This window comes from Scatophagus argus, chromosome 11 (assembly GCF_020382885.2).
Source record: "Scatophagus argus isolate fScaArg1 chromosome 11, fScaArg1.pri, whole genome shotgun sequence".
Classification (NCBI taxonomy): domain Eukaryota; kingdom Metazoa; phylum Chordata; class Actinopteri; family Scatophagidae; genus Scatophagus; species Scatophagus argus.
The window spans coordinates 17,581,154-17,869,511 of record NC_058503.1 but is presented as its reverse complement, the minus strand read 5'-3'; the positions used below and the strand labels follow the sequence as shown (position 1 = coordinate 17,869,511).

The 288,358-nt window shown below is 39.0% G+C and overlaps 1 protein-coding gene and 1 long non-coding RNA gene across 2 annotated transcripts; both read left to right on the top strand.

The window, feature by feature from the left end:
- Positions 1-40,565: 40,565 nt before the first annotated feature.
- Positions 40,566-106,333, top strand: LOC124067262. The gene is made up of 3 exons (XR_006844732.1): positions 40,566-41,027; positions 103,465-103,584; positions 106,087-106,333. It is a non-coding gene; the product is annotated as an uncharacterized LOC124067262 (long non-coding RNA).
- Positions 106,334-117,346: 11,013 nt separating this feature from the next.
- Positions 117,347-255,592, top strand: lrp1bb (low density lipoprotein receptor-related protein 1Bb). Its single transcript, XM_046404484.1, has 90 exons — positions 117,347-117,478; positions 132,726-132,845; positions 133,499-133,627; positions 135,768-136,025; positions 136,837-136,999; positions 140,955-141,177; positions 142,660-142,852; positions 142,991-143,134; positions 144,324-144,560; positions 144,895-145,075; positions 147,769-147,988; positions 148,762-148,951; positions 150,221-150,343; positions 150,673-150,816; positions 151,916-152,041; positions 153,231-153,344; positions 156,123-156,203; positions 156,366-156,536; positions 157,758-157,940; positions 160,563-160,763; positions 162,527-162,772; positions 164,777-164,974; positions 165,661-165,865; positions 170,185-170,349; positions 170,709-170,953; positions 174,823-174,954; positions 175,185-175,412; positions 175,617-175,791; positions 176,113-176,207; positions 179,375-179,524; positions 183,994-184,134; positions 184,257-184,382; positions 184,742-184,873; positions 187,504-187,638; positions 187,847-187,976; positions 188,124-188,250; positions 188,411-188,562; positions 189,085-189,209; positions 189,526-189,897; positions 192,445-192,634; positions 194,888-195,092; positions 198,151-198,343; positions 200,316-200,441; positions 201,447-201,575; positions 201,750-201,869; positions 202,698-202,811; positions 202,995-203,144; positions 203,359-203,481; positions 206,719-206,838; positions 207,716-207,844; positions 208,291-208,413; positions 209,012-209,152; positions 209,388-209,575; positions 210,827-211,010; positions 211,101-211,186; positions 213,901-214,023; positions 217,784-217,965; positions 218,182-218,381; positions 219,056-219,244; positions 219,363-219,511; positions 219,745-219,838; positions 220,074-220,190; positions 220,795-220,914; positions 221,773-221,892; positions 225,061-225,177; positions 226,336-226,446; positions 227,649-227,777; positions 228,267-228,373; positions 228,526-228,658; positions 229,827-229,949; positions 230,157-230,279; positions 231,405-231,545; positions 231,834-231,968; positions 233,097-233,216; positions 233,423-233,664; positions 233,854-234,077; positions 234,680-234,786; positions 236,087-236,203; positions 236,497-236,670; positions 238,301-238,426; positions 238,712-238,876; positions 243,993-244,154; positions 244,735-244,909; positions 245,199-245,303; positions 248,111-248,224; positions 250,590-250,666; positions 251,297-251,387; positions 251,713-251,863; positions 253,358-253,432; positions 254,409-255,592. The coding sequence occupies exons 1-90, from the start codon at positions 117,352-117,354 to the stop codon at positions 254,547-254,549; spliced, it is 13,707 nt and encodes a 4,568-aa protein (XP_046260440.1). The 5' UTR covers positions 117,347-117,351; the 3' UTR covers positions 254,550-255,592.
- The last annotated feature ends 32,766 nt before the right edge of the window (positions 255,593-288,358 follow it).

The window sequence follows — 288,358 nt, the reverse complement described above, 5'->3', positions numbered from 1 at the left end:
ATCTAGGATCAGTAAATCAAATGTACAGTATATTTTAACCCAGAGGTTAAAGCATATAGTTCAGAGTCAAGATATTAAGATACGGAGCAGTCATTGCACAAAGTCAGTATTTTAAAGGTCCTGCAGATGATTTGAATTTCATGCTGTATAATTAGATGTTCATGAATAGCACCAGCGGGCCACGCACTGCAGATCGGGAAGTATTAACTGTATCTGTACACAGGTAAGTAATAGTAAACGAGGTGCCCTGATTCTCTAAATAACAAAAAAGAAACTGTGTCACAATGTCCACATATTTTTATCCATAAGTATAAGTGTATGTTTTAGATTAAGCTACCCTTGAGTGAACTTTTTTTTTGTAATATTAGCAACCAATTGCTGTCTCATTACAAGTTATTACAATGCAACTGGTATGCAGAAAGCCTCATCCATGCTGTTGTGCTTTGAAACTGATGAATAGTTTTGGAACAAACTCATCAAAAAATGCCTTGCATTTTTATTCTACTGACAGCAGCATGTGCCACGTGCAGTTTTAAAGTAGATGCACATTATTCAGTTTTGCTTTGTTTTGTCTGAGCTACCCTACACCCATTAGCATTTCTAGCATTTGTAGTGATTCAAATGCCAATTACATTTTAATAAAACATGGGATATCCAGGATGTATAAAATTAATTTATGCAACGTTGCACCTTTGCGGAATTAGTCAACAGTAAAAGAGCAAAAGGCTTCTGTGCTGTGCAAAAGTGCAAAAGATCTGGAAAAAACACACTAAATTTTCATTTTCACTTACTGCTTAGAAAGTATGTGCCTTGTGGCATTTCCCCAAACAATTCCAGATGGCATAACAAGCAAGTAAGAGGCATACTGCATTCAGAATTATATGCATACCAGCCTTTGACAATCCCTCTGTTTCCATTTTACTTTGTAAGTCATCTGGATCACTTGCTCATTTAATTCAAAATAGGTGGCATATGCTAGCACAAAAGCTGCTATAATTTATGCAAAATACCACTGCAACATATTCATACATTGACACATTCATGTATTCTACTGTATCATAGGCTCTGGCTCTATACACTGGTCAAAGTTATTGTTGAAGGTCTGAGAAATGGAAAGTAAAACAATTGCAGTTTTATGGAGGAAGGGGAAAGAAGATGTTGGCAAGTATTCGCTGAAAGCTTTGGCGGTGGCCTGTCTGAAAAATGAGGATAAAATCGTTGAGTTGTCAGATTGCCACCTGGTATAACATATGAGGGAGGAGATGAGCATGAAATCCTCATAAACCAAAATGCAGCAGTCTATCATCAAAGCGAAATGAGAAGGAAATGTTTCATGCAAGGTCACAGCGAAGCAAATGTGACATTAAAAACAGCTCAAGACGTTAATTCACTCTAAATGTGCCATTTATATGCCATGGAAAGCTTACCTGACAACGTATGCCTTGTAAAGCTTTGTGCAAAGGTCATTTGGAAGTTTCTCTGACACCATTAGAAACTTTTAGGTGTATTACTTTGTTAAAGTGTTGACAGAACACAACAGACAAAAAAAAAGCAGTCCTCAGCACGGTGCAGTGCCATTTTTGGCAAAAATCGTTTTAATATTTGATCAGCTACTTTCAAAGACATGATGGAGTCTGATTGTGATACACTGCCAGCTAATGGCTTCATTTTGTGAGGCTACTTATTTTATGTTGCCAGAACAATAAAGAGGCTGGATTTATGGCTATTTATGTCAGCATGCTCAATCTGTTTTTCAGACATCCGATTCTGTAATTCGCTGGTGTTTCTCAGAGTCTTAGCCGCAAGCAGACTGTGGAAAGTTAGAATGAAATTTATGTTTTTATTCAACCCCTGCACAGGGACTCAACTTGCTTTTCTCTTGCACTGATAAGGTTTCTAAGACCCACCTGTGACTTGTTGATCTGTCATGGCCAAAGCACCGGCTGTGTTCAAAGACATTTAGTCGTAGGGGCAGTCAGGTGTGAGGGTTTGGACCTGGGAAGTCTGATGTTTATGAGCAAGACAATACCTGACCTTGGTCTCGCTGTGTGAGCTGCTTGGCAAGGAATGTGTTGCTCTGTGAATGCAAATGCAGGGGATGAGTGTAGAACAGATACCTGGAACAAAGACACACTGTACTCTGTAGTCAATTTTTTAGCATGCAGCTCATTCCTGAGCTCTGCTATAATACCGCCCTTGTTTTCTAATAAAAGGATATGAGTCAATAAAAGGAAGTGGACACTGAAAAGAATGAGGCAGTAGGTTGCCTGAATGAGTGATATGAACTGGATATCTGTCCTGTGTGGAGACCATTGGGGCCCCACCACTCAGTTAACTTTACACTTCACTTTTACTGTTTTACTGAGTTTATTCATCTATAATGTTGCAATGCGCAATTTAAAAGTATATTTTCCATCATAATATAATCCCACATGAAAGGCCCCCACATGAAAACATACATAAAGATGCAAAACTTGTTTGCAGGGTATCAGACTTGCAGGGTGCACACACTTGTATTGTAGTAGTTGTATGTAATCTATGTAACATGTAGATGATTTTGCTGATTTTGCTCGAGTATATACCTTGTTGAAAATCCTGCATGATATATTTTTAATCCAGTTTTGGTGGGCCAATTCTATGTGCTGCCTACATTTTGACCAGATACCTTTATATTACCAGAAGATCAGTGACTGACCCTGCCGATCATTTATATTTGGTGCACTGAATATTCTGCTTTTGTTACTTATATCTGCTTCAGTGTTCAGGATTGCCAACTTTTAAATTTAGTTTTGAATAAGATTTGCTATTGGTAAAATCAGTGCATTTTGTGAGTAGGTTTGTATAAGACTTCAGGTCATCACTCTTCAGCTCCCTGAAATTTAGTTTGAAAAGTTTTGCAAGGCAAATACACAATTTCAAAGCATTTATGGATGAAAAGTCAAGTTAATTATCAATATCAGTTTTGAATAAATACAATTGATTAGAATAGATGCCGACCTCTAGACAATATAGACTAAAATTGTTCATTTCAGAGACTGTTTTCCTGTGTTCTAGCAAATTCAATTTTGTTGTTGAAATGGGGAGTTGTGGAGGACAATAGAGGGAGGCATAAAAAATGGGACTCTCAGGGGAATTTGGGATAGTTGACAAATAGCAACACCTACAAACATTGCATTAAAGGTAAATGAAGAAGAAAAACAGATTGTTTAAAGACAGTGGATTCCGTAGAATATTTTTTTTTCAAGAAAACAAAGATGTTATTTAGCAATTAAGTCAGCCTATGGATTTCTTCACTGAAAATTTTGGATTTGTCGTATTTTCCTTCTTCATTATGTCAAACGTGCCTTCTTGCATGTTTTCTGACTAAAAAGGCATTTAATCTCTTGACATCTGGGCAACTAAACCAAGCTTTAAACCAGTGTTACCCTCTGACAGATAAGAGCTGGGATAAATACTAATGCATGATAATGCATGACTATGATTTTATTTTCAAATTTGTGGTACGGGTCACATTACACAGGTGATCCTACTTCATCTGAGCTAACCTGTTTTAATTGCATTAAAAGCATTTCAGTTTGTCATTGACATGAAAATGAAAAGCAAAGTGAGGCACAACTCTGCATACGTGATTAATGATTTGAATTTTGGAGAGATATGTAGGTGTGCCTCTGTCAACTAGAGCCACCCAAACTGTGTGCTTTGGGTTCTGGAAAAAAGCCTGATGTACAGACTTTGTAACATGTACAGACTTTCTAATTAACATATAAAATACTGTATATATAGATAAAATATATTTTTTTCTTCAAGGAGAGGCTCTTAGACTTTCTCCAATTTGCTGTGAGATTTGAGAGAGATGAGAGCGTGCTGGCACCCCTGCATAATGTTAACCACAAATGTAAATTTATAGTTATATCACTAGATTCCAGTTTTCTATTTCAGTTCTATTCATGAATTTGCATGGACATGTTAAAGCCTGTCATTGGAAATGACAAGGAGTCTCAAAGTGAGAGAGACATTGAGCGTTCCAGTAACCATAGTAACTCCTGTCTGTGTGCACAGTGGGAGAGAGAGGAGAGGGAGAAAAGATGACTGGCACATGGGTATAAATGACTATATAATACATTTTGGATATTTCTCACCTTCCCCATTATGGTCCATGTCCCTCTGCTGATCGGGGCTGCTTTGTCTTGTTTGTCTGTGCTCTGGCAATGTCCTTTTTGCTCCATGACATTAGCAGTTAAAAGTTTTTCACTTTGTGAGGAAGTAAATGTGTGGTGTGACAGTTGGGAGCCTTGATTGTTGCTGTTTAGCTAGCCATGTATTAAGTGTATAAAGAACATGGTAGCACAGAGTAGTAACAACTGAAGCTAAATAACAAGTCAAATCTGTTGAACGAGTTCATAAAAGAAGGAAATATTTCACATGTTTTCTGCTGTATACTGGGGAGAACAGTTCGCTATTTTCTCAGTATCAGAGGGGGACACAGCCCCCATCCAAAGAATGTGTGGTTACACCCTTGCATCACATATTTTCTTGGTTTCCATTACACAGTTGAGGGACTTTGCTGTTTGGACTCCATACTGTCATGCTGACTATTGGGCCAGCCACACAGTTGTGTCCTGAGAGAACTATGGGCTCAGTATCAGACTTTTCACCTAACTGTGCTCTGAATTTATGTCGCCATCTTTCAAGTGTATTCCTTACATAGAAAGAAAGATTTAAATTAATAACTTCAATAAGATTTAAGTTAATATTATCAGAGCAGATTAAGGCATCCTGTTCACAGGATGTGATTAGAATAAACTTCAGACTATTCCCTGTTCTTTAAATGGTTATCACAATTCAGGCTACAAGCACTAATGTGCAAATTTAAAAGTTGAGGACTTACTTTGTCAACATGGGAGCAAAGGAAAGAGACACACTGGTGAGATGCTAAAAACGTATTAAAAGATTATGATACATGGGAGAGAATTTGCATAGAAACAACTGGCTGCAAAGTATTGATTATAATTTGGAATTAAGTTGGATTAGCAGTAAGCTTTAGAGTTAAATATACTTCCACACTGACAGCACGTCCCTAGTCTTATATACTATAAAACCTAAGTGTCCGGAATCCAAAGTATAACAACCGCCACAGGATGACATTTCAGCAACTGTAAAGACATCTTTTGACATTTATATGTAAAGCAGACACGGAGATCCGAACGTGGAGATGATCACCAAAGGAAAACGGGCCTTTTTCATGTTAGCACAGATTTGACACCATAGACTTTAAGTTGTTTGAAGGCAGTGATGCCATGATGTTATCACTTTAAAGGCTGAGGTTTCTGCATCACTGTGCACACAAACTGAAAGTCACCAATGGTCAGTCTGTAGTCCATTTCTTATTACTTTGTTCCACAGAGAGGTGTCTCTGAGGGCAGCGGAGCAATTTTTAACTAATATAGGTCTGACAAACCACTGACTACAGGGATGTTTTAATGCATTACTTTTAATATCAGTTTACAAGACATGTGATGATCACTTCTGGTCAATGTTCGTGTGTGTGTTTATAGGTCATGCAATTGTTACAGTGAGGAATGTAAGTTAAAAGAAAAGGAAGCACTGAGTTCACATATAGCTTGCTGATAATGTAATAACAAGATATATTTTGCTGTACTGAGGCTGCAAAATTAAAAAGTATAGATCATTCAAAGGATTTTCATTTCATAGGTCATGTGCAAGCCTTTAATAAAACATCAAGGCACAGTTGAAGGCACGTGAAGGCAGTATGGGCAGTAGTAGTGATTTAGGTTTACACAGAATAGAAGACACCGAATAAGTGTTAAATGATTAACTATCCTTTTATTAGCAGCAATATTGGCTCACTAACATGAACAAAGATTCAGATTTCATGAAACAATCTGAAAACAAACCATTGATGGCAACTAACAGAGTAATGAACTGTTTTATGGTGCTTATATGGCCTTGTTTAATTGGTCTAAATATGCTGGTAGCAGGTGTTGTTTAAAACAAATGCCCCAGTGTAACTACTGTATGTGCAGTTTAAATAAAATGAAGTGTTCTGCACAGTTCTTCAAGGACCTTGGCAAACTGTGTTGACAGTTTTTGAACTCAGCCATGGTAAAAGTTTTTAAAGCATTGGAAAGTTCGCCTGTTGACAGACTTGCTTTGTTTTGATCAGAGCAGACACATATTATGCTATCATTGTGTGTTCATACACAGAGACAAAGCTCTTAATGAAGCCCAGGCAGAGTAGACAGATCAAACGTCAACACTTAAATAACTTTTCAAAGTAATTATTCTGCGTTAATTAGGTGGCAACCTGGTTCAACGCAGCAGAACAATTATAGGTGAGAATGAATAATTTCATGTTATTCATCATTCTTCTAAAAGAATTCAGTTTTTCCAGATAAACATCCAGTAATATAATTAGCAAAGGGAATAGTTTGAAATCCCCTTTTCACAGAGAAGTGATGTTGGCAGCTGATACAGGCATACAGGGCAGCACTTAAGATAAGCAAGAGAAGAACCGCACAGACGATAAAGTCGGTTCTCACCTCTGTGTGCCACCAAACTTTCTTACTTTTACCAGCTAAACTTCTTTTTGATGTAGTGAATACCTCCTGACTGTATGTATAAGAATACAAAAATCTGGTCATTGTTATGCTGTGACATTTCAGCATTAAGGGGTCCTGGAAAACAGTGAAAATGTGAAACTGATATTACACCAGGTTTTCTTTTACGTTATGTGGTAATTTCATTATCAACATACATATGCAGTTAATCTCAAATGAGCTCAGAAAATTGTCAGTGTTAATGTTAGCCTGTTTTACTATAAATGTTATTAGCAAATTATAAAACTGGTCAACAACAGGTCTGTGTAGGCATGTAGCCTATTAACTTATGTTTTAGTCTTTTAGTAAAATATTAATCCATATTAAAAATTCAGTTTACTCCAGGTGAATATTAGCAACATGTTGTGGCCACCTCTATACATCTCACCGACATCCATGGGCCACCCTTAGGAAAAAAAACCTCCTAGAACAGTCCCTGATTAAATACTGGATATCATTATTTTTTTCCCATTCATGACACAAGGTCAGAATGGAAAATGATGCAATTTCAGCATGTCAGATATAATTAATAATTGCTGAGGCAGTAAGAAGTAGCAGCTTCATGCTTCAGCAGAACTTGAATAATATCTGTAACCTCTCTTACACACCTGGATGGCTTCTGTACATCTGATGTTGCCCGGTGACACTGCGTTCAGTGCTCACACAAACACCTTCCAACATCATTTTAGGAAGGTTTGGACTGTAACAGCATATCAATGGTTTAACTGCTTGCATACAAAACTTTCCTTCCAGAACAGCCATGTGAACACAGTGTTAGGCTTTCAAAATATTCAAGGCAAGTCACAATAATAATTTATCAAAGAAATCATGGGATACGTTGTATTAATATCATTTTAAAACTATTTTATGCCACTGATAAAATGATAATATAAAAGCATAATTTTAATTTTTAGGAATATTCAGACACTGGACAATGGCATGATGGTGCAGTGGTTAGTGCTGTTGCCTCATAGCAAGAGGGTTCCAGCTTTGAATCCAGTGAGATAGTCATTTTTGTCAGTCTTGCTCAAGGAAAATCTCATCTAGAATTTTGAAAACTGCTAAATATTCACCCATCACCCATTAGAAATAATTTCCTGCTGCAGTTCCTCTTCATGTGTTCACGGTCATTAACCTCTTGCAATATTTGAGAGTGGAGATTTGCTTCTGATTAGTGTAAGTTTGAGGGTCTCTCTTTTCATAAATATATTGAATTTTCATTAAACACCCTCCTGGAGAACACAAGGGTTTCGGGTAAAAAGTGCAAACATACCAGCATGCTAGCATGTTCACTAACGTGTTTGATTGCTACATAACTCCTGTAATTCTGTCTTCTACATTTTTGCTAATATAAGTGAAGTCCAACAAATGGCAATCATGTAATTGCATATCACATACAACAAAAATTGTCAAACAAGATAGTCAGTTTTACACCTGGAATTAACAAGAATATTTGGTAGGGTCAGGAGCCCCCCTGGTCAAACCCATAATCCAAGCAGAATTTTTTGACTGGGAGCAGCTGGTAGCAAGTAATGAGAAACAATATTATAATATCCTAAATCAGTAAAATATGTATAAAATAAAACCATATAAACAATACAATAAATAAAATGCAGGAAAAAATGCTTTGGTGGTGCAAAACTAACTAACGTGCAGGAGTTTGGTCAGTAAAGTTCTGAGAATAGTCGGCACTAGACTCCATTTGATTATAAACAGTCAAGATTCAGGTTAGAACAACTGGGAGAGCATAAGGTAACTGTATTATGTGGAAGGGTGCACACAAATTGATCTGGGCTCTGATACAGTGAAAATAACTCACTAATCATCAGAAGACTCACCAGGAGAAACAGCTTTTCTGGAGGGGAAGTAGCTAGGAAATAGTTTAGGCTCGCAGCATGTACATTTATGCTCTGTAGCTTGTTATCGTCTGTTCAACAAAGTGACTTCCGGCAGTATCAATCAAATCAACTCCCTTTACTTATGCCACAGCCTAAGTGCTCCAAGTCGAAATGACAAGAAAGTACATAAGTGAGAAAGAAGCTAACTGAATTATGAGGGGAGCCCCCGCCGGACACAGACTGGTTGGATTTTTTCTGCCATGCTGCTTTGGATTGCACATGCAACACTGCCTTCACCATTAAAGGCACTTTGGTGGCTTTGTGGTTACAGTAATTTCCCATTTTACAACAATTTTCAACATTTTACAAAAAAAGAACACTGTGGGAGAGTACTGTTCCTTTGTGTTTTGTTAACTCTGAATAACTCTAAATTTAAATGAGAATTATAAGCCAACACTGCCCACTGATCACATTTCAGCTTGGTTGTTTAGCTTATTGATGTTATCTTCATTTTTATATTCTTTTGCTATAATTTCACCATTAGGAATCATTAGAGTTTCAAAAATGTGAAGTTATTAAAATGTTCCCTCGTAACAGAGTCTGTGCCACAGCTTTTCTTATGTTCTTAATCAAAATGTACCTTTTGTGTCTCAATCAGTTGATAACAACTAATCCATATGAGTCTACTGTACGTGAGGACTGTTGACAGACAGAATTGATAAAAACTTAATGTACTTGTTTAGAAATACTGGAACAATTTAGTTCTAAAAACTGCATGATGTTTTCATTCAGTAATTAAGAACAAGGAATAATAATGTTTTCCTTTATATTCTGACAAAAAGGACCATGAGCTATCAGAGGAATGATTGTTTCTCAAGCAGGATCTAATGGTGTAATCCAAGTTTCACCATCATTCAAACTCCAGGATTCAATAGATTCTGATCCTCAATTGTGAGCCTTTGTGCATTTTGGCCAGTGGCTTGCATAAGTGCCCACTACTACACATGAGTTTCAAACATCCATCCATCCATACATACATTTTCTATACTGCTTATCCGTCAGGGTCGCGGGGGAGCTGGAGCCTATCCCAGCTGACTACGGGTGAGAGGCGGGGTACACCCTGGACTGGTCGCCAGTCAATCACAGGGCCAACACACAAAGACAAACAACCACACACTCTCACACTCACACCTAAGGGCAATGCAGAGTAGCCAATTAACCTAATATGCATGTTTTTGGTATTGTGGGAGGAAGCCGGAGTACCCGGAGAAAACCCACGTAGGCACAGGGAGAACATGCAAACTCCACATAGAAGGGCCCAGACCGGGATTCGGACCTGGAACCCTCCTGCTATGAGGCAACAGTGCTAAGCACTGCCCCACCGTGCCACCTGAGTTTTAAACAAAGAAAGAGAAATATAAAAACAAAAAGCGGTATCTTTACACAGCTGTCATGAAAAGTGAAAAAAAAAAAACAAACTGTTCCCAGAAGTGACTGCAGAGCCTGAAATACAACCTTGTTGTGGTGAATTTTGTTTTTGTTGCTTTTCATTTGGCTTGATTACATCCTCACAGCAGCACAGCAGCCCACAAGGTGAATGGAAAACAAGCAGCATTCTAGGGAAAACAGAAAACATTAATGTGATATGCCATGTTGCCAAGGCTGAATAATGGTCCTTATTTTATGCTCTGGGATGTTTGTGTAATTCGTTTGATCAGTGTATGCTTGCGCTTTTCTTCAGGCCATTACAGAGGATTACAGATTACCTTTGCCAGCTGTAAGGTGTGGTGTCATTCAGCATTCAATGCATTTAAATTAAGCTATTCTACTATGACCAGTCTGTTCAAAGGAGTAACTGTTTATAATGGGGAAGATATTCTCTATTCGTGACGCTGCTCTTTATTGATTGTTGCAGCCTGCAGTGTTCCAGCATAGGATCTGGACCGATATCAGGCTAAGAGAGGACCTGATGAGGCTCTATTGCGTCCCCAAAGTCATGCTCAGTGTTCGGGAGGGGAGAGTTCAGTTTAATTAGGGAGGCTTAATGCTGCTTTTTATGAGGCCTGGAGGGGCTGCTCTCCTCCTCTTACTGCATATTCAGGATTCCTGTTTTGTTTGAATGACCAAAAAAAGAACAGCGTTTGGTTGTAAAAATCAGTAGCCTGCATAGAGATATGTTGCTGATTAGTCTCTGACCAAAATGTTAATGGTACAATACAAAAACACCTAAACCGTGTCTGTTGTATTGCATAGTGCAATAAAATTTAATACAGGTAATTTGCTAATTGCTGACACCAGTATTAATATTACAAGGACCGTTCATGTAAAAATTTTTCCAAAACGTTTGGCACATTAGGAGGAAGTAACCGACAATATTTAATCAGGTCCTTTACAGTTTTGAGGTCCTTGTGCTACCTGAGTATTTCCTTTTAATGCCACTCTTCATAGCTCTAGGGGCCATTTTTCTGTAGAACTTCTTGTACTAAGCCTGCAGTAAGAGACATAAATGAATGTTATATTCAAGCCCTTGCCAAAGAAGATCACACAATGCTGACTACGAATATCACTGTCAGACATACAATATATAGATAAAGTATTGGGATGGGGTTTTTCTGGGGTTGAGCTTGTTCCCTTAATTCCACTGAAGGGGAATCTTAATGCTTCAGTATTCCAAGACATTTTGGACAATGCTATGCTTCCAACTATTTGGGCAAGGCCCTTTTCTATTCCAGCATGACTGTGCCCCAGTGCTCAAAGCAAGAGGTCCATAAAGACATGGTTGGATGAGTTTAGTGTGGAAGAATTTGACTGACCCACTCAGAGCCTTGACCTCAGCCCTCAGATCTCAGCTCAACCTTTGGGATTAACTGGGACAGAGACTGTGAGCCAGGACTTTTTGTTCAACATCAGTGCCTGACCTGCATGAATGGGCAGAAATTTCCATAGAAACACACCAGAATCTTAAGGAAACTCTTTCCAGAGTGGAAGCTGTTATCACTGCAAAGTTGTCTTTAGCTATATTTAGAATGCAATGTCATTAAAGTCCCTGTTGGAGCAATTGTCAGATGTCCCAATACTTTTGTCTATTTAGTGTAATGTGTATATGTGTGTATATATATACACATTATACATATATATTCCCATGCTAACACACCAGTAGTGATGCATCTTTTAACACCCAGGAAAGATTTTTATGACAGAACTGAAGTGGACATCAACGTAGTAACGTAGTAAGTTGTCTACAGCAAACAGGAGTATGGTGGAGCTTAAGCATTGCCAGCATATCCACGGTGTTTGTGTGACTGCTTTCAGTGCTGGAAGGAGGAGACAAAAGTTCTGCACTGAAGGTATGATATTACATGTTTTTAAAAGTTTACTTCTAATGGAGTATTTTTTTACTCCTTTAATTGCTACTTTTACTGAACTAAACAATCTGAGTTTGTTTTCCACCCCCATTTAGGCATCGTTTGTGTCAAATAGGAACAGAATCTCAACTATTCCACTAAGTCCTATGTTCCAACATTGACCTGAAATATGTCAAATACAAACACAAATAAGCACATCCACGGGGGAAGCTATCACGAGCAATACAACCATGGTTGTTTTCCAGACCAATTAATGCCAAACTAGCAGAGTGATGGCAGAGAGGAGCTACTGTCACCACTTTATCCCAAAATAGACAGTTTCATTACCATAAGAGAGACCAGTCGATCTACAGCTACAGCCAGAGGGGACTGCCACATGTCAAGCAGATGACAGCCTGGATGTGATTCTAATTGTTTTCAATGATTCTGTTGGATTTTAATCACCACAGAAGTGCAGCAAGGGGAAGAAACAAATAAGAAACAAATGTGTTTTCTTAGTAACTAGAGTTACTGCTTTTGGAAAGTCAATGTGCTGCTGTGGGACAAAGACAGACTTGGGGAAATATTTGCACATCCAAAGTGGTTATCTAAGTGCACCAGAGTCAAGGTACATATCATAAATTGAGGGAAGTTCAACACACTACTCTTGGGTAAATTCAGCAGCCATGCAGTGTTTTAATGTTCCCCACAGAACGTAAGGCTTGCAGGACTGAAACATTAGTTTGGACAAAATAGTGTCATGGTGAAGAACTTTGTTTTTAAGCACATGTTTAAAAGGATACACATAGTGAGCTTTAAATCATTTATAATGTCTTTATATCATGTAGCGTGTTGCCTATATTCACAAAACATGTAGAAACTGATAATGATATTGACTGACTGAATGAGACATAGGGCGGCACGGTGGTGCAGTGGTTAGCACTGTCGCCTCATAGCAAGAGGGTTCCAGGTTCGAATCCCGGTCTGGGCCCTTCTATGTGGAGTTTGCATGTTCTCCCTGTGCCTGCGTGGGTTTTCTCCAGGTTCCTCCCACAATACCAAAAACATGCACATTAGGTTAATTGGCTACTCTAAATTGCCCCTAGGTGTGAGTGTGAGGGTGTATGGTTGTTTATCTTTGTGTGTTGGCCCTGTGATTGACTGGCGACCAGTCCAGGGTGAACCCCGCCTCTCGCCCGTAGTCAGCTGGGATAGGCTCCAGCTCCCCCGCGACCCTGACGGATAGAAAATGGATGGAAAATGGATGGATGAATGAGACATTACTGAAAACATTCACCTTCTCTCTGTTCATCCAAAGAATGATCCTGCATGTACCTATCAACACTCAGAAAGAGATTGCTTTTCCGTCCAATGGAAATACAATTAGTGATAAAGCCATGAACTAGATTCAGAACATATCCTCGTTGACGCTTTGACAGAAACGACAGCATGTATGTTGGCATAGTCCTTTTCCCGAAAGCTTGCTTCATATTTCTGTTGAGACAAAATACATTTCACAGGCTCACATGAGTGGCTGTCAAAGAGAGTTGCTATCAAAGAGACTTTTTGTTCCCCATCCCACCCCATTATCGCACCAAGAGAAAGGGCTTCACCCTGAAAGTTACTGTCCTTTTCATCCCGGTGTGAAGGTTTTGTGTGCACTCTGCTATCAGAGCTTTTAACAAGAGGACAGTCTGCAACACGCTCTGTCACTGCTCTTTATTGTTTCACATGAAGTGGCAAAGTCCTTCACCAAGCAGCCGGGGCACTGTAGACAGCGCCTCCAGGTCCCTGAGGAGGTCATTACGATAGGGATGAGCAGCTCAAAGCGCTATAAGACGGACGGCAGAGTGACAGAAGGGGAGGACAGGACACATTGTGGTTGGGAAAAATATAAATTGGAATGCGCTGAGTTGAAATAGATCAGCTTTCTGTTGAAGAAAGTTTTGACAGTTTGGGATCTTGCTTGTATCAGCAGGCCTCCAGTTGAGCAAATATGAACAGAAAATATTCTTTCAGGAAGATGTGAATTAGTACATTTCTATCTGTTTAAATTAAAACTATGCACTGTTTTTATGTGATTGTTTATTGATTTATAAACTATTGCTAATAGTGAAATGAAATGTTTAACATTTGCTGTGATAAATGTCAAGCACAGAATATACAGTTTAACACTGTAGTCTTGTGCCCGATATGCTCTCTGGCAGTATATATATTTATATATTGGTTCTTATGCATAGTCAGTGCATGATCTACAATAGCAGTGGTCAGCACATACCACGTTTGGACAAGCAGGAAGGATCAATTGTGCTGTAGACAGGGCAACAGCAAAAAATATTTTGGGACCACCTAGAAAAGTGAACTGACTACAGATAAGCAGCTCATACAAGCCCATTTCAAAAAACCAAACTAACCCTTTAAGGTTGTACACTATCACCAGTGCTGCGTCATTGTGCACATTTCACCAAAATTCAACCCGACACATTTTCTATATTTGGAAACTTGGGGATCTTCACAAGAATTTGAAATAAAGTTCTGTGGGTTTGAACAATATTTAGCTGCATATCATGAGTCTGTACTGACTGACCCACTGCTGGGCTGCTGCTTGTTAAGGGGTGTTGAACAGTACTGGTATGTAGTTCTGGGCTCTTCGGACTAGAATTCCTGAAGTTCCACAGTAAGACATACTCCTCAGTTTTGTTGTAACACCTCCAGATTCTGAAATTTTTGTGAACAACATGGTGTTGAATAATCAGTTTTCTTCATTATGTAGTCCCGCAGTATCAGCACAAGGCAACTCAGTTCTGCTGAAGTATTGATTTGGTGAAGTAACTTTAGCAAACTATTGTAAAAAGCAACATCATGTGTACAGTTTCAGTATTTGCAACTCAAGTCCCTCAACGATTCGCTCACCATTAAACTGTAACTGTCCCCACAAGAAAAACAGCTGACGTATCTGATATCTGATGACATATCTCAGCATTTTGATCCTTGGTTTTGCATAAAATTTGGTGCACACATTTATTGTTCCCAGATTATGTATCCTAACAACTTTGTTGATCCTTTGTTTTTTGACATTAACATTTTTGAGTGCTAACTGGCATGTGTTACCATGCTAACAGAAGCATGTGAGCATGCTCAGCTCATCATCTGAGCGTTTAGCTCAAAGCACTGCTGTGTTTCAGCAATGTATCATGGCTGTAGATTCAGCTTTGATTGAAGCATGATCCCGATACTTTCCTCCATTACTATGGCCTTCTCCTAATCTTAGTAATTAGTAAATCATTTTAGTTGATGCCAAACCTTAACCATATCGGTGGCAGATCAGAAAACCATCATCACTTTTTTGGACAGGCACATGAATGTTTAGGTGTGGGGACTTGCTAATTGATGCAGTGAGGTCACCAGTGGACAAGTTAAATTTGTTCTTAGAAAACTTAGAACATATTTGGTCAGGTTTTTGGTCGTGTGAATAGAAACTAAATCATTGAGGTAGTCTGGCTTAATTAACAGTACAAATAGTGCTGAAGGGTCCAAAATAAAATTTAAAAGAGGAACAGAGTAGACAGAGAAATAATTCAGGACTTCCCTTGCATTAACTTGCTGTCACACTGACATCGTGGCATCATCTAAAATGTGAGGTCAGAAAGAAATTTCAAATTTGAAGGCACTTTAGATGTTAAATATTCATAATTTAATCTGAGACTTGCTCCTTCTCTTATTAGACTTTTGGCAGCATTCTCAGGGGGAGCCTCTGGTATGCAAGAGTACCAGAGATACATTAATGCTTGATATATTCCTGATTTTTTTCAAAATCAACTCCTGAAGTCACCTTAAAACACCACACATATGAGTCACTGCAGACAGCAGATACAGCTATATGCTTGAAGGCTGTAAAGAAATGAGTTTTCTTTAGGGGCATCGCATTTTTAATAAATCCATTTATTAAGGGATTGTAATTATTTAGAAACCCCCAACTGACTCAAATAGGGGTTTCATGAATATGTACTGTTGATATTTATTCACTAATTAGTCTTGTTTTTTTGTCTGTTTTTTTTTTTTTTGTTATTATTTTGCATTGTGAGTATAATCAGTGTTGATTCATTCTCTGAGATCAGGGATTAAGTGGAGGCTAATACTCATAACACAATCTAACCTCTATTTGAATCTTATTAAAATAAATTCAGAATTATAATTCTCAAAAGCTGGGCATACGAGATAGGCACGGCATACAAGACGATTTTTACTTATCAGTGGCTGCTTGTTTTTACATGTTAATTTAAGTTCACCTTTAAAAAAGCAGCCAAGTTCGGCTTTAATGGAGCAGATTAGATGTTATTCTGCAAAGTTACACCTGAAATATACATACAGATCACAAATTCCAGTCATGGGTTTTGTCTTATTATTTCAGCAACTAAATGTTCAGACCTTTTGTCACTTTTCAAGTGAACTTATATCAGTGCTCTCATTATATCAGCCGAGAACAGAAAAAGGCCTGGAGTTTCCTTCAAACATGATACAGCTCATAATTTCGTTGTTGCTACTTCCAGTATTCAGATATCACTGCCTTCACCTCCTCTTGTTAAGGAGGAGGTGAAGGCAGTGGTTTCAAAGCTCTCTTTCACTGTTGCAGAAATGCACCTATCCAACTTTAGTTTGAGACTGAGCTTGATTGAGGTGGAGCAACAGCATAACGTGTTGTGTGATGTGAATTTGAGACATCACATGTAATTTCTGCAGTTGTTGGCCCACTTAAAGCACCAGAATGATCAAGCTTCTGCATGTTTAACAAAATATTTAGGACCATATTATCAAAGTCCACCTCCCTGGCACTGGATGTCTGCAGATTTTACATTTGATTTTAAGCAAAGGTTTTAAAGCAATGAATGTTGGCTCCCAGTGACGTCACACACACTGACATCCTCAGGGTGGCCCCTGGCTAGTCCAGTCCAAACTGTTCCAGTCGGACCATCAGAGAAAGCCCCACCTGAGAAGGTCTGACTACCAACAGCTGTGTTGTCTCACTTCTCATAAGGATCACTTTCACGCAAGTTTGTCTTGTCTTGCTATGTTTCATTTGCATTCATCTCTTTTCTTCAGTTTGTGACATTGTTAATTCTAAGCTAATCGATATTACATTTTATTTATGTTACTTGATATACAGTAAACTGTTGTTATTATCAATACTATTATTACAGAGTACTGGTCTACATGCAAAGGGTGGTCTTCATTTCATGGACTTGACAAGGTATCCTCATGCCGCCCACCCTGTCAACTTTTCATGGCTGTCAGATTATGTCCTGGGTGCCCTGGCCCACAGCGATATGGAATTGAATTGTGCTGCAGGGATTTGGCAAAGGGAGATTGCTATGAGTCTGGAGCCACAGTCAAGCTGCTTGATACTGTCATGCCTCCATTTTACCGTTTCAAAACTGCTCAGAGATGTTGACCGTCTTCTGTGTGTGAGCAGTATATTCTGTTAGACGGGAGGGGTGACAGACACAGCTATGCAGCCTTGTTTTCTACAGGAAATTACACAGTAGGTGGGCCATTGCTGATGGCTATTTTCACACACACATAAAAACAGAAACCCCCATATAGAGACAGGGAAAGTCAATAATAGAATAATTGAAGGTGCTTGTGGTGGGGTTGTGTGTAAAGTGAGGGTAACTTTGTGTGTATTACAGACAAGTGTTTCAATTTATGGGCACATGTTTAGAGTCAGTCAGCACAAGTTAGAAATGATTGTAAAAATGATTTTTATCTTATCCAAGCCAAAGTAAAGATTACATTTTGCGACTGTTTCACAAACTGAAAATATAATTCCCTAATCTCCACCAAAGTGATTTTGTTGCCTCAACTTAACCACAGAGGGAATCTGTTCCCTGGATTCTGGTGCACCTGCCATCAACTCCAACCAGCTCCACTCGAAGCCAGTTTTTACGTGTGGTGTTTCAAAGAAAACTGCGTAAAAGATTCACAAAGAGTCACAGTTTTGTTTCTTGGAAAATCATGTCCATGTACACGGGGCGGCACGGTGGTGCAGTGGTTAGCACTGTCGCCTCATAGCAAGAGGGTTCCAGGTCCGAATCCCGGTCTGGGCCCTTCTATGTGGAGTTTGCATGTTCTCCCTGTGCCTGCGTGGGTTTTCTCCGGGTACTCCGGTTTCCTCCCACAATACCAAAAACATGCACATTAGGTTAATTGGCTACTCTAAATTGCCCCTAGGTGTGAGTGTGAGAGTGTGTGGTTGTCTGTCTTTGTGTGTTGGCCCTGCGATTGACTGGCGACCAGTCCAGGGTGTACCCTGCCTCTCGCCCGTAGTCAGCTGGGATAGGCTCCAGCTCCCCTGCGACCCTGACGGATAAGCGTTATAGAAGATGGATGTATGGATGTCCATGTACACAAACCCTATTATATTTCACTGACTGCAGCGATACTTTGTTGTATTAACATGCAGTATGTTCTTTGTCTTTTTCATTTCATTGTCTTTTTTCATTTTTTCATTTCATTTCACACAGTAACAACAAGATTACTGAAAGTGCAAGAAATGTAAATTTATTGATATAATAAATCTAAAGTTTTCAGAACCAGAGTTTTTTTTTCCTCAATAATTGTGTTCTTATTGAATAAAGTAATTCTGCACCTTGCAGAATGTGGAGACCTTTAGGTTATCCAGATAACCTGCAGAGTTGGCCTGAGAAAGGGTGACGATAAAAATTAAGCTCCACAGTATTCTTGGAACTTGATAGTGAGAATACAGGAAGGTTCTTAAAAAGTTCTATCCCCAGTTGATTCTGTTGCCCAACTAGTGTCTGTGCTCATCATCATATTCTGTATTTTGTCACTCCAAACTGATTCACTGAAATGATTTTTGTTTTTTTTCCTCACTCGCACTTGTGTTGATGTTGTACCAGAATTAGATCAGATTGAGGACTTCAGTCGTCAGTAAACACATATTAATCACACTGCATAACTGATAAATCCCCTGTGTCTTACTGTGCTTTTGTTTTGGTGTTTTCTGTTTCATTTTTGTCAGTTCCCTGTTGTGTTGATTTCTCTAGGTCCTGTCTCTCTTCTTTTCCAGCCAGTTTTGATTGTTTGCCATGCCCCTGATAAGTTTCACCTGTGTCTTGTTACCTCCTCTACATAAGCTCTACCCTTATGTCAACTTGCGCTATTGTGTAGTGACAGTTCTTCCAGCAATTCACCATGTTTGTCTTTCTTTTTGTGGCCTTCTGCTTTGGACCTTGCTTCTGGTTTACAGCCTGGAGTTGTTTGCCTCCACTGACTGCTTGCCTGTCTACTGAACCTTTTTGCTTTTTGCCTACTCTCTGTGGTTAACCAGTTGTGTCAGTAATAGCACTCACATCAGATGGACTTATGTCAGATCTTTCATAAAAAGATAATATCAGCCATTTGATACTTCACACTTCATGTGCACCTTTGTTCTCTGCTGTATACCTGAAATAGACTGAGCCCCAGTCCTGAAGCATGTACCACACTGTGACTTTGAGAATATTTCCTCTATGAGGTACACACAAAATAGAATTAGCCACCTATTGTAATCTATATGCTGAAATATGATTTTCCTTTCTTTAGCTCCTTGTGTCACTTCCATATGAAATGTTCTTATCATTTGTCCACACAAATTAAATATTTTAGTAACTACAAACAATATGTGAATTACTAGTGAGTTCATAATTCACCCAAAGCACCCAGCAATTTTTCTTTTCATGTAGAAGCTATTTTTTCCTGTAGAAACAGAAAATCAAGCCTGTTTGATTTCTATGGCTTTTTATCACAAAGACAACTCAAACTATATCACAAAGTCAAGTCCAACAGTGAGAGCCAATCATAATGCAATGACGGCATGTTGGGCCTTCTAGCTTACAGTGTCTATCCCGGCTGATCTGGCTTTACCAACCACAGACCCTCAACGCAGGAAGAAGCCCTGAGATAGAGCCATTAATAGATGAATACTTATTCAAGAAAAACAAGCATCTAGGCTCATGAACAGAAAGATAAAATGGGCTGTACAAAATTTATGAATCACCTTAGCAAACAATTAACCTGGGCAACAAAATCTTGCTGTATTTGTGTCTGTGCATTATTATTATGGAACTCTTGCTTCTACTATTTCCATACTTATCACACTTATCAAATCATAATGGATCTGTTACTATGATGTTCAAGGTTTTACCTTCACCCAGAACCACACATCCACAATGCATTTTCAACACTACAGAGGCAGGTCAGAGTACAGTTCCAGCTTCAGAACATTAGTGACTTAAAACACTTTATAAACTTGTCATTAGCAAATGCTTTTAATGCAGAAAATGGTTGAACATAAATCAGGCACTGGTAAGTATAAAGCTGGATTTAGGGTGAAATCCATGCGCAAAATGATGCTGTATGTTCATAAATGCCAGCAAATTGCAGCTTATCTTACATTTTGAAGGTAGTTAGGTGTCACTCTGTCAATAACCCTATAATTATATTTAAAGGCATTTCTGTCTGCCATGGGCAGCACTGATGACAACTTGAATCATTTAGATTAACACATTTGGTTCCCATGAGACTGTGGCTATGCCAGGCACAGACTGACATGCCATAAAACCCCATTAGGACAGAATTTCACTTCCAGAAGTGTTGCAGTAAATGGACAAGAATAAGTCAATATTGCGGGTGTAAATGTGTTAGCATATTAGTTCAGCAGCATGCTGGACTCCCCTAGTTGGGCATTTAAGTCCTCAGTGTGATGTCATCTGTTACAGAAATGGGCTTGAACTGTCAGAGCCAATGATGTTGGGGATGGAAAAAGTGAAACCTTCTGAATGTCAACGAGAGATGATTGCTGCAGTATTGCATCAATCTGATGTGCACTGAATAAGACTTTGAATAAATTTCATTTCATAGATATACAAGGCTGTTTAGGAATAAAGCATGACTTGATTAAGACCTGAGTTACCAAAGTTTTGGTTCTAAGACAGTTTTGATTCCTTATTTGAGCCTTCTACATGCCATACAGACGGACTAAACTGCTTTTATTGTCACAAAATTCTACTACCTGAATGCACTTTTGAAGATATTGCACAAGTTGTTTGTTGTCTGTTTCAGATGGATGACTTCTTGGAATTAATGGAACGTATGAGAGTGTTTTAGAAGTCTAAGGTGTCACTGAAGGTCTGATGTAATTTTGTGCAAATATGCCAGAGTTATTAGAAGGCTCCTTGAAAATTATTTTGTCTTTAACTTTTTCTGTTTTTGAATGAGCAAGATTCTTTAAATATTTCCATGAAAATGCCTTGAGGTGGCTCAAGGTTTTACATTTTTCTATTGTTTCCTAAACAGTTAAATCAGATTTTATTATGGGGGCTGTCTGGTTTTATTTTCTTTTTCAATAGTTATTTGTACCTTCTAGGAGGATTCAGTCCTCGGTTCAAATTTTATCCTTAACTTCCTGAAAAAACCCCAAAATATTTTGATCCCCTTAGCTCAGTTTATCCTTTAGTTTTTCTTGCTTCTCTACAAAATAAACTACATTCTATGTCATTTATGTCAATTACTTGTCTTCTGACAATATTTCCCACAATCTATATTCATTTTCAAGTACACCACAGGAGCTTTTACTGCCTCAGCTTATTCAGACATTGAGATGCTGCTGCTGTATTGACTGACACGATAATGCCAGTGGTTCAGTGTTGATGAACCTGCATCATGGCTGCTTTTAGTTATAATCAGTGCAACAAAGTGATTGATTCAACAAGTATGTTTTGTTGACATTGGCCTTATTGTGTGGGGTCCCAACAAAACCCTTCTGTAGGTGTATAAAAAAAAGAATATGTATAAAAGACACATCAAAATCCACTGTATTTAGCTCCGACATATCATGAACTATGATATGATGGATCCACACTATTACACTGTATGAAGGAGATAAAGGTTCTACAAATCTAAAGCACATTAGAATTATGTACCTTTAGATGTAATAAAATTAAAATCCTTGCTCTAACAGATGTCACAAAAACATGGTAATGCACACAGTTACAGTCAATAAAAAGAAAACTCCAGGCAGTTCTTGCTGGCAAGCCAGAGAAACGCTGACATCACATTCAAACAGAATAATTTAGTTTGATACGAAGAATTATGACTTGTCTTTTCTCAGAAAGGTTAATGTTGACTGAATGCCATTAATTAGAAAGGCCCCATGAAGGGCCCAAATAGAAGCTGTCAGAATATCTCACTTTCACCCTTTTATGTTCAAAAGGCTCTCAGCATAAACGTCAGAAATTTAATGGAAAAAAAAAATCCCTCAGCCCTTTGTTTGAGGCAGTACCTACTCACAGGCCACAGAGGAAATGAAAAAAATAAATAAATAAAATAAAACAAGGCAACGCCAGGGAGGCCACGGTGTGAGCAGGTAGCAGAGTCTGCTAGTTGCAGTGTGCTTGTATCAAACATTGTTTCTGCACTGTGGATTCCTATTCTCCATTTTGTGTCTTGTCTATGGTGCTGTAGCCTTGGGGTAACTCTCCCCCTGCGGTTCAGATTGGATCTCTGTCTGGGACGAGATGCTCCCTCACAGCCCGGCATGACAACAGCACGGCGCAGACACGACCCCTCCCCCCTCGGAGCTGCACAGACAGGCTGCCCGCTGGCTCAGCTCTGACGAAACTGAGGAGACATCTATATTTCCTTTCATTATACATATCACTGGTTTTGGTTGGAGACGTGTCCCTGAGACACAGCCACAGTCATGGTCAGGTCAGGATTTTATTTTTAAATGGAGGAGGCCTGATCAGCCAACATCGTACTACAAAGCTTAGTCCAAAAAAGTTCAGGTGCTGTGTAAAATGTAAAACTTTGACATACACGTAAATGTATACTCTATTAAGTAGAAATATTTCACTAACTATGTTATGTCACACTTAGCATTGAGTTTCAATTTTCCCACGTTTCCCACGTTTAAACATGCAACGGCAGTGATACTAATGCACACAGCGGGGAGAGATACTGCAGGTTTCTTCAAAATCCAAAAAGTGGTGTCCAAGGCATCATTCATGAAAAGGAAAACAAACAAAGCAATACAAAATACATTAAGGACTACGGTAAATCTGTGAATAACGTGTTATTTCTGACTGCATTATAGTAAAGCAAGATGTTCAAGTTATGGTGTTAAAGTGTGTGTTTCAGTAAACTAAAGAGAACCAACTAAATAAATGTGGAATTTAAAAACAATAAAACTTGCCAGTAGACTTTTACATCTGCATCTGAACAAAAGTGAAAAGTAGTTCACTCTGAGCCAACCATTTATATATCCTGCAATCTGTAAACCCTTCAAAGCAAAGGAAAGAAAGAAATCTTTGTGCAAGTGCCATTGTTTAGGGATAATTGTGCCTAGAAACAAAGAGCTTACACCACAGTGATGAATGTGGATTCTCTTTTCGACTGAGTATGAGAAGCATTGGCTGACCCACTTTAGACCCATATATGAATGTGATGTATGGGGGAATGTTGGGTTAGAAAGGAAAGAATGAGGCGCTGGGGTGAAGGTGTGAAAGAGAAGAAAGCTGTCAGGGTTTCTCCTACATTTAATTAAAAAAAGTTTATTACCGGCGGATGATTATGACTTTGGGCATATCATCTCTTTCTCAGTCAACAGCAACTCAATAATCGAATGGTTGCCCTTCTTGAGATTAGAAGCACATCAAGAAAGAGTGAGAAATGTGATTTAATGATAGTAATAAAATATTAAAAATGCAATGACTAAGAGCAATGAATTATTGACCAAATACTGAGCCCTGTGGGTCTAAATAACAAAGACTTGGTATTAAACTTTTTAAAAATCTCAGACAATCATTGGTATGCTCCTGAATACACTCTCTCTCCAGTCTGGCATGTTCTTCATTTGCCAAATAAAAAAAAAACTCAATTTTTGAGGTCAGACTCTAATGTGCTGGCTATGTTTGGCCTGTATGGATCAGCTGGGATTTGTGAGGTCCACAGATAGTTTCTGAGAGTCAATGATACATGATGCCTATAAGGATGCAGGGTAATTGCCAGTTGCATTGCGACCATGACAAATTGCCTCCACCACAGCGAGGTCCCTCAAGTGAAACAAGCCGCTACGGGGTCACTCTCAGGTTAAGAGTGTTATCAGCTGTTGACCTTGACTGTTCACTCTCACTTGTGCATGGCAACTGGTAGCAGGGGACCGATGCAAGAAACATGAATGACCATTAAGTCTGATCGAGATATGAGATAAGTGCTGGGGAACAGCAGGGGCACTGATGCACTTAAACCAAGCTCAATGGGCTAGTTTTCGGCACAGGTTTAGAATTTAACTGCAGATTTTGGCATTATTCAGCAAAATATTGGAAATAGGCTGTCTTCAAGAGCTAAATAAGATACCACTTATGAGATAATATGTAGCCACCACCAGTAGCTGATTACTTAAAGGTTTGGTCTCACACATAAAATTATAAAGTGCTGTTTTTACTCTTCAGTTCGTACAAATTCAACAAATGATAAATAATAAAACTTGTTTATTTGTGGCAGGCAGATTTTTATTACCATTTTACAGAACCAGACTGTTTTTTGTGCTAAGCTAAGCTAACCTGCTACTGGCAGTAACTTAATATTTGCCATTCAAATATGATGCCTAACTCAAGAAGATGAATGAATAAAGATATTTCTTTTAAGGCCTGGTTCAAGAGCCTGCCTGTGTCGGACGGCAAAGCTCTTTTCTTAGATATGAGTGCTTCAAAAGACGCAAAAGCTGAATCACTAGCACTTGGGGTTTTTTCACCCTTTCACATTCATGAAGCCCCCTCATAGAAAAAAAATACATTATTTATTGCTTTTTGTGTCCCATCATTCATACAAAAATCACACCCTGAGACATAAAACTTAAAAATATGAAAGCACAGCTTTTTCAATTACCCATCAATATTTAATTTGTCCACATCAAATTTGCCGCTGGAGCTCATATTTTTAGATTGAATTTGTTATGCTGTATTTCAGTGAGAGATGCCCCATGTGTATCCAAATGGAGAATGCAGTGCAAGGATGATAACTTGCTAACTCCCTTGATCTTTGCTTGGCTTGGCTCTATGGCTGAGTCCTACGTGGTAATGGTTGCTGCTATTTTAAACAAACCATGGGGGATGCATCTATTTTGCATTAAACCATTTCATTCTGACAACTCTCCCTGGGCTGCTGATGAATACAAGTTTCATAGGCTGAATAGTGGCGCACATGAACATTTTGGACAAGACAGCTCCTGCGATATGGTCCTTATTTTCACAATACAGTATAATGTTTAGAATAGTGTATGATGCATGATAAGGACATCCATTACTTTCATTTTAATGATATTTCAGCCACTACTTAAAGAGACACAATTCCACCTGCCTACCTATGTTTTTCTCAAGGTGGTTAAATTCAGCTGAGTCTTTGAAATCAAATCCCGGTCTAAATATAACTCACTCAGTCTTACCTTTCTGTGTGTAAACAGGCAAACACAGGACTACCGGTCCCCCCGTGGGTGCTGGAGGCAATTATTTGGAGAGAGTTGCAATGTTACAGGTTGAGGGAGGCATGTTAATTACCTTAGTGGATTCACAAGATGCTGCCTCTTCCTTTTCTTTTGTTCATCCTCTTTGTGGGCTTATTAATTATGAAACAATGCACAGGTGATTCATCTGAGAGCAGGAAATGTTTAAACCTTTCTTCTTCCTTCAATATGTACACAGCAACGAGGGGAAAGCTCTTTATCACATGTCAGAGACTTGCCCATGACTCAATGCATAACGTAACGGAAGCTTTTAATGGAGCATTGAAAAGACAGAGGGTTTCGCTCACAGACTGATATGAGGCGCAGATGTTAAAGCAGCTATGGATTTCCAACACATTATCAAATTAGGACTTGGGGTTCTGGTTTGATAATATAATTTCATTATAACTGAATAATACAGGTGCTACACTAAAGCACCTGTATCCAGGGAGATAATGGTGGCGAGAGCAAAGATTGTGTAAAAATATGAACATAACGTGTGTGACATCTCCTGTAGGCATGTGGAGGAAGGTTTTGAAGCACTTTTCACACATGCAACCAGCAGCAATTCTGGGTTTAAATATTCACGGTGTTGGATGTTTCTTGAATTCACCACCAGGTCTCCCACGTGGAAAAACTCCATGCAGTTCACTCATGACATGACCAGTCTAAAATTACTCCTTTTCTACTCATCATAGTGGGAGCACCGTGAGAGGACGATGAGTTGGAAAATCATGACACAACGGGAGAAGAGTGTTCTCCAATCTCAGACACACACACTGCCTAAGTGATGGAATTTAAAACCTATTTTGCAGCCGAATGGCTGTGTTATCCCCACAGCAGATCTGTCAATTTGACTGTAATGAAACAAGGAGAGGGGTGATGAAAAATGTATAGAAATCAGTGTAACCCTCGACATCCCTCGAGGCCCCGTGTTGTACCTGAAGCATCACGATGCAGCACTTTCTTCAGACCTGCTAACCTTGGGAAAATATTTTGAGTACCACAATAGCACTCAGCTCACGCACTTTCTCACGCACTTTCGCACACACATAAGTTGAAGGCAAAATTGTATAACTAATTGCGATTTGCACAGTGTTGGGCTTTATTCTTATATTACAATGAAAGTTTTAGTACAGCTAATTAAAGCCTTTTTTCATGTAGGCCTTTGCTGCTAGGGGTTTAGCTACATTATTACCTGAAGCTCCTTGGTGGAGCTTTTTTCTCATCCTAGTTTAGACTAGTTTCCCAAGGTTTGGAGATCTGTGTTAACAGTTTCCCTTCATCTTTGTAACAAAGTTTTAAACAAAGTCCTCATTTGAGGAGCAAAGCATATGGAATGAGAGGGATAAAATCAATCTGCTGAAAATCAGTCTGTTGAAATGACATTACAAATTTGTCAGTCATGATCATCCTCGCTTGATAGTTGGATGAAGGCAGGGGGATGAATTTGGCCCTAGGACTGGTTGAACTCCTCTTCTTCTTCAGTCTTTTGTCAGGCTGGAAGCTGTTGCCTCTTGCTGTTAGACTTGCTGTTCTGCACGAGCACAGCTTGTTGCATAGTTTAGAGTGAAAAACTGCATCAGCATACTTGTCAATGTCAAAATTGCATACCTGCTATGTAAAAAGCATACAGGTTACCAGGTCTCCTTTCTTTTGCCATTCTCGTGACATAAAAATACTCTGGTACTTGCTGGACTGATGTAATGGCTACTGAGAGCACAGTGAGGAGCTGATCAACTGAAGCTAAGAAGGGTGCTCAGGGGCGCATCAGCATTTTATGATGGATTTACAATGCAGACTTTTAATTTGCATTATGAAGCCTTACACAGGTAATTCATCTGAGAGCAAGATATGTTTAGTGTTACTGGGAAAATCAGTTTGTACGTGACCTTTGTGCTTTCTGCATCCATGATGCTGAGCTTTTCAAACCCGAGGTATAAACTCTATAAAACTGACACAACAACTTTGAAGAAAAAAGAAAACAATTTGTACTTTCCTCATGTGCTACACGTATAAAATGCAAGAGCTCTTATGACTCAAAGTGCAATTGTATGGATTAATATTAAAGGTCTGTTTCCCTGCTGACAACTGTGTTTGTGTTGGCAGATTTTGCTCCAGTGCTTAGTTGAGTTTAGAGGCTATTGTGGTAGAATGTTGTCTCCTCTTCACTTGCCCAGGTTAAGGACAGGTGAAGGACAAGCCAAAGTCCTCCTCTTCTGTGTTGCAGGGTCTGATAACCTGGTTGGAGTTGATTATACTGGCAAATCGCAAATTTTGGAAATGTTTCACTGTGCCGGCAGGGGCAGTGATCAGTTCTCACAAAAGAAAATTTTCAGATTTTTCAGATCAGGATGTCACTGTCCAACTGAGCAAGCCTCTCTTCACTCACTTCTTTGCTGACACTTTGCAATAGTCCACTTTCCCTGTCCAGTTTCTCCATCTCTCTGGTGGTCTGGGCTCAGGAAAACAGTTGGGCAAAAGCTCTCTCCTTTTGAGGTGATGTGCAAGTTGTACACATTTAACAAAACCTGAAGGGTGAAATCCAACATTTCTGAGGTGTCTTCATAGTTATGACGCTAATTGCTGGTGTTGCTGTTGTTCTTTGACGTGTAGGACATTGATGATCACATGTACTTGCCTGATCCAGTATTTCTGCAGTTGTTTTGTTTATGCACTTCGTTATATCTTACAAGCTTTCTGGCCTTTCATTGTGGAGCCCAGAGTTAGGCTGAAGGAGAGGTTAATTTCCACTATATTTCACACTGCACGATTCGTAAGCAGTATACATCACAGAGTAAATCATACAGTGTTATTGTTATTGTCTCAACCGGTTTATTCCAACACCCGTAAATAAATTATCAAATACAGAAAATGTGACATCTGCGTATGAAGATGTTTAAAAGCACTTTTGATGGATGTGAGCTCATTTCCAATAACTAAAACAACCTGACCCAAGGGAACTGTGCAAATGGCACACCTCCAAACAGTAATGGTGAGTTTGGCAGGAATACGATGAAAAGTCCCTGGCACATATCTGAAAAAGTACACACGTACTCATGCAACTCTCATATTACGGTGCATTAATAACAATAATAATAATAATAATAATAATAATGATGTATATTTAAATACTATGGTCAACGATTGTGCAAACAAATAAGGTGAAGGACTGATTGAAATGCATATGTTAATATAAATCAACTCTCCATCCAAAACTTTGGTCCATGTTTTTTTAACTCTGCTGTCTTGCCAGAGACATTCATCATAGGCAAAGACACCTGTCTAGGATATTGCATGATGTTCTCCAAGAACTGGACTGTCCTGGACTGTTGAGTTTTTCTGTCAAAAAGAGAGATCTCAGTGTAGGACTTGGATTCTTCCACAGTTGCAACAGGAACCGAAGGATTTGGGATCACCATGATCCTTTGACGTGTCCCAGATTACATCCATCTTAAGTGTATGAAATTAAACTTCATTTTTGACTTCTTGTGGAGGTGTCTAGCTCTGTAATACTTTCTGGTCCTGTCTGGTCTTTTCCACTGCTTACTCGCTGTACGACATTGAACTAAAATAGAATGTTGTCTGAAATTAGGTGTAGATCACCAGGGGTCACATGATGCATGTGGGCAGTTAGTGTTAATTAGCTGAAAGCTTAATGTTTTAATGTAGGCATTATGTTTTTATGTTTTCCATCCATCCTACCATACTTATGTCCATCCATCACTCCCGCTCATTCATTCTTGCAAAAGACCTTCAGGGAATTTCTTATTACTTTTGAGTAATTACAATAATGTACTCTACACTAATGTACTATTTTTATTGCACAATATATGAGTAATTGGTTATGTATCTTGCTGCAGAGATCTGAGCCTAGATGGGTGAGGAAGGCTGTGTTATTTTTTAATTAATGGCTAGAAATGTCAGCAACTTTGTCCAGTTAATTGACATCAGTGAGAAAGGAGAAAAGCATTGATCTTTTCCAAGACTAACAATATGACAGTACTTTAGCTTCATTAAACCTCACTCAACTTCTTATCTGTGATTTGTCTTCAGAAACATCAACCAGGATTCTGGGCTGCCAGACAATATGGTATCAATGACATGCAAAAGTGTAAATACCTCAAAGTCTAACCATATAAAAGTATTATATTTACATTTCTATAACAGTAGAAAGTTAAAATATGACTAGATATAATGAAACCATATGAACACAGTAAATAAAATATGAGAAACCAGTGATGAAGTCAGTATGTAAGATACATAAAATACATGCAGCTGTCTGCATGACAAAGCCACACAAAGCAAGAGGGGCGCCTCTCTGTCATCTGTGGCAGGGCCAAAGCTCAGCCTGGAAACTATCAGGAAGATGATGTGTCTCTAGAGACAGCGACGCCTTGGGAGAGGGGCAGCTCTTAATCATCAGGGACCCACTTCTTTGGCATTTCTCTCATTGTTGCTCGCTCATCCTGTACTGAGACAGTGTGCAGGGATCACCTGTTTTTGGCACAGCTGAATAGCTATAACTCACAAACACTTAAGGCCAGTTCAAGTAACAAATGTTGTTACTGATCACATGACAGCATTTGTTGCCCAGTTCTGCAATGAATACAATATGCCTTCAGGAGGTACTTGGTGAATGCTTTCAGGAGAATCTGAGAATCTTCAGTTAAATTCTTAACTTTAATTGTTTGGCTCCTAATTTTGGGGAAATCTGACACTAACAATAGCACTTAAATGAGACAGGAGTCTTGCTATAAGCCAGGGCATCAGAATGTAAGACCGCTTGCAAGTACTAGAAACAGCATGTTTAAATTAGAAATATTAATAGCAGATTTTTAATATCTGTGGATAAAAGAGATGGATGATACAATTATTTGAAGTATTCGTATGAGGAATTAATTCAAATGAATTTTCTTTGTGGCTTGAATGGTAGATGAACAAGACTGGAAAAACATCCCAACATAGCCAGATGAAGACAGCAGGCATCTGTCCCACTGAGAGTTTTTTTTTCATGCAACATTTTAATTAAACACGTGTATTAATGCATGCAAAAAATATGTGTGTCTGACATGTTTTTTCACAGAAAAAAGGGATAATTAAAATCTTTAATCTTCTCCCTTGTTAAAAATTTCCCAAGTTCTCTGCCAGACACATGATGACCCCTGCTTCACTGTAAAGTCCATTCTCAGTGCATGTGCACTGGAGGCTTCAAGCTTCCACATCACTTTTGTGACCACACCTGGGATCCAAACTATTTTTGTGTTATGTACAGCTCCAGAGGATTTCTGACTAACCAATTATTGCGGTTACAAATTAAATTCTTAAAAGTCTGCTTCACAGCAGGGCAATTGGACAAAACATGCTAAAGTAGAAAATCACAGAGGGAGTTTTGTTTGTTCCGAGGTAATTTTACAGAAATGTACCCTGTAGTTATTTGGAATTATGCAGTTTGTCTGTCCTAATTTTGATCAGTCTGTATATGGTAGTATATGACAGTACTATATAACTTACTACCCCATCTTACTGTTGACTTCTAGCTTCGTTTCTTGGTAATGATTATAGTCATGATAACCAAATACGTATGTTTTTGTTACAAAGAACCTATGATATGAATTTCATATAAAGTTCCCAGATTGTTACCCACAACTTTACATCTTTTCTCCTTGTATCTATCTATCTCTGACATGAAGAATCACCAAACTCTGGAGCAGACACCCAACACTATATTCTGCATATAGACACTGAAACTGCAGGGAAATGTTGGTAAGATGTCAATATGACTACCAACTGAACATTTTGAGGTCTGTTTTTGCCGAAAACAATGTGTTTTTACAGAGATGCTGGATATTATGAGCCCTTTTCCTGTCAGAAGAAAACTGTGCTGCTGAAGATGCACATATTATTGTATTATGAAATGCAAATCTTGTAAACTTGATGGCTGCGCTTTGACAAAAAAGAAAAAAAAGACATGGAATAACCATGAGGTCTCTGTTTAAAAAAAAAACAAGACCTTGATATTCTCAAAGGTAGTACTAATTGGAGTTGCTGTTGCTCTTGACCTTTCTGGTTGAACTTTTCTCTGCTCTGTCAGATACATCAGAATTCATATTTTCATCCGGCTATTTTGCAACACAGACTCTTGCTCATTTTGTGTTGTCCACAGCATTGAAAACCAAGTCTTACGTAGTTGTATAGCAATACAACATATCACATGAAAAAACAACTGTGTTTATGTGTGAAACATAGTGCTGAAACATGAGGTCAGCAAACTATCTGAAATTATCTAGCACCTCAAGGATTTTCTCTTCTTCCTCTGTTTATCTCTCATAAAGACTTTTCACTTCACTCCATCAATTCAACAGGAGAAGCTGCACCACCCAGTGGACCTGTTCATGCAGCTGCTGGTGATTTCTAATCAGATACGAATTAACACCTGAGTTCAAATACAAAGTAAATATTTGTTCTGTTCTTTTTTTATGTGTGTGAGAATTTGGAAGTGTGTGAGTCTCAGGAACTGTTGCTAACTCTGTTCCTTCTCAGACTCAGTGTTGGTGCAGTTGTCAGCAGTTAATTATGCTCTGGAAGGAAAGAAGGTAAGATAATCACACTGCAGTCAGACTGTCACCTTCTGTAGTTCTCTCTCAGGTTCTCTGACACATCATAGATACATAAGTGTCCAGATATTCTGTTATAATTTCTGGAAATATGTCTAATATGTGTTGTTTTCTTGGGTAAAAGGTTTTTTTAAAAGTTAGGAAGTTAGGCCCAGGAACATCTGTCCCCTGACTGAATGTTTCTGTTAATACTGTATGTGACCCAAAGCACAAAGGAGATGTCTACTGCACTGATGTAGTGCTCTGCATACACTTAGCTTAAGAAAGAAAAATCTGTTTACATAGTCACATTGTGAGGACCTGCCTTACTAATGTACCACAATGTAAGTCATTAAATATTAGGGCAAAGAGTTGCTTTAAGGTTAGGTTGAGGTTAGGGTTAGGAATAGGCAAGTAATGTTCATTGTTATGGTGAGGTGGTGGTTAAGCCTCCACGAAATGAATGTAAGTCTATGTAATGTCCCAAAAAACAATGGAAACAATGTGTGTGTGTGTGTGTGTGTGTGTTTTGGTGCTGGTGGAGGCGTTGTAGTTTCCTCCCAGTTGTCATGAGATTTTACGATATTATATTAAGATTACTGTTTGGGGAGGGGTTGTATCATTATGATAGTATTGAACTGCACTGTCCAGATATAAATAATAATAGAATAGTGAATAATATAGAATAACAAAAACTTGCGGTCTTGTATCTTTCACTTTCTCTCTCCCTTATTGTTTTGCGTGCACAGCTTCACCACAGCATGACAAGCATTTTCTCAGGAGAAAGTGTTTAGTCTCAACAGCACTTCTCGAGACAGATTTGCCTGACCTCAGTCTGAGAGAGAAAAGGGAAATAAAGAGGAAAAGACATGTGAAGGGGGCTTTCTGTGCACAAGCAAACTATTTTCATCCTCAGGTCATATTGCCAACTTGCTCCAAATACAATGAGGACTCATCTGATATGTTCATAACGACAACGAGCTGTGCTGTGAAAACACCTCCTGGAGCGTCGATGCCTGCAATATTCCAAACGTGCAGTTTGGAAGAAGAATAGAATATTCATTAAATACTGTTTTTGATCCATAAGCCTTCTTCAGGGTTGAGTTAATGCTGCATAAAGGTTGAACATGAACAAAGAGACAGGGTAGGCAGGAGAAACTTCAGTTGTGGTCAACTTTTTCTCTGATTATCCCTTAGTCATGCAGTAGTAGATCATTAGACAAGGCAGCAAGCCACAAGTACAAACTGTCGGCTTCGATTAACACTATCAACACAACTCATGCAAGATGAACAAAAGAAAGAGCTGAGGGGGAGACAACAGAGCGAAGACAGCCGGGGAGGGTCTTGACCGCCTAGCTGGAAGTGGCAGTGCAATTGGTCATAAAACATAAAAGTGTCTAAAATGTCTAAGTGTGTATGCCACTGCTGATGCAACACTGAGAACCTGTTCTTTATCTTGCGAGTTCTTTTCGACTGTATTTCAGGATTTCCACGACTGGATTTCAAGAAGCAGATGGTGTCTGTCTGTAGATGAATCCTGACTGATGACTACCATGCAATCTAACTGCAGATTGTTGTTTTACTTACACAAACATTTCCAGCAGGCAGAACTGCTGTGAAGGTAGAAACAATCTCATTGTCTGAACTTAACTCATTGAGCCAAAGAACCACAGATCGGTGTATGGCTATTTAACTAAGCTAACTAATTTGCCAATGTATGTGTAGTAGCAAAAGATTTATAAAAGTTATGCTGGGCTCCTACTATATTTCCTAAGCTCTTATTTTACTTTTAGTGTGTGGACACACCAGTGTTTTATCAATTAATCAGCAAAAGTTCAGTTTATTCAAAAGTAATTCCAGAATTTGCTTGTCAGGATAATGTAAATCTGTCTCTGTTTTTGTCCAAATGAATTACATTCAAAAATAGCCAACCTCAAACCAAGTATGAAGCTATAAAAGACCTCAGGCAACCTGCAACCTGATATAATGTTGGGGCCTGAGAGACTTCGACTGTGTGAGGGAAAAACCTCTCTGCCTATGCATTCTTTCTGTCAATACAGCAAGTTTAGTGTTTGTATAACAATGACAACTCCAAAGTACACAGGAGTGCAATGAGATAATATACACAATGAAAAAAAAAAGCAGTACTCGTTGCTTTTTGCTCTCTTCTTTTCACATCCTGCATTGTCCCTGTCTATCGTAGCGTAGCTTTTTCTCTCTTTCTTCAGCTTGTGTGTGTGTGTGACAAGACTGCACACACGTGACACCATCGAGTTTTGATAGCAAATTACAGAATTGATCTGGAGCTCAGCAGGCAATTATCAGTGAAGAACCACAGTGCATATCAATGAGTCCAGACAAAAAAACAGAGTACAAATATGTTCCTGCAGCACATTGCTAATATTTTATGCTGTGAGGGTGTTTTGATGTCAGAGCTCTGTGGGCAGACATTTCTGGACTACTGTTGTGTTTCATTTCCCCCACTGATCAGAGAAAACAATTTCTGACCCTTCACACAGGCATGATAAAAACATGCAGTATAATGGATTATTTCCTTTCCTACTCACTTCACCTCTGAAATCCCACAACTCCCCTTTTTTTTCCTTACCCCCTCTCCCCCTTTCCTTGGCTCTTTTTCTCTCTCTCTCTCTCCCAATCAGAGCTGAACAAATACCTCATGTCTTTACAGGTACAACAGACACAAAACCAATATTGAAGCAGAAATAACCGCCGACATTATTGGCGTGCTGTTACCTCCAACAAGGAGACAACAACGAGCTATTCAGCAACCTTACTGGAAAACTGGTGGCCTCTGCTTGTTGATAGGCAACTCTCTCTCTCTCTCTCTCTCTTTCTTACAGCCTGTCGACTTGGAGATGGCAATTAATATTCCTTTGCTGAGTAGAGACTTTAGTTTTAGGCTGATCACGAGGAACATACTGGCTGCCACCTCCCCTCTCTTACAAGTCAGATAATTACCTATTTAGATGTTACTGAAGAGAAAGAGAGAGAGAGAGAGAGAGAGAGAGAGAGAGTGCATGTGTTAGTGTGTATCCCTGGGCATGTGTTGGCATGCTGCCACAGCTTGTGAAAAGAAGCACCATGAAGTGGATCTGTCACTATGAGTTTAGAGACACAGGATGGCTGCCCACCAAAAGGAAAAAAGGAAAAAGAAAGCACAGGACACTAAACTGAACTATCAAAGGCACAGAAACAGACTGCATATATTCGTGCTCCGATTCACCGATTCACACTCTGACATGCGTTTTTTTTATATGTTGTGGCTGCTGTTTTTGAGTTTCAACCCACAGCAGCCCACAAATTTCATTACTGTCTTGAGGAATTACAGTAGATCTAATTGAAAGCTGTCATATTTCTGCAGTTAATGGGCACTGCGTGGAGGCTGGCGAGGTGAAGGGCTTTCTGAAAGGTCAGCTGACTCATCACTGCTGCTTACCCCCTTCAGCTCTGCACACCCACACCTCTTAAATCTCAATCATGGATGGGATACGTGGCCATTCATTAGCTTGGTATCCAGCGGCTGCCTCTTTCATCTCACACCTCACGTGCCCACCAACATGCAACTGCCGCCCCTTCCTTTCCGATCCTCCTTCACCTTCCTCAGTTGAAACACTTTCCATGGACCCCCAAAGGTACAGGGGGGGTCGAATTGCTGCGAAACAGCTACTGAACTCCTCCAGCACAACCAGCCTCCATGCCTCTCACCCTTACATATCTCCCTCCTCCACACTGAAACCATCACAATCCTTCGATGTCTCCCGGCTCTGTTGCTCTCCATTTTTTTCCCTCTACTGCCAATCAGCTGAACATTTCTCACAGAACTACTTGTGGCTGGAAATAATGATAGTGAGTGGGAATGTGTGAGTGCGTGCTTGTGTGCACAAGCACCCGCATGTGGGCAACAAAGCCTTGCACTAAGCTGAGGGCGGCTCCAAGGTCCCCCCCCCGAGGCAGAGCCGAGATTGAGTTCATTATTCAGTAGGAGTGTGTTCCAGCTGTGAGAGGAAAGAAATGGCGAGCTGCTCTGTCTGTGTTGTGGCCTCTCCAACCCTGCTGTCTGTGGGGAATGAGCACAAAATATTGCAAAGGACAAAGACCTTAAATGTCACACACATATAGACAGACAGTATGGACTTTGTTTCTGACTCTTTTGACTAACAGTGGCTCTGTTCTTACATGAGGAAGATATTACTTTTGAACATGAGATCACACTGGATTTACTTCTTCTTCTTCTCCTTTTTGCATTGTAGTTTTAAAGTTTTATTGCAAAGCGTGTAGTATGTAGTGTCCTTAATATGACTATAATACATGGAGCAGCGCTTCACCAGATTTTTTTTTATCCCTAGATGGCAGTAGTAAGTCAGTGCACTGCCCACCACACAGGGTGTCTTTGAATATGTGAGAGCATGTGTCTGCTTGTTTGCTTTCCCTTGTGGTTGCTAAAGTGTTTCAGTATAACAATAATATAAAAAAAATAAATTTAAACAATGAGTAATAAAAAAAAGAAAAAAGATACAGTGCTTTCAAAATAGTCTTGGTGCCATGCTGTTCCTCGCTTACAGGACCGGGTATCTCCTTCACTCATGAATAAATACAGATCATAGAAGCTTTTTTTTTTTTCTTTTGTTTTTTGTTTTCACACAAAGGCAATTAACTTGAAATTGCTTTGTTGAAATTGCTCCTCAAACAGCTCAGTACAAGCACAGGAAATGGCACCACAGCTATTTTGTATTTGTGAGAATTAAATGTATGATGATCTTCTCCTCTGAGATATGCATGAAATTGCACTGAGGAAAAATCAACTCTGGCTACAATAACATACTTTGTGTTTGTTTACACTGATACCTGGCTGTTGATGCCCTCTGTGAGAGACAAATGAGGAATATTTCGCCAAAAACAACCATATTTGGCAGCATCGCTTCAGTGATGGCCGACTGATGTGAGAGAAGACGCTTAAATCAATCTGATGGCAACTCACAGTGACAGTTTGTCCCACTGGTAGACATACACAAGAAACAGATCCATCCTCACTTCACCCCGACAGAATGCAAACAAAGGTGCAGTTTACACTTGTCTTTTCACAAAATGCAAGTCATTTTCAGCATGATGAGAGTGTAGTGATTCATGCAGCAAATGGCTTGTCATCCCACTGCTTGATTATCAAGCATTGAGACCCAGGGGAACACCCGTGGATCCTGGTCAGAGGACTGTGCTTGCCCTCAACAGAAAGACGGAACCAACGTCCATTGAGTGCATTTCCTGCTTCTCCGACTAATAACTGTCAAAAGAAACAAAACACACATCAAACCAGATTTGCTGGGCCGATCTTTGCTCATTCCTCATTTCCTAAAATTGCTTTTGACTGCTGAAGGGGAATCTTGTGGCAACCAAACCGGGAAGAATGCTGAGGCTATAAGCTGAGGCAAAAACCTCAGCAGCAGAGTTATTAGCCTGATAATGAGCCCACAACCATGACAGGGGTCAAGCAGGGCCAATAGCTGCTGCTAATTTTGGATGAAGGCATTGCCATCCGAATCAAGAGTAGCTAAGTGCAGCCAAATGCAGTGCGAGAGCTGGCATGGCGAGCTGCGGTGCCATCACTCATGTCAGTCAGTGAGAGGAGCTCCCAAGGGCACGGCGCGAGAAAACGACCAACAGAGTGTCACCTCGAACAGATGTAGGACCCCGAGGTCATGTGGGCTGTGCGCTGTGTGACTGTGTAGCTGCATGTCAGTGTGTCCTCGTGACAGGCAGACATGCCCAATCCAGTCCTGTATGTCAGGACCTGGACCACAAGTGAGTGACACACAATGCACGAGTGGCTATTAGGCTGCCCTGGACTATGCCATTCAATGGTATGAATGCCACTGGCTCTTGATTCTCTCTGACACATATGCACTGAAGCCAAGCCTGCTGGACCACACTGAGCATCACTCCTATTGACGGGCGCATGACCTCTGTGTGCATGGCTATAGTCAAATTTACCCAAAGAGCGTTAAATTTAAGCTGGTGCGATTGTGTGTAGGTGGATACATTTCACTAATTAAGGGTAGAGGTGAAAAGAAGAGGCAGATAAGCGCACAATTTATTAACACTGACACAGCTTTAGTGCCAGTGCATATGAATCATTCTGAACATAGGAAGAGCAGTTTTTAAGCAGGCGGTTCAATCAAATTGAAGCCACTATGATTGGAGAAAAGCAGCCTGCTTTCAGGATCCAAGGGGGGGAAAAGTGAGAGCCTCATGAAATTATTCATCTGTTTTTGGACATTTTTTTTCTTTTTCCTTTTTTTTTTTGCAGGAGCACAAAACAGCAGCGAGAAATAGCAGACTCAATGTCCTTGAAGACTTGGACTTCCTCATTCTTTGTGACAACTCAATAATAAAACATGACAGACCGTTCCGCATGAAAGTTCGGCATGTTGCCATCTCATCTAAGATACATTTCTCTGTCACCTTAAACAATGTTTTGCTTAATGAATTTGTAACGGGACATGGCTGCTCATATCTGAAGAAACCCTAACAGCTTGGTTCATCGGTGGATAATGACTGCGTGCTCTATTATCATCAAGCAGACACATTTAAATAGTTAAATGTGAAAATAGCTAACTTTACAGCGATGTAGCTCTCGGTTTCTGCCTTCCATTAGGTTAAGAGATAGTCATTAACTGTGACTGTGACTTTATTAGCACCAGTCTTCACCTATTTGTACTAGATCTATTACTTGCAAAAGGTCTGTTCTCATCACTGAATGCACTACAGAAGATGGAGTAAATTAATGAAGCTAACTAAACTTTAAACCTCTAAAGGTTAAGAGAATGGAGTAGGGGAGTTTTCAAATAAAACATCTGAAAAGCAAATGACTTATCTCAAAGTCTAATTAGTAGCTGTTATGGAGATTTCTACAACACCACGTAGTCTTCATGAGAAGATTCGGTTTTGTTTGGTTTTCACAGAATTGCACGTTTAAAATGATTTTCTTTTTCATGATGCCTTAAACATTGAGATTCATTCTTGACAGATTCAGTTGACAAAACAATCTCACTACAAGGTCTCCTGGTGAACAAGTTCTTCCAGAGCTCCTAAAGAGAACTAATTCAATTTGAGCCTCTGAAGATCTTGTGATATGATCGAGAACTGATACAAATGGACCTGGAGGTGACACTATTTGATCCACTGCTATTTCCAAGGCCGCAAATGAAACAATGAAACACTGAAACAATTTGAAAAGCATTTTTGTGATTTACAGGTTTACTCCTCCGGTAAAGACATGCCACCTCTTCATTTGACTTAGTCCAGGTAAGATCCTCCCCAATCACACTTCTCTCAGTGTTCGCACGTCTTTCTCCCACTGTGACGTCCTCCTCTTCTCAATTCCTCCCACACTCAGCTCTCATGTGGCATCCACACCAAACAAAACAAACAACAACAACAACAGCGAAACCCCACACATCCCGCAACCATTTCCTTTTAAAGCTGGCTGGTGTAACCACTGACACTGATACTACCAGCAGCATGGCGACTATGGCCATAAACAGCAATCCGCGATACTGTGGTGTTTTTTTCTTGAACTCTGTTGGAGGACATTGGACATTGACATTGTAACAGTGCAAACAGATTTTCATTCCATGGCTGTGAAATCTCACAAAAGACAATAAAACATGAATCACACAGGTAAAATAAGAGCGCACCAAAATTAATGCTCATGCTGGTATAATAGACAGTATGGTTCCCACAACACCACTAATGGTAACAGACTCAGTATTGAGCCTTTTAATGAAATGAGGTAATACAAGGAAACCGCATGTAGGCAGGTACACGTCCAGGCTGTTGGGGTAGAAAAAGTAAGTTATGTTGTTATGATAGCAAAGATGTAATTGTGGAATATATTAGTCAGAAATGGCTAAATTCTTTGTTATTTCACAATGAAAACAGCAAGAGAACAAAGGAAAGCGCCACAAAAGGGCTGGGCTTAGAGATTTGTCTCAGCAGTACCTACTCATCCACTGAGCAATTCATTTTTCTTTTCTGTGCTTCTGTCATTTTCCCCCTGTCAAAAATAATCACACTGGCAAAGGTAGCAAAATGAGTGACATTAAACTCAGTGGCCTACCACTTATTCCTCAGACATGCTAGCTATACTTAAGTTCTGTCAGTCACCTCCGTTGCTGACTTTTCACAGCACACAAACTGCTGGTTGCAATAAACTCACACAATCTCAAGTCAAGCGAATTATGCTTCACAGGATTTAGGAGGGCTGTTTAGAATCGTTCCCATGTAGGCAGGTGTTGTTACTTATTCAGATCTAAGCTAAATATGACCAGACTGCAGTTTTCTCTGTGTGGTCCACAGGGTGACAGTTCACTGTGTCCTTGGTTTGACTTGTTAACAAGTCCCTCAGCTCATCAGTCTCTAATGTCACATTTGCACACTTTGCTATTTTTTTTTTTAAGGTTTATAGCCTTGAAATAGAACCTACAGACTATTGAACTCTGGACGGGAGAATGTAGTGAGAGCTTAAATCACTCATCCCTCATCCTACACCCTCTGACTTTTTCTTCTTACAAGGACCCCCCTCTGACACCCACTCCGCTGATGGTACAGCCAACCAGTATGATGAATTTCAGTCGAGCTGCGCCACCTTGACGGCATTTAATCATTGAGAAAAGCCAGGAAACGTACTCATTCTTTATCCTCCTACATTCCCACCCCGCCTTCCCTCCGTCCCTCTGACTCTCATCTCTTCTGCGGTCTCCGGTGCGTCTGTGTGCTGTAGGCTACAGAGCGACGGTGTGCATGTGTCGCGGAGCGGTGGGAGCGCTGCACTGTTCTGCGCACTGGTTCACCGAATAACGGCGCTCGACAACCGGGTGGTGGTGGTGGTGGAGGGGAAGAGTGGAGTCGAACCAGGAGCAGGACCAGGAGAAGGACCGTGGCTCTTTACAGCCCGCTCTCCGAAAACATGTCCGAGTTTTTTCTACTCGTATTCCTAGCTCTATTCTCGGGATTATTTCCGTGCGCCGAGCCCTCGACAGTGTCGGACGAGGATAAAGGTAAGGAAGAACCCGCGCCGTCGGGGATGCGCAGTCCGATGAAACTTGGCACCACAGGCCGGCATAGTGCAGTGTGTTGTTAACGGGCGCCAAATGTTGTGCAGGTTCTGGATCTGAACCTCTGTTCGCCGTCAGAGGCACATTTCATGAATGGTAAAGAGTTGATCATCTAAAATTGCTCGTCATTCTTCTTCGTTGGAAGTCTGCATCCTCTCTGTTGTTGCCGTTCTTTTTCTTAAAATGTTGCATTGTTATGCATCCCAGGTGATGCCACAAATAGCGACACCACCTCTGTAATAAGTGAACTTGCCCTGCGCATTTAGCAGAGCTTTTGCAGTCACGTAGCGGGGCTGTCATACAGTGCAGCAGGTGAAAATATCCCCGTGCCAAAGTGTGTTTTTGTCTGTCCCCGGGCTGCAGCCTAGCCTGTGTTTCTGCCGTAGGATCATCACATCATCGGATGGAAACGCAGCTGACTAAAACTCGACAGCAGTCCTACCTTACAGTGATGTCGGGGAACTCAATTCTGACTGTTGCATGTCTGAATTTTGACATTCATTTGAAGTCTCACAAAAAAAACGTATCTGTATGCGTGCTGAGTCCTGTTTCTTCACAAATTAGCGCTCCTCCTTTTGCTGTCATGTGGGACACCTATCAGATATTAGGCTATTTCACTGCAGGAAACAATTCAGACACGTTTTTGATTTAAGTTGACATGGAAGGCTACTTACAGAATCTATGGGGAATGCTTGTTTTATAACCATGTGGATCCTCAAAGGGTGGGGAAAATCACCAGGTTACTTGATTACAAATAGAAATCGGAATGTTTGCTTAAATAGCTTATTGCTTAACTTTATTTGTCACATTTTTTCATTTTTCCCATTTCAGCAGAGAGATGCTGAATTATGGACACTGGAGATACGTTTAGTGTTAGAATGAAGTTACATTAAGCAATTAAAAAAAACCACAAAAAGCCCATAATTCTGTTATTAAACTTATATATGGTTAATTGCTGTCCTCAGGGTGAGACTTCCTGGGCGTTATCATTCTCCAGTATAGCAATGAGTGTCAAGACTTGGCTTGTTGTGAGACCATCCCAAATTTCACCAAATACCCCCGAACCCAGCATGGAGAACAGTGAATTAGAGTTTGCTTGGCAGTCACAGAACACTGGAAAAGTACTGTTTACCTCTCTGTGTGCGTGAAATGAAAAGATGAATTCGGCTCTTGCGTTCCCTGAAGCTGTCCCTGCTCTGAGAGAGCTGAAAGGAAAGAGCACAACCACCTGAAATTTGAAAAAAAAAAAAAAAAATCTCTTAATCAAATCAAAGTGACAAAATTATGTGCCAGAGGATTGCCTTGTTTGGGCTTGTGCAACAATATTTAAATTGAGAAGATATAATCCGACACACACACACACACAAACACACAACTTAAAGTATAGCTGAAACCTGCATCTTTGTCTGCAGACCGATTCCTTCTTGCTCCACTGCATTACATTCAGAATAAATGAATGCTCTCGTTGCTCTGTCTAAATGGACGGTAATGATAATGGCATTTCTTATTTCTTCCAACACCAAAGCTGGTTGTTAGCCTAATTAGTCAGAAATTAATTTGCTTTGTGGTAGCAGCGCTAAGTTGAATGCCAAGTAGTGAGCCCGTGGTATTCTCTACATTAATTTGAAGCATTTCCAGAGCTCATTCATAGGATCACATTGTGTCTTTGAAGCGCGTTCACGGTGTTCCACTCAATCACTTGTGTCCATCTAACATTAAGCGGGCCGACCTGGCTGGGCTGGCATGGCAGCTCAGTGCTGATATGACAGAACGATGGGCTTGAAAAGTTTAGACGCACCAGACTCATGCCTGTTTGTTCTCATTTTTTGAAAAAAATTCAAATAACTTTTATCTCAGTCAGTGACCCCAGCAGCAGATAAGCATCATCTAGCAAAAACAGCTCAAGGTTGTTTGAAATGTATATCCCATTTAAAAGATGATAGTATAGTGGAAGGTCCAGATAGGTCCACGCACTAATGGAGTGAAGGCTGCCTTTAGGAGCTAATTAAGTGAGATGGTATCGCAGAAGTGTATGTAATTGCTTGCATGCCATTTTGTGTATGTGTGTTGGGGAAAGCACCGAATCTAGATGATGAAGAAATCATTCATTGTCTGGGTGCGATTGTTGTCCAGTAGAGATTAACATAAAAGGACTCTATAGTTTTTTTGTTTTGCTTTTGTAAATTTAAACCTCTTAAATTAGGCTTCCTTCACTTAGAGTTGCCACCTGTTAATGATTGAGTGAAGGTGTCAAAGAACTGCAAAGTGTTTGCTAAAGAAAAAAAATAACATTGATTTTTTTTTTTTTAAACATGGATAATGACTGTGAATACAATTGTATCATGTCTTCAGTCCCTGGAATGTGATGTGAAGGCTGAAAATGACCTTGATTTTGTTTTTAAGATTAAGCCTACGACTGCATAATGGCAATTATAAGAGCCAGTATTTGTAGACCCTGATCCATAGTAAGGACTAGAAGTCAAGATATCTCAGTCTGTGCTGTTTCGATTTTGACCGTTCTTTTTTTAAACCTATCTCTTGTGAGTACTCTGAACTTTATGAAAGTGCAGCACTACTGGAGTAGCACTTATAGTCAGCCGGGGAGAGGAAGAAAAAAGCCTCGGGATAAACTTTAGGCTGTAGCATTTATTGTCTTTCTCCTGCTGTGCGATGTACAGTTTTGAGAAATTTTGCAAACAGATAAATGCTATTTAGGAGTCTGCAGAAGTACACATGATGACACAGACTAACTGATGTTTTAATTTTTGCTTTTATACATTTGCTACTGAAATATGCCTTATAAATGTTTGAATTCTTGATATAGGAACATCTACACTAAATGTTTGGCGTGACATGGAAATAAAGATTATTACTCTAACTACAAATACTGCCACGTCTTATGGTAGTAATGTGATAGATAGTAAGTAATGTAAAGGTTTTGATAAATATTTCTTAGGCACAAAAGGATCTGTTCTAAAGCTCTTTTGTCATGAATCATGACTGTCCTGTGTTTAGTCCTCAACTTTTAGAGGTAAAATCGTCCTGGAATTGAATCTGTGTAATCAAACTCACCGTTGACAAGGGGCTCCATGCAACAGTTCAGAGATTTGGGCATTAATAATGTCTGACGTGTGCACAATGACCATCTATAACTGCTTCCTTAATGCTGCTGAGTTAAATAAACGTTCAATTTACTTAATGTCACTCTTGTATCTTTACTCATTTAGTAGATGGCTTGCAAGCAGGAAATTGGTTACTAAATTGCAGTTGGACATGATAAATTGCAACCAAATGGAGATTATGTAAATCACTTTCCTTTGGCAACACAAAACTAAAAATTCACTCCAGTTTTGGTGGTCCTGAGGCCTTTCTGGGACATTCAGTTGGTGTTATGAAGATCGGGATGTTGTTTTTACAGGAGAACTGCTGGGTGGTGGCTAACAGTTGACCTTCAAAGGTTGGACTGAATTCTGTTTTCATAGCTGTTTTACGTCGTTTTCTGGAAAGCATTAACAAAAAATGAGCCTGCCAGCTGCGAGGCCACTTGTGTACACACATCCTGTTTTGACATGGCAGCAAAAACGTCTACCTCAGCAATAAGTGATTCTCTGGATGAAAAACGGCCAGCTACTCTGTCTTCACCCAGTGACTGGAGAAACCACATATAATTTACAGGTGAGGCTGCTTTGGAAATAAGAAGGGGAAGGAAGGGAGGAATAGGAGGTGATGGGCTAGTCAGCACTTTGTTTCTTCATGTCCAAATAGAAGGCAGCAAAGTGTGGAGTGAGGTTCTGACCACAGGCTGGAGTTGTTGTTGGCATTCATGTCTCATGTTCTGTACTTCAGGTGCTTTTTATTGACTGTTACTTCACAAGCTTGTCTTGGCTGGAAAACCAGACCAGTCGTCAGCTGGTAACACGTTGAGGAGGTCAGTGTCAGTTTGTTCGTGAGCTGGTGTATCCCTTCTATGAAACCTCAGTTTTCTTTTCCCCCCAAAGTACTTCAAACATTATACTAGTCATCAGAGGTTTTCTGAGGTTTGTCTGAGTTAAGTGCTTAGACAGCGTTCTAGCAAGATTGCACTCAGTCTTTTACAAGCTATGAAAAGACAAAAAACGGCTGACACATCTATTCGGTGATAGCTAAGCGTTGCTGTCATCAACCTCTTACATCTGTCTCAGGGCAGAGGTGAAGCGTGGCCTCAAGCTACAGGAGGCAACAGTGAACCAGCCCCCAACATGTCTCATTATGTGTGTCCAGTATGATGGTGGAGCTAGGCTGACTCCTGCAGAGCAAAGTTATTGAACATAGCCACTGGATTTTGATAGTGTCACCTTTAATATAACCTCTCCCAGTCTTAATGGGTTACAATTGAATCAGTAATGGATTGGCTCAGGTTGTGAGAACCATTGGCTGCTAAATTGACTTGTGGCATTGATTACCAGTGGAAGGAGGAGCTACATTTTTAACCCTCGTGATCTGTTTGTGTTGATCTTCTGGACTTAATTTTGTGGGTGGAATAAGGTTTCATATTAGATTTTTCCCCAGAAATTAACATCTTACAATGTGAATAACAAGTCAATAAGAGAGAAGCTCCATCTCAGGGGAGTAAAATCCAAGAGCTGGGCTCAGCTGTATACTGAAATGGCTGTTTGACGAAGAAGTGCAAATAAATTATTAACGGAGGAAAGCATACTGTTTTATTGCCAAAAATGCTAATGAAAATGGGGCTCATAAGGCCAGTGGTGGGATAAACCGCTGCTCTCACTAGTTGAGTTGAGCATGAGATCATTAGTGGGTGATGGATAAGTTAGATGGCATCATAAAATGAAATGTAAGGGTGATGTAATGTGTCTGATGAGAGGGAAAACCTATGCACATGCACAAGCGAGCCCGTTGGCAGAAACACTAATGCAACTGACCAAACTATGAAGTAGTCTTGGACAGTATATCTTCTATGACACAGGAATGCAGTGAGGTGGTAAAGGTTGAAGTTAGTATGCAGCTGGGTTGTGAAAAGTGAGGCCAGAGTTGGGCAAACGCCTTTCTGGAAATGTCTCGAAGGGGTGAAAATGTCTCCTTCACGAGGTAAAAGTCTGTCTGGCAGTTTGAAAGGGTGACCTGCTGGCTGGATGGAGGCAGCACCCTGAGGAGATAACGTGTGCTTGGCATGTATTGACGTTCAGTGCAGCAGTGGATCCTTGTTGGCTGTAGTTTTGCCGTCACCTACTTCCTCCTTTCTCTTTAGACTGGCCTAGAGGTAATGCAACTATAGCTTTGTGTTTGTTTGTTTAGCTTTTGACCAGCTGGCTAACATATTCACTGCAGTACACACCTCAGACATTCACTTAAATACCTCTGTAACAGATGATAACAGATGGTGTATAGCCCTGTTCAAATATATACAGAGAGAGGGGGGCTGGAGCATAACTTCACTATTGTAACCTTCCTGGTAAGGCATTTTTTTGTTTTGTTTTTTTATCACTGATGTGTGTTGTCTATCCTTGTAAAAAGGACAGAGCTCCTTTGACTGATTAGTTGACGTGTTGGCACGCAGTTGGCTGACCTAAATCATTTTGGTGGAGGTTTTTCTATTGTTCTGTACAGCACTGGATTGACAAAATGCCGCTGAAAACGTTTTATTAATGTCACGAGCTGTCAGTGTTAACAAGATGAAGATTTAAAAAGAGTTATGGGGTGTGTGAGGTGGTGAAGAGGCAGCATTCTTTGGTGGGAGAAATTCACACAGCATCGAGAGTTAGCTCGTTGTTGTTTAAAGAGGCAGTTATAGTTCTTGAAATTTTGAGATCGCCTGGTTAATGTATGAGCTCGTGTGCACCAAGCCTATTGCCCAGCTCCAGCAACAAGCATGTCCATACCAGACACAGCAGAATTTAATTTAGGTGAATAGATTAAAGATACTCTGCTTTTGCAACACTATTTTGTGGTTTTAAATATAAGAGTGATTTTTGACAGTGACATGACCACAGAGGAGCGGTACTTCCTTTCAACTCAGAAATGTATCAAAAATCAATCATTCTAATGTCTTGTTGGTTTACAAAAGGTAATCCATGCTTGTATTTCATCTCGTCTAGACCAGTGATTCCCTACCAGGCACGCTTGTACCCCAGGGGGTACTTCTGCTGTTTCCAGGAGGTTCGTGGGGAGACTGGGGAACAGCTTGACAAATCTAAGGCATAATTGAATTGGATAAGAAACTGAAATTTCCTAAAAGTAGTGGGTTGTAATGTCCAGTTTTTGCCACTCCATGTGGTTGTAGTACAAATGCAAACTTGACCAAACCAAACTAAAAACTGATAGTTTGTTTATATGACGATATTGTAACATAATTAATATCCTGTCTGAAATGAGTTTGAATAAACACATTTGGGACATAGCTGGAGGTGTTGATGAAAGGGTACTTAAGTTCATCAGATTGGATTCTTGAGGTGTGGTTAACAAAAAAAAAAAAAGGTGAGGAAACACTGATGTAGACCACTACAGCTCTCTCTACACATTTCTCAGTCAAAAATCAGTTACATCTCCAGCTTGTTCAGTCCAGGATCAAGACTAAAGCTGACTATGCTTTCTCTATTGGGGCGCTTGTACTTCAAAATGCACTGAATGGTGCAACACATCTGAAATTATTGGCTGACCAAATTATGGACAAAAGACAAACTGGCTACTGCAGGCGGACCATGACCAATCTGCAGGTCAGAAGTGCTGGTGTCGAGCCCCGAGTGACAACGTTGGTGGCCAGAGGACCAGAGTGAGGGCTGCTGAAGCCTGGCTGGGGACTCTCTCTCCCAGCTGCCACCTGGCACAGACCGAGGGCTCAGGGCCCCATCATGCAGACTTGGCCCAGAAAACCAGAACAGGGGAAGGATTCATCCATCCCCCCCAACAAGCTTCATTCAGCAGACAAACCTAAGGCCAGTTGGTGATGCTGCGCTGTGTCCTTTTTAAAAGAGAAAATGGTGCACTTAAGCAATTAAGAAATACTGAACAATGGAGGTGTTTCATTTTAATGTACAACGATGTAATAATCCATAATTTTCATTTATGGATTTAAACATAAAATGGTTATGAAGTAACAGCTAACTACAGAACTGAAGATAATTTTCCTTTCTGGCTGATTTGTTTTTCAGTCATTCTCACAACCCATTGCCCCTAAAGAGCTGCAGTATATTTCAGCCATTAAGCAGAACATGAACATACAGAATGAAATGAGCAGTGCATGGTCTACAGTATTTACATAAGTCACACAACATTAAGGCATTCTTACTTACCAAAAGACTTTCTCTCACACAAGCAGTGTATGTTTTACAGACAAACACACATGTATACAGAAATTAAGCGTTTCAAAAAGGAATGTCTGGGGCCTGTTTGTGTTGTGGCTGTCTTCCCTGGCAGAGCTCACTGTAGTCCAGTCCAGTAAGAAAACGCACAGAAAGGGAAATTACTGGCATCGTTTTCATGCCCACGTGCAAAGCAACGAGTGGCTACATCAAAAGTGCAGTCGGTTAATTGTCAACTGCTATGAATTTCTGGACTGCACTAAGAATATCTGCCAGTCTGTGTCTCTCAGTATCAATCTGGATGAGTCAGTCTAAGTCTATGTACAAGTCTGACAGTGCATGAAAAGAGGTTTTTGGGTCTAAAATATTTGTGAGATGGCCACTAAAGATGAATAATTTAATGCACTTTCATAGCATAGTACATGAATTGAAAATCCAAAATCTAACCGCTCACCACTGCCCCTACTTACACCTGCAGCAGGCACACAATTCACTATCTACAGCTGCGATACTGTTGGCCCATGACGATTGAGTTCAGTCCTGTGGCAGCACTATCACTGAGTTTCTTTGTGTTAAAATTAGATTGCCAAATACATCACCAGCATCTGTCATCAATCTGATTCAGTATGATTCCCTAACATGCTTCCGAGCTGCTATTGATCTTTGGTCCCCGCCACCCTCCCTTCTCACACAGTGTTGGATTGGGAGGCCTATTAACTGCGCTCCCATCAATCACAGTTCACCCATGTTTGTTTGTAGAAGTCTTTGATACGATTAGAGCAGTGCTCTTGCGCTCATGCTACGTGGTTTTCTCCCGTTCCATTCCTCGTGTTGGCTGATTTGAAATGCGTGCAGTCACTCCCCTCTTGCTTTAGTGATGTGCTTCACTGCTCCATAGCAGAGACCAGAGATTAAGCACTTGGGCCTCAAACATGTCAGCTGTCACAGGTATCTCTCACTGCACAATGCCCGATAAGGGCCAATTGTTCCTGAAACAGCCCTTGCCAAGAAGAGAAATAATAATAATAATAAAAAAAAAACCCTCTGGACCTAAAGAGGTTCAATATGTTTGTCTTATAGGTACATTTCTGTGATTGCTTTTGTGGCTACAGACACTTCAACAATTGAAGAGTAGTGCCCACATTTTTTGTTGAATGAAAGGATTTCTATTTCTTTTCTGTTTAATGTTGATTCTCCCTACTTTTATGCGCATATGTCATGATTACCCCAATCAATTGTGCCATACTTCATCTATTCAGTGGAAAACTATTTTATGTTGACTTCAAGCAAAAGAGGTAGAAGAATGAGAAACCAACCATAAATAGGAGATAGTTTCTTTAAATGGCTGAAGAAAATGACAAAATGGGAGTACAATATAAATATGGTATATGGTATGGTATAAATATGATATTCAAATATGGTGCAAACCACGTTAGAGATGCTGGATATGCTAAACTGCTGTCCACTTTCCAAACTGTTGATAAAGTTTTCCACAGTAACTCATATATATGTATATGTGGAAGGAAGATTAGGTTCAGGAGAACCTAATTAACCTTAAAGAACTTAAATTGAAACATAATTAAAGGTTAGATATATGAGATTTTGAACATTAATACAGTGGAAAGTTAACAGCTATGTGAAAAAAAGCGTGGAGTAACAGCAATCACACTCACCAGGCTCCATGCTCCTAAGCTCCATGGGAATAAGACACAACTATCTTTCTCCAGAATCCCTTACAGCACCTTAAAATTGAGCACTGTTGCGAAATATTTAAAAAGTATGTGAAATATTTATTATCCTATTTGCATATTGCAAGTCACGACTCAGTTCATTTTAAAAATGTCATTTCTGACTCCAGCATTTAACAGGGAATTTTACAGTTCTTATCACTTGGTCTAAAGGCAGGATGAGAGTCATGCTCTCTGATGTGGAAACTGACTCTGTAACTCCGTATGTGAGCTCACAGGGCGAGCTATTCAGCCACTCAGTTTCACATCTTGAAACTCAGCAAACTGAATTTCAAATATGGAAAACTGAATCCAGTAGGTGTAAAAAAGCTGTCCCTGTGTATGAATGGCTACAAACACCTCTGTGTTTGTGTGTCTAATGAAGGCATGCACTTGCATACTGACGTGTGTGAAAAGCTGTTGTTTGAGGTAAAGTATGTGGTAGTAATTGTGTGTAAATTGAACTTCATGCGGTAGGAGCTTGACAATCAATGGCACACAATTATCAAGTAAAGGTCACACCAGTATGGTGTTCAGCTATTGGAAACACATTAGCTCACGCTCACAGTGATCATGAGATGAGGGCTGAAAATTTGCAGTTAATACATGAGGTCACGATGAGGTTAACCAAACCTCTGATTTGTTAAGATTGTTGTTTGGTTGAAGACAAGACTCCTGGTGTTTTGTTTATGTATCAGCTGACCTGTGAGATTTGGTATTTTCTCGTTTCAGTTGGCGCCACTGATACATCATAAGTGTGTTGCGTGAAGTTTTCTCATTTGAAAGTTTCCCCATACTGACAGAACTCCATAAGCAGAGAAATCAGAAAGTTATTTCTTTTCTCCCCTGACGGAGGAATTAATAGCCTTCTGTGAATAAAATCAGAGGCATAATTCCAGGAAAGAAAATTTTACAGTTTGATAGGGCCAGCCGAGCAGAAGGAGCATAGAAGGTAAAGTTATCTTACAGAGAGAAGAAAGCGATCAAAGGTGCAACATCCTTTTGGAATGTTTAATCACTGTGAATTGTTAGAAGTCTGCATGATTCATTTCGCCTTGCTGGGCAGACATTCATGTTTATGTGCAACATGTGTACTTGTTGAAAGCAACAGATTGCATGAGGGTTTCTTGGTGACTTAGGTGTAATTGTTGTAATGGCTGTTGTTCCATGTAAGTTAGCTTGCTTTTGAAGTAACAGTTTGAAATGACCCATACTGATATTCAAACAGCAGTTACTGCTGAGTTTACTGTTAGAAGAATAAAATAGATGTTTGATGAATCATTGTCAACTCTGATTGTTCAACCCCTTGAAGCCCTTGTGATGCATAAGTCCCAGCAGAGGCATTACATTTGTTCTAATCATTAGAGAATGGCTTTACCTTCATTAACCAGCAAAAATAGCTAGTACTTACTAGAAAGAAAGTTATAACCTCCGCAGTTAGACCCCCACCCTTGGCAAAACTGCCTCAGTTTCCCTTTGTGGCTTTTGTGATTTTATAATAGTTAATTTTTTTTTAGGTAATCGTCACATTAAAAAAACTGTCTTTCGCATCATTTGACTGAAAAGGCTCAGAAAGAAGCAAAATGCTGATATATGCTAATAGATTAGCCTAGAAAAAAAATCACTCATTCATTCATTCATTATTTAATCACATAAAATCGTTACAGTTCATAGCGTGGTGGTTTACAAACTGTGGATTAGTGTGGTCATAGCAACCAGGCTTGTTAACAAGAAGCAGGCCTATCGCTGGTTAACGAGACAAAGCGAGAAAGCAGACAGATTAAAAACAGAAGAAAGGACAGAATAAAATGATCTAACTAATGAATTACACCAAAGTGAAACAGCAACAACTACATATAACCAAATCAGGGTGTTGTTGCCTTGAACTTCCAGGAGACGGGAGAGACCTTTAGTATCTATATTTCAGTCAGAGCCACTGGAAGCGAACATGTAATGTGTGCAGAGCCGTGGCAGGAAGGGTGTGCGAACCTTCACTGACATGCACAATCATGAATCACAGAGCACAACACAGGCTAGTTCAAGTTGAAGGGCACAATCTTTATACAGTTTGAAGCCCCACACCTACATTAATATCATCAATAATTAAAACAGGAGGAATGAAAGACATAAATAACATGTTGACCACAGAGTTTTTCCAGCTGGTAAACACATGTTTTGTGTACTAAGTGCTTCAGAAGGCATTAAACATAGCCATACATTAAGCAAGCGCTTACATGCAGCCAGTTCAGCAAAAGACTAGTTCAGTTCAGGCTGTTCAGTGACTATGTTTTCTGATATTCGATGTAATTTAATGTAGTTTTTTGATTAATCTAGTGTTTTTCTTTATTAATCAATACAAAGCTTGATAGAGAAGAATGCACGTGGGAATTTGATATGGTACAAATGTTTTAATCGCAGAGGATTTATTTGTCCAACCACAAGTCCAGAAGCCAAAGATGTTCTGATTCTGATCACATATGATAAAGGAAAACAACGAACCTGGAAGCTGAGACCATGTTGTTTGAAAAATGACTTTTCGCTAATCACGATTAGTTGCAGATTAATTTCCTGTTCATCAACTTATTGATTTTTGACAAACTGTTTCAGCTCACATTTCATGCTGACATTTTTATGTGACTTATTTTCCATCAATAAGGCAACTACACATACATTATACTAAAAAAGCATATTCTACCCAGTGTAAATCACAAACACTCCAAAATCAATAAACGTCTTTCACCATTTACATTTTGACTTTTATTCAGAGTAATAAGCTGTGCCTAATGACGAAGCTGACTAATACGACAGTGTGTTGATTGTTCTTACAGCGCTTCATCTCATGGCTCATAAGTTTGGCTCAGTCAAATGTACAACAATTACATTTTGCCACCTGTTATTAACCTCTGAGATCGTACAACAATCAAGATGGATCTTTCTTCTGTGCATTAATGTTGTGAGACATGGTAATGACAGTAATTGGCTGTGTGACTCTTACCCTAATCTCTAACGCAGAGGAAGAAATTACCTGACAAGTGACTTCTGTAACAGAGCGACCTCTCCTGAGTTACAGCTCACCAAAGCAGCCTATTAAATATGTTGACAAGCATGTCTTCTTGTCAGGTGTATCAAGACTTTTCTTTGGAGCTCCTTAAAAGTGAGAAGGACTTCAGTGCATGAAAAAAAAAAAAAAGCTCTAAAAATAAACACTCTTGCAAAAAGAGTCTGCAAAGCCTGTCATCATCAGTTGTGGCAAGCATGACATGACAGTTCTCATTTTTAGATACTCTCTTCTTGACCTTCGTCTTGTTCAGCTAACCAGCATTTTCATGTCTGACTCAAATTCACCTCAATGCTCTGATTCATCATTCATAACGGTCGGTCAATACAAGGCACATCAACTCCCTGAAGTGCTTTGAAGCACTAGCTTCAATCCAGAAATTAAGTCTACAGAGATATTTCCAGACAGCCTGTGTTTTCTTCAATGCACCAGTTTTTCGATTTCTCTGCCATCACGCCAAGCTCCCTGACACAGTTATCGGAGGTCAGGCTCCAGCATCTGTCTACCCGAGACGTTCCTCACACAGGACATGCCGGTTATCACTGTGGTTACAGTATCCGTAAGGAGGACTCAGGGTGATGTTTTTGCCAGAGCTGAACTTCTGCTTTCCAGTAGCTAACAGACATCTGAAATAGTTACATGTGGTGACAAATGGGGACTGCACTTATTTAACGAATGAATCAATATGGACAGCAATATTACCTGTACTATTGAGCAGGTGTCAATCAGATATGAGCGATCCACATTAAAGAAATTGTTTCACATTTTGGCTATTAGGCTTATTAGCTCTCTTGCCAAGAGTTAGATGAGATGATCAATACCACTCTCATATCTGTCCAGTCAATACAAAGCTACAGCTATAAGATGGGTATGTCAGCCTAGTGCAAACACTGAAATCAGGGGTAAAAAAAATATCTTAGCTTAGTTCAAAGTAAAAAAGAAACAAACACCTGCCAGAACGTCTAAAAAGTCATAATGAATACTCTAAGAGTAGTTTCTTAACAATGACAGAAACAAAAAAGTAAAGACAACACACTGGTTTCACAAGAGGCTGTGTGTCAGATATTTCTTGTCCGAATGCAGTAACTTCCTGGACTTCTGACATCACTCAGAAAGAGATTAAACAAGCCACCAGTTATTACACTAAGCTAAGATAAGCTGCAGGCTGTGGCTTCATATTTATTGGACACACACAAGAGGGGTGTCAATCTTCTCATCTAACTCTCAGCAAGAATAAACATATTTCCCAAAGGTGCTTTTCTTTTAAGTAATGTTTGTTCAGTTTATTATTTTTTTTTTTATAGGTGTACAGTTATTCAGAAGTGATGTGCGGTTACGTGGAAAAACAATCCCGATCAGTTCCACACAGGCAGGTATGCAGATTTAACAGAAAAAAGATAAACTGAGAGTATGTAGCGGGACAGGAGAAGTGGGATCGGCTCATCCTGGGTGACAAAAACATGAATGCTGAACAGGAGCCCTTGCAGGAATATCTGAATAACTTTGATAGGTCGCTGGTTTTATTGTTAAAGATATGTAGAATGATGTTGCTTTCTTACCGCCTAGAAAAAGAAGCATATTGTGTGGGTCAGCGATAGGGTAAGAAAGGAGTTTTTGAACGTGACATCTGACAGTCAAGCCCTGTTGCTCACACTGTGACGCGAATGGATTCCTGCTGTCTGAGAATGCAGAATGTGCCACATGTGCTACAGCCAGTGCCAGTCCACTCCACTATATTGCCACCAAGGCCTAATTTTGGATGCTCATTCAAAGCCTGGGAGACCCATGAGGGGATTTGCATCTGCCCTTAATGTTCTTGTGCCCAATACCTTTCTGTTGTGTTTTTTCAGCAAAAACTTCTCTGCGACATATTGAGCTTTTGCCGTGCGAGTTTTTTTTATTTATTTATTTTTCCGATAGCTCTCACAACTCGTATGTCCTGAGCATAAAAGTTAAAATTTTTATCCATCTCCTGGACATTATGTTTGATTTTCAGCCAGTGAGAAATAAGAAATAGGATTGAGGGTGCGATTCTGTCAGAGATTAAAACGCTGTCAACCAAATCAAACAACTATCATTTTAAGGAGTGTTAGCCAGCACGTTTCTGTTAGATGTGTGGTGGGACCTTTCTGCACCTCAAAATCTTTCATTTCCATAGCCGCCTCAGTGTGAATGTCTGCTTCAGGCGGTTTTTCCCTGTGGATCACAAGCTCTTCATTATTAAAGGCCCCTTGCCGACCATCCTCCACACTTCTCTGACCTAATGACTTTCTGGAGAGCCGAGCCACAGCTTAAAGCTCATCCCTGTTTTGCTCCTTCTCTGTCTTCTTTTTGAACAGAAGCCAAAACCTGCATTCTTGTTTTTATACCAATTGGTAGGATGAGAAAATGGGATTGCCCTTTTGTGGCATCAAATATTGATGTGTGCTCGCACACATGAATTAGAGAACTAAAGCTGAAGCAGACAAAAGAAAGACTACGTCCTTTTTAGTGACCGCAAAATTAAAATTGAAGAGGTAACACTTATTTTAGACAAAAGTTTCTTTCTTTGTTTTGTTCTATTTCATTGTTGGCTGTAAGTCTTATTTTTAGTGAAACCTGACAGGTTACCCACTGAATTGTATTGTTATGGTTATTCTAAAAGTGTTTTTAGGACATCGATCTCTCTTTATTAAAGTACTCAACACGACTGCCATAAAGAACCCTAACCCTAACCCTAAAAGTAATGAAACACCACAAAACTCATCTTGTGTTCATCTCTTTATCAGTCTTTGAATGTAATCTCTGCTGTGGCATCATTTTGCCACTTTCAACTGAAACTTTTCATAAGCCTTAATTTTATCATATCTATAAGAGTAACTTGAAACAGTATAAATGATTTAAAATCTGTTCTTTTTTTAGTAGCATGTTCTAACAAACATAGCGTCGGACTGTATGTTGAAATGTTCAAATACAGGCTAAGAAACTGATTTGATAATAAAGTTTTACATTTTGTGGTGTGTTTGTGCCATTCATTAGCAGGCTGTGTACGTAGGTACAGCGTTTTGGCATGACAATATAGATTATATTTGTAAAATCTGTGTCTGATTAAATGTTGTCAGCATTTCACAAACTATATATGTCAGAAAGCGTCGCTGACACAGAGAGCTGAGCCCCGGTGCAGAGTCACAAGATGCAGGGAGGCTGAGGTCCAAAATAGTAATCTTTAATATAAACAAAATTCTCTCAAACAGGCACACGCTTACTGTGGCTAAGGATCAACATAAACTGTTGCAAAATCTTGGCAAGGTGAAACAAGATAAACTTGGCTTGACGACATGAAACAGAAAACAATCCAACAAAGAGAGACTGGGAAGACGAGGACTAATTAGACAGGACAATAAGACACAGGTGCAACACATTAAGGGGAGGAGAAAGCAATCATGATAAACCAAAGCAAAACCACATGAAAAAGAGACACAGGGGAAGTGAAGCTTTCAAAATAAAACATGACATGACAAAAACTTAGAACCTAATACACGGAAACACATGACAAGACGAACATGAAACATGACATGAGACCAAAAAACCAAAAGACAAAGCATAACTTAAACACAAGACGTGACAATATATTGTGCTGCACAGTTTCAACCCAGTCTTAAGAATGAATGTTGGCAGTGTACATTTGTGTAAATATGCTGAAACTTTACATTTTTTTTTAAGTCGGGACTTTATGTTTCTTACTATGTTTAATTTTCATTTTTATGTTGGGACAATGCTGTGTGACCTGTGTCTCAAAAGTGTTACTAACCTAAGACATGCAGCACAGAAGCCTCTAAAGCTTATTGAAATAAAGCACCCAGTTATTATGTTAAATAATCTTTATTAATGTAGCAGCTGTATGTAGTTCTGTCTTATTATTTTTTAAATATTATTTCATCCTTCTGTTTTGCACATGCTTAAACACCTTTTGTATATTTCCCTCCCCAAAATGGCACCAACTTCTGTTTTTTGTCACCCATTATAAAATTTCTGCCTAATATTTGCACAATACATTACTGTATAAGTGATATTTCTTAACACACACAGTCTGACAGTAAAATAGAAGAGGATGAAGTCTGCAGCTCACCCTTGAACCCACTCCTACACTCATGCACAAAGAACGGCACTGACATGAATGTCGAACTAAAATGTTGTGCATTGTGGTAGTATTGGATGGTTACCACTGGAGAAAATAAGAATCACTGATAAATGTTCTTGGACAATTTTGCCAGTTCTGAAAGGTTTTTTTTGTGTGTGTGTGTGTGTGTGTGTGTGTGATTTATGGGTACATCATATTGATTTTGTATGAATTCAAAAGGGTGGATAAAGCAGTACTAAAGTTTTCTGTTTTAATATTTAATGTCAGCTACCACATTGTTGGAGCATATGAGCCTTCGGCCTTGTACATGTATTTTATGCCTGTACCATACCTGACATGTTTTACAATCTGGAAAATGAGATTCCACCCTTTTTTTAAAAAAACTTAAACCCATCAACAACATGTCATCAGAATGTCAGTCAGTTGTAGCCCTGCACGATTAGTATAGGTGCTGCCTTAGGTTAAAATTAAGCTTTCACCTTTGCTACAGTGAAAACACATGTGAATATTAATACTACTACCACTACCTCTTGGAGTAAATACCACAAATCCACAAAGTAACAATTTACAGTAATAAATAAAAATTGGTTTAGCAGCGTTTAAATGTCATCTGCTAAGAAAACATTATTTGACAACATAAATCTAGTAAGGATGAACTATAAAACAACAACAGTATGTTACTTTTTGTTATTATCATTGCACACATGTTTACACTTAATTGGCTAATTAGACCTCCTCTCAGGACTGTTTGTACATGCTGTGCTTGATTGACATTTTCCTCACTCTCCTGGCAGCATGTGCCTTTCTCATTCTTACCTGCATAGCTCCGCCCACCTACAGCTCAGCAGAAATCTAATCAGGAAGTGTTAAAGTCAAAACACCTGTGTGGATGTGAGTCTTTAAGACAAGCCAGGGTGACCATAGCACACTATATGAACTGTGTCACTGCTTGCATTCTTTCTTTTTTAGTTTCCACTACTTTCATTTTTTAGCACACCAATATTAGTAAGATAAGTTTTATTATGGATCTCAGAAAGCACCAAGTAATCCATCAGACGTGAAGCAACATTAGCAGACATTTGGAACAATGTGACTGGCCTCCTTTTTTGTAGCTACACTTAGTTACTGTTTACGCCATGCAGTACAAGCTGTTGCTCAGGGTTTACCAGTTGGCCATAGCTAGCTGCCTTCCTCTGACAATTTAAAAACAGCCCAGAGAAATGTAACCAGCTGTTCATTAACATGATGCTTTTATTTAATTTATTGAAATGTACTGCACCACGTGTTGCTGCAGTGACGGCAGTCTGTGTGTATTTTGTGTGGTGGCTGTGTGATTGTACTTGTAAAGCAGGCATGTCAAACACAATTGAATCCCAGTTCTTAAAGCAGAAGTCCAGCAAAAATAAGCAGACATTCAATTGTACAACCGTTCACATGCCTTGAGAGTTCGCAGCTTCAAAAATGCACCTTCCAAAAGCACTGGATGATCTCTTCAGTCACAATAAACTTGGATTTCATAGCTGTATCATTTTTTTTGTTTGTTTTTGTGCACATGATCTGTTAAGAAAGTAGACTGCCTTGTAGTTCTTTGACTTTTTGTTGGTCCTCTTGGTGTCTAAGGTTAGCATACTTGGTTCTCTGTTTTAGTGTCAAAGTGCTGCCTTAAATCATATTTCTTCAGCTCTGGCGCCTTACAAAGAACACATACCATCTTATCTCCACTAAGCACAAACATCGCTTTGCCATCTCATTCAGTTGCCTTCCTTCCGCTTCTGCTTTTCTTATCCTTGACATATTAACATTGCTGGATGTTATATTCTTTGCAAGCTTTTGCAGGCCACTTAAAATGTGGTACCAGGCCATATTTGGCACCCGAGCCTTGAATCTGACACACATGCTTGCATCGTATGAACTCGGTAGAGTCTTCCTGCCTCGATGGAATAATTTCTATAGGATGTGCAGTCAACTGTTAATCTCACCAAATACTCCGAGGACTCAGCAAGAGGCATTAGAACAGCTTGAATCAAGCTGTAAAATGGAAAACTAGAGGGCGAAAAATCTCTCCGAAGAGAACACGTTGAAACACTGTGAACCATTTCAATCAGCATGAGCAGCAGGAGACTGCAACTTCCACATTCAACATGGTCATAGATCGGTGCAGTATGTGCAGCTGTGATAACAACAAAGAACATTGTGGAAAACCCTGCTGCTGGCATGAACAGTCTGAACTTTTCACATTTCTTTGAATGAGCATAGTATTTTGTGCTTTCAACATGAGCAATATTTATGTCCACTTCTGTAAAACGCTAGCCCATGCCAAGGAGAAGATCAGCAACCCAGTCTCTGAAATAGCAAACATCTTTAGTGTACAAATACATTGTTGGCTATTCTATTGCTTTCATCTTCAAGGTGTCTTCCACATTGAACTTGTCCAGGTCGTTTATTGAAGAAGAAGGTCATTTGAGAGAATCAGAGAACTTCATATATGGAGTAGTACAACAAGAAAAGAAAAAAAAAAAAACACCTGAATGATCTCAGGCTTTAGTATTGACAGATGAGTCAAGCAGTCATCTTCCTGGCTGACACAAGCCTCATTATTTCGAGTGAAAACTGACAGTGAGAATGTCAAAGAAGGTGGTTTGATGCTTCAGGCTATTTGCTTGCTCAGGAAAGTGAAATCAGAACAGTGTTTTTCTTGAACGTCTCACATATGAAGCCGGTACTATAAAGTAACCTCAGGAGAAATGTTGAGTATTTAATTTTAAAAACCCATAACTGAAACACTCAATTATACATTTAGTGCCATTACTACATTGGATGTTGGAATGATAAAATTAAATGATAGTGATGTACTTTCTTATTTGAACTTTTAATATCATATTTTATATTTTAATATCATCATTGTTTTTTTGTTTGTTTGTTTGTTTTAAAAAAGAAAACAAGAATTAAAATTATATTCAACTTTTGGAATCACATGGCAATATTATTGGTATACCTGATCTTGATATATTCCCCCAACCCTATATTGTACAATAAATCAAAAAAAGGTGTCAACTATCAGTTGAGAGGTATCAGCTGCTAGTGGTCTCAATGCTCTTATACAATGAGAACAATGATATAGGTTCCAATATACAAATTTGACCCCAGGTTTGATTTAAGATTATTTAATCAGAATTATGTAAAGAGGAATATCATTCAAAAACAAGAGATGTATTAGAAAAATCAGATCCTCAGCCTCCACATTCAACTATTCCGCCTTTGTGAATGACTTACCAATATTTACGTTGTGCAGCAATGCCACAAATTTTTTACATTCAGAAAAGTGACATGGAATAATTTTAGTTGCTATGCCTGACAGCAAGGCACTGTATTTTAAGACTGTGTAGGTGTTATACTATATAGCATTGTCATCCTGACTGACTGGAAGACAACATATCGTCCTCTGTAGTTGCCGTGACACAGCCTTTGTAATTTCATCACACCATTTTTGGCTCCAGAATATACCAGCACAGAGACTAGCTGGGGCTCTGCCACAGCATTTGGTTTACTGCTCTGTTAGTATGATAGGATTTACTGATAATGTTAATGTAGTCCAAACATCAGTCTGTAAAGCAGTGTCCTGTCTCCCACTCCCCACCAGTGCCCACCAATGAAAAAGTGGCCCTGGACCAGCAAACGGAAACCTGATACACTGAGCCAACACATTCAGTGTGAAACATTGTGTTTACATTTAAATGGTGCCAATTTACTGCTTAAGAGCAACCATTATCAGTTCCATTGAGGCCAAGATAATTGACTGAGAATTTGATTTTCTCAGTCCAAACATGATTATGGTGTTGCTTAGTGGGTGTCTGCAAATGCTGATTTGTTGCAGGTTGTTGAAGCTGGAATTCAATCAAAGAGGAACTATTGATAAAGCTATTGCTCTTGCTCTGAGAAAATTGCACTTAACAGCTATTTGCAACGTTTCACCAAATAGATAGTGATGAAATACAAAATAAACAAAATTAGTACAAATGAAATAACTTTGAGTATGTATTTTTCTTTGGGAACACAAGGAATCTTTCCTCTCAGTCAGCCCACCTCAATCTGATCATCGTATTACCTTATAGGCAGTCTGTGATTTTGTTTTCAAGAGAGTTCTCTAACCCTACAACACTACGATATAAAATCACATCATCACGCTGTTTGCACTACATGTACATATATATTTATATCTTGTTTTTTCTTCTTCTTGTAAATACTTTATTCTTCATTTTTTATTATTATTATTTGTTATTTTGTATTTTGTATGGTGCACAGGAGAGAGAAAAATCCGGAGTCAAATTCCTTGTGGTCACACGTACTTGGCAAATAAAGCTGATTCTGATACAGTATAGAGTCAACCAAGACAAAGCTGACTTAAGGGCAGTATTAAGATAAAAAGGCATAATTACAAATCGGTCTGCTACTGCAGCACCATGGACAGCAACATGGATTTATCAATACAGTTAGGATACTGATATTTCAGACATGGTTAGATTCTGACTTACACAAACCTCAGCCAGCTAAAGGATCAACGAGTCAGACAGATTCGACTAACGTGTTCAGTTCAGTTTCATGTTCAGCTGCTCTGCTACTAGAGGATGGAGGAGGGGTGATGGCAAGTTAACACGAGGAGTACATTTTGCTAACGAGGCATGGCAACCCCCTCCCCCCAAATTGCCTCATGATTATAGGATAACCCTTTATTTTCAAGCGCTTGGCTGCACTGTAGCAAAACACATCAATAGAAACAATACTTGTTTGACTTTATATGTAAACGAAAGTGATTTTAAAAGTGATGTGCCAAGAGTGAAGGTCTGTGACACTGGGCTCAGGTAGTCAAAAAATTGCTGACACTGGCTCAACACTCTCCTGCTCTAAATTATCCTTGTCCCTGTCCATCATTAATGTATGTTTTGCTTCTCTGAAGGAAACCAGTAGCAGCTGACGCTGAAGCCTATCCGCACGATGTCCCAGGTGACATGCCATAAGGGCAGAAGCAGGTGGTGTGGAAGTCTTCGACATTGACTCACAGGAAAGTGCATAATAATTAGTGTCGGAGACTTTAGTCTGACTTTGACACTTTTACGCTAGACTGAAATTGCTCCCCTCTTTTTCAAACCTCACCTTGACATCTTGGCAACTGTTTTTGCCAAATAAAACACAGAATATTGGAGCTCTCATTCCACTGTAAACACACTTCCTTATTAGCTTGGCAGATTGTACTGCTTTAAATTTGCAATAAGGATATCATGGAAATGCACGCACATACACACAGATACTGTCTGTCGGGATCAAGGAACTTTTCTCAAGTATTTGGGTGTTCTGCTGCTTTATGGCAGTGCAACAATAATGTGACAGGATGTCAGAAGTGCCACATTCAATGTTTGAGACATTTCAAAGAGCTACTCATAGGCTTAATTACAGGCAGAAAAACAATGGTAATTTCTTTTACTGATAAAATTATGATGTTCACCCACTACACTGGCTTACACATTTATGAGAAGCTAATATGATCATAACTCACCAAATGCAAGAATTTAACTCTGAAGCAAGTCCTAAGTCATAACAATATGGCATGTACATTAGGAGCTACAGCTGCAGTGGAGACCAGTCTTTGACTGGACCAAAGTGTTGATAAGCTGAGTGATGATCACCATCCACTATCTTTGGTGCTACCGGAATGAAGTTCTGTGGAAAACTGTTGAAATGTCGTGATTTCTCTGATGCAACTTTTCATGCACATCCTCACCGTTATTTTCTGAGTTTGACATTGGCCCATGGCGTCATCAGCAAAGTTTTTCCATTGTGTTATGTGACGTGTTGCTGTGACTCGGCCGTAATGCTACGCCATCGAAGTGACAGAAGCATTTCGGTGAATGGTTTCTAATCATGTCTAATGTTCCATGTAGAAGTCTACCCTGTCTGTGTCCTTCCTCATCACAGAGGCCACACTGTGCTGGTGTTAAGTGTGTGCGCGTGTGTGTTTGCAAGTCGGGGCTTGACAGTAGCACATTTGGCTTCTCAGTGGACCATGGAACTGAAACTCAGACTTGGAAGTGCTCAGATGTCTCTTCATAGCCAGGTCTCTCGGTGCGTGACCTTATTCCCTGTGACATTTTCAGCCATTAATCTGCAGACGTATAGTGATGGAGTACCTCTCTGGGGTTACGTGGTGTTCATGTCACACCATTTTCTAGATGGCCCAGAGGTCATGCAGCCCACGTGGTAGTGATGCTACTTTAGGATGAAATTTGGCTTTGATTCAATCAGCTGTGAAACAAGGTTGCAACTGAGTTACTGATATTTTTCATGGATTGATTAGGAAAATTGAATGGTGCTAAATATTGTTGAACCATTGTTAATTTTGGATAGTGTCGATCACATTCTGGTAATTTTAGTAAGGTTATATTAAGTTTAGTTTTTAGTCAATTAAATTAAGAATTAACAATGTGTTAAATATTTTTGTAGTATTTTCAGTATTAACTATATGGAAGAGACAGAATGTAGTTTCAACACATTAAATAAGCAATAATGTTGTTAATGTTAAATGTTAAAGTTAATTTAAAACTTTATTTTAACACCAGCTTGTAGCCTACACATGTAGTTGCTCAAACTGTCTGCAGAAAGCAGGTGTTAGGGAACATGCAACTAAAATTGCACTGAGTCACATCCAAATGCGAACTGTCTGCAATAAACTCCACCAGATATATGATGGAGAAACTTTCAAACTTTACACTTTACACAAGAACAAACAGTAATTCTTTCTGTGACGTTAGTGCTTGCAGATTTGCCTATCAGAGTGGACCAGAGGCTTTATAAGTGCCCTTCTAGTTTGTTATGAAATCTTTCTGTGAAATTCTACCTTTGTACCTCATAGCTGAGTCATTTTCAAAAGAGATTAGCTGTTTATTGAATATTTATGAGATGTGTTTTGACAAACGCATCACTTTAGAGTTGTCAAAAATGTCATCCTCGTACAAGGAGTGTAATCTTCCCATCAGTGACGACTTCTGAATGCCTCCGCAGCAGCACATCTTAACGGAGCACTGAATAATTATCCTGACAGTTGTACCACTTCTCTTACTACTGACCACACTACAGCTGCATTACTGACTCAGAACTCTTAAGCCACTCACCCTTATAATCCAAATCCTATTTAGCATTTGTGAGCAGTACGTAAATATTGAATAAATAGTTTATAACACATTACAACGTGGTTATATAAGCAGATATAAGTGTTTATCAATTTACAATACAATTTGACCTATATAGACATGTATTATTACAGCTGTGTTTTGCTATATTGTTATTGATTTTATATTTGCACACCAGTCTCCACTCATGGGTGCTCACAGGAAGATACATTAATACATTAATAAACAACTACATTATAGTGTGTTATACCGCAAGCCATTTATTCAATGTATATGCACTGCTCATAAATGCCAAATAGGGGGACTTGAAGTGAAGTGTTACCAGAATGGTTTAGTGGTGTCCTAAGATTGTCCCGCGGGCTGAACTTGTTACTGATTTACTGTCTCTTGCAGGAGAAAAGCAACATCAGGACAACTGGGGAAAGTAGGCAGATTTAGGCTGTCAGGTGTGCTACAGTGAAAGGTTAAACCTGTCACAAAAACAGGGGTGTGGAACAAAGCTGACACGTACTTACAGCAGCACATCTGTCCCCTTCCATCGACAGTGCTTTATCTCGAGCTGTAATAACATTTTATGGATCTGTTGACGGACTGTCAAAGGCAGTCATTACACTGCTCTTCTCCTATCACGGCCACCTGAATCTGAATTAATGTTTGCTTCTTGTTCGGCAGGCATCATGGCCACAGGTTGCAGTGAGACAGTGTCTTGAAAATACTGGTGACATGTTTTCCCTGATAATTTGTGGAATCAGTGCTGCCAGCGAAAGACTTCATTTGCGAACGTCTGTGGCTTAACACAGAATGCTTATAATATTTTGTTGGTGGCATCTGTTGCTCCAGTCTTTATTAAGGCTGTGCCACCAAACATTCTGGCAGTTGATAAAAATCCTTCCTCCCCAAAAACTATAAAGATCTAATTGCACAATCGTAATGGCTTTCTCTGTCATTGACTTTGACTGCCAGTCTTTTCTGTTGGCTGTCAAATGGTAATAAGACATAAAGGACTCAGATATCTTACAGAGATAGAATGTGTACTTAGTGATGAAGTTTCATTCCCTCCTGAGCTCTCTTTTCATGAGGGACAACTTTCAACTTTCAAAAACTACATTTTGTAGCTTATTTTCATGGACAGAGAATTGGATTCCAGCAGCACTCTGTGTTGACCCTACATGTGGGCTGCAACCTCCATATTTTTTGTGTGGGTATTGACAGGTGGGCCAGAGAGAAAAGCCACAGTATTACACCTCCAGCTGTTCCAATTTCTCATCTCTGCTTCTGAAATGATGCTGCCGCTGCTGTAAGCTTGAAACTGAATTAATAATGAACAAAGTCAATAGGTCTCTGGATCCTATTCTCCAAGGTATCACCTTGAAGTGACTTTGTTCAAGTATTGAGGTACGGCGTATAAAGGGAAATCCTATATATTTACTACTAGAGTTGTGGCTTTCTGTATCTCATTGCTATATGAAAATGTGTCTCCCACTGTTGGCGTTTTATTGTGACAGACCTCAGATTTGAGCTCCTAATGAGGGAGAGGAGCGGGTTCCAGGACAATTAAAATCATGTCCAACAGCAAGTGACCCCTTTTGAATTTGTCCCCTTTCAAAGCAAAGCCTTTAAGGGGAAACAACTTCTCACTGCAAAGCTTTTCTGTCACGTTTCCTTCGCAGTCCTTGTGCTGAGAGGCATTTCAATTTCAGTGTGTGTAAGTACTCGGAAATGAGATTGTTCTGTGTCTGTTTTGTTTTGTGCACACTGATAAAATATGCATCAGCTGGATGCTATTTGGAGCACTGCTAATCAATACATGTGCCTGTTTTTATGAGAATTCTCAGAACAGAAGCCTTGTCAATCTGTCAGAGATCATTAGGAAGCCTGGTGGTGTGATAGATTTTGGCTCTGATGGGAAAGAAAATCAGGTGGGCCTGACATTAACATCCAATTGCCAATTTTCCATCTGTCTCGTTGTGACCAATTCATGCTGCTGAGAAACAGTTTTAGTAAACACACAGCGAACATTTTCCATTTTTCACCGCACTAGACCAGCAACTCTCTCTTTGAAAAGTACAAGAATATCCTAGAACAGAATATAAGCCTCAATGTATATTCTCCTACATGACAGCTGTTTGATACCTTTTTCCATTTATTGCAGGACAACACAAGAAAACAAAACAATGAATGCAAGATAACTAAAAATTAAATAACAATGTGACTTGCATCTGTGTGTACAAGTTTGTGTGCGACGGTCAGACTGGAATGAATAAGAAGGGAGAGGAAAAAGAGAGGGAGCTATCGAGCTAAAGGAAAGCACTGGAAAAAATAAAATATGCTTTCATGCAAATCCCACTTTTGCCACACCAATAATAATGGTTCTACTACTACTAGTGTACTACAGAAGGAGCAATAATAGTAGCAGCGATGCTGTCAATAACATTCACTACTATCTACCACTATAATATTATATACTACAAAAACAAAACCGACACGATTCTCCATTCATCTTTTTAAAGCCTTTTTGTAAACCAGCCAAAAAGCCATTCTGTGGTTTGAGGAGAGTATCCCCATGAAATGGTTATCTCAACAAATACATGTTAAAGGTTATGATAATTTTCCACCAGAATGTGATTCACTAGAAAGAATAACTTGACACTGAACTAACATAGTGAAATCTTTACATGTGAAGGTCACGTTTGTTTACCTTCAATGTAGACGACTTTGATGCGTTTTTTTTTTCATTTCCTCCAAAAGCTGCTCTTAACCCTATAAATGTTTTTTTTTTATTATTGTTGACATTTTCAAGTAACCCGCAAGTTTAAATGTCACATCCAATGTGTCACTCTGTTGTACACTATGTTTTTTTTTGGGTTTTTTTTGTGGTGTTAAATAATCTGTGTCTGTAACATTTACACACTCTGAGTGATTGTTTTTAAGCCTACAAAAGATTACAGAAGAAAGCAGAATCAATGAATGGTGATCTTTTGTGATCCTCTTACCGACATCCATGACGTTCACAAAGCAGCTCATCACGGTGAGAATGCATTTCAATCGCACATTGAGCAAAAACGATCATTTTTCCAGCCACCTGATAAGAGATATACAAGTACTTCTGCAGCCTTCAAGGGCGTTAATTTTATATGTGGTACAATTGATTTGTACATTTTTGTACATTTTAAATTAAATTTTTGAGTATCTTCAATTTGATGTCTTCAGCCAAACTTGTGCACTTTGAATGGCCATCAACGAGAACTTGCATTCTAATTGCATCACTAATTTGAATATAAACAAAAACTACTCAGTCAAGGACAAAAGCTGTTGGGTCTCAATCACAAAATGCTAAAACTTTCTTGTGTTACCTGAAGTAAAAATCAAGCTATGGTGGTAAAATTGTTCTGGAGGGATGTTTGGGGAACCAGCAGAGACCTCCATCAGGTCTTCAGGATGCACAGCGTGGTGACTGGAGCCCAGTTCTCTTTTGTTGCACCTTTCCACTTCAAGGCAGTGTTGATTTTGTATGGAGTACAGTATTATTGCTGGTTTCAGACATGCACCACACATGGTCTCTGCTGCAGACATTGTGCTCATGTTGTACTTTTGTGTTGTAGCAGGTTTGGATTGGATTAAAACCATGGACATGCCATGGTGATTTAGCGCCTTTCTTCTTCCTGTTAAACTTAATCCATCGGACACCTTCACACACTGTCCAATAAAACCACACTCGTACGTTGTGCTGCCGCGCAGCTCCACTGGAGCAGTTGTAGATTAACTAAGTGTCTTGCTTTAGGGCACCACAGTGCTACTTTAGAATTTCTAAGAAAGGGGGGACCTGCTATGTCTGGATTGTATGTGGCACAAAGAGAACACATTTCTTAACAACAAAACTGCTTTAGACTCTACCTTTACACTGGGGAACAGTGGGCGGGAAGAATTTCATTGTGGGACATGGCAATGTGAAGATTTTAAACTAGACTGCTTTGCGTCTGGCATACAAATTGTTTGTGTGCAGCAACAAATTCATATATAGCAGAGAACATGTGGATTATTTGTTCTTCTTCAGTTCCAGGCAAATTGAAATGTTGTTCACTTATTTATTTATTTATTTTTTGTGATTGTCTTTTCAGACAGAGTTCCAAAAATAAAAAGGGAAAGTTCATTCAAATATTGTTTCAAAAGAGTTACTTGTATGAGGGTGGAAGTGTTTATCAGAAGTGCCTTGCAAACCCAGAGCACACTCATTTGTTGTGAACATAAATGGAATGAAACTTTTAGCCTTGCTTTTTGCATTCATTGTTAATGGTTCTCTCTTCCAATTTATTTATTTATTTTTTTTTTACTTGAACACCTTGATTAAACTAAGGCGCCTCTCTTGATTCTTGTTCTCTAAAACATTTCTGAAGGATATATAAAGTCAGGATATGCTAATTGTTATCTTTAATTTTTCTCTCTCTCTGGCTGGAGGCAGTCAATTGCGAGTTTGTCTGCTGTCTGAATGAAAACCTTGGTCAATTGGCCAGCTCAATTACTGTCTGGCTAGGTGTCTCTCTCAATGTACCGCAGCAGCAAAGGGGGAAAACACACACTCATTATCCCTCCTACAAAACTCTGCTTCTCTCTGATTTACTCAAGGTTTCCACAGGTCTTTAAAATCCTTGAAAGTCTGTGAATTTATTTGACAAATAAAATTGACAAATAGGCATGGCTCATTGAAAGTGTTTGAATTTCTTGCAAGAAAGTAAACAGGTAATAGCAAGGTAATTGTAAATAGCTAACATTATGCTGTTTGCATGTGTGTCTCTCACAATTGAGTCATTTTCTAAGACACCAACTGCCTTAAGAAAGTGCAGGGGTCACGAGCATGCATGAGTGATTGAAGCTGATTGATGCAGGTTGCAGTAAGCAAGCGAGAAAACTAATGTTAAGACTTTAATGATGAATGGCGTGTTTGTAACTGAGAACCATTCGGCACTCTCTCTATGTGTCTCTCTCTTTAATATTTGTTTGTGAGCTTCTGTAAAACCTGCTAACTCTCATCATACAACATCTCATTGTAATAGTAATTTAACTTAAATTATGCCATGTTGAGTCCTTGAATTTGAGGAAATATGGCCTGGAGAGTCTTTCAAAAGTTCTTAAATTAAATGTTTAGCAAAAACATGAGACTGCAAATGTCATTTTTATTTATCATGGCACACAATTATTTTTTCATCAGTGATTCCAGTTTGATAAGCTGACGTGATGAGATACAAGACTGCTGCCAATCTCTAAGGACCCTGAGGGGCCTCATTCGTGGAGGAAGTACGTCGGGGGAGATCAAATTAAATTACTCCCTTACTCATGAAACAATTACAGCATGAATACAGCGTAACACAGTATGACAATGGAACAAGTGCCTGATTGAATTTCGGACTTGGATGTAATTTCATTTTGGTTGTAATTTTTTCATCCGAGGTTCATAATTGATAATGAAGAAAGAAAAAAGGCAGATTGTGTGTCCTTTTAAGGGCCAAACGTTTATAGTAGCTCAACTGGGAATTGCTACAAAGTATAGAGAAAAGACATTGCTCCATCAAAGTAGAGGAAAGTGCTTTAAATGTGGCACAGCTGGTGTGGGGTGTTTAATATACTGGCCAGAAACACAGAGAGAAGCAACTCAGTCATTTTCTTCTCTCCATATTGAATGACAGTGGAGACCATAGCGAGTGTGTCATGACCTCAAAAGCCATTGACTCCCACTGTGCTGCAAAACTTGAATAGCTGAAATAAACCTTCAAAGATTCAGAAGCAGGGCTTTTCTTAGTGGTGTCAAACTTAACGTGTTTACTAAATAGCACAAAACGGCAGCAGAATATCATCCACTGTTTACTGCAGCGGCTGTTTTATTAGCCAAGGAATCTCTAACTGATTTCCTCAGAGATTAGGTGATAATTAAGCAGTGGGTGGCTCCTGGCATTCAGTTCAGCAGCCTACAAAACGCTGCTTTTACCTGACCAAGCTGGACTTGCTCAAATTGACTTTTGACTGAGTGAAACTGCTGCTGTGTTAGCTGATATGATTTACCGTCTGCCCTTGCAGAGAATAAAAGAAGGATGCAGTGCTTAGCTGTTAACAGTCTCCCATATCCACGGATTTGTTTTTATGTTATGTATGTTGTTGTTTTTTTCATTAATCAAAAGAAAGTTGACGAACAAAAATGATATTCAACATTTTATATTTGTGTTTATTGGTGTGACATATTTGCTGCTTCTTCAGTCTGTTTTGCATTTTCGTGCGTGTTTCTCTGCAGGAAAAATAAGCAGTATGTACCCATAGGTGCATTGAATTGCCTGACTTTCATCCCATGGATTTATGTCGACAGCAAGGACGAGAGGGGGAAACGAGAATATGTGCGCTGAATGATTGGCAGAGCTAGTGACAATTAAACTGTAGCTGTTAAGCAAAAGAGAGGATTTGGATCATGAGATGTCCACTAATGTCCCTGTGCATGTCAGCCCTGCCTCTGTCTGCTGTGCCCCTCCAGGCTTAAACGGACAAGCTTTGCTCGCACTGGTGTCGACTGTAGCGGCCAATTACGCTATCGCAGCTCTGCGTGTGCTGTATTTTACTGCTATCTTTTAATTGAGGGAACGGGGGAGTCATTCTATACCAAGGATGAAGGAGATGTGTTTTACCTGTCTTCAGCTTGCTAAGAATAGAGTGGAATAGAAAAAGAATCTCTAGCCGCCTCTGTAATGTGATTTCACCCTTAGGCTACAATTTTAATAGTCAGGGATAGCTCTCCCATTGAGGTTACTTTCATTTGAAGACATGATGCTTCTTTTGTGCGGGCCTTGCACAATGGGGATGTGAGATATCTCAGCTTTGTCATTAACGTTCCTGTGTTTAAAAGTTGCCATCACATTTCTGGCGGAGTTGCATTTATCATATCAGCGAAAGTAGTTGATTATAGCCATATGTAGTTCTTTTTAATGAACGTAGGATAAAATTTAGTGATGCATGATAGAATCAGGTCATAGACGTACTTTTTCACCCTTGTCCTTGCTTGCAGAAGAAAAATTCCCAAGAATTAACTTCAAATTATATTCAATTTGATTGTGCAGCCGAATGACATGGTAAATTATGCATAACTTTTTAATTGGCTGGTGGGTGGTGGTTAAGGGATTTCTTCTGAGAGGGTGTGACGTGAAAGGTGAGGTCATGTTGTGTCTTGTGGAGACGGTGCTGGATGGTTTCCAGAGGTTGCATAGCTGAACAGTGGGGAGTTGGCCTCCTGCTGTGCTGCCTCTTTCCTCCACACCTTTTCCACTGCCCTGCCTCACCCTGCACTGCCTCCTGATAGCAGCCAGATTACCCTCAGGCCAATAAGCGGGACATTTACCACACGTCCATTAAGCTCTGATTCTCTTTCTGTATAAATAGTCTTAATATAGTCGCCCTCCATACAATGAAGGTGTAAGAGAAAGGACATGCTTTTGACCTTAACTGGTTATCCTCCAAGTACTTTAACATAAAAGGCCAGCCTACCTCTGACTAAATGCTGGCATGATTACACCTGAGATTTAAGCACTTTTTATACAAAAAACAAGAAGTAGTTACTTCCTTTTACCTTAAAATATTTTAAAGTGTTGTTTTTTCATAAACTCAGTATCAAGAGGGAGTTGATTTGAGTTCAACAATAAGCAGAACAAAGCTACAAGCATCCATCATGTCCTGGAAGATGTGGAGGAGGCAGACTGACCCGAATGTGCACCTGTGATCCACTAACTGAAAGGAGTATAACAGCTTTAAATGAGAAAACTATCTGTATCATCCCAAGATAATGTACATGCCCTGTATTGGCATTTGTGCTTTTTTTGCACTCCAGTAAAAGTTTTGGTAAATCACCATAATGGGCCGTTACAAACTACTGCAAAAGCTTCAATGTGTAAAAACAAGTGCTATTATCAGCTGCAATAAATTGCAATTAACAGACCTTTTAAAACTGCATATACCACAAATGATCCATTTGCTTTTTTATTGCACAGAGTGCCTGTGGTCCAGTAATAGCCATCTTCTTGCAGTCATATTTATGGCAAGAGGAAACAGACCCCAGAAGTCTGGAAATGTATTTTGAAAATTGATAGATAAATTGTCATCAGTAAAGTGAATCTGTTTTGTTGTTTTTATCAAAAGATGTTTCTAATTAAACGATAATTGAATAAAGCAGCGAGGCATGTATCCTCGAAAATCATTTGACCATACTATCGCCCAGATCAGCGCCAACTGAACTGTTATGAAACAAGGGAGGTTCATTTGGATAAGGCTAAAGTAAATACGTAAAGTGTCAATTGAAAAGTGTGTAATTAAAGCTGGTAATATGATTTATCGATGAGGCGATTTGAATAAGAACTTACTGATCACTGAAAACTGAGACGTGATTAGTTGCTGATTGCCAGTGCTTGACATCTACAGATTTGATGTGCATGGACAACTTGGAAAGTTGTTTTGATGAGTTGCTGGATAGATAATTAAGTTGTTTAAATAAGATGAAGGCTCTTTTCAGTCTCTTTTAAAGAAAAAAGACCATCTCAGGACTAACTATAAGGCTGTCGGTATTCTTGCAATATTGTTAGCCGTGATTAAAGTGCATAGAGACACTAAAACATATTTGGAATATTAATAATAAGGTGTGTGTGTTAGCAAAAATGACCAAAAAGTTGTTTAAATCTTGTAAAACTGTATTTTGCAGAGTTCCTATTTGTGTGTATCAGAGCCTCAAACATCCATAGACTCGGCTGAGCTGTGGATGTTATGACATTGTTAAAGGTCAAGTGGTTTCAGTAATGCTTAATCCTAAGGCTTCAACTTGTTTTTGTAAAATAGTCTCACTGCCCACATTTGCATCAATGCGACCAAAAGAGAAGAAAGACAAGACTGAGCTTTGTTTCATTATTATTGCAGCCCCCATACTGCAGAACATAGTCAGAAAAATGGACGAAAATAACATGCCTCCTCTGCAATACATCATAACATCCCTCTGATACTTAACCTCAAATTCATTCTGAAAATGTCCTTCATGAATGTGACTATAATGGGAGTACACATACCTTAAAACTCAATCCAACCAGGATATCATTAAATTAACATAATCAGAGTCTGATGTTTGCATGCACTTAGTCACGTTACGGTTGGATTTTCCATGTGAATGCAGATCAATGTCAGGTTTAACAGTGAGTCTCCGACACAACTCTTTGTTTCCTGTATGGTCACTTTTGTTTCTGTCATGGCTTTTTGTAACATTATGAAGATCTAAGATAATTTTAAATGACATTTCAGTCTAAAACGGTGTATTGCTTTTATTGCTGAAGTTGAAAACTGTATTGGTGCAGAAGAAAGGAAGGGATAGAGCTCAACTTTTTTATAGATGTTGGTGGTTTGATAAAAGTGCTGTCCATGGTGCTGAATCATAGAACCTTGGATGCTTTGTGCAAGGATAGGAGGGTCAGCACCTTTTCTATAGGATTTATTTTCTCAGTAATAAGAAATAACAGAATATCATCTTCAATTTGAACTGTCTGGGTGAGTCACAAAATTTTCAGTTCATGTCCTTCCAAATTTTCAAAATTTAACATCTTCACAGCCATGTTGAATAGAATTTCAAATGATCGTGCATCATTTTTTTAAATTAGCATGGCTAAATCATTGGTCTTGCTTGCAATTATAAAATTGCATCTGCTTTAAATATGTTTGTACCATCTGACTCTGCAGCTAAGTTGTCATCTCTACATACACTACAACTAACACCAGTGTCATTTCACTGCACTGTGATTTAGCCGAGTTTGACTGAAAGTTGTTTTGAAGTAATGGCTTTGAACCTTATTTCTATTGATGCTCACTGTACTAATGAGTCTCTTAAAAGGCAACACATGGCCTGCCTACCTTGCCAACTGCTGCGTAAACGGTGGACATGATGAAGGATGTTGTGCCAAGCTGCAACTGTTGCTACCTTCCCACCTGCTAATGACAGACCTTTGAATGACAGAGGGGGAGAATCTGTTAATAGTGTTCTCTTCCTACAATGACACCATCTACTGCTGTTCCCAGTTATATGGTAAAACAATAGTTTAATGCTGCGAGTTCAAGTGGCCCTTCAAGAGTCACTTTTTCCATCACTCTATAAAACATGGTAATATAACTTCCATAGCTTTTAGAGATTTCTGGCTGCCTGTTGTTGGACTGCAAGCATTTGGAATATATATATAGTTCACTTGTTATGCACCATTTACTGAGATGGCTGACTATATCAGACAATTGATAATTTTGTATTTAGATACATCACAGGATACTGGTATTTGCTGATTTTTTGGCTAAGCTAATACATAATTTTGCTTCTATCATCTCAGATAAAAAAATATGATTTTCTTAATGCAGCAAACATCAGGATTCCACCATAGCATTTCCAGAGCTAAAGTGATATCGTGTGCTTATGCATAGAAGGAGGCCAGGATAAAGCATTTATGCCCAAAGCAGCCTCTGAGACCTAACTAGCCTGCAGCCACACCCGCGAGGTATCAGAGCACTCCTTCCAATATACCCAGGAGGGCTCGCTAAGAGGTGTGACAACGTTATTCTTCTCAGATGCTGCTACAGTGTACAACAACTGGTTGGTCCAATAAAAGGAAATGATCCAATCCGGTAATGGAAAGATATATTTTTCAATGACCTCTGTCTGCACATTAATCACACCATATGCCAAAATATAGTGCAATAAAACTGTGCATTAGGAAATACATTATGACATAACTACCCAATCCCTTGCATTGCAGTATTGATACTGGAGTCGCTGAGATCATGAACCTGGCATTATTTTCAGGGATTTTTTGGGTTTTTTTTGGCTTGACTAGACTTTTTGAAAATTGTGAATAGCTGTTAACCCCTGTGACCCTCTTCCTTAGTTATAATAATTTTGCAGTTCCAGGTTCTTAGTATTTCATCCAACATTTTTCTGCTTGTCATTTGTGTGGTAGAGCCCAGTGCTCAAGTACCCTGGTGGTACAACTGCAGGTCTAAAAGCACATTTATTGTCCTGGTCCGAACCATCACAGGGTAATTCTTTTTGTCATCTCCACAACAGAACCCTGTGGCAGGGATTGATTGCTGCACTGCTTATTCCTATGGACCTGCTGGGCTGTGCAAATGCCTTTTGACGTGGGGTGCATTTTAATGTGTCAACTGAGACCTAAAGCAGAATTACCACAAACTGAATTACAGGCACATTACTCTAATAGCAGGAAAAAAAAGTGCATTTTTTTAGGCTTTTGGGTGCAGTTCTTGTTGCCTGACTCCAAAAATGGCAAATGTTGCTTGATGGATGCAGATAGCACGCACACTATTGTGGCACTGTTTAAATATCTTTTTGGCTTTATGCTTTAGCATGACAGCAATGAAACATTCTTTGAAGACCAGTGGAGACAAACAAAAGTCCTAGTCTTGATTCACACTTAAGATTCTAAATAATAACTAAAGACAAAAGAAGAGATCTTGATTGCAAGCACAAAAGGCTCATTTATCTGGTGAAGGCTGTTTTAGTGTCTTATAACCAATTACCGTCTGAGATAGCGAAATAAAAGTGACAAAGGGGTTTTAAGAACTTATTTTAATGAGCTGCTATTGCATCAGCTCAAAAAGGTGACATTGGGTTTCATTAAAGGCTTCGGCAAACAGTCTGCGCCGGATTTCGGGTGCAAGGTCCAGCAGCACATCAGAAAACAAGTTGCCTCGCTCTCCACACCAGGGGGTGAGATTGTAAAGAGCCGCTGTTTGAGCTAGCACACTGAGACCTGACCTGCATTTTTCCTGCATCTAATGGGTTTATCCTTCATGTAGGTTGATCTCGTGTTAGGGAACTGGCTGTTGCACTGGCCCATCACTTTATTTTGCAGTGGCTTGGTGAGCATTGTCATGCACCTCAGCTGGGTGTCCCTGGGTCTGTGAATGGCCAGGACAAAAGAGAAACACCTGAATATCAGCAAAGGCCTCTTGTTACTGTCACGAACAAACACTCCATTATACAACTGCATTTTGAAGTGGATCATTTGCGATGGCATAGTCTATGTAGCACTGAAGTACTACTTATTAAGACAAACTCACACAATTAAGATGATCTGCAACGTGTCAAATATACATCAGAAACAAAACTTAACCCTAAGTTGATTTTTTCACCCAGAATCCTCACATACTATTTTAACTATTTGCATAAAAAATTCTGTCTGCTGCATGGTTGAAATAACAAAAACATTGTTTTAACCCATTTCCCAATTACCTCAACCAAACAAAGAGGCTGATTTCAATCTTCCTGGAGAGAAAACAGTGTTAGGTGTGTGGTTTGGAGGTACTCATGCAACTGGGTCATTGCGATTGAGTTTCACATTCATGTGATGAGATTTTGAGAGGTTTGGAAGTACATTGTGTAGTTGTAATTGCCATTTCATTTTTACCCTGCCTATATCATTTTCACTGTGGTGTTGCTACAAACATTTGATATTTCTGAATCAATATACAGATTTTCTGTGGTTTGACTGACAAATACCTGTGCAGTTTCACTGATCTCATCCACGTGAGTCAACATTATTTGTACACATTTTTCACGGATGTAGCTATATACGTAACAAGATGATTTTCCCATTCTAAATCCTGTCAGCGACACACTAACTGGTTAACACTTTGTCCATCCAGGGGAAATAGCCATCAGTGGGCACAGCACCAGATTTATTTGAAACCAGGAATTCATACAAAACAAATGAACAAATCTAGAACCGGGCTCCTCTTGTCTCTCCATCCTGCTAATGTTGTTGTCCACCTCATTGATTTTATGGTTTAGCCCAAACGCACAAACTTGTTTTCTGCTTCTAAATATCCTGTAATACTTGTGTTCTGGTGGCTGGAACGCTTTCATTTTCAGTAATCTGGTAGTTGTGACAGGGCAAGGTATAACACAAAAAATATGTCGGTGAAGCTTACATCCTGTAAACTGCAGTCATCATCATTAAACTCAGTCTCATCCATTTTTGAACGCTCTGTCCTTAAACTCTGATGTTTTAGAGCTGTTGAATAGAAGCAGGCAGTGGGGAAAACAGATACCAAGACGATTTTCTCCCATAAACTTTTGTGACTGAGAACATACAAAGAAAAGACTCCAACACTGAACCTTGTCTTCGATGGAAGAAATAAGTTTGCTTCATGGAGTCAGCTGACCCGTTACATGCTTGAAATTTAAAGATCCTTTTCCAAGAAACAAGCATTTCAAGGTTAGAGCAACTGAAAGCAGATGACACTCTTCATCTTTAATGTTTATTATAACGTTAGCTTAGAGTAAAACTCCACCAACAGATTGGACAAGAGGACAAGCACACCTTTTGCCAAGTAGGGAAGAGGTCCAGCTGTGAAGGTATTACCAGATGGTGGATAGCAGTGGAGAGGAACGAACAGGGTACATGGCACAGAGGGGAGGGAGTCTTTCAGCATTTGTAGCTATTCTTCTAGCGCAGGTTGTGCAAAACAGCTGCAGAGTCTTTACTGAGTGCTGTGACTTTTGTGTTTTTAATATTTTTGCCAGATTTTTGATGTAGTTGTTGTTTGGGTAAACCCCCACCCCCCACCCTTAAACCATTAACTTCAAGGACCCTGGATAAGTCAGGGAATAGCAGTGAATGAGCTTCTGCAGATGCTCCAGATGTTTTGTGACAGATGGGCTGACTTGTTCCTCATGTGGGAGGTGATATGCATTCCTACGATAAAAAAGAGATGACATGCTCACAAAAAGTGGCACTGAAATACTCTCTTCCACTACATTGTCTGGGAGACATACTGCCATAAACTGTTGTCTCATACAGTTCCCTGCCACATAGTAATAGATCAACGGATTCAAGCTAGTTGATATTAGTCCTTTCTTTGCATATTTGAACATGTCTGGGTTTTAAATTTTAGTAGTAAAGTAAGTAAAGTAACACGCACTGGTTCACATGCATATTTTAGACCCATGCAATGGCTGTCCAAACAAGTTAGATCAGAGAGGAATGTTTGAGTGTATAAATATTCCACTTGGAGTTGTTTGCTGTCAGTGTTATTAGGTGGGGCCTGTGTGGAGTCATTTCAGTCGGGGACGTCACTTGATTAGAGACATTCATCAAGTCTGTGTGGAGTGGATGGGGATGATTACCAAACCGGGCAGCGTGTGTTGTCTCAACACTTCATTTCATCTTCATATTTGACAGACCTGCTCTACCAACCCCATCACTCATGCTGTGCAAAACTGTCCAAATTAGTGAATTTGAGTCCACTCAGCCTCTGAAAAACATTCAAACTAAGTTCTTGTTACACACCAAAACAATTATTCTCCCATTGTCACTTCAGTTTCAGCACTTTGAGTTTTCTCGCGGGACTAGCGCAGTTAGAGATTAACTAAAACATGCAGAATGTATTAATTCCAGACCTCTATCATTCCATTTACATCCATCCCCGTGAGGATGCTCATAGCTAATTTGTCCTTGAAGCTACATTTTGCTTGTTAAGACTGGAGGGCTTTTCTTTCATCTCAGCCGTGCCTGTACTGCACATTTCGAATATGTCTGTATGTGCAGCAAAAAGCAAATGGAACTTTGTATAAAGAAAAAAAAAACAGATACAGTATGTTCCCATCTCCTTTTGAAAGACAGCATTATTTTGACTGCCATGTTTAGCTGCAATCTACTGTAAGGTATAGAGAACATTCAAAATACTGTGCTTGAATTTCACAGCAAATTACTCTACAAAGGTTACTCTAAGGAGTGTGTTTCACCAATTACATGCTTACCTTTTCACTCCTCGCTTGTTAGAGGGGTTATTCAGAAGTAAGCAAAGCTGACAGAGGAAACACACTGGTGGTCTTGTGAACTACGGCAGAACGTAGAAAATCAACCCTGTGGGAAATAACTAAGCTAAAAGCCTTAGGCCATATTAAAACATCCAGGGCACTATTAATTGAGGAAAAATGGTAAAGCTTTGAAACAAACAAACAAAGAAGCTTTATTGCCAGAGTTGATGTCTTTTTTTTAATCAAAATATCTCTTAGGAAAAGAAGGTTTAATGATTTATTAAAGTGTTTTTTTAATTTGTTTTCGGATACAGTGGGTCTGCTAATGTCATCACATATCATTTTTCAGTTAAATTTATGTTTTGTTACTTTCCATTAGGGCGAAGGTTTCATTTTAAAAGTGATAATGATAACTGAATAAAAAATACTTTTGAAATACTGCACTGTCCTTTCAATGCTTTTGAAAATTACACATAAGCTAACTGTTAATAAATATAAAGAAATATATAAATATAAATAACTAAATAAATATCTTCCAGCATTGGGCATTTGAGATTGAGGAAAGCAGATTAGCAAAAAAGGACTGAAGCACAATGATTTGCAGTCTTGAAATATAAAACAAATTAACATCTGAACAGTTCTAACCCTGAGGAAGTAAAACACGCAGAGGATGTCACGGTAGTCTTTTAGTCTGTCGCAGGAGGGACAAAACATAAGGCCAATAAAGTCCATAATGCGCTCTCTGCTGCTTGCAGAGCTTACTGCTGTGAACGCATGGTAATGGCTGGAGACAAACTACATGAGCACACCAATCTTTAATCAGCTCAGAGCTTCCTCCATCTGGAGATGGCTAGACTGTAAGAGTGGACTGTTTGTAGTGGTTCTAGGGTGTGAATCTGATGTAAAATGTGAAAAGTGAAGGGGCCATATGTCTCTCTCCACCCTCAGTGTAAATTAAATCCTTCTGCCAGTTAACACCATACAGCACTGATTTGACAGCATGTGAGTAAACAATCCAATCTAGCAACAAACAAAGAGAAACATCACTAATTATTTGCAGTCTTTTTTTTTTTCTTTGAGGGTCGTGTAGTTGTTTACCAGGGGAAGCAGCAAAACAGAAGATGGTTTTTAAACATCATAGAATGTTGGGGAAATTAAGAGTTAACAAGAATGAGTTTGTTGATATGTAAGTTAAACTACACTCCAGGGTTTATCAGGGTTTTTGCCACTGCATCTCTCACTTTTTTAAGACAAACTCAAAGTATCAACTACGCCCACCAAAAAATTTAGCAGACAAGAATATTAATTGATGATAAAGTCATTGCTGCTTTCTTGGTAGATGCCAACTTCTCTGACCTGCGTTCACAGAATTCATCAATACTGGCTGTGTTAGAAAGATTAAACACTGGCATTACTGTGTGGAGTGCTCCCTAAGAAACTGTGACGAGTAGCATTTTTGGCATCAGCTCCTCAGGGTGTGGCGCGGGGCTGATGAGGGTTTCAAGATGCCAGGTGGGAAAACAATTTAGGCAGGAAGAGAGTCACCTTGCCTGGGGGCGCAAACTTATGCAGTTTCTGGAGTAACTCTGTGTTGGTGCTGAGGACATGGAGTCAATGACTCATGCTGGCCCAAGGCCACTGGAGTCTATCACCTTCAGATGGCCATTTGCCCATTGGTGGAAAGACACTTTGACTGCTGGTGCTCACAGCCTCGGCCTCATGCACAGAGCAGGTGGCTCGAACATGCTGCCAACAGGGACGTGTTTTTGTCGGCAACAGACTTTAATGAACATGGAAATCTTATCAGAAAATTTCTGCTCTGCATTGAGGACGTACACTGAACTGATTTTTAATTAATGACAGATTATTCCTTACAGTAGAGTGGCAGTGGTACTTCTCTCCTGATTATTAACTCTTGACATATAACACAAACAGATGTTATACAGACTAACAAAAATCAACAGAAGAGTCATGGTTCAGAACATCAGCTGCAATGTGTGGGAACAGCGTTGTGTTGACTGTATACATACAAATGATTTGCCTTGTCTTTAGGTTGCTTATATGAATAATCACCAATAATTAGAAGCTGTTCTTCATGATTAGTGTTTGAGGGAGAACCCACACAATGTCTGATAGCTGTTTGTTGGCGTGCTGCACCGAGCTGAATGGTGGAAGTGTGAATCCCCGGTGGTGTGTGGGGCTATTAATTCAATAACAACAGGCCCTGTTTCTCTCTCTCTTGAGGAGAGCATTCATCATGTGAGGTCAGTGCAACTAGGCAAGAGAAAATAGGGCAGATTTGGTCATAGTAAACAGGGTCTTGCTGAACTGGAAATCTCCCCTACGCTCACCAAAATGACAAAATGCCATAACATCAGCCGTGCTTTGGTGTGAAATTACTACAGCATGTTTCTGCCTGTGGTCATGTGCATGGGTGACAAATCCAATCAGGTATTAGACATGTCTGTTTTTCTCACCCTTTGTCCTTTTTGTCTTTGCACATATAAAAACTGTAACAGGAATTAGAACATGCAGAGAATGGAATTCAATGGGAATTAAAGTTTACAAATTCAGCTGAAAGTCTCTCACTCTTGAAAATTAATGCAAAGTAATGATGAAATGAATTTACACATACACATTAGGACAGGCCCAGAAATGTTTGTAAGGTCAAATCAATGTTTCTCCCGAACTAAAAGCTTTTTAGCATGAAAACATTTACCCAAAAATTACTGAAATTGATTGAATTGATTGAAGTGGTAGCTGGTAGTTTGTTATAGTTAATCACATGTTTATTTTTTAATTTATGTTTATTTATTTCTCTGTGTTGCCATGATGACCAAGTAAAATTTTATTACTGGCATAGCATTATTTATTCAAGGCTCCCTATGTAATGGAATTAAATCACTAGAATTCCCAGAAGAACTATTTCTTCTGGGAATTCTAGTGATTTAATGTAAACCAACAACCTAATCTTATGCTGATTGTCACTGGATATTTTCTGTCTTACAGCATGTAAACGTTTTAACCCACTCAGAATTTTCTTGTTAATTTAATGATTTCTGCTGACTATTACTGATATATATATTATATTTAGAAACATCTAAAATAAACATTCAATGTTCAATTTTCTGAAATATCAAAATGAATATGAAAACAATGAACATCAAAAATGCCTGTGTTGTGCGTGTGCGTTTGCAGTATGACGTACACCTGCACTCAACACAACCAAAACAGCACTATGAGATGTGTGAAAGGCGTATTTCTTTGCTTTATCATACTCACCAATGTGATTGGTGTCAGTGGAACTGAACTACGCTGCTTAAAAAAGACCTGATTACTCAGTAAGAAAGGTTCACAAGACCCTGTGCAGCTGCATCATTTGTAAACTTTTGGTGACAGCTCTGACCGGCTATTCGTTCCATTTGCATTCATACTAACAAGACTATTCTGCTGTTTAGACACTTGAAGTCAGGCTGAAGTGCTATATTTTTTTAAGTAACCACGTGGCCTTGGATGATTAACTTGGCATTTTAACTAATAAGAAACTGTGCTTGGTCATCTGGTCAATCATCAAAATGTAAACTGCCGTGCACAATTACCCAATAGCAGGTCAAGAATAAATTTACAAAACAGCTATCAGTATCCGTCTGTTCATATAACTATAATTCTGTGTTAATATCAGCTGCAGGACTACAGGACTCTGTTATTTTCCTTTTGTGGCACATTTGGGAATAGATGAATGGGCCAGCACAAATTGTAAAATATACCACAATTTCAGTTTTCTCTGGTAATAAAAGTGACAACTTAATTAACTCTTTAATCATGCTGCTCCAGATATCAATCATGTCATATCGATCATTTATCATTTTAATATATTAAACAGGAAGCCCACAGCAAGCCAAGAACCATCCTGAAGGGTGTGAATGATGTCTCTGCAGATCAGTATTCTGGCCTCATACAAATTGTCATTTTCAATACACTGATTCTTCATTAAAGAACAGTGACTGTATTGTTTAAAGAACCTTAGGTTACTTAGAAATGACCAAACTTTAATGAGTAGACCACAGTCAGACAAAATTGACAAAATTGAATGAAAATAACATTTTAGTTCTCTGATTTTCTGCTTTGTGTACACTAACTGCTTGCTCTCTCGCTCTCTTTGCAATGTCTGTCTCACTTGACCATATTCTGCATTTTATGCCTTTAACTTTAAACGTAGACAAGGACGCCCTTGAGCCACTGAGAAGTGTTTTGTCCGGGGTGCACTGCAGTCGCTGCCTCAACCTCCTGGACACCAGCAGGTCAACTGGGCTGTAAAATTTCATGTGGTCTGGACACATTGCGAAGGCATTTTGTGACGTTTCCTGTGTTCACTATATCACAGTGTGAAACACATGCTAATTATAGGTTACGTTTCACTATATCAAGTGCAGACCACATCATGAATGTAATATTGAAGGTAAATCAAAATGATGATTGGTACACAAAGATTATTTCCTGCTGCTCCTTTACATTTTTTAGGCGGCACCATTGAGCCATTTGGCCACACAGTCTTCAGGTGGTGTGCTGTAACAAACTCTCATTTGCAGACAGATGGACAGAGCAGGATCTGGTTGTGAAGTCAGTAGGACATTACACAACTGTGCCACAAAACTACTCATCAATTTTTGTTGTAATGTAAATACTAAAGCTAATGGCGTGTGGGCACTGAGGGGTGTGCATTTAAATAGTCATGCTCTTTGGTGTAGCATGATGAAGAGAAAAGAGGCATACTAGGTTACTTTCATTTCATTTGGACTTAGAATATTTTAAACACAGATGGCATAACTTTGAAATTATAGCCAGTCCTGATGTCTTGGCTGAGTATCATAAGGCCCTCATTTATACTAGGAAAAAAAGAAGAAAGAAAAAAAGAAGAAAGAATCATTGCATTTCAATAGGATCCTCATACCAGTCGGTGCTCAGGCCCTAATGACTGCATGGCCACTAGCTGAACAACATTAAGTTTGCAGTATAATTCATCGATAAAAAAGAAAAAAAAATCAGTAATAAGTATTCACCTGCACATCACCAGGAGCTCACTCCCCCTCTCACTGTAGCACATATATCAAACAAGGCCTCTGTTCATGATGGTGGCGTGCACATATGAATCTGATGAATGTGACCTGATGTCACAGGTGCAGTGGTGGACTCAGGATGTCTTAGGGCCAAGGGTGATAAAAAGGGCACCACCTGCATGCAGTTGTGCACCGGCACACAGAAATTCATTATGCATTTATGGTGAAACAGTTCCAGGTCCTGGTTAATATTTAAATAGCTTTATTATGTGACGCTGATTATACTGTATAACTACTACACCTCTGTAATAAAAATACACACGGGACTACTAACTATTTAAACTGTAGGAAATCCTGTATATTCTCTCCACTGGAAGGACACACTAGAAGACACTTATCAACTTTTGTTTTCTTGCACACTGGGCCACCATAGACAGCACTTTGTCTTTTTTTTTTTGTATACCACAGGGCCATCAAACTGAGCAGTTTGCTGTGGTTTTTCGAACATGGGGGCATGCAGGGCCCTCGCACCTGCTTGTGTGCATGGGGTGGGGGGTGGAGGGGTTACACAGGCTTCTCCTGCTTGGTGAATGCTTTCGTGATGTCTTGGAAACAAAAAACAACCTTTTGTACTAGTGCAAGATTAGAGAATAACTTGGAATTACCTGTACTTTTCAAAATAAGACAATACGACACAATAAAATTCAAGCTATGCTCTGCCTGCCCTTGCAACTTTAGAAACAACCACAATCTGACTGACCAAAACCCCTGATATTAGTGCTGAGTTTAATTAAAATCTGCCAGTTAATATCTGATCTATTTTTCACACTTAAACGGTTGTGGAGTATGACATGCATTTACATGCACTCGATTTCAGTCCAAGCAAATCAGATTGCTGCCCTCTAGGTTTGCTCTTACTTTGTTGTACTTGAGCTTCTAAACATGATGAATTCCTGGCTGACAGAATCTATCTTCCTTAACCCACAAACCCCTGCATCTTAGGGTTGCTTCTTTTGTTCAGTAAAATTTAGTTTTATGGCTCAGTAGTTGTCTTGAAGACTGAGATGCCTGTTTACTGTTTCATTCTTTGTACTTGGCTATTGACAATGTCAGGGATGCAGACAACTTTGAAAGAAACACACTATCTAATGCTTAACTGATACAATGCAGCCTTCTGCATATCAGACTGTTCAGTAATCATTTCCATTTGTCTAATGTTCTCATTTAGTCTGGCAGAGGATAGAGGGTTTCTGTGGGATTCCAACAGCACAGAGTAAAAGCAGTCTTTTCACAGCCGCATTGCTGATGGGTTGGAAAGTCTGTAATAAACAGCTATTCACTAAATGAAGTCATATGTTGAGTCTGGTGACTCACCTGTTTCCTGTGCAGACAAAAAATAAATAAATAAATAATAATTCAGATGTTTGGTAAAAGTGAGCCATGGCTGTACTGCACACTGGACCTCCTGACTATATATTACCTGTAGGGCTGTCCCAAAATCATTTAGTCAAGGGTGCAGCACAAAGTTATGGACCCTGTGCACAGACATTCTCTATGGGCCCTTCTCCAAGCCCACAGCTACGCACATTCTGCATTCTTTGTGGGCCCTCATTACAGGAGGGCTCTGTTTACTCCATAACCCCCCCTCCAATCAGTCACCGCTGCTGTCAGTGTATGAGCTGTAACACATCTTGTTTTTACATCTTGTAGCTAATGAGGTCTTTATCAACGCGACATTCCCAGAGCCTTTTATTAAATATGTATAAGCTTAAATTCAGGTGTTGACATAATGGAGTTCAGTGGAAAAATATGTTTTGTGCCTGAACCATTCAATGCTGAACTATACTTCTTTAAAACTCCTCATATCCCATTTGTTGTCCAGGCAATATCACCCATGAGGAGAATGCATTTGTACTCACGCTGGAATTCCCTTACTTTTTATGTTGATTCACCGTGAACAACTTTAACTTTCAATTCTGAATGACCGTTTCATGTCTCCTTCCAACACCCCACTGTGCTTGCAGTTGCTTTGGCGTCGCAGCAATGTCTTAGAGGAATAGCAAAATGTCAACCCTTATTCAAGCCTCACAAAACAGCTACTAGCTATCTTGTACCTCTGAAAAGCAATTGTGAAAACAACACGTGGCTTACATTTTGACATCTCTGACAGCCAAGCCTTAAACAGCCCCAACAAGGGAGGTGATGAGAGAGGAACACACAGTGCATTTAAATTCACATTTTATTGTTTCACAGCTAATGTCATTCAAGACAAAGATTTTGTCTTCTTTCTGTCTCTCTCTCATTTTATTCCATATTTTATGGCTTCGTATTTCATATTTTATACTGATGCACTGTCCCCTGTCCTGATTCTTATTTTTGGTATGTGATTGATTGTATGTGTTTTTTGGGGAGTTGAATATGATTGTATTTTTTTTTTTTTTTAACACAGGTGGGAGAGGCACTTGCAATGTCATTGTATTCTGAAAACAGCGACATTATTTCTTATCTTACCTTAGTGCCCTAAACCTGGAGTGGAGTTTCGTTGCCATCATGCTCCAAAATTAACTTTTTTTATGTGTTGTAGAGTTTGTTGTACACCTTGTTTCAGCAATCCACCAATAGCGACTGGCCTCATTTATTTTATTCATTAGTGTAGAGTTTTGCCAACACTGGCTTGTGGTTCGTGCTAATTTTCGACTCTGCTTGCCAGTCAAGGTTTGTTGTCCCGGCTTTCTGCTTAAAAGAGGAAATAATGACAGAACCTTCAAAAAGAACATTTCCATAGTGCTGTCCTTCACACCTTGCATCAAATTACCATAGCAGAATTGCTGCAAAATTCTTCTGATTGTCTCCAGGGTGTGAAGTGGGCGAACACCAGGGCTTTTAATTTAACTCTTAACTAAAATATTTTCACCCCAGATCCATCCTGAAATAAATGTGGACCATCTCAAATTTCAAGTTTGCCTTTGCATTCTGCAATCATTAATCAAAATCATTCAAAGTGACGTTTAAGAAGATAAATGAAACATTGTGAAACTGCTTAGATAATCAGTCATCTGCCTTTTCATCTGAAAAGATTAGAGACGAGAAGTAAATCAATATACAGCACACTCACATGGATTTACAGGGGGAAAAAAAACATGCTACATGCCTTTTAGTTAATTGGCAGAAAAGTGGTTAAGTGGCACTTGCTGAGGTCAGAGGCTGTCTATTTCGGGTCTGACTTTGCTGTTTGTCTTCTTGATATATGGGACCACATTACCTTTCTGCTTCATTCTGACCATCAGCACTGGAGGTGACATGTCTACGTGGGTGTTGTCACAGGTTTAATAAGTACCATGTGTGCTACAAGGAGCATGCAGTAGGTTTCATTTTCATTACTATTTATTATAATGTTAGGAGGGGTTCTTTTTTTCCAACTCTTCTCCAAAATTTGTCCTGAAATTAATTTACATCCTCCTGATCCTATTTTCAGGACACAGTACTCAGTATGCAGTACTTATTCTTCAGCATACCTTGAGTTTTTCTTGTACAGCAGCAATTCTCACAAGCTGCCGCTGCTCTTTTCCGCTCTCTTTATGTGAGGCTCTCAGGGTGATTCGTAATGGCCCTAAATAAACTGCATTACCGAGGGAGCTTCTACATGACTCTCACCTATTCCTGTCCTCGACTGCCTGTTTTTGTCTAGACCAGCCAAAGTTAAGTTTAATTAACCTTACAGTAATGTTGGCCTTGAGACAAAAAAGCACAAAGAGAACACAAACAGACACCACAACTTGACTTGATGGCTTCGCTGCACTGCGTACTAAAACTAGTTTATATAGTCAATTATTTTTCAATCTAATAATTGACATGGTTGTTCCCTTGCTCAAGTCATTTTATGTTATGAAGTGTTACCAGTTATGTTATGTTACCAGTATCCTTTTGGGTCTTTAATTTAGTATAAAACATCATAATGATTTGCTGGCTCATATTCACACCAACATGTAAGGGGAGCACTGGCTTTTATTTTACTTTATTTTATTTTCTACTTCAAACACTGGTTGTCACTCAGTAAGTAAGTCATGCACCTATACACAGTCCAAAACCCTCTCTATAGCTGTCATGTTTGAAAGCTTGAAAGCCTTTTTTCATCTTTTCAAGAGCAGGAATTGCTATCATTTGTCTTGCAAAGCTTAAAAGCTTTCAGCTTCTTTTTCCAAGCAGAAATTGCTATAATTCACTGAATAGCAAGTAAGACAAAGCTGGAAACTCTTTGACAGTATGGCAAAAAAAATGTCAGTGAAGAGCAGAGGGAAGAAAAATGATGCCTACAGTGGATGTAACGACAGATCAGCCTGGTGAGTTTAAGACAGACAAACCGTAATAATTGACTTAACATTCACTTCAGTGGCGAGCCCCCTTTGACTGAACAGACTGAAGAATAAGATTAAGCTACTGTTTCATCATGAATTTAATTCTGCTAAAATGCAGGGGGTAAACAGGACTTTGACAAGGCCCACAGAAAATCAACACTTTTGGAAACGCCTTGTCTGCAAAAAATGAAAACATTTATTCCTGGCACTCAGTGAGAAAACAGGTGAACAAAAGCTGAGAAGCCTGTACTGCATCTACACCTTTCAGTCTCTACTGTGTTCAAATCAGTGTATTCACACAGTGGGAGCCTTTTTAAAACCTTTTTTCTAAGCATGTGGTTTCCAACATTATTTTTCATCTCTAGTTGAACTGTAAAATAGTGCAGCATAGTGACTAACTATTGTTTTGTTCCTGAAATGCTAGGCAGCAGTTTTCATTCCATCAATAACAAATTCTTCTGTTTGCACTGTTTGGTAGTGCTGCAGCATCATGCAATCCCAAATATTCTGCTGACAGTGTGACTAACGCATCACAAAAGCCAACAGGCAGTGACTCTATCTACTATCTATCTACTACTATTAAAAATCTACTGAATTGAAAATTATTAAATAAACATTAAATATGAATATACACAAGTGCTGTGTGAGTAGACTCATGTCACTACCAGCCATTTAGCTGATCTAATAAATAATAAATAAGGTTTAGTGACAAGATAATTTATACTGTCGGTAATCTATGCATTATTATTCATCCTTTGTATTTTTATAATGTTTTCAGAAATACTGGGAAACATTCATTCCTAATTTCGTTATGTTCATATCAGATATCTTGGAGCCCCTAGTGTGTAGCACAAGAAACTACATTCATTAAACTACATTACATTTAGTGAAAGATAATGTAGTTTTAATGAATAGAGCTTTGTATCAGGGGTGACACTGCCCTTGATAGACAGACGCAGGGATAAAAAGAGCTGACGGAGGGACAGTCTCACATTGCATTTTGAAGCAGCGGCCGGTCAAAACGCCGATTATGAATCTGCATTTTTTGGTCAAATCTGAAAGTTCACATGTTTTATAAACTATGAAACATGCAGTCTATTTTGTAAAAATAATGACATCATAAGTGTCACCACTAATCTCTGTGGTGATCTTACATTTGGGTACTGGAACTTTATCCTCGGATCAATCTGCATAATTAGACGACAGGAGTGTGTATGTGCACAACAGCATGCGTGAGAAATTAGTGTGTATGTGGGTTTTTTTTTTCTTTTTTCTTTTTTTTTTTTTTTTTAATTGATCCACTGCCCCTTCAGAGTTTCTGGTCACGTCCCTGCTCGGTAATTCTCAGTTATATCTTAAGTCCTGCCGCTGATAGATTATCCCTCTCTTTTGGTCATAGCACATCAGATTTTACAGACTGCTGCTCCCACAAATCTGCGCTACGTTGCCATGACAACTTATTACTGCTATGTGAAAAAGCCCATGGCTCCTCCTAAGGTACTGTTAGAGGGGATATGGTGAAAATGAAATAATTGCCCTCTGGGGGAATACTTATATGTAATTGCTAAGTCTGATAAAAGAGACGTGAATGTGATTGGTGTGACTTATTATTGTTTGCTTTGCTATATTTCTAAGATAGCAAGACAAACATCACGGCTGTCTTTAAATCTGCTCAGTGTGCCATAAGACAGGGCATACGCACGCTTATTTTTTTCACTCTGGTAAGTGCTAACAAGTTAGAGCTCCCTCAGTACTTGTTCTTTCTCTTGTCTAGATTTCTGGAACAAAATGAGATTAGTGCATCACATGTTGCTGCACGGTGCTTTGCTACATTACAGCTTTGTTTTTGCTGGTGGTAATGATTAACAAGGCTCCTAAAAGGTCACATAGGTTGTTATACTACCTCTTCTGCTAATCACATTTCCCCGTGCTTTTTTTTTAAAGAGAGCATGTGCGCATATTGCACATGAATCCACAAGTTGTCGATAACCTTGTTAATTAGCTGTATAAAGGTCATATACCAAGTAATAAAGGGAATTCCACCACAACATTGTTCTTGTTAATTTGAGGCAGGAATGCTAGACTACTACTTTCACACTTAATTAGACTGGAGAGTGCATGAAAAATCACACCTTTGACTTGGCATTATTTTGCAATTATGCTTATTGGTATTACCATATTTCTCTGTCTGAAAATCAAATTTGGCATGTATTGTTTTCTATTTTATCGTTTATTATATAGAATGTAATCAGCTTGGAAACCCCATTGCACACAACAGTATTACAGTGCAGTTGAAAATTGAGTGAAAACATTAAATTGGATTAAGGGAATTTGATCTTGCATGCAGCGTACATCATGAAGAGTTATTCGTTTTCATATGGGAGTGATCATTACCATGCCATGTCAAAACAGTCGTCTCATAATCTTTTAATCATATCTGTCTGTTTTGCATGACAGGGCACATCTAATGACCTTTCTTTTCTTTCTTTCTTTTTTTTTCAGTGCCATATGTCATGAATCATAGAGTCACAGAGCTGTCACAGCCGGCTTTCACCCTCGCACTGTACTCACTCAGTAGTGAGAAAGGAGGGGATGCTTAACAGTCTCCCATTGCTCATTCCAGGCCTCCACCTTCAGCATCGGACACACCAAATTGATTTTAATCAGGCAATAAAGTAGATCCGATCCTCCCTCTGTTGACTCACTGTCATGCCCCGGAGAGTCCGACCTGATCGACTTTTCTGATGGATTTTACTCATAACTGCCTATAGCCCCGTTCGATACGGACAATCTCTTTCATTTTAGTTGCATTCAGTGAAGACTGATGCTGTGTTGGTGTTTGCGGTGAGGTTTTAACAGTTTTATTTATTAAATACTTTGATCCTTTAATTCCTGTCTCCCTGAGCTGTGCAAGGAGAAAAAGATGTCTGATTATGTGAGAGTGAGTTCTTTCTAATGTCTCATTCTGAAATGAATTTGGTAAGAAACACCCAACCACATCAAAATCATACTGAACATAGCTGTCCTTGTTTGCTTGCAGATGATGAATAAAGATTCATCATCACTTTAATTTTAACTGTACGTCTGCACCAATACTAAAAATACTGTTAGCACTAGTCTTCACAGACATTTTTAAGGACTTCTGCTAATTAAACTCAGGGACACAACTAAATATCCAGTTTCCCAAGAGAGAAGAGCTGTAACTTTCATGTAACATATTACTCAAAACTGGAAATTGTAAATAGTTTTCATTTTTCTTCTGTGCTTAATGGATCTGTGTAGTGTAGCATCCGGAGATTAAGATGATTGACATCTTCCTGGTATTTGTAGATTAGTGTAGTGATGCTTTCCTTAGTAAACATGACTTCAGTCTCCCACAGTTTTTGGTGATTGGGAAGGTCATGGGACAATTTCCAGATGTATCCTCCCTTTTTCTTTAAGTAAACATTTAATCTATATAAGCATATGACTAGAGATGCTTCGGGAGTGAGTCCTCATTTGGCCTGGATCCACTCACATGCATGTACTTGATGCTGTGCTTCTTGTAGTAAACTTTTTATACAAGCAAGACGGACAGCGGAGATCTCCTTCAACATCTTCACATCATCGCTGTCCTATATACAACAGTAGCTTAACTAAAAAGTCAAAATACCTGAAACTCAGTTACTGTGTTACAGTTTGCCAGATCCTTGAACATGTTTTTGAGCAATCAGCGAAAAAGGTTAAAATAGTGCTACCACTTACCTTCCATCTCTTTGTAATTTGGCAAAGACCATGTGTCCAGTATGCCTGTGGCTGACGCTATCTGGTGCTCATGCAGCCATGGGTTGTTTTGGGAAATGACATCTTGTATTTCTTAGTTATGAGGACGTGTTGTTAAAGGCACACAGTAGGCTTACACCAAAGCCCCAGTGCTGCTGTATTCTGCTGAGTTCTTCACTGAAAAATAATTTCCATTTTAATATTATATACTTTCAGGTCCATCATTTTGCTCTATGTTTGCTGCAGAACTGCTGCAGTTGACCACTGCGAATCTTGACAGAAATAGAATAACATTAATTCTTAGTTATGTTTAAAAAAAAGAAAAAAGTAATGATGGTCATATGTGATCCTAACCACAATGCTTGGGTTTGCATTTACATTCTGGCTTCATTCTGGATTCTACAAGGGTTTGCATATAAGCTTATAATACAAATCACATTACATCTGCAGGGCAAAAAGGCTGCTCTTCCTGTTCTACAGTTTTGGAGAGGAATTCAGATATTTTCTCTTTTAGGAAGTATTAATGGATCCAGATTAGTCTTTTAGCTTCAGGCCAAGATGTGGGAAGCACTCTGTTCTCAGCTTTGTTTAACAAGAAATATGTGTTGCTTATCATTTCTCGGCTTTCATTAGCTTTGGGACCTGCACTGGATGCTCAAAACACAGTGCAATCACATAACGTATATACACAGTGGCATGTTAACACATAATTTAAAATGTAAACTAACACCGCCGCTAAGCACCACTGCTTTTTCAGTTGCTATTGTGCTGGGCATAACAGCAGGCATGAACAGTAATCATCAGCAATTATGTCTCTTTAGTGGTTTGGCTCTTAAAATCTTGATTTCTAAATAATGACTCAAATTTTTTAATGTATCATCCGATGGTACACATTTTCTTGTCACTGTGAAAGGACAACTGTAAGTTATGGAAGCTTTTTTGTGTTCCTGGCCATCCCTGGATGACACAGAACTTGCCAAAGTATTTGATTCTTCTTAGTTCAATGTCAAAGTGTCTTGCAGCTTTCTCTCCTGAATTTTACCTTAGAACTCAAAGCTTCTTTTGAAAGTGAAATCAAATCTCTGTCTCAGTGCCATACTGCTCAAATTCACTGCCCACTGTGCTGCGATAAATTCAGTCCCCTGCGCTGAATGAGACCCCCATGATTAATTCATATGTAGGTACCTCCTTATATTGGCACTTGCATGTTACGGCAGACTACAGCTGGCAGAAATTAACATCCATACCTACACCGGGAGTGACTGATATAGGACAATAATACTGTAGATCATTAATCCAGGACAACAAAGTGTTGAAAATAGCATGACTATATGTGGTAGAAATGTAGTGTTTAGTGTTAGCTGGCATGCATATCTTTCTGCCTTAATTTTCTCTAACCCTTGAGTTTTACTTACAGCTCGAATGTCCGATAGCTCAGGTTTCTTGGGCCTGTACTGCACCTTTTTTTTTTTTTTCTTTCTTTTTTTTTAAAGAAATCTCACAATGTACACACATTTGTGGAAGTATTAAAAACTTTACTAAACCAGAACATGGACTGCAATGGAATATTTCCCTTCTTGGCTCTACAGTTTCAACAGAGAAAAAAGCTGCTGTACTGCTGTAAAATGCTGTAATACACTGGGCTGGATTTGTTGAGAAGAATATTTTGCTCTTCTTCTTTCCTTTGGGTTACATTAGAAGACGATACTTAAAAAAAAAAAAACCCTGTGTGAAACCTGTTCCTCTCTGCAATGCAGTCTCTGTACTTTCTTCGTGGACGATATACAGTCAGACTAAATTAACATACTGTGATCCACAACACATTTTCTCAGGCACATTATCACAGAAGCTTTTGTCATCGGACCTCAAAGGAGAGCTGGATGTAATTTTTTAAATCGATTCCTTGTGCTGATGATGCAGAAGTATAGCTGCAGTATAACGTATACACCTGCAGTAAAAACCGGTTCTTGGTCATTTCTGAATTAGCCACTTTAGAGCTTCTTTATCAGAATGATGATCATGATCACAGAATTATGAGGCCTCTACTGAGACCAATGGAATATATAGTCGCACATTCATCCAGTTGAAAGGGCAAATAGAATGGCAGTGTACAGAATAATCTGTACACTGAAAGTGTTTATTCCACACTGCAAAGCCAGTATTAGGCAATACAACGCAAGTTACTAGACTAGCTGACACATTATAGAAAACTTCTTTTTGCTAAGTTTGATTAGCTCATGAAAAGATCAAGGCAATGTTTGTGTAGATGACAGTTCTCTGTCCATATGAACGTTTAAACAGATACTGCTATCATATCTAATATCTCTGGGTTGCGTTGGGAGGCACATTGGAACAGACATGTTTTCCCATTTCTAATGGAACGAAGCTAATCAGATCTGAGTAAGCCGACTCCCAGCTGTGCAACTCTGTAGAATTTGCAGAGGAGTAAAGTGGAAAAACTTAAATAAAGGGCAAGTCCATCTTGATCACATGCTTCTATGGTCCGGTGGCAGGCAATGAGACAGAAATGTCACATTAGCAATGCCAAGTGGTTTTGTTACACCATATAGACAGCTAAGCAATGTGCCGTGCACTGATTTGGGCTTTTTATTAAACATGGTATTTTAGCTAGTTAAACACCATTCCATGTATCTAGATAGATAGATAGATGGATAGATAGATATCATCAAAGAATATTGTATGATTTATTTTGCTTTTAAAAAATAAAAGATGAAAGTTTTTTTTCCTGTGGACTCCATTAGCAAAGAAGCAAATGCAATGGATGGCAAATCAGAAAGCGCTTCTGTTGGTCTCATTTATCTACTTCTCTTTTGTGATTTAGCTTCTTGATTACTTCTTGTGCAGAGCTTCAGACAACTAGGCCTGCAACATGATTCAGTATTTTTACTTGCTTAAAATGAACTCCAGTGGGTCATTAACATAAACCTAACAAAATTCTTTTTTTTCTGTTGTGCTTTTTTTTAGTTATTTATTTATTCTCTTTTTAACAGTAGTCTGATATACTCCAAATGTACTTATGTGGTGGATCTCCTTCTGATTTAATGTTCAGCTGGTTTGATTTAACAAGTCAACACAGTCTTTATGTACAACCTTCTGTTGTTGTGAGTGGATTTAGTTTTAATGAGGTAATCCATTATGAGGTTTAAAGGTGCATATGGAGTTGTTACATAATGGACAGCTGACTCGGTGTGTGCTGTGGTACAGTGGGGGCTGAGGAGGATGCGATACCTCACTATAACAACTCTCAGTCCACTCCGATAATGCCATTTAATGTGGAGGCTGCGCCCAAGGCACTGACATGCCCCACAGAGTATCAGCCCGCATTGGACGAACTCAGTGGAAACCTTGACTGGCACTTCACCCCTCAGTGATGACAAAAACCCTGTCTGCTTAAGCAGCTATTACTCCACCTGATTGGTAATCATGACATGGAGTGGGGCATAAATCCCTCCGACTGCTGCTGGTTAAGATAGAGGTCTTTGAAGGAACACAGTGATTAGGTGACCTTGGATGGAGGATGGAAAGGGGGCCAAGCGAGGGGAAGCCGGGGGGGATGTACTTTTCTATTATTGGCAGTATAATGACACATTCTTATGCAAATGACATTCACATATAGGCTACACTCAAACTCGTTACAACCACAGAGCCTGAAAAAAAATGTGTTGAACGATTTTTCACAGGAGTGTGGTTTACAATTGACTTCAAAGGTCCAATCAGCCACATAATATAATGCATTTTATTTGCACAAATTGAGATGCCAGAGGTTCATCCTATTTGCCCAAATTCATTTGTGGTGTTGTGTGAACGCTGTGGCCCTAACAAGCAGTTTCCCTGCGTTTTCTGGGACACCAGAACATTGAGTTAAAGCTCCCAGATGTTTAAATTGGCACACCTTCACAGGGTTTAGTGTGAAGGTTAGGTGAGGTTTTAATAGGCTTTTTTTCTCTTTCTGCATGGCTAAAATGTACATTTTTTTTCATCTGTCATTTAGTTGACAACTGCTTTCAGTTGCAGTCAAGTCTCTTCAAACTACATACAAATAACCAGGCTTCAGACTGAATTGCAAGTCCAGTTTTGCGTGCAGATGATATGTTGGTCCTTAGGCTTCCGTTCCTGTGGAGAGCAATTGAATCCAAATACAATTTATTAAAAATGTCAGGTGACACAATATAAAGAGTGAAAAAATCCATATAGAGTGGATATCGGGGATAATGGATTGACAAACGCAGGACTTTCACCCAGGAGATTGGTGAAACAAAAAGTCGGCGTTGGCTTGTCTTAACTTTCATCCATAAGCTAATGGACTTAATGCATTTAACTTAGTTTTACTAAACTGAGGAAGGTCTTGTTAGAATTATATATATATAGTATGGCATGTCGTTCAGGAAATTAATATTTGAATAAACGGCATGCCATAATATAGCAATTCATTTATTTATAAATAGCAATTTTCCTGGTTCCATATGAAGTGTGCCTGTTGCAGATGTAACGTCAAACTTGGTTTCTGTGCCAAATAAAGAAACTTCTAAGAAATAAATGTTCATGTCAGTCAACTTGTTTACAGACAGATATGTGGACTTTTTAGGTTCTGATATCTCAACTGGCATCACAAATTGCAGAAGTGTGTCAACACAAGCGGTAAACATAACACAAAATCTTCTGATCTTGGGAGGCAGAGATACTAAAAATCAGTCCTATTTATAGGCTCCTGCTAGTACAGTGAACTGTACACATAAAAATTGGAGACATACATGCATACGTGTTATCTAGTGAGAGATGTGGTTGATTTTTTTTTTAGTTCTATGAGTTTTGATGCTGGAATACCAATGAGCAAAGTAAAATGCTGTCACTCAGAGGTAGTTACATGCTGTTCTTCAGAAGAACAGTGTGAACAGCAGCCAGCAGGGTAAACAAGGTGGTTTTTAGCAATGTAGAAAGTATCAAAAGGACAATCTTAACAGAAAAGTTGCTATTTAAACACTTGTAACTGCAGTGTGAATGTGTCTGTGTTGACAAGGTGTGCTTTGATCACACTTTGGAATTGCATATGTATGTGTTTTTTCAGCAAAAGAACTGTGCCAGCAAAGAATTAAAAATCTGGATCATCATAATAACAAATAATCGGGTGAAAATAACTAAAATGATCCTTTGAGTTACTACAAGATTAGTTCATGTTGCTAATCCACCTGGTAATTATTTCTCAAATATGGTCAAAGCTGTCATGCCTGGGTTTTAGTTATGCTTTGTCTTTTGATTTCTGTCCATGTGTCATGTTCCATGTGTGTCTTGTGCTTCCATGTATTATGTTAAAGGTTTTTGTCATGTCCTGTTTTATTTTGAAAGCGTCACTTCCCCTGTGTGCCCTGTTTTCATGTAGCTTTGCTTTTAGTTTTCCTGATTGCTTTCTCCCTCCTGATGTGTGTCACCTGTGTCTCGTTATCATGTCTATTTAGTCCTTGTCTTCCCAGTCACCTTTGTCTGAGCGTTGAATGTATTTTGTGTCATGCCAGGAGCTTTTTTGCCTTGTCTTCCCAGCCCATGCCATGCCAGGAGTTTTTTCCCACAGTTAGTCATAGTTTCCGAGTCACAGTAAGTGTGAGCTTGTTAAGTTAGGTTTTGTGTTCTTTAATTTAAAGACCTTAGACTCTGCATCGGGGTTCAGTATATTTCTGCGTCAGCGACGCTGACCCATGTTGTCAAAGGCCACTTTTTAATTGCCCAGTCCTCAAGATCAACCTGTCTTGCATATTTCTCCTCCTTGTTCTTACACATCAGATCCAATTAAGAGCTACACATTAACCTGATTAATCAGACTAGGTGTGAACGAGCTTGGTTCAAGAGCACGCACAAATACATTTAAAACCACTGCTTGTGGAGTTAAAGGGCAGTAAAAAAAGCATACAGCTTAAGACCATAACTTATTAATTATTCATTGTTTACCGGTGCAGGGAATTAAACAAAGCAGGAGGCAAAGCTACCAGTGTATGCTGGAACTTTTCATATGGTGCTCCTTTTTAATAACTTGTTGACATGCACCTTCTGTTGTAGAGAAAATAAAAGTGACCTCACTCTGTGGTGAAGGTCAGACACCATCTGATGAAGGCCCCAGAGTCTTACAGCATTGATTTCTTACCAATTTCATGGTAAGAAAGCAGACTCGTTCAGTTTTGCCATGGGGGGGACGGCCCAGGATACGAGCTGCCATTTCCCCAAGCTACCTCTATCACAAATTCTGTACACACAATTACTTCTCCCTATCAGTACATCATTACTCTTTTTTCAGCTTGCTAGCTTGCTACTTTGAGTTGACTTAGTGATTTCTAAGAGTCTTGTTTAATAGAAAAAAAAAATCTAGGAGGAAGAGATGTAGCGTGCTGCAGAACTGATGTGCACATATAACCGGGCGCATGTGTCCTGAAGTGCTGTGACATTCTGAAATCGTTCATCAGTGAGCAGTCACGGCTCTCTCTCTAGTCTCCATATTCTGATCAGACTTGACGTGGATGGCATTTAAGTCTAAATACCACATGGCATATGTCACTTGTAGAGATACGCTTGTAATAAAGATTCATTATGCAGGTGTGAGGCATCATTGGGATGCATCACACTACACTGGATCTTTTGGCAGATTAAAGATATGAAGATTAAGGGAGAGACTGCATTATACTGTTGTTATACTTAATAACCTGCTTAGTTTGGCTCATAGCCCCATACTCATCCATAATGCATATGACCTGCAGCTGGCCAGGACGCCAAGTCTGCTCTGACAGTGTGAGGGGGGTTTAAAATCACTAATCTATGTGCATGTATGTGGATGGTGTGTGTGTGTGTGTGTGTGTGTGCGTGCGTGTGTACATGCAGGCAGAAACTCTCCAAGTTCATTAGAATTTTTGTGCCTCAGTACATTTGTCCACAATAGCTTGTGAAACATTTACATGTGATGTATTTTTAACTTGTACGATTTATGTTACACAATCTATGTATCTTCCTGCAGAATATTCCACCCTCATATACCAGGACTGCTTTATATCACCAGTCTGACATCAGTGCTTTCGCAAAGTTATTTTGTTATGTTAGGTGTTTTGATTTACTTTTTTGCAGCACCCACTTTCTCTTCACCCATTCTGTCAGATAGTTATTTCACACATTTCCCAAAATGCTTTTAAAAAAGATCAAAGAGGATGAGGGTGCGACTTTTGGTTTTACACGGAGGCCCTCATGTAGGTGGAGAGCATGAAAGCAACAGCAGCAGTGATGTTACATTATAGCAGGATTAAATATAGAAAATCAAGAGCTGCTTACTCAAGACAAAAGTGCCTTGTTGTGTCGTGGTCTGCTGAGGCTGTAGTCAATGAAAAAGAATGTGATATTTCTGTCTTTAAAAGAATAGCTGAGCTTTTAGGGGAATGTACTTATTTGTTGTCTTGCCGAGAGTTAAAAGAAACTGTGAATATCGGTTTCATATATGAATGTATGGTAAATATGAAGCTACAGCCAACATCTGGTTAAAACAACTAGCTTTCCTGTTTGAAGTTAACAAAATTTACCCACTAGAAGCTTAAAAATATAATATATATTTATATAAAATATATCTAATTTGTTTTAATCCAAAACAAAAAAGCAAAGGCAAAACATGAAATTGTGGTTTTACTCAAGAATGGCAACAAAAATGTAACAGAAGTCTGTTGCAAATAAATCCTGACGTGCATAAAGCATGTAATAAACTCAAACTCAAACTCAACTCAAAATAAGTCTAAAATAAGGCTAACATTTGTTTGCTGTCTGTTGCTAAGAAATAAAATTTAAAAAATTAACAAAAGTAGCTGGTATACATCAGCAACTGCTGTTTTTTGGAAATTGGCTTTTGGTTAATTTTCCCACTTTCAGGAGTTAGATTTTCTGTGTATATGTTTGCAGATGCATTCAACTGCTCTTTCCTCTCTTTTCTCATACTGGTTGTTGGGTGACCTTGAACACCCTGAATGCAACATAGGTCTAATGGACTATCACTGCCCTGACAAGTGCACACACAGCTTTCTATGTAGAGCGGAGCAAGTTGGATGAGCTGCAAATAGCTTGTTGAAGAACCAGCTCGTTCTCAACCTGCAGCTGTAAGATAGGCCAGACTGAGGAATATCCTCAACTCTGCTTTTTTTTCAGCTGTACAACACAGATGAAGTTTAATTCACCACTCTGAGCTGTTTACTGCACTGCTGCTTTTACAGCACAGGTTTTGTTTGAATAGGCCTGTGGCTTACGATTTATCCACTGAACCACACTGTGAACTGTGTGTCTGATGCAATTCAGGGGATTGTAATGCCTTAGTGGTTGGTAGCTTACCTCATTGGAATATAATATTGTTTAGAAAGGTAAATGAAGACCTAAGCTCTCATGTAATTCAGAGTTTAATAGAAGTGAGCAAACAGAGTGGATGCTATATTGCAAAATGCAAAATGGAGAGATTTGTTGTGCTGTCCAAGTGCCCATGTTGCAGTATAGCAAATGTCTTTAGTAATTGGGTCAACGTGGTAGAATTCATACCTCATCTCAAGAAAAAAAAATTGATCAAAATGCATGTTGTATGCTGTGTTATCTGGTCTTCCTTCAGTAGGCTCGCAAACTATCTTCCCCCTGCCTCCAAATAACTCTTTGTTCCTCTGAAAATCTGGCACATTTCAAAGACTCAATGGCTTTAATGAGCCACAATGTTGTGGCTGTTGGGTGTCAGGCATGAACCTCATGATAATGCGCCCGGCTGAGTGCCACTAGTGTTTCCCACTGTTATGGTAATGGCGCATTTTTTTCAGATTTTTTTGTTTTTTCCTCCACTAACTGAAGGTGGCTATTGCCTTTCTTTGTACTTGCTATTCCTGCCATAGTGCTCATTTGATGTTTGTATAGAGTTATCTGCAGAATACATAGTGCTGGGTAATATTACACCTTTATGTATCTCATGCAAATAGAGCAGTATATGGAAGAGGAACAAACGAAAACAGGGCTGTTGCTTTCTCTCAGTTGTGTGTTTGTCCCACTATTGTCCCCCATTGCAGCAGCAACAGTGCAGTGATGTCAAGGAGAGACTGTTTGGAGAAGCAGAAGGGAACGATGAATTAACATAAGAGGTCATTTGGTCGCCTCATATTTGGCCTCTTAGCTTTCAAGGTGATGTGGCATGAAAGGAGGTAAAACATCAATAGGTACCCGCTCTGCTCCGAGGTGCATGGGCAGTTTCTTTCATGGTTTCCATCGCCAGCTGAGGACATAGCCCTTCTGTCACCGACCCCCTGCTTTTCAATGGTAATCAATTCAGCTTTAAAGGCGATTTCCCTTTACAGACTTCAGCAAACTGAACACTGCCACTGCCAACCTCAAGCCCAGAGTGTGTTTATTGATGCCTTGCTATTTTTTTTTTTTCAAGGGAAACATAAGTGTAGTGGGTATATTCAGGGCTTAGTTTTCATTTGTTATGTGCTACAAATGTTATGTTCTTAAAAAATGTCTTTTAACTTGATTGTGACATAACATTAAATAATTAGTAATAATAATTAGTTCTGAGTAGACACAATACAATCAAATCATGTACAGTCTGTCATTTTATTTAAGGTGAGTGCTATAATACTATTCATTGCAGTATACAATGAGGTCGACAGCATGTTTTGCTGAAGATCACAATCTTCTGTTGCTTGATGATGGTTAAAAGAAGAGTATTTTTAGCTTTAGCCAAGTAACCGGGCTTTGCACAAAAGCAATCTGTGTTGATGATGAAGTTCACAGTGCTTTGGTACACATTTGGCAAGATACTTTTTTAATGTTGGCGCACATGAACCTGTTTTTCATGCAGTAGGCTGCTTTGAGTTTCCCCTTCCCTCACTCAACATGACGTGCATTTTAATTTTTATTTCTTTAAAGTTTTGATGACTTTGGTGTGCAATTTTAAGAATGTCCCCCCTTTAAAACCTGAAAAAAGAAAACAGGCTCTGAATATTTCAAAAGAGACCTTGATTTAAATTGTAAGATTTCAGATATATTGCATCAGTGGGAATAGGAGAGGCAGAATGGATGAGATGTTTGACCTTTTCAGATTTGTCCCTGGGTAGTGAATTTGCTGGAGGGTGGCAGGGCAGGGAGCAGCGGTGCGTTGAATTATCACTCTCACTGTTCAAATGCTGCAGACCTGATCTCCCACTTGCTCCACTCCCACCACTAATGGGTTAGGAACACAGTGGGGAAAAAGGTGAAGATAGCGAGAGAGAGTGGGAGGGAGAGTCAGAGCCTGTCTGATTGTCTGTGGGTTAAGCTTAGAAACAAATTACCGTTTTTGCTCGTCGCTGAGGAGAAGCAGAGGCAGGTCACATTGTAGTGTCAAATCCTTAGCAAAAGCCTGTGTCATTCTGCAGAATGATCGAGCTGAGTCTCTGACAGCTACCCATAAGAAACATGTCAACACTCTGACGGATGCTTGCTATATTGAAAAGCTATGATGACTTTTTAGTTGACTGGGCATTCATTGAACTCCCCCAGTCCCACCATCAAATGAAAGCAAAACACCAAGGAGGCAAGAAGATAAGAACAAACTTGCCAAATTGCTTTGTAATAGTTTGCCAGGGAGCGAAGGACATCATGTCTTTGTTAGAGGAAAGGAGTTGTCAAAATCACAAAGCCTGGGCAGCATCTGTGTCGTCTGGCTTTTTGCCAGCTTTTTCAAGTTGTGAGAGAAAAAAATGCCTCCAGTTCTGACAAAGAGTTGTGCTTTGCAAAAGATGTGCCACCGATAACTTTGCTTATGCCAAAGCCTCTTCATCAGATCCATGTACAGAATATGGTCCTGAAGAAGGTCAAAGTCAAGCCATCTTCTCTCCACTCACTCTCACTTCCAGCAAACATAAACCAGCTAAACACATGATCCACTTTCATCACCTCATGCTGCATCTTTCTGTCTCTTTCTCTTTCCACCCTTTCTTCATGCCATCCGAGAAGCCAGCTTTTGTGACGAAGGGGAGTTTCACTGTCTTGACAAGGAAACCTGCATCCCCGAGGCCTGGCTCTGTGATGGCGAGCCGGACTGCCCCGATGACTCGGACGAAACCGACCAAATTTGTAAGTCACTCATTCCATCCGTTCCTCACTAATGCAAAACTTCCACGTGAAATTCTGTCACAGCTCCTCATTTGTCAGTGTCACTTTTACAGTGTAAGGGTTAACATGCATTAAGTGATTCTCCACCAAAAAGGTAGCCTTTTTTTTTTTATCAAAAATCTTGAAAGTTGTCAGAAACCTGTGGTTTGCTCTATCACAGAGACCAGCAGCTGTGTTCATTCTGAAAACATGAAGCTCACTCACATCTTGTTAGTAGCTGCCTTGGGGCCAGGCTACAAATGATACAACGTGTTTTACCAAACTTAGGTGAAACATGAGTGTTTGAAACTTACTTTGAACCCAGCTGGAAATCAGGATTGTGAGGATCTTCCTGCAAGAATGGTTTGAAAGGTTTCTATGGACATTTAACTAGCTGTATTTTGCTATTTGAAAAATGGTCTGCATGGTGTCACACTGTAACTGACAAAAAATTAGGTTGACCGGAGCTGCTCTTCTCCACAGACTGAACAGGGAATGTGAAGATTCTAAGGTTTCCTGTCCTAGTCCAAAGACATGCAAGCCATAGGTGAACTGGAAACTTCAGGAAGAACATTGATGTTTTTATTGGTATAACACTGTCACCTGACACTGTGTTTGCGTTGCCCTTTAAGATGAGCATTTTAGTATTTCCATTTCTGCTTTCTATAGCTTGTTGTAGAAAACCATTTAACTCATGAACATTGAAACTGTTTCTCGTATATCATGCATTATGTTCCCTAGTGTATCTAGTGACACTCTTATTTTAAACATAGTCTTGTCCTGAGGGGAATCCAATGAGGTTTTCTGGTACCATATCTAAATATGGCAATCAGCAAGTCAGTGAAGATGTGTTTTTACCCAAACTTTACCCTAGTAGTACCTTATAGGACTCGCACTTTGTTTTAAAGAACATAGCAGCCTGATTTGCAGAACAACACTATTTTATCTATTAATGTGCTGTGATGATTGAAATGCTTGTTCTGTGATGTTGTTTCAGTGCAGCAAAATGAAGTTTGCCTCCTCTCCTGTACATTGAATTGATCGAATGTGTATAACATCAAACTGTGATGAAAATTCCAGGCTGACTGCTAGGCTCATACCCGTTTAATCCCCACATTGACCCACCAACTGTAAACACATTTTATAGGTTAGCTGCTGAAACTGTGACAGGCCATCACATACAGCCTATAGATGAGTGTGTTTCTTAATCCGTGCTTGTTCAAAATCTTTATATGATATGTACTATCGTGAAAAAAAAAATGACTTTCTTGCAGTAACATAAATGAAATGTAGTTCTAGTAAACTAGTAGCAACATTCCAGATATCAAAAACTGACAGTTTCTGATTGACATTGAAATTTTATTCAAGAATTTTATTCAAGAATATGAAAATCTTATTATTATTATTATTATTTTGTTGATTTCCAAGAGTTTGGTTTTTATACAAAAACATTTTTGGACTGCCACTTCCAAGGACAAGGCAGCACAAAAACAGCTAATCATTTTAGACTAAAACAGAATTATAAGGAGTGCTGTATTATTCAGTGAACAAGCAGAAGTGCTGTATTGTGCTGTGAAGGATCTGCTAGGCATATCCAACTGCAGTCATGTGAACCTTCATCCGTCCTTCAAATTGAAATAGGTTGTGGCATGCATGCTTGTGGGTATTATTTACACACTTCAGATGCATGGATTTCCATTAATGGATCAACAGTGGAGCAGTTTCACATTATTATGAGCTGAATTAGTCTATGTAAATCACGATGAGACTATCACTGCTACACAATCACAGCCAAAAACGGCAGGAAACCAAATTATTAGCATTCACTTCAGGTTCATCATCATTGGGATTTATCGGGTATAATTAGGGCTTTATAGTTTTGGCAGTAGCAGACAAACATAAATCGGCCACAGTGCACATTAATTGTTAATTCTGTCATTTGCAATAGATCATTTATCAAGTAGGATACTTGTGGTAGGCAATGATTGTTGGAAAAAAAGATGGAGGTCTCTCTGATTATTTCACAACTATTTTACAGTCAACAGCTGTTAACATCTGCACGCCTTCTTGAATACTGACCAGCGTATGAATGCAACAGCGTGTTGGTTTCTTGAGTGGGTTGGTGCATACTGTGATAATGCAGCACAACATTGTGACCCTAGAGAGAAAAGAGATGGAAGGATGGTTCATCTTTTCTCAAGACTGTTGAAAAATGAGCTGCTCCAGATTTTCCTCATGGCTACATGCATCAGTCCACCTCTAATGCCTTTCATATTATAGAATAAACATTTAAGTTAATTATGTTAACATGCTATTAATGCCCCTCTGTCATTTGACTTTCACTTTGTGAAACATGTTTTAAATATAATAGATATATATTATAGCCTTTACATGGTTGCTGTAGGCCAAGTCGTATAATCTCCACAAGGCTATTAATTATCACTTCGATTAATGTTGGCTCCATTTTATTTACTGTGCCTGCAGGATGAAGCCCTTGCATATTCATCTGAGGAATTTGGCACAGCTCATTATCATGGATTATGTATTGATAGAAAGAGGAATTAGATCAGCTTTGCCCTGCAAACAGAAGATGGGACTGGAATTTATTCTGCCTTTTTAAGTGATAGCAAAGGCTGCTGTGAAAACCAGTAAAAAAGATCCTTCATACAGGATGATGTGCTGAGAGAAGCCATAAAGGATTGAAATAAATGTGCAAAAAATCATGATGTAAATCCATCAATACTTTGATTTCACTGTGAATATTTGGGGCATTTAAAAGAGGAATTTATGATCTTACTTGCTTACAAAAAGCAAGGCAGTACATTACAGTCTTTGGTGCCATTGTTGGCCTCCCTTCTCACTGCTCTGCCTTGTTCAGTGAGATGTAATCACTGCATCTTCAGGACCTGTGAGGTGGAGGGAAGAGAAGGTGGCCTTGGATTGCCATACCTAGAGAGTAGAAGCAGGCACCGGTTTATCCGCTCTGCTGCAGGCCTCACGGGACTGGACAGCTGACGACAGGGAAACAGCCTACCTTCAGCGAATAGCTAGAGAACCCCTCGCAAAATGGCACTTCTCCAACTGTGTGCAGTGCAAGCAAACATTTTATGTGCAATAGAGTCAAACATCTATTATAATCACATGCTTAGTTTTTGCAATATACTTACAAGGGCGTCTAAATGTCAAGCCTGTCTGGGGACATGCAGCTCGGCTGTTCACTGTGCATTTGAGATAAAGTGGGACAGCCATAATTCACTTTCTGTAAATATCTTTCCCAGTATAATTTTATGAAAACTGTGGGTGCTAATGGCTGTCAGCATGCAGTGCTCTCCCTGTACTGATGCTCCATGCTTGCAAACACAGTCTTAGAACTTAAATCCTTCATGAATCCTTCAGGAAAGGATTTCATGGACTTTTGGCTCGTCTCAGTAGTGCTGCCATGAGGAGCTTTGTGAATCTGGTGGACGTGGAGACCAGTGAATCCTTTGATTGAATTGTCGCTCCCATAGGAAGAGACAATAAAAGGGGTCAGCAGCTGACTTCAAAAACATGGTCACAGAAGCTGTGTTTCATGACTGCAGCTTGGCTTGACCCAATCAACACTACCGCTGATCTCAGTGTCCTCAAGGCACAGGGGAGGAGAACTGTTCAAAGACAGCTTTCTCTGGGGCTCTTCCATTTATTTCTCTTCAACGACAGGGGAGGGCATGTCTCCACAAGCCTCCCTCTAAAGTCCCCAGATCCTCTATACTGAACTCATCAGTATCCTACAGAGAGCTTGAAAAACAAGCAGCATGATCATCCAACACGGGGGCTCAGGATCTTTATCTCATGGTAATGCTACTGAGTTTACTTTAGTTACTGATTTTTTTGTACCTATGGAGAATCTAATGCCATCCTTTGTAAAAGTGGTGAAGGCATTTACCTGAACATGTCGCCAAAACCTACTGACACTTGTTCTGTGTTCTGTGTGTTTAAGGCAAAGGGAGCTCCAGATGTTTATGACTTTATTTGCTAGCTAGTTCATTTTAACAACTTTGTAAAGTAACAATATGTCAATGTTGTGTTTACGCTTGTTTTGCTGTCCTCAAATGACCCATAATAACAAAGATTATCCCTTGGTGTCTAAAAACAATTTATCATCAGTGAAGTGCGTCATTATAAGATAAGCCTTTATTGATCCCCAGAGGGGAAATTCAGGACTTCCTTTACTGAAACATGAACTTCAAAAAATTGATCTTAGATGTTGAAGAACAGCAGATATCGAAGCGCTTGTCAGGGGCTACGGTTTGTGTGTAACAGCTTCACAAAAGCTTTGTGACTGTTGTTTTAGCTCTGTATGAACATTCAGTGAGATCATTTGAAAATCACAGCTAAATTCTTCTAACTAATAACGTAATTCTGATTGTGAATTACATTCCTGAAATGTTAAACTCACATTGCCATTTAAACATTTGAAAGTAGCTGACAGAGCCCCTCAGGAAACACGGCTTAGAAGTGCACAGAATATTTGATCTGTCTGCCTGTGATGAAGCTGCAGTAACTATAGTCAGTGTATTTCAGGCTGCCTATCAACATCCTGCAGGGCATTTTATCTCACAAGTCCCATATTGAAATAAATGTATCACAAATGTGTCTGGTTCCCATGAGAATCGGCGCCAGCAGGATGGAGGTTTAGGGGGTAATGTAGCGTAGCACCTTGTTATTGAGCTGAAGGACAGGGCCTTTTGCATTATGTAACATTTATTTTCCCTCCTCTCCATCTCTTCTTGCTGACGTGTAAGCCTTCTGTTGACTCATCGAAATGTTGACTCAAAAAAAAAAAAAATTAAAGTTAAAAAAATTCATGTAACACGGCATTATTACAAATGCAGCAAGTTTACGTTAAATCATCACTTCTGAGCATCACTTGAGAAGAATTAGAATTAGTCACCGAGACCGCCAGGCTCTGCAAGAGCCTGAGAACATTACATCTGCATGATTCTGCTCTCACATTGCTGTCTTCTCTTCAGATGATCTTCAGTTATTATCTATTATCAGTCATTATCTCTACAACATTTAATGTGACTGTGAGTGCAAGTGCAACTAAAGTGAATTATGTTTGGTCTCTCTGCCCTGCATCTGACACCTGGATTTGATCTGGCATCAAACGCAGCACGCTGTCCTTTGCTATCCACATATTTAACCTGCCACACATGTATCTTGTTTGGAAACACTGTGATTGGCTGTTTTTGTTTTTTTTTTTTGTTTTTTTTTGTTGCTTTTTGCAGCAGGAGGCATCGGGCTTTGAAATAAGACTTTAATGATCTGTTTCTTTCCTGCTCCTTCCTTTACATTTGGAACAGAACTTATGTACACTTCCTCAGGCATGTGCCATCTGTTTTAGCAGTAGCTTCAGTAGGCGGGGAACAGACACAACAAATATTGCGTGTACTTGTGTGTCTGTGTGCTTGGAAACATTCATTCCTGTGAAGGCAGCGTATACTCTAAAGCCACTGTGATTAAGACCGTATCTTCTGTCAAAATGTCATAGCTGTTTCAAAGAAAGGCCATCTTCTTTGCCCTTAACAAATGATTTGCTCCCATTCAGTCCTCTCTCTCTTGGTGCATTACCCCTGTTTCTGCTGTTTGACGCATTTTTGTATGTTTTAGCATTTGTCTTGGGCGAAACCATAACTGTGAGACTGAATTTTGTTGCCTGGTGACAATCTTGCACTCGCGCCATGTCTCATCTATGTCTGCATTGATGCACTGGGAGGAGTACATTACTGCCTTGTCTCTGTCTCTCGCAGCCCCATCTCGACACTTAAGCTGCACTGACACATTTTTGTATTCCCTCCTAGTATGAGTATTGTAAAGGACGGCATCCCAGATTGTCTCCTGAAGAACTGGAAAAAAAAAGAAATGTTTTAAAACTTCACATGCTTGCTGTCATGGACCCAGCGTGACGATTAAGTGCTAAAGTCTACGTTACGTCCCTGGTGCTGCAGCAGAGCACAATACATCACAGCAACGTGAAGTTTATCTCAGAGCAAACACGGCGACACATACTTACTGCGGCACCCAATGAGAATACTAGTCTCTGACATCACTATGAAGAGCACATCTCACAGTTACACAGTAGCCAGGATATGACTCTTAATGGGTATGCAGTGACGCTGGCTTTTATTTATTTATTAATCATAAATAATGGGTAGTGTAATAGATCATGAAAGGAATGAGCCAATGCTTTCTCTTATAGCCACTCTATAAACATGGTCATAGTCCAGTGATTATTTCAAGGGAGTTGGGTTATTGCCAGAGGATATTTAGAGAAAAATGCATGTCCTCCCACTCGCTAGGAATATTATACTCTAACCATGGTCCTCATTAAAGATGCCCTTAAGACAAAAAAAAATAATAAGACTTATTTACTCACTTATGATCAATTGATTTACAGTATAGGCCAGCACACCAATTTAGGTCCTGAAACTCATTACACAGTGTGAAATATAAATACAGAAAAAGGTCAGGGGTTTTCACCAAAACTATTATAATTTAATTGAATGAACCATGGCCAAGAGATGCAAGAGCTCCTCCATTTCATTCGAAAGACATATGCTTTGCTCGCAGTGTCATCCACAAAATTCAAACCGCATTATGAAGCGCTCTTTCTCCTGCCTTGATCACAGACCAAATCCTCACTGTAGTAACAACAGCAGAACATGCATGCAGATTTCCACTCTAATTTATTGAGATTATCACAGTAGAAATATTGTTTGAAAACAAACAAACAAAAAAAAAAAACTGTGCTGTTCCCCTCAGCATTATGCAGAGTTTTAAAGAGACAAAGTTAATGACTAGTCTAGTTTGTGAATATTGTGGGGCATTTGGCCGCTAAAGATCCAGACATTTTCCTCAGGAATTCGAGGCGACAAAAACAGAGCTAAGCAAGGATGGTGATGGCAACACAAATCATTAAAATCACCACAGCAAATCTTCCTGCATGAAATTCCTAAAGAAATGAAATATGTAACTACTGTATGTGCCTGTTTGAATATTTAGTATACAGAATATGTTAGAGTAAGAGCCATAAACTTACAACACCAAATATGGTGTGCAGGTTGCAGCCACATGAAGATATGGTGACGCCATAAACAAAACAGCATCTATCATCTCTCTCGCAATTGTGCATTTATTCCTTTGATGACAGAATGCCAGCATTAAATACTACACTGTACATTACACTCCTAATGAGATCATTCCTCTCTGTGAATATTGGTTTTAGCCTCTCTAACTACAATATACTGCATGTATTATTCATTTGAAACTGGCCCCAGAACAATTATACTGGAACATTTGCATAATGGTTGGTCACAAAAGTATCTCTATTGACTAATTATGTCGCTGTTTTCCAAATAATGATAAATCGGCCTTTTTGCTGTTTTTTGTTTTTTTTTTTTTGTGTGTGTGGTGTTTGGAGGCTGCTCATTCCTCTCTGTGGACTGATGTATTGATTCTTTATTATACAGTATAGCCTGGTTGTCACAGATGCCAACACCCGGCTCTATTCCACTGCACAGTGGTGACATTTTTCGTCTCTTTCTAATAGGTTTGACTGAAGACTCAGCATCATTTACAGCAAATAATAAACCAGGAAATGAGGTGTCGGAGGAGCTCCGTGCATATTACTTCTATGATTTCTCTTTCATTCACTGCACCCAGGGCATATAATATGTAGCAAATAATATTGATTTGCATTTCTGAGGTGGTCGTTATCCGTATTATTCAGACCCTAATCAGTAATTTTTAAATGTTAATGCAACTGAGTATGGCAACAATTTAAAGTCTGACACCAGGGAAAAAAAGGTTGACATGCCATTTCTTGGTATTAGGAGAATGACCTAGTACATATCGGTATGACTGTAGCCTTTTAAATGGAATACACACATAACTGTAAACATATTGGTATATTCACTCAATATTTTGCTTTAATATAAATGTCTTGTCAGAATATATCACTGAGGATCGACAGAAAACGTACATAAAGGAAATCATAAATCCTTTGGCCTTTGCTAGATTTAATTCTATTGATCCAACATATTTCAATTCAATTCAATTCAGTTTATTTATATAGTGCCAATTCACAACAAAAGTTATCTCATGACACTTTACATTTAGAGCAGGTCTAGACCAAACTCTTTAATTAAATTATAATACAGAGAGCCCAACATTCATATAAGAACTGAAAATGGGTGTAGCACAGGCCTGGCAGAGCATCACCAAATGCAGGCCATGCATAACCACAAACATGCAAAGCATACACATTTCCCCATTACAAAATTGTTCAGTTCGTACTGTGCCACTGGCTGCTTCTCAGCAGCTCCATGTGATTAGTTAATAGTCAATGATTGCTCATTGTTCTGCATCCATGTCTGTCTCTAGGCGTACTAAAAATCACAACATTTAATCTCATGGTCACACAGGTTTTCTTTCCCACTTTCTCTGAAGAATCTCAGTCTTTGGAGTTCTGACTTGCAGAAAATATTATCTATGTCTGGGGTCAGCCAAATACAGCGAAAGAAGCTCTTTTGGCTGAGTACATCATTTCAAATGCCAAGGATGTAAAGGTCACGCAAGAAAATAATTCTTTTAAAGAGCCCTTCCTATTCAGACCACTGCTTCCTTTGAACATGTTAGGGTGAATTGTTAGTTTACAATTCCACTCCACTCTTGTTTAACCTATTGCACATTATCTGTGTCCATTTTATGCATATTATGGGTATGCATGTGCATACATCTCTAATATAACTACACAGACTGTAGCAATCACTGCTCATGCTCTGACAAAAATATCAAATTTTGTAAAAGCACAATTTTCTTTCTAAGTTGTTGGAGGATATTTGCTCACATAGGTGGATTTGTGGTGGCTTATAAGGCATGTGGTCAATTATTACTTGCCTACAGGCAAAATAGCTGCAATGAAATACAGTGCAATGTGTGAAAGCAATTGCTGTCTGTGTTCCTTCTGATATTTTGGCTTAGGTTCAGATCAACCTAACTGATTTTGAAAAATCATGATTCTTATGAATAGATTAGTTATTTATGCAATGATAATGATAATGAGTTAAAAATTGAAAAGGGGAGTGCATTAGAGGGGTTTATGGGTCCAGAATTCATGCCTGAACCTAAAAAGACCTGTAAATGTACTACCTGGAGCTGAACCAGACCCATCTATTATTTTAAAGCTGGGAGCCGAACCCATGCAGAACCAAGAAATGCCAGACCTGGACCCAAATCAGACCCATCTATTATCAGAAAGTTGGCTCACAGGCTTGTGCAGATCCTGACTGGGTCATCTGGGTATTGCCTTCTGTTCACAGATCCACAGATGCAGTTTATTTAAGCTGCACAGCACTTTATCACGATCACTACTGTCTGGCTGTCTGCCAGGCATTGAGAAGCTATTTTCACCCTTAACTTTAACTATAAATTAAGAAAATGAAATGATCTGTTATTTTAATAAAATGAATTTGTGTACAAAGTTCAAGTACAGTTCAAGGAGTTGCTTCTGCTGAGGGGTCCTCTGTTACTTTCCTTTAGGAATCATTATTCTGCATAAACTGGCAGTGGCTCAGATTAACATGATTATCATAATGAACATAGCTACAGAGATTTTTTCCCCAAAGCCTCTCATTTTATATTAGATAGAAGGCATTGGTTTGGCCCTGCTGATTTCTCCTCAGTTTCTCTTCAAAGTGGGCAACAGCAGTGGAATTTTTTAATTTAATATTTAATCTGTGATCTTACTAGCACCCAATACACTCAGCAATGATCATTAGGTGCATTATGTAATATGTGTGTCAGAATTTTGGTTGAAAACATCTACTGAGCCACTGAGGGGTCATTTTTACCCCTCAGCACCCACTCAATAATGTTGTGCTCAACATTCACACCCCACATCTGTTAGCTTAGAAACATCTTGTGTTTAATAGGTCAAACCTAGGCCTACAAGATTTGGATAACATGAACTGGTACAAAAGATGGATAAATGCCCAAGAAGTTCTTGCAATTTTCTAGGAAATGAGCGAGGAGAATTGAATAAGGTGACTGTGGGGAGGGATAACAGCAGATCTGTAATTTTCACCCAATGTGGAATCTTCCTCTGAGGAAGAAGAGCAGACATAATCAAAACTTCAAATGTAAACTTTCAGAATCTCTGATTTGTAGAAATGTACAGTGCCATCATATATTCTGGCAACCTGCTTTGAGGCTGCTAAGCCATGGGAGCTATCTGCCAGTATCATGTTGTCGCACAATCTCCCAAATTTAGCTCTCTTACAAGGTAATATGATTTTAGTCATATTGCCCACCCTTAAATATTACACCTTGAAACCCACAATGCTGATGATAAGTGAAATATGATATAGGATTCAAGATTCACCCTTGAAGCTTACCAGCTGTCATTTATTTGCATTCTGCAAAATATGTTTTAGGTTTGAAGCTCGTATTCAGTATAATTGCAGTTTGGCTGCAGCACTTTCAATAATATATGTCCTGCATTTAGACTAGATAGGAATGTTTCATGTAATTTATAGCTGTGTTGTAGTAAAATAAGACATTAATAAATATTGATGCGGAACTTAAATGTTTTCTGCTTACCTGAATAAGCACATCACAGTATCGTTATTTTTTTTTTTTTTTTCATCTTACCAGGGGAGCATCTGCCTTCCACTCAAGGTGTTATGATTAAAATGGTATTTAAGTGTGTTTACCCATTTCGTCTCAGGACATTATTCATTTATCAAACCATTACTGGGACTGTGCAGTTTTCATCTTAAATAATAGGAGGTTTATACATAAGGAATTGCCTCATACAACTGGGACCTATACTACGGTTTACTACGATTTTCTCTTTCTGTCTGTCTGTATGTCTGATTCCGCTTTTTCATGATGTGTCAGCTCACTTTAAGCCTGTGTTGGCTTTAAGCCATGTGTTTCCATCAACTTTGTGTGCTTTTGCAAAACCTCTATATTTCAACAATAGCCGTTTGTCACAGTACATTATCGTGAAGTCTCTGTGCATCTATAGTGGAACTGAATAGGTGTTTCCATCCTCAAAGTTTCACGTGTCTTTTCATTGAAGATATTTTGACATGACACAGTAGGAAAAGCATAGGGGGAAAAAAATTAAATAATAAAAAAAAGATATTAACAAATAATGACGATTGAATTTTGTTTCCGCTCTTTGAGTTTCCACTGACACACTGTTATAGCTTCTATCACATTGAAATTGACTGTATGTTTACTGTATGTTTAAAGGCACAATGAAAGCCACTATTGGTGTGGTCTTTGGTAATATAAAAAAACATACATCCCTCTGAGCTGACCACTGAAATGACAACTGACAACATGCAAACTGTGCTAGTTTGCACAGAGATTATCTGATTTATCTACAAACAAAACATATGTTCTCAGAAAAATATGACGATATCTGATTATATGAATATGTAAGAATTCCCTAAATATCCATAAACATATATGAAACAGGTCTTTTTTTGCAAGAATCAGTTTTTGTTCGAGGTTGTCACTGCATTCGTTTAAACACTGAGCCTAAAAATGCAACTATGAAATATCTGACCAGGCAACAGACACTAATATTATTTGCTTCTGAAGATGCTCATCTCTCAGCTTACTATCACTGGTGGCCTCTGGGGAGTAGTAATTACTTGTGCATTTTTTATTTATTTGCCTATTTTGTCTGATCTGAAACTGACTGTGTTCCTTATACAAGAGATTCCAGCTTTGGCCAAACTGAAACTCAGTGCAGTGGGGATTGCTCAAGGGAATCTCATGTGAAGTGAACACACGGTGTGCAGGATGTTGGAGTGAAGGATCATTCAGCACCTTGGAATGGGAAGTTAAGGAGGGAGCATCTCCAGTATAGCTGTCAGAGGAAGCATTATGTGACATAGTGTACTATCCTGCATATACGACTTTGAGCAATCATCAGTACAGTACAGTAGTTTGGGATTTGACAGGAATTCTAAGCACCTCAGCCGTTGAGAGACCATCTGTGTATCCCTGCATGACAGATCAGAGCTGCTGAATATTCATGCGCCATCCCTTCCCTTATCACATTATATTAGAGCCCATGTGGAGCGAAAACACGGGGAGAAGCTGACAACACTGTTACCTTGTCAGAGACCTTTACAGCTGTGTGTTAAATAGTAAATTTGCCAAATGGACATGTGCTTTGGTGTGACACTGGCTTGAATGTTCTGTGGCAGTGTCTCCTTTTTCTGTCATGAGTGAAAATGTCTTGTATGTTTTGAAACATAAAACAGGATCTACAACTTATTTAGCTTGATTCCCAATGTGAGATTTAAGAAATGTGAGCATTTTTCCCTTTTTTTTAAACGATTGCTGTCATAAAAGTCAAGTGTGTAAATTCAGCATTTAGCCTTGGTGGTATTTTAAAGACTGAATCTCTGTGTATAGTAATGATCATTTAGAAAGCAAGTTAAACCTTTTATAATATATTTTTTTTAAAATGCACTGTATGCATGATGATTTGGCAAATAGATTTTTGTGCATGAGCTTTGAAAGGAGCTCAGACATCAAAAAGTGCATTCCGAAAGGAGCTGCCAGTGAAATGAAAAGAGTGATGCTTTAAACACATTTTGAAACCCAGCAGATGAGGCCGCCAGTTTGCTCATGTATGAAATATGAACTCCCAGCGACAAGGTCACTTATATTTGACTCACCTAAATATGGCATAGAAATGGTGTGAGTCACTGGGGCTTGAAGAGATGGCCAAGAAATATTCATTAAAGAAGGAGCTCTCCTGCTACCCTTTAAAAGCAATAAAAATGCTTTGGAGGAGAAACTAATATGAGTCATTATTAATTCAATCAAACGCACATCTTCTTGTCTACATATTCCTTCTTTAAATTAGCAGGGAATGGCAGCTCTCATTGTAATAGCCACATAAATTGCGGCATCTCTTACCTTACAAAGTAGAAATGGACGTCGAGAATAAGTAACCGCCCAGTCAAGATGGTCCAAGTGTGCTTGGATGTGAGTTCCTAGGGGTGAGAGAACTGCGGGGATTGTTACAGATCCCTTCACATAGGTGATAAATCTTCCCATTAAATGGCTGCAAAAGCACACTGGTAATTGATATCAGTGTAGTTAAGGTGGAGATGTGACACATTTACAGTGCTGGTGCACCGGTCAGCTGTGTTTTATGCGCTCTTGTGTCTGCCACATGAATGAGGGTCACCTATGTGCCTCATGAATCCTTAAACAGCTGCTCTCTGCTGTTTGCCTGGCTGGCAGGGAGAGTCGGGCAGTTTGTTATAGGATTTCAACAGTGCAGCTGCAAAGCGGTGTGGCGAACATCTGTTGTGTGTAAGGAACAATGCTGTGATGTATAAATATATTTGCATATGCACAGGTTATCTCGCCTCCTATATGAAAGGTATCAGCACTTTACTCAAAAATACTGGGGAAAAAAAAAATGTTTAACTGCAAAAAACACAAATGATAACAACAATGAAGTATGCAAATTTATGTCACACATGGTTTTTAGTCTCCCACTGGAAGTAATACACCATATGCTGAAAAAAAAAAACAAAAAAAAAAACAACAAAACACTGAAGCTCATTTAGCCTTGCACTAAACTGACACGTGAATCGTTAATGATGAAATAAATGGAAATAAAGTTTTTTGACACTTTGTTCTTTCTGTTCTTCAGGTGCACAGGAGATGGTGATCAGATGTCCCCTCAATCATATACAGTGTATCGGGACAAAAAAATGTATTCATTTCAATAAACTCTGCAATGGGGCTAGAGACTGTGAAGATAGCTATGATGAAGGAGTTCACTGTCGAGGTAAGAGTTAATGATGCTCTCATATTCTGACTCTTTTCGCCTTGGGTTTAGAATACTTAAATAAATGGGTATTCTCATTATTATGTTAATTAATCTTATCAGGCTCATTTTATTTGGATTATTAAGATAGTTAAATTCATTTGAAAAATATATATCTGTGGAAAATGCCTTCCTTTTATTCCCTGTTCATGTGCTTTGCATAATTTATTTATCACCAAACTTCAGACAAGTAAATGTAAAGCTGAAGTGTGCTTTTTATTAATTATAGTCATTTTCACATTAACTTAGTTAAGCAATATTTAATTTTTGTATATCCTTAATACAATTACAAATGCAATGCAATGACTCATAATACAAATGCTAAATTCATGAAAGGGTGGCTTGGGCTGACACTTTCCTACTTCAGTGGTTAAGCTGGTTGCCAAGGTTACCTCTCATCATCCTTCCTGTCAGAGCAGACATGAGACACAGTGGGACGGTAACACCAGGTGTTGTGTTGTACACAAGTTTTTGTTGTTGCCCACATTCTTTGCAACTATACCAAGCTGCTATGGACACCTGGCTTCTGTGATAAGGCAACATGCCTCATGATTTCTTCAGTCTTGGCACAACAGTGGACCTTGTTTGGCAGAAACTACAACCTTTTCTTGACCTGTAAGAAAGTTAAAGTCATGCTGGGCTTAGTCTCTGTGTGAGTGCTAGGTGCAAAGATATGGTAGAATCTGATTCACAGCTATAAAGCATCCCAGTGTTTGTTGGCATGAAGCAGAAAACTCTCCAACTCCCGAGTTTCACTCCTAACACTAGTGCTTGCATTGATGGATTTACTCAGTAGACTGTCTGAGACCAGATTATGGAATTAAATCAGTAACATCGTGCAGCATGTCCTGTTTTGTTTAAAAACTCCCAATTAAGTTTATAGATCACCTAGGATAAATGAAGTATTTATACAGTAAAACCTTGCTTTGGGCAGTAAGGCCTGTAATGTAACTGCAATATCATACATCTGATACTTCTTTCCAAATCTGCTGAATTCTGCTAAAAACTGGTCTTATTACCTCGAGGTCTGTTCATCTCACTAATCAGCAAAGCAGGATAAGAGGTCTGCAAGTGTGGCTAAAATACTGTGTTCATGTCATGTCAGGTTTAATGAAAATGCAGAATGCAACCTGAGAGAATTGCTCAGTCAGTCCAGGTAGAAGCTGCAGGTATTTATACATTTATACTGCAGAAGTGTGTCAGTATAGACAGAGAAATGGCAGTGAATCCACTGACACTGGAAGGACAAGGCAATAAAGATCTAAATGATCACTTGCTGGATCGGCTACCTCATTCAACTTTATGTTCATGGGAAGAAAAATCCTTCACACATACAGCAGCTCTCATGACAAAGCATTAATTCTATTTGCAGCTATATAAAATACTATCTCCATTACAGATTCCCCCAGAAGGAAACCAATTAGAAAACCTTCTAATATACTGCGAGCATACAATTAAAATATAATAGCAGTAAGCCTCACCTTGCTGTATTTTACCCGGAGCAGTAATGAGTCATTGGCCACAGTCTCCCAGAGAAAGTAAAATGAGTTTGGGAAGAACAAAGGACAGACAATGATTTTTTTTTTAATGGAATTCTCTTCTCTTGAATATTTCTTTATTTTGGAGTAAAAATAAAAGGACAAAGACTTCCTGTAACCACCTCTAAATTGGAATTGGTGAACTCAAAAGAAAAGACTGACTAAAAATATATTACATAATAAGAAAAAGTAATATAAAAGCAAAAAATGAAAGAGAAAAAAAATTCTTTCTTACTTTACATGCCAACCTCATATTGGACACCTCAAAGACACAAAAGTAAAAAGAACTATAAAAGTCAGAGATATTAAAGGTAGGAAAAAGATTTATTTAGTTTACTCTAATCAATCTGATTATATTATGACTAAATTCAAAATCTCATTTATGTATCTTATTATTAGGTAAACTGTGATTTCAAGACCTCTAATCTCTTTAAAAAATGTTATTTTTTTCTTTAACTTAAAATTCAATGAGCTAAATGAAGGACAGACACACTTGAACTCATAATAAATCTAGAAGCGTGCATGGGCATATGCACCAATTTAATTTGGATGTGCTGCATTGCATTTCACATTTTTTGTTCAAGGCATCAAGGTTAGAATGTCAGCTATTTCAAATCCCAAACTACCAAACAGTAGATCTAGTGCATATTTCATCATTACTTTCAAGTCACCACAGCTTTCTGTTTGACTAAATGTGTAAAATTTGGGGTCTCTGTGGCTTTATACCTTCCATAACCCTAACAACATGTGCTTTTTCACTTTCCCTTCTTGTCTCCTCTTACATAACCCTGCTGTATGGCCTGCATAGAGCCTAAGAGCTGTTACGTTATTTTTTGAATGGGTAACGTGGCACTTCTGTGCTCTAAAGTCCTTTAAAACACACGTTCTGATTCATCTGAATGTGTGATCTGAATGCCAACAATCCACACCTTAATGCAACACTGCAGTCAGCTGTTTAGACCTTTTTTTGCTTTTGCCTACAGCAGTAGACAGCTTGATTCTTTTGCAAGGAAAATTTTTGTCTTGTAGAAGCAGTACCTTGCTTTCTTTGCTTGCTTTATTTATTTATTTTGATTTCATGTTAAAGATAACACTGTTGTGTGGCACCATCCTTCTGCTTAAGTTCACTCAGGGAGACATACAGTACAGTGTGCTCAGTCCCACACGGACAGACCAAGCTCATTGGGAAGCAGGAGAAATTGAGGTCACCAAAGAGAAGTTTTAGACAACCAGCTGGGTCCCTTACAAAACTTTCTTTCCCTCCCTTTCCTGCTCACCTCTTATGAATATACATGCTGAGTGTCCCGAGAGGCCTTGATATGAAGGTGCCTAGATGGAAAACCAGCAAACTCTTTTCGTTCACCTTCAGGAAACTTGCTCGTTCTTAATCAGATGCTCATGGCTGTGGAATCTGTGAAATCTTTACTGCTTGCATTGAGGAAGACTTAAATAAACACCATTCAGCCTCATACTCCATATTCAGACTTTTGCTCTTTAGGCCAGGCCCAGAAAATGAGCACACTGTATAAAAAAGGAATTTCTTAGTAGGAATCTTGGAAACGGAAGTTGGAGAAGTTGTTTAGATTTACACATGAAAGTTTAATTTTGATGCCAATCCTTAATCCACGTCTGTTTGCTCATTGTTTTGACTTTTTCACCAAAATTACTTTTGACTCAACAAAGTATCATCTTTTTATTGTTGCAAATTAATTAAATACAAACATTTATCAGTACTCTTGGGTTTGCATTCTGCTTTTTCTTTTAACTAGTGAAGGAATCTGACTAGAGACTTGATCATTATAGCATATTTACAGCAGTGTCATCAGAGATGACTGATAGATTGATGCCAGCTCATTGCTGTCACATTGCAGTCTCAAAGTAAATGTCAGTCAGTGCAGTCTTGACTATATATAGTGCAGGAAATTGTATAACTGAATGATAAAGCACAGTGGTGATTTGCTTAACATTTCATTTACCGTTCTTTTCCACTCTGTGGCTTCCCGTCTCTCCTGTTTCTTCTCATTCCCTGAGTCATAGTCCTCATCATCTGTCACCAATGTGGCCTAAGCTGCTTCCAGAGGTCCCAGTCTGGTGTCCAGTTATGTTCACTGGGAGGTAGCTGAGCCTCGTTGCCCACAGTGACTCCTGTGGTTACATGGTTCTGGCTATATTACCTAAAGCTGCCTCATTAAAAATTGGATGAAATTTCTTGCATAGTGATATTATTATATACTAAATGGCACTTCTCTGTATGAAGAGTTCACACAGCCTTTTGCGTATGAGTTCCCAGACAGATAATCAACATTAAAGTCAGATGAGAGTCAGATGCACCACAGCCTGGGCTCAGTTTTCATGGCAGTTTGAATATTGATGTAAGTAGTGCTAAGAGATTATCTTCAAGACTTTGCAATGCAATATTTTGTCTGTTCATTTTGTATTTTGCAAAGGTAGCAGAACATGCACTTAAACATGAGTAACATGTTAAAATGTGACACAACGCTGCAATCAGTAATTACATGTATATGCACATTAAAAATATATGCTACTTGTGATAATAGCAAGAAACATAAGAAATACACTGCAAATTTTATTGCATTTTCTGTGTGCAGTTTGTAGAGCGAAAGCACTACATCATGGAAATACACAAGCCAATGCCATCTTATAAGGAGAGAGTTCTTATGCTATATACGAACCAAATAAAAACAGTATCAATAGCTCTAGTTTGTCTATTGAGTTCAGGAAAAAGGCAGTTTAGATGTGATGGGTTTTTTCATCATATTTTTATCAGTGCTAGACTAAGTTAAAGATCATTTCAGATACTGTTACTGCAAAAAGTATTTAGCTACTTTAGTTTTCATTGGCAAAATAGCGCACAGCCTTAACTGACAAGCATTTTAGTCATTGATTTTATCTCGCATTTAATACTGCATGAAACACAGTTGTGTTCTTACTGTAGATCTGACTAATTCTGAGTGAATATTTAATTCACATGACACAGAATTGGTTGAGCAGTTATACATGTAAAAATGCCTGCTAGTATGAGAATGACATGAAGCTCACATGTTTCACTTCTACCGACATTTAGATAACACATGGCATGGCATTTTTTCCCCTAACTAAACTCGACCCAAGCCATAACATTCATCATTAATAACCTCATTTAGTGGTAGCTCGTGATTGCTTGACATTTACTGCAGTCAGGCATCATCATTTGTTGATGAGGTGTTCAGCAGAAAAAAATAAAAAACCTGCCCATACAGAAAAAGGGTCAATTTGAACTTTAAACAGCTCACAAAAGATGTAATTTTCACTTTGTTAACCTTCCAGCTTTAAAGACTGAAGCCTGTGAAGCCACTTCAGACAGTCTGAGTTGCTTGCCTCACAGTGAACATGTCGAATGGCCTTCGGACTGTAACAGCATCAGACATAGCAGACCTTCGTTGTCATGTCATTAATGTTGTGAAATGTTCACAGTTTTGTTCAGGCACTTTATCTACTTGAGTAGGTATAAGTAACAAAACTATTGTTGTGTTTGTTGCATAAACATTACATCACATAAAAGACACATGTTAAGTATGCTAGTAAGGGGGAAGTTACTTTATGTACTGTATGAGTCGCATTATAACAATCCATGTAAAGATGTGTTGGAGTAAGCTGCTTGCACAGACGACCTATATGGATGTTTTTCCAATGAGAATGGGTTCTGTATAGACATTTCCAAAATGCTATTACAATGTAGTGTTCTATTTAAGCTGTCACACCTGTGCTCACTCTCTCATTGCCAAATAAGGAGCCGCTTCACTGCTCTCAGTGCGACTATACTGTCTCTGCCACAGTGAATGTTGGCACTCACTATTCCATTTCATCCCCATGCAGGCTCTGATTCTAAGGTTTTCCCCCAGTGAGGAGGTTTGATGCTCCCTGATCTCTCTCCTCTCTTTTTGTGTAAAGAATTCAAGAGTACTGTCTAAGACAAATAATGGATCAGTGTTGTGCATCTGCTACCTAATATCTTCTAATATCTAAAATTAGTTCAGATAAATGACCTGTTTTTCTCTCCATGTACTGCTACAATTGTTCAGTTATGTGGATTTTAACCTCCATCAGTCCCTCTGTCAGGCTAACGCACGAACCAATTGCTGAATCAATGCGTCAGCAGATCTGGACCATAAAGTGGAGAATTAAATGTTCCTTCATGGGTTAAAAATTGTCCTACTTCTTAAATAAACTATTTAAAAACCTTCTTTGATTGGCTCCGAAATGCATTGTTCCTGAAGCTGAAATCAGGGCTGTTTTTCTTGGCACAAATTGAATATTTAAATGACGGTTCTCACTGGACGGCGATGCTATAATATAAGATGATATTATGGAACATGATGAAATGCTGTAGAATAAACTTAACAACAGTATAGAAAATAGTTATGAGCACAACCTTCAGCAGCTAACAGCTGTAAAATACAACATTAATATTAATTCAGAAACAAAATACGTAATAGAATGACACTAACAAGGTACATTTCACTGCACCGTGAAGACGTTTTTTATATAATACTTACAATACTTACTTATGGTTTGGAATGCAGATGCTTATGGTGTGGCATTAGTACTTAAGTAAAGGATTTGAAGACTGCAGTTTCCCAAATAGCCACTTGAGACTGGCTCTAAAAGCAAGTCAAAGCCCATAAAACCCCATGTTAAAATGCTCAACTTTACCCCCTGAGAAATTTAGCAAACTAAAGATACAGTAAAATGGCAAAAGTAGTTCACAGTTAGACTTTGAAGCTTTGTTTTTATTTATTGTTTTTTTTTTATCATTATTACTATTGTTATATGGAACCAAGCTCATTCCAAGTCAATGCTCTATGAGACTTATTGTTGATGTAGTAAAAATTTGGTGATGGCTGGTATGTAATCCATCGTTAATCTGGACTGCAACTATTCTTCATTTTCAAATAGCCTTGGCTATCAAGAAAATGTGCAGTACATCCATATATGAACTTAAAGGCAACAAAAGGAGCTTGTACAAAAAGACACCTTTTCCTTTGAAATGACAGAACTGAAGAGATTCCACCATTTACTTGTGCAACACAGAGGGGATTGCAGTCATCTGCAATTTAAATTTCAAGATTCTTTGTTTAAATACTGCATTGGTTGTCTTACCCAAAATCTGGGTCCGAGCTGTTCTTTTAAAGTTTGTGTGCATCCTTACACTCAAAGCATGCAAAGTTAAGCTGATATATCAGTGCTTACTCATTCTTATTGAGTATTAGATATTATATGCGGGAAACACAATCGCTGTGATCTGCAAAAAAAAAAAAAAAAAAGACCTGTAAAATTAATAACAAGTTTTATGACACAGAGGAAAGATAAACGAACAAATAAACATTGTCGTCAGCTGCTTCCACAAGCACACAGCGGTTGAATATGATTAAATATATGAGTGGACCGTGTCAGCTTGCGCCGGTCTCACTCACTCCAACAAAAGAATTCGTATAGTAACTCCTCTGAATGCTGCTGAATTGAACAATGATGAGGTGCAGCTGCTTCTCCCCACACTCTGCCTTGACAAGCTCTCTAATGTATTTGATTCCAAAATATGTGTCTCTATTTCTGCCACGTAAGGGTAATCTGGACTTTATTGCTGCAATGACTTCCATGTCATAGCACAGCTTGTCAAAGGCAATGTGTTTGCCCTCTGCAGAGAACACACTGATTTAAGCTATTTGGGGATTTTAATTTTTTCATAGTTGCTTTCTAGAGTACATTGGTTGATAACTTACAATAGTTTCTGACTCTGGTATTCTAACACTAAAAACACTGTAGAAAACATCCAGATTCCTTTTTCTTTATTTTCTTATGATAAAGCCTCTGAAAAATAAACAATGTCAAGCATGCACCTTCCCTCCCAACTCCGCCCTGCCGTCTCTGAACAACATTCAATTATCTCACATGATTAACTTTTCGTTACGACAACTCAAACAAACACTTTTCTCCAGGGTGAAGGAGCCTCTGATAAGTGACGCTCTTGTTCCAAAATGACTAGCCATGAATACAGCTCAATAATTTTTTCAATGTTTCTCAGTAGGTTGAAAATGTGCTGCCAACCAGCCTTGTAGACGGTAACATATTAGCATATTTATTAAATTTTTGCCCCTCTAATGGATGGAACATTTACAGTAAGTAGTCAAAGTGATTGCTCTCCTCCACTCCGGTGGTACTCCGCAATGTGCAGTGTGTTTGACTGTGTTATTCTACCTCAGTGCAGTCACTTTATCAGAGAAGATGAGGCTGCGATTTTCAATAGTGTTTTATTTCATTTAGCATTTTTAGATTTAACAGTAATTTCCAAGGAATCTGTCAAACTGTCACGTGACATAAAGGTAATCTAATTTTAAAACCCATGTCAGATTTTGTTTTGCTGTTTGAGGAGTTGAAGTTGCAGGTCCTGTTATCCTGGTAACGCTGGTTAGGGCTGACTGGCAGGCCCCACTGCACTCTATATAAATACCAGACACTTGCAATCAATATTTCATGCATCTTACTTTGCTGTTCCACAATCTGGCAAGATATTGTCACTCATATCATTGCTCTCCCTAATATGAGGAAACAATCTGGTGTCATCAAATCCTATTACAGCGGATTTTCTTCCTAAGGAGTGGTTAGAATTAAAATTTCATTGTTTGCTGGAAGACTTCAACACCCACACCCATAATGTTTCTTCCAATATTTAAGGGCATGTCAGAAGCCTGGCAGTATACCAGTTCTCAAATCCCTCTGCGAATTGTGCTTTGAGGGATTAACAACATTTACTGTCACATTTGAGCCCTGGTTTGAGCTACAGGATTACATTTTTTTTTTTCAAAACGACATGCATATGTGCTTGTATCTCTCAATTTCTTGGGAAAATTTATACCTTCTAGACCATCCGGACAGCTCCATGTCACATCAAAGCCGACACACTTAAGCTTCTCAGATAACTTTCTAAAGCCTTGTCAATAAATGGTGTCACTCCAATCATTGCACATCTTATACAAATATTATTTCCCTGCACACTTCTGGAAACACTTGAATGTTTGAACCGCAGGGAATTCATGACCCAATTTCATCATTGTGAAGTCAATCTTGTCATCCTGCCACCCAGAGGATACCAACCACAGCTACAGACCAACAGAATGGGTTAAGTTTCTAATTTATGGGTGAGAAATCCACTCAACCATAAATTAGAAGATCCTTGAGCCAGTCATGGGTATACTATCTGTGCTGGGTTTGCATCCTAATTTGATCCCACATTAATTATAGACCTTGACGAACAGAGTTTTTGGTAAAGACCGGCTATTCCCAGACAAAAGCCATGGCCCTCTCTAAAGGGAGGCTATAATTAGGCCAGATGTGGCAATCTGGCTTTTAGTCTTGGGTGAGTCTTTTCTTGTACATGGTGGGCCTTCTAGTATTTATTGGCAGAGGAACAGTGTCACACTCACCATTCACGCTCTGCCATCTGCATGCCTGAATATGGACTGTCTGAGAAACTTTTGCTGAAGTGTTTGCTAGTTAGATTTTTTGACTTTTTTATTTGAGTGAAACCGGAGAGAATTTTATGTCCCAAAGAATTCAGTGCCATGCTAGTTTTCCAGTAGTAAAGCTGAATTAAAATTTGAATCCTCACCTTTGAATAAGATAAAATAAATTAGGATGATGCTCCCTGTATATTTTTCATTTTTCTAAAAGGGATAAAACCATTTTTGTAATTGTGAAAATAGTCAGGTGGACCATGGCAAGGCACATATTTGATATTAGATAGTGTTGTGTGTTTCTTCAACAAGGGTCCAAAGAATTGACTGTGAACTGTGAACGAATCCCTTTACAACTGTCTGCATGTAGGAGGACCTGTTTTATTATTAAGGTGGTTTTCCCCTCTGAAACTGGAAGCGTACAGCTTGCTGACATTAACCTCGATTCTTAAAAAGTCTGCACTTTTTAGGTCATACGTCTAAGTCGTCGGCAGCTACTTCAATGCTCAGTGGTGTGTTAGCTGTGTTTCTTTCATGGATCCAGTTGTGATCAGGGCAAAAGATCACACTGTCAAAACTCACAGCAGTCAGAAGTCTTGTAAGCTCAGCACTTCATATGTTACCCTTGTGATTCAAGTCACGCAGAAATGTTGAAATGTATGGAGCCACAGAGAAGCGTACAACATGCTGAAATGAAAGATGGTTGACAATAAATAAACTTAAATGTCTTCTTTTTGTAATTAGGATTTTCAAACAAGTCAAAACAAAAACTGTTCTGTTTGATTTTAATGACTAAGATTTTTATGATCTTGCAATACAAATTTACCATGACCACATGACCTCAGTGATTATTTTCTAACCTGTTATTGTATTATTGTCTGTGGTAAATTCATCATTTTCTAAGTGCTGTGCTCTAAACTGACTCATCCCCCCTCCCCACTGTGAAAACTGGCCCTCACAGTTTGCATTAACTGAAGCACACTGTTGGTCAGCCAGAAACATTACAAATTTCCAGATCACTGATAGAATTTAAGCAAATCATAATTTTCTTGAAAGGCCTTTAACAAAGCAGCAGAGCCTTGTCTGAGCTTCGCATATCTCAACCCACCATTCTTTTTATTTTTTTTTTTTTTTTTAATCCGGCATAATGTGAAAACAGATGGAATTAATTTTGTGCAATCGCTAGAATCATTCTGTTGATACATCTGATTAGAGCAAATTAGACGGCAGTAGACTACAAATTAGACTGGCTTGCTGTTGTGAATGCAGACTGAGTAACATTTATTGCATATTTCAGTTATTCCAACATATTATAAATCTGAGTTTCCTACATTGTGAAAAGGGTTTTGGATGACTAAGCTCACCCTGTTTACTGTTTTATATCTGTTTGTTCAGCATCTCATGAATATTTTTTCATATGCGCTGAACTTTCTGCAGTCGAGTGAGTCTTTTAAGGTGCGAGCATTATACTTTTGGGTGGAGATAATAGAATAAATTAAGTATGCCGTTTCTCACATCATCTTTGTGCTTATAATTCATAATTTGAGTGTACTCTGTCTTTGCCAAGACATCTTTAATCACAGTTGTGTTATCCCTATTTGCGGGGTATGGCATGTAAGAAATATGTTTTTTTTTTATTAATGCCACTATTTAATAATATTAAGTTAGCAAGGGTATTGTTCACAGAAAATGTTTCTGATAACTATCTAATCCTTATCTCTTTCACGTACAGTATATATGCAGACCATAGTGTCAAGGCCACCATATGTACTTTACTATCGACTCATGTTCTCAGAGGTAGCAATGCATAACTTTAGATACGTTTAAAGCATCAGGCAGCCTCAGCGGCAGATATACAATCCCTGCAGCACTCTGTATTTGCCAAGAGGGAAAGCTGATCATCTGGCGCCTTTCAGCAGATATAAGGATTAGCTTTGAATATCTCCAGCCCGGCATGTAGTCATTTTGCATACTGCTTCACAACAGGGATGCATGCTAGTTTCGGCAACACTCTATGAATAATAATGCATAGGTCACGTGGGATCCACACACAAGCTAGATGATGAGTAAACAGACATGGCTGGAAGCAGCAGCACTTTTTGACCCACCTGTCAAGGGCTGACAGTTGTTGTTTTTTTTGTTTGTTTTAATTTGTTAAATGTACCTACCACCTCAAAATATTTTTACCAGACAGCACATTTTCTTTATTCATATACGGTGGAGTGTTACATTACTTAGATTTGAACTGGAGCAGTAATACACTCTATAAACTTGTACATCACTACTACACTTCCTCTACATATTTTTACCCACTTCAAGTTTCCTGCTTTATGGCTGCATGAGAATTCAAACACAAATAGCCAACAGATTTTTAAAAAATGTCAAAGAGGCTGCAGTTTCATAATGAATCTTTTTTATTATTATTTATTTTATTTTTTTACAAGAATCCCTTTCATGCAAACCCATTGTTTTTCTTTGATTTGATTGACACACACCAACTCAAAGGGTATGACAGTCAGAAGAGCCAGAGAAATTGTTTGCACTGAGTCATTCAGATGCTAATGTCTCAGAAGGATAGCTGCCAGTGTGAATGTATCTATCCAAGCAGACAAATTCTATCAGCGCATGTCTCTTTGTAGGTAGGTGTAATTCAGGTTATTTTCAGCCTGGGCCGTTTACCCTGGCCATTTCTATCATGGTGGATGATTGTATTCAGTGTTGTATTATTTCATTGTAGAGCACTGCAAGGTTCCACTTTGTTAGAAGTGCTTGACTCCAGTCCACCTCCATATGCTCAGCATCTCTCACTCCATAAAACCCTCAGAAAAAACAAACATATCCTCATCCTTTGAATTAGTTTGACATTAGCTTTTGCTAGTGGTTTGAAGGCAGCATCAGTGGCAGTGACCCATGTGACATTTAGCACACAGGTAAAATAGCTTAGCGTTTTTCTGTTAACTAAATTGATGTGAAAGGATGTGTTTTTGTCAGTTTGGCCTTCATGACATGTGTGACAAGCAACTCTCTTAATTGTGGCTGCAAATACAGAGTACTTCAAGTGAATTAAGGTTTAAAGGTTGTAAGCCTGACTGCATAAGCATTGCCAAGAATCAAATTTGGTTGTGTAGGAAGAACAAACTCAGGCTGAAAGGCAGTGTGCATTCTGATCTGGAAGAAATCCAAAAATGCCTTTTCACATTGCATGGTTCTAATTTAGTGTTCACACCTGTGTGATAATTACTAGCTAAACCTAAGTAATATAGACCTGAGCAAAGCAAGATAGCTACAATGGTTTAATATTATGTAATAATCAGCACCAGTTCAAGACACATTAAGAAATGCTTTAACAGTGCTAACTAACAGACTGTTGCATTCATTTTCACAGGGTAAAACCTTAATGGCATCTTGTTAAATTGAACTGAAAATGCATTTTGGAACTGCAGCAGCCACACATTGATAGTCATATGTTTTTCTGAGTGCTCGTGTATTTTTGTATGCATGCATGTACCGTACAGCATTTGTGCGAGTTGTTTAACTCTGCACATCTGATGTATTTATTAAATCACATAGAAATATGAAATTCATTTATTCTCACATCTTTTAAAATTAAACTAAACTCTTCTTAAAAAACAGAGAGAAGGAATGAGATGTTGCAATGTGGAATGTTTTCCAGGCAAACATATTGCAAGCTCTGAGGCAGTACAGATGTAGGCACTTAGTTATACTTAGTAAAGCTATTAACAAGTTACATAATTATATATTACTCTAGTTATCACCTTTGAGCTTTTCATAAAGTTGGATCGGAGAAACTGACTTTGCATTTTGACTCGACAGATGTTGTACACTGAGATAAGCCCTCACATCCACATAAATGCTTTGTCATAATTTTAATAAAGACGTAATCTGGCAGCATAACATTTACTTATTACAAAATCCATTACAAAACCTCTTAGCAAATGCAAATTAGTTGCATATGAACGCAATGTTTAGGAGACAGGGTTATATCTCCAAGGGTTATATGAGTGCACTAAGCTCTCCAGCAGGAAGTGGAACTTTCATACTTAAACACCTAAGAAGAGTTTCTTGCAGGCTTCAGTGTAGATGTTATTTCTTTTTTTTCTGGCTTGTTTGGTGATTTGAAATCTCATTCTCTAGTAGTTGGTATAAAATGAGTTGTGTTGTGTAATCGTACATTTTCCATGCAGTTTGAAGCAGGAGTTGTTTCAGTTGTGAGGACAATTTGCCCCCACGATACTTCATCACTAAGTTCTTTTCTTCACACCAACTCAAGAGCAGCATACATGTTTATAGGTTTGTCTGGCTTGAATCCTCAAATGTCTTGTATAATGAAGAGTAATTTTTTTGTGACTAAATTTCTCTCTGCAACTTTGAATGAATGCTTGCACGTTTTTAGCGTGGTTAAACCTCTAGGTGTCCCTGACAGTCAAGTCTTCCTGTGGGTGGATAAATGGAGTATGGAAAGGCCAGAAAATGATTAATGTCAACAGCATATCCTTTAAACAGAGAAAAGCATGCATCTCTGAAATAGTTTGTTCCTGGGTTCTCTTTAAAGTTTATTGAGCCTGGGCTCCTGGCTCTTTCAGAATCATTTCTCCATTATAAGTCAGTGAGGATTATTAATAAATACCCAGACTCTCTTTGGTCATGGAAGGCCAAAGGTTACAGGCTATGTACCATTTCAATACTTCAGTGTTTGCTTGTTCTCTATTACCTCAAAAAGAAAAATGAAAATTCAGTCATTTTCCCACTCTGAGGACTATATGAAAACCAAATACACAGAAAGTTCACCCCTTTAGTTTCATCTCAGCCCTTTATGAAGCTTTGAAATTTACCTGCATATTTTTCATACTATTAAAAATATTTTGTACACACTGAGAGTGTGGAGTCCAGGCTTATATAGTTAGAGGTATTTTATGACTCACGCTTAGAGATCCTAAGAAGTACAATGTATTAAATTGTTTTTGTGATTATCTGACATATTGGTCTCTGAAAAGTGCTCACTTTTTTTTATTTATTCCTCTCCAAACAATCCAACCTCACCATTCATCTCAATGTGTCAGTGAGCTTGCGATAAAGTTAGATACTGTAATGAAAAATGGACTTCTGACAGCTCAGTGTTAAAGTGTCTGATCCTCTGACAACACATAACTCCAGTTCTTAAAAATCAAAACCAAACTGTGTTTTCATTCAAAAAGTAGTGATAACTGAAGCTTTGATTGGCGTTCAGTTCTCACTACACTGTTGAATGTAAATATACCCTGTCAAGACATCATTTGGTCCGCAGCTGAAGTGTTTCATAGTTTCATGAAATGGTTAGCACAGAAACATGAACAAAAATCAGTGTAAGCCTTTATCTTCTGGGCAGTGAGTTGACATTAATTAATGTTCAGCAGTGGCATATCAGTCTCTGCGCAATTAAAGCTTTGTTTTGAGGGTTATATTTTCAATTGTGACATTTATTCTGCTGGTACATTCATCGTACCATAATTAGCCGTTCTTTGTTCGTTTCTTTATAAAGATTAGTGCTATACAGAGCATCATCACAAATCATAAATTTCGGAAATTACAACGTTGGCACTTCCTGGAGGCTTCTCCCAGTCAATCAATGTGTCAAGTCAAGTAATGACTTTTATAATGTCAGGCTAGCAATAAGTTTCAATCTTCTACTTCTGAGAAGTCTTAGATTGGTGGCTTGCACTTTATATGGAGTTTATGAAACTTATTGTTTAGTGTCATTTAATTTATTAGACACTAAAACTTAACTCATTGTGAAATAATGAGTCCCCCCTCCAAACACACACACACACACACAAACACACACTTTCCTTGATATGTAATAATTAACTCAATGACATTTCTCTCAATTATTTTTTGAGGCCCTCCTGCAGTTATCCTGTAAAATGCACAAAAACTTTCTTCTTCAAATAGATTCTGCTTTCATTTCCATGAGGTGATTGATAGAGCCCCTTGTCTAAAACTTAATGGTCAGTTGACAAGGGAGTAGTTTTGGCTGATAGGGCAAAGACAAGAGTAAATTCAGAAAAAGCAATTTGACAAATCCGAAAAGTAATTTTCCATTCCACCCAGACGTTTTTGCCAATTCTCACCGTTTTCTCTCTTTCTCCTCGCCCCCTGCAGAGCTCCTGTCAGCCTGCCACGAGCTCCGGTGCCGCTACGGCTGCGTCATGACGAGAAATGGCACCTTCTGTTTCTGCGCCGACGGCTTTGAGGTTGGCGAGGACGGGACGAGCTGCAGAGGTAGGATTCAGCTGCTCTGGTGGGGTCCTCCTGCCATGGACCCCCTCACCACCACCACCATCACCCCACTCCCCAAGTCTCCCATTGCCCTCGGCCAGACTTCCTTCATATGAATAAGCAAGCGGTGCTGGGTTTATGAGAACCATCTGTCTGTCTGAATGCCTCATGTACAGTGAATTACACCCTCAACATACAGGGATACGCACATGTACTGTATATACAGAACACAATTTCTCTTTCTCTATCCCTACTTCTTTTTTTCTCCTTTACGGTCTTCTTGTGTGCCAATGGCCTGGTTTCTGACAGCCAGGAGGAAGACAGGTTTTTGCTGTCATAGGTGACTCTAGAATTGTAGTGTCTAACTCAGATTCTGCACATAACTTATACCGACAACATGGCATAAAATTGCATAATTATACCAGAGGAGGGAGTTTAACAAAGTAGCACTGCCTCCTGAATTTGATCCTGTTTAGGGAAAACATGAAAAGGAGTGGTTTATAGGGTACTGCGGCTCCAAAAAAAGCTCATTGGTTATAAAAGTAATTATGCCTGAGGTGCCAGAGTGAGGCCACATTAAGTATACTTTATGTATTTGGGTCATGTTTGAGCACACCTAATTTGTTACAAATGACTCTCTTCCTTTTTTTCGTAAGATCATGATGAATGTGCCATGTATGGCGCATGCAGCCAAACCTGCACGAACACCTATGGGTCATACAGATGCAGCTGCACAGAAGGATACATCCTGCAGCCTGACAGGATATCGTGCAAAGCCAAACAAGGTGAGCGGCACACTCGCACTGGTAAACAGCATAATCTGCATAGTATGTGTGTTTCATTTCTAATAATAAACAGGATGGTTTTGTTCAACAAGAGTGAAATTCTAGCTTCTCATTGCCTTGGTGCTCGCTAGCTTTGGTAGGGCAAGATTAATATGGTTGAGCAGTGACCACATCTATCACCCACATGGGAATGGGGAGATGTGGTCAGGCTAGGATAATGATAAAATTAATGAGCATGAGATTTTAAGTGGGAGCAGTCTGGAGTATTTTCTGCAAAGACAATGCACAGCGTCACCCTGATTTATGTTAATGCCTGATGCTGGTAACAAATCTGTCTTGATGAGTAAAACAGCCTGTTTAGAAATAAAACAGCTAAAAGAGGTATTGTGTTTTGGTGGTCCGCCATCCACGAATAAACAAGCTTAACCTCGTGTAGTTTATTTTTGTGTCGCGCATCGAACCACAAAGTGAAGCAGATTTTTTTTCAGGGTGTTGTCACTAAGGCATATATGGGTTGAAAATTGCTGGAGGCCCAACGCACCTAGCTGGGGAGAACACCACTGTTGCAGTTTTTAATCAGTGTGACTGGTGTCCTACCAGGAATAAACTGAATATGATTACCCATAAACTTAACTGAACCCAATGCTCACATGCATTAATATTAATCTAGCAGAGAGCAATAGTGATACTGGGATAACGATGGGGTTACCATTAGTTGTAAAAGCTCATGAATATAAATTTCAGACAGAGCTCTCTGAGACCAGAAGATGACGAGCAGCAGGGAATGAAAAACATATTGGGGTTGAGCATAAGAGAAAAGTTAAAACTCTGCTGCACCATTGTTGTACCATTGAGATGTAATTTTGAATTTAATCTCTTCTCATTTGGTTCAGACTACAGTGAAAGGTATAATATTTTTTATTTGTAACATAAATCTGATAGTTGTTAGGTCTGTTTGATAGTGCACCTCACTGACTCATGCCAAAAGATTAAATGGCTTTTCGCGGGCTATAGTACACACGTCTGCTTTGTATGTACATTTCTTTCTGGTGTCATGACGATGTCCTTTGCCTCTGGATTAATTCACTGGGATACTACAGTTGTGTAGTGAACTTTGACAAATAAATTAACCTTGAACCTTGAAAGCGAGCCACTAATTTCAGTTAACAGCCACACATAAAAAAGCCATTTGAGCTTAGCTGGTTCACTTACTGTAGACGTTGGTGTGGCCCTTACTTTTCAATACCGTAGCTTAAAAGACACTGTTTGCTCTTTTAAACTACACAGCAACCCTCGCCTCCGTCTGTCGTTGCCCCACCACGGTTCAGCTCAGTCGCTGTCAAAACAGACAGGTCTCTCAAGGGAGTGGGAAAAAAATAAAGTATTTCTGACATTGTTTTAAGTGCAAAAATGGACGACTTAATGTCGTTTCAGTGGGACTTTATGGAGTCTGTTTTTTGGTTCATGTATTCAAAGTACTTTTAGTAATTATTTGTTGAGATGTGCAGATCTGTTGTAGAAATTCCCATTATTGCTACAAGTTAAAAGTTTGATTGATTGATTTGATTGATTAAGAGTCAGTACAGACATCTTTCAGAGAGCCTTATCAAAACCCTGGCTATGAGAAAAATGTCTGACTGGTACAAGTTGATTCAGAGGGATAAGAGGAAGCAGTCATGTGATCAAATAGTCAGATTTATTGCCAATACTAGGAGAGTAGCTTTTGACTTGAACTTGTGTGGCCTTTTTGGGGGGTGAAGCTGATGTTGGAGACGATCAATTCAGCCCGTAAAGCAGCTTATCTGAGTTTTATCACCATGGGTTCTCCTGCATTGACTCTTTGCAGGACAAATGGGCCAAGAAAAAGTCAAATCAAAGCTTTGGAAATGATTTTTTGTTTAATTTTTTTTTTGTTGTTGTTTGTTTTTGTTTTTTTTTTGTTTTTTTTTTGGTTCATCTGGTGTTAGATTGTACTGTTTGTTCACTCTTTCTTTCTTTCTTTCTTTCTTTCTTTCTTTCTTTCTTAATGCCTTTTCTTTTATTTGAGGTCACCGGTCCCTTGATGTTTCAGCTGTACAAACTGTGCTTCTTCAATAAAGAAACAATATAATACCATCCATATTTTCCCTTTCCTCTCAAGATCCTGGTGACAGCCGTCCAGTGCTTCTCATCAGTGGTTCAGATCGCATTGTCATCACCCATCTAAATGGAACAGGCCTCCAGCCCCTGAGATCTCTGAGTGTAAATGGAACACTGGCACTGGATTTCCAGCACAACCAGGAAAATGTATGCTGGGCTCTGTCTGCGGAGTCCTCTGGGCAACTTCGCTGTGCCGAAATGAGGAATCTGCGTGGGTTCACACGGGAGCGGGAAATAAGAACACAACAAAGTTTGCAGCGTATGTTTTCAGCTGTTCATAGTTTCCTTCTCTTACATTACATACTCCTTTCTGTTCCCTACTTTTCCGATAAATTTGGGTCATTATTTGCTCTAAAATCGTCAATCTGCAATACTGGTGATGCGTCACCTGTCGCCTTGTCACACACTCATGCTCACCCTTCTTTCTTTTACTCATTTCTTACTCTCACACTCTTACGTGTGAGCTCTCTCTCTATCCTATCATTATCTGTGTGGTTGAAGGCAGGTTAGCCTCAGGTGAGCCTGGCTGCTCACCTTTCACCTAGAGCTGTCCTTCAAACCTGAACGCTACACTACCTTCACTACTTCAGTCGTGCTCTTTCCCTCCTTATTGCTTGATCTGAGATTCTCAAAAATATCATTCAAGCTTTCATTTTTGAAGGGTCAGTCACAATTTCAATTTGTCTTATCTTGATGAGCTTTTTCATGATGTCTGCTGTGCCTGTTGTTGGTGCTTTTGGAAAAAACTACTAATAAATGTCCTTGAGGTTATCTCAGCTTGAGCTGGAGTTGAGATGTTTTTAATTGAAACCTCAACAAACTGGAACATCAAGTTGACGTGAACATTCACCAGGCATGGAAGATCTAACAAAACATGCTTTTGAGTTGCATAGTGACAAATGTAAGAATCGGTATCCCTGGAGCTGAATTTGAGACTAAAAGTTGGGATATTACAGGATCTGCTGCTCCAGTAGTGACATTTTTAGATTTTTTTTCCCCCACTTTGCTAGTCAAGGAAAGTGATGAACAATGTGTATTTGTAAGGAGCTAACCCCTGTTTGTTATTGCAGATGTGGAGCATATGGCAATTGACTGGCTGACAGGCAACTTCTATTTTGTTGACCGCGTCACGGACAAGATATTCGTGTGTGACCATCACGGGGACACGTGTGTTACTATCCTACAACTGGACCTGCTGAATCCCAAAGGAATAGCTCTGGATCCTCTTATGGGGTGAGTGTTCTCCAGCATATATAATACTCCATCTCTGAAAGCACTGCAAGGCTCATTTATCATCATGCATCCTTTATTAAAGAAAAAAAATTCTCTGTGCATAACAATTGACTTGTCTTGTAGAATGTGAACGAGTTACAAGGAAGGGATTTAAGATTCCCTGTCCTTCAACTCTTTTCTCTTTGAGCTGTGTAATTTGGTGGATAGCGATGCTTCAGACAGCTTCTACTTTTGAGACATTCATTTGTATTCACTAGTTTCACCCCACATCCCTCAGTAGAAAATGCCTCTGCAGGAATTTTCATTACAGATTTTTAGTCTCTGTAGAGATCACAAAGATGCTGAGTGACTGTGGAGTAAAAAATATATCCACGGTGAAAACTAAAACGTTTACAGCATGTGGTTGACAGTCACATGGATCACGTTGTTGGAGAACTTATTATGTAGTTTCCTTTGTCAAGAAAAGAAGAAGAAATTTCAGCATCTGTACTAAAATGTTCAACATTGATCAGTAACTCAAAGCAGCAACTCATTTTGCCCTCCTATATCCAATAAGCAAGTTAAGAGATGAAGAGCAGGGTCATTATATCACAAGGACACAAAGACAGGCACCAAACTTTGAGACAAAGCATTCTAATGGTACACCTTTTCTAACAGAGATTTCAGAAACTTTGATACACTATAATAATGATACACCTTTTCTTTCTACTACCGTAGCTTGAGGCACAGTAAGGACTGCCTCTAAACCTCAGTAATAATGGACGCATCTTTCTGCTGTGCACTGGTTTTGTTCTACCGTGTCATGGTCAACCCCCATGTGCCCAAAACAATGTAAACATTGAATCTCAACATATAATTAGTTTGATCAGTGAAGCTGAACTACATTGCCTCTTTCTGGATTTTCAGTTTATAAATTGTTTTTTCAGCTTAGGTTACCACCATAAGCCATGGGGTCTGATCAGTGTAATTAGCTGCTGGTTTTTTAATGACGTGGAGAGTTTTGGTTTGGTTGGCAGCATGTGTGTGTTCTCATTAAATGCTGGTTGGCTATTGGAAAGCTGTAAGGCTTATGGTAAACAACAGTATACTTATACCTTAGAGATTCTATTGAAGGTGGCTTACTATGAGCCACCTCAGATAAGTGAGGCTGTTTTTTTCTTTGTGATTTTGTTGTAATCGCACATAACTCACAAAGATAAGTGCTCATTGTGCTCTGGGTTTAGAGGCATGGGAGTGCAGATATAGAGTGTGCTGGCCCACAAGGGAGGTGGACACGAAGTCTGCTGGCTAGATTCACTGCAGAAGTCAGATGTTTTCTAAGGTTTCTTCCTGCCTCTAATTGGTGAGACATGGATGCAGCCTTTTCTGATGAAGTGAGCCTGAGAGAGGTCTTTCAGCCTCTGGAGCAATGGAGGGAACACAAACAAAATCAGGGAGGTGTTAGATAGCAGCACAGTGTGAGGAACACTGTTCATAGAATATGCTCTGGTTTTCCACTCTATTTTATTGTTATTTCATTGTCTCTGTCTCTGTGTCTGCCTGCACGTCTTACTATCAGATAAGGCATTTTAATGGACAGTTAGGCTTGCTCTTTTGCTAAAATTTTTGACCATCAAAATTGAAACTCCTATTTTTAGTTTAGTATGCTGTTTATACATGACTACAAAGGATGTACTTTGTTTTGAAAATCCAATATGCTTGGTAAGATATGTGCGGCCGACAGTAGATGTTGTAAAATGTATATTAGGTTGACTGGTGTGTATTGATCAGTGTAAGAATCAAACTTCTGTGATAGCACTATGTCACTGAGGGAAACCTGACAAATTTGTTGTTTCTGAAGGTGAATTAGGGAAAATGTAATTGTTTATGTTTTCATGTTCTGTGTTGGATTGCAGTGCTGTTGAGAACAGTTTCATGTCAGCCCTTCCTAAGTCTGGTCTAAGAATTGCTGGCAATAGCAAAACCTTTATAATACAGAGTAATGTGTTATTATTGATATGAAACCTTTTCTCATACATCTTAAACTGTAAAAAATTAGAAACTAAAGGCAAACACATTGCAGTACTCTAACCACTACCACTGTCAAAATATGAGAAATAATCATTCATGATTTTTACAAAATTGTATTAGAAAACACTAAAAAAGGAGCAGCTGAGTCTGAAAATAGCAAATCTGGGGAAAACAGCTGAAGGAAATTAACTGTTTCCTGTCACTGCTGTATAAAATGGATAGAAAGCTACTGCCTATTGTAGCACCATAATGTGGGCAGTATATGCAAATGAACAGTGTTTAACTTTGGTCCATGTTGTCTACACTCAGAGCTCCGTGTCATCCGGCGGACTTTTGCCGGCTCCAGTCCTGTTGCTTGAACTATAGATTGTACTTTTGTGTTTTTTGTATTTTCTCCTCTATTGATACAACGAATATAGAAGTCTGCCATTTTGTGTCAGTCAAGAACAGCTGAACCCAAACCAAACACCACCGAACTCGTTTCACAGCGTGTCACCCACCAATCAGAGCGCTGTCTGATCTGGTGCAGTGCGATGCATACTGGTTGTTGTGGGTTTTCACACAGAAAAGACAGTCTTTGGTTTCGCTGTAAGATGCATACTGTTTCTCACTGCTTTCATACAGTTTATTTTATCAGGGCTGCTCATTTCCAGAATCCAACATGGATCTCATTGTAGCTGCAGAATGCACAAGTACAGCATCAGCACCATCCTAATCCCAGAAAGCTATCATCTGTATGCCACGTGGAGGTGCACCTGTTTGGGGAGCTGGGCTCCTTGCTGACACTGGCAGTTTTTCAGCACAGCCTGGTGTCGGGTTCAAAGGGCAACCCATCTCTCCCCTGACTTGACTTGTGCAGATTAAGTCGGCTTCCCGCGGATCTCTGGCTGTAGCTCGTTATCAATGGAGGTTGTTGGGGCTCTGTCCTCACGGAGCCACAGTAAGACAGCATAGCAAGCCCTCCATGTTAATTACTGTATGTGCCGAACTGAGCTGTTTGGATACTTAAAGTGACAGTCCATGAGATTTTTGGTTTTAGGTAATAGACATTTTGGAATAGACATGGATGTTATTCGGTCCCTCTTCCAGGAAACAAATTAGACTACATGTAACACCTGTTTTCTCAGTATCAGTCCGCTATTGCAATGGCTTCCCATGTCTTTAGAATTGATTTCCAAGCCCTCCTCATGGTTTTTGAGGTACTAAATGGTTTGGCTCCTCTGTGCATCACACATTGTCATCATTTTATGTCTACTCACATACCCTGGGGTCCTCTGCAGCATGCCTTCTAAATGTCCCCAAAATTACCACAAAGGAAATGGAAAGTGCTGCTTTTATTGTGTTTGCCTCCAGGCTATAGAGCTTCAACATATCAGAGAGGCAGCCTCACTGGGAGGAATCTGGAAACACTGTGATCTTGCTTTAATTTAACACAATTTCTACATTTCTTATGGACTATTTTAACTTGTTTGTAGTGGTTGCCATTTTTATTTTGTTAGGTGCTCCTGAGTTGCAGCTTTATTTGAAACTTTAACTATAAATACATGATTTTCATGACATTTTTTACTGTCAGTCCAGTGCTGTGCCACATTTCTTCTGGAATAGTTAACTTTTAGTGAAGAAGAAGTCATCTGGTCTAAATGACTAAACAGTTTGTGTTCACTGCTTTCACTGCTTCCTTCTGCCCCGTCTGTCAGAACAACATTCTTAGCCACTGTTTAAACAAAACAAAACAAAACAAACAAACAAAAAAACAGGATATATGGCCTTCACAAAATGTAAAATTTATTTTTTCTTATTTACCTGCCAAACAGTAAATTTAAGACAAAAAATATTGTGTCTGTGTGTCTGTACAAAGAGCTGAACAAAAATGAGATGTTGCTCTCCCAACAAAATAGATAACATCCTATGCAGAATGTAATCATTTAAGCACCCCACCCTGCAGAATGCTCTTCTTCACTGACTATGGGAGCGTGGCCAAGGTGGAGCGCTGCAACATGGACGGCACCAACCGGACCCGGCTGGTGGATTATAAAATTGAGCAGCCCACTGCTGTAGCATTGGACTTGGTCAAGAAGCTGGTGTACTGGGCAGACGCCTACATGGATTACATCGAAGTGGTGGATTACCATGGCAGGAACAGGCACAGCATTATCCACGGAAGCCAAGTGAGTGTCACATTTCATTGCTTGTTTCCCTTGCATGGGCTCCACAGCATAAGTTCTTTCCACCCTATTCATTTGGGAGAGTTGAAGTACATTAGGGGGTTTCTTGGTAAATTTTCTCATTTAGGGTAGGGTGCTTTATCACTGTAAGACAGGTGGTACATTCACACCTTGTTGTTATAATTCACCCTTGATTTTATTATGAAAGGTCTTTTGGATGGGCAATGGATGTTTTTTTTTAAAAAATTAAGGGAATTGATGCACATATGGAGCTGTCTCCAGAAGGAACATATCAATAGCCTCTCTCCTGTAGTACTTTTTTGAGGCCTTTCTTCACAGATTATTTGACCCCATTAAAAGATCCTCTCAAGCATCTTGGACTGGATATTCACCTTTCATGAGGAAAGAAAAACATACATTTCAAGCACCTTACTGTGCATGCAGGTGCTCTTTGCATAATATTGCCTCCTCTTTTAGTTTGTGGCCTTCATTGCATCTACATGGCAAATGTCGCCCATCTCCTTTGCACATGTTTTCTATGAACAGACTAGTCTGTTTGGTCAAATCTGACAATCTTACTCCCACTTTTACTTAACACATTACCATGCAACTTGACCATGCCCTTTTTATTTGCCATTTCATGTGCCATTATAGTTACTTGAGAAATGTGAGCTGCATGTTTTAGTCAGTTCCTGCAAATGTTCCATCATATTAAAAATGCAATGTTTATTGACTGACTGAAGGGCTGTTGATTGAACTTAGCCTTAACTTGGCCTTCACTTTTCACTGATGACTGCACAGTGCTGAGCACAGTGCTGTGGAAAAGCAAGAATTAATTAATTTAAGTTTAATTAAATTGTTCATCTGTTAATCACCACAAACCAGCTTTTCTTTTTTCCCTCGTATGAAGTTGATCCTGTTTGGTTGATTCTGCCATCATATTCTTTCCAGCATTTACATATGCTGTAGGTAATGTTGTAAGAACTGCACATCCTTTTAATGTGTGAGAGTGCTTTGAAAGTTCCCATATTAAAGTAGGGAACCAGGTCCAAATTCCAGAGAGAGAGATGGTTGAGTGGTTTATTTGTTATTTTTTTATTTATTCCAAAGCATGTTATTTGCTGCTGAAGTTTTAACCAGCGAATTTAGGTTTGCTTTCTGTGAATACAGCTCATCTAGCCATGTCGCTGTCTGTAGGTGTCAGCCTCCTAAATGTAGTATGGGGACTGCCAGTGGTCTCCCTATGGAGTCCAGCTTTTGACCCTGTGCAGTCTGCCAAATGTACAGACAGCTCTACCAACCTCTCCCATTCCCCCCTTGCTTGCTGCATGATTAATGATAAAAGTCTTCTAATTAACTTGTTTTTGTTATTGTTTTCTTTGCTCCCTCATGTGGGTTTTCTTATTTTCGGCTTCAAGGATAATGTAAAAAAAACAAAACAAAGGAAGATGAAAAAAACCCTCCTTGCATTTTCTTGTTTTTCAGGTGTCGTACATTTATGCACTAGCTGTTTTTGAGGACTACCTCTATGCTACCAACTCTGACCCTTCCAAAGGGAGTTCCCCTGTGGAGCTGCTGCAAATCCACAGGTTCAACCTAACAGTGGAGAGCAAAACACTAGCCAGTCTGGGGAACGCTAGAAGACTCCGTGTTTACCATAAACTCACTCAGCCTAAAGGTACATTTTTTAGATTCATGTACAAATATGTGTCAGAATCATCCCCATCTAGTGACTCATGAGTTGCGTTAGTGCAGAAAGAGGATAGTTTGTTAATGTATGACTTGTCTGTCCTTTCTGATTTTTTTTTGTCCACAGTGAGGAGTCACGCATGTGAAAAAGATTCCTATGGAAAGCTGGGTGGATGTTCCCATATTTGCCTTCTGAGTGGCAGCTACAAGTCGAGAACCTGCCGCTGTCGTACTGGCTACAGCCTGGGCTCTGATGGAAAGTCCTGTAAAAGTCAGTACATATTTGTCTTTACTGTAAATACATACATTGTTGTGTATTTTAGTCTGTATTGACACACTTAGAGTGTTTTTCCTGATTGATCCCTGGAAAGGACATTTTGCATCAGCGCATTTTTTGGCATGAGCCTGTAAAGGTCATGTGTCACATTAGAGCCGAGGGTGTGCCACAAATGCCTTAGCTGTAGAGTGACAGTGATAAAGATTAGCGCTGGTGGACACAGACCCATTTGAAAGTGATCGCTATCGACTTGTCGCAAGTCTGATTGATTATTGCCATAATGAGGTTTTAAGTTTGTCTGCATTCGTTGGCTGGTCTGATCAATTGCTGGACATTGTGTAGTTGACAATAAAAGCAGAAGATCAAATTGATGACACAATTTGAGGGCCCACCACTTTTCGATCGGGGTAACGAAGCATTGGGAGGCTTGGCATGACACATTTGATTTATTTCCCCCTCATAGATGTTCTGATGACACCAGCTATCTCTCTCTTGCTCGTGCTTTCCCTCTCCCTAAGCATAATGAGATTTGGAGCTAAATGGTAGTGCTTCTTCATACAGTAGTCACTGTGGGGTTTGATATCTGGGTCTCTTGCAATGCTTAATTGTCTCCTGGGTAGTTGGTCTCTCCCTCACAAAATGATAAATTGAAGTGAGGTATGTGTGGTCCTCACCCCCAGCATCCCAGTCTCTTGGGTAGGGGCTGAGAGTGAGGAGAGGTCTGCTTCTTTCACTGGAAGCTCTCCTTCATTTTTCCGCTTGCATCTTGAGAGGATCCCAAAGGGTTCGAGAACATACATCCCCCTGAGCTGCTGGCGGGCCGCCGAGGAGTTGCCTCAGCTTCCTAGGCCCCCTGTTTGCCTTTCTATCCAGACACCATGTTATTTTAGATCAGAGGCAGTGTTCACAGCCAAGGTAAGTATTGCCATTGTCTGTTTGCCCAAGCATTTTCCTTCTCCTACTGTCGAGGCAGCTTTGTAGCAGGAGCATGATTGAAGGGGGAAGTATAGTCATTGGCACTGATTACTGCTTCCATTAAGGTGAATGGATGTCCCTGGCTCTGGCTCACATATAAGAACAATGTGGCCGGTAAGAGGGTTTAATGCTTGGATCAGCATTGAAGAATTAGACCAATTAATTGACAATAATAGTGAAAAAGGATCCATCGTTTCTTGCCTTGCAGAGCCCAAGAACGATCTCTTCCTGTTCTATGGTAAGGGGCGTCCTGGGGTCATCCGAGGCTTAGATATGAATATCAAGTCCAGTGATGAGCACATGGAGCCAATTGAGGATCTGGTCAACCCTCGAGCCATTGACTACTATGCAGAACTGGGGCACATCTACTTTGCTGACACCACCAGTTTCCTTATAGGGCGGCAAAAAATAGATGGGAGCGGCCGAGAGACAATACTCAAAGACGGTGGGTTTAAGTGCTTTTTATTTCTACTTTCAATTCTAATTCTACTTCTCACTCCCCAGTTTAGCTTTGCATTAAGCTAAAATGTTTGGAAACTGATTTTGTTAATATTTTTTTCTTAAAAGATTGCATTAATAATAATTTCCTTAGTGTGTCCAACGTCATCATAATGTTATATTGATAGTATTCTTATTTTCGATATTTTAAATACAGACATTCTTGTTTATAGAACCAATCAAAGTAATGGCACTGCATGAAAGTTTTTTTCAATACAGCCCTTAGAAACATAAAATCAGATCATGCGTTTATAATTTCTGTGCTGCTGATTCTGTTGTAGAACTTGACAATGTTGAAGGAATCTCGGTGGACTGGATTGGAAATAACTTGTATTGGACCAACGATGGCTACAGGAAGACAATCAGTGTTGCCAGACTGGAGAGAGCATCCCAGACCAGGAAGACTCTGTTGGAAGGGAATATGTCACATCCCCGGGCCATTGTGGTTGATCCTCTTAACAGGTCTGGAAAATAAAGAAAATGCACAGTGAATTATATTGTATGAAATAGATACACAAAAAGTCATACAGTCAATGCTTGTATCAGGTACAAAAAAACCAGGAAAAGGTATATAAAATAAAATTACTATATGGCAGTGGGTAAATATAGGGATTTAACTTTTTTTTTCAACTTTTTTTACAGCCAGATTTTAAGCTCAATTCATGTTTTCTGTGAAGCATGATGGAGGAGAAAAGTTATTTAAAGGGAGAATGCTGTCATAGTCAGGGGTGCACATAACTGGTATACAGGTACTCATGCGTGACAAAAATCAGGAATGCTTAATGTTACTTGTGTGCCATGGGTCGATTCCTGTCATCCAGATTTCTGAAAGCATCAGACAGGTGCCAAAAGTTGCATACGTAATTGTACTTCTTGTCTTTTTGTTGTAAACACATGGACAATGTGGTATATGACTCTACTTAACGACCACTGTGCCGTTTTGTAGCTAATCACTTTGCTTTAAGTGTTAATCCTGAAGATCATCTGTTTCAGCAGTCACCTGCTTTGACTGATGATCACACCATATGCCTTTCAAAAGAAAATGTAAATGTAATTGTGGAGGCCACCTCCAAGTAAAGCAGTATGGTTAAAGTGAGAGAGCGTCTGATGTTTCATTGCGTACAGGGTTGTTGGTTTCTTTTTTTTTTTTTCCGAGAATTGAAATGGTGGGTCTTGTTGTCTAAACCTAAGCCATAGGTACTGCTTGCTTTTGTGTAGTTGTCCATCATTTCCTTTGCAGACATATACAGTATATGTTTGCACACTATCTATCTATCTGTGGATATATAGATATGTTATACATATATGTTGCAAAACTCAAAATTCACTGAGAGTCTTAAGGATCTTAAGGATTAACACTTTAAGACTTAAATCGTATTAACACACACGCACCAAATCCATAGCAGTTAGAGATTAGTTTTCAAGCCTCAGGAGCGTTTTGCCAATATTTTGCCATACGCAGCTGTTTTGTTGTTTATCCAGTCCAAAACTTATTCAGCTTGTCTCTAACATTTGTCAGTACTTTTACTGTGCAGGTGCTCAAATCTGTTTGTCTTTCGTTCTTTTATTGTGTCTTCTTCTCTGTTAACAATGACATTGATTCAGAAATTTAAATACGAGCCTTGTAAACACGTCATGTTGGATGTCGAGAGATCAATTGTTTTTAAGCATCAGGTTTTTGAATGTGCCTCTCTGTAAACAAAAAAGAAAGAAAGAAAGAAATGGAACATGCAGCCTTAAACTCTTGAAATTAATGAGGAAATGCATGTTGGTATTTTTCTGAATTTCAGCCGTGTGAGATTTACTGATGTAGCAGTGTTGTGGGCAATATCGTGTCACGTTTTTGTATAAGGATTAATAACTCCAACCCTCCCACTGATAGCACAAATGATTAGAAAAGCTAGTTTTGGGCTTTCAGGGAGAGCAGTCAGCGTGAACCCGACAGTCCTTTGATCTCTATCTTCTCCACTGGAAGGACCTCTTCAGGTGAAGAGTATGCACCTGTCCAGCTGATTTCTTGACTACTTTCTCACTACCTTATTTTCTGCTCTGTTTGCCACCTCAAGTGTGTGTTGACATGATAAGGACCACTGGAGTCAACTTCACAGTGTCCATCTTTGCTGCATTAGGAATCTCATACATGTATTCACATAAAGAAATCCACATACAAATAACATTTTGCTTGAGTAGTGCTTTACTCGGCTTTGGTCAGCTCTGGATGGCTGGCTGATTGTGTGTGCATATGTGTATATAACTTGACTGTCACAACGCTGTTGTCACAACTTTTATGCATGTGACTTTAAGTGCCCCTGCAATTTATTGCTCCTCATTGTGTTTTTTTTCTCCACTATTCTGATTTTTTAACCTTTACTCAATTTAACAACAATTTTTTTCTTATTATGTCAGTACAACTGCATGGTATCCATCAGTCCATTTGAGTTGCTGAATAATTCATGAGGTCCTAAACATGACTTCGAGACGTAGGGAGTCTTCATTCACCCCTATATCCCATTCTGTTTCATCTTCCCTTAGCCAGCCTTCTATCATTGATGAGAAACAGGGGGCCACATGGCTCAGTCAGCAACACTCAAACAGAGCAGATCCCCTGAGCATGGTTACTAGAGAACAGATCACATCAAATTGTTGACCCAATCACATTTCAAATAACACAAGCCCTCTGAGAGTCGGCACTAGTGGCATACATGGGATATACTGAAACCTTTATTTTTTTGCTGCATTTTTGTTTAGGTTTTTTTTTGTATTAATGTTCCCTGTATGAATCAAAGCAGCATGTAAAGGTTCAGTGGGGAGCACAATCATGCCTTCCCACGGGTGTGCAGAAGGGAACACACAAAACACATATTACTGTGATATGAAATTAATCATTCTGAGAGAGGCCTGCTGTCACATGTATTGACTGATAAGAAATCAAAACAAGGAGGAGGCTGATGAAGACAGTAACAACCATAACAATCCAGGGCACAGATGACTGAGCAGCAGACAGCTGAAATAAACTGCTTTAGTTTGATTGTGGAAGGTGATCAGTGTTCAAATCATGTGGTGAACTATTGGTATGAGATACTGCCAGAACTAAAGCAGTACCTTTTCTTGTAGTTTACTGGTGCAAAAACTGTGTGTATCTGTGTGTATGATAGCTGGATGTACTGGACAGACTGGGAAGAGGATGAGGTCAATGACAGCATCGGGCGGATAGAGAAAGCCTGGATGGACGGATCCAACCGCAGTATTTTTGTCACTTCCAACATGCTGTGGCCCAACGGTCTAACACTGGACCACAGCACCAGCACCATGTACTGGTGTGACGCCTACTACGATCACATCGAGAAGATTCACCTCAATGGGAGTGGAAGAATGGTGAGTTTCAATTTGTAGAGATCACACAGAGTGGTTTAATCATGCAGAAACTAATTAGCGTGCTGGATAAAGTGCCAAATGGTAGAATTCAAGATCCCATCTGTTTAAACTTGTTTTTATTTTAATTAATGTAATTGTGTTCATTTTTTTGTGTTTACCAAACAAAGAAAAAGTCAAATCATTGAAAAACTCATTTTTATTTTTTTCTATATCTTGTATTCCACAAATGCTTTGTTTGTGAATCAAGCCATGATTGATTTATGGAAAGTCATCAAACACTACTGTTATATATTTATTTCATATTGTTATCCTGATTGATATTATTTCACTGTGTCAATTTCCAGTTTCAGCTCAAAATTACATGTTAATTTCACAATATCATGTGAATCCACAAGGCAGTGAAATGATGGAAAACCATTCCCCTCCCCACAACAACTGCCAACAAGACAGCTCTTCATCCCCAACTACTCCTGTGGACTGTAGTTGTACAGACATATTAAGCTAATGAATTATTTGCAAATGGTATTTAATCAATGCCAAGATTCTAGCAAACATTATTATAAGCAGACAGCGGCGTGTGAATAAATTTGAGCAAAGAAATTGAATCACATTCATCATATACTGTAATCAAATAATTTCTAAGCCCATATTCAAATAGCCAGAAACCCTGTTTGAGATGACTGATTTTTTTTTTGTTGTTGTTGTTGCTGATGGTGTCTCGTGTTAACCCTCCTAATCTTTTGATTACACTGCATGTGTGCTCCATGTTGCAGGTGGTGTACAGTGGAAAAGAGCTGAACCATCCATTCGGAATCTCTCATTATCGTAATTTCATATTTTGGACCGAGTACATGAATGCTTCGGTCTTCCAGCTGGACTTGTCCACCGGCGATGTCACTCTGCTGCGGAGCGAAAGACCACCCCTGTTTGGCCTGCGTGTCTACGATGCACAGAGTCAGCAAGGTTGGCTGCTTTTCCTTAATGTGCTCCTCATCAAGTGTCACTGAACCATAGCTTACCCGACATACAAAGTGGCTGTTTTACGCTGAAAATAGAACCTCTCTGAGCTGTGTGTCCGGGTATTCCTGTCCACTAAACACATTACTTTAATGGAGAGCACTCAATATAATATATACACAAGAGATTTCGTATGTACACCTACTTGTCTCAAATTTCATGTTGTAAACCAGTGCACTGATCAACACTGACAGTGACTTTAAAATCACGTGGGGCTCCACTCTATGAAGTTAAATAAGGTGACCAAGGTTTGGAGTGGTTTGCTCAATTCTGTAACAAATGATGATGGATTCATGCTGTTAGAAAGCTGAAAAGAACAGATAGGAGAGGAGTTGGATAAGGCCAACAGTGGAGAGCTGCATTGGCCAAACAAGCAGGTGTTTTGTTTTTGTTATGAAAGACAGTGTTCAGACACCCATGGCACAATCAGGGAGAGGGGGAGGGCTTGTTGATGCTTGATGCTATTGCTCTAAATGTAGAGAAATATAATTGTACACAGTACAGTGACTTGGTTTTAGACTCGTGACGTGAGCTTCTGTCATTCTCAAGACAATGGTTTTCATGAAACAACTTTTAAACCACTTTGGATTTTGAATAGGAACATGTCATGCCAAGTAAATGATGCAGATGAATGGTTGGCTACTGCAGGCACAGCCTAGTTCACACCATACAGAGAATTTTTTCTGGACATTTCCCATTGTTCATGTCACTGAATAGATTAATTGGCTGTCCGGTCCTCTGAGTATTACTGATTGGCTCTTTCAAAACCAAAAGCTTTATCTCATTGGTTCAGGCACTGCCTTTGGGCTCCGTGTTAAATGAAAGTGACAAAGGTGTCTTATGCCTTAACTTTGTATGTGACAGTATTTTTCTTTTTCCTTTGCAGCATGTCGGCATTGTCCAGAAAGACAAATTATTCCTGCAAGAAGGATAAAAATGTCAAATGTCTCTCACCCACACTGTTCCCAATAATTCACTTGACACGTGGTTATAGATCACATGGCATACGCTGGGCATGTCTTTCCAAGACAGGAGATGAGTTTTGTATCATTGAGAAGACTTGTTTTTGCAGGGTTTATGGTGACTCCTGAACCTCTGCTGCACAAAGAAAAAAACAGACAAAATAACAACAGAAAACCCCTGTCACTTATGGATGGATTTAGAAAATGTATTTTTAAATGAGCAAGACACCTTATTTGGGATATGTTTCTCCAGGTGACAATGCATGCAGTGTGAATTATGGGGGCTGCAGTACCCTCTGCCTTGCCATCCCAGGAGGGAGAGTGTGTGCCTGCGCTGACAACCAAGTTCTGGAGAAGAACAATGTCACCTGTGCAGGTAGGACATAATGAATCAGATAGAGCCAGAGGCCTAAGATCATCCTCTCCCACTGTACCGTAATCCTGGCTCCCTCCTATGGGACACAGATCAAATAATCACCTTATCTATTCACTACGCAAATCTGCAAACAAACAAATAAATACAGATGGGAAATTGTCCCAGTGGGTTTCCAGAAATATAAGCCAAATCCCAGTAGTTACACATTGGGTCATGAGACACTATTAACATGTTTTTTGTGCTATTATAGCGATGACAATAATTTCACCATAACAAATACTTCATAGGGAAGTCTCTTGTTGATTTTGTCTCACCACTGCTTCTCCCAGAAGCCTCCAGCAGTGGTTTAGAGCCACAGCGATGCAAAAGCGATGAGTTCCAGTGCCATAATCATCGCTGCATACGGGCCTTGTGGAAGTGTGATGGAGATGATGACTGTCTTGATGGAAGTGATGAGGAGAGCCACAGCTGCTGTGAGGATCTTTTTTAAAAAACAATTCTGCACTGCATGCAAACACACAACTACATTGTGTGTACAGACATCGTAATTGTTATTACACTTATTACATGCACAACCATGCACCAAGCAAGAAAACACAAGCTTTTAAAGGCTGATTCTCTCTTTCTGTCAACTTCTATATTCCCAAATGTCACAGTGGGAGTAACCGGGGGTGAAATGTGTTCCTTCTCCACACTGCTGTCTCCCCTTTTGCTCCTGTTGAAGTGTTTTTGCTCTTTAACAAATCAGGCGAATAAACACCATGTTAGCTTATGCTTGGCGTATGTTTGGTTGCAGTATTTTTCTTTCTGAGGGCAAAACAACATAATCTAATCCTCTGTTAGAAAAATTAGAAATCAAAAATCAATTATCTGCTTTCCTGGGATATCTTATACTTTAATAATGTACTATCTTAGTGTCCTTGAGGTTGGGACAAAGTCTTACTAAGAAATAGATTCTTCTCTGGCCAAAATTTGCATGGAAAACAGCATGGAGTTCAGCTGTTCAGAATGGATTTTAGAGTTTTCTTTGTTTTTTAAAGAAACTATTAAGCTTTTTTTCTATTATCTTATTTCTTATTAGCGATTATGTGAAAGTGAGTTTACATAAAGCAGGAATCAAAGCACTTAAAACACATGACACTTATACTTAAGGCCACTGTAAACATGTTGTGAATACTCCATTACACTCTATTCAAGGACAAACCACCAAGGAGAAACATGAATGAGATTCTCCTCTTAAACATTATTCCCTTTTTATAGTTCCTGACATGGCTTGATGGATTATCATTGTAAGATGTTGAGGATAGTTCAACTGTGGACTCAAAGAAATCCCACTAAGAAGTTGTGAATATACTCTGTTCGAACATGGAGCTCTTTTTCCCATAGAACTGAAAATCTGTGAACATTTCAGCTGCTTTGGTTGTAGCTACAGAAACTAATAATGCAATATTTTGTCCTTTAATAAAGCCTTTGTGAAATATTTGGCATTTTTATTCTCTATTTTCTTAATTTTTAAATATTTATTTTTAGGGTCATCAGCTGACTGTCTTTTGTTGTTCAAACCCTTTACAGACAATCACACCTGTCCCAATGATCAATTCAAATGCAACAACAATCGCTGCATTCCCAAACGGTGGCTTTGTGATGGAACAAATGACTGTGGCAACGATGAGGATGAGGCCAACACTACTTGCTCAGGTATGTTCTGTACCACAGTCATGTTTTTCCTTTGGTTCAGTGTAGCACTGAACTTTCAGCGCTTTACGATCATATCACCCGCATGTAGAAGACAAGTCTTTGCACACCGATTATTTACAATCTGTTTACACATCTATGAATAAATAGCTAGGTGTAATTTTGTGAAATAGTGGTAACAGAACAACATATTGTCATTTCAGAATTAATTGCTTTTAGGTTGACTATCTGCTTTTGTATTTGATTTATTTAGTAATAAATGTCAATCAGCCTTATGTAGACCAGCGATTCCTAACCACTGTGCCGCGGCACATAGATGTGCCACGGCAGTTGCTGGTTGTGCCGGGGGGGGGCATCCGGCTTCACCTGATCGGTGCTCTGGGTGGGCAGTGATCCAAACATTTTTGCCCGACGGCATGCCGCTCGATCTTTCTAATGTTAGAGGTGTGCCGCGGCTCAAAAAAGGTTGGGAAACACTGATATAGACTATTAAGATATTAGATCTTAGAATTAAGATCAATGTATGTCTTTGGGCTGCATGTTTTTCTGTATACATGAGAGAGCTGCTCTCATGTATACAGAAGAACACACAGCATTTTTCTCTAAAGTATTTTGATATAGCTGTCTCACTGATGCTCTTCAACAAAGTCTTGAGCACAGGCGCCTGGTGTTGTCATAGTGGCAGCCATTGCCATTATACCTTTCAGTTCTCCAGTAGCTCAATCAATCTCATTGTGTGAGAACAGTATCAAAGAGCTGTAGTGGCTACGAGAGGCAACTGTGTGTCGGGAACACTTGCAGTACATTACATTGCCTCCCGTGTTCTCAGTGGTGCTTCTCAGGAGCTTTTTATCTTCAGAGGATCAATCCGTGAGCATTAGTCAGGGACTGATAAATGTTGCCCCATCATCAGTTTGACATGCGCATCCCACACAAGCAAGACATCACTTGCGTGCTGTCCACACCGTTCACCACGGCCTTGTAACATGTAACTGTCGACTCATCAAGCACCAGCACATCTCCCATGGCCTTCAGACCCTCAGTGCTATACTGTGTGATTGAGTGGTAAAAAGTTTGCACTGGGCGGACATTGACATTATGGTGATGTAGTGATCATTAGGGTTGTTTTGCACGTCCTGCAGTGATGTTCTCATGTGCGATTGAATTAAGTGGCCTCTCTCTTCTTTCTCAGCCCAGGCTTGTCAGGCCGACCAGTTCTCCTGCCAGAACGGACGATGTATACCTCAAGCCTGGAGCTGTGACAGGGAGGATGACTGTGGGGATATGTCCGATGAAATACCATGCAGTGAGTCATACATTGCTATTTACCACATTTTCATTCATTCACTCTATGTGAATTTGACTCCTATTTGCATTGCTCTGTTTGGTCAGAATGTAAAAAATAGGCCATCTCAATGAATGAATGGAATACTAATAAGGGCGAGTTGTTGAATTCTCACAGTTTATAATGTTATGCTTAAATTTGTTATATTTAATACTTTGATGAACACTGTCTTACAAAATATCTCTGAGGGTTGATAGGGTTGAGGTAGGGCCTCAATGATGTCATCAAGCTGTGAAATTTCAAAACACACTTTCTTTTTTGTCACAAATTTAGTGATCAATTTTTCAAAGAAAATATTTCAATATTAAACTCATTTGAAAACTACATTTCTTCAAAAATTGAACTACTATCAAGCAATATATCTAACAAACTTCAAAATATCCTTGTAGGGTGTTGCACCTCTGGCCACTCAAGTAGCTGAATGCTGCCTGCAACTGTTTAGCATTTTGACTTCTTGAATATATTTGCTAATGTCTCTCACTTGCATTACTTTATTCAATTGAGAGAGTTTTAGGAGCTGAATTATTGATGGTGTATTCTCTGGACTAAGAACTAGACATGCCCTCACTGATGGAATCGGCTTAAAGTGGTGGTGCTGAGTAAACTGCATACTTTTGTACAGCAGTTCAGCACTCTTAAGTCGTGTCTCAGTGGTATTATACCATCTGTCAGTTTTAGTTAGTAAAACTTGCAGTCTGTGTTCCGGACTAATCTTGGAAAACATTAAAAATAAAAAAAAAATACATGGCATGGCATGATGGTCTGAGCTGAGTACTTTGAAGATGTAGTTAACCTTTTTTTTGTGCAAGGGAGACAAGTGTTTTTGGCTGTGAAATGGAATGTGAACTGGATGATGTGCCAGCATATATTTAAGAGGTTGGAGTAAAGGGTTTTCAGATTCCCCTTTAATCACTATTTGTATTAAATCAGCCTTTTACAATGACTGATGTTTGCCAAACGCTACACTATGCCGTATCACCTCAGCCACGCTTTGTGTGTCCTGAGCTGCTTCAATACACAGTCACAAACAACCAGGGTGTAAGCAGTAATTAAAGTTCATGCTCGACTTCATTCAATCATAATCAAGCTGTGCAGGAAAACATATTCTGTCCCATACTGTTGTTTGAGCTTCCTCAGGCATTACTTCTCTGTAGGCACTCTACTGTGCGGCTCTGGCAGCTCACTTAGCTTCAGTGGAGCTACTTTGGGTTTTGGAACACCTGAAGCTCAGTGGTGGCCGCCTTAAAGATTGATGCTAATTTGGATTTTGTTTGTCAGTAGTTTAGTAGTTGTCACACACTGTCTCATATTTGGCTCTCTGTTCACTTGAAGCCATCATTATTTATGGATGCCAGTGTTCCATTTTTGCCAGGCTCACTGTTTACTTGAAACCCTCATTATTTATGGATGTTCATGCTTCATTTTTAATGAATGTTAAACTCCAACCAGTCATGTGCTGTCAGTGAGACCTAACACATTCGAGGGAAATACAGAAGACACTTGTCTGATAAAGATACAGTATGTCTCCTTGATCGTGCCTCAGGTATTTCAGGCAGTAGCAGCAGATGCCGACGGATCAATTCAAACGTAGAGTTGCATTCCATACTGAGGTCAATAAAATTCCCAGCATCCAGGAAGGATATTTGAAAAGTACTGTACATATAGTATCTCAAAACTGGAAACAAGAAAGGTATCAGATGTATGTCGATACCAACAATGTCATCAATCCAAAAAATAGAATCTGTATCGTCGTACTTACTACAGCACTGGAAGAGTGCTGTGATGTGGACCAGTTCAGTTCATAAAGTCTTCTTGATTGCTCTGGGGGTTCAGCTATTTGCCGATTTATTTGCGTTTATCAACTTTTATTATCAAAATAAGTTCAAACATACAATATACATGTACCGTATATAACCCAAAAGTTTTAATGCTGTTTTCTGGCACTTTTTGCAACCCATCTTTGTTGGATGATTGTTTTTTTTTTGTTTCTTAGCCAGGCATACAATTTTGTGATTTGAGACACTGATCAAAGGAAGGCACATAAAAAAACCAGACAATAGTTGTAAAAAAATGTGACTGTGCAATGTCCCAATAATCAAAAGAGGAATTTCAAATTATTTTCAACTTTTATTTATCTCTTCCATCCAGGGTCAGCGATAACAGCTGTTCTAAGAAGCATTTGTGAAGATTTAGAACTTGGGACAACAATTCAGATTCGGGTTCATGATTTTAGTTCTCTGAAATACTGAAATACAAGACATTTACTTGACATAAAATTTGGTACAGACATTTGTGGTTACCTAATTCTGGTTCAGGTTAAAAGAGCTTTTTCACCTGTTCATTACAAATTGCTGCACTTATTTAGATAACTCTTTCAATATCTTTCCGTAAGATTAGTTTGATTCAATATCAAGAGTTGCAAAAACATATTTCATTTACTGCATTTGAGTATGATTTTCAGTATAATAAAGTTATTTTATTCTATGTTTGTATACGTTTCTATAATTCTGTTAAAACCTGAACAATGCAAAGATCTTTCTGCACAGTATCAAAGAAACTGACATGGTAATGTATTATAATTCACATGGACATGTTGGTTTTAGGAGATGGACTTCTAGATGTTTCCCAAAAAAATGTTTTTCTGATTATTTACTAATATATGAGATGCAATTGCAAGGATTTGTTTAGTTTGGACTTAGATTGTATTTAATGTGTACCTTTTAAACAAACCATTTTCAGCCTTTCCCACCTGTGAGCCCCTCACCCAGTTCAGCTGTTCCAATGGACGATGCATCAATGTCCAGTGGCATTGTGATTCAGGTGAGAAAAAGAACCTTTTGAAAATACTGAAAATACTAATCATAGAAATCAAAGTTTGTTCAGAAGTTAATGTGTTATTTCCCCCATTACCTTTATCATCATTGATATTTTTGTATGCTTGCACAAGCACAGCTTTCATGCGTGTTTTATGCATGTGTGTAGATGATGACTGCGGAGATGGGAGTGATGAAGTCGGTTGCATCCGGTCTTGCTCCATCTCCCAGTTCCAGTGCACCAGTGGCCGCTGTATCCCAGATCACTGGGCTTGTGATGGTGACAACGACTGTGGAGACTACAGTGATGAAAACACAACCTGCAGAGGTGGATCAGCATGTAAGAATACCCGAATTATCTTTTTAAATACTTTAGTGTTAAGTCAGATATGAGGTGGATAGACCCCCCCTTGGTTATTTATTGTTTTACATCAGATATGAGTGACACGAAGCCAGTTTATTTTGAGTTAAGCTATTATATATTAAGTCAGGACTGGGGTTTACTCTTTTTTAAATTTGTCAAGACCTGCCTTGCAACACATTTGTCTTGCCTTGTCTTCATGAGGGTGTAGCTAACCTTATATCTCTTTTCAGCTAATGATTTAATTTGCAATTCAAATCATTGTTTAAATTTAGGTGTTGTAATTGCAAGTTTAACAATTAATCAGCTTGAGTCCAATAACTCTGTTTTCACACTCACGTGTGACTAATCTTATCTAGTCTCTGTTTAGGGAAATTTTACCATCAGGAGTTGAATCATTTAATCTAATTACCACAGAAACCTCATGCAAGCTCCTAGAAACTCACAGCTCGCTTGCCTGTCACTAGAATGTGTAAACTATTCATCAAACTGTTTCCTGATGGGAACGGCAGGCTTCTCCACTCCCCCGTGTCTGCTTCTGCTTCTACCCCAGGGGATTGAATCTGTCTGAGCTTTGCCTCGCCTATTGAAGAGATGTTTTTTGGGTTTGTCTTTTAAGATTTAAGCAAATGGTTAATCAGATTCAGAACATTATCTATAGTGAACACACAATGGAATGACTAAAATGAATGCACTGCTGTTTATAATGTTGCTGAAAATGTTACCATCATGCATTATATGAACCTTTTTGGTGTTGTTATAACCTTCTTGGTGGTCTTTGGTTTAGAACTCCTTCATCTGACTAAAATATACCATTTTAATCCTATGGAATGACTCATCAAATGTGATGTGTTTTGCAATGATATTTAGGATAAGCATTCATTATCATCAGAGGATATGTCCAGTGAGCCCAACATCTGCAACATATACGACACATACGAAGTGGTTTTCCCCTGCTGGAGAAATACTGTTAGTAAACAAGACAGAAACGTCTTAGAGACATAAAGATGCTGGAAATGAAATAATTTTCCTCTTTGGAGCTAACTGACTGTTATTGCTGCCAAGTGCCCTGCTTGCAAAGACAAATATCTGTAAACTGTAAAAGATGTCTTGTGAAATAATAGTTCAGTACTGTTGTGCCTTTGTGTATGTGTGTGTGCTGTAGATCTTAGAAACTGTAACTTGTGACTTTTGTTTCAGTGCTCCCATCTGTGATTGAGTGCAGTGTGGAGGAATTCCACTGTGTCGCAGACGGGACCTGCATCCCAGAGCGCTGGAGATGTGACGGAGACAAGGACTGTGAGGATGGGAGCGACGAGAAAGACTGTGAGGGCACCAAAAGGATGTGCGACCCCAAGGCCAAATTCACCTGCAAAGATACAGGTAGTGAAATCAGAAGTGAACAGATAATTGACAGTATATATATGTATATATATATATATATATATATATACATATATAAATATATTATTGTTATTAAATATTTATTATGTAAAAGGGGTGCTAAAAGTGGTATTTGATCTTGACTTTTACCCTGAATTGTTGTTGTTATTTTGGTCAACAAGTAATGAATAAATAATTAATGCCTCTTGATCTTATGTAGCTCTGAAAAATCTCCCTGAAGTTTTTAGATAAATTCTGACATACGTAAACACTGTTGTAGTGATGATTTTTACTCTTCATTACTCAACTGGCACCAACAATTTTGGATGGTCTGTGGTATAAAATCAGAACCTGAGGCATTAAAACTGAATTCAGCTTTCATTTTAATTCACTAAGTAAATCTTGCATCATTCACTTGAAACAAATGTTATAGATTTAGCACCATGGCAGCTTGGCTGAACTAATTGGAGCATGAAGGACAGTAGCACACACCAACAGAGAGAGAGAGAGCCAAATCAGTTGACTTCATACATAGCGCTATGTAGAAATTATGTAAAGACTCATGGAATACAAAAAGATGTTCCTCGTTTTTTTCTTTGGTTTCATCATGGAAAATTTAGTCATCAAAAGTAATAGTAAATTCTACCTTTAGATTAAGCATTATGGTCTATTCATTATTAAAAATATATATTATATTACATCTGCCTGGTTGGTTATAGTACTAGTATTTATTCTGAAGGCTGTAATACGCAATACGTTCTCAACCAACTCAGTAAAAGATCATTCTCACTCTTGTCTTTTGCTTGGGTCTTAAGAGAGCAGGAAAGTATCTCAGTTGTTCCATGAACATTTGTTTGTGTGTATCAGTTATAAATTAGGCTGCCAAATGGCTCTCTTCCCTTTCATAAGGGTTTCACTCTCTGACAGGCTCCAGAGGCTTAACCGTTCTCTACTTTGGCACAATGCAGGGAAGTTTGCAGGTACTCGTTTGACCATTTGGACAAACCAGTTAAATGGACTGTTTAGATTCCCCATGTATCCCCACCCAACATCCATTCTCTTTCATCAGCTAAAAGCAGAAGGTCAAAGAGAGATTTGGTTGTTCTGTGTTTAGAGCCACAGTTTTCTGCGTTTCCCGTGACAATATCAAAAATGGTGTAAAAAATGCTGTATGATGAAGGGCTGGTTAGACCACACAAGTATTGTTCACTGTAAAACTGCAGCGTCATACCTCTCTGCACTGGTGGTCCTGTCCTCTCCAGAAGAGAAGAGTGTTCTCCCCAGCAGTACTCTGGAAGGTTCCATCTTAACGTTTCTGATCATCATTATTGTTATTACTAGTTTTAACTTCAGAATGACCATGTACTATATTAGGCAAAACAACAAGATGTTGAGGATGCCAATAAATATGAAGACTTTTTTTGCAATATGGCAACTTTAATGATGAGCAAAGTAAAAACAAAAGAAAACAAAGCAAAAAACAACTAAAACAAGTATGAATTTATTCATTGGTTTTTTACAAATAACTTCAGCCTTGCATAGATGAGGAACCAACATAAATAAAAAGTTACCAGCTCTGCAGGAAATCCATCTGTGAATCTGCTTCGTTTTTGTTAAATTAAAGATGAAACTTTTAGATGTTGGAGCTTTTCTATATTTGGAAAGAATATAAAAAATGTATCTCCTACTCAAAATAATAAGCTGTGATCATGTTTAATAAACCCGTTCACGAGTACGTTTGGGCCTCACCCTCGATGATAAAATTCCCGTTTTCATGTCCATCTTCATCCTCTTGTCCCCTCCTTTGTTCTATACAGATCCATTTATAAAGGTCTGGTTGAACTTGTCACATTTTCGTGCTTATCCTGCTGTGTGTTGAGCTCAGATTAAGGCTGGTCAGTTCAGTTATACAAACGATTACAGGAAGCTTTTGTAGCTTCAAAGCTATCTCCCCTGTATTAAGAATGCAATGTCATTAAAGTCCCTGTTGGTGCAATGGTCAGGTGGACCAGTACTTTGGTCTATATAGTGTAGTTGAATAGATACCAAGCATAAGCCACCAGGGTCTAAAAACCCTGTGTAACTTAGATTGAAAGACTGTGAACTGGAATACTGGTGTGCTGTTCTCTGCTCTCCACCTGGGTGAGAGCAAAAATGATACAAACCAAGATCAGCATTATTTTCTGTTTGAACTACTGGTTTGTAACCTGCATAATGAGGGATTTTTAAATGTCACTAGTGTCGATATCACCAAAAGAAATATTGATCTTGTTTGAATGTTTTCATCAATTGATGTCACCAAAAGAAATATTGATCTTCTTTAGATGTTTTTTAAATCAAGTCAAACATTTAACACTGAACTAAGAAAAGATTGTTTTGCTGGCACTTGGCATTTTTACTATCTGATGTTTATTCAAATTATATGATTTAGGAACCGAGAAATGAAGCAAGAAATTTCAGTTAGTTGAAGCAGGGAACTTTTTTGTGAACCCCGTCATTCAAAATTAAAAATACTACAGTGAGATTATACCGTCTCAACTCCAGTGGAACTTTGAACAGTTTCTTCTCAATTTTTAAGTGATTTGAAAATTTAATATCAGCTCCGCATGTTGTTCTCTACAGGCAAGTGTATCACAAAGAGCTGGGTGTGTGATGGGGACATTGACTGTGAGGACCGCTCGGATGAGGAGTCCTGTGAGTCTGCTGTCTGTAAGCCACCCAAGTACCCTTGTGCCAACGACACCTCTGTCTGCCTCACACCCGATAAGATCTGCAATGGTAAAGTGGACTGTGCGGATCGCTCAGATGAAGGACCCATCTGCGGTAATATTTGTTTAGTCACGACATGTCATATCTTTTTTTGTTTGTTTGTTTTGTTTAATTCTGTCACCCTGCAAGATGTATAAAAAATGATCCATTCAACGACATTAGATGGCCAAAAATATGTGGATACATCTTTATGCGCTGTATTTCTCTGTCATCACTTTTGGCTAAATATACCACTTCTGGTTGAACTTTTGACTACCAAGGAGTTTGATAGACTGACAAGTCAGATTTTGAGAATTTTATATGGCTTTTTGATACTTTAAGACATAACAACTTGTCAACGTTGAAATCTGTTGCTATCAACAAAATTTAATCTGTCCATAGCTACTGTTTATCACGAGGAACTTTTTATAGCCATGCTTCAAGCCTACGGGGAGCGAGTGTTTGATACTCAAAAGATATTCTTTGGGTGAAGAATATCTTTAAAGAGACAGGACCAACAAAAACTGTCAAAAATGACTCTTCAGTGCTCCCAGTGTGTTTGAGTTTCTTTGACATCCAGTTCCTTCAAGGATAGAAAGTTAACAACTCTGGTTTAAGAGAAGACAAAACAAGGATTGGTGACAAATAAACCACATTTATATTACAAACGAAACCGCATAATATTGTTATTATTCATAGTTTACTTTTTATGAGCTTAGAGTTACAATTGAATTAATCCAAAAAGTCAAACAGTTTCATCCTCAGTTTTTCAAGACAGAAGTTCAAGTTCACATTAGCTGCTGATGGCACCTCACAACACTTTATTTTTTGTTCATGTTGAAGATCATCCCCAAGTGGGGTCCTGCTGTATCCCCTTCTTCACATTCAGTAGCTCAGAGCCCAATAAGGAAGTGATATGTGTTGTCTCAGAGTCCACAGGGACAGAACATGAAGTAATTCTCTGGGTTCCTGATGATGGCAAATGGAGAAGTGTTTGTCCAGTAGCCTTCAGAGGGAAGGAAAGGATCTCATGTGATTATCCCCAGCCACCTAATCTCTTAAAATGAGCAGTGTAAACAAAGAGGTTCATTTTCTAGAGCATCACTAACCAAGCCGCAGGGGGATCCTACAGGACCTTCGAGTGTCTGTGTTATCATAGCTGAAAAGAGGGCTTCTACCTCCTCATAGACAATTATGTGTTCACAGTCACCTCGAGGGTCTGATCTGTAGCAGCTCAGCAAGACTCACAACTGCCATTAACAACTGTGACCACATACTTCATTCCCACCCCTGTTGAGAGAGTGCAATGTTGTTCTTAACCAACTTGAGAAGTTGGTTTTAATCACAATAGAAAAAAGACAACCCAGACCAGTTTTATTTTCACCTTTCAATCTTGAGAGCTTCAAATAAAAATAGATGCGAAGACCAGAAAAACAACTTTATTATGAGATTAAAAAGCACGAGACTTGTCTGTTTTTAAATAACTCTTGAAAGCAATAGCGTGTAATGTTCTGTTTGCTATGGTTTCTTTCTTTTTAAGAACAAAAAGTAAAGCCATTCATATACAGGTGAAACCATGGAGAACCTGCTGCCTGAAGGCTTTCTCATTATACAACACCTTTATCTTCATTGGAGTGTAAACACACTCTTTCGCTTGACTTATGATCTGTTATGACCTTTTAGATTTCATGCAATTCTTAGCAAGTGGTGAGTCTAATAAAGTCTAATAGAGTCAGATGCTACTATCATATAGATCTGATGATTTGCACTTTTAAATCACCACCTCTCTTCAAGTGTCTGTACAATTTCTGAGGGTTTTTTGCCTTTCTTCACTACAGATATGTGTCTTGTAGCCCGAGGGGGCTGCAGTCACCAGTGCACCGTGGCACCAGGGAAAGGGGTTGTGTGTTTTTGTCCCCCTGGGCTTCACCTGGACTCCAGCAACAAGACATGTGAAGTGGTGGACTACTGCAGCCGTCACCTAAAGTGCAGCCAGGTGTGTGAGCAGTACAAGACCACAGTGAAGTGCTCCTGTTATCCAGGATGGGCACTCGACCCAGACGGAGACAGCTGTCACAGCACAGGTAACAGAGCCTAGCTTTTTTAATGTTTGTTTCAGTGATGCCGTTGGCTGTCATGTGTGGTTGTGCATCTGTGTCTGCAGTAATATTAAATTTCATCCTAGGACATAACGGTAACTCTAGAGTTTTTGATTCTCAGTTAGAATCATTGTCCTTGGACCGTATTCACAGTGCTGAAAATATAAGTTCTAAATGTTATTTAGCACAATAGATAAGGCAAACTGGTAAGGCAAACAATGAAAGTCAAACTACAGGAGAGTAATGTTCTTGTGTTAGTGTCTCTGAGGTCTGACAAAGTGCAGAGGCACTCTGAAGAATAGTAATAGATGGTGATTTAGGGTACTGTCAGGTCAAATTCAATCAGTTTAAAATCTGAAGAGGCATTTGGGGGACGAGTCCTGTCTTTTTCTATCTGTACTGATGCTGAGTGAAGGAAGCCTGTTCTCCCTTCTCAAACCACCAGAGTTACTTCATTCAGTTGTGTAGAAGCTCACCTCGGGCCTCATCCCACACAAACACAAATGTTTTGCCAGTGTAATATCACATTATAAATTCAAACTTTCTGCTGTTCTATTATCGAATAATCTGTGTGACAAGGCCACCCTGTAAGCACTTGAAACACAATAGTTACACACACATGCTGTTGGCTTGTCACATTCAGATTTATGGACCTCGTTTTGATTACTTGCTTCTCTATTTCACTCACTGATTGATGATTGTTGCAGTTCTAATCTTACATTAACACAGGAAAAGAATATTTTCTCTGGAAGCCAATCAAAAGTCTACAGCTTCATCATAAATCAAATTTTGCATACAAACACAAACGTTCCAATTTAATCATGAGAGAGGTGTTATTGGATTCTTTATGAAGTCCTGTTTCACGTCCACTCCTCCTTTTCCTTTGCATCTCTCAGTAATAAAATCTCTTCAGTAGCATTTTAGCTAGTTTGCTTCAATGACATATGTCATTGAAGCAAGGACACTGTTTAATTGCGTTTGTGTGCAAACAGTTCTTTTCGGTTTAGTCATGAGTACTGTGAAGATAAGGAACACCAAAAGCAATTTTTTGAAAGATTATGTGTGGATTCTGTGTGTCTTATGAATTAGTTTGAATGTCTGCAAGTGTCCATGTGTGACAAATTCCAAGTATTAGTAGTACAAACAGTTTCAAGAAGCAAAACTAATCTTGAGCAAAGTCTCTGTGGTCAAGGCCAGAGATGTCCAGTATGCAAGCAGTTGCCGGATTTAGGACTTGTTAGTAGATATAACCACTTCTTAGAGACTCTACAAAATGTTTTCTCAATTTCCCAAAAGAGAAAAGACCAACAAATGTATCTACTTTTTCAGAAAATGGAAAAATCTAATGTGCTGATTCCCAAAATATTTGGAAACTGGTTTGGCAGGAACTGATGCACTTCACCAGTTAAATATTTGGAAGCATGTTCTCAGTGGACCAACGGCAAGATTATTCCCCCTGCATTTTCTTTACATCAACAAACTAGTGTAATAAATTTAATCCATATTTTGATGTAATTCAGTCAAAATACCTTCAGGGCATTAAGAATAACCCTGCTTTGGTGATGGGAACATCCAATATTTTGCAATTCTGATAAAATAAAGTTTAATAAACTTGCAGTCATAATAATGAAGGAACAGCAAGCTGGCTAACAATTTGGCTCACATAAAGTAGACCTTTGTTTGGTTACAAGGCAAAGAGGTAGCCTAATTCAGATATTTGTATGGCTGGAATCATTTTAATCATTTGAGCTAACATGAAATTTAATGAAAAATAATAAATTACTTAAAAATACAGAAAGTACAGCATAGACAACATATTGTCTGACCAGTGATTGAAACTGTTTAGCCAGTGCAAAACCCTCTCTTACAATGTCCAAAATTGTACATGATGTCACTCATCGTCGACGAACAATTAACTCAAAACATCACTCATCCCCGGGTGACAATCTTAAGAGGTACTGTGCTTGTTTCTTCTCTCTTCTTGGCCAGATCCCTTTGAGGCTTTCATCATTTTTTCAATCCGGCATGAGATAAGACGAATAGACCTTCATAAGCGAGACTACAGCCTGCTGGTGCCAGGGCTAAGGAACACCATTGCGCTAGACTTCCACTTTAATCACAGCCTCCTTTACTGGACAGATGTGGTGGAGGATAAGATCTACAGAGGGAGGCTCTCTGAGTCTGGCGGTATGCACACACAAGTACACACAGCCACGTATACAAACATTTGTTACGTATCTAAAGACTGCCGTGATATATTGGCTGAAGAGAGCCATGTCTTGCTCATCTGTACTCGAGCAGCTGTAAGGGAAGTCACTGTCGGTGATAACACTCTGTTTTATTCTACTGTCTTTACACATACTCAGCTCTGATACAGTGAGTTGATATTGTCTCTCCCTGAAAATTTATCTGAGGTTGTCCAGAGCTGAAAAATGACACAGGATCAGAAGTCTTCAACTGGTTGAATAGAACCACCCCCACCCCCACCCCCAAATAATGAATCAGAACTTCTGCATTTTTGTGGGCAATACATTCAGTTGGTTCTCTTGACTTTATTTCCCTCTGCAGAGTTGGAGAAGTCACCTCTCAGCTGTTCCTATTCCACCCTTTTGTGAGACAGACATAAAAGCTCCAGCATCTGAGAATAATTGGAAACATCTAGATTATAAATACTGTGGGAAAACCCTTTTACTGTAACTGTACTTACTTGAACCCTGTTCCGCAGGAGTTTCCTGAATTTCCTCTTCTGTTCTGAGAACATTTTCCTGAGCAATGTAAAGATACACCAACCACCAAACCTCCCCCTTGACTGCAGTGTATGTCACTGTATGCTGATTAGTCATGTTATTTTGTTTCTGATATTATTGATTCAGGGGTGACAGGGATTGAGGTGGTCGTGCAGCACGGTTTGGCCACCCCAGAAGGCCTGGCCGTGGACTGGATTACAGGGAAACTGTACTGGATCGACAGCAATCTGGACCAGATTGAGGTGGCCAAGCTTAACGGAGATATGCGCACCACACTGATTGCTGGAGGCATGGAGCATCCACGGGCCATCGCTCTCGACCCAGGGCAGGGGTACACAATGCACACACTCCCACACATGGTAGCTGTGCTATCCATCAGGCACCAAGATTATTGGAATAAAGTAAAATTACGACCTCCTTGTATTTTTCACTTTCGCATCTGCCTTGATGTATGAAGCCTGTTGTGTTAAGGTCCATTAGGGCAGCAGATATAGAGTACATCAATAACAGCACCATGTGTTCCATTCCAGTAGTAAAATCACAACTGATGTAGCTAATACCCCCAACCACTGCTCCTGCTTTATACGCTTTACTACCCTGTCACTCTTGTTCTTGGGTAATGTTTTTCTTTAAAGCATTTTATGCAACACCTTCAAAGAAAAAGCCCAAAATATTCTTTGTTTTTATTTGTAAATCATTTCCCTTCTGGGCAAATTTTCAAAATCACGGCTGTTTATCCCATTGAGAGACATGGGAAGAGCATTTGTGGATTGATCTGTGAGTCTGAAATTACAGCAAGTAAGACTTAACAGAAAAGACAGCTTCAGTTGCAGTGTATTTAATACATTTGTTTTTGAATGGTTATGGTAAGCTTTTTAATTTGTAAGATTAGTTGGTGAACAGTGTCATAGTGAGGATGACTGATGCAACACATACGGGGGGATTTCTGCAGAAAGAAAACTGAACTGTGTGAACATGAATGAGGAACAAAAGGGGGAAAATCCTCAGGTCGGTTGTATCTTAGGTATTTATCTGTTTACAGTGAGAGCCTTGCATATCTGTATGCTTACGGTATGCGGCATGTGTGTTTGGAATGGGTTTTCTCATCTGTATGTGTCTGCATGTGTCTTTCACTATTTATATTTTCAAAGCGCCTTGTTGGAAGCAAATTATAATACCTCATAAATGTTCAGGATTTTGTCATTGCAATTAACCAAAGGTAAACATCCATTATACATTAGTCATGCCCACTTATTCTTTAAGAGTGCCAGGGAGCACCTTTGACCGGCGAGTCAATCACAGGGCTGGCACATAGAGACAGACAAACATTCACACTATGCCCAATTTAGAGTTATCAACTAACCTAACCTGCAGATGACCCTAGTTCAGCACTGAATGTGCTTTACTCCAGGGTTAGGATAAGACGTGCGGAGACAGAGGTCTTGGGGTGATGGAAATAACACTGATAAAATAATCTGAACGTCACCTCTTTAATTCAGTTCAATTCTGTTTATTTATATAGCGCCAATTCACAACAAAAGTTATCTCATGACATTTTCCAATTAGAGCAGATCTAGACCAAACTCTTTAATTAAATTATAATGCAGAGAACCCAACATTCCCCCTTGAGCAAGCACTTGGCGACAGTGGCGAGGAAAAACTGCCTTTTACAAGGCAGAAACCTTGGAACAGACCCCGACTCAAGATGGGCGGCCATCTGCCCTGACCGGTTGGGTTGAGAGAGAGAGAGAGAGACAGAGAGAGAGACAAGGAGAGAGAGGGAGAGGGGGGTGGGGCGTGAGAGAAGGAGCACACAAGTAGAGATGCATAGCAGAAAGGTATTTCTTGCAAATGCATTTAGGAAGTGTTCACACGGACAGAGGTCACATGTATGGAGATCAGCACACTGTCTCACACTCGATTTAGATAAATCATGCGAGCACAGAGCAGGCAGCGATCCAATAAGGCAGATAAAACAAATGTGAAGAAAAGCACCAGCCGATATTAATTTGTGGAGTAACCAGATCCTACAGAAAATCTGTCGGCCCTTCAATGCTACAATTATTTCTATGCAGGGGACAGTTTAAAGTTAAAGTTTAAAAAAAATAATCAGTGAGTGTTTGCAGGACCATCCCTCAATGGCAATATTTTCCAGTGCTCATGACTGGGATTTGAATCCACACAGTGCAGTGAAGAACATGTACTACTACAATTCTGCATGTAGTTTATCTAAGCTGCTTTGCTGTACCCCAGAAAAACTGCTGCTGGATGTCACCTCTGTAGGTTAATGTCTGTCTATCTTTTTACTTTCAAATGTATTAAAATAAATGAAAAACTAGAAGACTACAATATGATATGAGGCTACGTAGGCCATATTACAGGAAATGAGTTTTCAAATTAGATTTATTTTCTTGGGGAGTGGAGGGTCTCCTGGCAGATTTTGTCCGCCCCGGTGTTGACTCCATTGTTATGGCCTTGATTGGGCACCAGAAGGAAATGCAGTTAGACCGCATGTGATGTTATTTGCATGATTGGTGTCTCTCCACAGTGCATGCTGTTGTTCAGTGTTAATCTGTTTCAGTTAGGCCACTGGAAATATGTCATTATTATGTCAACTAGAAAATATTTAGGGTGAACATAACTATATGCACGTATTTTCTGGATGGGTTCTTAAGAGAATAACAAAATAAACATGTCTCAAAGTCAATATGGTTAGAATGGTTTTGCTTCCACTGACTGCTGAAGATTTTTTTTATTTTTATCAAGATTATCATAAGAAATGTTGCTTAGCAGCAGCTGCCCTAAGTCAGAAAAGTGAGTTCTGCCAGAAGAGTTACTGATATTAAAAATTTAGGGGTACTTGACTGTAGTAGAGGAAGAGCACTCACCCACCACTACAGAGACCCAGGTTCACTTTCCAGCAGCTATGCCTCTGGTTTGAAAAGATGGCCCATCCAAAACATCATCAACACAACAGTGTTTTTCAGTGCAAAAAGATGAAGCTGGTGAAGACCCATATCCTTGTCACTGCACTGTGACTCCACTCAGTCAAGGTGCCTGAGTGGAGAAGGATGGATGGAATATTATGACCCTTTACAGACCTGAAGGCGTGATTATCTGTACTTTATTATACCATCCATTCAAAGCAGTTGCCCTCCACTCTGCCTTGAAAAAGGATGTGATCTGTCTTCCTTTTTATAGGAATAGTAAGCATATTGATTTATTTATAGTTCATTTGGTAGGGACAGATACAGGCTAGATAGACAAACTGGAACTGAGTCACCTGTATCATCCACGTGGCATTCTCATGTAAGGCTGGTGGTGATATTTACTGCCTCTTGCTGCCTTGAAACTCTCTTCATGCAGACAGGTTTGATTTCTTCTGGATGTCTCCTGGGTGTGTTGCATCAGCCCAATGTGGCTTAACATAACATGTTTATCTTATATTATTTGCATAAGAAAATTACCCAAAATATACGTTTTGCTACATCCAGGTACTTTACAGTTTGATTAATTTGTGTACATGTCTGTTAATGATACAAATTCAAAGATTCAAAGTGTGGTTATTTTTATCCAAGAGGGATGATTAAATAACTACCCATTAATTGAAACTGAACCAAGTGAATTGGTTACTTTCTTAAAGTATGTACTGTAGCATTGTTGGAAGTTCTCTTTTTATCTACAGAATTCAGTGTGTTTTATATTGTATGATATGTGGTAATGCAAATTGCTAATATGCTAATTGTTGTTGTTAATTAAAGCTACATTACTTACTTTGCAAGTAAATGCATATGAGAACTAGCCAGTGGCTGTATACTGTGCCCAGTACATTTCAGATTAAAGCAAAACCCAGACATTCCTAAAATCAATTTAACACTCTTAAGAAATGAGTAATCTGCTCATGCACTCTCTCCTATAGTACTCTCACATTTGGAAGATGACTACATTTCATGGCTGTACAGAGTAGGATTAATGGCTGCTTTTGGTGCCTAAAGGCGCATTTCCATTCTAGGGCAATAATTCTAATCTAATTACTTGAATCTACTCTAAAGAGTGGGTCATTGATCAGGGAGGCCTTATCAAGTGAATAAGGCTATCGATCTGGACAAGTATATTTCTTCCTAACACTGTTTCGTTGTCGTCAGTATGTGATTTAAGCTTGAGCACCCATTTTGTGCTTCATTCTAGTTTGCTTTGTGGACAATGACAAGATAGAAGCGAGGTTTGTTGGGTTAAAGACGGACTCTGGATATTGTTGATGGTCACTGTAGTGACGGTGTTCATTTTCAGGCCTCAGTGAGCTGTGAAAAGAAAATCATAATAAAACAGATGGCATCTGGTCACAGATGCTGAGGGTTGGACTCGATCGCTGGTGCTGTTCTTGGTCTTTGACAGTCATTACTGCCGCTGTCTGTGTTAATGCATACAGTTACAACACCACTGCATATGTAATTAATGTGTTTTACTAGTACATATATATGGAATCGCTCTCAAATGGTTAGGATTCCAACAGCCCTTTGTTTTTGGGGGGGGGGGGGGGGGGGGGGTGTTGAAAAAATAAAAATTGCGCAGTGTATAGTATATTGTTACCTGTTCTCATAAAAACACACACAGTTATTAATACTGTTGCCTTTGGGTTTCTGCTCCAAGGATCCTCTTTTGGACTGACTGGGATGCTACTTTCCCCCGAATTGAGGCTGCATCAATGAGTGGAGGAGGTCGACACATTGTGTTCAAAGATATGGAAATCGGCGCTTGGCCTAATGGACTGACTCTGGATCATTTGGAAAAGAGGATTGTGTGGACAGACGCACGGTATACCACCCATTTTAACGCTGTGTGCACACTTTAAAAAAAAAAAAAAAAAAAATCAAAAAACTTTTAATACATGTATGACATTATATACTGTGGAAGAATCACCATTCCCTGGTTAAAAATTTAACTTAAATCTCCATTTTCCCAGTGGGCATTAAATAATGGAGGACATGTAATATTTAGAGACCTTTGTACAGTGGCCATATTTGGTTTTAAGTGGGTTTTGAACAATTTAATAGTTCCATCAGTGGACTGGTGGGTTACACTTTGATCTGCCACCTTCTATGCTTCCCGCTCAATGCATTTGAAGAGCAGTTTAAACTTTGATATGGCCCTTTTTGTTGGTCTCTTTTGAACAGCTCTGACGCCATTTTCTCTGCACTCTATGATGGAAGTGGGGTCATTGAGATCCTCCGGGGCCATGAATACCTGTCCCATCCCTTTGCCGTTTCTCTCTTTGGAGGCAACGTCTACTGGACAGACTGGAGGACAAACACTTTAGCAAGAGCCAATAAGTGGACTGGGCAAAATGTCACAGTCATCCAGAAGACAAGTGCTCAGCCTTTTGACTTGCAGATCTTCCACCCCAGTAGGCAGCCACAAGGTGAGCACAGTTTTTCTGACTTTTTTCCATTTGTCACAGTCACAAAGAGGCTAGAACCAGGTGCAAATGTGACTTGTAAGTTTTGCTTTCCTGGGACATTTGTAGCAGTGACATTTCACCCCTTTGACAATACTGTCAGTACAAGCTTAATTTATTTGGCATGGCATCTAGTTGTCCATTTATAAGATCCAACTTTGATTGCAGTAGAAGTTGCTTATTTCTGTAGAGGAGGGCACAGAAAACACCATGTTGGCATTTTTTGTGAATTTAGTTCAGCATCACTTACGCATTCTGCCCTCCTGATTGTAAACCCAAAGGAATTACCACTGAAAAGACACCAGGATAGTGCAAATTCGTCACACCCTTATCACATTACGCTCTACAAGTACACAAAAAGAATTCAAATTTTATTTGGTTGTAAACCCAGAGTTCTACTGGATATTGACACAGGATAAATTATCTTTTTAAAGAGACTTCATTGCCATGTTCTGTAAGCAGAAAAATACAGCATAATTTAATTAATTTCAGCTTCTGCTTCTGCCTTCATTTGGCCTGTCAATCAACGAGCACCTATCTGAATGAAAAAGGTACTCATGCAGAGAATTACTTATTTTGAGTAAATGGTACCTCTGAATGTGTTTTTCACACCATCCAAATTATTCTAACTGACTCATACTACTATAGTAAAGCTTTTTCTCTTTCTTTATTGTACTCTGCTGCAGAATAAGAATCACATCTGCCAATGAATAATTGCGGAATATCCAATAATCAAATCAATTAGCAATGTGTGTAATGTGCTGTCGTGACAGGGAATATACAAAATAGCTCTGAAACTTCATTAATATTGCCAGCAATTTCTTTTCACTGAATGGTTTTAAATTCGTGTCTGTCACACTTGAATAGGCAATCAGTTTTGTGAGAAGTTTAATAAGCCAAGATTCTGACCACAAATGAAACACTACTAATATTCTGCTTGACAGAAGGCCTACATATGTAAGCCAATCTTTTTTTGATATGCAGATCAGCTTGCGAGATATAATGCCAAGCTGAAATAAATGAAATCATTTTTCCAGTAAAGAGGTCATTTGAAATTGATTTTTTTTTTTTTTTTTTTTTCTTGATTGATTTGTTAAGCAGAACCATCAGAATAAAACAATAGATTATAACATTTTAGGCCATGTGTGCCAAGAACACCTGACTGATGGATCTGTAACAATTGACTTTTCCTGCATTGCCAAATTTTGATTTCATTTAATTTCATTCGATTTCAGTGTTCTACATGCATGAGCCATCCGTAATCGGGTTTGCATCTTGTCGATGATTCCACTGTTTCTACAGTGTGTCACAAGTTAATTTGCTTGTTTCCATCCTGTGCTTTGCATTCTCCTGGCAGTTCACCATAGATAAGTGTGAGCAAAGGGGACTGCTTTCCCAAAGAAGACAGTAAGTGTGCCTAATCCTATTTAGAAAAGCTCAACAGGGGGAAGTGACATATTATCCACTCCAGCCACAACCAAGTCTAGAGACGTGCTGCTCCACTACACATCTTGCGAGAAATCAGACTGACTTGTCAACTCATTACTCTCTGTATCCATCTACGTCAGAGGTTACAATCTAAAATCAGTCTTCTTGGTGGGATGGACTATTTCGAAGATCTGGACCCTGGTAACTACATAAGTGGACCAGAGAAAAAGAAAGGGTTGATGAATAAGTGAGAATCGAACACCACTATGCAGCTGGTCTTAGGAGGTGTTCAGCAGGTGTCACAGTGGAGCTCCACAGGGGACATAAACATCCTGTAAACACATTATGTGTCACTTGAAAGACAGTGCTGTGTTTTAAAGTTGGAAAAGTTAACAAGCGTTTGCAAATTAGGTGGCATATTGCCTTTCTCAAGGTTTCACAGCTACAGATAATTGCTTGACTCTGGACAAAGTATCACAAATAAACCTACTTATGCATCCATAAAACCATTATAAATAGCAGAAAGTATAGAAATATTATTGCATTCTTGGAACTCAGCGGTGACCTTATTAATTAATTTAATACATTACATGACATGTTCCCATAGTCATTCATGGCTCTTTTCATATGTTGGGTTGGTGAGTAGTATTAATGTTGCATCCATTTTTATTTTTTTATACTCCCTTACGTAGATTCCCGCACTTAGAAGTTTACAGTGCCATAACTCAGTTTGAAGTGCTGCCCATTTACCGTATGTATCTACTTACATGTCATACAAGCACAGTGCTTCCTTGGCCCACACACTGAGGGCTATGTCATTCTCTCCATCCCATCATACCATACAGAATTTTATAAAAAAGGCCTTCTCCTACTCTGCAACATCAACCTTGAACAAGCTATAGTAGGAACTGAAGCTGTCCAGTAAGATTCTCCTCAAGGATTTTAATCAATATTAATGAAATCTGGTAAGAGGATCAGTGGGGGTTTTCTCTTGTATGTAGTATTTAAAATCTGACTACAAATTTCTCACTTTTGCCAGTTTAATGATTTGTGTTTTATTTTGACTCCATGCGTGCAACTGTGCATGTGTGCAACTGTGTTGTATTGCAGCTGTTGTCTTGTCTCTCTCTGGAGATTGAGACCCCATATCTCAATAAATTAAATAAAATAAGGGAGGAAAAAGAGGTGTGGCTGATAACAGTTCAGCTGGATCCTTTTACAGTCATAACTGTTATTCTCAATGTGTGCAAAGCTTTACATTAGCAGTAGATAAACGCAACAAATGAGTGCATACTGAGTTGTATTGTCACTACATTGGGTCTTTCTCGAATATGATTTTTGCACTGAAAATTAGCATTTTTCTTTGTATTTAGAGAATATCACCATTTTCACTGCCTTTGCATAGCAGTGGGCTCATTTTTTAATTTATGTGTTGCACATACATCTGACAATTTAGAGCAAACAAATACCTTGGCTCTGTTGTTGCTGCCTGTCATCCCTCAAGAGCATAATTCGGGTGAATGCAGCGCTGTTCAGATGTCTCCCTATTAGCATATTGAGTCAGCTGGGTGCTGTTTCCAGCTTGCAGAGACAAAGCTGATTTTTTTGAGGGGGGTCTTAAATAAGCCGCATTTGTGATGCAATTGGGCTCTCTGGTGTGATGCTGAAGGAGCTTGGGAAATGAACTTTGAATGAGCTTGTTTGACATGAATCATCCAGAGAAGATGGAGAAATGGATGTGTTTGATGCATGGAATGTGATTTCATCATGACTGGAAATAACTGAACTGTGGGTGACTTTTGCTGAGGTGATTTATTTTGAATAGCATAGGAGTACGAAATTCATGAAAATGTGTCCTTCACTGAATTGCTCATGTAAAATCATTGTTTAGTTTAAAGTCATTCAGCTTGTGTCTAGTAGAAATTGTCATCAGCTTAGAATGTTAAATTGCATACTCTGCTGGACTAACAGAGTAACAGAGATAATGTCGTGCTTATTTTCTGAGAAGTGATCAAGAGTAAACAAATACTTATCTTCTGCATTTTACAGTTTATTTCCTTGTCTCTTAACCTCCACAGAGGCCCACCTTAAAACCCAAGCACGGGCAGAGGATAAGTAAAAATCTGTCAAAGTCAAGCCTTAACTTTTCCTCTTTGTGTTAAAAAAATTACCCTCTAAATCTCCTTTTTGCTTTAACAAAGCAAACAATATTGTAATTGCAGTTGCTTTCAGCATTTTTGTCTTTTCTGTCAGTTTGAAACTATGCATTTTCTTTCAGTCGCACTGTCAGACAGACATGTAAGATCATGTTGCAAAGGCTTTGAGTCCGAGTCACATCCAACTTTTATTTATCTCTTACGCTGAGTGCTCTGAAATAATTCCTCTCTTTCCTCCCTTCCCATCAGCATCGAACCCATGTGAAGAGAATGACGGACGTGGTCCCTGTTCACATCTGTGTCTCATCAATTACAACCGCACTGCGTCCTGCACCTGTCCACACCTTATGAAGCTTTCGCCCAACAAACAATCCTGCTTTGGTGAGCAACAACGCCTTCTTCATTTTTCATGCTTTCTCCTTCTGAGAGTGAAAATAAATGATGCTATGTAAAACAGCAGGTGAGAGGTGTGGTTTTCATGGGAATTTCATCCCTTTTGATATCAATTTTTGCACCAGCCTGTCATTTTAACACTCTCAGCTGACACTGAAGGCATGCAGAGGTATGAGGTACACTTTCTCAAATTACTGATTTCTTTATCATCTCACTAGCGTTGAAAAGGTTCCTGCTGTATGTGCGGCGGTCTGAAATCCGTGGTGTGGACATTGACGACCCTTATATGAATGTCATGACGGCGCTTACGGTGCCAGACATTGATGATGTCACAGTGGTGGACTATGATGCCCAGGAGGAGAGGATCTACTGGGCAGACATCAAAACTCAAACCATCAAACGGGCCTTCATCAATGGCACCCAGCTGGAGACTATCATTTCTGCAGGTGTGTGCATTTCAGACATCCGCAGAAGTGCAAAGACAAGGTGTAGAAAGTGTATATAAAGTATACATCAGAAGTAGAGTCATTTGTTGAAGGATCATATCTTTATTTTGCTTATGTTAGATGAAGTATATTTACCTGAGCTTATTTGCACAATAGTTTTGTAAAGCACACAGACGTGACTGGTTTTCGTGCTCTTCCCGACAGACATAGTGAACTGCCGCGGTCTGGCTTTAGACTGGCTTTCCAGGAACTTATACTGGCTCAGCTCTGAAAACGATGAGTCGCAAATCAATGTGGCTCGCTTTGATGGGTCCCTGAAGACCTCCATCATCTACGGCATTGATAAGCCAAGGTGTCTTGTAGTGCACCCCGCCAAGGGGTAAGTAGATTAGAGTAGACTGTGCACTTCATCAGTACCTCACCTTCAATGCATATTATTAAGGAACCTGGCTACAGACCTCACCTGGGCAAAGGTGGAATAAAAGCTGTTTTGTTGTGAAGAGAATGTGTTTGTAAAGACCTTGTAAGACCTTGTAAAGATCTACACAATCATTCCAAGCTTGTTAAGTGAAACAAAATCTATTAGCTTACATTCAGTTTTCATAATAACAGCATAATATTCACTGACTAGGTTATAAACCTTGTGATATCATGTGTCTAAATGGTCCAGTAAATATTCACCTCACATCTCTCCGAACAGAAAAATCTACTGGACAGATGGCAACACCATTAACGTGGCCAACATGGACGGAAGCAACAGCAAGGTCCTTCATCAGAATCAGAGGGATCCTGTAGGTCAGTAGGAAAGTTTAGTATCGCATAGTGAAACAGACCTCCTATTCAGCTTTACCTCAAAATGACTGACTCAACAATGTTATGTTTTGTTTTGTAAATAACCAGATTATTATCTATATATCTTTCTTTCTACAAGCTCATTTTGTCCAATAATTCAAGTACACTTAATATGTCTAGAGCAATGTGTGATAGTCCACTGCAAACAACACAAAACAAGACAGAAAATTGAGAGACTTTGTCAGTTTTATTTGGTTATGGATGCAGTTTATGGTAATTTAATTCAATTAAATTTTCCAGCATCAACAGCTGTGCCACTGCATGCACCACTTTGCATCTATGTTCACTTCATTCCAAATTCATTTGAAATAATTCTCCAATTTGAATCTTAATTTGACAAAGATAACCCAACAAAGATGTTTACATTAAAGTTATAATAATCTCAGTATGTCTTAATCTGTTTAAAGTTAATTTATGTGTATGCACTGACTTTTACAAATAAGAAATGTTTGTATCTTTTAACATTTTCCCCTTTTGTCAATGTCAGTAAGAATCACAAAGAACAACTACTTCCTTAGTGGTGTTTTCCCAACAGGCAACTTCAAACAAAGCCACCAAAATCTTTGTGTAAAAGTGTCATGTCAAGCAATCCTGGAATTTCTCAAAAATAATGCAAGATTAAATTGATCAAATGAAAATAAGTTTTTGTTGTTACTGCTCAGAATACTATTGTGTGAGTCAACGCAACAGACATCATTGCCTCACACAGCTGGCTTATAGGTGGATGCTTCTTTATCTACAGATGCTCTTACAGCTTCTGTATGTGTCCATCCTGTGGAGGCTATAATTTATTGGCTTGATAAAAGACTGTGGTGACCATGGCTTTTATGTAATTTTGCCTCTAAATGTTCCTTGAACCAGTCATGGACAAACCTTGTACTGTAACAAAAACAATCATCACAATGTAAAGTGCCCATCCATCTGGGGGACCATGATAGCTATACATGCATGAACCTGGTTTGCTCGGATGTTAAAATATATTCTTCTCATATCAGTCTGTAGGTATGGAATAAAATGACCCACCATGGGAATTTTTCATCTACAAAACCTTTGGTTATATCGTACAATTGCTTTGTAATATTGATGCTTTTACTTGGACTACATAATGCTCAAGCCCAGTGTCTCCTACATCTGCTCAGGGCAGCCCTCCACATTGTATGATGAGCTTTTGTGCTGTGGTCCATTACGGAGATTGTTGCCTAAGAAACAGTGAACAACTCTTAAGCAACACTCAAACCTGCCCTCCTGGCTCCAGTGACTCTCTATATCACTGACTTTTAAGCGTGTGGTCATGGAGATGCTGTTGTTTATGTAGTTTAAGGTGACATATGTGCACACAGAAGCTGAAGGCTCATCTCTTGTAAAAGGGTAGGCTTTCTATTTTGTGGTCACTGGGTAAAAAACTACACACTGCATGCACACAGCAGACACATGTCATGTTGACTGAGCTGTGATGCTTCAAGCCAAAGGACACTGAAGGGACAAGAGAAGCATCAGACGCAATTCTGCAAGATCCAGTTTTCTCTAGATAGGATATTTTGAAATGGATATTTTTCTGCATTCAATCTATTCAATCTATTTGTATTTGTATATTCAATCTAGAAATTCTACAAATTCACCTTAGTAGCATTGTCTGTTCACTCAAAACAAAATTTCTAATGATTTATTACTTTTAATTGTTGATTGATGAAAGTTTAAACATAAATGCATTTAAATTTATCTAAACTCAAAGCATAGAAAAGAGGGGCAATATGAGGAAACAGTTATGCAAAATCAAGTTGATGAAATCTAACCAGAATGATGATTAGAATGATTGTTTCTCAAACATATGTTGAGAAGGACCAGCATGAGTGTCTAACTGCAGTGACAAGAATCAATTAGTTGTTGAGTGGTTGTGGATATCGTCTGCTATGATGCACTTATAGAACGTGAAGTGATTGAAGATTTTTGAGGCCTGAATTTCCACCAGTATCCATATCTGACATGATAAACTTGCAGCATCTGATATTGCTGATATTGGCAACTTACTCCTTCTTGTTTATATGATAAGTGTGTTTTTACATAGTAATGTCGGTTCACTGGTTCCTGCTGAAATAATTCACTATAATTCAATGGGACCATGAATTAGTCACTTTATTATTTACACATTCTTATTCTTTATTTATGTTACTATACTCTTTTTTTTTTCAGTGTGCACTCTATCCTCACCTGATGTGTGCTTTAATTGAGCAATAGTAGCTTCTCTAGTGGCTCTTGTCAGGCATCTCAAGGTCAAACTCCCTTTTTGTCGCACAAACAGCTCCATTGTCTTTATTGTATTTCTTCGTTCTCCTCAGCCTCTCAGCAATACAGATAGCAAGGTTCACCATATTTTACCAGCTTCATTTATGATTATGGGCTAGACCTTGGGACAAGCGTAAATTAATGACACATTGTGACTGTGAATCTGTCAGACATAAATCCAGCACATGGTGGGAAACAGCAAATTCTCCAGTTTGCAGCTGCTTTTAGTTCTCGCCATTAACCATAGCAATCTGTGAAAACCCTTCATGTTATACAGGGAGGGAAAAGTCTCTCTTGTTCATTTTTCATGCCAGCTGGAGCTTTTACGAAGAGCCCACAAACACATAAACAATTCTATTATCCCTTACTCAACCAAATACATAGAAATTGTGCTATGGAAATGTTAATGCAGTTTTAAATTTTGCTGTTGTAATACTGTTAGAGTCAAAAGCATTCTTCTGTTTCTGATGCTGCATATGTAATACAGTCAGATTTAAGTGAATATACTCCATGCCCTTATAGTTTGAGGGTTGAGATGACTATTTTTTCAATAATAATATCCTTTGTTTACTGTAATTTCAGTGCTACTATTTTAATGATTGTATAACATTTTTACAAACTAAAATATTAAATGTAGCATTTCTAATCTATTCTTGTTTCCCACTAATCTTCTATTTAATGATTTTTATCATCCATTTATTTCTTTTCCATCTGTCTCTGGTGGGTGTTTTTCTGGTGTCATTAACATTCAAGTCAAGCTCTGTATCCGAGCAAATCCAAGCACAAGTGCTAACCTGGTGTCCCGGCTTTACTTGTCTTCCTCTCAGGCCTCTCAATAGACTACACTGCCAACAAGCTGTACTGGATAAGCTCGGCCAATGGCACAATCAACAGGTGCAATCTGGACGGCAGTGGGCTGGAAGTGCTGGAGACTCTAAAGAAGGAGTTAGTCAAAGGCACAGCTCTGGCCGTGATGGGTGAGTGGAGCTTGTCACAAGTGTATCAGATAGCTATTGTGGATTAGTCAGAGAGTGTGGAGGGATTACGTGTTTAACCAGTTAAGTGGCTGCAGAATGGAGCTATTCAGTCAGTACTTGAAACAGTTGCACTTCACTTTGTGTGAACTAGCAGGGGCATTAGATAATTAAAACACCGTGAAGCAGTGATTGATGATTGATTTTCTCACCCTTGTATAATGAAAAGGTGGGAGGATGTTCATTATTTGTTGGTTCTTTGTATCACAGCAGAATCCAATGTGTCACACCATCCATCAACTCTTAGGTTCATTTAGAAATCTCCTCAAATCCAAGTCAACAACGTGCAGAATGAAATCTCACCTGTAGCTCGCTTTACAACAGTTTTTAGCTTAGAGCATCTGGTTCTCAACTTTGTATCACCTTTTCCTGTTTTTTTTTTTTTTTGGCTTACATACAGGCTTTAGGATCTTAAGCATGTGTTAACCAAAACACATGCCAGTTCTGTCATTACACCTTCTACCTTAATTATTTGTGTGATAAGCCAACAGGTATTTGGGCTGTAGCTACCAGTATGCTTCAAAAAGGTGACAAATAAAATTTAATTTATGTTATATATATATATATATATATATATATATATATATATATATATATATATACACACACATCAAAACAATTACAATTTTAAATTGTCTCATTTCCACAGTACTGCAATAATGAAAATCAGGAAGCTTTCCAGCAAGCAATGCGAATGGTTTTTCTTTGCCAAGATTGGTAATAAGAAAGGAGTAAACATACTGAACAGAGAGTTGTTGCTTATGTGTCTGCCAAAGTGTAATTATTATTTTTTTAAGGAAAAAAATTAAACCAAGAGTGTTTTCAGGGTCATACTTTCTGTTCTTGAAGCATGTTATTAACGATGGCAGGCTTTATTTTCCTGTGTGGTGGGCATCTGTCAGCATGTGCAAAGAGCATTTAATCACATTTTTACACAATAACACAGCAGTGGCTTGACTGGAACCCCACTGGATGGTTAAGTTGTTAGCAATCGCCAACTCCAAGCCACATCTTTTTTTGAAATTATTTTTACATTTAACTTTAATCATGGAGACCTTTTTTAATATGGACAATGGAGACTTCATTATTGAATTTCACATGTGGGAGATAGGACTCAAGGTGACATAGACTAATGGCTTGCTTCCTGCACAGAAGCAGGTACAGCAAAACAGCGAAATGATGTCTGTGAGTCTCCATCAATCACAGTTAATGACATTTTGTTACGCAGAGGAAATTGTTTGGAATGGTAGAATGAACAGCTGTATTGTTTTTGTACGGTACTTTGTTAAATAGAAAATTCACAGTCGTTCAGCAGTATATTTGTTGCATGGTAATGAATCACTAGTGGAATCTAGTGGATTTGTCCATTTATACTTCGATTCATGCAAACATAAAAGTGTATGTAATACTGAGACCTATTCTAATTAGATTTCAAAGCTTTCTGCATAACCTGGTCATAACCTGGAGATTGACTTCACTCATTTTTGGGTGTAGATGTTGCTCTATCAAGTAATATATATATGTATATACGAGATGGTGCTTGATGTTCTTGTCTTTTTGCCCTTTACCTGATTACGTGGCAACATGCTCGGGCAGTTTTCAAAAAGGATCTGATAGCATTTAGGATGCCTCTCTGAGTAACAACACAGTTCACTTTATTGTATTTCAAACAAATTATGACAATTTTATGGCAAAATTTTTATTTTCAATAAAATTGTCACTGAGCAAAGAACTTAAAATTAGTATATTATAGAGTGAAATGTTCATTTTCTTGCTGTATGACAGATATTTCGCTTCTCATACTGTACTGTATTATGCTCCTCCTTTGCTATAGACCACTGAGTATATTTGAAAACACTCATGGTCAGCTGAAAATGAAGCTGGAGAAAGACAGCAGGACAACAGCCAGACATGTCATTTTCCAAACCAGAGCTTCTTTTGCTGTTGGCAAGTGAATGCAATATTGTGGTGCCCATTACAGAGAAATATACCTTCTGCAGGTTTATTTTGTCTCCATGGTGAAAGATGCAATTAAGTGCATTTGCTGACCATCCACTCTGTAAGTTTTCTACTTACCTGCTTCATCTTCTTACGTCTTACTTGCTCAGCAAACAGGGATACTAAAAATAATTCTAACTAGTATTTGAATTACAATATGGATATGCAGTTAAATGTATATCCAACCTGCTTTGCAAGGGCAATAGGTTGTTGGATATCATCGAGTGAGCACTTGAGTCTTATCTACTCAGCTTAAATTAGCATGAATGAAAGAATTGTTCTACTCTCATCTCGTCTGTGATAACTTCATTGATCAGTCAGTTGTGTCTAAAGTGGTTAAGGTTACTCCAAATCAGTGTCATGTGTAAACAAGGAAAGCTTGAGCTCTTTCAAGATCTATATCTCCATCGCAGCAGGAGGCAGAGATTATTCTCCTGTCGTGGAGTATATGTGAAGTGCACTTCTTTGTGAGGGAAGAGAGTAATTTTTCTGTAAAGGTTTTGTGGACAGACAATATCATGAGCAGAAAGCAGTGTGTGTAAACAAGACATCTTTTTTGCATGCATGCATGCATGCATTGGTCTTCATGATTTCTTAAGCTGGTTGCGAAAATATATAATGAAGGCACTGTTAGTGACACAAGGTCGATCTGTTCAGGTGCTAGGGCTCTGTAATAATTGGATTGGCTTGAGGGAAAGGTGATGGCTTCTATTTAGAAGGTGTGGGTGATCCATCAGCCTGGAATCAAAGTAGCAGTTGAGGTGGAAATTGAATATGATGTGCCACAAGCGAGCAATCACAGCTAGCCAGCAGTCCCTGCGGCTTCAAATTAACATGGGGTGCAAAGCTAATCTAGGCTAGCAAGCCCTCCAGGGTCAACTGTTTCCTAAACTGCATGTAGACTGCCATTCTCACTCATGGGAATTTGTCTGATTTGTAGAAATGAGTTTTACATTCCCTTTAAGGATCACATTGAGCCTGAAGCCATTAGTGCATGTGGGAACTGCTTTCTGTCTTCTAAATAAATCGAAAAGGTTGAGATAAAAAAAAAAAAAACTGTGTCTCACCTACAAAGAACTGATGGTGTAAAATCTATAGGGCTCTTTTTTTACTCACTAAATAATGAATTTTTACAATCTTTTAATGTGTTGTATATATATATACATATATATATATATATATACATATATATATGAGTTTGTCTTTCATTTTGTTTCATATTTTAAAGCATGACAAGCATGACTTCTCAGCGTAATGGTCCATTTTTGCCATGTTGTCCCTTCAAAAAGAGGACTAAAATCAGGTCCATCTCCTCCCCATTTACAGTGTCTATTTTGAAGTGAGAGGACTCCTCCACCTGACTCTTCTTCACTTTGCACTTCAGTGGTATTTTAAAATTGTGTGTTCCTGTCACGTCTGTAGAGTCTGTGGCAAAAAGCGTAGACTGTGCATCACTGATTTCTGCTGAGGGCAGAGATGAGGGTTGGAGGGGGATAGTGTGGCAATGGTGGTGGCTGGATGTGTTGGGGTCAGGAGCCTATTGTGCACGTTCCTCTTTACAAAGACACACTCATCACTTATGCTCACGATGGCAGCACTCTTGGAGCCTGAAGGTTCACTGTCACACAGAGCGAGACAGGTCAGCCACTCGGTCAGGAAGTAGACAGTGAAACATTATGACGCACAGAACTGATGTACAAACTGCCTGGCACCAGTGCTTTCCTTTTAAACTCCAAGTCCGACCAATAAAAGAGAATCTTACCTCATGCATTATTGTTTTATATAGCAAAAATTGAAAGATGAGGAAATGCTGCCTCAGAAACACTACATTTCTTTGCATGGTGTCACCAAAATTACCTAACTAGTCTGACATACTATTCAGACCATTCACAATGACTTCGTAACTGCTAAATATCAGTGGTAAAAAAATGATATGTGCAAGCACAAATATACAAATTAGATGCATAGAAAAGCTTTGTTGGTGCAAAAATATTTCCCAAACATCAAAGTAACTATGTTTCAAGGCTGGAAGACGCACACAGTATTGTCAGCAAGTGGGCAGAGCAGGAAACAGGGTACGCCACACTTTAATCTCAAATCAGATCTGAGAATGCTTCAATTATTAAGGGGCTTTACACCATAAGAGTGCCAGCTGTGGTGGATTAGAGTGTAAGCTGAAACATGCCGTTTGCACTTGGAATAGGTGAGGATTGGGGGGATATATGATTTTTTTTTTTTTGTACTGTACTGAATTGTACTCTGGTGTTTCTGAAGACTTGTTTACGTCACAGCATGATTTGCACCATTTTTTGTGAAGTTCTGCAGAAGCAAGTACAATGAAGAACAATTTCGTAGTTTTATTGAAACTGCATCTGTGGTCATATTTTTTAAGCAAATGACATTGCTGATTGCAGGCAGCAAACTCTGGTGGGCTGATGAGGAATCAGCACAGCTGGGCACAGTTACCAAGAGAGACGGACGGAACCTTGTGGTCTTGAGGAACAAGACTAGTGGGGTCGTTCACATGAAGGTGTACGACAGGGAGGGTCAGAGAGGTAAAGCAGGCTCACACATATCAGTGCACAAACACGGATAAAGACACAGAAAGACATACACTACCCACATACACCTATGGTAGCTTATTGCCTGCCTATTGTTGGTTGTACTTAACATTCAGGAAGAAACCCATGCCAGGTAAACAACGGGGGATGCTCACAGCTGTGCTTGCCCACTTCCGAGAACACCCGTAGCTGCTCCTGCACTGTTGGCTACAACTTGCGTAGCGACCGCATGTCTTGTGAAGGTAGGCTTCCCAAAATATGCACTCTAGAGCAGCCAATATGCTCTTATCGGCATTTTATTTATTTATTTATCATACTTATGATACTGACATCATGGCGCCCAATGTGTTGTGTTTGCTTGCTACACTTTCATAAATTTTTCTATTTTCTAACTTTAATTTTCTACCTCTAGCAGCATTCATAGTGGAAAGCAAAGAAAGAGTTTCATTGTGAAGAGAATTTGTTTATTTACTGTGCCAAAGACAATAAACTCTGAATCTTGATTTTAGACTATACGGCCTTGAACCCTTTGTTAAATGTGAAATTTACAATGCTTTAATACCTTAGTTTAGGTTTTAATAGCTAATATGTCATTCTTTAGGTGTTGACTTCTTTCTGATGTATTCCATCCATGAGGGAATCCGGGGAATCGCTCTTGACCCAAATGACAACAGCGAAGCCCTCATGCCTATCACAGGAACCCTGTTTGCTGTGGGAGTTGACTTTCACGCAGGTATGACACCATGCAATACACAGAAGGGTTTTGAGTGTCTGATATTGAGTATTAGGGAGCAGATATGACAGAGATCCACTGAAGCTTGAAGAGTTGATTTTAGTCTGGTTGTAAATGTACATACTGCATGTTATTCCTGGTGTTCTAGAGTAGAAATCTTCATATAAATATATATATATATCATTCATCAATACACATATATTATTGCTTAATATTAAACAACACACTTTTCTTCCCTTTCTTTGTTTTGTACAAATTACAAACCCTTACCCCAAACCCCCTCTCAGTCCAGAACAATAACGGGGAAGGAAAGATTTTTGTTGTAGTGGGCTCTAGCCCTTTGAATAATGGTTTGTGTGCTTGTGGAGTGCAGTGTAGATGAAAGAGTAATAAGTTCACATTACAGGGCAAGCTCAGTGTGAAACATCAAACTATTTCCTTCCAAACCTCTAAAAATTGTAATGCGAAGCAATTCCCAAGATATTGTATAAAATGAAGGGACCGGAAAGTGCATCGCAAAACATGAGCCCAGTAGCTTGTGCTGTCGTTTGTTACATCCCTGCTTCCTTCCACATAATATATATGATAAAAATGATACATTTATTACACCAACAAATGCTATGAATATACTATAAGCTGGTAGCATTCCATATATGTAATAGGTTGCCAGTGAAGCATGATAACGAAAGCTGTGTAAAGGAAATTGCATACGCACAACTGAAAACAGAAACAAACTGCATATACACAATGGCTGATATGCTAAGGATTTGCAGTAATTCTTTTAAAAAAATGCACAAAAGCAGCACCAGATAAAAAAAAGCATATTTGGGTACTTTGATGTGTATTCTTTGGCTTTCCTTTGTAGGTCTGCAAAAGCTGAGACTAGGAAATGTAAATGAACACAAATGGTTGCTCATATTTTTATATGATTTCCTACCCGACTGACTGTAGCAGAGATCAACAGACCTCTTCTGTCAGTACAGACTATTCTCTCTCTCTATGTAATGAAGGGAGTACACAATACCACAGCACTGTCCCAAGAACAGTTGCTGCATTTTTCGTACCTTTTCGTGAGCCTTTGGTATCTTCAGAGAAATCTGGTTCTCTTCTACAGAATCGACACTGTTGTGCCACTGTTACTACTGTTACTTCAGTAGTAACAAACAAACCAAACACTGGCTCCCGAGAGGTGTTTTAACAGCCACAGTGGGAAGGTTTGGACAAAGAGAGTTCTGTTGGTTGTAAATCTGGCATTTAAGCTTCTTATTTTTCACAATGAGCAAATAATTTGTTTTGCAGAAATAGTCATCTTGGTCCCTTGTCTAGCAGTCAGGTGCACTGTGCCTGTGGTGTAAAGCGTGCAGTCTCGATAGTTGGCAGCTCACGGGGAAGGCATGTGTTGGTGCTGCAGCTTGTAGCAACAGCCTCAATTTGTGTTTTTTTTTTTTTTTTTTTTTATCCATTTCTATGGGTGTTTTTATGTTAGCAAGGAAATGTTCAGTGCTGTTTTCTTATATGTTTGCAAAAAGACACAGTTATGCAGTTATGCGTGTGTTTAGATGTTCAGACGTGGGTACACAGCCTAACCAGGAGGTCACTGCATCCAATAAGAAGTAGTACTCATGGGTACTCAAGGGAAAAAAATCAGTCACAGTTTTGTGCTTTCAGTTGCTTGAAAGCACATGACTGTGCTCAACTTCAAGGGGTGTACATGCCCACTGTAACTGAGTATTTAATCACATATATGTCCTGCACTTTACACATGATTGCCGTGAGACAGTCTGCTGTCTTATAACTGTCAAGTGAGCATGAAATCTGATGCTGAATCAGAGTGACTTCAAACATTGCCAGTAATCTTGATGTGTGAGCACAGCTTTTGGAAAAGAGAAAATAACCAGAGCCCAAGCGAAAATAACCAGAGCCCAAATCAAAATCAGACCTGGCCAAAGTACAGAACAGTAACCCCCCCCATTTTATTATTTTATTACTTTGTACATGTGAACAAGCGAATGCATTACCGTGTCCTTCCAAGAGCTGCAGCGGATAGCTCACGCACATCATTTGCATGTCATTACAGAAGCCCGACTGCCAGAGCAGAACAGATGAAAGCCCTGCAGCTGTATTCTATCACAAAAGAGCTACATGTTAACAGAGTGTGAAGGTAGCAGGAACAAGGAAGTGCAAATAAACATATAACACCACCTAACCTCCTAACAACCTGCACAGAGCCAAGCTGACAGGCAGGCACAGAGATGCACTTGAAGACTGCACCATAAATAAATTGTGTACTATTTTATATGCTTATGTAATTAGACTGTAAAAACAGAAAGGGTCCATAGCAGTTTTACTGTCATCATGTTTTGCATGAAGCAGTATACTGCCCTGTAAAATTTGGCCGACAGTTGCCTTTGCTGTTCAGGCACTGCATGTCAACAAAGAGCTGTGGATGAACTGTGCGGGTATTTTCGCCATCATACTTTATAGTACCACAACACATTCGGTGAAATGGGCCGTGCTGCAGTAAAATGTGGTTTCATGAGCTTCTTTGTTTGAGGGCATAAATACTTTTGTGGAAGCCACATTCATCATTCCATTCTCTCTTGTCATCAACCGTATTGTACGCCTGGCAGGAAATGACACTGTATACTGGACAGACATGGGCCTGAACAGAATATCTCGGGCCAAACGTGACCAGACCTGGAGGGAGGACATCATTACAACTGGTATCAGTCGGGTGGAAGGCATTGCTGTTGACTGGATTGCTGGTTAGTATTGGGACTCCCCTGGTCCTCGAGTCCGGTACTGTAGACTATCAATCTGGTATTGCTTGGTGAAAATTCTGAATCATTCACAGAGCAAATGTGTGTGCTGGGTTTGTTTTAGTATGTGGGTAATTTCATGTATCTTGTGCCCATGAGAATCAGTACACCATTGTTGTATTTACACACCCGGTTATTACTTTTTTCTACACAGGAAACCTGTATTGGACAGACCATGGTTTCAATCTAATTGAAATATCCCGTCTGAATGGTGCATACCGCTCAGTGGTCATATCTGAAGGACTTGATCAGCCAAGGGCCATCGCTGTGTATCCACAGAAGGGGTAGGTCATGGCTGTCATGTCATGATGTCATTCTTGGCCCTTATCGCTCTAAAGTTTGACACATTTTATTGTGTTTGCGTTTACATTTATGTCTATTTACAAATCTACACATTGTCATTGCTCAAAATTTGGTGCTGTGATATACAGTTATCTCTTCTGGACTGAATGGGGCCAGAACCCCTGCATCGGCCGCTCCCGTCTGGACGGTTCAGACCAGGTTACCTTGGTCAACTCAGGCATCATGTGGCCCAATGGAATTTCCATAGACTACGAGGTACAGTTGCTCACAGATGCGCGCACACACGGTCATCACCCTCCTCTCCTTCCACTCAGCTCCCACACACTGTACTTCCCACCTCATCTCTTTTCTGGCTGAAATATGAATTTGCTTAAGAGGTTCAGTTTGTGAAATGGATCTTAAAATTACTTTGCAGGAAAATACATTATACTGGTGCGACGCCCGTACAGACAAGATCGAGAGGATAAACCTTGAGACAGGTGAGAGCCGGGAGATTGTATTGTCGGCAGCCAACGTAGACCTGTTCTCAGTTGCTGTGTTCGGGCCTTACATTTACTGGTCTGACAGGTAATTTATTATTTCCTTAAATGCACACACATGAAATGGCCTGCAAAGCTGCCAATACTAACCTGACACTAACCCTTCCTTTCAAAGGTCTCATGTGAAAATATTAAGCACAACAGTTTCTCATGGTGAAGGTCACTGCCTATTTTTGTAAATACTCTAAATAGAATTCAGTGTCATCGACAAGGACAAACCTGACTCACCTTTCTGTAAAATCTGTTTTGCCTTCTCTTGACCTTTCTTGCGTGACTTGAAGATCAATGACCTCGTCCCTTTTACAAGGAAGACAACGAAAAGAAACTACTATTTCTATTTTATGTTTATATTCTACATCTTGAAACATGTCAGGAACAGGTGACTGCAGTGTTACATTTTTATTTTACTCTTCTCGAATAAAATTCCCTGCCTTAATTCTGTGTCTAGCTTCTGTCATTACCCTGCCACGATAAGAAGTCAGAATACAGGATCTTTTCCTCCCTGAAGTTTACACCACATATTTCATCTCCCATCTCTCCTGTACGTCAGGGCTCACTCGAACGGTTCAATCCGACGTGGCTTCAAGACTGACACGAGTGAGGCTGTCACCATGAGGAGCGGACTGGGGGTCAACTTGAAGGATGTGACAGTCTTCAGTAGAGGCAGAGAAAAAGGTAGAGGTTTCATTTTTACAGTCTATTGATTCACACACTGACTTTTTTTTTGCTACAGTCTATGCCAAGACCATTGGTTCCCAAACTTTTTCTGTATGGCATCACTATTGTAGATCTGAATGTTTTTCGAAAACTACTGTCATAGACTTAGCTTTTCAACAAGATATTGTAAAATCCATTCTGCGAATATTATGTTGCTGCTGCACTATACCAGTGATTTTAATCTGTAATATATAGTCATGTACAATTTAAACATGATTACAAGGGGGCAGAAACTGAAACAGGAAAGTGATTGAACATCTGTTGGCTTTTGAAGGCACAAACCCCTGTGCCAGGAGTAACGGAGGCTGCCAGCAGCTATGCTTCCACCTGGGTAGTGGTCGCCGAACTTGCTCGTGCGCCCATGGCCGCTTGGCAGAAGATGGATTTGCCTGTGAACGCTACGAAGGTTATCTGCTCTACTCTGAGAGGACCATATTGAAAAGCATCCACCTTTCAGATGAGAATGACCTCAACTCACCTGTCCAGCCTTTTGAAAATCCTGCTTTCTTTAAGAATGTCATAGCCCTGGCCTTTGACTACAGTCAGAAGACAACCGGGACCAACCGCATCTTTTTCAGTGATGTCCATTTTGGAAACATCCAGATGATTAATGATGACTGGACAGGGAGATCTGTTATTGCAGAAAGTGAGTATATTTAACATGATCACACTGATTATTTTGTTATCTACTTACAAAGCCAGTCAGCATTCCCACCACACACATACACTTGCACTTACACAAACATATGCACTTTTTATACAAATGTTAAGAGCTTCACAATTGCTGCAGTATTACTGCTGTCATACTATATGTATTTTATTCCTGTTTGGCTTAAGTATAGTTTGGCACAATGTGATACAGGAGTAGCTGGCATCTTCAGCTGTGCTACATGGCCACGTAACAGTTCACACTTCACTTCATTAATACATATGTAACTGATATCCAAAGTATATTTTTTATGCACCAAGTCTATTTTCTTTTGACTCCAGTGCCCTGGTTGTGTATTGGGATGTCACATCTATAGCTTGCTGTGACACTAGGGCCAAGCAGATCCATACTGATATGATACTGACCGAAGGCTGCAGTTGCTGCTTTTGTGACATGTTGCTCTCTTTACCTGGATGGTCTGTATAAAGGAATGTTGTTATTTCAGTTTTAGCTATGTGGGAGAAGAACATTCACACCACTTTAGTAGAATATATGTGGTTATGTGGTTAATAGCATTTGCCTTAGAATACATATTGCAGGTCCCTCCTCCACTCCATTTCTTTTTGCCATTACTCTTCTGAAAAGATAATTTAATACTAAATCAGTTGGGTATAATGCCCATGTTTAAAAGCTTTCTGCTTACTGACTGTCACAAATTGAATGATGGGACCAGTCTCTCTCTATTCCTTCTCTAAATCTCAGTCAGTCTTGTCTTGATAAGCATGACTGGCGTCAGATGAACAGCAAAAGCCTCTGTTCTGCTCGGCTAGCATCCTTTGCCATTCTGTGAAGCTTCTACTGGGAGCAAAGCTCAGCACCTTCCCACCCCCTCCTCACACTGGGAGACTGGCAGAGAGTTACTGATCCACTCTCTCCAACACCCCTGCTGAGGGAGCTTTCTGCTTATTTATTTATCTTCTAGAAAAGACAAGCGTTATTAAGAACCATCTGTCTGGATTTGTAAGTGTCCTTCACACTTTGGCACTTCTGAAATGCAAAATCAGAGTGGTATAAATACCTACTTTGAGTACAATTTAAATATTTGAATCCATAATCCATGCCCAGGTAATTTTTAAGGCATAAGTAGGAAATTGTTTGTATGCATCCACACTGCATACAGCTGTGGTAGGATACTCTGACCTTCCTTGTTTCAAATTAGTGTATTTGGCATTGAGTTAAAGCAGCATGTCCATCTGGTTTATATTCCTTTTTGATTAAACCACCACCTTTAGGCAGCTTCTAACCCTGTACTGTATGCTTATAAAAGCAAGCTTCTCCTCTATTTTTCTCTAAAAGTTTCTGCATGCATCCCATCATTGAAGAAAGGTGAGGATGTTAATCATCCATATTTCCCTAATTAAACTCCATGTCCCCCATTAATTACTCCCTCACCCCAGCAACAATTTATGAGAAACTCCAAGCTGCCAGACGGCTCTTTATTGCAAACTATTAATTAGTGATTGGCTGACTCAGGTAGTGTCTTAAGTATTCTAGAGATGGTTTATAGGTCTTCAGATAAGGCGATAACAGCCAAATTTTCTATCATCGCCTGCATTTTTGCCACTAAGACAAATTAGGGGCTGCATTAACAGATAATATTGTATAAAAGCACAAAATTAGATCAGGCATAAGATATTACTCAGTGTTAAATGTTTTCAAGTTTCTTTTTAACTGTTTTGTTATCAGTGTTGTTACTCTCACAGAGGAGAAGGTGCTTCTTTGGCCTTTTAAAGTGTGGCTCTCTTTTGAAAGATAATTACTTGTTTTGTCAAACACTAAACAAATGTGATTTCAAATGGAAGAGTTACACATGAGCACATGAACAAACACATACAAATAACCTGGTGTTTAGTGTTTTGGTCTTCCTCATAATGGAAAAAAATCCCCCAGTTCGAGGCATAGTGGTCCTTCGAGAGCAATAGCTGAGTACACGACAACTCAACAACCCTGTATTATTATTCTGGCCTTCTTCTTCAGGTTGACACAGTGGAGGTCATATTCAGTATGTTAATTAAGAAAGTACTGCCAAAAACTACAGCAAATACTCAAGTGTGGATGTGGCTAGTTTTTCTGCCTGTGATCACTGTCTCTCTCACGAGGTTCTCTCCTTGTTACATGTATGCACCAAGCTGAGGAGCAGCACACACATTTTCATATTCTGTGTTTAAGGAAATTGGTTTGCAAGGAAAACATCTTCAATCACTGAGTTGCTGTTGCATCAACAAATAGCTGCCTGTCCAGTGCAATGAGGCATGAAGTCCTGTCCCTGTCAATCAACAAGGAAACTTAATCCCAAATCTAACACAATTGGATCCTGCCATCTGTTACAAGAAAAGTCAATATTTTACCTAAATCTGCCCTAGTCAAGTTTAGTGGTTCCAGATGGCAGGAAATTTGGGTACAATAAACTATGCTTGGATGTGCTGTCTGAATGAAATTACTGGTTGGAGTTTGAGCAAAGGCAATGTTTGTCTGTTGTTTTAGATGTGGGTTCAGTGGAGGGCCTGGCCTACCACCGTGCCTGGGACACCTTGTACTGGACCAGTTCCACTACCTCCACCATCACCAGAAAAACTCTGGACCAGAAACGAATCGGTGCCTTCAAGCGGCAGGCTGTGGTTATTCTCTCGGAGGAAGACCATCCACATGTCCTGGCCCTGGATGAGTGTCAAAAGTCAGTGTCTAAATGCTCTCGCTCACTCTCTCCCTCCAAATGATTATATTTTCACCTAATCTAAAAATGTCCAGACCTAAGATCAGCCTTTGATACTGTCACAACCTTCTATTTATATGTTGTTAAAGTTTCAGATACTCTCAGTTTTACTGGCACTGCCATAATCCTGCTGGAGTATGCTGATGACACCATACTCTACGTTGCTTTTGCTCTTCATTATCTTGGTGAATGAAATCTAATTCAATTTGAAAAAAAGGCTTCTGTGTAATTTTAAAGAAGTGTATGCAACAGCATAACAGCATTTTCTTATTTAAGGAACATTACAAAAGTCATGCCTTTACTTTCTTGCTAACACACAGGAAAGTCTGTGGATTTTTGTGCCAAGTATTGCAGTGAGCTGCTCTCAGATTCCCAGCCTTTAAATAAGTCACTCTTACAGTAATACAGAAGGTTGCTGCCAGAGTTTTAACTAAAAAAATAAACCTCACATTACTGTTTTTCTAAAATCTGTGCACTATCGTCATTTTAGTTTAAAAAAAGATCTTACAATTCTTGTATTTTTTTTCTTATAAATCCATTCATGGACTGTTTTGTTGATATACTGCCAAGATATGCCCCATGTAGAGCTCTCAAATCCACAGACGGCCTACTGCTCACTGTAGTAACAATGTAAACAAATGGAATTGTCTCCTTCTGGATGTGAGGACAACAACATCAGTTCAGGCTTTTAAGTGCATGTTACACCTGCCTTTTAGCCTTCCCTCTGCCTAGACTCTATTGTCACTCCACTGCCATTTTCTCATAAATATGTTTTGCCAGCTATTTGAAAGCATTATGTTTAACACTGACAGTACTGTGTGTGATTATAAGATCTTTACATTGTTTTCTAATTCAGCTTTTGTTTTTATATAAATACGAGACATTCCGGAGTTTTCTGTCACTTTTCAGTAGTCATCTTTGTGACTTTTTAGCTAGAATCCATTCAAAGGCAAAGCTCTATTTTGCATTATGCACTTTGGAGCTGTAATCTGACATATTCTAAAGTAAACTGTTTTGATGAGTCTTTCTACACTTCAGGTGTAAATGTTCTGATCTCCTCTGAGCTGATTCCATCACTTTTTGAATATCTGATGTAACAGTTTCATTTATGTGTCAAAAAAAAGCTCAGGGAAAAGATGTTTTTTGTTGTTCAAAAATAACACTTCAGCATTCCCGTCACATTTAACTTGCATATTCATGAATATAAAAATGTTACTGTGAGCAGCCTGGATAGAGTGAGTATCTTGCTTCTCCTGTTGTACTAACTTAATTAATTTCTTGACCTCAGACTATATCCTGGGTTGGCAATTTGGCACCATATCCATCCCACTCCAGAAACACTGTCAGATAATTAGAATTCAAACTCAAGTGGCTAATTTGTGTTCCCTGGTTCTGACTTTTGACCAGAATCCTTATTATTGCACGTGAGTGGACTTCCGTGACTTCATTACAGTGTAAAGTGAGAGCTCAGGGGCTGAAAAAGTTTTATATACAATTTGAAACAAATCCGCTTCTTTTTTTTTTCGGTGGATTATTTGCATAGCTGTGAATTTCAAATTTGTACCATCCATTTTGCAAACCCGTATGAACCAAGCTATAAATCTTTCATTTGTCTGTTATTATTTCTGTTTTCTGTCCTTATAAGTCCTCTCAGAGAGGAAGATTAATAAATGATTTCTATCTGTCAGCATATGCTGCTAATATTTTTTGTTTTTCAAATGAAAACTGAGCTACACTTTATCACTTCACTTTTACACTTTATTTTAGTGATGAACTCCTACAGGGTGAAAAGGAGAAGAAAATGACTAAGGTCTTGGCAACTATGGGATTAGGTAGATGACTGACTGCCATGACTATCAAAACCTCAAACAGTTTAATTCAGGGCAGGAAAATATTCCTGTTCATTATTGTTTGTTTTGCCTGTATGGCATACAGTTCCCTGGATGACATGTTGATATAGAAGCTCTTACAAAAAAAGACCACTCCTGCTCCCTAATTTAATTTCAGGCAAGATGTATTTGTTTTGTAGTTTTTGCTGAGGTGCCTTGAATTCGTACAAGTACTGAGGTGAAGAAGTGCTTCTTTTGGCGAGGGAAGGAGTTTCTGATGACAAATACGTATTAAGATGAAGCCACTTGCTATTGCTAAGTTGCAAAGGAGACCATTAGTCTGCTCCCCAGTTATCACATATTTGATTGCCTTCTCTCGTTTTAGCCTGATGTTTTGGACCAACTGGAATGAGCAGAAACCCAGCATCATGAGATCTACCTTAGCAGGCAAGAACATCAGGATAATCATCAGTTCTGACATCCTAACTCCCAATGGACTGACTGTTGACCACCAAGCAGAGAAGCTCTACTTTTCAGATGGAAGCCTTGGAAAAATTGAGAGATGTGAATACGATGGTTCTAACAGATATGTGAGTATAATAATTGTATTAATTGTGGCTGCCTAATTACAAGCGATCGATTTTTTGTTTTGTTCAGTTTCTGTTATATGAGGCGTGGTTGCTCTTTGGTTACATCTGCATTTCTGCATTATACACTTTTAAATTTCCATTAATTAAATAATAATGTTTTTTATGAAAGAGATCCAGTGAGTCCCTAGTTATAGTGATACACAGGGCATAGATTCAAGGACAGAATTCAGATTGTTCTGCCCTTTTATCCTGAAATGACACTTTTTTTTCTGTCTTAATTTAATTTCCCATCCCTATTGAGCTCCAACAATATGCTCCTCTATACAGCTGATATGGTCTGAAATACCTCTTGATGTTCTTTCTATTATTTCACCTCTTAATATAGAGATGTTTCCTTAATTAGAGAAGTCCTCCCTTGTTAAAGTAAATAAGCTCAGTGAGTGGGACTCTTATTTTGTCAGTGAAAAAGTTGCATGCATAATGTATAACATCCCAACTGGATATACAGTATATCTTTTGTTTTCCACTGTGTAAAAGATTATAGTACAAGGTGGTCTTTTTTTGCCATAGATTTCACTTTTTGCTTGATGTGACCTCTGCAGCTTAGCACCTTGGCACATCTCAATTAGTTACCCGTATGTTTGCTGAGCTGGGTCACAGTGGCTCAGAAAGTCTTCACCTTTGGGTCCACAACAGCCCTTGGTGCAGTCTAATCCTGCTAATGAAGGCTTTGCTGTGAGACCGCTGTGGGTGCAGACTCTCCATTCCAATTAAAATGTGTAAATTAAACAGAGGTAGCTGATTGTCAACTTCAGCACTTAGCCAAACTGTGGTTGTGAAAATCTTAGAAGCTTACTGAATATGTTTACATGTGTGCTATCATGGTTTTGATTCATATCTTGCTTTTGATCATATACGGGGCATGGCATTTATATATAATATGTGTTATTCATAGAATTTAGGTTATTAATGTCCCAGGCTTCTGATTGTCTACCTGCAGGAATCTGGTGATTTCTCACCATCTCATTTCATTTGGTCTGGTTGTACAGCCTACTTGCTTGTATACCTGACTTTGTGCCTTCAATGTGCTTGGCAAGAGAATTCCACAAGGCTAGGCCGATATATTGCTCAAGCTGTTAGTGAGTTAGTCACACAAGAATGGCAGAGAAAGTGCAGCCAAAAATTTGCAATACTAACATGCTAGTTTAACAGCTGTGAGTACTATGAATAGTCATGTTTGTTGTGTAGATTAATAATACGTTAATAATTACATGTGAAACTGATAAAACCGATGTGTGTTTAAATCTGTATAAATTAAAAAAAGAATTAATTTTTAGGAAAAATCACATTATAAACCACTGATTTTGTATTGAGTCATATAAGAGGCAATGTTCACGTTTTCTGGTGTGTTTCTGGTGGTGGGTGTTGGAGTGCACTGGGATGTGGTGAGGAAAAGAAATGCTACTCATTGGTCTTGTTTGAAGCTTATTTAGTGCTGGGTTAGCAGAGGTTTGACTACACAGAATAAACAAACAACATTCAGTGTCCAGCCAGTCTGCTTCCACATATGGGCTTTTCTGTTTTAAAATAGTTTCTGTCTGATAAGGCTCAGGATAGACAGATAGGTCCAGACCATGGCTCTTCCTCATTTTCTTGATTACCGGTCTGACAGGTGAGGCGTCCATCTAACATATGATTGGTTGTCTGAAAAAATATGACTGTGATGATACTGCCACTCTCCCCTATCCCACTCACCCTTTCGTGAAGTTCTAATGCTTTCAAATTGATGCACCAAAAAGGCAGAGTTGACAGAAGACGTTGGGTGCGACTTCAGGAGGCTGTTGCATACATTGCATTGTTATCAGGAGAAACTGAAAAATTACACTATGTGGACATGGGTCCTGAATGTAGACATGGATGTAAGTCAAGTGTCCTTGAGAGCCTAGCTACCCTTTTCACTGCAGCGGTGTGGTTGGTGACAGAGAAGAACAGCAACTGTGGCATGGTTTACTCCCCCGTACCATTTTCAGAGTGGAGACGCATGTTGCTAAAGAAAGCATTTGTTCTCAAAGGGCAGCAGAGTGCATGATGAGGGAGGATGTCAGCATGTATAGTGAGGACAAGATGCCACGCAGAGAGGGAGTATAAAGAGAGAACTGTCTGGAAATGGTTAGTGTGATGTGGGTTCAACATTAGCAGTGTGTTCTTATGTAAAACTGAATTAGCTAATTTGGAGTTCGTAGACATAGCAATTTAAGTGCCTGATTTTAAATTGTTGCACACAGAGAGAGAGAGAGAGCGAGAGAGAGAGTAGAGAATCCATGAAATATGTTCACATTTACCCTGAACATGAGTTTGGCACAAAAATAATGGGTTACAGGCTGTAAACCTAATGCTTCCCAAATCTAATTTCCTATCAATGTGTTTCATCCTACTCCATCTGGCGTTCAGTCTTTCCCTCTTTTTCTCTGTCAGTCTCTGTCTCTCACTCACCTGATGGCCAGTAGTTTCTTCCACATGCTGGGCTCCTTTAATCAACACCTGTCCTATTAATCCCAGTATGGCACAGGGCTAATGTGATGCTGCTTACAAGCCTGTCCCATTTAATGGCTGAGACTACAGAGCTGTTGGAGGCCCTGATCCCCCCACACACAATCCTGGGGAGTCCCACACAGAGGCATCTGATGGATTCCTGCCTCCCTGCCACTGACACTGTCATTTACTCCCCCAACATCTGGGTTAAGCAGCCATGTGGGCAGTGAGGGTGATGTGTTGATTAATGAGCCTAAACATTTTTTTCCGAGGGTTGTACTCAAAATTCTGTCTGTGCTCTCTCAAGCCAGATCTTGACAAGAGTTATTGGTTTGTAGATGTAAGTGCAAATATTGCAGGATAAAATGTATGAATTTCCCCTGTATTATGGCCATATCAACTATCCTGGCATACAGAATTCATATATAGTGTAGACGTCTGAGTACCAGAGTAGTTTTTGAAAATGCATCCCTTTGAGAAGCATGGTGAAAAGCAGTCCTAACGTCCTTTGCTTTAAAATTTTTAGGTCATAATTAAATCTGGACCTGGAAACTTCTATGGACTCGCTATCTACGGAGACTTCATCTACTGGTCAGACTGGGCCCGCAGGTCTGTGCTGAGATCCAACAAGTACACGGGCAGTGACACCAAGGTACTTCGAGCAGATATACCTCATCAACCAATGGGAATTATAGCTGTGGCCAGGGACACAAACAACTGTGAGTATTTAAACACCTGGAGATGAGCTTAATTTAATGACCACTGAATGCAGTGTTCTGTCTGCAAATATTTGTGTATCATGTGTTTGCAGGTGCCACGGTGTTCATGTGTGCTTATGGGCAGGGGCTTATAAATGTGCATATTCATTATGTTAGACCAAAATAAATATGTTGCTGTAGGCACTTTGTTTCTGTGGCAAGATGGGAACTTTAGAGAAAGCCGTGATTTTCTGCGTTGCTCCTGCTTTTTGCATGCACTTGTCTGTTTTAGTTTGTTCTTTTAGGCCTGCATACAATTTCCTTCCCTACTGGCTTCACATTTATTCAATGGTACAACTCTTTAGGAAGTGATAAAGCCAGACACATTCTGGCTATTTCAGGTCAATACAAATCTTAACTTTTTATAAATGTGTAATATTTTGATTCACCACAACTGACTGTTTTGCTTCTTCAACCAATACCAGGAACTACAGATGGGAAATTAGCTTTTGACTTATCTGGTACAATAAATGTATTAACGCTGTTCCTGTTCAATAATCAATTAAGTAAAATCAACTTGGAATAATAATAATAATAATGATTTAAAAAAAAAACCAAAAGCAAACTATCAGCTGATTGCTGTTTTTGATATTTTAAATATATAAATATAGTAAAATATCAGTCAAAGTTGGAAGACACACTTCTCTAACTTAAAGCAAAACAATTTCTTCAGTCCACGCCTTGATGCACAAAAACAGCGGGAATGATAAATGTATGGTCTTATTTAGAAAGGCTGGAAACTTAAGTTTCAGAGGTAATCAATTAAAAAAAGTGGCCTATGTTGTAAGGGGAGTCTCTTAAGTGTCGTGTAAAGTTTAATTTCCAAGTAGGACAAAAGAAAGTGAGCTTAAGTGTGTCCCACTGGTTGAACTCGAATGCTGAGAGCCACGCTGTTCCTAGTTTATCTCGTCATGGGAAATGACCACATCAAATGACCTGCATGGGCTCAGCTGCAATGTCACTGCATAATGTTCAGTGACCAACAATGGCCGATCTGATAATCAGCTAACTCTTTTTGATCTTTACATTGTAAAACCCTTATTGCATTTTCCTTGTGATGGATATCCTGACTATGAATGATCATACGTATGGTTTACCTGAGCTGCAGCACAGAGGAATGGTTTCTTCTCTCATGAATAAAATACAGTGGCTGGAGGGCAGGCAATAACTGAGGGTATCCAATGGACTTCAAATGTTTTTGAACACTTGCACTTGATACTACATCTGTTGTTGCAAAGATTCGTTTCTGTATTTTCTCTCAGGACAAGACCAGCGCTTACATTTTCATTCACATGTTATGTCTGTAGTTTCGTCATGCAACACACAGTTTTCTTTTTTTTTTCCACATAGCACCTCAGGCAAAGAAAGACAAAGTATGCAGCATGGTAATACATTTGCTACCTGTCAGTGAGAATAGTAGTGGGTGTTAGTACAGGTGTTTCTCTAACTGCCCTTCTGTTCACAAGTTGACTACTGATGATCCATTTAATCACAACAAAATGTAAGTGCAGCATTTCACAATTAAATCAACCAATCAACCCATGCTTAATTAAAAAAACACCACCTTTAGATTTCAACTATAGTGGAATTTTAGAGGAGAAAATCTGTATCAGCTATCTCACCCATTAAAAGTAAAGGTTCGGTGTCAGATTTATCAACCGTATAGGAAAAAACATCTTTCCTATGGTAAGCAGAAAAAACATCTTCTGTGCCAACATGGGATTTTCAACATTTATTTTGAAAATCCCCTACAAATAACACTGTAGACAAGGAAGGCTTAGTGTACAACGGTGAGTCCCGATGCTTCCTCAGAAGGTGAATCCATGGACATACTGACACAGTTCAGACAGACGACTGAATGTACTGGATGAGATTTTTATTTGCTTTGACTGCTTCCTACTGCCTAATCACTTCAGTTTGATTGTTATTGAAGGCGAACTGTCCCCATGTCGACACATGAACGGAGGCTGCGGTGACCTTTGTCTCCTGACTCCATATGGGAGGGTCAATTGCACTTGCCGTGGAGAACGTGTGCTGTTGGATGACAACAGATGTGTGTGTAAGTCATCAAGGAGTCCACAAATGCTGATCTCCAGAAAATTCCCAATAGCAGATATGGTTTGCTGTGGCACTTTAGATATTTTAAAATCAGTCCTTGTCTACATCTACATGCATAGTGTAACTGGGTTTCTGTCCACACGTAGGTTAAGATATCATCTGTGCTGTCTACACAAAGCTTTGTTATCTTTGAATTGATTCTTTTGTACATAACCACAAATAACCAGGAAAGCATCAACAGCTGCTGTCACTTTGAATAAGCGGTGAGTTTGTAGTGATTCCAGAGGCCATAGTCAATACTGATCTGAAAAATAAACTTATAACGTTGTGCCACTTTATGCAGACAGCAGAAAACAAAGTTTAAGAAGCACAGAGTGTCACAGGTACCTGACAATTTTTAATGGTGTCTTGCTTTATAATTTGACACTTTGTTGGTTGAATTTGAAGTGCAATGTGAGGATAGACCATAAGGTAGGGGAAGCTGTTCAAAAGAGGGAGGTTTGGCCAGACACAAAATGGCAAGTGACTCAGAAGAGTTGGATGGCAGCCTGGATGTCAGAATGGAGGATGACAGGCTTTCTAGTACACCCACATTGTGCTCATTACCAGAGTAAGAAGTTTCATATTTTTAAATTGCGAACCTGCAAGTAGCAGAGCAGAGAGGGATGTTGGTCTGTGAGTGTGGAGTTATTTATTGTTGCACTTTTAATTTATCCCGATGACTGAAATTACAAAAAGTACAAAGTTAAGATTTATTATTAAGTGCTAGATATGCTAGGCGTTTCACAGCCAGATTTCCTTCACGCTGAAGTATAAAGTTAGCGGTGTTATTGAATGCAATTGCGACAATTACAAATGTTGACCCAGTACTTGTGTAAATATGGTCTTGGCAGCAGCGTGTATTTAATGTTGCCTCTGAATTCCTCTGTATGCAGCTTTTTCAGTTTGTTCACATTTTGAGATTTGGAGAGTCAAAGTTCATCATCCTCATTGTCTTCTTCTGCAGCAGAAAATTCCTCCTGTAACATTCACACTGAATTTGAGTGTGGGAATGGCGAGTGCATCAGCTACCAGCTAGCCTGTGATGGAATAGCCCACTGCAAGGATAAATCAGATGAAAAGATGCAATACTGTGGTAAGAGACACTTCACAGCTCTGTCTGAAGCACAGGCATATGAGAATGTAGAGTACCAGAGAATATGCTATTGATTTAGACTCACTGATATAGAATTCTTGAAGAAATGATTGTTAAAAAAAGTGGCAAACATTTAGTAATTTCTAACATATTTATGAATTTCGCTGTGTTCAGTCAACAGGAGCTGTCGGAAGGGTTTCAGACCCTGCTACAACCAACGGTGTGTGGCCAACAGTCGCTTCTGTGACGGGATCGATGACTGTGGGGATAACTCTGATGAGGCTTTCTGTAGCAGTGAGTCTCAGTCGTTTGATCTCCTGTTCAAGCTGTCCTGCCTCTGAGGGCAGGATCCTGCCACACTAATACTCATATTAATACGGTGCGCTAGGCTGCATGCTGTGCTAAGCCTACACTGCCTAATGAGCCCCAGGATCATAGAGAGTGCACAAATTCAAAGAGGCTCCCAACCTCCAGCCTTAAAAGCTGCTTTTGAGAGACTGAGGATGTGTTAAAGGGACACAAAGTCCCTTAAACGTGGCTAGACTGATTTTGTTTTGACCTTGATGGTGAAATAATTCAGTAAAAAGTAATGCTGTGTTTAATTCCCTGCTGTAACTGGAATTTAGTGGGAAAATGTTGAAGTTTATAGACTCCTAATAAATACTATTCCAAGCCCCCAAGGAGGCAGTGATGTGGAAGTATGAGATTTCAGGCAACGGAGCAACAGTACGTTTCTCTATTACAATAGAACATTTAATTATGATATTATATATTTTTTATGCTGATAATGTAAGGCAGAGATGCAACATTAACTGGCACGCTGTGCAGTAGTTTGTAAATGTGCAGCAAAACTTGAACCTCTTGCATATTAAATGTGATTTGCTCTTTACCACTGCTAAGAGGGTCATGACATTCAGGCAATTTTCATAGCACAGGCAGTTCCGCTGCACTGATAACACAACTCATCACTAACCCTTCTCTGTCTGGCAGTTTGCAACCTGGAGCTAATTTTAACCACCCTCAGTAAGAGGGTCTAAGTATTGTTGTGAGCTCTACCTGTAACTGTCTCAGAGTGCTGTGTCTATTGTGTTATCTATTTGAAATGCTAATTCTCTCCCCAAGATGTCACGTGTGGCTCATCAGAATCATCGTGCAAGGATGGGAGCTGTATACCCAGCTCAGCCTGGTGTAACCAGGTCATTGACTGTGCCGATGCCTCAGATGAAAAAAGCTGCAGTAAGTCCTTTAGCCTGTGATTTGCGTTGCAGTTACGGGAAAATGAAAATGTAAACACAGTTCTACCCATAGCAGATCACATGGATCAGCTCACTTAGGCTAAACCCTGACTCTCTCACCTTTACCTTCACCACTGCTTCCATTATGACAAGACGATTATTGTGGTGCTGTGTTTGTATTCAGACCACACCGACTGCTCTGACTTTTACAAGCTTGGGGTGAAAGAAAAAGATTTCATCAGCTGCAACTCCACCTCACTGTGCATCCACCCTTCATGGATCTGTGATGGTGCAAACGATTGTGGAGACTATGCCGACGAGACCAACTGCCAGGGTGAGCACAAACACAAACGCACACACATTTTGCATGTGCATTCTCAGGCAGATTAAGGAAGCCAGCTTCAATTAGAAAAGACTTAAGACAGATCTCATTTTCGGAGATGATTATGACAGTGGAATAAGAGATTCAGAGAGAGCTTAGGAAAAGATAATGACCTCAATCATTGCTAATGCCCACAGGACTGACTTTCTTTTGTTGTTTGTCCCAGTTTCCCATGGGCAGAAGTGCGAGGAAGGCCACTTTTCTTGTCCAAGCGGAAACTGCATCTCCAGCGTGTGGCTGTGTGACGGCCAAAAAGACTGCGAGGATGGAGCAGATGAATTCCAGTGCGGTAAACCAACAAATCTTACCTCTCATGAAAGAGCTTCTACACGATAAACTCAGATGATGTTTTGTTCTGTAATAGGTAGCAACAGATGAGGTATTTGGTTACTGTACACTGCACTGTCTGCATTTGAAAGGACATTTATTCTCCATTAATAAGAAGCTGTTTGTTCTAATGTTTCTGTCATTTGAAAGGATCCTTGCCTGCAATGTATATTACATACAGTATATAAGGAGGAGACAGAAAGAGAACAAATGATTGTTTATCATGCTTCAGGCAATTTCTCTTCACTTTGTGTTGTGTTGTGTTGTCTCTTCACTCTCAGTGTGTGTTTGATATTTCAAAGTATGTGTTGCTGCTCGTTTGAAATTCTAATTCCAACTCTCAATTCAGAGTGATGCTGTTAAGGACCCAAGTTTTTCCCCTTCTCCCTCTGAATTATAATATACAGCACTTCCAGTGTAGCAATTAATTAATGAGCCATCAGTCACTGAAACGGTTATGCCGAAGATGGAAATGTGAGTTCAGTGAAAAGCGGATACATATGAAAGGATTACACATTACAATGCCACTCCTCTACTTTCCTCACCAAAGGCAAGAAGAGCTTTCTTACTATGCTTTGATCCATCCTAATGTATGCAGAATTTACCATGACAAAGTCAAGATCTCTGCAATTAAACAGGAGGGCCATAATTAAGTCATGGTAGTGACTGATATAATTTGGCCTCAAAACTAACAGCTCACACACAGATCCATTCACATGTGGTTGCTACGAGCATCAAAGCAAAATCTGACCGGGTGCTTCCATGTAGGTGGAGAACCTGTTCTGCTTCATCACATGCACAGGATAATTAGATCTGATGGAGATGTCCAAACACACACGCACAGTGTCAAAACACTTGCTGCCTGCATTTGAGTCGTCAGCGTAATGTATTCTATAGCCCATAGGCTGAATGGTCTAGCCTATTGAGGTGTAAGAAGTCGTGAAGCAGCTGTGAAGCAGTGCTTTCAACTATGTGCCGAGTTGGAGGAGTATTATTGCATTGCATTCTCAGTGAGGTAAGAGAAATGTAACTATTGCACTTTGCAATTGTCAAAACCAAACACACCCCATTCCCATACGCACACACTTGCAATGGCAATATTGGTCTCTCAGTAAGTTGGACTGCCAATTTAGTCCACATTTAATTATTTTACAATCTATAGGACTGAAATTTATCGGCCACAGAGTATGGATCCTAATGACTTTGATGATGCACTGACCTTTCAAAATAAAATAAATAAATAAATAAAAAATTTAATGGATCGCTATAGAATTTGATACCTACAACCAGAGTTCCCAGAAAATGCATCCTACTAGCCTTTGGTGATTTTTCTCTAGTACCACCATGAGGTGACATTTGTGGTTTGAAATAAAGCCAAATTTGTCCAACACTTTAATATCTATGAAACAGTGAGACTTTCACCCACCTCAAATGCACTTTTCATATAATGCTAATAAGTAAATATTAGCATGCTGACACACTAAGTTAGTGACCATGTTAAAGGCTATATCTGCTAAACATAGGCATGTTCTTATGAGTTTGTTAGCATGCTATGCCTAATTCCAGACTCACAGAGCCGCTGGCATGGCTGCACTCTTTAAGACTTGTTTGTGTATGACTCATTTTGCCTTCAAACCAGCCAGACCCTAGCAGTTTCAGATTTATGACATCAGGGGCTAATTTCAGGAAGAATAACGCAAATAAAATGTGACCACAGAACTTAGATGTCTTTGCCTTTGAGAGTGTCTGACTAAGATGTTGCAGATTTCTTACTTGTCAGGTTTGCCCTTTCTGTATAATTAACCAGCACCTTTGTTCACATGTCAGTTGCAACAGATAGAAGAAGGCAGTTCAGTGCAATTCAGTTTCATATTTAATGCTCTTCGAGTTATCTGATTTATTTCCATAAATTGGCCATGAATGTTGTTAGAGAGATGCATAACACATGAACACCATTTCCATTCCTTTATCTAAAAATGTCATTTGCGCTTGTGTGAAATGATAACATCCCATGCTTCAAATGTTCTTATATCTGAACTGATATGAATTATGGCACAATTCTGAAGTTCTGAATAGCTTTTTTTAGGACAAATAGACAATATTCCCATTCCTCCGAGTTAATTACCATATAAAAAGCTCCAACCACTGATAATCTGACTGCAAAGGCAAAATGGTTTTGAGAAATGTCATTACATTTCAGGAATTTCAAATTCCGTATCTGATTAGATGAAATAGTCATTTGTCACTTCACAATGCATAATGCGCTTTCTGCTGTGTGAAACACTATTGAAAATGAGATATAAAAGACTGTCTTTGATACTTTTAATGTGCTGCAGACCTGCTATTTTGTCAAACACTTGAAGCAGCTGTTTTAACATTTGAAGTGCAAATTTAGTATCATGTACAGAAAGTCTGGATAATCATGGTTTCCAGATTTAGCCATTTAAGGTTTATCTCATCCTTATCTTATATTATAGCATCAGGGTATCTGGTGTGATGTTCAAAGTTGAGAGGAACAAAGCATTGCAGTGTGAGAGACCCCCCACCTTCAGTAGGATCCATAATTCCTTGTACTGTGGTCTGACCTAGAGCACACACCCCCCCTTCCTTCTCTCACCATCTCTTCAAAGCTCTGGCAGACTTCCTCAGTCCCAACATCTGAGAGGAGACCATAGAACAACTCCCCAGGGAGAGTGGGTGGTTCAGCGACACACCAGATTATGAATGTATGCTCATTTTACACAATAACTTTTACACAGTGTTCTGTGGAGTGCACTCTTACTTGACATCCAACTGGTTCTTGTCATCCCAAGCAGCCGAGTTTCTTTTCAATTAAATAAGAGAAAATAAATCTTAATAATTAATACTGGAGCGCTTTGATATTGATACAATATTTCATCATTGTTTTGTGTTCATATGTTTATTTTCCTGCACAAGAAAGCGGGAGCATACATCAAAATTTCTTCTCTTGTGAGAGAAAAGGAAAAAATATCTAAGTTTGAAGCCCTTTGTGTAGCAACCACACTCATGTGTTCTGCTAAGCAGAAAAACAAGCATGCCAAGGGGCAAACAGAAGCCACCCCACTTGTTGTGTTTTGATTAAAAACTCTCTGCCTCTTCTATAGGGTATACTGCTTTTGTTGTTGTTTCCTTCTCACTTTGTTTGATTTATGGCAGTGAAACTCCTTTTCCATTGCAGACTCATCGTGCTTGTGGAACCAGTTTGCCTGCTCAAAGAACAAGTGCATCGCCAAACAGTGGCTGTGTGATGGAGAGAACGACTGCGAGGATGGTCTTGACGAGAGCGTGCAGATCTGCGGTTAGTGCCCTTTCAGATGTCATGGGGAATCTGCTGTTGGTGTAAAAGGTCACATCCACTATATTAGATATGACAGCGCCATGTGTTCCCCTAGAAGAACTGGAAATGAATGGACAGAAACGAAGCAATCTTAATGAGACAACAAATGTGACTGCAGGCATTTCTGATGATTTGAGTGGACACTGAGGCAAATAGATTTTTTATCACTAAGGCCCAGGAGGCACAGCTATTTCAATGGGAAAATGAGATGTGTATGTAATGAATTCTACAATACAATAAAAAGAATTCAACCACAGTAAAGAGGCAAGAATTGCTGTGAACATTGTTTGTATAATTGGATTGTAATAGGATGTCGAGGAAATATTAATGAAATGACCCAAAGCTTTCCCAGGCACAATTCTTGTCCAAAGCAAGATATGCATTTTAGCTGTACATGCCTAATTGAACTACTGTATTTACCTTTGTTTCTCAGTGCAGCTATTTTATACAGTCCTCTTTTGCTTTCAAGGGCAGTCCTCGTAAAGGAAAGTATTGCTGACTTCCAGAATTCACATGAATAATTGCTACTCACAATAGCACAGTCATTATTTGTTAGTTTGTATAACAGGGAACTGCTGAACAATGAAAATTGGTTTAGCTCATAAAGGGGTATCAGTTCAAAATCATAACCATCTGATATCTTCTACAACTGAAAAATCTGTGCTTTGATTTCTAAAAATTGTTGGTCAGTGTTCAGTAATAACAGAAGGTACCATCCCAACAAACAAGACACATCTGCTTCATTAAGTGTCCTTTACTCAGTGTTCTCTGTTGCACGTTTGCTCCTTTGTATGCATTGGCTTTTAAAAGTAGAGCATGTGGTCCTTTTTCCTCTCAGGCTCGGTGACATGTGCTCCAGGGCTGTTCAGCTGCCCTGGATCGTATGCCTGTGTTCCGAAACGCTGGCTCTGTGACGGCGAAAGGGACTGCCCTGATGGGAGCGATGAACTCTCTGCAGCTGGCTGTGGTAAACTCTAGTTCAACACATTGAATAGGTCCTTTATCAAAGAACGTTACTGTGATCCCAGAATTAAGGGATCATTGCTTTCATGCATATATAATTTTGGTTTACGTGGTGTAAAACACTATTCCATAGTACATGAAATCCACTTAACATCTACTGTAAATCCCAATGCAAATTGTATTCTCAGTCAGATAAACAAAACCAGTATATTGTGGGAAGTGGTGTATAATGGGAGATTATGCACTATTGCAGCCTTCTCTAAGTGGTGTAATCTGCCTTCCCTTTCATAAAGTGGTACTGGACCACTCATTTGAAACTGAAAACACAGAGACCAGTGGAGTAGCATAAGGCTAACTAATGCTGACACTTTACACATATTGCATGTCATGTTTGGGAAAAAATGTTTAGCAGCTAATTAGTTCTCGAACCCATTTCCTTTCATGCTTTAGCACCCAACAACACATGTGATGACAGCTCGTTTCGCTGCAGCAACAAAGCGTGCATCCCTCAGCGATTCGTTTGCGACCACGATGACGACTGTGGGGACGGGTCTGATGAGTCGGTGGAATGTGGCAAGTAGATTTATCTTTTTGTCTTTCTTTTAATATTCACCAGTGGCACTTGCATATGTCATCATTACAAGCTGCACTAAGTGAGTTGAAAAAATAATTGTCTAATATGGTAATGGTGGATTTGTTCAAACTCTGCACTTTTGAACAGTCTTCTTTGAGGAACGATAGTAGACATAAGACATGAAAAAGAATAAAAAGTTCATGTGAATAAAAGTAAAATTCATTGTGGAAGTAAAGCCCAGAGCAAAGTCCAGCTAAAACATGTGCTCATGATGTGCTCACATTGAAAAACAAAACAAAACATGAATTTGGAGGACATTTTTGTGTACAGTTACTGAATTCCTTAGATCTTTGCCAGTTTTCTATGCAAAATTATGCAATACAATAATGTTTGGGATGATGGTATGATTATATTTATAAAGGTTTTTTAATTTGTTAATGCTGATCAGTATTACAACACCGTTGCCGTTTCACCTTTTGCACTTAATCCTACCAAAGTTAAACCCTAAACTAAAACTGTGTCACTGCCAAGCTCGAGCTTAAACGGATGGAAAAGTGATGGAGAATGATGGAAAAGTGTCTGTTTCTCTTTCTTCAGTCTATCGCTCCTGTGGATCAGAGGAATTTCGCTGCGGGGACGGCCGCTGTCTTCTCAGCTCGCAGTGGGAGTGTGACGGCTACGCAGACTGTCCCGACCATTCTGACGAACTGCCTCTGAACCTCAAATGTCTGGCCGCAGGTAAGACTGCTGTTTGGCTCCCAGCTGGAATCTTTTCATCAGTGTCACCAGCAGCACCACTTGCCCAGGAAACTGTCGGGGACATATGGTGGAAACAAAAGGCGCTACAACCAGGAGAGCTTCCTTGAAAGGAATTAATCTGTCAAGTTACATTGTCGGGTCAAAAACATTCCCCGGCTTTGTTGAGAAATTGCAGGGCATTTTGCCAGTGACAGTCATCTCTTGCTTTCTCCAGGAAGCTTGTGCAATGGCTCCTTCTTCATGTGCTCCAATGGACGCTGCATCTCTGAGAGGAATCTCTGTGATGGGAAAGATGATTGTGGAGACCGGTCAGATGAGAGGAACTGTAATGTGAACGAATGCTTGAACCGTCGCGTCAGTGGGTGCACACAGGATTGCCAGGATCTTCCTGTGGGATACAAGGTAAGTGATGACTAGTGGACTAGTCACGGTTCAGTAGCTTGGAAATACATTCCCCCTTCAGAGTGAATTTCTGGCTACAGTTGGTCTATAAATCCTAATTCTGCTACAAACCAGGCTACAGTAAAATTCCAGATAGAAATATAACAATTGGAAAAATACTTTAAACACATTTATAAATATAGGTGCAATGTGCCCTACGTTCAGCATTGTGACTTCCATTATAAAATTCAAGTTTAAATTATATTAATACATTTTAACTCCTATACAGTACTGACCCACAGTTCCAAGCACTAGCATGATTAGTAGAAGTTCAGATGTGGAGCTTATGTTCGTAATAATGTGGACATGAATGATTAATGACTGATAATGAATCAAGGCCAACTCTGCACATCATTAAACAGATAAAGATGGGTGGGAGTACACATACATTTAATCTCTTACTTTTTGAACAACCTTGAACACTGTAAGGAGAGTTTAATGAAATGCCAACAACTTGTGCTGTCTCGCTGTGCTGGGCAACTTTGCCATGCCTGGCAATGGTGGCATGTGATGTCAGGTTGCGCCCAGGTCAAGGCCACGTCCGCTGGAGTGTTCAAGCGGCCATCACTGTTCTCTCTCACTGTCTCTCGAATTTTCTCTTCTGCTCTTCCATGAGACGATGCTCACTGCATCAATAAAGTGGCTGAGAGCACAGAAAAACTCTTGTCACTGTCATGACAGGGGTAGGGTTGGACAGAGAGCGCATCAGTGGAGACCCTTAGTTCATCCATTTGTGGCTTGAACAGGGAGATCAGCAGAAAGGCAATCAAGGTTATAACTTTTGATAAGAAAGGGATTTGTAGTGAGTCCAGAGTGGCTGATACAAGCACTTTGAGTTATTGTTTGGAAGGGGGGGGGGGTTCGCTGGTCACTGAAGTGCAATGGAATTTCTGAGCCATGTATCTATAGTGTATCTATACCATTGCTTTGATGTCATCATATATGCTGTGTGCTAGATTTTCGTTGCTGGCCTGCATCACTTTGAGAAAAAGGTACTGGGATCAAAACACTGTCTGTTGTTGTTACAGATGAACCCAACATTAAATGCACTACCTTTATAACCTGTCCACAATGAAGCATTCTACTGTATAATGTCCAGTGTTTTCAAATGTGCTGATGTGCAACTAAAACGTGTCTCTTGTTTCATATTTCCCGCATTCATGATCAAATTTCTATTACCTTCATGTTTTTCATTGTGTTTTAATCCATCAGTGTAAATGCTGGCCGGGTTTCCACTTGAAGGATGATGGGAGGACTTGTGTGGATGTTGACGAGTGCTCCACTACCCTTCCTTGTAGCCAACGCTGCATAAACACATATGGCTCCTACAAATGTCTGTGTGTGGATGGCTACGAAGCTGTGGAGCGAAACCCCAATACGTGCAAAGCTCTGTCTGGTCAGCCTGATTTTTGATTTCTCGGCTTGCAGAATTTCACAAACTATGAGTCCTGCCGGTCCTCTTGACGTTGCATGTTTCTCATTTCAGCTGAAGAGCCTTTTCTCATAATGGCAGACCACCATGAGATCCGGAAACTGAGTGTGGATGGCTCAAATTACACTATCTTGAAACAGGTAGGTGATATCTGCATTAATGCCATTGACATATTTACAGGCTGGAGGATAATTGTTCAACATTATTATGTTGTCATGCTGCGAACAGTCATATTACACTCTTGTTGTCTTTTAGCATTTAGCTTTGAATCTCCCCTGTCACTTGTACCCAGTCTGTTGGTCATATGTTGAAGAAGTGTGGTTTTAAGTAGCTGTTGTTTGAATACTTTTGAAAACACAAATTTAATTATTATGTAATTATGTAATTATGTTCACTCGCTCAATATGTGGAGGAAATGGCAGCTTTGCAGAGAACATCCATAGAGTATGCAAGTGATATATTAATGAAATGTGCATACAGTGTTGTGTTAGGGACCAAGAGTTGTTAATGTCCTAGGAAAGAAACATTGTAACAGAAAACAAGATGATCTTCAATACATTAGGGTTGAAAAGTCTGCTGAAAGAGTCACGGTAAACACCTTTTTACTTAAGTGTATGAGGGACCTCAAGTAAAGGTATTCAGCATTACTGAGTATTAAAAAATGGTTAATGTACTCCTCAGTCTCAAGTTATTAGGCGAGATTTATTTATTTATTTATCTATATATTTTCTTTTTCCAAATTTTGTGATTAAATCTGAAAATGCACAGCATCTGTTAAGGTCTGTTGAATGGCCATTGTGCATCATAACTTCTCAAGCAGCGGAAACTGATTCTGACTGTCAGAGAGCAAAATGACAATTATTATATTATTAAAATGACAGTTAAGGATCCCATGGAAAAGCTATTTCGGTTATTCCCTGGTCATTACAGCTGCTTCAGGTAATGCTGATTATCAGAAGGGTTGACTGTGGTTTACTGTAAATCAACCTGCAGCTATCCAACAGTCTCCTCTACAGTCATAATAACCAATCGACCCGATGTGCACTTTTATTTGTACCATCAGCAACAAGTTCATGCTTCACCGACCTCATATCACACCATTACATACACTTGTTGAAAACCTGTTATGAAGTTGCTCGTGATACGATAATTCCCTGTATACTTTACATTTCTTGCTGGCTTAAATTTGTCTTTTTCACCACAAACACAAAATGACTCGCAATGTTATTGTGTCACTCTAATACTAATTGTTAAAACTTGCACTGTTCTCCTTCTCAGGTTTGAATTAACTCTGTTATCGTTGAAAAATCAGTTTTGACTTTTACAGTAGAGAAAACAAGTACCGAGGATAACATTTTTATATTAAGTTAGGCTTTTCATGAACTGTCCAATGCAGTAAGAGCTTGTGGAATGATATCAGTGAATTTGAGTTATAACATGTGTACTGATGTGTTTGGCTGTTACAGGAGTAATGACCTCCATTTTGAGGCTGTAAATGGGTGAACATTTCTTTTTAAATTTCACGTTGGTAGCCAAAATCCAAAGCAAACTTAAGCACCTGTCACTTTCAAACTAGATGAGTAGTTGAAAATGTGGAACTGGAAATCAATGGTATATTGATGCTGATGTCGATATGAGCACTTGCACTGTAATAAGCAGTTTTCACACACTTTGTATTATTTTTTTTAAAAATTTCATATCAATTTTCAGAATGTATCAATGCAAGATTATGGTTCATTTTGTAGTTGGCTGGTTGCTATTTTGTCTGCAGAGGAAATGAATAAGGAACAGATTTCCTGGTGAGGCACTGATAAAAGGGGAAATGCTGGTCTCTGTGGTGTCTGTAGCTGGTGTTTGGAGTGGAGAAGGGTTCCCCCAGGACACTTTGGCGCCTGTCTGTGAGGGTGTTGATGATCTTATGAAGATGTCTCATTTCGCCTGTCAGATTATCTGACACCCTTTCTCAGCACCTTCAGTGCGAGACAGCAGGGTGGGGGCACTTGTTTGGTGAGCAGCACCATCTGACTGACAGTGGGGTCCTGTGAGCGTGACAGAGATGGGAAGTACGTCACTCTTTTGCTTTGATAGTACTTCCACTTCACAGAGCATCTGAGACTTTGCTTCCTCTACGCATGTTCTGTATAGCTGAAAGCGTTACAACCAGTGGGAAAACCACATAAATCAATATTGCTTACAGTAAATATCACATCAACACAAATGCTGTAGAGGCGGAGCTTTTTATATATCTATCTACCTATCTATCTATCTATAGATAGATAGATATATTTAATCCTGGTAGTCATTTGCTACTATTTCCACCTGAAGAAATAATTATGTAAACATAACATCTCTGGATTGGTTTAATGACACAGTAGGACAGGAGTCCAGTCTCCCTTTCTACGCAGGATGTGTTCAGGCTCAGTATTGAGTGTAGGTCACATGTGATTTGGCAGCTTTCAGAACAAACAATCACTGTAGTTATGTACATAAAACAGAAGAAAATAGACTTGAAACATAAAAATATTCTTTGTTTTGCATTATGAGCCATTACACCACTTGTGTAGAAAACTGTATTGATTAAAACAGGAACATATTTGTCAGACACACACAGAATCTCCTTGAAGTTTTACATTCTGCATTCTGTTTTTCTAGTTTACATCATGAATATGCTATGAACAAGGGATAAGCAAACTTCTCATATTGTAGACCTACTGTATGGATAATACAATGTGGAATTTGATATTTAATGTACACTCTTTTGTACACCTTTGTTGTCAATGCAAGTGTGTGACAGATCCCTTAATTTTCATGGAAACTGAAAGTAACATTTTTATGTGCTTGTGTGTTTTCGCAGGGTCTCAACAACATCATCCACATAGACTTCGACTACAAGAAGGAATTCATCTATTGGGTGGACTCAACCAGGCCAAGCGGTCGGAAGATCAACAGAATGCGCCTCAATGGGAGCGACCTCAAGGTACCACAGGATTAAGATGCTGTGCCTGCATGCCATATGGAGGCTTGTGCCACTTCACCCAAGATTTATTGGCTTTACTTTGTGTGCTCTCTGTCCAATTTGTATTGAGTGTATTGGATTTTTCCTTGCTCTATACAGCTGTGTCATTATATTTGTCATTAATTGGAATCACCAACAACTTTTTCTATTGTAAAGATAAGTCTTCAGTTTGAGTTTGGTAAACCAAGTATGTCGCTTAAATGGCCCATTATCACTGCTTAGCTTATGATGGGTGCCTTTTATCCTTTTATATAGTCAACATAATGGATTTCTTTTTCTCTGCAGCCAACAGCATGTTAGCTTAACGACAATGAATGTGCGTTAGTGATAATAGAGATACCATCAGTGGCTCTCAGATAAATGTAACAAGCCTAATGATATAATGGAACTCTCTGGTGTAATCACCAAGGTTTGTCTGGGTCATGGGATCGCAGCCCAGACACAGGGGATACTGGGATGTCAGCAAAACACCTGCTGGGCCCCCATTCAACATCTCATTAGTATTGGTGTATGGGGGCATTAGGCTCATTCAGCTCAATTACTTCCACAGTCTCTGTTTGAGCCACAGCCACAGCTTAGCAAGAGGACAAACTCTCTGAGACACAGATCAGGGAGCTTCTCACATTTGGTTAATTAAAAGACAACTGATATCCAATGCAACTGGTATAGGCGAAGCGCTTCTGGTAAACTGCGAAAGGAAAGCCTGGGGAATTTTTATCTGACCAAGACAGAGATTAAATTAATTCTAAATGTTTAACTAAAACAATATTGATTCATTTTAGATTTTGGTCTTTTACTCCGTTTACTTTCAAGACTAACTGTTGCACTACACTATGCTGCGGGTTGATGTCACTGTTTTTGCATTTGATAACTTGATGACGATGTCCCTCGTCTGTGCTTGCGTTGTCAAAAGCAGCGTTCATTCATGTGAAAACACTTTGTCAAATAATGAAACATATTAAAGCTGTGCAAGTGTCAACCACAGCCTTACTACCAGATACCAACCAGTCGGCTCTGAATTTTCATACGTTTTGGATGTTTTGGACGGACTTCAGTTTAGCTTTATGTGTCTACTATTTGGAACTAAAGAACACCCACTAGTTATATGTTATGTCACAGTTTCTACAGTACCATGAAAGTTTCGTGTAAATCAAATGATGACTGTCTCACAAATGTATATACACACATACATGTGTGCATGTATGAATATGTAATTTTTCACACCCTCTGATGGCTGTGCAAAGTTTCATGAGTGTTTGGGTGTCCTCATCCCCTCAACAAGGTATTGCAAAGGCAATAAAAAAAAATATATTAACCTTCAAACAAACAATATGTTCCTTCCTTCCTTAGGCCCTAAAATGCACTCTTGATTTATTTTAAATGGCTGAAAGCAAAAGATTGGCCTCAGTTCAAGGTCAGACAAAATGATGACATCCCTCACATTTTAACCTTCAGTTATACATGAAGCAATCTTTTCAGTCAGTTTAGTGGAGCATTATGGATAAAGTGAAATAGACAGGCTTTATGCAATGAGTAACGACTCCTTTTTGTCTTGAGAAGCGCTTGTGATGGGAAATACTTAGTGACATTTTAGTGACTGTTTTAAGTTCAGTTTGGTCCAAATTACTGCACAGGGGACAGCTTAGTCTTTTGCCAAGACTATATTTCTTGCAAATGGTGACAGGAAAAGCCTCAAAGCACATCGTGTTTCTTAATCACAGATTGCATGGGTGCTGGGATATTTTTTTTTCTTTTTTTTTTTTTTGGGAAAGGGTGGTATTAAATGCATTTGCTTTATCTGCCAGCTGGCACAACAATTGTTTATCCTGAACAACTGTTTCTGCAAACTCAAAAGACAAGACTATCTTGGGGATATTGGAGTTCCTAGATAGTTCCTGGATTTTGTTTACATCAGTTGAATGCTTTCATGTACATTTTAATCAAATCTCTCACTGAGATCAGCACATTTAGATTAATTAAACCATGAATTAGTGTTTAACTGCTGCCCTCCATTCTACCCTACCTGCTTTGATTACAGTTTTTACATTTATACGATTAATAAATACTCATATAAAGGGTATTTTAACTACACTGTCATTTTTTTGTGCATGCACCTGTTTGGTAATTGCACTGAGGTGGTGCAGCTAAGGATGTGTCTACATAGATCAGGGGCAGTGCTGCAGTTTTAATAATCAACATTCCCATGAAAATGCATGCACGTATTCACATGGTCAAACCACCACGTATTGTACGCACATGCAGAGAGCAACTTTGTGGAAGCACACCAGCCTCTTCAAATTCACAGAAAAAATGTTCCATTCAGATGTCACATTGACTTTCCACTGTGATCCAAATCAGCAGCTAGCACAGTTGTAAATGCACATCAAAATACAATCTGAATGTGAATAATAATCACTACAAGTCTGTACTGACTTAATTAAATTATATTCTAGCTATCATCAGCTGCAGCTATAGCTGTCATATAGCAGTGGGAATGATTTGTGTACTCCATCTGTAGTCCCTAATTTGAGAAATGTGCTTTGCATAATTGTACATGGGTCAAACTACATTGGTACCTTAATTTATTATTAAGTCAACTCCTCGGTCTGACAAAATAAGTGCATGAACTGCCGTGCACACACCAGACTAGGAAACTCACACAGAGTGAAATCATTTGAATTGTAAGAAGCATCACCAGAATCCTGAGCACCAACAAAGATGTCATGACAGTTTTAGCTTTTAGGAAAACTCAGTACACCATTTTCCAAACAAAGAATTATGTGTCAAATATTGAAACATGTAAAGAGCTGAAACTGAATTTTGCTTTCCCCCCATTCCTAACCGTTAACATTGTGTGAAAAGCAAAAAGCAATACTGTGCACACATAACCATAACTAAATATGTCTAAGAGGTAGAAAGAAACACACACACATACACACACACACACCAGACTTCAAAAATGAAAATACATTTTACAGTTATACTAGTTACTGAAGATATCCTAATTTTACAGATACTGTTGACTTGAAAAAAATGTACACTATTCTGCACATACAGAAGCTTTAGTAATTTAAGAAGACATCATCTGTCTTTGGAAGTCAGCTTTGGCCACAACATTTTAATCTGAATTTCACATACAGAATATTGTATGTGACACATTTATTAAAAAATAAATAAATAAAAATAAAATTCAGCTTCTGCTCCAGTTATTAATCATCACTCTGCAGTGCCCTGTTTTACATCAATGGATGTGTAGCCATTGACATGGCAACACATTTAGACCAGATCTCAAACAAATCTGTCTCACTTGTCACAAGAATGTTCACATTAACTTTTGATGTTAATATGAAAATAGAAGGACTTTTATTTGTTTAGATTATGTCTCAATGAAAGCATAGTAATTTTTTTACATTTATGTTTGTTGGACCTAAAAATGAATTCTGGGTATTTCAAATCTTCTCAAATCTTTTCAAATCAAATTTTTTCAGACTGGATTGAAAAAGTTTGCTCCTTCCTGACAGGCAAAGATCTTTTCCTTGTACATGCTGTTGTGCTTGTTAGCAGTAAACTAACGAAAGAGCCGGTTTTGCAGTACACAATCTCTTCCTTTCCGTGCTTTCAGTTGTTTTGTACATTCATCCATGGAAGAATTTAAAACAATTCTAAGATGTGCAGCTGACAAGCCTTCATACTGAAACTGATCTTCTGCCCTCATTACTAGGTTGTCCACAGAACAGCAGTGCCCAGCGCCTTAGCAGTGGACTGGATTGGAAAAAATCTGTACTGGTGTGATGCAGAAAGGAAAACCCTGGAAGTTTCCAAAGCCAATGGCCTCTACCCTACCATCCTGATCAGTTCTGGCCTCAAAAACCCCATGGATTTAGCTCTGGACCCTCAAGCGGGGTAAGCATATTACCGTAAAGCTCACCAACATGCCTCAGTGTTTTCTTAAGACTGACTTCACAGCTTGAGGGAGAATGGGGATTAAGTTGCTCTTTTCAGATGATTAACCTGGAAACTATTAGATCTCATTTGAAGAATGATATATATATATTTTTTTATTCCTATCATGTTTGCCTGCTGTGATACATAGCTCTCTGAACTGTGCTATACGACTAGGTACGTGTTCTGGGTAGACTGCTGTGAACCTCCTCACATTGGACGTATTGGCATGGATGGCCGAGGGCAAATGGTTATCATTGACACGGAGATCTACAGCCCCACTGCCCTCACTATTGATTATACCAACAAGAGGCTCTACTGGGCAGATGACAACCACATCCTGCTTGCCAACATGGATGGCACCCAAAGACGCAAAGGTGAGATTAAAGTGTTTGAAATTTTTGGGAAGGATGTTTGGGAAGTGACTCTTTTTCTTTCTCAAAGTTAGATAAGGACATTGATCCCTTTCTGTGACTGTTAGTTATATATAAGCATCTGGTTAACCCAGAAAATAGTATGTAAAAGTCTGTTTGATTTTAAATCATGTTGTTGATCTTAAACTCTAACTCTTAAGAATTAGGATATTAGTGTCAGCCAGTAGAGGCATTAAAATTAAATACCGATATCAACTTGAAATAAACATTTCTGCTGATAGGACAGGATGATAAGATGGTGTTCTAATTGTACATATTTGATGAAAAGCACTGACTGTCTACTGTAATTTTCTTATTTTGCCCTGTAAATGAAAAGCATCTGACAGTGGGCCCTCATGATAGATGATCGTGAGGTAGATATAATAATTCCACTACAGGAGAAAGAGAGAGAGAGAGAGTGGTTATGTCAATATTACTGCTGTCTGCTGTAAAAAAAAAAAGCAAATCAGTTAACCTAATAAATGGATGTGTTATGCAAGGATCACCTCTTGCTGCTCTAAGTTATCAAAGAAAATTTATGCCACAGTTGCCACACAATTACCGCTATCGGAGCTGCTAAACTGAACTAACAATAAGAATTCACCTGACGCTTGCCGTGGATGTTTGTCCCTTCCCAGTGTCCTATGATCACATCCATGGGGTAATGGCCCTGACTTTATTTGAGGACTTTATCTATTGGACGGATGGAAAGTCTAAATCATTACGACGTGCTCACAAGACAACTGGCGCTCAAGGGATGGAGCTTCTCAACTCCTGGCAACCCATCAAATCCATCAAGGTCTACCACTCCCTGCGCCAACCTGAAGGTATGAATTCCATCTGGAACTCTGAGCAGTTTTTGTGGGTCTCCTTTTAGTGTTAAGGACGACATGGTTTGTGTGATACAGTGTAAACTCATTTATGTACCTCTGTTCTTCTGTGCAGTACCCAAACACCAGTGTCAAATTGCAAATGGAGGATGCAGCCACCTATGTCTTTTGTCCCCCGGTGGGGAACACAAATGTGCCTGTCCCACTAATTTTTATTTGGCTGCTGACAATAAGACCTGCCTCTCCAACTGCACCTCCAGTCAGGTCAGCCACTTCTAAGTGTAGTTTGACCATGTTGTTGCTTTTTCTATCCTGATCAGTACTTTCCCCCTGAAGGCAAATTGCTTTGCTCTCATGTGCTTTCCTCCTCTGACATGTACCGTAGGTTCTAGGAAATGTATTGATTCCAACTTTGGCTTTGAAGACTGTTGAAGCTTAAGCAAAGAGTCAAGTATGCATGTTGACTTCAAATCCATATTTGTCTGTGGTTCTAACAGTTTCGCTGTGGGACAGATGAGTGTATCCCTTTCTGGTGGAAGTGTGACACAGTGGATGACTGTGGCGATGGATCAGACGAACCTGCCGACTGCCGTGAGTGGCTTCAAAATAGTACTATACCGAAAGAAGTTATTTAAAGTCTTATTTTGGTGAGCTTAAAAGGACATTAAAAGTGAATGGGAATTGAAGGGGCTAATGTTTCCGTCCTTGCTTATTTACTTTGAATGTAATAGATTTTTTTGTTGTTGTTGTTTTCTTTACCGATTGTCTCTGATTGAACTCTTAAATTATATAGCCTGAGATAAATTTATCATTTCCTTTCCAACAGCGGAATTTAAATGTCAGCCTGGGCGTTTTCAGTGTGGCACTGGCCTTTGCGCTCTTCCTCCTTTCATCTGTGATGGAGAGAACGACTGTGGTGACAATTCAGATGAAGCAAACTGTGGTAGGAATGGAAATAACTGCTTGGATTGGAAATTTAAGACCTCCTTTTTAATGTTCTGTGTCGTTTCTGCGTTTCCCAGAGATCGGTCTCATTTGCACAATCAGTTCAACTATGTGTCCAACACTGTCATGTATTCTTTTTTTAATTTTCTGTTTCTTTTTAGTACTAAAACAGTTAATCTATGAATTAGACTGAATTAATTAGTTCATCAACTGAAAATTACTTTTGATAATTGATCAGGCAAAAGTTGCACACATTTGTTCCCAACTTCTCAGAGGTGAGAATTTATCATTTTAATTAAAAATCTTTGGGTACTGGCTTGTTTGTCAGACAAAACATGCAACTCCTCAGGCTAGTCTAAACAATCAGTTCATTGGAAAAAATGTTCACAAACTAAATGAATAATAATGACATACTTACAAATCCTTTAACAGTCAATGTAAAAGCTCAATGTAAAACACATAGTTAAATATATGAAATATGTTGCAGGCTGAACCATCAGTAGTGGTAGTCAGAGTAGTGGTATAGATGTCTGACTTTGTTTGGACTCCAGCATTTTTTATTGATGCAACCTCCCTTTGCTCCCACTCGGTTTCTCTTTCAGAGACATACATCTGTCTGTCAGGCCAGTTCAAGTGCACCAGGAAACAGAAATGCATCCCTCTTAACCTGCGCTGCAACGGTCAGGACGACTGCGGTGATGGGGAGGATGAGACAGACTGCCGTAAGACTGCCCCTCGTGATTACTTTAAGGCTCATGGTCTTAGAGTGGCTTTACTGAGCTTTTGGGCTGAGTAATTATGACTGTTTGATCAGTCTGTCACAAAATTGCAGCAGCAACCTAAATAAAATCACTGTTTCCAAGTTTTTGATATTTTTGTTTCAAAGGCATTATGTGATGGATTAAGATGAATCACCTTATTGTTCCTTGACATGTAGTTTATTTGTATGCTGGTGCAGACTTTATGACACCATTAACATTACATAGTCTTAATTAGGTATTCCACATGCAACCCTAGTTATGGGTCTGTTCCTGTGAAAAGGGATTAATCACACTGAGGATAAGAACAGATTTTCTCTACCATGATGTAACTCATCAGAATATCACACCACATTCAAGTCTTTCAGACTGCTGCATTTGTCTTGCATGTGATTGCAAGAGGGATGAGAGCGAGTGGAGAGAATGCAAGAAAGTTAAGGAGGAGAAAGAGAGACTTTAAAAAAAAGAGGCTTTAATTAAAGTGAAGCTAATTACTTCACCCCTTCTTAGACTTCCACAATGATTGAATGTATCTTTGAATGCGCTTGTGTAATGAGCGCTGCACCACTGAAATTAAAATGCAATCTGAAACAGTATGAGATTATATAGCAGCAACAACTGCAACCTTAGTATGATAACACTTAAAAGGTGTGTGGGGTAGACGTGTGTGTGACAAGGTTCCCTACTGGTTCTTATAGCACTTTAGGGTTTATGATTACTAAGATTATACAGATTATCTCTTCAAATCCAAATTTCTGCTAGTATAATGATATGTTTTATCTTCCACTTTTGCCCATACACTGCATATCTGTCTGCCTACAGCTGAAAGCACCTGCTCCCCGGACCAGTTCCAGTGCAAGGCCTCCATGCACTGCATCTCCAAACTCTGGGTTTGTGATGAGGACCCTGACTGTGCAGACGGGTCAGATGAGGCTAATTGCGGTAAGTTGTGGAAACCCACCACCATAAATCACATCACTTCACTTATTTTTCTTTTAAAGGGGGAAGAATCTGATTTAATCTGAATTAATTTTACACTTGGCTTCACCCTGGTCTGACTCAGTCCTTTTACTTGTTCTCGCTGCCTGTCTGATTGTGCTAAGGGAGAAAGTTGTGAAGGGCAGCTGTCCCTTTCGACAGGGAGTGCTCAGCATTATCATTATCATTGTTAGCAGCTGTCAGGGTTTGAATACTGATTTAACAGACACAAACACACACAGATAATAAAACTGAGTTTCTTCTCAATAGCGCAAATTTTAGTTTAGGTCAAAGATGTTATTGCATTAACAGGTAAACAACCTTGGAAACTTTTTCTTTGACAGACAAAAAACTATCTGTCATTACTCACAGGGATTTCTTTATGATGTCTTTGTAAAGACCAAAGCCCAGCAAAACTTCCCAATAGAATTAAGCCATTGGACCCATCTCACTGTCCTGTTCGAAGTGAAATAAGCTAGATGAAACCACTATTCTTCCTGAAATTTCCAAATGGATCTTAAGTCATGAAAGATGATTCAAGCTGTCTGCTTATCTGTTGGCCATATTGTGCATGTATTGTGTCTCTTTTTATCCCATCCACTTTGTCTCTAAATGATTTGCTCAGACTTGTGAGATCACATCTTACTCATACTTCTATGCTGTAATGCATTCTATGCAGTTTTTCATAAATGATCTCAAAGGGGCGTTAAATGCATGCATCAGCAGGTACTCATCAGCAGTATCATCCCACTAAAATGTGTCAAGATCCATACCCGTCACAAAAGAAAATCCACATTTAGTGGCTGACTGTAGTTCATTCATTCAAGATAATAAAAATTTTCTCTGTCAATAGTTCTATTATTCTTGAGTTAAATAACATTTACCTAATGGTCAATTCTGAAGCTATTCTATAACTAATTATCAAATAAATAATAAACGTAGCAACTTCTGACCCATATCAATTTCAACCTTAAATTAACAACTTCTGATTTAAGCAGCATCTTCTTGCATTTTAAGAGCTTGGCTGTGCATGCATACCCAGGCCCGAGAGACATTAATCAAGTGTAAGAGTGTGTGTGTGTGTGTGTGTGTGTGTGTGTGTGTAGGCCAGGTGATGCTTCATAGGTGTGACATTGGATAAGGGAGATTTTTGACTATTAGGTACAAATTGCATGGCATTGCAATTTAATAATTATTATAAAGAGTATTCGTGCTTTGATGCCTGACACCTTCTCACAATAGATTCCTTTGTAATCTCAGGTTGGTTTCATGTGGATGTTTTTCTGCTTCTTTTATGTCAATTAACTTGAGAAGACCATGATGTAATACTGAGTAAATGTTTATCCCACTCTCTGCAGTTTACTAATGTTTGAATTGGCCCCCTCAAACTGTATTATCTGCAGGGTTTGTTTCCTAAAAAAACTTTCACCTCTCCAAGAGCTAATGCTGCTTTATAGCTATTTTATTTTCGCTTTGAATTACCTCAGAATGTTAAAAGAAGTTTTGCTTGTTAGCAACGTAATGAGCTCTGACTTGGCAAGGAAATATTGCTTCTTCTTTTTTTCCTGTGTCACATCTTTTATATGCTGTAAGTGACTGAGCTGCTTCCTAATGAATTGCTGCCTCGTGTGTTTCGCTGCTGCACTCAGCTTTCCCTCCTGATTCTCTCCTCCTGCTGTCATGTTGGAAAGAGATCCAGGCAGAATCTGCCACAATCCTCTTTTGACGCATCTCTTCCCTAACTGATAACACCGTTACCCTGGCCATTATCCCTGATGATGTCTGCATTGTAGAATGACTTTTTGAAAGGGAGTGCTCAGTTTTGACTTTGAAAACCTGTTCGAAGGAAGTGTTATTGCAGCAGATATCAAAGCATCTGATTCAACTGAAACGAGTGCTGATATTTTGGATAATTCAAAATATGCCCATCAGTGTCTAACACTTGAATGCCCAATTTAATTTTAAGACTGAAATACTTCAGATCCACCCACAACATCTCTAAACCTCTGTTTACACACACATGCCAACATTCTAAGCAAAGTCAGTCCAAAATACAGTAAGTCAACAGAGTTACATAAAGAAAGAGAGAGAGCCTCAAATGCCATTTATTGCATATTGTGGGTGACAGTTTGATTCCAGGATTCAGAATCTGATTATCAGGCTTGACATTTGAAGTGTTAGCTTAGTTTTGGCCCAAGTCTTGGGACCTTATTTACTTGTGGCTGATGTGTGAAAGGTGTTTTATTTTCAACTCTTGTATACAAGATGATTCAGGCTCATTATTTTTACTTCAATATTAAAATGGGAATATTTTTACCATTTTCTCTTCACTTTTTGCAATCAGAAGACTGTGTGAGCTGTTCCCATCACAAGATGACGCATTTCACTTTAAACTGTGGAGGTCAGTGCAGTTCAGATCAGTTCAGTTCCTCCTCTTGCTGGAGGAAATGTTAAAAATGATGGACACATGAGTATAAAGTAATCAAGTGAAACCTATCTGGGCTTTTTGGGAAAATCTCCCTCTATTTAAAATGCCAAAATGCCAAAACTGATATACAGTAACAGATGTGTCTTTGTTGTAAAATGAGACATCTTTATACAACAAAGGGACATCTGTTACTGTCTATCAATTTTGTCGTTGTGACATTTTAAATAATACTTAATGTAATCAAATGAATAATATTGAAGACAAAGAAGTGGTGAGCTGATATCAGAACCGGTAACTGAGCTGCTGTCACAGTCTAAAGGAGATGGCATTTAAAATATCAAAACTTCACTGTCAGGACACAGAAACGCAGTTTGGGTTCCACATATAACAAAAGTCATCTAATCCTTAAGCATTTATTGTGTTCTGAAATTCTCTTGGATGTTTTCTCGAAGAAAGTTCAATCTTGCCAACTTTGTGTCACAAATTCTGGTGAGAATGATTGGTAGCACAGTCAGGTATTTCATCTTACGGTGTGTTAGCCTCTGGAGTGCATACTGTGTTTTGAACTCAGAGTCAGAGTTGCTCGGGGAAACCCTGAGGAAATGATGATTACACGTAGAAAATATGATAGCTAGCATACTATTAATATTCATGCTCTTTGAAGCCATTTTCATCTTCGTGTTTGTTTGCTCCTGATGAAAAAGATGAAAAGACCTGCGGACCTCATGAATTCCGCTGCGAGAATAACAACTGCATCCCAGACCACTGGAGGTGTGACAGCCAGAATGACTGTGGAGACAACTCAGACGAGGAGAACTGCAGTGAGTATCCGACTCCTTCACTTTCTGTCAGCTCAGTTTGTTCGTTTATATACACAGCTGATGTTCCACACGCACTTAGGCATTGAAGAATTGGACACCTGAGTGCCCCTCCCACCCCCATAACCTGCTACCAATGACTTCTGTCTGTCTCTCCCTCTCTCTCACGCGCACACGCTCACACACACACACACACACACACACACACACACACACACTTGTATCAGCACACTCAGGGTAATGTTTCCCACTATCAAGTCAGCCAGACTCAACTCTGTCTGTAAAATGTACTCTTAATATCTGCACTGTTTGCAGAGACTCCTGAGCTCTTCATGTCACCTCTTCTCTTTAATTTACAAAGCATTTGTTCCTTTCTGTTAGACATTCTTCATCTTAAACTTAAATTTACTTGTGAAATGAAGCTAATCTAGCTTTCATATCATTTGTGCATTCAAGTGTTTGTGTGTGTGTGTGTGGGCCAGGTGATGCTTCATAGGTGTGACATTGGATAAGGGAGATCATATGGGTATCTGCATGCCTTCTGTGCTTTTTTTTCCAGCGTATGCATCATTTATGTGCTTTATTAGCTTCTTATTCCCCATACCTATTAATGTCACTTAAAATGCAAATAAAAGCCAGTCAAGTGGTGGATGGCAATGATTTAAGCAGGTGGACCAGCTGACAGAGGAGAGGTTGCAAATCAGATTTTGCTGCAATGCCTGTTGGGAGTCTCTGTTGCAGCACAACTCATAACACACACCCCGCGTTAGCTAACAGTCCATGATAACAAGGGGAGGGCCCAGACAGTGCATCAGATGCAGCTGTTTAGCTGCGCCCTAATATTGTCCTCTGGGACAGACTCGCACTAAATGGCAGATACAAGAATTTGGGCTTCAGAGAGTTTTTTTTTTACCCCCCTCAGTTGTGAGAGAGGCAATGAATGTATTTACATCTTGATCAGCTGTGCCAGTTTCTACACTTTTAATACAAAATGATTCTTAATTAGCTGAAACGACGGTTTTGCCAAGGCATTAGCATGAGATTCTTAACACAGAACGTTTGGCCGATAGCTGCGTCGTGGGATGTATGTTTGTTGTGTGCAGTGCTGGACAAAGAATCAGTCTGGCATGATTTTGTCTTTTGTGTTTTTCCTCCACTTAGAGCCAGTCACCTGTAACCACAAGGACTTTGCCTGCACCAACGGAGACTGCATCTCCTCCCGATTCCGCTGTGATGGAGACTACGACTGCCTGGATAATTCAGATGAGGCCAGTGTTTTTCAAATAGGTGTACCTCCTTCTTATAAATCAAAAAAGGAACATAAAACCCACATGAGTGGTACTAATTTGAGTGCTCAGCTTAATTCATTGTGTTGATTCAATTCTCCTCATCGTGGCCGCCAGATTCCAAAACAGTGCTGGACAGAAAACATCACCGTGATTAGTTATTGCATGTTCAATGCAGGGCGGCTCAGTGGTTAGCACTATCGCATCATAGCAAGAGGGTTCCAGGTTCGAATCCCGGTCTGGGCCCTTCTATGTGGAGTTTGTTTCTCCGGGTACTCCGGCTTCCTCCCACAATACCAAAAACATGCACATTAGGTTAATTGGCTACTCTAAATTGCCCCTAGGTGTGAGTGTGAGAGTGTGTGGTTGTCTGTCTTTGTGTGTCAGCCCTGCGATTGACTGGCGACCAGTCCAGGATGAACCCTGCCTTTCTCCCGTAGTCAGCTGGGATAGGCTCCAGCTCCCCCGACGGATAAGCGGTATAGAAAATGGATGGATGGATGTTCAATGCACATTAGTGCATGAAATATCTCTTGTTAAAAAATCCTAATCTCTCATGCTTAACCAGGAAACAAAACTGCATGTTCTGTTCATGAATGTGCTTGAACATTTTAATTTACAAAGCTTTAAATCGCTATTGTAATTTTACAGTCTTTACAGTCTTTATCTTGAATGTGCCTTTATCTAGCACTGCTTGCTGTAAGGAGATTTTTGCAGGATTTATACAAAGGATGCCTGATCTGTAGCGATGAAGCAGTGGAATGCATAATTCAAGGACAAAGCCTTGTTATTAATTGTTATGATTCATTATTCTTGTTAATTTATTATTTGCTTCAGCATTTGCACAGCAGTTTTTCTATAGTTTTTCTGTCTCTACATGCAAAGTAGTGCAGCCCCTATTAACCCTTTATTACGTGTCTCCCTAGTGCCATCTTTGTGGGTCAGAGCAGGCAAATAGTTTAAGGGAAGAAAGTTGGCTTTCAATCATTTTACTAAATTTATATATTCATAGTGGCAGAGTGTCATTGTTCTTAATGTTGGGGACAGTTTAGTTCAGAGAGTCCAGTCAGGACACTTCACAAATTCCAAGTGTTAACTTCTAACAGTTAATGTGCACTGTGTAATAATCTTAAAATGACTGAATTTCTACCATATTTTTGACTTTGTACTGTATTTGTTTACAGAGAGGATGTGAGGAACACTGTGCAGATGACCAGTTCCAGTGTCACAACAACCTCTGCATCTCTTTAAAGTGGGTCTGCGATGGCCAGGAAGACTGTAAGATGGGGGAAGATGAGAGAAACTGCCAGGGAACAGGTGCAAAACAAATGCCCTCCAGTTTGTAAAAGAATCATACAATGTACTGATTTGTACTTCTCAGCTCCGATTGGTACATAAAAGACTGCCTGTTTCTAGACCTTGTGTTGTCTGAAATATTTTTGAGAAGAATGTCAATAGCCGAGAGAGGAACTGAATGTGATTGTGAAGTCTCAGAACTGCCCTGTGTAAGGTCATTGTAATGTGTCAAAGCTTCACTCTTGACAAACACAAAAAAAACCTTGCTTTCATCAAAGTTAATTTTTTTACTTCAGAGAAGGTAGTCTATTGCATGGATATAAATTCATTATGTTTTTAACAGTGGTCTTATTATCGTACCACATAAACTCAGTAGGAATTGGTTAAGGTAAGTGTAAGATAAGATGAGCTCTTTGACCTGCATGGAACAAGAAGCTGACAAGAAATCACCTGAGTGGTTTCTAGTTGGAAAATGCAGGTTGTTGACTGTTATACTTTGCCCTCCTCCAGTAGTCCCTTCATGTTCCGTCAACGAGTATGTGTGTGCCAGCGGAGGGTGTGTGTCAGCCAGCCTGCGGTGTGATGGACATGACAACTGTCTGGATGGCTCAGATGAGGTCAGTGCAGCCTGATTCAGAAACCACAAGCAAACATTTCAGTGCTGAGGAGCTGCTTATCCAATCATGGACCGACCAGTTTTATAATATGAGCCATTCACTGTTTTGATTTCAACAACAGCAGATGATTTACGGTGTTCTTTTGCTGACAGATTGGCTGTGTGAAGGAATGCAGGGAAGACGAGTTCCTTTGTCTGAATCGTGCTCACTGTATCCCTCGGCGTTGGCGTTGCGATGACGTGTTGGACTGCATGGACCACAGTGATGAGGAAAACTGCAGCCAGGGTAAGCATGACTGTAACCTCACTAGTTGTTGTTTTGTGGTATTCTTTCAATGACTGATATTTGAGTATTTGATTGCTGAAAGTAAGAAATTTTTGTCATACAATAGGTCAAATCTTTCACTACGGATTTCTTTGAACAGAAAAGTGATGTGAGCCATTTCAAAACATTAAACATAAAAGGCGTAGAACAACAGAACAACATATATGATGGGTGAGGGGCAGCCGTGGCCTAGAGGTTGGAGAAGCGGCTTGTGATCAGTAGGTTGCTGGTTCAATTCCCCCACCGGACAGGCAGGAAAAATTGAGGTGGGGGGGGATAATGTCTCCACCCCCCTTAGCCGGCTGATGTACCCTTGAGCAAGGCACTTAACCCACAATGCTCCCCGGGCGCTTGGTGCAGCCCACTGCTCCTGTGTGTTTCACTGCATGTTGCATGTGTGTGTTTGAATCAGTGATGGGTTAAATGCAGAGAAGTAATTTTCCAGCTTGGGATTAATAAAGTAACTTAAATTTAGAGCACATGTAGCAGAGGCACAGAATATAACTACACTATATGGACAAAAATATTGGGACACCTCATTATTGTTGAACTCAGCTGTGGCATGGGGCTGTATTTCAGGGGCTCGGCCTCACACTTCCAGTGAAGGGAAATCTTAATGCTTCAGCATACCAAGACATTTTGGACAATGCTATGCTTCCTGCTTTGTGGCAACAGTTTGCTGAAGGCTTTTTTCTATTCCATCATGACTGTACCCCAGTGCACAAAGCAAGAGGTCCATAAACTGGAACGGAGATTACAAGCCAGACATTTTTGTCCAGCATCAATGCCTGACCTCACAAATGCTCTACTGCATGAATGGGCAAAAAATCTCACAGAAATCGTGGAAAGCCTCCCAGAAGACTGGAAGCTGCTATAGCTGCAAAGGTGTCTGTGGATTTAGAATGCAATCTCATTAAAGTCCCCGTTGGTGTAATGGCTAGGTGTCCCAATACTTACGTTCATATACGGTACAAAGACAATGAAAAATATGAGATGAGATGGGAGCACATTCAGGCTTTGCTTTTAGAGGGAAAATGATCCAGAGCTGTCTGGATCATTGTACAATCATCTGCAATTTTAATTTTGTCAGACAGTTTTTGAGTCATTTCCTGTTCCTGTGTAATTCCAGGTGCTTTCTTCTGCCGGGCTGATGAATTCATTTGCAACAACACCTTATGCAAGCTCCACACGTGGGTGTGTGACGGCAAAGACGATTGTGGAGATAATTCTGATGAAGACATAGACATGTGTGGTGGGTTGAAATTGTCACTCACAAGGCTTTCCTTTGAAGACATTTAATGGATATTTTATAAGCCACTACTTTTCTGCTATCCAGGAGGGAATATTTCGTAGTCATTTCATACAAGATTTCAAACAGTTGTTTTTTCCCTTTTGTTTTTTGAAAGACATATTCATATTCATTCATATTCATGTTAGCTTCTCGTCTTTTTATCCCCAGCAAAACTACCCTGCCCTCCTACAAGGCCATTCCGTTGCAGAAATGATCATGTCTGTCTGCGCACAGACCAAGTCTGCAACAAAGTGGATGACTGCGGTGACAACTCGGATGAAGAAGAGTGTGGTGAGTGAGAAAATGCAGATCTGACATTATATCTGCACGAAGCAAATTTGCATGTGGAAATGCTTTTGGATGAAGACAGGAAGTGACATAAGAAAACTTAAAAAAAAATAAAATATATATATATATATATATATATATCTAGTCTGTCACTCCTGAAATTATGTTTCTATCCATGTAGTTTGAAAGTTTCAGCAGCAAGTGAGTTCTGCCTCTATTAATATTATGGGGTTTTTTTGGTCTCTCATGCCCATGTGGCATCCTTTGATATGTAATATCAAACACTGAATAAGCTGACAAATGTTAGCATGCCCTACAGTTTTCTGATGATATGTTAAATGGGGACTTAAAGATCCTCAGGCCTGAAAGTTTTGTATTTAGTAGTATTTAAAGTTTTGCCACTGTATGTAAATGAGACATTGACCTTAACGTTCGTTGTATTTCACACTGTTTAGTTTTTTATTGATTAATTGTGTCAAAAAAATATCTGTTGTTGTCTCTGGTATGCATAAAGGCAAAACTGCTGCTGGAACTCAGGAACGATCACACAGAGCAGACAGGAAAGGAAGGGACAAGTCACTGCTTATTCTCATCTTTCACTCTTTCACTCTTTCATTCCTCCTGTCCTCCATTCATCTTCCTCTCTGATTTCATTGATATATCCATCCATCTCTCACCTCACTCCATTACCTCTTGCCATTGTATGGTTCTCCCCTCCATCCATCCCCTCAGTTTCACCTTAACCCCATCATTCCCTCCTTCCACCTCTCACTTCATTTTGTTATTTCACTTCATTCTCCCTGGTGTTTGCGGGGTAGGCTCATTCTTTTTTTTTATACATTTTGATAGAAAATATACCTGCACACTCAATGCTAGATCTTTATTTTAAAAACAACTACAAGTTGACAACTATAGTGCGAGTATAGTCAAAAGGGGAAAGAAGACGCAGGCTATTTAAAGAGACAGGTGACTAATTGTACAATACAGGGCAGGGAATACTATAATACAATACAATACTATACTATAACAGTACAATATTTTTTGAAGGAGCACATTTGCACTCCAGTATTTGGTTCTGCATTAGTGATGTTGTTACCTTTTTAACTGGCACTGTGTGAACTGAAGCAGAGGTGGTGGCCGGAAGACCACGGCCTTGTGGGAAGACAGAGTTCACCTGCGGCAACCAACGCTGCATCCCAATCCAGCTCCAGTGTGACCTTTTCAGTGACTGCGGTGATGGCGGCTCGGACGAGCAAGACTGCAAGACCTGTAAGTGCGGCATCACTTGACTTGAGCAAACAGATCAAAGAATCATTCAGACGAGATAAAAGCATACCAAAAATCACAATGATGTTATCAGGAAGATCAGCAGTCACCTCATTTTAAATGCAATGTTTTGATATTTATGGTAATGCGTGTATGCCCATGTTTGAATGTGTTGTGTACTGCATGAAAGACGATGATGCCCTCTTGGCTTTTGCACATCAAAAGAAAAACACAGCAGGTGTCTAGATGCAAAGGATTGAAGTGTAATCAAATTCATGCCTTTATTTGTAGTTTCCAGTGGAGATGTATGTGGAAAGAAAACAAATCCATGTGGAGAGGACGCAATTTGCAACCAGACAAATGTTCACGCTACATGCCAGTGCAAAGCTGGCTTCAAGAGGAACCAAAAGACAGGCCAGTGCGAAGGTAATGTTTGATCAGTTTTACTCTTTTTCCCAATAACAGCAGTTAACAGTATAGAGATTGCTAGTTCAGTCATTACAACATTTCTTTTCTGGACTGGTAAATTAACAGTTTCTTTTTCCAAGATCAGCCAGGTTAAGAATGGTGCATGAATTAAGCTTTTTTTTTTTTTTTAAGCTTTAAATTCTGTCAGGTGTCACATATGAAAAGGTATTCCTTGGGGCTTAATTATGAGTAAAAACTCAAACTTCAAATGATATTAAATGGTTAAATGCATCTGCTAAAAGTGGACGAGCCAGTGCGAGGTAATGAAGATGGTTTAAATGGACGCAAATAATGAGGCTGCCTCAATTGTGTCAAGTCATATCAAAACATGTCAGACTAAGGCCTCTAGTTTCACGACCAGCTTAGTTTCAAACTGGCAGTTTTCCCCATTATGTGGAGAACCTTTTGACAGGACACAGACCGACAGTTCCTATAGTAGTATGGCGATGCCAAAAATATCATTAACTGTTGATAAGCTGCCACAGAACTGTTGTGGTGTAGTTAAGGGTAATGGTGGATACTATCATTAAATAAAATACTGACAACTGATATATAAGAGATATTTTATTAATACTGTAAAATTTAAAGATATCTGTTAATTAATATCTTAAAGGTTCCAGTTTTGACCACCTCTCCCACCCACACTCTCTCCTTAAGGCATTTTTGCTTGCTATGTGTACTTCTACTGACCTCAGAAATTTCAGATGAATAATATTGCATACAGTCGTTTTCGTTTTCGTCGTGATAATTTTGATTATGTAGTCAGCCCTTCAACCTGGTTCTTGTTTCCCAGTTGATTGGATTTTTGTCTGGTAGTTATTGCCTTTGCCTCCATATTATTGCCTCTCTGTCATTTACTGCGTGCATATAATTTCCTCTTTTACTAATGGGTCGAAGGCACCACTTCTCATGGAGAAAATCAAGGCCATAATGTATTTATTGCATACACATATTGTGTCCTCGCCTTGGCCTGACTGTTCTATGCTGGAATGTGTATGTAATATATTGTGTCCAAGTGTATGAAGTGTTGCAGTGATGAAAAAATACCTGTTCCTGAGTAAATCAGTCTATCAATCTATTTTCCAGAGATAAATGAATGTCTCCAGTTTGACACATGTCCTCATTACTGCACAAACACTAAAGGATCTTTTAAGTGCACATGTGACCGGAATTACAAGGAGCTCAATGGCAACTGCATAGCCAAAGGTTTGATCTTGAAGTTTATTATCAATCATCTTTTGGTGCTCTGTGCTTGCATGCTAATTTGATGATATGATCGAATTGTAAAATGAGTACAATGTTTAATTATATTTGTACTGTATGCACCATGCTGATTGTCTAATACCCTAAATGGAATTGAGCCAATTTTTTTTTTTTGTTTCCTTTTGTTTTTATAATAACTCACTGGACAGGACCAGAAGACCGAGTGCTCTACATAGCTAATGATACTGAAATCCGAAGTTTTGTGTATCCGTTTAACCAGAGCCATGGACACAAACTTCTCACTCACATTGAGGACAATGCCCGCATCATCGGGATGGATGCTCTGTTTCACCACCAAAAGTTTATCTGGGCTACCCAATTTAACCCTGGTGGAATTTTTTATAAAGACACTCTAGAAAGAAGTCAAAGTAAAACAAATGTCAGAAATATTGTAAGTATATCTAAACTTTTCTTTAAAACATCATTGCAAATGATTATGAGCACTAAATTAAAAAAATGAAAGGTGATAAATTGTCTAAATGTCTCATTGCTGTGTCTTCTATGAGACACAATCTTTAAGTGAATGTCTGCTCAAAAGTTTGAACACAGCACCTGACTGTGTGGCTGTTATTGGTTGCAGTGTTCAGACTTCCGTCGACCTAGAGATATTTCTGCTGACTGGATCACAGGCAACATTTATTGGACTGATCACTCTAGGATGCACTGGTTCAGCTATTACACAGCCCACTGGACTAAATTACGATATTCCATAAATGTGGGGCAACTTAAGGGACCAAATTGCACCCGCTTGATTACTGACATAGCAGGAGAGCCGTACGCCATTGCTGTCAACCCAGCCAGAGGGTAAGTCATGCGGATACCTATTCCCTTTTCCTCCTGAAATTTCTCAAGACACATGCAGTGTATATACTGTCAACATTCTGATCAGATTTTTTTGGGTGCACCCTTAGTCATCAAGACAGCAGAGAAGTGCTAAAAGCCAAAAACATAAAGGGAACAGTTGAATGAAAATCCGGCCATTGTCTACTCACCCCCGTGCCTGTGGAAAGACAAGTGAAGTTTTTAGTCCACAAAACATCTCTGGAGCTTCACCACAAACCAATATCGCAGTATTCTCCTAAACAATTGAAGCAGCTGGGGATTTGTTTTAAAATGTTAGAAAATCAACAGCAAAAAAAAAAAAAAACAAAACAAAATGGTTCCGTGCAACTTGCCTTAATGCAGTCCAAGACATTATTCATTATTTACACCACACGTACATGCATTCGAGCTTATGCACCCTCTTCAAATGGGGTTTATGCTACTACTTTAAGTTTAGTGGCCATAATGAAGATTTCAGCATGAATATCGTTGTTTTTTTTTTTTTCAAACCAATCTTGGTTCTTTTTTTTAACATTTTAAAGCAAATCCCCATATTTCTTTTCTTTAATTGTTTTCTGTTGCAGGATGATGTACTGGAGCGTAATAGGTGACCACTCTCATATAGAGGAATCAGCTATGGATGGCTCCTTACGCAGGGTCCTCTTGGAGAAGAACCTCAGGAGACCCACCGGTAGGTACTTCCTTTAAAGCCCATGAAGAATTTTACATTGCTAAACATTCCTTTTCTGTGGTTACTTGAGAGTAACACCATAAGAAATGAAATTCTTCCTTCAGTATACCACATATGAAAAACATAAGGTGAAAAAATGAGAATATTGCATTTATTTTTGCTACTCATTCACATTGATTTGTCAAAACTAACATCAGTACTTCAGTCTTTAAGTTAAATTTTGTGAAACTGTCTTTGAAAAACTGCTACCACTATATCTTCATCATTGCCACCATGTGATGAAATTATTATCTGTAAGTCACATATATTGTATGTGTCCATGCCAAAGAAATAAAACAGAACACCATAAGCATTTCATAGCAGGGGAGATATTCCATCAAAAGCAGAAAAAGGAGTAATGAAACCAGGGTGCACTTATGCACTGTATGCAAGTCTCATATAATTCATAACAAGCTGCCGAATGTACGAAGCACTCTAAGATTTTGAGATGGCTGTCTATATAATTACCTAATGCTGCATCCACACAGGAGAGCAGGTCCACACTTTACACTGAAGAAATGTCACAGAAGAGTGTATCCTGCTTTGTAACTGTATGTGCATCATCAGGTCATGACCCACACACTACTGTATAACTGTGATGAATACACATATGTTTATACACACTGCATATATACTATATACTGTAGAACAGCCATAATACAGTGTTTGCAGCTTTAAAGTCAAACCTTTAATATGGTAGCTGAAGATATAGAGGACAACACCAAGGAAATTTGTAAGTAAGGAATAATTTACAGCCACTCGGAATTGGTTGGTTTGTCTGTAGGGAGACACTTAGCGCTGATCTACTTTTGAAGAGCTGCTTTGGCCTCCTTTAATTCAAGGGGCCTGTGCCCTGTCTCGGTTACAGAAAGAGGAATTCATCATCCGTGGGAAAAACGCAAACCTATTTAAACGTTCCAGCCAGGTGCTCAATTATGCAGTCAGACTTTTGGGAGAAAGTAAAAGCGAGTCACCAGGTTGAAATTGTAACGTAAGCACGCCTACACCCTGCCATCAGTGGCACAGTGCACGACAAGATGGCAGATGATCTACTACGGTATTTTGACACAAGCAAAACAAATGTTGAATGAAAACAGCCAGAGGGAGATAGAAACAACATAAAGCACTGTCTGTGCATCCTGTTGATCTGAAACATACATACAGATACTCTGACCTGAAGGTCTCCTGCACTGAGGGATTCCATGATGATCCCCATGTAATTTGTCAGGTAAATAAATCTCTTTCCCTCATCTTCCCACAGGGCTTGCCATTGATTATTTCAACCAGCGATTATACTGGGCAGATCCTGAGCTCTCACAGATAGGGAGCATGAGATTGGATGGCTCGGACCCTCTAGTGACAATCAGCGACAGACACGGTAAAGGCAACTGCAAAACAAAGCACAGCTTCTTCTTTTAAACACATATCCTTTCTGAGGCACTTTGTTTGATTCCCTCGACTTATTTTACATCAGATTTGCAGCAACAACACTGCCTGTGTGTCTCAGAAGAGTTAGTTTCACAACAGCACGTGTTAAGATCTGTCTGTTCACGCTACACATTCTTTCTTTTATCCGCCACAGGATATAAACTTTCATCACCCTGAGGTTACAAGTTTTCAGAATGAGGTTCCTTGATGTTATTTGCTTTATTTTCTCTGCTGGATTTACAGGGATTTCCCAACCATACAGAATTGATATATTTGAAGACTATATTTATGGAACTGGACTAAAACACGAGGTCTTTAAGATTCATAAATATGGCAAACAATCAGTGGAATTTCTCAGCTTGGGGATGGAGAAGCCCACTAATGTTTTGATCTCCCACCGTTACAAACAACAAGATGGTAAGTCTTGACACTGAGGCTGTGTTTTAAGTATTAAGTAAGCAATTATATTCATGTAGTATTCATTTTATATGCATACACTTTCTTTCTGGAATTATAGAGATTACAAAATGAGGATTACATTTTAGCATTTTTTTCATTGTTTGAATTTATTTAATTTTAAATCCTACATTTCAGTTCCAATTTAGTTTTTGTTAATTTTTAAGATCTATTTCACTATTCTATTTTCACTTATTGTTCTTCTTGAAATACTGTTTCTGTAATTACATATATGTTCTATATAAGTGTAATGAGTGTAATTTCTTAGGCTTGATTAAAGAGAAATTGAAAATATCTTCTTCCTGTGAAGGTTGCCTAGAAGGCTTATTTACACACTCAAAGACCTGCACTTTGTATTATAAAATTTTACAGGGAATCACCAAAAAAAGGAATGCAAGGAAAGGCATAGTGTTTAATCTTGATAACTAGCCACACATTTGACTTACCTTGACACCAACAACAGATACTGCACTGAATGCAGCAGTAATCTATAAAGAAAAAATAGTATAGTATAAAGAATAAGCAACAGAAAGCCGTGGTACATAAAAAACAATTATAAACAGATGCTGGATTGGCGTCCTGCTGTTGTCATTCAATTAAGGGTTTGAAGATATCAGGTAGGACATAATATGAGGAGGGACAAGGTGCACAAGAGCCAACACTGAGACACACTCAATCGATACAACTATGCCCTTCCTCCCACTTTCCTCATATGGCCCAACCAAGTTATTTGTTACATCTCTGCTGTTACTGGTTATAGAGTGTCAGACAGCTCAGTCTTGGTCAGTTTTTCACTTAAAGGGCAGCTGTTCCATTCCCCAGAGACTCATTAGGGCAGCTGTGTAGTGTGTAGTCTGTGGGCAGAAGATGTGCACAGCCTGCAGAAAGCTGTGACATGAAGGCCTGACATCTGCAGCAACACCCGAACAACCATTTAGATTTGTTCCGAGCTTTCATCCTCTTCTGTTGTGTAAGAAATCTGAGCACTGGTTATTTTTAGTATAAGCAGAATGTAACAGTGTGGTAACATTAATGATTTTTCAGAGACCTAAACTGGTAAGAAATAATTATATAATTTCGCTCAAAAATAAATAAACCTCAGAATCTCTCTAAATCACATTTGCATGTTCAGGTTTAGGGTTGTGACTCCAGACCTCTTTCACAGTTTACACATGCCGAGTAGCTGTATCAAACCTAATACAGCTCACCTTTGTGGAAGTGTTTGTAATTTTGATTAATTCTGTGTACTTTTTCATAAGATGTTCACGTCACTTTGTTTACCCACTGTAGGCGGCAGCCAGAAGAGCACTTCAAAGTGCCACTAATCAAATAGACAGCAGGAAATTCTCAGCACATTCCACAGTCGTTGATTATTCAGTCTGAATGATGTTAAGTTAGTCATATTCTTTCGCCTTGTGTCTTTGTGGACTTCAAGAAAATAGCACCTTTCATCAGAGAAATTAAAACACTTGAAATAAATAGCTTTACACTGAGAAAGAACAAACATGTTATATCCAAACAAATGAGTCTTTCTCATCTCAGGTCAGAGTGACACATTGTCTTCTTGGCTCTTTTTTGCTTTTCTCCACAGCGTCAAATCCATGCCTGAGAATGTCCTGTGATTTCATGTGTCTGCTGAACCCATCGGGTGCCAGATGTACCTGTCCAGAGGGGAAGGTACTCGTCAATGCCACCTGCAGTGATGCCATCATCTCAGGTAGGCCTACTTTTGTACCTTCATGCCAAACGTAAGATTTCTTTGTTGTTTTATGATTTGTCAGCAGCTATAAAGGTGCAGTTTGGTTCCAAGGGAGATTTCAATCTACAGTGAACGGTGCAGTGAACGAACAGTGCTTTTTTGTTCATGCTTTTCTACTTTAAAATTCATGTTCACATATCTACTATTGTTGCTGGTTGACATTAGCAGCATAGCTCTGTGTGATGTGATTGACTGCTACACACTGCAGCACAAGTAAGTGATATAAGATTTGCTGTTGTGAAGGTGAACTGTGCCGGCCCCCTTGTGAGAATGGAGGCCGCTGCTTAGCCAATGAGAAAGGAGACTGGAGGTGTTACTGCTGGCCTGACTTTTCAGGGGAACGCTGTGAGGTCAACCACTGCACAGACTACTGCCTAAATGGAGGCACCTGCATGGGCTCACCCCTGGGTAAGTCTACTTCAAATCTACTATATTGGTATGAGCATGTGGTTCATGTAGTGTAATCCCGCTGCTCTGCAAAGCCTAGACTTTCTGAGCAAATTGCCACAAAAAGATGTTTTCAATTCAGAATCGGGTGCCCATTTCCTCCTTCGCACTGATCCCATGCATGATGGCACTCAGCTGCATTTGTCTTCCTTTAAAATTCCACGACAAACACTTTATCCTACAAGTGCAATACCACAAGTGCAATATTAAGGACTTTCTGGACTATTTTCTGGACTACCTCATACTTGCACACACTTGCACATGCATATTTATGCTGCTATATGCTAAAACCAGCTTCTTTATTTAAATGTTTAGCTTATTTAAGTGTTTAGTTTTATATTCTTTTTATATTCTATTTTTATTTAGCTTATATTTCTAGTTTATTCAACTTTTCTTTATATTTTTATATTCTACTTATTGCTCCCGGGACCTGAGTCCTATTTTGGTACCATAAACATGTGAATGTGAGCTGGTATGACAATAAAGTTCCTTGAATCCTTGAATCCTTTCTCACTTCAGCTTGTATTTGCCATGTTAGCCAGTTGAGCAGTTTTTTTCGTTAACACTTTTAAGTTTAGCTGAATGACTGGTTCTATCCTGCAGTTTAGTGACGGTATATGAATATGCCAAGATGACAGTGGTGGAAATGAATCAGGATATACAGTACGGCCCTATTGAAAATGCTTGTATTGATTTGCAAGCCCGTACATAATCTTCTCATTACAGCAATTATCCACAACATTTCAATTTCCATTCCTTGGAAAAAAGAAATCACCATTACATTTGCCCCGATACAAATAGTGCGTCCTGTGTTCTAGCATAAATGTTTGGCAGAGTCTCATTTAAGTGGTTTTGGATTTACTAGATATGTATTTATTGAGAGACATCCAGTAAATAAAATGAGAAAGCAGTATGTTTAATTTGAGTGAGTCATATAGCAGTTAAGCCGAACAGTCGGAAAGATAAAAATGTAGGCTTTTGATTAGGGTTGTTTTGATTAAATGTTTATTCCTTCAAATCTCTTACCCTCTGCTGGTCTTTTTATCATAAAATAAAATCTGTTTATTTTTCCTTTGGCCTTTGGGAAACATATCTGCCCAAGAGGAAGTTTTTTTGGATTAAATTTTTTTTTATGTGTCATAAAAAGAAGCCAGGATAATCACTGCCGCTCTTTGAACAAAATGCAGTCTGTCTATCAAGATAAGAATAATCATCATGTTACGTGCTGAGGATTCTTTGCATTAAAGTGTCAGTAGTGAATAAGAGAAGGCAGGACTCCTATTGGTGACAATCACCCTTATTTTCCATGCTACACCAAGTTCATTCTTTCATTTAGGCCTTCATTTAAATAAAGCTCTCTCTTGAAGTTGCCCTTAATATAATAAACATACAGTATATAAATATGTAAAACACTACATGTATATACAATATGTGCATCCTACATATACAGCAACCACATTATGCATTCCTAGACGATTGGGTACTTGATGATTTGCATTCCTATTTGTGGAGGACAGCTGAAAGGAAAATGAAAACATTGTGATATTGGTTATGCTGCTGTTGACATGGTGCTTTTTGTTTCATTCATGCTTGGCAGTCATTTTGGTTGATACTGAATATGAATCTAAGTGAGTGACCAAAGATGAGAAAGGCTTCGAATATAGTCAGATGGGTTTCCTCAAATCCCTGCTTTAGTGATAAAAAAAGGGACTGAAAGCAAGCTCATAATCAATTAAAGGCTGGGAAATTTTAACTATAAAGACACACAGTGTTGCTGAGTTCCTGTTCTTCTACCTCTTTGACTGGTTTACCCAAACTCTAATGGAGCTTTTGGCAACAAAACACACATGGTACTTAAACCACAGACACCACTGCTCTCATTTTCCTGCATTTTTATGTGTTCTGTTTTACAATTCAGATTTACGTGTCTTTAAGCTCTGTCTTGCAAGCTGGGTCAAACACACAATCCAATCCTGATATATTTTTATGCTGAGGGATGGCATTAGCCCATTGAAAATAAAAAATACATACAACTTTTTTTGTTTTGTCTTTTCTTTCCCTTGCTTACTTTTGCAGTGTAAAATCTTACAATCCCAATCCCAAACAACGTGAACAGAAATCAGTATCACTGATATAACATTATTCAGATCAACAAAAGTCTCCCTTTTCATTTGGATTTATAGTTTTATAATGTATCTGTATTTACACTAAGTGATAGTTGGTTGAAATGCCTCCCAATAACTTTTTTATCTACAAGATTCATATATTCGCATTTATGTTAAAAGGAGAGTACCATCGATATAGTACATTGCCACAGAAGTTAGTTATTGTGTTTGTTCTATTTGTCTGTTAAAACATAATGGTTTCTTGTTAAAAGTCTCTTGACACACCTCCATGGAAGTACTTTGAAGTTATAAGAGTACACAAAGACATGATACTTTTACCAAATAATTATTATAGCGTACCTAGTCAATATGACTAACTAAGATCAGCAAATTTCTGTGTACAGTTCTACTTTATGCAATATTTTCAAGATGCTGTGAGTAAATTATGGCTTTCAAAATTTCTAGGCAGCCCAAGTAAGCTGTAACACGTTCTTTGCAACCTCCTATGTTTTAAAATTCTATACATGGATTTCACTATCTGATGGAGTGCTTTAAAAAAGAAGGCCTGAGGCTACATATCATTACAAGTTTTACACAATGTTGCTAAATGTGACACTGAGGCATCCCCACCTCCTCAGACTTATGCAGGGGAAGTGGTAAAAGTGAAAGTAAAGACTAAACGTCCAGAGACTCACATTTGGTTATAATTAATCCCTTTACAAATCAATGAACAACAAATGAAATTTTACAAACATTATAGAATTATCTACAAATCTAAGTCTACATCACTACTGATTTATTTTCATAACCTGAACTTACTCCGTCTTTCAAATTCAAATAATGCACCAATGTTCACTTGAGTTTTCAAGAAAAGAAATCTGCTAAGCACATAATGGTTACTTCAGTGGACCTTTTAAGCCTTTCGAGTAAAAGAACAGAGTAGGGCATGCTCTGCCTGTTTAGAAAGCTTACAAACCCAGCAGCCACTGAGTTGACGGTGAAGTAACCTGAGGCAGAATGATTGTCTCTTGGACATTTCAAACCCAGATTATCCCAACCACAGAGTCGTGGAGTGTGAAATTACCACCTAGTGCAGTGTGACCTACATGGCAAGAACTGTATCCATGGAAACTTTGTTGTCTACAATGCAAGCTGGTGCGCCTGAGCAGCCACAATTGTTGTCTTTTCTGAGCACCCCTTGAACCAGCCCTGGTTTTAGGAGTGTCCATTAGGAATCTGTGAGTAAATCGTGTCTGCACTGAATTAAAAGGGAATATGAAGAGCTGACATGAAAACATTTCCACCTGCTGATAAAGTGTGATTTTAACTTTTAATCACATACATTTATCTACAGCAACTCTAACTCATAGTTTTAGTTTTTAATTTACCGTGTCGGTTCATACTCACAACTCTCATCAACCTCGCTTTCAGCTGCAGCAGGTAGATTTTCAGTTTTCGGTGAAATGGTGAAAAAGCAATCAGATAAACCTCCTTTACACTTCCAGCCCAGCACCAAACAGCACAGAGACATCATTAGCTAATTAATTAAATAGCTGGTGACCATTGTGGTGTATTTAGCACCCAAAGAGCAAGATATTCCTTCAGGAGCTGAGGAGTTGAGACCAAAACAGAGGAAGGAGTGAATACCAGAAACATGGCTTCAAATTGATGCTTATCGGCTATGTCTGTAATTAGGTTTTGCTGGTTCCAATGTATCTCATACATAAAGTGTATAAAACAGTATTTTATTTTTTTCTCAAGTGTGGTATATAACTCCCTTCTTCATTTTGAAGCAACTTAAGGTCATTTGGACACCTGATTAGCATGCTTCCTGAACACCTTGTTAGAGATAATCCAGACATGTCTGACAAGCAAGAAGATCGTGGGCAGACTCATAAAATACTGGTGGAAATGTATGCATATTGTGTCTGGCCTGGGAATTATTTCGGATTCCCTCGATGGTTCTGAAGGACATAACTGAGGAAAAGGGCACCTTAGCTTCTCTCCATAGGGGCCAATCTGCAGTCACCTTGACCCATACATGAATATTTGTCTAAAAGCTGTAGCCCTAAGACAATATTTACCCTTAGATAAATGCAAGTGTGTTTAAAGACATTCAAAAGTTTTGCTAAACAGTTTAGTCATGTATCTTTGAGTAAGTTTTAGTCAACAATAAGTGTATATGTTGGGGAATACTTTTTTGCCATAAGCACTAGAGAGTACTTAAAACAGCAGGACAGTGTATGTCACATAATTATAATAAACTTTAATGAAGGAACATGTCAGTCAATGTCAGTCTCAGTGAGATCAAAAAATCTCCTTTACAAGAGTATTTTAGAGAAAACAGGCAGCAGCATGACAAAGCTTCAGACACACAACATGTAATAGTTACAGACAGTAAGATTTCAAATCACAGCATGACTATACAAAATAAGACTCGGGTTGCCGTGTCCTGGATCACACAAACATCTACACCCTGATGTGCCTTCCTCCAACTCCTCCAATTTGTTTTTGAAAACACCTACAGCGACCAGCTCCACCAGAACCAAATCATTCTGCAACAAACTGCAGGAGCAAAAGCTCCTTTTCCCATTTAAAGAAAAGACAGACATTGGGGATAGATAGCAGGAGTAACTCAGATACATTCAAATACATTTCTCAGAGCAAAAACAGTGCTTTCCAACATTTTTCAAGAGTACTTACTTGCATAGGCATGAAAGAACTGAAGAATTGCCTTAAAATAAGTATGTGCCAGTGCTTTAGTCTGTGGATGGACAATGCAGGCCAACCAACATTTGCATACAGGGAGAAATAAGGACTTTAAAATTTTTGGAAAACAGAATGTTTTTAGCACAGGGGAAATTGTGTCAAGATTTGAGTACGCAGACAATATTTTTAAGCAGGATCAGTATAATGTCTTATTTTGATGGTTTCATGCTCACTTAATCTGTCCTTTTCTTTGTTTTCTCCAGGTAAGCCTACATGCCGCTGTCAAGTTGGTTTCTCAGGCCCTTTCTGTGAGCGAAGGATTTGTGACAACTATTGCTTAAATGGAGGAACATGTGACGTCACTCAGGGGAACCAGCCAGTTTGCCGCTGTATGGCAGAATATACTGGAGACCGCTGTCTGTACCGTGAGTCCTGCACTCATTACTTGGTGGTGACAAACACAAGAAATGATTATTATCACGCTCTTGGCCTTCATATGATTGACATTAGCCTTTCATGTCTAGCCACAGGAACAATCACAACAAAGCACTGATTTGAATTCAGTTATGCTGCATAAAATCTACAGACATAAGCATTCCAAAGTTCACTCACAGAGTGTGGAACAAAAACAACCCCCCGCAAGTGGTTTCTCTCCACAAACACCACATTTGCTTCTATTTGCAGATAAACAAAATCAAACTAATACAATCAAACAACCTGTGGGTGCCTCTGTGCTGAAGTGATAATGTATTTTTCGCATTGCTTTGTCATAATTGTTTGTGGGAAAACAATTTCAACTGCACATCATTAGTATTTTCCTTCCGTTGCTTGCCCAAGGGGTGATACGTTTTCATCTGTGGCTAAGATGTCATTTGATGTGGATAATTAACTCCCATTAATGCCCTATACAATTCCAATCAAAGCAGCTTAAACTATGTTCCCACTTTCTCTTTATACACTAGCCCTCTCTCTCTCTCTCTCTTTATTTCTCTGGACATGGAATAGACATCTGTCATCACTACTGTGTGAACTCCAAGGCTTGCACGCTATCCAGTAGTGGATATGTGGAGTGTGTGTGTCCTGCCAGGTTTGAGGGAAACAAGTGCGAGGTGGACAAGTGTCTTCGATGCCATGGAGCGCCCTGCCTCATTAACGAGGAAACAGGAGATGTGGTTTGCAAGTGAGTGCTTGGTATCTGCTCATCACCCTCTCATTCCTTTTGCTATAATGCGAAGGCTTTATTGCCCTCTTAATTTAACAAACAGCATTTATCCTCCTAAATTAATTGGACCATGCACACTAGAGCAATTTAGGTTCTGGTAATGTCAGTAAATTAGAAGCCAGGTGAACTCGCTTTCTTTATATGAATTATGCATATGTTTGACAAAGCCACCACTGAGTCCTTTTTCTTTCTTGTAAAAGTATAGCTTCTGCTTCTTGCTAGTATCCATTACTTCTTCACCCTGCAGTTGCACAAATGGCAGAATAGCACCGAGCTGTCAGCTGTGTGACGGATATTGCTACAATGGAGGCACCTGTCACCTGGACCCCGACACCAACCTGCCTTTCTGTCAGTAAGTCACTGCTTAATGGGTGAAGGAAAGTGGGGGGAAAAAATGAATGTTCTCCACTATTATTCACACTCAAACAATACTGTTGCCATTCAAATACTGGCTCTGTGCCCCAGAAAGCATGGCCTTAGATCACCAAAGGGTGCCATTTACAAGATGGAAGTCTTCCTCTGGGGAGGAAAAAAAAAAAAAACCTTAAGTTGAGGGAAGGTTTGATATCACTATGTGGAGGCCATGGCACAGCAGGGGGCTGAGTGCCAGTACACCATCTTATGCTGTGAGACACCTCACTGTGGCTTAAGGTTTTTAGGCAGATAAAAAATGGTTTCAAAACCCCTTCAAAGCTTGCCATTCTGAACATATCACACTGTTCCTCCTTGCAGTTAAGAGCTGATGTCAGGCCTCTCTGACACTCTTCAGTAGTAGGTTTTAGAAGTTTGCTCTCTAAAAAAAGAAGCTGAGGTATGTGTCAGTGGTAAAACATGCCATGAAATCCCATAGCAAAAAGTTGAAACAGACAAAAGCTTGACTGGCAGTTGCGAGGAAATCATTGTGAAAGATGACTCAAAACGCTGCTCGTAGATTTATACCACCTCAGTTATAATCACATGCAGTACTGTGTTATCTCCAAGGAGGAAATTGGAAATCCATTTCAAAAGCCAACTCTCTATTTTTTTTTTAACTGCCCATTGTCCACTATAGTTAAATTGAAATTTGCGGTCATCGCTCGTAAATTCCAGGGGATAGAATCAATTTCTATGCAAATGATCCCATCTTATTCGATGAGGTTAACAGATCCTGATAATGCGGTTTATTATTTGCTGCAAAGAACAGAGATTATATGAGATGATGGATATGGCTATGTTTGGAAATCTTAATGTTTGACCTTAATACTCTGAGTAAATGTATATTTCATCAAGCTTTTCCTAAGCAAAAAGCTTGCAGGGCAGAGCTGCTTCAATTGTAATGATAACTGTATAACTGCAACTTATCTGCATTATACACTAAAAAGGTTAAGAGGTTTTTCAAAAATGCATTAGCTCAACAGTAGAAATGGCTACAGTAAACATCCATGTCCTCACCATCATTCACTGAGAATTATTGAATTATTTTTCTTGAAAAGCATTACAGCTATACAGTAGCTCTTTTTTTTCTTACAATTGGAAAACTGACTTCATACAACAGTATTTTTGTCTCAGTTATTACTTGGCTCAGGTGCTCTTGCTGAGAGGCTGGCTTCAATAGTAAGAGTAAGTCTTTTTTTCTCAGATGAAAAGATGTTCTTGATGTGGCGCAATGTTTGTGTCCCTTTGCCTGTCATTCTGTTCCTGAATAACATTCTTTACAACCCAAGTATGGCAGTACTTTTAAAGGATGTCTTTACAGAATTAGCAAACACAATTCGGTGGCCCTCAGTTTGATCAAGTCCCATTTTCTGCTGAGATTAAAAGACACAATATGGTTTTATGGTTACAGTTAATTATTTGGTTAAAGTTTGGTTAAGTTTGGTTGGCAATATCTAAGTTGACTATTTTAGTGCAAAGTCAGCATACAGCAGCAAGTTCTGGGTTCAGATATCTTTACACATTTTTTGGCAACTTGAAATACCACACTGATACAGTCAGGGAACAAGTTGAAACATTTTTCTGTATTATTGGTCAAATTGCAGTAAAGTTATAGAGAACCAAAATCATGAAATAACCTCTGGCAGTCCTGAAGTGACTGGAGTAACTGTGTCTCCTCAGCTGGCCCACAGAGTCAACTGGATTGTCAAGTCATGACTTGCAAATGTTGGAAAGGAATTTTGAGTGAATAGAACCTTGAGGTCCTACGTTTTATGTTTTTCCATTTCTCCTACAATGTATACGTATGTAACATCTTATATTTTGGGCGCTTTTTTTTGTCATTTCTAGGTATTGAGAATGAAGTGAAAATTATGTTTTATTTTTGTGTTGTTTTATTTATTTACCGGGCTTTGTACTTAATCTTCATATTGCAATTGCACACTATTTTAGGGCTGCCTCAACTAAAGATTCACCTAGTCAACTAGTAGTCATTAGTTCAAGTCATTAGTCGATAAGTCACTGCATGTTTGTAATATTAATTTAATTATTCAAATATATATTTTCTGGGGCATGCAAAAAGCAAGGCACCTGTTAATGAAAATGCAAAGTGATCATGTTAATTTTCTGAATTTGTTTATTTCAACATGGCATATGGCATCATAACTCTTGTTTAATTAAAAATAATTTCCTGCTTCATGCCTGAACACACCATAGTTTCTGAGCACAGTTCCACTGCTCGTTCACTCATCTTTGTTCTGGTACTTAATCCGGTGCCACTTCCTGTAAGTATTTTCCGCTGATTCTCTCCTGACTCCGGGCCTGAAAACCTCCTTCTCTCTGCAATCTGAAACTCCTGCACCAGAAGCATAAACTTCAACTCCCCTTACCAAACTTCCGGTACAGCAGAGCTAAGAGTGGGTTCCAGTTAGCAGCGTGTTACAAGAGTAAAGGTCTCATTGACTAGTGGATTAGTCAGCTATTAGGGGGCAGCCCTACCTTATTGTAGGAAAATACAGATCTCAGAGGCGAGCCCACAGTCTCTTCTCTTGCAGATATTACCCTCACTTGGTGAGCAGTGAAATTGATTTGTGTTCATATAATTTGTTTTGCCAATTTACCTGATGCAGACAAAACAGACAGAACTGAGAGGAATTAGTGTGTCGGTCTCCATTCATCAAGCAACCAACAATTCAACAGTATACATTCTCTGGGCCCTTTTATCACTCCCAACACAATGTTTTGCAGCTGCACGTCAGGGTTCAAGAACCAACGTTGTGATGAGCTGGCCAACCCCTGCGATTACTTCTGTCAGAATGAGGGGATGTGCACATTAACAGCTCTTAACAAACCACGCTGCAAGTAGGTCCTTCTCACCTCTCCAGCTGTATTCAGAGCCCACTCACCCCTTTTGTCTACACCCCCCACCCCAACTCCATCTGGCTCCATTTCAGCCTCAGCCCAGCATATGGGCTGTCTGTCACAGTGCGGCCTTGTAGCAACTTATCATGTAATAAGTGCTGAATACAGCAATGACTTATTGAAGTAAAAGTAAACTGAAAGATAGTAAAGTGACACTGAATTTCTCACAGATTATTATTGATCTTGGTCACTTTTTAACTGCCATTAAGTAACTACATTTTTATTAGTAGAAGATGTTTTTTAATCACTGTATTTTAAGTTTAACCAAGAAATCTCTGAGATATGTTATGTCTTTTGCAAGAGATAATGTGCCAAAATGGCAGATAAAATATGTCACTAAGTAATGCAGTAAACTAAACTGCATTGATGGAATAGGCATACATTTTGAGAAACTTAGTGAGGTAGAAAAAATAATTAATTAAATTAATTAAAATTAATAAAGAAAATTTACACCACCCACATTTCTGGACATTAAATGTGCAGCTACCACCAGAAGCCAGTTAGTACCGCATAAAGACTTAATGGAGGAAACAGCTTGCCTGGTTCAGGGCTCCCTAAAAACTTCACCTGTATGAACATGGTTTTGCAGACTGTAACTATGCATGCCTCCGTCTGAGCCTGTTCTCTGGTTTTCCCTTTATTTATGTATTTAGTATCACACCTAAATGGAAAGTGATCATGTGCCTTGAAAGACTATTTGGATTGTCTGGCTTCAGCAATCGTGTGACATGTTTTATGAAGAGGGAATCAAGTCCAAATTAAGCAGCAAACTGTGCTGGATGAAGGGATGAACCTCAAATATTTACCCACAACACAGGTGTTCAGGTCTCTTGTGAAGCTTGTTGAGTGTTTTATTTTTAGACATTTGTAATTCATTATTTTTAGTTTATAATTTAATAACATAATTCAGTGTTGACTTTTGGGTTAACAATTGCTGGTTTATCCAAAAAGTGAAGAGACAACCAAACATGAGCCAATGAGAATGAGACTAAAATGTCACTCCTTGGTGAGATACCAAGTTTTTAGGGAGTCCTTGTCTGGGTGTGTTCAAATGTAGCCAAATTCAGACCATTTGGTATCTCTGCTTGTTAGCTTGGCACATGACCCTGTGCAGAGTGTTAGTTTTACACAGCTTTTTGTATAGATTAAACAAACACCAGGCCAGCTGTTTCTAGTCTTTGTGCTAAGCTAAGCTAACAGATGCTGACAGTAGCTTCATGTTTATCATACAGACATGTGAACATTTGTTTCTTTTGTATTTATATTAAACTAAAATTCTTTACCCAGAGCTCAATTTTTGCTATTTTAATATTTACTAGTTTATATTTATGTATTAGCTAATGAGGCACTTATTACATTATCAGCTGCTGCATGACTCTTTACCGTTGCTGCCCCTCACTGCCACCCATCCACTCATCTCATGCAGCCGTCACCCAGTACACAGGAATCAGGGGGAAACTGACATGGGACACTACCTATGTGATGTGGGCATCAGTTTGTGCATTTGCAACCTGTGCATGACTGCAAGTTGAACACGTTCATTACTGACCCGTCATCATGTGCGTATAACTTACTGGGCTGAACATCTCGTCAGTAATTGGTGTTTATTTTTAATGCCTTCAACAGAGGTTAAAAGAATTTCTTCATTCCTTGAGGAATTAGTCTTTTCGCGGTTTATGCCTCCCAAAGGAGATCAAACTCCCCGTTGCCCCCAATTTCCCATTAAAATTCATGTTGCTGTGACATTTCGTGTTATTAGGGACTGATTCATTTCCAGAATGTATGGGGCTGCATTCTTTTTTTTTTCTGATTGCCCGATGTTCTGATTCTTAGAGTGCATGTAATTTAGAGTAATTTCATTCTGTCACCATCCAGTCGCACCCCCCAGATCAGTCATGCTTTACAGACCCATCTGCGTCAGTCGTGTGAAATTAGATATCACCTCCTCTAACAAGGGCCATACATCACGCCCATCGGATCCCATTGGAACACAAATGAGATGACGACTTGTTGTCCCGCTCATCTTTTGATTTCTCCTCCACACTGAATATTCAACATGTAAATTCGCACACTGTTTACTGGACACCACATGTATACGCTCAGTGCTCTCCGTCCAGGTGATGTTTATTGTCTGTGTTGGATCAAAGCCTTTCATAGAAAGATCATAATGTGTTGTATATGTAAACCACAGTCACATCATGATGTAGTTCATTTTGCAAAGGTGCTTTCTCAGTACGTCTTTCTGCTAGAAAAAAAAATGTATTCTAATGGTAGTTCATTTTTACCTTCTTTTGACTTCGTTCAGATGTTCAGCCAATTGGGCAGGAACACAGTGTGAGAGACCTGCACCTAAAAGCAGCAGATCAGACAATACCAGCGGAGGTGAGTACTGGGAATGTCCAGAAGTTTTAAGATAAATCTTTCATTTCCTATATGAACAAATATCGTTTCTACAGTGCCCCCACTCCATTCCTGTTGGGCGATTACTTGCACACCTCAAACTATCACAGTTTTTAACATCCATCCATTTTTGCAGCCAAGTTTATACTAACTCCAGCCCATGTCACAAAATTGGACTTGATTGACACCCTCACTAAAAGTGGTCATTGAAGGGACTGTTCTGTCTTGAAATTAATTAAGTAATACATGGATATTTTTTTGATGAAAAAAAAAATCTGATACTGAGCTCTATAGACTGTTTTCCATGGAATGTCACCTGGTCCTTATTTTCTGAGATTTTTGCAGGTGTTCAAAATGGTGCACATCTTTACAGAATCTGTTCATTTACATAAGTACTGTATAGCCCATATGCACGGGACAGCTGTTCTGTGAATGGAGTGAAGTGTGCAGGCAGCCAAGCCCAAGGAAGAAAAAATATATTTTTGACAGTGACCTTTTTTGAAGCCACAGTCAGGCATGGCTACATACAGCGTGTCACTATCTGAACCCATCTCAGCTCCTTTGAGTCGTCACTCATCTCTCCACACCATCTCTCCTCTGTCTGTCTCTCAGGGAGCATAGCTATCATTGTGCCTCTGGTCCTGCTGGTAATCTTGATTGTGATGGTGGTGGCAGGTGTTTATATCTGCAGACGGAAGCAAAGGTAAGTAAATAAATAATAAAATATAAATAAAAAACTGCTTCTGAGCAGCAACAGATGATAAGAGATTCAACGTAACACAGCTTTGAAGATAAAATAAGCATCTTTGTATTATAAAGTTTGTTTGATTGTTTTAAGCAGAACATCCAACCTCTGCACCGAGCCTCTGATTTATACTTCAGCTTTTAGGTCTGCCTAGCAAAGTTATGTATTCCAAGTGTGCCAGGTAGTGTTGTGTGATTTATTGTGTGGAGCCACGTGAAGCTGTGCAGCATGTTGGCCTGCATGTTGGGATCATGTAATGATGGCTAGCTCAAACACACCTCAGGGGAAAGCGTGTCCAGAGGCAGCCCATGACGAACGGAGGAATTAACGTGGAGATTGGGAACCCATCATACAACATGTATGAAGTGGATCATGACAACCATGCTGATGCAGGCAGCCTGCTGAGACCCAACTTCACTCTGGACCCTCATAAGGTTGGCTTACACAACTGTGTTAAACTAACCACAGTGACAACAGCTAACTTAAGATTTACAGTTGTCTGAAAAGTTAATATTTTATGCAGTGCAACATCACATGACAAATAAAATTAATGCTAATTTTCTCATTTAACCAGAAATGTTTGTTGATTTAACAAGATCCAAAATTTTTCATGTTGTATTCATTACTGTCACATATGATTTAGTTATTAATAGGAAGCCTTTCCTCTAATAACAACAGATCATTTTGAGTTATTCATTTTAAATCACAGAATCACAAAACTTTTCTGACTTGTTGCTCAGTTATTTACAATCACTGGTGTACTACGTCAAAATCAGCACACAATGTTATGCATATGAAAGCATCTCACAGCTACATTATAAAAATCAAATGCCTTTCCATAAGTCTGGGTCAAAGCTATTTGTTTGATAATCGTTGATAATTAATCATGTGATATGACTATTGTGCTATGTGATGTCATTATCATGTTATATGACTGATTTAAGCTACATATGTGAATTTAACTTAATTTTGCAGCATATGCATTTTAAACTGATGTGCATTCATTTTTAGGAACCAGTTTTTAAACCCATATTTGAGTTGGCGTATGCAATCATACCCAGTAATACATTCTGGATCAATAATGAAGTGCTTTAAAGGGAGAGGAGAAAAGCTGATTTGATTGACCTTGATTGATGCCAATTACTCCTGCTAATTATGAAACTTGTTGCAGGCGCGTCACAGCTGCATCACCATCTCTAGTCATGAAAACAGTAACTTCCAACTGAGCCTGCACAACCATCTCTGCTTCAGCTCATACAATCTTGATCTAAGAATGCAAAGAAAATACTGTACGACAAGCTTTGTGAACATTCGTTTTTGCAGAGGTGCTGTTTAATTGCACATAGGAGCAAAGTCACCCAGCTATTCTTAACTATTCTTTAGCTTTATAAAAATAATTTGGTTTCATGTCTCTGTCCCAATAACTGTGACAGTGTGATATCTAGAACAGGGATAAATCAAATGCAATTGCTTCAGTTTTTCAAGAGACTTTGTTGACTCTGGCTCATGGCCTCAACCCCACGCCAACACTGAGCCTTTCAAATGAATCATAACACCTTTGCTGATGTTGTTATCGAGCTCAACTGCTAGAGCTTCAAGCCTCATTCTGTCGCTTCTTGCCCTGCCAACTTTGACATCTGCTATTGTCAGCCCAATCTGGCTGCATTATCAACAGAGGTATGCTGACTTGAATCTAAACTAGCTTCTCTTTTCTAAAGCACTCTGTTAGTCCCCCACAATCCTCCTCTTTAATTCTTTGGAGTTTTATTTTGAGATAAACATCAGTTAAATAGCCTACAATTAGACTGATCATCAAGTTTGTACATACTGTTCGGAACAGTAGATGACCACGCATAGTAACATGCATCAAACTGTCTCCAGTTAGCTGTGTTGCACTGTGAACAGAGGTGGTGCTTGTTGTGTTGCAGGGCTGGTGTGTACAATCCAGTGACCCCCGCACCTTGGGTATCAATTCTGTGCCCAAGGAGGTCATCCCCGGACAGGTGAATGCTCCAAATTTCACTTCATGTTTGCCCTCAAAATTAAAGAAAACAACAATCACCCACATATTTTACAAGTTAACATGATTTCGTGTACTAAATGTAAATTAGGCCAGTGTGAGCCAAGGTAACATCCACAGTCATCCATAGCTGTTTGAGATCCGTACTGAGATGCACTTCTGAAGTCAAAAAGTTATAACATGCTATTATGGGAAATTTAAAAATGTAGAAAACTGTGCTTGCATGCCTGCATGTTCAAATTGCTTTCTTCCTGCATGTTGCTGTGTTGATGTGCTATTGCTTGTTGAGTAACAATCCCCTTATACAATATGCATGAGTCTTGTTTTGTGCTTTTGCTTGTACTGCTTCATATAGTTAAACTCAGATGTTTTGCCTGCTTTGTCAAACCTTGATAATCTCAATGGACTTTCCTTAACGCTGCAATAATCAATATTTTCTTATGTTAACATGAACTCAAATGACAATGTGGAATGTGAAACGAGACTTTGCTTGTAGTGACGAACCCACAGAGACTTATCCCCTAACTCCACCCTTCTCAGCTCTTTGGAGTGTCTTAATCTTTCTCAGCTCATTGTTTTGGTTTGCTGTGAACTAGTCCACAAGCACTGCTCTTATCAGTCTTGTCCCCAGATGCAGCAGACAGCTGTTTTCCAACAAGTGAACATAGTAAAGCATTTATTTAAAATTTTATTTTAATTTTTCCTCAAGAGAAACATTTTTTCTCAAGAAAAAAATATTAGACATAAATCAATCAGGTATAGATGTCAATGCAACCAGAATTTTATAATATGATCTGGCAGACATTGTGTTCTCGGCTTGTTCCTCTGTCCCCATGTGGCCAAAAATCTATGAATGCAGCTTTAAGACTCCCACTGTTTAAAATATGAATATGACATATATAGACCATATATAGATCATAAATAAAATTAAATTTCCATCTTCTTCCCCTCCTATACAGCCCATGAACTACTCCAACCCAGTGTATGCAAAGATCTATATCGACGGGCAAAACTGCCGAAAGCCAGTCATCAGTATTGACGAGAGGAGAGAGCTACTCCCAAAGAAACTAGAGGGGACAATTCATGAAACCGCCGCATAGCCTAACTTTACACTTTGTACTTCTTTTTTTTACCACAGTGTACAATGTATAATACGAAGGAGGAAACAAGAAGTTTTCTATTTCCTATGAGGCTCTTAGGTCTTTCTGGATTAGCATCAGCATAATGTCTTTGTTGGTGTGCTGAAGAGTTTTATTTTCCATTTACTGTTTGCTTTCTAATGTTTGTCAGACATAAGTTATACAGCGCTACACTGCATACTGTATGACACTGAAGTAAAGCTGCTGATTTGCAAAAACTTTATTAACACCATAAGCCACACTTGTGCACAGTTTAAACCTTGAAATGCAGTGCTAAAATTTGTACCCATACTTGTTTCTAGTTTAAGTGTAATATGGACACTATGTCATTTTGTAAAGGTAATGAAGTGGGGCTGGCTGTTTTTCCGAACAAATGTTGTTTGTTTTTTTTTTTTTAAATGTCACATGATGTACGGACACAACTGAGCTTCTGTACTGAGCAGAGAAGATTGATATTTTTCAGGTTTTCTTTTTCTTTCTCCTCAGTACATGACAGATCTACCGACTGGATTTCCAGTGAATGCCATAATATCAATACAATCTTTTCTCACACAGTGTGTAATTCCATAGGTCTTCTGCCTTTTCCATTTCCACGGATGTCGAGCTCCGTCCACCCTGTTTTGACAGTAATATACCACATGAACTTATCTTTTGATGAAAGAGATTGAAGCCTACCTTGAATGTTCTCCGATCAGATTCCCAGATCCTGTACTGTACACTGAAAAGACAGATACTGAATACCATATTTTTCTAGGTCTCATCTATCAACAGATGGCTTAAAGATGTAGACAAAGAAGAGATTTACCACAGCTACAAAAAAGGTTATTAAGAGTTATTAAAAAACACATCTGTTACTTCAGAAAAGGAAGATGATAAATATAAGAAATTTTATAATTTTGTATTTGATTTGTATGTTGTTTGGCTGCTTGTATTTTGAAGAAATGTATTAAATGTAAGTAATTTTTATATAAACTGTAAATCGATATTGAATAAAGGGGGCTTATTTCCACTTTGTGTTGCTTTCTTAGGTCACAGCAAATCACAACACACCTTATCCTCTGTGTAAAGTTCACGTACAAAGTAGCTTGCATAAGACATCAAGAAAAGTATACATTTAGCCATATAATAATACTGTATGCTTTATATAAATAGAATATGTGTGTATTCCTATCAGCCTGTTCATCTAGTATTCAAAAGGGCAGTTGTTATAGTTGTGTATATTGTTGTTATATTTGTGTAGTTCACGTGGCCACTGACCTGACAAGTCAATCAACAGCATCAGGTCTGTTGCCTGTTGTGCAGAAGGACGTGGCTGACGGGAGATCATTGCCCTCCCTATGTGTGCTGGAAGGCCAGCACCATTCATTACCTGGTGGTGGGGACACAGCGTCAGTGCCACCTGCTGAATAATAATTCAGTCTCCTTTTACTTTTCTTACAATGGCTGTCTTTCCACACAATTCACCTCCTCCCTCACCATGGCAACCAGAGGAGGCGGTGGCACTTCTGCCCTCTCTCCTTCTGTCTGTGCTATCGGGTGGATCTGCCAGCACACCCAACCCACTGCATTTTGACAATGATACAAATAGATGCCATAGTTACCGTAGCTGTTATAGCTACCGTAATTGTTCTGCACAGTAAACCTCTGTAGCAATGTGGATGCCAGTTCCAAAGTTGATGTGGATATTGCTGAAATGCATTAGTCCATTGTACACTGATTGAACGCTGACCATTTTCAAAAACATGCCTGTAGGTTTTTAGATTGAAGAATCAATGTTCCTTTTTGTCCATATAGCCACTATCTGCAATGCATTTGTGGACACTGAAAGAGTGCAAACATAAGGTGTCTGATCCAGTTTTCAAATCTTCTCTTTGCCTTGCACACCAGTAAAAGTGCTGAGAAATTCATGTGGATGTAATTGGACCGGTTTCTTTTTGATAACGACAAGTTGGTGTGCTGAGGAGGAAAGTAGTACTGGACCACTGTGGAAAGCTCTTTAGAAACTTGAATGAAAGAATCAAATGCAGTGAAGCCCTTCAGTTGAACTGGATTTGTGTGTGAGGATTCTGTTGTAAACGTCATCTTAATCTCATTTATAATAATGGTCGATGGGGGCACGAGGGGATTTTTTTTTTGTTTTGTTTTTTTTTTTTTTTTTGCTCCATGCAATAACTAATAGTTATAAATAGTTATCACCTACTCCATGCCCTGTTTTCTCAGTATTGGATGTAAAGATGCAGTTCAAGGTTCTGAAAGTAATTAAGACAGCATCCAGCGTAAGGTTACTGGTCTTTGACGCATCTCCATTAGATATGTAAGAGTCCTGATTCAGTCGGTTAATTCACTCTGCTCATCACTCATGCACCACTCATGATCTCCTTATAATCTACCCCATTTATTCTAAGTAGTTGTTAGTAAGAAACTGTTGCCACAAATAGCATAAATTACATGGACTAACAGAGGTTGCTACTTCGTTCATCATCAGAGGACTCAGGCAGTTGACATAGAAAAATTTCCTGCATGGCCAGAAACATATCCTATCTGGATCAGTTGGATCGGGCTGTAGCCGACTGACTTGAGTGAATGCGGGAGGGACTCATAGCGCCAAACAGATCCTGATCCACAGGACTCGTGACTGAGATTGTACTGCCTCACAAGTCCTGTGGCTGATTTAATTTGGTTTCCAGTTTGAAGCATCTCCCAAAAGGTCTGGATAATCAAAGTCTGCCTTAAATCTTGAAGAAAAGTTTTCAAGTGTGTTAGTTAAATCAGGTTCATTAGCCACCACTGAATCAACCCAATCTAGCACTCTCCCTCTTTACAACATCAATGATATAGTTCCCCCTAGATGAGTCCGTAGGAAAAGTCAAAGGTTTGTGTTTGAAAACCATGGAGCACTAAGACAGAAAAATCAGTAAAATCATAGATTACTTGGATTCATCAGGACTTTGCTTACTAGTAATGCAACTAATTGCTAATGTCCCTGTCAGGGGCAACATCCTCTCCACAAGTTCTGGAGAAGATGGATGTAATATTCTTCGATCCATCTGCTACACTGTTGCATCAAAGGTGGGACCACTTAGCTTTTGATCATGTGTTTGTGTGTGTGTGTCCATGTGTGTCTGGTGGCAGCTAATCCAGCATACTAGAGCTGGACAATATGATGATATATATCATGTAATAGCAGAAATGTATTCAGCAGTGGACACTTGGTAACTGTAGGAGCTATCCAGCTACATACAGTAGACTGTGTAATGGGTCTGAATAAGATGCCACCCATTGGTTTGTAGACTAATGTTTTGAAACCACAAGTCTGTGTCAATTTGGGGGGGGTTTTGGAGTCAAACGTGACCATATCTGAACAACATTGTGAAGACTCTTTTGATAAAACATAAATAAATGGCATAAGTGTACTATAAGGTGTATGTGTATAACACATTGAAATTCACTCCACGTTCTCTCCATACAGCAGTCTTCACCAAATGAAGACCTCCAGCTCAGCTGTGATAGAACTCAGCTGCAGTGGGAAAAGTGAGGAAAGGACCACTGGTCCACTCACTCCACCCCTAAAGTGCATCAAAAGAGGAGAAAAACTGAAATTTGAAAACTAGTCTTGAACTAAGAGATGCTTGGCGCTCCCCTCCCCTCACCTTGACTATTGATTTATTGTCTCTTTTCCACTTAGCAAGCATCACCATTCTCCTGCATAAACATCAGAAAAACCCAGAGGGCTCATCTCTCGGACAGAATCAATAACACCAGGAGTCGTATTCACATTATAAACAACGGCTCCTGCATACTCATGCTACAGCCTGCACCACGGAAAGCTGCTTATCTCTCTGTGTGAGGTGAGAGGACTAGAGACTACATGAAAGACTGAGAGAGCCTGTAAAGTACCAAAGAGGGGAAGAATGGGATGATGGAAGCAAACACAAACTTTCCTCCAGTAAAAATATCGAATAACATCTCATTAGTAAGTACCTCTTATCACTCACAGTAAAAAACAGGTGATACTAACTCTTTTTACTGTAATTTACATGAGTATTAAAACAACTAATGGCCAACAGTGTGTTTAAAATCATATCTCACCTGACTCACTCAGCAAGACTAAAAATCTACAGCCTTATTGACTTTATGCAGCTGGCCTTTTTTTTCATTTCTGATTTTGTCTTTTAATTTCCAGTTGCTGTTGCCTTTAATGAACTCAAGTCAGAAGTCTCAGTCCTGACTGAATCACACAACCTGGGAACATCCACAGTCCGTATTTATGAGGAGATCATAAATGATCTGAAAACACAACATTCACCACAAAAATGGATTTAAAAGACAATGAGCAAAGGTGAGAGGTTCAGTTGATATTAAGAAGATTGTTTCCTACAATTAACTTTTTCATATTGCTCATAAGTGATGCCACAATTTATTTTTTTGGTATGTTTTCATTTAATTCAACTAGCAAGTCATTTTTGATTGCATCCTTATATCTTTAAATACAGGCAATGTTTATCTTATATAATATGTGTCTCTAACCTGCAGTCTTCATAATTTTTCATAAGTTACCTGCAGTAAGAACTTAGCTTTACGCTAAGTCAGCTAGTTTGCAGTGTGTTCCAGCTGTACATTAGCTTGATGAAGAGCAGTGATGCTAACTTACCATAATAAATTCTGTTATTCAGTGTTATCAGCACTTACACAAATGTTTTGCTGATATTTGTTAGCTGGTGTGAAAGCTGATTTATAAATATTGATCAAAATACAGATTTCCATAATTTGGACTGTATATTGTTATTAATCAGATGAGCCTCTATTGGGAATCTGTGTCAAAAAAACATGTTTCAACTTATATTGTTACAAAGACATTGTAAAATACATTCAGTAAGATAACAGTAAGATTACCAGCTATTCTCTGTGTTTTGGAGATCTGATCCCATTAGCACCATTGTGTACCATGCAGCTGATGTTTGTCAGCCAAGAAGTTGACTGCCAGGAAAAAAGTTTCTCTCATTTTCTTCTAACTCTGTCAGTGCTTCTCAGTGTTTGTTATATTGTAAAATGTATACTTACAGATATTTGCTAAATTGTGTCTTCCAAAAGTAAAAGTGCCATTTGAAACAATTAACAAAATCTATCCATGCAATTTCATTCTTTTTCCAAAAGTATAATACTGAATGGAAGAATGTAACCTTGACATTGTACCAAAAAAAATTTAAAAAATCCTATTTTGGCACAATAGCATGCTAACATTCTCTTAGTAGCACTAAACCAGGATTCATCAGCTAAGAGAACACCAGTGCCAGACACTGCTGAAGGTTCATTTGCCCATTCAGGTCAGTTACAACAAAGAACTCAGGTGAGGATTATGAGCACCAACTGTTGCACCTGCTGACCGGATGGCTCGTCTCAGATGATAATGTTGTAGTTAAATGCAGTATGCGGTTCTGAGGCCTCAACTGGGTGAACCTCAAAATTCTCAGAATCAGCACTGGAGATGGCTTATGGTGATTAAATGAGCACTCAGTTCACAGACAACAACAGACTTCTGCAGTGTGGCAGTGTAATGTGAAATAAAACTGCACATTTATTGTGACCAGCTCAAGGCAGACTTGGGACAATAATCATGCTGTTTATTATATCTTTTATAATGTTGGATAAAATAGATCACAAACAGTAAGAACTAAAACATAACTTTAGCTAAGATCATATATCAGAAGGTTGGGGTGTGGATGGTAGTCATGCTGACCTTGTAGAAATTTCAAAATCACAGGCAACATACATGACTCATGAATCAGCGTCATTACCAGATGTTTCTGAGGGAGTCTGTGTAGTTCTAACAAGACCTGTAAAATGCATTCTGAGGCTTTACTACCTACTCCCTATTATCTAATTTCTGAAAGCTGTTCACTAAAGCATGGATCCTTTGTTCCAAAATTGTTGGTCAACAAGTTGTTGTATTTACATGCAGCAGAGACAGCTTAGAGTGGAGGATGTTCTGTGTCCTCCACGTGCTGACTAATGACCGGATTAAGGGGGGAAATGGGGCTGAATTGTAATCCCCATGGTGAAAGCTGCACTTTCAGTATGCTTGGCCAATAAATCTGTGGGAGGATCCACTCTTTCTTTGGCAGCTTTTGTGTTTGCTGCAACAGCTCTGCTCCCGGTCCTTGATCGCAGCAGTATGCAGAGCTAAAGACTGCATGCTGATTAGGCAATGCACACTATATCCCCTTAATTCTGACACTTTGACATCTGTCTTGTCTGTTGGGCATTTTTCTAAAAACAGATTACGAAGTGCTTTTTAGAGAGCAAATGAAAAGGAACAAAAGACAAAGTAGCAGAAAACAGACAAAGTGAGATTATACGAGATACGCAAACAATGAGTAATTCACTCCAGTAACCCATAATCACACGTAAAATATTATATTTGCATAAAAGTTGTAATAGTTGATGCTGTCAGCCCTCTTAGATGTCTTTCCCAAAAAGAAAAGAAAAGATTCAAAAGAATTCTCTTCCTCCACGAATTCCCAAATGATGACATACATATGCAAAACATGCCACAATTATACATATAGTCAAGCACACAAAGTTGAAAGATAGAACAAATAACAACTGCCTACTTCAGCTCAATGTACAGGTTCTTAGTGCACACATTCTTCACAGTCCACTACTGAAGTATCCCCACCTTATGAAATAAGGCTGTATTTGTAATTTTAGTTGCAATGTAAAATGTTAAGTATCAAATGAATAATTTCTTTAGCATTATGCGGAGTGAATGCCAAAATGGTTGCGCCATCTCATAACCAGCATGTATTTTTTTCTTATTTTTGTTGCTGTTAAGAATGTGAAAATAAACAATAATTTTGATAGGACTGAGGTAATTTGGGCCCTGAAAGAAAGCTTTTCTTCCACGTATTCCCAAACTAAATGCATTTAGGTGGCCACTGGTTTATGAGTATGTGCATAAGAGATGCTGGTAATGTCTTAGTTGGCAGGGTTTCCAATGCATTTGGTAAAATCTTTGAGTTAATTAAACTTTTATGCGACACTGGTGATAACAATTATGAGAGTTGAAGTTATTCCATTCTCTCAGCCAGTTACCATATATATTATAATCTTGCAAAATATCATTAGATAAAGTAACTGCACACAATAGCCCATTCAATTTTCTTGAATGTTTTTTTTTTTTTTTTGTTTACACCAGACACAGCAAAAACTTTATGCAGGTTATATAATGCAATTAGACAAAGCCTGGTTGCAGGGGACACCATATGTGCATTGCTATATTTTGCAGATACATAATAAAAGTGTTCCCAACCAATTTAAAACTTCCACATCTGTTTCTGAAAGAAGAATCATTATTTGCACAACCACAGGAGGTCATGTGCCACATGTCGAGTTTCAGAGTTTGATTTCGGAAACAGCAGTTGTGAAACTTTTTACCATAACATCCGGTCTTGAGAACAAATGCAAGTTAAGTGGACAGAAAAATGGATAGTTTGAACATCCATGGTTCTCTTTGACAGTTTTTTTTTTGGTGATGACAGACCCTCAATTTATGGGGTACCTTGCTGTATGATATTACTTAGTTAGATGTTATATATAATTACTTTATGGCAACAGAGATAAAGGTTCATATTCCTTATCCCAGTAAGATCTTAACTGCAGACATTAGTGTGCATTTGAAAATAGGCATTTCTCCACCTATTTATTTTCTTTCTCCCTGTAGATTACCTCCTATGCGATCTTAGTTAGAGTGGAGTGAAAAGAGAGGGGTATGTTTCACTACAATTGTTCCCTACCTCAGCACTATAGTCTGTGAGATGGAAATGAAAGAGCTGGACTGGAACAGTGGAGTCAGTATACTTTATTTGTTCTGATACATCCAGATATGCATGGCTGGAGTGATTGTACAGAGTAGACAGAACTGACCTATTAGCCACAGACTGACCACATCCACAGACCATTAAGCATAACAGATATATACCAGCAGACTATAGTGTGGGTGCCAAATGAATAGGGTGGTGTCCTCCTCTCTGCAAACATATTCATTGATGCAGGAAAGAAAAAATAACATTTCAAAAGCAGCTCAGGACTCTATCTCTCCATTCCTCAGTGCCAGATTGGTTGGTTTGCTGTCTGCCTGTCTGTGGCCTGATCTAGAACCTTGTAAGGTGGCGAGAGAGAGAGAGAGAGAGAGAGAGAGAGAGAGAGAGAGAGAGAGAGAGAGAGAGAGCGCAAATTCAAAGCATCTAGCTGATCATAAACCGCAGCCTGCATCTCTGTGCCATAGACACAATTGGCAAATCCGAGCTCTGTCTGGCTGCAGCAATAATCGAGCCACTGGTTTAAATCCACTTCATGTCAGTTGCACAAGACCCTGCCAGCTTACAGGAGGCAAAAACCTGCTGTGGTAGCAGATGTTGAGGAAATGATATGCTAGCTTTTTTCCCATGGAGTCTCTGTGTCATTTGAGCTCCACAGTATGGTAGGTGATGCCAGACTTCCTGACCCTTTCTGCTGTGAGAGGAATGAGGGGTGACGGTCAGAGGAAGTTCAGTTTAATTTTGTGGCCTGGCAGCATGGATACTACATAATTGAGATTCCTGCCCATGGCTCCTCACATTCATAAAACTCAATGCACGTATCTGTCTCTGGAGCTGTGGTCTTAAATGAACAGGTAAAACTCTGTATTTTTCCTCTGATCTTTTGGGATCTGTCAATGACTGTGAACATTTTCATTTTAAAGCCCACTGAGATTGGATGTCTGTCTTGTCTGGATCTCTGGGTCGTTCACTGTTTGCTTTATAGTCATGGCTACAAGCTTAGAAGAGATTTCTCCTCAATCTAGTAACTGTTAAGAAAGAAAAAAAGAAAAAAATGAGGAAAGAAAGAAAGAAAAAGAAAGAAAGAAAGAGCTGTGAAGAGGAAGACAAACTGGTTGAGCACTAGGACCCAGAGAATGAGCAGAAACTATAAAATGGGGCTGAAGGCTGACACAGGTTTCTCTTCCTGCATTGTAACCTGCAGACAGCAGCTGATGCCAGCTTTTGTCTGGTAAGACTTGGTGGTTTGATTTGATTTATAGTGTGTGGTGAGGGACAGACACTTGAATGAGTGACTGCTGAGGCACATCACAAGATTCCAGTCGCCTGCATGTAGCTAAGTTCAGGGACTCAACCCCAAAGCCCACATTTATAAAAATGCTAATTGTAAAAACCTTGCTTAAACAGGTTCTATGAATCTCATTTTTAACTTACACACTTACAGATGTGTAAATCTCAATTCATCTTAAATTGATGACACCTGCATAGAATTTCCCCTCTTAATGCCAGAATAAATGACAGTTTAGTCAGAAATATGCCCATGAATCAAAAGAGGAACTCAAACTTTTTGGAAGATTAGATCAGGATTGTTTGGTGGGCTTTGGTGGGCTAAAATGGAGTGTGTCCAAAGAGAATGAATGTAGGCCATTTTGAATCCTTGCCCACTTGTGTTGTTTGAGTCGACCCAGTATGCTGTGTGCAGGAAACTCTGAGAGGTGTGCTGTAGTAACAATATATTCTTTTATTTTCCTGTGTGTTGTGTGGTAAATATTCTACTGTGAACATACCGTTTCTATGTCAACATGCTGAGCATCTCGTTTTGTCACATAGAATACTTTCAAGTCAAGTTTGTTTACCTTCTTTTTGTAACTGCATTCATTTTTGCCTCTGTTTAAGCATTGCCTCTTGCCATGTTTACAATGTTTAAAACTGCCTTTGTGAAAATTTTGACCACTAGTACTTTAAAGCAGTATTTTTCGGATCAACACCCCATTCACCCATTCAGCATAAGGACACACTTGTATACCTATTTTAATTAAATAAAATAGCCAAATAGCCTGGTACAGCAGTTTGCACTTAGGGTGTTGCGTATTTGTGTTTATTTTCATGACTTTATATGTCTAATTCAAGCTTAGGAACTCCACACTATGTGCTGGATGACTGAGTACTGTGCAATTGCTAATAAGCTCAATAAGTTGTTGTCTGAGAATACTTGAAACATCCTGAGCTCTACTGGATCCCACTTCATTGCTGAAGTTGTATCAGACAGTGAAAACATTTAAATTAGTCCATAAATTACATGTAATATGTTCCCTTAATTTCAATATAAATGTACTGAAGCACTGATAATGCCTTGGTAATTTGAGTCATCATCACAAAATTTAATAATACAAATACAGGCCAAAAGAAGAACAGGGTGTACTAGCAGTGTTAAATCCCTGACCCTGCCTGACATAAATATAGAAGGGGTCTTTTGAAAAATGATGGTCTGTATTGTTTTCTACCACACTATTGCAAAGACCCTCACATTTCCTTGAACAGCATTGCTGAAAAAGAACTGCTGAATAGATGTCAATAGAATATATGTATTGGTGTAGGACATCCTTGCAATATTTTTCATCCACTGGTTAATAAATGAAAAATATAAATAAATCTGTGAAAACATAGAAACTGTTATTTCAAGAAACCCTAACATGTCAGAAACAATCAGATCTTGTCGACTATATTCATTTTTGAGAATTTTGTGCAATTCTGAAAAACCTTTCAACCTTGTTTATAGAAACATGTCTTAAAAATGTGTGTTGTTAGCAATTACCTCAGGCTAATCATGTTCTGTAAATTAAACACATTTTTGGCAGCACTTTGACAGGCAGAAGGAAGCAAAACATACTATCTGACTTTTGATTTGCTGGTGTGGTGGGATGCCCTCCAGATTTAGTTTTGTCTCGTTACTCTTTCATAGCAGTATTTGAATGTGTGCGGTCCTGCTGTTTGCCACTCCAAAAAGTGTATACATTTTGAATCCCTGGAAACAAACAGAGCAAACAACAAACGAGTTGCTGTGGTCACATTGTTTGGATAGACATCAACTTGTATATTCAGGAATAATTGCTTTATTTTTGTCTACCTGATGACATCCTTTCTACTCAGAAACAGGGCTGTTTTGTCTGGACTCCTGTGATTCTTTTTTTATCTGAGCTTAGTGAGATAATGAGAAGAATCAACAACAAAGAATCACAGCAGAAGCCTGGCTGAAATGGTCAAGTACTCTTAGGTCTTGAGGAGGATCTTGACTGGCAGTTAAGGCATAGATAGACAGAATAGGCATACACTAGACAAAAGTATTGGAACATTCCTGTTTATTATTGAATGCAGGTGTGGTATGGGTCTGTGTTTCAGGGGCTGGGCTTGGCCCTTTACTTCCAGTGAAGAGAAATGTTAACGTTTCAGAATGCCAAGACATTTTGGACAATGCTATGCTTCCAACTTTGTGGCAACAGTTTGTTGAAGGCCCTTTTTTATTCCAGCATGACTGTGCCCCAGTGCACAAAGCAAAGCTCCATAAACACATAGTTGTGAGTGTCTGTTGTGAGCAGTCACCGTCCACCTGCTTATGCTATGATGTTCTAAAGAAAAGGTTTTTTGAATAGAGTGGAAGATCAGCAGTCACTACTGTGAATTCATTTTGCGACAAACCAGATGAAGCGATTGGTGGGGAATAACAGAGACTGTTGTCTGACATCCGACTGTACGCTGCAGCTGCCAGGTTTCCAGTTCTTGAGAGCAGATCACAATACAGAATTTTCAGGAATCTGTTTTTACCAAATAGTGGCGGGTGTAATGATTTGACAGTGATTTGGAGCACTGTTCTTATGACTATTTTTCAAAAACATAACTACTTCAAACTTTTCAAAACATTTGAAAAGTTATTTTTTACTTTCAAAACATTTCTACTTTCACCATTAGTTCATTTAATTCATAATGGTTGGTGGTTATGTTCCACTGTGGGACAACATATAGGAGGCGTGCTTGCTGACCGAGTACATGCTGTCTCTGTCCCAATACACACTGCATGTCAAATGCAGTATGCCAAAAACACCAGGATGTCCTACTGCATCCTATTGTATTCTGCAGTATGGAAACCCATAGACCTTTTCATTTTGGCAGTTCCAACCCTCAATCCTCTGCTCTTCATGCTTGGACTGCACTGACAAGTATCTTTTCAGGACTGCTACCAACAGTCTGGATGGGGGACACAGAGACTTTAAGACAAACCCAAGTTCACAGCTAAGCTCAGCCAGTTAACGCTGCATTGGATGAGCTGGTTTCTGAGTGGGAACAGGACCTGGACAAGTTTAGAGAATCAAAGTTCAGGTTTAGCACTGAGAGAGGATAAACTACTGGACTGTGAGAAGCTTCAACACCAGGTCTCAGCCTCTGCCTCCATCTGGGAGGACATCAGACAGAGCAGAAACTATAAACTCAAAATTCCCCCTATTAATGTACTGTGCATGACTAACAAGCTGAATGAGTTCTGCTGTTGCTGTGAAGGCCAATGCATAACTCCTGACACCACTCTTGTCTCCCAGTCCCAGCCCACCAGCTTCCCGACTGACTCCATCTGCAGGTGGAGCACAGCACTAGCCTCACTGGACTCACTGGAGTTTGCCTAAAAGCAGGAGATTCGCCATCTGGTGATGTAGCACTGCAATGCCATTGTTTCAGTCCTAGTTTTAGTTATCTATTTATGCTTTTGCAGTAGTTACTTTAGATTAATGCGTTTAATGTCATATAAAAAACACCAAAACAAATTCCTCATATGTGAAAACCTATTTGGCTATAAACCTGATTCTAGTTATCCCATGCACTTCCTCACTAACTTCTCTCAGCCCTCAAACCAAGTAACCAAAAACAATAAAACAGGGCAGCTAACTTGGATTTAATTTGAAAATTAATTTATAATAATTGAAAGCTTTTGAGATCTTTTTTTTTTTCCCCTGTTGGCTGGTGTGTCAGTTAAAAACAGAAAGTAATCTACAAAAGGAACTAATTTAATTTACAACTAAACAAATAACACATGTATGCTTTAGAAGAAAATTAATGGGTACATTGATTCAGAATCATAATTGTCCTGGTAGCTCCACGAGGGAGATTTTTGACAAAAACATTTCAAAGCAGCCACATCAGTGGGGAAACTACAACTTTTTATCTGAATGATGAAACAAAACCGCTTAATCTTTACCCTATACAGATGGCAATACATATATCATAAGTGCCTGTTGTGCTATGAAGATACACAACTATCAGTAAAAACCTGGCATCATGGACAATAAGAAGATATCGGACAGTGCTGATATGAGACAGACTGTTTACATTATATGTAAAACAATGAGAACATACTGAACAAATATGCTTTACCCATGCATACACACGATGTCATTAAATAAGATATAAATTCCAGCCCATGTTGATGTTTAATATGCCTGCAATACAATGGAACATTAAGGAACAGATTTGAATGACACACAGTGGATAATTGTGTTGGTGGTGTGAATATGGGCAGTACATTACATTAGGGGAATGTCTGTGATGGGAAGTGTCCTTGGGAAGTGTGGTGGAGGCTCACCCCCAGTGATGTGCTGGACTCCCTGCAGCACGTTCTGTAGAGCACTGTACGGCTAAGTAGTTCCAGTAGCATGCAGTGAACTCTTTTTTGATGATCTACAGATGAGGGGGTTGGTCCATATCCGTTGTCTGAGGTAGAAGAAGTGCTGTTATGCCTTCTTTTCTACACTCCCACCGTTCTCTGTCCCTGTGATAGACCGTTTATAACACAGCTGTACCAGGACCTATTCACATCCACCACTTACTGAAGTCAGAGCAATATTTTGCAACAGTACACACTTCTTGTTTGTAAAAAATAATGTTACTGTATTCTTTGTTGTTCGATAAAAAAGCTGATAACAAAGCAAATGCTGAGAGCAGAGTGAGCGCAACAGCATTATATTTTTTACATGTCAAAGTCTACAAGGGTGTTAAAAGTAGGATATTGAATCCATTGCACAGCTGCACTCCACATAACCCAAATACATCTTCAGTAAATTAATTTGTGAAATTTTAAAGATGATTCACGAGTGATCATGATGGCCAGAAAGGACATGATTGATAAAATGTCTGTCATTGGGGACCTTTCAGCCAAAAAGCAAACATCTGTAGAAGGAAATTTTCTGTTAGACTTTAATCTTTAATTATATTAAAATGTAACATTTAACTCCAAAATTCATTATTATAAGAGGCTATCTTTTTGCCTCTATTTAAGAACTGAACATTCATCCATGTTAAAGCTTAACTTACTTAGCATACAAGACAATTATTTTGACAACCATGACAACCAAGGCGTATGGTGGCAAAGAAACATGAGGCAATCATCAAGATAAATAGTTTATTTTATCTCAGTGCAGGCCCCACATGGGATACTCCTTATTCACATGTTAAAAGAAAATAAAAGGAGCACATAAATGGTCTTTAAGGTTTTTATGTTGTGTGTAGTTGCTTTGGCACTATATTTTACTTGCATCTAAAACAAGTCCGTAGGATCAAGAATTTGTGTTTGAATCTGAGCTCATGCTGGAAGCTCAACTGAGATGTGAAACTTCAAGGGACTTTGTTTTCCTTTTCATTTCTTTCTCTTTCTCTCTTTTTTTTTTTTTTTTTTAAATAAAGTCTCCTTCACTGGTCAGTGTAAATATTTAATGGCTAAATTTAATTTGCAGCCAGGAAGATGCTCTGTTGTATTTGGCAGGATTTTAATCACCAAATACATAGAGCTTTTAGCTACTTTATTGATTGTATAGATTGTAGATAGACAGATAGATAGTTGGATAGATAAACAGTTTATTCGTCCATATAGGGGAAATTCAGTTATCCAGCAGCTCACATATAAAAACAAAAACTCATAATAACCCCAAATAAATAGTATTCAGATTTAATAAAGTATACCTTGTGGAAGTTATTTGGGACTATTGACTATGATACAATCAATTGTTGACTTGTATGAACATAAACTATCATACCAATTTTGCAATATCAAAAAAACAATGATTTTGTGTTGAGTTGAAAAATTTAACAAAAATGAGAAATGTAAAAATAGATCAACTCAAATAAAACACACAAAGTGATAAGAAAATACAAATAAGTGCAACAAAGGAAATAAAAGTGCAGTAGAAAAAACAATCGATCAAATCCATAAGATAACAGAACACCTGTGTGCAGGTAATAAAAAGCCGCCTGCTTCTTGTTTGTAACTTTGATGTGTTACCAGCTGGCTGCTTTGTTAAGCTCTAAGAGCCCTGGAGGGTTTATATTTTTGTGTAAAGATTTAAGAATAGGGGTGTGCTCAGTTCCCTTGGTTCTTGTTAGAACTCTAAAGGCATAAATGTGTTCCTCTAAATCCTACCTGGGCATGAGCCCTCTTATTTTTGATTTTTGCTTGGGAAAAAAAAGATAAGATCAAACATGTAATCTTCTTCCACTGGGCCAGAAACTAATATAAGGAGAAATTCACAAGGAAAGATTTGGTTTCTCTGTACACAACCTATATATTAAAGTGATATCTGTTGTGTTGGTTTAAATCTGACTCAAAGTGTGTGTGGAAATATGAACAAGGATGAACAAGATGAACAAGCACATAATGCTGCACTCTGTTTGTTTGATGTAATCATGGAATTGCCGGAACATACTGTTTTTTTGTTTTTTCCAGTACTCAAGGTTAAACTGAGTCTGACATTTTAACTGGGACAAAAAAAGGACTTAATAGAATATATATATATATATATATATGTATATTAATAAATACCAAAAACTGCCACAAGGGATCTTAGTAATGGTACCATTTCAATGTAGTCATCAACATTATTTCACAACCTGAGTGATATAACTTGATTTTACTTTCTCAGACCCCTTCAGACAAGGTGTCAGTTGTGTTCCTCTTTGCACTGATGGTTCAAGCTACAGAGAGTTTCAGAGAAATAAGGTCCAAAAACAAGACAATCCATTGGGAAATCTGAAATTCACGGTCAGGTCAGACTTCTACCTTCTACCTACCCGCTAACAACTTCTTGATAGCTGCCCGACGAAAGGCTTTTCTCAGTACTGAATCATTAAAAGAAAACATCAGGTAAACAAGGATTAATAGTTCCTGTTACATCAGATGTGCTTACTTGTTCAATTCTTGACCAAAAACACTTCCACACAGCATATTATTATATGTAAATAGTGTGCCACTTCATTATTATTGTCAAATAGTGTGCAGATGGGTTTAAGTAAAGCTGGATTTGAAAGTGTTTCCTGGAGGGTCAGATAAAATCCATGAATATATTTAAAATCAATCATTTGATACAAAATGTGGCTCAGTATGACAGAGCCGCATTTTCACAAACTCTTTTCCAATTAAATTAGCATATCAAACCTCGGTCACACCCACTGACAGAAATGTAACCTGTTGGAACTTCTGGCACATTTTAGACACAAAGCCCATACATTTGAGCTAAGTAGTTATGTTACTGAGGAATGGATGAAAAGGAGGAGCATTTTTCCATGGAACTCCATGAGCCTGAATAACAGATTTTAGCTGTAAATAGAAGAAAAAATGTTGATGGAAATATATTTTTGTTCAAGCTGTTTGCCGTTAGTTTGGTACAAAAAAATTTAAAGCTAATCCTCTGTGTTGCATCAACAGACAGTTGGAAGACACTCGGCTGGTCATATAGATGTCAAACTGTTCTGGTAAACTAAAGCAATTAATTGAAAGGTCATTCAATTTTGATTTTAAGTAGAACGAACCCAGCTATAAGTAGCTATTTATAAAACATTACTTTGACAGGGAAATTATTTCATATCTGAGCAAAGTCCAGTCAAGACTGAAGTGATTTTCTTGCGGGTTATCTTGGGTTATTTATTTATTTATTTTTTATCACTACCAACTTTTCCACCTCAGCCAAGTCTAAAACCTTTTTGTGGTTTTGACACTGGTGTTGGTTGCTTGAAAAAAACAATGGTAACAGTTTAAGCAAACTTCTTTAAAATTTAGGGCATATTCTCCTTTGAGTATAAATACTTCATATTCACATATTAATATTCCTATTCACACATCAGCCCACCTCTCAATTTGCTAGCCATGTAATAAAACTAAATCTTAACATCCAGGCCATTGGTTTTTAGGATACCAATCTTAATGCAGTGAAAGGTCTGAAAAGAAGATTAATTTTCAAGGTTATTCAGTACCTCAGAGGACAAAGCATTTAAACATACAAAATGCTTGGATGGCATAGGCCATTCAGGAACAAGATGGTTATACTGAAAATGGACTAAAGCACAATGTTATGTGCCACTAACTCTGAAAATTAAGTTCTTCGAAAAATAGATCGGTTTCATCCTATCATCCTTTGAGGATCACTGGACCATCATGTTAATGTTGATACAGCAGAAACAGAAAAAAGATGTCAATTTACATATTCTGAGACAGGAGAATTACACACACTAAAAATAAGGGTTCCAACGGGATACATAGCTCTCTCGGCTTTCAGAGAAAGAAGTATCAGGTGATGTATTATGAAGAGGGAGATGAAGAAGCCTGAGGTGGTGGATTGGCCAGACAAACACAGGGCTGTCACCTAGGAGGCCTGACAGTTTCTGTTACATTGTTCATAAAGCTCAAGCAAAGTTTGCCACAGGCTTGGATACCTATGTTTCCAAAGCTCCAATGCCCTTACATAACCAGCAGGAAAAAGAAAAAGCCGCCTGCCAAGATACAACAGTATATAATATACTGATGTTTTGGCCAGTAATACACCATTTAATGCATTTTCATACTTAAAAATGTAATGTTATTATGTATGAAACCATTCATTTTTAAACTATGTCTTATATAAGTCCAACAGTTTAGTTTAGCGAAGGGAGGAAGCTGTGGATGTCAAACACAACTTATTTTATAACAGACACGCACAGTAGCATTTCTAATGCTTAAGCTGAAGAAAAAGCTGCAGACATAAATGTTTTTTGGCTCTCTTTGGTTAGACCGATTAGTTTCACAATCCAGTTTTGTACTTTATTAATATGTTTTGATGGACACATGCCTTTGCCTTGTGGGCATTACAGTCACTTCACTGAAGTCATCTGAGAATTGTAGTATTTCAAATGTAGAAGAAATAGTGATGGTGCTGTGTTGTCCACTCAAAATTAAATCCTCGAGTGTCTTATTGCCTAAAGCTAACTACATTAAGCCAGCATCAAACCAATTAGGAATGCTGCTTTGAAGAAGTGTTTTAATGTCTTCATGTCAGCAAAAATATACAGTGTTTTACATTTTCACTGTGTAATCTTGAGTTTATAAAATTTGCACAGGGAGAGTGCATATTCAATTCACTATAGTGGTGGCAAAAGTACTAAAATTTGCATCACTAAAAAGTTAGGTAGTTGAACTGCAGCTGTTAGTCATTTTGTGTGCATCATTTGTAACTTGAAATTAAGTGATGATGATTATAGCTAAGTCTGTTCTGAGGGAGAAGAATCTCATATGCAGGCAACTCTCTTCATTTCCATCTGGACAGCAGTGAGTCAACTGTGAATAATCTAGTAACTGGTTTTGTTGAAATCTTAGTTACATCATATAAATTTACTCTTGACCTTCAGTCTTCAGTGGATCTTCTTTAAAACTATGACTTTGAAGCTCCGTGTATAGAAGTTTTATGTAACACAAGAAATATGAGAAAACATCTCAAATGTTTCTTCTTGTACAGAAGCCAAGTGCTATGATGTGTGATTGCCTTATGGAGAAAGAAAAAGTGTGTGGTACATCACATTAGTACAAGGAGTACTTTCAACAGCCTCAAAGATCTTGCTCAATTACATGTACAGACGATCTGATAAAGTGATTGGCTGCTTGTTGTTTTATTTTATGAGTAAATCCATCTGTTAACAATTGCAATGAACAATTGCACTATGATTACAGTGTCTGATTATTTCATTATAGAAAATAATTTATGTAGTTCAGATTGGGTCTCTGAAATAATCACATGAAGTGTCGGATTATCAATTGCATATTCATTCATAGTTACATTGAGTACATTTTTATTGTGAAGATAATCTTGTGTTGGAAGCTAAATTAATTAAAAATAATTTGACAGAGCAATCAAATAAATTTAATACCGCAGGCTGACTGCAACATGCAGTATACCCGACAGTCTTCATGCTGTGTTCGATGTCTAGAGCCTCCATTTTGCTCTTTATTAAGTTTTTCTGATATCACAAGTTTAAACTACATAAATAACAACACTGAGCATGCAACAACATACAACATTGCTCAGTACTATGTGGACTACAAATCCAAACCAGAATGCTTCTAAACCAAGAATCTTGTTTCTTGCCTACAGATGGTACATTCATAATCAGACATCTGTGTAGAGAGATTAGAGGAAAGAAGCTGCTCTTTAGCCTCTTAGTTTAAAGATGCCATGGTTTGGATAGCTCGTGTCCTTAATTCTTTTTATTTTTTAACCTTGGTCCTGGTGTAAATGTCTTGGGGTTGAAGAAGTCGACTCTCTGGAGGGCCTTTCAGTCCAGCTGGATACTGCTGCCATAGCCATGCAGTGATCTTCCCTGTCAATATACACCAATCAGCCACAACAGTAACTGATAGATTGATAGACACAGTGAATAACGTTGATCATCTGTTTACAATGCAGTGTTCTGCAGGGGAACCTTGGTTCTGGTTCTGACATCATGTGGATGTTCTCTGACACACAACATCCATGAATAAACTTCTACTCAATGAACATTTCCTTTCATCGTGCATACAAATACCGACACATTTTTGTAAATGTGAAAAAGTACATTACCAGTACTCTGTTACTCGTTTCAGCCGCGTCGTGTCTTTTTGATTACGATGTTAGTGTGAACAGACCATGTCAGGTCATCATGCGGGTCACCCTCTCAGATCTTGAGGGGGACATTCAGTAAGAGGTAGCCGCCCTGACACCACAGTGTCCCCCTGTGGCTCTGAAGGAGCTTTGTCAAATCTGAGAAAATATTTCCTCATGATGTCACCTGAGGTTCAGCATTTTTAGAGTCTGATACAATAGGAAGCCATTATTATGGTCTCTACCGTTATGATTTTTTTTTTTTTACCATTTCCTGTATTGCGTGTTTCCTCGATTGCTCTCTGAAAAGTCCTACACAAAGCTAATACACAATGGATACAAAATCAAAATGATCTTTAACTTCTCCTTCAATTATAATATCTGACCAAATATTTGCATTGCCCTTGAAACCAAGACAGTGAAAATTTAATTTTCATGTTTATTTGAGGCTTGTCAAATTGTTCAGACTGAATGTTAGCAATTACTTGGATTAGAGAGTAAATTCAATTGCCTGAATGATTATACACCGTGTCAGTAGGAATACTGTTGCAGATCCACTCATATGCAGGGCTTCAACAATAGCTGAGCTGTAATGAAGATAAGATTAAGATTCAGATCACACTCCAGATGTCAAATAGAAACAGACAAGTGTAATCTCATTACCATATCAGCTTCAGGGTACAGTACCTGTGGAGACAAGTTAATATGAAATTGCAGCTGGAATTTTGCATCCATTTCACAGCATGACTTTTGGCGTTGACACTTTACGTATTCCACCACAAGTGACCAAAAACACACTACAAGTTGTACTTGAGAAAAGAACGAGAGACATTTTGAAATCTGCATTCTCATGAGCCTTCAGTTGCTGTGTCACCTTGCAACAGAGTGTGTTATACTCACAGCATCAGCATCACAGGCAGGGACCAACATTGTGAAGACAGGGGGAGAGAGATGACTGGCAGGGGGGCTGTCCCAGCACATGGTGGGCATGGGGTGGGGTACACAGTGATCAGGCCTACAGTTAACCAAACTTGCATGTCTTTGGACTGTTGGAGGAAACCAGAGCACTTGGAATAAACCCCATAAGTGAAATAGAAAGATTCCACTGAATTTACAGAGCAACCTTTCCTTTTTTAAATGGGCATTTATCCTTTGATGTTAATTCATTCTTCTTTCACAGTGTGTCCTTTTTCTGATGCAATTTAAATTTTTTCTTGCTGCATATTTTGCTTAGCAACAGTGAGTCACAGTAGGAAGATTTTGAGTTCAAACCAGTGAACTGCTGAGTTGCCTTGGCATGTTCTCCTTGTTCTTGTGTGGGTTTCTTCTTCATGTTCCCATTTTTTTTATCCACAGCCCAAAGACATGCATGTCCATCTCCGTGTATCAACCTGCCCAGGGTGCACCTCACCCCCCCACCAAATCTCAGCTGGGCTACAACCCCAGTGACCCTGGGTTGATGGATCCAGTTTGTCCTTTTGTGGACCATGCTTTCAACTTTCTTACTACTGTTTTAACAATCATTTTTATTCCAATCTTGCAAGAATTTCCCTTTTGTACCAGTTCATAGTTTTGGGATCTTTTTTGACTCATTCTTTTTTTGACTTTTGCAGGGTAATTATTACTTCCCAGCTAACTAGGAAATAAATTCAATAGAATTTTAATGAAGAGGGAGGGAAAGGGCGACGCAATAGAAAACCTTTGCTGAGCTGAATGTATCACAGGAAATTGTCTTGATTAGAAACATAAATGTTACCCTTCTGTTTCTTTCATGCATCAGTGGCTCTGTGAACAGTGGCTCAGCAGGGACTGTGGAAGCAGTCAGGTTGGGAGTTCTTGTGTAATTGTGGATATAAAGAAAGAGGGGATTTAATGAAACTAGATGTGAAGACAACAATTGGTGAAAAGTCATGTTTCTGCATTGTTCATTGATTCATGTCTTGTCGTTTTGAGAGGTTATGGTAACTTCTTTGAAATTGCTACATTTTGTAAGAAGTCAGTCTGGGAAGCAGTCATTTGGTACCTGCAGCTCAGTGAGAAGCCTCTCACTGAATGTTGAGGCTGAGTTTTTGTGATTGCAAAAGTGTTCTGCAGTTTAATTGGAACAAAAAGGCCTATTCTGTGAGTTCACGGATTTAGAATCTTTATTTACCTTCAGCAGTATCTTTCCCTTTGGTGCTGTGCTGATGCTTTCTTGGTTTTGCTTTGTCATTTATTACATCTGAGAAATTTTGGATGTTTGAAGGTCTGTATGGGATTGGTTCCAGTGGCACCAGTATATCCAGTATGCTGCATATGTCATCAATATGTATCATAAAGGGTGGGGAGCAGTGTGCAAAGTACAATACAAGACTGGCTCCGATGGAAAATTCATCATAATGGAACATTATTTCCAAAAGATAAATTCCATTAGTGCAGCAGGATCATGTCATAGCATTATGTCACATTACAAATTTATCTTCCTTTCATCTTCACACTGGTTCAGAGTTTAAACATGTTACAAGAAGTGCCAAGAGAAAGTCACATATCAATCAATCACGTTTAAAGCAATAATAAGCTGTTTGGCATTGCTCTGCCAGATGTTATCATTTGCATATGCTAAATAACATAATTACATCATCAACAAAAACACCTTCAACACAAAATTTTAAATCTGGGCTACAGGTCTGGCAGATAATTATGCATGTCAGTTACAATCGTTCAATATCTAGATGGTGACAATAAACTAAAATTTCATTGAGTTGTTTCCCTTTGTCCTCAGTCCTCCAACTTCCACCCAAAAACTGATCAAGGTATTAAATCAATGATGCTCTGATCCAATCCGATGTGTCTTGGAGGAGACAAAGATTAAGGAAAACGGGTATCTTACCTGATAGTATTTTACTGTGCAGCAAAACTCCTGCAGTAAGAATCTTTTTATTGATCGGTCCATGCAGTCTGATCTAATGGGACTGATGTGAATTGAACAAACTACGGCACCAGCTGCAGGTGTAAAGTTAAACTAATTTTTCATGCCTGAAGGATCATTTTCTTTGCTTTATCTTATCTGCTTTGGGTTTACCAGATAAGCAGCAGTCAGGTTCACAGTTGATTTTTGTTTTCTCTACTTTTCTGTTTCACTTCAAATGATACTTTGTTTAAAGTAATTAGTAACATCCTCACTTCAGCAGCGATAACAGTTTCATGAGTCTCCATAATTTAACCAAACACTTCTTTTTGAGAAATTCTGTGCAAAATCTTCTGACATACTGTTTGTAAATGAGTTAAAAGCCATGTAGTGTTGTCTGTATCTCTATGAAACAGGACAGTGAGCTTTATTCAGAGCTGTTTTCGGTTAGTAACTGAACTTTGGCATGAATGTCGCAGCCACATCCTGGACTGCGGTCACTCTTTCAAACTGGGATAAAAAGATTGTGGTAGAAAAGCCTTTTGACTGAGTGTGGTCACTAACTATAAACTTCATAGACATAGAAAATGTAAGTAAAATAGTGTAAGCGCTGTAATGTAATTGAATCAGCTTATTAAGACTGGATTACATTTACATTACATTTTTTCTATTTTATTTTATTTAACCAGGACATTTAAAGGTGTGAACCACATGGTTTTGTAATAAATGTTTTTGCGTAATTTACAACAATGTTCTGTGAAATAAGGGCACAATAGTTGTTGCCAAGGCAATGCATGGGAGTTTTCTTTTTTTGCAGCCTAGCTAGAGTAATAGCTAGCCATTTGTTGTAAAGACACCTTCATTTTAAAACAGCCCTCCTCAATTCACCTGCATGTAAATTGTGTTTTCAGTAAATGTTATGGCCCTTTTTTTGGACAGAAATACAGAAATGGCTCCTCTCATTACTGTGAACAATTTGTCGCTTCCTGCTGACATCCACCCCCATTGCTCCAAAGCCCTCCAGTGGATGTGCATTTGGAGAAAGTGATGAGTTTGTTTTTGACAGCAGTGTGGCATACATGACGGATGAGGTGTTTTTGGTTCTGCAGAAAACCTTACACTTACTTTTAGCATAACAGCCTGTATTGAAACAGGGCTCTGTCACCATACGAATCCTTTACTTTTATCCAGAAGCTGTATATGGGCGACGTCACTCTGGTCACATTCCTTCACATATGACAGCTGATACATATAGCAGGAGGAACTGACTCCTGTCATATATTGTCATTTTCTGCTGTTATCTTTGACAGCAAGGCAAACTGAAGCACTAGTGGAGCTGGCTAGTGGAGGTGATTATCGATAAACTAACTGCATAACTTCACCAAACCCAGAAGAATGCACTATTTCCATGGTGTCTTTGTTGTGCTTGGCAGCAAAATTTAGTGGAAAGCATGGTTCCATCTATTGAATTTTGCCTTGTATGTGTTATTCGTTTTACCTCAGATTCTTTAGTGGTGATTTGTCATTGTGTCCTAGAACTTTGCTTCAAAACCTTTGAGTTTTGAAGCAGTTTGGGAGCAAAGTGCGTTTAGTTTCTCGGCCAAGCATTTTCTTTGACTAAGTCATGATGAAATTCAGATTTCAGAGTCAGATTTTCATCTGTTTAGCTCCACTATTCTTGATTAAAATTAAAAAGTGGATCTACATATTCATGCATTCATATACACTATGGTTATTTGGGATCTGACATAAGAATAGGGTCAGAAATGAGCAACAATCAAGCAAAAATGCAGTATGGGTTAGAGTTAGAGACACATCATAAACACCACTGTCAGTAGTTGGTGTAATAGCTACTTTATTAGCACTATACTTTCACCACTCTTTCTTCTTCACCTTTTCACTCTCAGAATATAAAATGGCAGTGAGACACACCATCTCAATTGAGACTTGATCTCAATTGCGATATTTATTAAAAACAGAGAAATGAAAAAATAAATTTAAAATATAACTCTTAGCATGAACTTTCTCTGCACAGCACAAACTAGTTAAATTTGGATAATACAAAAGTAATCTGCATATAATTAAATTTAATGCACGCTAACGCAATGCAGCATCAATATTGACTTTTGCCATGAGTTCAACAGGCCTCAGGGCAATAAAACTTCAACACATATTTTACTTTCATCAGGTTTAGTTTGGATACATGATTAAAAGCTGTGCTGAGGCTGCATCTTCAGCTGTCATTAGTTATGGCCAAACTGTGTTTTTGGGAGGTTGGTTACTTCTATTCCACCTGTCTGTACTGCATTTGATTATGTAGTTCTAAGGTTTGGGGGTCACTGATTTACACTGCACTCTTCATTGCATTTTTACTCTTGATCACTGTAGGATGATTAGGAAATTCTACTAGGCTGAACCTGTTTAGTTTAACAATTGTGCATCATGAACCTCAATAAGCAATAAGCAGTTTTACTAAGAGTGATCCTGTTCGAGTCAGATGTGTTTTTGGGGAAAAATAACAGAACTTTCTGGAGTGAGTAAAGGGTTTTTTTCTCCTTGAAGAAGAACTGAAGCTCTGCTCTCACATGATGTTTGTCACACAAACTTTCAGAGTGTTTACGGTTATATAGTTGTTGTTGTTGTGTGGATGGCTTTGGAGGCAGAAAACATCACTTTGATATGGATTTTAAGAAAAAGGAACTCACAAATAGATGATGAAAATAATTTAGGTGTGCATCCTTTTTATGATCTACTGCAACTTTCACAGTTTTACGTACAGTTTTACTAAATCTTGTATCTTGATCTTGATAGGGCAGAAAGCGTCTGGTAAAAAAAGTATTTTGTCTGAGAAGAATTGAGAACACAACACTGAACCTGGTAAACAAGAAAACTGTCTTTGGCATCCCCAAGGGACTAAAAGTTACTCAAACTATGTTGACTGACGATCAGATCAACCTTTAAAAAGACATTTGTTTTTTGTCCCCCGCTGAGTTGAAGGAACTAAATTGTTAAATAAAATAAAATCTAAAATCTGCTCCCTACTGTGCAGGAAATGTTTCTGGTGGAGTGGCATGTCTGCACATGGTGATGATGATCACTGTTAATTAGCACAAGTGACTCCTTAATTTAAAGCTACCTGTTTGTGATCCCTTTGTCATCTGCCAATCATGTCAAGTGTGCAGTGCAATCGAACAAAACCTTGACTTTTCATTCTCCATATGCCAAAGATTTGGTCTGCACACTAATGTCCAAAGCATTCAGCTGCATTGTATTCCAGCTCCATTGTGGTTACTAGAGATGATGTTCAGCCATTCGACCCAGTGTGTATATGTGTGTCCGCTAGGTCTCTGAGCCATGTACGACCCCAGCTCGTTGTATGTGGAGTGTCTTTGTTGATGAGCCAGCTTATGTGGACTATGTGAGCATATCCAAGTACACGTGCTATTTTTCTTGGTGTATTTGCAGCAACTAATATTAAGAAAGATCTGGGTGAGGTGGAATACAAACCAGAGGGTAGAGGCTGTGCCAATCACAGGAAACCCGACAACAAATGAAAAGACTCTTCTTCAGGAAGCCATATTGTTGCCTGTCTTGTGCATGGACTGCCATGACCAGCAAACAGTACCAGAAATCTGCAGCCAGTCAGATTGTGTTATAAAAAAAATTCTAATTCAATATTCAAATTAAAGTTGGAAAGGAGGCAATGACAGAAGGGTGGTGACATCCATACATTCGTTAATTATAGTTTTTTTTTCACCTACATGTATATAACATTTCAGTCACACCAATAACATCATGAAAAGCAGCTATGGCTTATATGTGGACAAAAATGGGAATTAAAATTGTAATCCTTAAACTTGATTATTCTGATGGATATCATTATTGGCCACTGGAAGTAAAATTCCAGACTTGAGTGCATAAAAATGGTGGGAGCCTGAGAGTGTCAATTAATCATCTGTAGTTAATTTTTAATTAACCAAAGGCATTTCTCGACCATTTGAAAATCGTCCAAATGACTGCCTTGGGATGGACTCTCAAGGGCAGCAGATTTAAATTATCCCAGCTGGAGTCTATTTCATCTTTGAACCTGAGGTTAGCAAAACTGCAGAATATCAAATATAACCTCAAATATGTCTGGACAAGCACTTCCCATGAACGTAATGCATTGTGACAGGAAAAGGTTATCTGGTTAATAGTGGACATACAGAAAACCTGAGTGGCAAGTGAGGAAAAAGAAATTCTCGTGATCCATTTGCCTCCTCTAAATTATTTTAATAATTAATAACAGGAGAAAAAAGATTTTGGAGTGTTTGGTATTGGAATACTCTAACACAACGTGCAGAAAAGCATTGGTACTCTGTGTTCTAAATAAGACTAAGGTGTCAGTTTAGATTTTTTTTTCTTCTTTTATAATTGAACATCAAATTGCTGTGAACCAGTTACTGCATGCATAATTAGTGTTTGCAATGTAGTGTTATTACTACATAATATATTTCAATTTTCAATTGCTAAGGCACTGCAGAGATAATTCAGTCTGTTCTAACCTGATGTTCTGACTTTATATAAGAATATATTGAATATATATATATATATATATATATATATATATATATATATATATATATAATACTTATAATCAATAAAATATTTATCTATCTATATGTTACATACTGCTCAGTCTATACTTGTAGTTGTTGTATAAACCATAAACCATGAGATTTGTATTTTTAAGTGTTTTTGAAGGTGACTGTAAGGTTTTGTATACATGGTATCCATGGTGATAAGCTGATCACGCAATAAATCCATGTGTTGTATTAAGGATATCAGGAATAGCCTCAGGCACTGACCTGATGAAGGCAAGTGTGCTGTAAACGTTTGGAGAATCAAGACTGTTATACTAGGGACAAGTTGCGCAGCATGTTTTAATCTTGATGGACTTGCAGCTCACAGCAGTCTGCACCTCGCTGTGCCTGAACAAACATCCTTTGCAAGACTATGAGGGTTTGCCGTGTTTGCTGCTGATTGGTAAATGCATGCATGCTGTTCTTCACACAGTCCTCGCCCTCTACAGGTTTATCATCTTTTTGTTGTACAGAGCTGCAGTGTTTTTTTTTGTATTTGTATGCACATTTACAATTGGGGGTTGAATCATTTACCCAGGCTCGGAAGAAAAAAACAGGAAAAATTATCTCAAGTGTTTAAGTGACAGTTTTGAGGTTTATTATATTACAGTTCAAACTTTTTTTCCCCCCAAATGAGATACAACCCTGTTGCCTATTTGAATTATTAGATATTTAAAAATTCTATCAAACATTAAGGTCCTCTTTGCCTGACTAAGGCAATGTTTTGGTCTTGAAAATTCCAACCATTGGATTAAAATTAACATAAATGTATTATGAAGATCAACAAATAAATACATGTTGACACTGTGTATATGTGTGTGCAGGGACACATATTCCTGTAGTTGTGGGGACAAAAAATCTGTTCAATCTGTTCACACAGTTACATTGTGAGGTCCAGCCTTACTTATGGAGACAAAACACTAGTCCCCACAAGTAAATATTAGGGTGAGGACTCGCAGACTAGGTGAAGGCTCATTAAATATTAGGGTGAAGACTCTCTTTAAGGATAGGTTGAGGTTAGGGTTAGGCAAGTAATGTTTATTGTTATGGTTACATAGTGGTTAGGCCTCTAAGGAATTAATGTACTACTCTGTGTGTGTGTGTGTGTGTGTGTGTATGTTTTGATGTTTTACTTGACTTGTGTTAGCAGTCAGTTCACACGTGACAGCATCCAGTTGCCTTCACTGAGCTCACACTTCAATAACCTGCTACTCATCAAAATGCAAATAGTGGCCGTGTCATCTGCAGCTGATTCTCACTGCTAATAAGGCTAAACTTAAGAAGATTAAAATACAGCAGCTTTGTCCATCTGGAAGTATGGTTTGCAATTAGTAGCTGTGACTGTACAGTATTTCAATATGCATAAATCTATAAAGTGCTGTGCACTTTATAGGCCACTAGTGGGCAGAAGTAAAGCAATTATTTTGTTAATTTTTTATTTTTTGACACTTTGTTACGCCCTTTGGTGTCTGTGGCTGATGCATAAAGTCATAATGTGTTTGACATGAACACCACTTTGGTTAAGTTTAGGTATAACTTATAAAGTTATACCTATAAGTTTAGGTCATTCAGTCAGTTTTAGGAAAACGCAGGTGAGTTGTATTTCTTTTCACACAAGATACACAAGAAACTCCAGCTGCAAACTTTTCGACTTTGTGAACTACACCACATTGTGCAGTTGCTTCAGTCATTTGATACTCATCATAAATTCATGAATACACTATGTGTATATCATGTGTGTGGTTCCATACATGATATGTGAGATTTTGCTATTTACAGATGTTGTGAAGTGGCTGTTCTGCATAACTGCCCAGTTTTCCTTGAGGTGTGATAATCAGTTTGAATGGTCTTGGATCTGTGGCTTGTGGTACTTTAACTCCCCCTGGAGTGAACAATTACAATAATGTAATGGGAGGGTAGAATTAATCACCAGTGGCGCATTGTCAGAGGTTAAATTGTTAAAGTTATTTTGTGAAGTTTCAAGCAGGCTGTTTAATCAGTCCCAGTTCAGTTTGATGTCTCTCTGTGGGAAGCCTATGGGAGACTAATCACATACTGACTAAAATAATATGGTATGAGCACATTCAGAGAGGCAGGCAACCCCATTAAATAATAGCAGTAGAAGCCTTTATTAGTATTTCCTTGAGTGTTCTTCATTCAGGTTTACCCCCTGTAATGAATGAGGGAAGTGCATTATTAACGTCAGACAGTGAAGCCTACTGGGTAAACTTCAGTGACGCTCACAGAGGCCCCATGTGTCTTGTATGCACTCGGTAAAACAGACACTTAAGAAAACTGTGGCATATTAAATGACGCTAAACTAAAAGCCTCTCTAGTATATTTGCTTCAAAAATAGAGGACAGAAAGTTAGAGGAATTAATCAGTTTGAATCCTTTCTTAGATTTAGAAATTCAGTGATTTTCTGATGATATCTTGATTAAAAGTGAATGTAGGCAGTCATTTTATGGTCAGAGCTCTGATGAGCCGTTTGAATATCTCGTTCGGGGAGCCATAGTCTCTTCAGTAGATGAACAATCAGTTTTGTGTCTTTACTGATGTTGTTTTTCTTGGCCTCTTCTCCGTTGTTATCCTTTATAGCTAAGGAAAGTGGTGAGAGTTATAACTGAAATATCTCAACAACTATTGGATGGATTGGCATGAAATTTACAGCAGCATATTGTAAAGAGGGTGGACAAAATATTAGCCGTTCACCGCTGTGAAACTTTCATTTGTTTGTTGAGACTGTCTGTGAATTATAGATTTAGGTCTGTGGTAATTTTTGATTTTTCAGTGAATAATATTATGTTAAGGAGCTTTTATTAAGGGGTTTTCCATTTCCCAGAATGCTTAGTAGAAAAGTTAACTATTTTACTAAATGTAAGAGCAATCAAACACAGGATTCAGACACAATGTTTAATGCAGTATGATGTTTTGAACACAGTTCTTCATCTGGCTGGGCATCGGCATGTGGAGCCAGCTTCTGTGTTTGTTATTCCGTCCAAGAGCATGTGAAATGAGAGTGAACAAAATACCAACCTCCCTTCTGGGCCCATGGGGCCTGCTCACTCAACGGTCACTGTGCCTTACAGCAGTAGATGGTCCGTGGAGATGGCGATGCATTCACAAACCACTTTGGTGTGGTCAACAATGTCACTTTTTTTTCTGCTGAGAATGTGGAAGCAATTGCCCCTTTGCATTTTTGTGCTTGTATTTTCATTAAAAGAATGAGCAGGTCCCTGCGACCCTGACGGATAAGCAGTATTGAAAATGGATGGATGGATGGAATGAGCAGGTCACAAGACACCTCCTGAATATTGTCACTGGCATACTGCAACTGAGTGATAATTTAAAGAACTCAAAGCCATTGTACTGTTGTCTGAATCATTTCAATATGGGAATAAACCCAAAGATCAAAGGGCACGGTGGAAGATAAAGTTAGGACTGAAACTTCAATACCGTGTTTTAATTGTTTGAATAAATGTGCTGGCATCATTCAGGTCTTGGCACAAGGTATGAAAGCACAACAATAAAGCTAAAAGGGACGTATTTTCTAGGGTATACCGCAGTAATAAAAAAAAAGAAAAAAAGAAAAAAAAACGTGGGTGTCTGACCACTGCTGCATTCAGTCCTCTGAGCTAATGGAGTTGATGGCATGGCTAAAGATAACATGTCCTTTTAGCCTCCTCCAGCTAAATCCCCTCATCAGTGTTTCACACATCAGGTTGTTAGGGAGGGATCCAGGTCAGAGCCTTGTTAGATCTCAATCTCAGTCAATTTACAAAGGATGACGGCTTAGAAAGATACAATCAACAACCTCCTGGCACTGCGGCACGGGCTGCTAATTAATTAATTTAGTTTGAGGCTGACAAAGGAGAGCTTACGTGTCAGCATTGTTTCATCGGTATTTAATAAATGACACAAGAGAGAGAGTAATATGCTGCTCACTATAACTGCAAGAGGAAAATGTAAATGACCGTGACAAAGTATAGCCACAATTTTTACAAATGCCATTTTGAAGTGCTTGCACTGACTTCCAGCTCATATCTGTAGATATGAAGACAAAAGGTCTGTGCTACCGTGTGTGGCATAACACCATAGATCCACATTAGAATCCTGACTGACAGAGAGCATGTAAATCCCCTCTGTTGTTACCACAGAGACCATGTTCCCATCATTGGAATTCAGAGAGTCGCCCCCAATAAGAGGAGCACATTTATTTCATTTCCATACGCTCAATCCCCTTCATTTACACAGTCTCTGGTGTAGCTACCCAGAACATGTACCTTTTCTCAGTTTAACAATCATATCCAGTGTTTGGGGAGAGCCACTGCTGTGGAGAGACAGAACCAGGAAATCAGCTTACAGTGGTAATTAGTTTGCCCATTTGGTTGCTGACAGTTGAACTGCTTTCATCAACATACCACAGACTGGGGTGCCCGGCGTTGCCAGCAGTAACACACCAGCTTAGGTAACTGGTGATTGCCATCCAAACCCAGGGAAACAAGTCCTCATACCTGTATCTTCCTAACTATCTATGTCATTTATTTAGCAGGGGATGAAATTCCATCTCCTGTGCACATTTTCCTTCCTAAGAAAACAACCTCTCTGTGACGGAGATGTCAGACCTCCTGATTATCTGTGTAACAGTGCTTTGTCTGCAAGCCAAGGCCAATATTGTGAGTCATAAGGGAAAAAAAGGCTTTTGAACAATGTCAGCTTGTTTCCGCAGGTGCCCACAGTTTTTTTTTTTCCTTCTATGAAAGACTCATTAAATTTATGCAAATGACATTGTCACCCCTTGAAACATGCAAATGCAGTCCTTGCATTTCTGTTATAAGGTGAGTTTTCTACAGAAAGTGACATTTTCTGTGCTCCTGGCAGTATAAATAGTGGTAGCATTTTGGTTGCTGACAGTGTAGGTAAATATTCAGTCTTAATGTCACTTGCTGCTTTCTAAGCATCAGTACATCCATAATGGTAAGAGGAGAATATAGAGGACCTAGCATGGGGCCTTATACAGATGCAAGTATGTGCATATGCATACATACAGTAAACCGGCAGTTATCACCTTAACCCATCAAAAATTCTTATCTTGGAGTCATTTACTGCACTATCTCTGTGATGCTCTTGAGCAGGGACATTTAGGGAGACATTTGGAGTGCCGGAAAAATCGATCAGTATTTGTAAGACATTTCAGGTTGTGAGATATAAAGGGTAATTAATGAGTAAGTAGTATTTAATAACAGTGGTAGCCCTCTGCATTCAGTGTGTTCCACCGTAAAGTCCTTCATACATTTTTTTTTTTTTTGAAGAGTAGACATTTGATATAATTTCAGTTGGTGTTAGATATAAGATATTTATTGATTGTTACAGTCGAGCTCAGATTACGTTAATTTTGAAGTATACAGTATATGACAACAAATGCTGTAAGAACACAGGTAACAGAGGTAATGTTAGTTAGGTTGACATTCATGGCTCCAGCCCCCTTTGTAATGGAATTTATAATGTATGAGCGTTGCTCATGTGGAGTGTCTCATTTAACAAATCAGTACAAAACTGTTTAAAATGGAATGAGGACCATACTACTGTTTTACAAGGACAATGGTATTGGGTAGCAGTTTAAACTGATCATGTGTTTGCTCAGAGTCTGATGAAGATTTAGTCATTACATGTTTATCTGCTTGATTGCACATGGCTGAAAAATAAAATCGATTTTCTTTTTTCAACTTTGAATTATGTTTTGGGTTTGATGTCAAAGTAAACAGGGTTGTATTTTATTTTAGTTTCACTAGATGGCATTTCATTGTGGTCTTCATCACATAAAGGAATAGAATAATTGCTATGACATATAATCAATAGCATCAAACGACTGTCGAATTCTGATCAAAGTTATTTTTTATTCATTATATTTGTTTTCATGTTTTGCATTTTAAATGTGTGGATTATAACTTGCTTCAAGGCAATGACATGTTATGCCAGATGGGAAGAGCTGTACTGCACAATATGTTAACATGTTCAAATCCTGTGTTACATGTATGAGCTTAAAAGTGGCCAATTCATATTTCCTATTTCAACTGAAATTCAGCAAGGGCATCCTTTTTCCATCCATCCATTTTCTAAACCGCTTATCCGTCAGGGTTGCGGGGGAGCTGGAGTCTATCCCAGCTGACTACGGGCGAGAGGCGGGGTTCACCCTGGACTGGTCGCCAGTCAATCGCAGGGCCAACACACAAAGACAGAGCCTCACTCTCACACTCACACCTAGGGGCAATTTAGAGTAGCCAATTAACCTAATGTGCATGTTTTTGGGATTGTGGGAGGAAGCCGGAGTACCTGGAGAAAACCCACGCAGGCACAGGGAGAACATACAAACTCCACATAGAAGGGCCCAGACCGGGATTCAAACCTGGAACCCTCTTGCTATTAGGCGACAGTGCTAACCACTGCACCACCGTGCCGTCTGGGCATCCTTTTTATGGTTTGTTAACTGAATCTTTCCCTGTGCACTACTTAGATTTGCTGCTCAATG

Coding starts and splice junctions, on each gene's coding strand:
- lrp1bb (XM_046404484.1), top strand. CDS start 117,352: ATGGTGATCAGATGTCCCCTCAATCATATACAGTGTATCGGGACAAAA. Junction 156,537..157,757: donor CTGCAGAGGTGGATCAGCAT/GTAAGAATACCC, acceptor CTTTTGTTTCAG/TGCTCCCATCTGTGATTGAG. Junction 234,078..234,679: donor GCTGTCAACCCAGCCAGAGG/GTAAGTCATGCG, acceptor TTTCTGTTGCAG/GATGATGTACTGGAGCGTAA.